Raw genomic sequence first — 288358 nt, 5'->3', positions numbered from 1 at the left:
GATGACAGGTACTCCGGTGACAGGTACTCAAAGTACCCCAGTACCTGTCATCAGAGTACCTGAGTACCTGTCATCAGAGTACCCGAGTACCTGTCATCAGAGTACCCGAGTACCCGTCATCAGAGTACCCGAGTACCCGTCATCAGAGTACCCGTCATCAGAGTACCCAAGTACCTGTCATCAGAGTACCCGAATACCTGTCACCAGCCCATCAGGTACTCTGATGACAGGTACTCGGGTACTCTGATGGGTAGGTGACAGGTACTCGGGTACTCTGATGGGTAGGTGACAGGTACTCGGGTACTACGATGACGGGTACTCTGATGACAGGTACTCCGGTGACAGGTACTCAAAGTACCCGAGTACCTTTCATCAGAGTACCTGAGTACCTGTCATCAGAGTACCCAAGTACCTGTCATCAGAGTACCCGAGTACCCATCATCAGAGTACCCGAGTACCCGTCATCAGAGTACCTGAGTACCCATCATCAGAGTACCCAAGTATACGTCATCAGAGTACCCGTCATCAGAGTACCCGAATACCGGTCACCAGCCCATCAGAGTACCCGAGTACCTGTCACCAGCCCATCAGAGTACCCGAGTACCTGTCATCAGAGTACCTGATGGGCTGGTGACAGGTACTCGGGTACTTTGATGGGCTAGTGACAGGTACTTTGATGGGCTAGTGACAGGTGCTCTTTATTGGGGGGGGCAATCAGTGTGTTTGGGGTGCACTGTAATTGGTAACTTGCTGTTACCACAATCTCCTCCTCACACAGGATCAGTGTGTGAGGAGGAGAACACGGTGACAGCTAGTTACCTGTTCTCTGTTGACATCTGTGACCGGCTGTGATTGGACACAGCCGGTCACGTGGTAAAAAGCCAATTTCATTGGCTCTTTACCTAGATCGGGGATTGGCTCTGCCCGAGGGACGAGCCTTGTCCCTGATCGCTGCTCTGCGCGCCCCCGGGGGCGCACATTACAGAGAGAACGAGCGGCTCGCGCTGGAGCCGCTCATGTGATCGGCTGTGATTGACACAGCCGATCACATGGTAAACAGCCAATTTCTATTGGCTGTTTACCTTGATCAGGGATGGGCTATGTCCGAGGGACCAGCCTCATCCCTGATCGCTGCGCTGCGCGCCCCCGCCGTCATATGACGTCCACCCGGAACGGTAAAGCCATCCTGCCGGCGTCATATTACAATACGCCGGTATGGATGTGGTTAAAAAACAAAACACTAACAACACACTGAACACCAAAGGCTGTAATTTCAGCCCAGACAATTAAAACCAGACAACGTTGTCTAATCAGGGGGGAGATAATCAGCAGCTACTCATGCATTACCCAAAACCATGCAGGCAACATTCATTTGGAAAGGATAGGTAATAGTACCAAATAATGGAATGTAAGTACTGAGTAGAAGTCCATTAATTCATCTTCAAACCATATGAGAATGTCATAAGGAATGCATGGTTCATGTGCGGTTACGGGTGTAGAGGAGGAAAGGGGGGAAAGAGGGGGGAAGGGAGGGGGGGAGAAGGGGGGGAGAAAGGGGGGGGGGAGAAAGGGGGGGAGGGGGGGAGTATTAGTTTACAAGGTTTTTTATGAATGGATGGCAGATTTATCAAGTACATCCGCGGGGCCGCCACGCTCGCCAGAGAGAGAGATCTTGGGTCAAGACCCCTTCGAGTCATCTCAGCCTAGTCGCCCTTCCATCTTGCCTTCGGATTCCGACTCTGAGGTGGATGACCCCTGTCTGGGATTTGATTTTGGTCTCGTTTCCCCCTTGGTGAGAGCCGTAAGGGAAGCTCTTGATTGGGAGGATCCTGCGGTCTCCCCTCCGAAGCAGAAAAAGTTTTTCAAGCAATTGTGTGAAGAACGTTTGAATTTTCCGTTCTTAGGGGAGTTGGGAGAGATCATCACCGAGGAATGGAGCAAGGTCGAGAGGAAAAACTCTATGCTCACTAAAATGGCAAAACTATACCCATTCAAGCAGGAAGAGGTTAAGCATCTGGAGTCTCCACCTCTGGTGGACGCGGCGGTGATGAGGCTTGTAAAGCATGTTACCCTACCGATGGAAGACACGGTGTCCTTCAAGGATCCCCTGGAGAGAAGAATAGATTCTGATCTCAGGCGGGCTTATCTCACAGCAGGCATGACCTGCAAACCAGCTTTAGCCCTGGCTACAGTGTCAAAAGCCATGGAGGTCTGGATCGACGGCCTCGATGAGACTTTCAAGGGAGTCTCAGAAGAAGCAGCAAGGAGCTCTCCGATTCAGGAGCTGAGGATGGCTGCGGGGTTCATGGGGGAGGCTTCCATTGACATCATCCGCCTCCTGGCCCGGGTCATGTTATCCTCCGGTCACCGCTAAACATGCCCGGTGGCTCCGGCCTCGGGTGGCTGATGCTGCGTCCAAGCAGGCATGGTGCTGGATTCCCTTAGAGGGTTCTTCCCTCTTTGGGAACAAACTGGACGCGGACATAACTCGGACCACTGGCGGTAGATCTGGCTTCCTCCCCCAGGACAGACGCGCAGGTGCCCAGAAGCGGGCCCCTCCAAGGAAGCAAAACACGAGTCGCGCCAGGGAGGTGCGTAGCTACAGACCAGGCAAGAGCTTTGGGAGAGGATGGAAGTCCAGGCAGTCCACCTTCCAGAAGGGCTCCAAGGGAACCTCGTCCGGGGACCGGGAGGCCACAAAATCGTTTTTAGAATGGGCCCACCCGGGCATCCCCAGTGGGAGCCCGTTTTCTCCGCTTTCGGGATGTTTGGGCGGCTTTGATTCAAGACCTGGGTCCTCAGTACGGTGTCTCGGGGGCACTCCTGAGCCTTCAGCAGTGTTCCCAGGGTCAGGTTCATCACCACGTCTCTTCCTCCCTCGGCAGAAAAAAGACAGATTCTTCTTTCTTACATAGACACTCTGGTGGTCCAGGAGGCCGTAATTCCAGTTCAAGAATCGGAAAGAGGTCAGGGAGTTTATTCACCCCTCTTCTTAGTTCAAAAGAAAAATGGCACCTGGAGGCCCGTGATAGACCTTACATACCTCAACAAGTCTATACGCAGGCAAAAATTCAAGATGGAGTCTCTGATCACGATCCAGCATTCAGTCCAACCAGGAGATTGGCTAGTGTCCATAGACTTGAAGGACGCCTATTTTCACGTTCCAGTGGTGAAGGAGTTCCAGCAGTTTCTCTGCTTCGCCATCGGACGAGTTCATATGCAGTTCACCTGTCTCCCCTTCGGGCTTTCAACGTCGCCTCTTACATTTTCAAAAACCTTATTGGCAGTGGTGGCCCTTATCCGGATCAGGGGCATCAGGTTACACCACTATCTGGACGACTTGCTTCTCCTGTCCCAAGACAGGTCTCAACTGCTCTAGCACTTGATCTAAGTGGTCTCAGTTCTACAGGGATTCGGATGGATCTTGAACTTCGAGAAGAGTCACCTGGTACCCACACAATCTCTTGTGTTCCTGGGGGCACTTTTCGACACTGTGAAATGTACCATCTCCCTGCCAGAAGAGAAAATCCTGGTGGTTCGGAACAGGGTGGCTCTTGCTGTCGCTTCCTCTCGTCTCACTGCTCGGCAGTGCCTGAGGGTAGTGGGAACCCTGGTGGCCACAGCCCCCCATGGTCAAATGGGCTTTGTGGAAGTTGCGGCCATTCCAGAGGGGCTTTCTCCAGCAGTGGACATCAGAGAACATGTCCCAACACATCCATCTGACTTCATCCATGAAGAGGTGCCATCCCAGGTGGTTGTTACGGGAGAATCTCCTCAACTGCCATTCCATAGCCCCTGTTGCATGGATCACAATGACCTCGGACGCCAGCAGTACCGGATGGGGAGCCCACTGCCTGTCAGAAGTGGCACAAGGCAGATGGCTTTTTCCTGCCCGTGGAGTAGTCTCCAATATTCTGGAGCTTCGGGCTGCCTTCAAAGCACTACAAGCCTTCCGCCATCTGATTCAAGGGGCCTCAGTAATGCTCAGACTGGACAATACAATGGCGGTGGCGTATGTGAAAAGGCAGGAGGGAACTCGCAGCCTGTCATTGCTCTGAGAGACGGAGCCAATTATGTCCTTGGCACAAAAGAACCTGTCCAATCTTTCGGCAGCCTATGTTCCGGGAGCACTAAATGTAGAAGCGGACTTTCTTTCCCGAATCAGACTCGACAAAAACGAGTGGTCTCTCCATCAGGAAGTTTTCATCTCGATTCTATCTCTGGGGTTCTGTCCGGAGGTAGACCTCTTTGCGGCCCCCCACATCAAGAAGCTTCAGAAATATTATGCGAGGTTCCGACTGATCCTCGGGCGTTCGGAGTGGATGCTCCTACGGACAGCTGGAATTTCCACAGAGCCTACGCCTTCCCGCCAGTCCCAATAATTCTCCAGTTCCTACGGAGACTGAGGATGGAGGCGGTAGAAATCCTGGCAGTGATTACATATTGGCCCAACAGGCCTTGGTTCCCTCTGTTGACTCTCCTCAGCTACCGGGATCCAATCTCTCTGCCTCTCAGACCGGATCTATTGTCTCAAGGCCCTACACTGCATCCATGCCCTGCACGCCTACATCTTAAGGCTTGGTTCTTGAGAGGGGGAGGTTGGAGGCCCTGGGATGCCCAGTAGAAGTGATTCCTACACTTATGAATGCCAGAAGAAGTAGCACCAATGGGGTCTATGAGAGAATTTTGGTCTCCGAGATCCAAAACCTGGGGTCGAAGGAGCCTTTCTTAACCTTCTTCCTGGATAGAGTGGTCCTGATTCCTATGCTGGGGTCAAATCCCAAGGTGACCTCCGTCTTTCATGAGAACACAGACATTGTCCTTCCCACCTTCAGGGCTGGTGAAGATTCTTCGGTTCATCCTCTTGATTTCGGAGATACCCTGAAACAATATCTGGCAGCCACTTCCTCCTTTCGCCAGTCGCATTTGCTTTTTGTCCTTCTTCAAGGGAAAAAGCGAGGAATGCATGCTTCTTCCAGAGCGGTTGCTGCATGGATTGTCCAGGCCATCCAGTGGGCCCACAGAGCAAAGGGCTTGGCTCCTCCAGAGGCGGTAACGGCACATTTGACTCGAAGCATCTCCACGTCATGGGCAGTCTCTAGGCATGTCGCTCCTGATGTGATCTGCAGGGCAGCGTCTTGGTCGTCTATCAACACTTTTCTTTCTCATTATTGTGTTGAACCGGCTGCCTTATCTTCTGTTAATTTTGGTGTCAGTGGATGGTACTAATTAAAAGTTTTTGTTCAGCATCTTCCCACCCGGGAGTGTATAGAGAGTTATTTCCCGAACATATGCTGCCATGGAGTCTGTCAGGAAAACTGAAAATTGTTATCAAATACTTACCGTTATTTTCCTTTCCTGATGGACTCCATGGCAGCAGGAGTCCCCTCCCGGTTCCTGAGTAGGCTAGTTACAGAACACGGATGCTGAAAGGGAGCAGAGATTTATGGGAGTGGGGTCCTATAGGGTAGGAGAGGAGGCGGGGCTACCCGAACGTATGCTGCCATGGAGTCCATCAGGAAAGGAAAATTACGGTAAGTATTTGATAACAATTTTCCGTTGTTTTGCTCGTGATATTCACTTTACAATTGTAGAAGAATATGTATAGTATATTTGGTCCTTTAGCCCATGGTCCACAAATAGTAAATGGACATTATACTGATGGTGTATGGTGATACATAAGCACTGTTTCCTTTGCTTTTCCTTTGTGACAGTTTTTCTTTATTTTACACTTGCAAAAATGTTATGCACAATCTTTTTGTATGTACAATAAAAAATGTACCTTAAAAAAGGGGGGTGCTTTTCAGGATAGGAGATTACAATGTTGTAAAGAGTCCGGCCGATCTCCGTTGAGGTAAAGACAAACTACAGCTGCCCTCTAGTGAAATATTTAGGTATATTTCAACTTATCTCTTTTGTAAGACCTAAATTTAATTTGTTAGATGACCCACTTAAACTCACAACTTTTGAATTATTTTGCCAAGGGAAGGGCCTCCTGCGGGGCCAGGTATCTACGGTTTATGCTTTCAATACTGATCCGATCACCCAGCTTCAATATATGAATCAGTGGGAGCCGGACTTCAATATCTCTTTTGAACTGACTGTCAAGACATTGCGTATGCTTTGTTTAAAAAGTATCTATTAATACAACACTAATTAAAAAATGTTCTTACTATGGTATCTAGTCCTGACCAGGGTTGCAAAGGTGCACCTGTCCGTGTCCCCCACTTGTTTTTAATGCTGCGGCAAGATGGGCACTATGTATCTGGTGGCAATGCAATGTAATGTAGTAACTAGATTTTGGATTCAGATGTTTCATTTTGTATATTCGGTGACATGAGTCAATATCCGTAGATGCCTGGAGTTGGCCCTCTTTTGAGAAATCCTCTGATGAGGTCCTCAAATTTATATATTAAATTAATTACATACTGTACATGTTCTTGGCAGCTAGAATAACCATTGCTAAATACTGGAAGCAATTGATGGTTCCTCTTGCTTATGAAAAGAAAAAATGTAACTGGATCATGGTTAATGACAAGCTTACCTGTATCCTTCGTAACTCTACAAAAGGTTTGATGCGACATGGGTTCCATGGATACGATATCTATCGGTACCTTAGTGAGTGCCTGGCTGGCCCTCTCTTTCTCTCGCTTTCTATGGCCTATACTTTTCTTTTCTTACTATTCTATGTTTGATTTTTCTGATTATCTCAAGATACTTTAGGGAATACATGTGGTTTTACATTTCATGGTATTCTGGGGCATGTGAACAGTGGTTTCCCTCTACCTACTTCCTATTGTCTTCTCCTAAGGAAAAGCTGCCTGGCTGGTGTATAGATATAATGGCTTCAATACATTTTGAGTTTTTATTCAGTTAGAAATCAGAAATATGCAAGACTTTCCTGCACAATTGTTACAACTTAGTGCCTCAAAGTATTAAAGACAGCATTTTCAAAAGATGGCAAGAAATGGCAGACCTCATCATTTTTCCCTTAGGAAAAAAAAGAAGAGCATAAATAGGAAGCTACCATTGCTTAGCCTGGTGAGCCTTTGGGCTAAATTAAGAGTACTGCTTGGATCTTGATGAAGGGGACATACCCCCGAAAGCTTGTCCTGAAAAATTGTATGTTAGTGCAAATAAAAAAAGTATCACGGACAGTACTCAATTGTCTCTGTCGCAAGTGCACTAATACGGCTACAATTACCTCAGGCTAAATTAACCACTTTACCACCGGAGGATTTTGCTGTCTTCCGTCCAGGCCACTTTTTGCGATTCGGCGCTGTGCGACTTCAACTGACAATTGCGCGGTCGTGCGACGCCGTACCCAAACGAAATTTACGTCCTTTTTTTCCCACAAACAGAGCTTTCTTTTGGTGGTATTTGATCACCTGTGCGATTTTTACTTTTTGCGCTATAAACAAAAAAAGAGCGTTTATTTTGAAAAAATAACAATATTTTTAACATTTTTTTATATGAAATTCCCCCCAAAAAAGATGTAAAAACCAATTTTTTTAAAAATTTTTGGCCAATTTGTTTTCTGCTACATATGTTTGGTAAAAAAAATCGCAATAAGCGTATTTTGATTGGTTTGCGCAAAAGTTATTGCGTTTACTAACAAAGGGAAAGATTTCTGTCATTTTTGGTGTTTTTTTTTTTAACGCGTAATGGCGGCGATCTGCGATTTTTTTTGCGGGACTGCGACATTGCGGCGGACAGACCGGACCCCTGACTGACATTTTTGACACTTTGGGGGTACCAGTGACATTACTGCAGTAATCAGTGCTATAAATATGCACTGTTACTGTAAAAATGACACTGGCAGGGAAGGGGTTAATTTTATTGGAGAGGGAGGGGTTAATGTATGCCTGGTGCTTACTGACGTGTAGGGGGGGAGGTGACTGTGTGAGACATGGACAGATCGGATGTCCAGCTATGCTGAACACTCCGATCTGTCAGTCCCTGTCACTATGGAGATCCGCCCGCTGTGTTTACACACAGCGGGCGGATCTCCAGACTCGATCCCCCGACGATCGGGTAAGAGCAGCGGCGATCGCCGCTGCTCCTCCCCTGGCCCGACTCCCGCTGTGAATGAAAACAGCGGGAGCGAGCCTCCGGCGGCGCGCAAGCGCCGCCCAGAAGGGGGAGTGTCCAATCACGTTAATACTACGTGGCTGGACGATAACGAACCACTCTGCCGCAGTAGTATTACTGTGAGCGGTCGTAGAGTGGTTAAAGGAATCTAACAGATTCCTTCATTCCCACTATACAGGGTAGATGGAGGAATCTGCAGTGCTGGCACTGGTCAGTTTACTCTACTTGGATAGCAGATGCAGCTGCTGTTCAGCCAACAATGGATCACCAGGCTCCTTAGATTTTTCATTCAAAGAATTTTGGGCCAGAGGGCTCATCAGGAACCAACTGTTTTTTGCTCAGTGTATGGTCAGCTTTACTGGTTTCATAATATGCACATTCTGGAACTGTAATTCATATCTATCCTTTATTACTTGGCTAAGGCCAATGTCAACAGGCTTTTGTGCGTTTTAAAAGGTTTTTTTTACTTCTTTACAAATCTAAGGGAATGCAAGCCGCTTGAAGTAGGTCAAATGCAGATCAGAAGGTGGTCAGCTGCACCTGTCAATGAATTGTGAACGATCTCAGATTTCTTAAACTGATGTTACTGACAAATGCCCATAGCTGAGAACACAGGTCTTACGTATTAAATCCAAAGCCAAAAATGTAACATCTTGCAGCTTACCAATTCTTAGATTGGTAGCTAGCTGCATCTGTTTTTAGGCTTTTTTTTTTTCCCTGCACTTACGCAAGTTCCAGCAAAATGTTTTATATTCTTTTGGAATAAATATTTTACACAAAAAATAAAATTTAAACATTGTAAGCACCCCTGTCAATGGTTAATGATTTCTCCCAACACTCTTAACTAATGCATTTGCAGAAAAGCTTGTTCTGTTGAAAAACAACTGACTTACTGGCAGAATCATCAGCATGATATTTTTCCCTATTGAGATCTGATGTGTTTTCAAAGTGTTCCTTTAATTTTTCTGAACGGTGTGTGTGTATGTAAAGGGTGCTGATGACCTATGTTGATGGTGCCACATCCCTATTATAGAATACACAAAGAGGAGGTTCCCCTAATTGGGACTTTTCAGGCACATAGAAATTTGAAAATAACCACACATGGGTGCAGCATCACCCAATGCAAGCGCAAGCTGTCAACCAGAAAAAAGCAGAGAGAACAGCACATACGCTCAAATATATGTGAATGTAAACACCGCTAGAGATCTACCAACCAAATGTATGACAGCACAACCACAGATTATTAATGACAACAGGGCATGATGAGAAGACATTAGGTTAAATTTCTTCTCATCGTGCCCTGTTGTCATTAATAATCTGTGGTTATGCTGTCATACATTTGGTTGGTAGATCTCTAGCGGTGTTTACATTCACATATATTTGAGCTTATGTGCTGTTCTCCCTGCTTTTTTCTGGTTGACAGCTTGCGCTTGCATTGGGTGATGCTGCACCCATGTGTGGTTATTTGCCGCGGTATATTTTCCCGGGTGTCTCTGATCGGTTTGCAGGTCGTTGGGGTGCCCCCACTTTATGGCCATCCCGGCACGGGGAGACACATCGCTCACACAGCGATGTATCCCTTTGGTTACACTCCAGCCCGCGTTGTCCCCGCCCTAGGACGGCGCGCACCAATCGGTAACCGAGGTGCTCCCGCACTTCCGGTTTGTTCCCCGTGCCGGTGGAACGCAGGCGCCGGTCCCGCCCCCACTACGTCACGCCGCCGCGTGACCTATGCGTGTGGTGGGGGCGGACCCGGCCTCGGCGATCCAGGAAGCCCTTCCTGGATGCCAGCTGCTGCCCATTCCCCCATTACTAGCCACTATTTAAGGATACCTCCCCCAGCACTCAGACAACACACTTGTCTGCTGGTTGCTGGCTGGAGAGGAAGTTTAATTACATACTGAACCATCTTAAGGTAATTACAAGCGATTTTTTACCCAGGACTTCTCAATCTATACTATTGAGTAAATCCTATCCATTCTAAATATGCCATTATGCTTTACTTTCTGCCACTTTTTAAGGGGGAAATTAAAAAGCTTTTTACTATTACCTAATTTCAGATTGGCTCAATCACATTGGAGGAATAGTTGTAAGGCACCATCCCTGGCTTCCTACATATAGGACTTCAGATGGCCATATATCTGTGGGCACACATTTGACCTCGCCCACTGCGGTTTTACATATCTGATTAGATTATAATTAAACCTCTATATACACCGCCAGTCAGATCAAGACTACCCAGATGTTTTTATCTTTCTACAAGCATGTAAAGTCCAGATATGATTAACTCTGTAAGTACTCTTATCCCATACATTGTTTATATCTGAACTGTAAAATTTATGGTTATACAGATTTTATTATTCATGGCACTTATGCTCATATTCTTGTATCAATAGAGTACCACTATGAACTACCCCTGAAGAAGGAGAAAGTATATATCTTCGAAACATGTCGGGTTGCTAGGTTCTAGTGTTTGAGTTTCTTTCTTATCTGTCTTATGCTTGTACATGTTTTTATCTCAACCTGTTTTCAATTTTTGTACTCAATAAAGTGATTATCTATTATATATAAGTTTTCAAATTTCTATGTGCCTGTTTTCTATGTCCCAATTAGGGGAACCTCCTCTTTGTGTAGAGTGTGTGTGTATGTATATATGTATATATATATATATATATATATATATATATATATATATACCTGTGCAAAGGTTTTAGGCAGGTGTGTCAAGATGCTGTGAGGTAAGAATGCTTTCAAAAATGTATATTTTAATTGTTTATTTTTTTTTATCAATTTACAAAATGTAAAGTGAGGGAACAGAATATTTAGCGTGACTACCCTTTGGCTTCAAACCAGCATCAATTCTTACACTTGCACAAAGTCAGGGATTTTGTAGTATAAAGCCCCGTACACACGAGTAGAAATTCGGCCGGGAAATTTCGTCCGACGGCCGATCTGCCAATTTTCAGCTTGTTAGTATGGTGCTTCCGACAACCGACTCCGACTTTTCGGGCGAAAAAATCCTGGTGTGCAGGCTATATCATTTTTGTCGAGAAAGAACGGGCGAAGCGCCTCTAAGTGCAGTATTTTATTAAAGTCTAGGCACATAAAAACAGGGAAACTCACAAGAATGAAAGATGTGATCAGCTCAATGCGTTGTCTGACGGTGAGGTGTCCATAGCTCCACTGCCGAGAGGGAGGAAGAGAAGGAACAATCCTTTCCGGTGGATGGATTCGGAGGACAGGGAGACGCTGGCTACTGTCTTCCGGGACCGGCTCGTTCTCTTGTGGCAGGCTGGAACGCAGGCTTGGACGCAACGTCAACCATGTGACATCAGCAGGGTCAGAGTGTACACGACGCGTTTCAGAGCATGCGCCAAGCTCATACGGAGCATGCGCGCTCTTTTCTCAAGTGTTCAATACTATTGTTCACAGACTGACTTCCTGTGTGGTGGAGCCGGCACTCTGTGCAGATTCACTTCACCTCCCATCTCTACGGTTCATCTAACTTATGGACTTACTACTATTCCTGCCATTGTTATATAGGTAACCCCTGTGTTTTCCTAGTATTTCATTGTATTATTGAGAACCTGACACATTCTCACACTGACCGCATTACACTGGAACAGAGCGCCAGCTAATCTCTCTTTTTTTCATATAATTTTTGTCGACCGTCAAAACACGTCCGATTTTCGTCTCATTAGTACAGATTTCGATGGGGAAAAATCTTATGAGCAAGACTAGGCATGCTCAGAGAACACAAAGAAAGCAATCCAACACATGACATCACTTCTGAAGTAGATATCTGTCGTGCGGGAAAATTTGTGTGCAGTCTAGAGCACATTCCAACCAACAGACACCACTCTGGACAAAAGACTGTCGACCGGTCGGCGGAAATTTGTTGCGTGTGTACGAGGCTTTAAAGTCAGGTGTATGATTAGCCAATTATACCAAGCAGGTGCTAATGATCATCAGTTTTTTATATGTAGGTTGAAACATAGTCATTCATTGAAACAGAAACAGCTGTGTAGGAGGCTTAAAACTGTGTGAGGAACAGCCAAGCTCTGCTAATAAGGTGAGGTTGTGGAAGACAGTTTCATATCACAGGTCATACACCATGGCAAGACTGAGCAATGTAAATAGCATAGCAGATGAAATGTAATAAACCTCCTCAGAGTTTATATTTAGTTACATAATGGTAATTAGAACAGCTTCTCAGTCTCGAATTCCACTTAATTACATACTTTAAAATTTTATATAAAAACTATTGTGAATGATAGAGGGTAAGAATGACATATGTGTGTTATTATTTTTAATATTTTAGATGTCTTAAAAGATGAGCGAATAAATTATATACCAAGATGGTACAAGGATTTCTTCTCAGGAAGAACAGGAGAATCACAATTTTATCATGCGTAATATGGTCCAAAAGAAACAAATAACCAGATCCATTGGGTGAATACACAGGATTTAAATAGTCTTAAGACTATACTACCAGTAATATGGCCATGGAATAAAAAAAATTAATACATTTTTTTTTTTTTTGATTATCCAATGAATTTTTAAGTTATTTGCTTTTCAAGTTAAAAATAAAAAATGTTGATAGCGACTCTTCATTTTCATATTATTGCAAACATGTACAGTATATACAGTAGATCAAACGATGGAAAAGTATGTATCATGTATCAATACATTTTTGACTATTAAAAATATTGTGTAATTTATTTTATTTAAAAATATTGACAAAATGGTTCACATTGTTTCCACAGCTGAACAATCTCAATGTGGACTGAAAGAGTATTTATTAAAAAACGAAGTCCATGTTTAGGCCCCTTTTCACACTTGCGGACTGTTTAGATCTGCCTGTCAGTTTTTCAGGCGGATCTGAACAGATGCCCCATACATCTCTATGGGGCATCGGATGTCAGCGGAGACATGTCCGTTGACATCCGATCCGATCCTGTCCGTCAAATCTGGACAGATGGAATCCCTATTTTCCATCCGTCTGGCAGATCGGATGAGAACGGACAGACGGTCCGTACTCATCCGATTCCCCCGTAGAGAAGAGTGGAGACAGAGCTGCCACCCGCCTGCTCAGCGGGGGATCGGCGGATTGATCCCCCGCTGAGAAAAACTGAGTCCGCCGACGGAGCAGCAAGTGTGAAAGGGGCCCTAACCTAACTTTAAAAAGTTTTTTTGAGCAAATAAGATCAAAAGAAATCATTTTTTATAACTTATTATGGTGCTGAATTAAACTGTTGTAGTAGCATCAGCTACTGATCTGAATGTACAATATACAGTAGATGTACTGTAAAGCGCTGCGTAAATTGACGAGGCTGTATAGGTACCCATAATAGATACATTATGCAGCACTGTGGACAAAGAAAATAGAGTTGGGGTGAGTACTTCTAACATTCATCGAAAGCCTTTTCTTTTTTTTTTTTTAATTAAACCAAGGCAAGGCAATAAATTCTTCCTATGAATTGCAGATACACTGAACAAGATTCAATTTTGTTCCCGCAGCTGATGGAAAGTGATTCGGGCTACTGTCAGAACACTGTTGCATAGTGTGTTGTAGCTGATTCTACAACACTAAGATAAAGCATTGAAAGCACATTAAATAATGTATGGAAACATTTTGTTCAGGACAGCTAGACCGAGGCTTTATAAAGTTTAAATTAATATTATTTTTTTAAGTTCTAAAATACACTGCTCAAAAAAATTAAAGGAACACTTTGAAAACACATCAGATTTCAATGGGGAAAAATATCATGCTGGATATCTATAAGAAAGGATGCCACATTTTTTGATGGAAATGAAAATAATCTACCTACAGAGGGCTGAATTCAAAGATACCCCAAAAATCTAAGTGAAAAAATGATGCAGCAGGCTAGTCCATTTTGCTGAATTTTTATTGCAGCAACTCAGAATGGTACTCAGTAGTTTGTATGGCCCCCACACGCTTGTATCAATGCCTGACAATGTCGAGGCATGTTCCTAATGAGATGACGGATGGTGTCCTGGGGTATTTCCTCCCAGATCTAGACCAGGGCATCATTGAGCTCCTGAGCAGACTGAGGTGCAACCTGACGGCATCAGATGGACCGAAACATAATGTCCCAGAGGTGTTCTATTGGATTTAGGTCAGGCAAGCGTGGGGGCCATTCAATTGTATCAATTCCTTCATCCTCCAGGAACTGGCTGCATAATCTCCCCACATGAGGCGGGCATTGTCGTGCACTAGGAGGAACCCAGCACCCACTGCACCAGCATAGGGTCTGACAATGGTTTCAAGGATTTCATCCCAATACCTAATGGCAGTCAGGGTGCCATGGTGTAGCCTGTAGAGGTCTGTGCTTCCCTCCATGGATATGTCTCCCCAGACCATCACTCACCTACCACCAAACCGGTCATGCTGAATGATGTTACAGGCAGCATAACATTCTCCACGGCTTCTCCAGACCCCTTCACTTCTGTCACATGTGCTCAGGGTGAACCTACTCTAATCTGTGAAAAGCAAAGGGCCCCAGTGGTGGACCTGCCAAATCTGGTGTTCAATGGCAAATGCCAATCAAGCTCCATGGTGTCGGGAAGTGAGCACAGGGCCCACTAGAGAACGTAGAGCTCTCAGGCCACCCTCATGAAGTCTGTTTCTGATTGTTTGTTGAGAGACATTAACACCAGTGCTGGAGGTCATTGTATTGTGCTCTGGCAGTGCTCATCCTGTTCCTCCTTGCACAAAAGAGCAGATACCGGTCCTGCTGATGGGTTAAGGACCGTCTATTGCCCTGTCCAGCTTTCCTAGAGTAACTTCCTGTCTTCTGGAATCTCTTCCATGCTCTTGAGACTGTGCTGGGAGACACAGCAAACCTTCTGGCACTGGCACGTATTGATGCGCCATCCTGGAGGAGTTGGACTGCCTGTGCAACCTCTATAGGGTTCAGTTATCGCCTCATGCTACCAGTAGTGACACTGACCCTAGCCAAATGTAAAACTAGTGAAAAACTGTCAAAAAAGATAAGTAGGGGAAAGTCATAGTGAAAAACTGTCAAAAAAGATAAGTAGGGGAAAGTCAGTGGCCTCTACCTGTAAAACCATTCTTGTTTTAGAGGTCATCTCACTGTTGCCCACCTGTTGCTTTCAGTAAAACCAAAGCAGCTGAAACTGATTAACAACCCCCTCTGCTACTTAACTGACCAGATCAATAGCCCATGAGTTTAACTGACTTGATGCTATACTCTTAAAGTGTTCCTTTAATTTTTTGAGCAGTGTATTAGGTTTCTGTTAAAGAATTTTGGCTGCATTACCCCTTTCATACATGCTGTATATTGCCATACGGACTATCATTAGTCTCTGGTAGAGTTAACAGATGTCACAGCTAGTGTGAAATGTCTCTTGACTGTCACTTTTAGACCTCTACAACATTCATGTTACCATTATCACACAGGGCATATCCCTCTTTAGCCACATCCCATCCCTAAGCCCCGTACACACGTTCAGATAATCGGACGACTTATCGTTCGCATTTTGTTGCATGATACTAACATCGAATTCAACAATGCGTACAAACCGTATGATTTTTGTCATACGATTCAGGAAAAGCTTCCTGGTTGCTTAGCTACGTATCAGATGGTGCAAAACAAAACCAATGGCAGCCAGGCTTTTCCCATGCTATTTTAGTGTTTCTGATCATGCGCAGTCTTTGTCGATCAATTTTTAGCAGACACATAGTGTACTGATAAAACGATTGTTGTTCGAGGGGCTATCGTACGACAGAAGTTTTCCTGTTTGTCCCTTCGGATCTTGTTAGATGAACTGTCGTGATTGGCTGTCGAAAGCTGTGTACTAATGATCAGATTATCGTGCGATCAGGTCGAAAGCGAGTTTTATTGTACAATTATCGGAAACGTGTGTACGGGGCATTAGGCTATTTATAAATAGCCTAAAGTTGAAAGTGATTATATGTGAATCATGGCTACATGATGAGACCAGCAGCATCCACTTCCTGAGACACAGTGAGATGAACTGAGGTTTACAGATTACTGTGTGACATCTGAAACCAAAAGCAACAAGAAATTCGTCAATTCCACTTTTGGTCTCATGAAACCAAGATTGGTCTGAGCTTGGTTCGATCAGATGCTTTGGAGACCAGAGGAGAGATATAGGGTTAAATAGATGTGTTACAGCCAATGCTATCACAAGGGATGTTGTTAACTCCTCGTGATAGCAATAAAGTTGATCCAAAAAAAATTAAAGTACAACAATGTAAAAAAATTTTTTTTTTTTTAAATAAAGCACCAGGCCTACTGTGTAACTCTAAAGTGGTTATTTGTAAAGGCTTTTAAAGAGTCTACTATTGAAATATTTAGGTACTGTAGCTTGGTACCGTTCCACAGGGGCATGCATTTTTTTAGCATGACATGTTAGGTATCCACATCACATTTTACCTAATAATTGGGTATTATATTGTGTTTTTGTGCTTTAAAGTGTATTTAAAAAAAAAACATAGAAAAACCACTATGCAAATATAGTTTGACATAAAAATATACAACACCCACCATTTTATTCTCTAGGGCTTCACGTTTGGGGGTTCTGGTCTAAGTAGTTTTCTAGCTAAATAAAAGAAATGGTGATTTTTTTTTTGCATGTAGAACGGCAGAATTGGCCCAGATTGGAACTAGTTCAAATTATGATGGGGATCCTATCATTCAAATGCTCTTCCTACATTCACAGAACAGAATGCATAGTGTGAGATTAATATTAATAATTTAGAAATAAATTACAGTCCAGAGAAGAACAAAGGATCAGTGCAACTTTTCTTAATAGCCAGAACAGTTCTTAAAGGGTTAGTCCACTTTTACCAAAAAATTGCTAGATAAGGGGCGTCTGTAGTTAAAACAAGCAGGAAAGTTTTGACTAAAGTTGAATAATGCCCTTGCTATAGTTGTAGGTCATTTGTGTACCTCCTGAAGCATAACTGGAATACTCCCAGGACGTTGCTAAGATGGACCTAGTTTGTTACTCTTACCTCCACCATTACAGGGTGAGCTCTCAAACACTAAGCTCAGAGCAACTGCATCAGGGGAACAGAAAGAGCATGCAAGGAGGTTTGAATAACAGAAAGCTCACTCCTGTGATGGTGGGGGTAAGCCGTATTGACTAGGCCTCACTTAGCAACGTCCTAGCAACATACTGGTAGTATGCTAGTCAGGCTTCAGGAGGTATGTAAATGGCCTACACCTAAAGCAAGGGCATTATTCAACTGAAGTTTTTTTTTTTTTTTATCTACAAACACCCCTTACCTGCATATGCAGTCTTTTTGTAAAGGTGAACTAACCCTTTAACTGTTCCAGAGATGGAAGGAAACCAGTACCATAAATGAGAGATACAAAGGAGATACTGTTGGGCAAAATGTGTTAACAAATCAGCCACCTATAGTTTAGGATACATACCATTACACATAACCAGGGAGCTTTTCTGAAAGCAGTTGGCCTGTGAGCAAGATCAGGTTTCTTCTTAAAGCGGAGTTCCAGCCATTTGACTCACCTGTCCAACGGTCCAGCGATGCAGCCGCCCGAAGCCTCGATCCTCTCCCTCGGCATCACTGCTGTGGGCACCCGGCTATTACAGTTTGCGGCTTCACAGCCGGGTACCCACTGCGCATGCGCGAGTCGCGCTGCGCGCTGTGATTGGCCGGCAATCTTCTGGGACCTCTGACGTGTCCCAGAAGATTGCAGGGAGGGAGGGGGAGAGGAGAACTTCCGCTCAGGGCGCCGCGGCGCTCCGAGCGGAAGTGGGAGCGGGTACCTGTCAAAACTAGGTACCCGCTCCCCCCCCAAAAAAATGACATGCCAAATGTGGCATGTCAGGGGGGGTAGGAACACCTAAAGCGGAAGTTCCACTTTTGGGTGGAACTCCGCTTTAAGAAACAGTGCTGCTTGTTGCATCCAAAACTGTGTGTGGTTTTCATGGCGTTGAATATTAGCTGTGCCTTAAAGGTAAGCAGAATGCAACGGTTTGGTAAAAAGTAACCTAAAGGTTCAATGGTGATGCAGAGTTAGGAGGGCATTACTAATACAGGCGGAGTGTCAATATTAATAGTGAGGTGGAGTTCAGGGGTCAGTAGTGACAGATATTTCATAGGTCAATTGTAAGTGAGGTGGAGTTGAGATGCAAGTAGTGAGGCAGAGTTCAGGGATAAGTAGTAAGTGGTGCAGAGATAAGTGGTAAGTAGTAAGTGGCCTTCTATCCTAAAATAAAAAGTCAAAGTCCTCCCCTGCACAGCTTACTATGCTCGCTGGTGGTTTCCCCTATTTTCTTTTCTATAGGTGCAGTAGGTAGGGCTTGAAAGACAGATTGGCTTTATCAGGGGCCAATCACAGTATACCTTACCCTTAAAAAGTGCCCCGCCCCTCCAAGCTGACACAGATCTCCTTCTCAATGAGCTCAGTCACGTTAGGACACAAGTCCAAACCCGCTCAAGCTTTCCCCATCAGGGAGTGGTCAAAGCTGTTAGCTAGTCATAGGTGGTGGGCCTGTTCCCCACCCAACAGCCACATGTATGCAAGCGGGTGCTACAGGGTGTGGAATTGCTTCGCTGCCTATATTTGTCTGAACAAGACAGCGCTTTTTCTTGCTCTCCATATATACTGGATGGATCTTTGTTGCAGCAGTGAGACAATCACAGCTGCAGCAGAGAGGGGGGGGGGGGGATATATAAAAAAAAAAAAAAAAAAACACAGTATTTTCCTTATTGATGTGCAATGTGTGAGGGCACAGTGCCCCCCTCTTCCTCAGGACCCAACTGCAATGCTCACGTTTTAAACGAAGAAGAATACGTCACTACACAAAACTAAATGATTTTGCTGCTTTGTCAAAAAATAATTGTATTACATTTTATATTATGCAAATACACAATCATACAAGTTAGATAGAATAAGCCACATAAGGAAATAAAGACATTTAAAAAAAAAAAAAAAAGTAAAAAAAAAAATTATATTAATTTTTTTTTCACATCATTTACAAATATACATTTACAATATACAATTATATTATTTTATATACAACAGGTAAAATAAGTATTGAACAAGTCACCATTTTTCTAGGTAAATATATTTGTAAAGGTCTTATTGACATGAAATTTCACCACAAGTCAGTAACGTGTGAAATATAATGGAATAACAGTAAAAAAAAAAAAAAAAGTATTGAACAGGTTAACTGAAATGTATTTAATACTTCTTACGAAATCCTTTGTTGGTAATAAAAGCTTCAAGACACCTCCTGTATGGAGAAACTAGTCACATGAATTGCTCAGGTCTGATTTTTTGCCCATTCTGTCACACAGTCTTCAAATCTTCAAGGTTCCATGGGCCTCTATGAACTCTGATCTTTAAGGCCCGTACACACGAGTCGAAATTCGGGCGGGAATTTTCGTCTGATCGATCTGCCGATTTTCGGCTTGTTAGTATGATGCTTCCGACAACCGACTCCGACTTTTCAGCCGAAAAAATCCTGGTGTGCAGGCTATAAAATTTTTGTCGACCATCAAAACACGTCCAATTTTCGTCTCATCAGTACAGATTGCGATGGGGAAAAAATCTTATGAGCAAGACTAGGCATGCTCAGAGATGAAAGAACACATACAAAGCAATCCAACACATGACATCACTTCTGAAGTAGAATTCTGTCGTGCGGGAAAATGTGTGCAGTCTAGAGCACATTCCAACCAACAGACACCACTCTGGACAAAAGACGGATGACCGGTCGGCGGAAATGCATTGCGTGTGTACTAGGCTTTAGTTCTTTCCATGGATTTTCTATTGGATTCAAGTCAGGTGATTGGCTGGGCCATTCTAGCAGCTTTATCTTCTCTCTGAAACCAATTGAGAGTTTCCTTGGCTTTGTGTTTGGAAACATTGTCTTGCTAAGTGTCCATTCTCGTTTTACCTTCATCAGCCTGGTAGACGGCAGCAGATTTTTAGCAATGTCTTGGTACATTTTTCCATTTATCCTTCCTTCAATGCTATGATGTTTGCCAGTACAGTAGGCTGAAAAACAGCCCCACACCATGATGATCCCACCTCCAAACTTCACTGTTGGTATGGTGCTTTTGGGGTGATGTGCAGTGTCATTTGACCTCCAAACAGGGTGTATTATGGCAAATAGTTCAATTTCAGTCTCATCTGACCAGACTATATTCTTCTAGTAATTCACAGGCTTGTATAAATGTTATGCAGCAAAGTTTAAACAAGCTTCAACATTCTTTTTGTTCAGCAATGGAGTCTTGCATGATGAGCGTGCATCCAGGCCAAGGTGGTTAAGTGCATTACTTATTGTTTGTGGGTTGTTACTGACTTGTGGTGAAAATTGCATGTCAATAGCACCTTTAGAAATACATTTACCTAGAGAAAAATTGTGACAGGTTTAATATTTCTAATAAAACATACATTTTTAATGTGCAAATTGGAAAGAAAAAAAAAAAAAACTACTACTTTTGAGGGAAACGAGGTTATTTAAGAGAAGCTCACTTTTTCTGGTCTTGGAAACAGGGCTATGTTTTTAAACATGTTGCCTGTCTTGAATTCCACTGAAAACTTTTAATTCCAGCAGCATAGTCTACTACATCAGAGATTATATCCTTCATAAAATCCTGAGAGGTTGCCTGATATATTTTACTCACAACCCAGTCCTTTTTTGCTTTGCTGAATGCGCAAGGGTTCCGTAACGTTTCCTCCGATTGTGCTTTGGGTTTAGTCATCTCTGTTTGAAGCCTATTGATATTATTGTTGTGATCCATGGCAGCTAGTTGGGTTCTTGCCACCATGGCATCCATATGGAAATGATACCGTTTTGAACGATATTTGAGGACCATGCTATGAAATACTTCAACTTCTCCTGTGTGATAAAATCCAGAAAGGTGCTTAAGGTCCTTTAGAAGTCTTGGATCTTGAACTATACAGTTGAGTTGATGTAGAGCTGCAGAACCAGGTGTTAACCACTCATAGACTCTTTCTTCTTGACCTGTTATAGGTGGATGTGAACATCGATGGTACAAAGTATTGCCCGTCCATTCATGTACATTTGCACAGTGATCACTTATAGAAAGCCATTTCTCTTTAAGGAGTATAGGATTATTCTGACAAGTGCTTAATGCCCACCACAAATGGTTTTTGACCAAAGATGCCCAGCCACACAATTCCCTGCAAGTGCTTTTTTTACTAACCGCATGAAGTTTTGTTTCAATAGATTTGGCAATATGCCATACGTCAAATTCATGCTTTATGCATGGATATCTGTCCCGAATAAGTTTTCTAATGGAAACATGTCTGTCAGTAACAATTGCCTTTACTTTTATGTGATCCCCTATAATTCGATCAAGGGCCTCAACAAAAGCCATTGTTTCTAGTGAAACAGAACGTTCAGGCTGAAGCTGATTTACCTGAAAATCTATTATGCAATCAGTTTCTGCATCAATTAGGGTATAAGTACAATATTTTGCATTAAACCCTAGTGAATCACAATGTTCATCACCAATTAATGCAACAGCTTTGTCTCCTATCTTTTCAATGATCTTACTACGCTGAGAGATCCAGTGATATTGAATGGTTGGAAACAGATATTTTCTTTGATTATTGTAGTGTGTGGTTGCTGAAATGGCCAACATATCCAATACAGTAAAAAAATTCTGCAGCTTGAAAAAATTAGATCCGCTACATAGGATTGCTGATGAAATTAACAAGTTGCCCACAGGCATGTGCCCTATAAAAGGTTGGCTATTCCACAATTTAAATTTGTGCTTGTTACTACACTCTGCATACACTACTAATGCTGACCCAACCATGTATTTTCTCAGCTCTATTATGATCCCAGTGCAATGTGGACCATGCAAACAACGAGAACTCATAAGCAGCTGGTCTAAACATTCTTCAAAGACTAAAAACTTTTTCTGTTTTGCCATGCTTACACGTTCTTTATCTGGTGGCAAATATACAAAAGAAAGGTCTGGATCCGCAGAATCAACATACAATTCTTCATTCTCAATTTCTTCAGATTTTACTTGTATTTCTTCTTGGGAAGGATGATAAGAGGTGTCTTTGTCAATTCTTTTATTTTGAGGTGTAATAGAAATATCCAAATTATATAATTCATCAGTTGCCGATACATTTTCTTGTTTTAGTCTTTGATTTGGAGGTAATCCAACAATGTAGATGTTTGGATCATAATGCACTCTATACTCGTTTTCTTGTATGGCACCTGTATTCCTTGTGTGTCCTGGTAACATATTTTTACTAAAAGAGGATTGTAAAATATCCTCATTCGATGGTGCCAAAGTTTCGATCTTCAAAAAACTGGTTTCCTTTACTGGAAGTAAAGTAAGTGGAGGCAATTCAACAAGAGAACACTGTGTACCAATTGAAAATGTTGGCTCTGTACACTGTATGCTTCTATTTATTTTCTTTATTTTGGAATTTCGAGGGATTGTTAGACCATGTGGACAAATTTTACAGTACTTTCTTGTTGGGGTCTGTGTATGTGATAGAGGAATATCTAAACTGTGTTCAGTATTAAAATAGATGCTTTCACTTGTCGAATCCAAGATGCAGTCTACAAACTGGCTCTCTTCAAGATCACAGTTAGTGATTTGTGATACAGATCCCTGTAAATAATCACTTTTTTCAGAACTTGTTTCCATAACAGTTACATTTCTTCCAGAGCTACTTTCTGCAGTTTTAGTTGTAGATTCTGAAGTGTAACTGTCTGTTCTGAGACGTTTATGATAATTGTGCTCAACATCAGCTCCACTAAATATTAAGCTTGTAGTTACAGAGGATTCACCAATATTTTCCAAATTTAAGGAAGGGTAGGCTGTATTCTTCAGAAACTTTTGTGGACCCCTGTTATTATAATCTGTTTCTTTGAAATGACGAGAACAAATTCTGAATCTGCCTTTTTCTGATGTTGCAATCCGTTCTAAAAGATAATCAAATTCTTGTCCATGAATGTTAAGTTGCTCGAGCCATATTCTTATACGATCCCGATTTCGGGGAAAGACATGTAAAATTTCTTTGTCTGATCTCCATGAAATGGAACATGATTTAACAAAACAACTTGGCATTCTGAAAAAAAAAAAAAAAAGAAAGTTATTTTGGGGAAAAAAAATAAATAAAAAAATTTTATTTGATTTTTGTTAAAAATATACATTTAAAAAAAAAAACGAACAATTGTACTTTTAGATTATGAAGTTTAACAGGATAGTCACTTTTTGAACCACTATTGGAAAGATTGTGTTGTTAGCCAAGCAGGTGACCTTGTTAAAAAAAAGTTTTAAATGTCATAGCATTATACTAACTGGACCTTAGGATCTAAACATATACACCCTCCACCCATACATCCAGGTGGAGCTACAGTGCCATGAAAAAGTATTCTTACCCCTTGAAACTTCCAAAATTTTGTCATGTTACAACCAAAAACAATGTATTAGTATCACCTAATTTGTAAATGTCCACCTGTGTGGAATCTCAGATTTGTTAGAGAACCCTAGGGCTCTTTCACACAGGCGGACCGTTCAGGCGGTCCGTTTTTTTGGCAGATCTGAACGGTCCCCCCATGCATTCCTATGAGGCATCGGATGTCAGCTGAGACATGTCCGCTGACATCCGATCTGTCAAATCTGGACAGATGGAAACCCTATTTTCTATCCGTCCAGCGGATCGGATGAGAACGGACCGACGGTATCTCAGCATTAAAGAATCATGGTATCTCAGATGCTGCCTACTGGTAATATCTCTACGTATATATTTTTGTGTTTACGTATATGAAATACTTTTCACTTTATATGCACATAGATTGGTTTTTTGTTTTTTTTTTTTTTGCTTTTTTTTTTTTAAAGCTCCACCAGAATGTATATGAGTGGAGGAAGTATGTATTGATGTTAAGGTCAGTTTGTATTATGCTATGATTAAGGCCACCTGGCCAAAATGTGTAACCCGTTTTATCCCGTTTTCACCTTGTAAGAAAGATTCATGAACTTGGATGCCCATTTTTGTTTATTTAATGGGGTCACTGGCTCATACGGAAGGTCACTGTCTGCCTTGTGCAGTCATGCAAAGCTCATGTCAATGGGACACACACATCATCTGTAACGGTGATGGAATATAATAGGAGGCCACAGGATGCAAAAAAGTCATTGGGTGACATGAATCAGGCAAGGCAAAATATAACCAGATTATGCTTCAGCGTTAACACTGTTGTGTGATTGGGTTTAGATGAAATTTTACTTCTCAACTTCTTTAACCAAACACTTACGCTCCTTTCACAGCTGATCGTGGGCAGAATAGCCACGATTCCAAATCGATGCAAAACACTGGACGCATTTGCGATGCCATTACTTCTTAATGGTACCCCAATTGTGCCACGATTGTCAAGCTGCAAAATTACAAACATCCCAAACATCGCTCATGTTACTTTTGACGACAAGTGTGGCAAAATGGCAGCGCGATTGAGGTGCCCATAGGAAGTAACGGCATCGCAAACGTGTTACGCGTTTTGCAGCCATTTAAAATCCGGTATTTTTAAACTAACCTTAGAACAGGCCTCGACAAATCCCGGGCGCCAGGTCGCATTTGCGACTAGAATTAGCGACCTGGCGCCTGGGGTGCCCTGCAGGATGTGTCCTGTCCCTTTTGCACCCCCCACCTCCTCTTCGAGTTCACGGACTTCCACGGCGTCCAAAAATTTAGTCCCCGGCTTTTCGGCCTTCTTCTGTGAGATGAGAAGCTATGGGAACTGGCGCCCTCTTGTGGTGGCCGGGAGTAATGCATGTTCTCAATGCCAAAGAGGAGAAGAGAGGGAATTTTTTTAAGGCTTCATCTCTCTGTCCAGTTACCTTTGCTTAAAGGTAAGTGGACAGGGAGTGTGGTTATTATTATTAATTTATTTTTTAAATGTAAAAAAAATAAATAATAATTTTTTCTTTTTTTTTTTTAATTATTAAAAAAAAAATAAAAAAATGTTTTTTTTTCTTTTTTTTTCCTCATCGCCGTGCCACAGCCGAAGGCCCCTTTCACACGGGCTGTCTGATCAGGTCCGCCTGTCAGTTTTTCAGGCAGACCTGATCGGACCGTTCAGTCTCCTCTATGGAGCAGTAATCTGCCGCCATCTGACCCTGCCCGCCAAAAACAGACGGATGGTGGTTCTATTTTCTATCCATCCCGTGGATCGGATCAGATGGCATCGGATGGAAAGAGACCGACAGCCTGTTTCCATCCAATTGCGCTATAGAGGAGAGTGGGGTTCTAGTCCTATTTATGTGTAAATTTAGTATCCGTTTTATTAAATAAAGCTTGGTTGTTAGTTTAAAAAAAAAAAACAAAAAAAAAAGCTGGCTCCTAACTTTTTTAGCTGGCTCCTAGATTTCAGGCAAATTTGTCAAGCCCTGCCTTAGAATACAAGTTTTGGCTGGCGTTTAGAATAGAGGTCCTTACTGCTGCCTTTCAAATCCAGAAGAGGCACTATCAGGGGCCTCAACCCTGTACAAAATAAAAAAGAAAACAAAGATTACAACGGGACTTATATATATATTTTTTTTTAGTCCAAATTTATTTGCACCAAGGGACTACTTTTGTTTGTCTACAACTACCTGTGCAATTTAGTACATACTATGCTGGGGTCACTGGGTGACACAGGATTCACTGAAACAAAAAATATAAATATATTCAATTAAAATCCCTATTTCCCCCTTTTTTTTGGGGGAGGGGGGGGGGGTTCATGTCATTAGTACACATGTATGCTTTTTTTTGTTGAGGAAACAAACTCCTGAGACATTTACAGATTAAAAATCATTTTATTTTTTTGCAATAAAAGGAAAAATTATTACCTTAGAATAAAAAATAAAAATTAGCCACTTTTATTGGTTGAACTGGATGGACTTGTGTCTTGTTTTCAACAAGAATGAGTACCTTTTTACACGGGCCTTCCGATTAGGTCCACCTGTCCATTTTTCAGGCGGACCCGATCGGATGCTCAATTCACCTCTATGGGGCAGCGGATGTCAGCTGCTATCTGATCCGATCTGTGAAATCCAGACGAATGATGACCCTATTTTCCATCCGTCTGGCGGATTTTGGATGGGATCGGATGAAAATGGACAGGCTTTCCATTTTCATACGATCTCCCCATAGAGAGCGGGTCTCTGACAGGTCCGTGTCTGCACAGTGCGCGGAAACAGACCTTTCATCCGCCTGCTTAGAAGGTATCAACGGACCGATCCCCTGCTGAGCAAAGCGGAGTCCATAGGGCAGAACCCCAACTATGTATGTAACTGTCCAATTGCTTAGAGGAGGCGATGCACAGGTGAGGCTGGTTAATGATCTCTGGAGATATATATTTTTTAGCAGAGGCCATAGAGAATAAAATGGTGGGTTTTCCAATATTTTAGGTCACATGGTATTTACGCAGCGGTTTTCCAAACAAATTTTTCGGAAGAAATACACTTTAATGAATTTTAATGCACACAAACAATATACAACCCATTTTTTTAATAAGATACCAAACATGTCATGTTTTAAAATTGTGCATGCTCGTGGAACGGCGACGCTTTAAAAAGTCTTTACAATTTACCAGTTTAGAGTTACACAGGTCTGGGTGCTAGAATTATTGCTCTGATGTACCCAACATATGTGGCACAATCGCCGTTTTTTCGTATGAATGTGGGACCAATGCTTGCATCTACCTTTGCACACGAGCATAGGGGCGCTTTCATTTTTGATTTTTTTTTAATATATATTTTTTTAATCACTTTTATTGCGGTCACAAGGAATGTAAACATTCCTTGTGATGGCGATAGTGATAGGAACACATTATGGAGAGATCTGGGGTCCATTAGACCCCCAGATGTCTCCTCTGCCCTTACAAGCATCTGACCACACCAAGATCCATGTGTTCAGATGCTTTCCAAATTTAAAAATGGCGTGTTTACATTCGGGAAACTTGAAGTAAGGACAATGCTTTTCGCTTCCAGTTTCCTATACTATAGAGCCCATCAGAGACCTGGCGGTCCTCCGTTAACTTTGTGGTGAGCCGGTGGAAGCACCGGCTGAGCACTCATGTCTGCCAGTGGGACAGGAAAGCCACAGAAGAACGTAGTCTCCTGCTGCTTGTAAAAGCGATCCAGCAGCTAATCCAATACTGGATGCAGGCATCCTCTTGGTTTAACCACTTGAAGTCAAATGATGTACATCAACGTGATGTGGCAAGAAGTGGTTAACCAAAAAATTGGGTATTCTAAGGTGTTGGTGTGCACTAAAACGCATTTAAGGGCTCATGCACACAGGACGTTTAAAAAATGCGAGTGCTGTCAGGAAAAAGCAGCGTTAAAAAAAATGCGCTTTTAGATGCGTTTTTGAATAGCATTTATGTGCGTTCGCGTTTTCAAGCTTTTTTTTTTTTTTTTTTACAGTAAACATACTATCTAAAATGTAAAAACTTCAAAACGCGGCAAAAAGCTTGTTACAGCATTTAGCCGATCTTTGCGTTTTTACAGCCTCCACTCCTGAACGCACTGGCAGTCAGGTTTTTTTTTTTTTTTTTTTTTTTTTTTTACTGCCCCTAAACTCCTTGTGTGCAACCAAGTGCTGTCTGGGGCAACGATCACATTTTCTTATAGGTGTGAAAAACAGCAGTAGCACCCTCAAACATAATATGTTTTCTGGGGCAAGAGATAATGAAATGGTGGTGGGTTTTATATCAAAACACAAACTAATGCTGGCCATACACTAGCAGAAAAATCGGCCGTGCACGTTTTATAAAATCAAACGATTTATCGGAATGGCAAAAGATACTACCATCATGGAACGATCACATTTCGAAAGATAAACGTTCCATGAACATAAATTAACCATTTTATCGTTAGTTTTAGTAAAAAAAAAAAAAAAAATAATAATAATTTACATCACTGAAAAGACTTTATTTGAAAATAAATAAATGTAGAACATTACAACCTACATAACGATCATTGTATTTTTGGGACCATAACATGTTTTATAATGTTTATATTGTTTGTGACATGCTGTAAAGTTTATTATTGCACAATTTTGGTTGGTTATTGTATACTCTATATTTGAAAAAGCTAGCAGTGTGCCCTTGTTTGAAGAGTTTAGCAATGAACGTTCGTGGAAATGAAATGCACTTTACATAAAACGTTTTTTCGTGAATCGTACATTTCTATTATGTTCATCCTGTAATATGTTTCCCATCCGGGTTAAGGGTTTTGGCACATGCGCAAGAAAAGTCGCACGATGGTTCTCGGGCGAGGCAGCCACAAAACACAAGAATGTCGGTAGATCAACAAAAACATTTCCATTTTCTCAAACGATTTTTTAAGGCCGAAAAGTTGAAAGAGATTACCGTTCGTCATCCACTGACTATAAGAATATCGGGCGAACGATCGTCATTATAGATTTTCTACAGATTTTTCTGCTAGTGTTTGGCTAGCATTAGGCCTCAAGCACACTGCTGCTAATAAACTGACGTTTTTTGTGAGTTTGGGCAGGTTTTTTTTTTTTTGTAACCACTTACCACATATCGACGTATATATACACGTCGGCAGACTTTGCGGGGGTATACCGGGATGATGCCTCTAGCTACCTTGGTTTACAGCCAACGGTCGGCTTTCCGTCCGTAACGACCGATGCAGCTCGGGAGCCGCTCGATCGTTACCCGGGTGAGCGGGAGGGGACGAGCACCTAGCCGGCACGTCCGCCGGCTGGATGGAGTCCCGATCAATGCCGGAAATGGCTTTGATCGGGTCTCAGATGACGTAACACGGAGGCGGCGTCCATGACGTCACTTCCGGGTTAGTGTGCTGCAAAAAGCGGCAAATTTAAAAAATGGCTGTATGCAAAAACACTGTTTTCTGCGTTTTGCATACATGGAAGTGTAGTGGAGGGGTCTAGGGTCTTTTAGACCCTCGATCCCTCTATAAAGTGTACCTGTCACTAGAGCTGCACGATTAATCGTATGAAAATCGCGATCTCGATTCACCCCCTCTGACGATCTAAACCTGACATATGCTCGATTCTTTGCATAGCTTAGGGAGCAGAGAAAACAGCTGTGGAAAACTCCCAGTAACTATAAACAAAATGATTACATTGTATCTTTCCTCCTGCAAACTCCTATCAGCATTTAAGTCTCCCAGTAACTAAAAAAAAATGATTACATTGTATCTTTTCCTTCCCTCTGCCAGGGAGAAAGGAAGTTTAACCTCTTAAAGACTAGAACTTTTTCTGACACTTGTTGCTTGCAAGTTAAAATCATTTTTTTTTGCTAGAAAAGTACTTAGAACCCCCAAACATTTTATATATTTTTTTAGCAGAGACCCTACAGAATAAAATGGCGATTGTTGTAATATTTTATGTCACACTGTATTTGCGCAGCAGTCTTTCAAACGCAATTAATAAACTTTAATGAATAAAAAAAAAAAAACGTAACAGTAAAGTTATCCCAATTTTTTTTTGTTACACAGAGAATCGTGATCTTTATTCCAAGCTAAAAAATCGTGATTCTCATTTTGGCCAGAATCGTGCAGCTCTACCTGTCACTGCATATTGCTGTCACAAGGGATGTTTACATTGCTTGTGACAGCAATAAAAGGGATCAGATTTTTTTTTTTTTTTTAAAAACCTGTAATAAAGTTAAAAAAATAATAAAATAAATAGGAAAAAAAAAAAAAATTTAGCCGCCCCCCGTCACTGTTAGCTCGCGCACAAAAAAAAAAAAAAACGTATACGGAAGTCGAGCCCCGAATGAAATCGCTGTTCAAACCACACATGTGAGGTATCGCCGCGATCGCCAGAGCGTGTGCAATAATTTTAAAAAAAGAGCTACACTCTAACTCTAAACTGGTAACCGTTAAATAAATTTAAAGTGTCGCCTATTGAGATCTCTATTGACCGTAGTTTGTCGCCATCCCACCGGGGGGGGGGGGGGGGTGCAATTTTAAACCGTAACATGTTGGGTATCTATTTACTCGGTGTGACATCATCTTTCACAATATACAATAAAAATGGGCTAACTTTACTGTTTAGTATTTTTTAAATGCAGTGAAATGTGATTTTTCAAAATTTTTCCAAAAAAATTGTGTTTTAAAGACCGCTGCGCAAATACCGCGTGACAAAAAAATATTGCAATGACCGACATTTTATTCTCCAGAGTCTTTGCTAAAAAAATATATATAATGTTTGGGGGTTCTAAGTAGTTTTCTAGAAAAAAATACTGGTTTTAACCACTTAAGCCCCGGAAGATTTTACCCCCTTCCTGACCAGGGGGTATTTTGCGATTCGGCACTGCGTGACTTTAACGGACAATTGCGCGGTCGTGCGACGCTGTATCTAAACGAATTTGGCGTCCTTTTTTTCCCACAAACAGAGCTTTCTTTTGGTGGTATTTGATCACCTGTGCGATTTTTTGATCATGCCCTATAAACAAAAAAATAGCGTAAATTTTGCAAAAATAGCAATATTTTTCACATTTTTTTTATAAGAAATTCCCCCCAAAAAAATGTAAAAATCAAAATTTTTTTAACATTTTCGGCCAATTTGTTTTATGCTACCTATGTTTGGTAAAAAAAAAAAAATCGCAAAAAGCGTGTTTTCATTGGTTTGCGCAAAAGTTATCGCGTTTACTAAGGGAAAGATTTTTGTCGTTTGTTGTTTTTTTTTTTTAATGCGTAATGGCGGCGATCTGCGATTTTTTTTGCGGTACTGCGACATTGCGGCGGACAGATCGGACCCTTGACTGACATTTTTGACACTTTTGGGGTTACCAGTGACATTTCTACAATAATCAGTGCTATACATATGCACTGTTACTGTAAAAATACACTGGCAGTGAAGGGGTTAACTTTTTTTTGAAAGGGAGGGGCTATGCGTGTCCTTAGGGGCGTGCTTTCTACTGTGATTGGCTGTGGCTTCAGATGTATGAAGAGTGATCAACGGTTCGGGAAAAAAAAAAAAAAAAAAAAAAAAAAAAAAAAAAAAAAAAAAAAAAAAAAAAAAAAAATCGCAAAAAGCGTATTTGATTGGTTTGCGCAAAAGTTATCGCGTTTACTAACAAAGGGAAAGATTTTTGTAATTTTTGTTTTTTTTTTAACGCGTAATGGCGGCGATCTGCGATTTTTTTTGCGGTACTGCGGCGGACAGATCGGACCCTTGACTGACATTTTTGGGGTTACCAGTGACATTTCTACAGTAATCAGTGCTATATATATATGCACTGTTACTGTAAAATTACACTGGCAGTGAAGGGGTTAACTTTTTTGGAGAAGGAGGGGCTATGTGTGTCCCTAGGGGCGTGATTCTAACTGTGATTGGCTGTGGCTTGAGATGTATGAACAGTGATCAACGGTTCTACATAGTAGAACCGTATGATCATCCTTCATACACAGGGGAGAATGACAGGCAGCTTGTTTACACAAGCCGCCTGACTTTCTCCCTCTCCCCCGACGATCGCAGAGTGACCGGCGGACATCGGGTCCGCCGGTCACACGCGGGGGGGGGGTGCATGACCGCGCGTGCACACGCTCGCTCCCTAGACCCTCACAGGCTAGCGACGTAGACCTACGTCGCTTTGCCTGTGAGGGGCTGACTGCCGACCTAGATCAGCGTTTAGGCAGTCGGCAAGTGGTTAACTTGTAAACAAAAAGTGTCCGAAATAGGGCTGGGGCTTAAGTGGTTAACAGCCTCGTTTTATCCTATGTATCTATGCACACATGGGCGTTTTTAGCAGTTTATCAGCAGAAGAATTTATGGGCTGTTGTCTGAACGGTGAACGCCCTAAAATTGCATTCAGCCCCAGTTCACCCCAGGAAACCCTGCGATTCAGTGCCCGTTTCTGCATTACACCTGATCGCACAGAGATTTACACTGAGATCTGTGGACAGCTCTGGTTGCCAATGTGATGTTAATGACACCCCCAGATTGGATCGCAGTATGACATGGTGCAGGAATCGGATCGCATAGGTGTGAACTGGGGCTAAATGCAATTTTAGGGCGTTCAGACAACAGCTTATGAACCACCCTGCTGATAAACTGCTAAAAACGTCTATGTGTGCATGAACACATAGGATAACATACAGGGCTGCTAAAAACGTCTATGTGTGCATGAACACATAGGATAACATACAGGGCTGCTAGAAACGTCTATGTGTGCATGAACACATAGGATAACATACAGGGCTGCTAGAAACGTCTATGTGTGCATGAACACATAGGATAACATACAGGGCTGCTAAAAACGTCTATGTGTGCATGAACACCTAGGATAACATACAGGGCTGCTAGAAACGTCTATGTGTGCATGAACACATAGGATAACATACAGGGCTGCTAAAAACGTCTATGTGTGCATGAACACCTAGGATAACATACAGGGCTGCTAAAAACGTCTATGTGTGCATGAACACATAGGATAACATACAGGGCTGCTAGAAACGTCTATGTGTGCATGAACACATAGGATAACATACAGGGCTGCTAAAAATAAAAACATGAGTTTATCAGCAGCAGTATGCTTGAGGCCTAAGTGTATTTGATATAAAACCCACCACCATTTCATTATCTCTAGCCTCAGAAAAGATATCATGTTTGAGGGTTCTAATGCGGTTTTCCACCCTATAAGAAAATGTGAGCATTGCCCCAGACAGCACTTGGTTAAGGAGTGTATGAATGTAGACAAAGCAGAGCTGGGCTTATAAAGGAGAAGAGGACAGGCCCTTCTCACACACAGCCCAGCACAGACATGGGGAAGGAGAGCAGACTGGAGGAGACCCGCCTCCGCACACACCTCAATAACTGAGGCCAGCACTGACTTACCTCACACCACAACCGAACACCGCGCCAACCACAATCACTGCCCGGTGCTCCAGTAAACTCTCCTCGCCTGTGCATACTGCGCATGTCCGGCTACAGGCACTTCCAATCAAAGATCGTGATGTAGGGTAAGGGAGGAGCCGAACGAGCAGGGATACAAAATTAACTCCACATCTGCCGGGTAGACACACACACAGGAGAGCGAGCAGGAGCAGGAGCTAAGCGGCGCACACGTGACCTAACTCGTCACTATTTAACCAGAGGAGCTTCATATCGGTGGGAGAGAAAGGGTCAGGGAAGTGTTAACCGGTTCCCTCCCACTATGGCAGCCTGCACGCCTCATACTGTGTGACATTGCAGCTGGGAGGTGTGGGTGGATTCTGTGGTGAGAGTAGTTAGGGTGGGTTGTAAGTTGTATTGGGAGGTGAGGCCAGTTTTTAGTTGCCTGGGGCACTTTAGACTCTGGGGGCCCCTCAAAAAACATTGGTTTACATTCTCAATGGCAATCACACATTTTTAAAATGCATGAGATTCTGAGGTGATGTGTGCACACACAGGGGAAGGGGGTGTCAGTAGTTGGCAGTGGGGGTGTCAGTGGTTAAGGGTAGGGGGGTGTTAGTCTAGGACAGTTGTACAATGCCTCATGGGACATGTAGTTCTGCAACAGCTGGAGGGCCACAGTTTCAGGATCCCTGGTCTAGGAGGTGAGGGTCTGTCAGTTTGGGGGGGTGTCAATAGTTTAGGGTGGGTGGACCTCAGGCTAGGGGGTGGGGTCTGTTAGTCTGGGGTGTCCGTTTGGGGTAGGGTAGGTGTCATTCTGGAGTGTTAGTAGTTGTGGGTTGGTGGGCATCAGTCTGAGACAACACTGGTTGGTCGATTTTGTTCCCCACCCACCCATGCGCGAAGTCTGCTCTCTTTCACTCTCACAGAATGCTGAGCTGCAAGAGATTGTGGACTGTGCATGCATGGGTAGGTAATAAAGCTGAGTGTGCGTTAGTGAGTTTCTGGGGCCCTGCATCACAGACTGGGTACATCCTGCCACCTGCAGGATAGCGATGGGAGGACAGTTATATGTCCCCCTCCAGCCCAGGGGCCACTACCACCTACTAGGTCCAGCTCCAATGTCGATGTACTCCAGTCTGGCCACACACTGCCACTGCATAGCGCCAAGTTCTGTTCATACTGCTGGACATAAGAAGTAGGCCTCCTTAACCACTTGCCGACCGCCGCACGACTATCTACGTCGGCGGTCAGCCCCTCACAGGCAAACTAACGTAGGGCTACGTTGCTTGCTTGTGAGGGTCTAGGGAGCGAGCGCGCGCCCCCCGGGGCGCGCTCCCGCGTGGTCACGGACCCCCCCGCGCGTGTGACCAGCGGACCCGATGTCCGCCGGTCACTCGGCGATCGGCGGGGGAGAGGGAGAAAGTCAGGCAGCTTGTGTAAACAAACTGCCTGTCATTCTCCTCGCTGCAAAGACACTGATAAAACGGATCTGGTATGTAGATCCGTTGATCAGTGTCCTTACAGCTAGAGCCACAGCCAATCACAGTAGAAACCACGCCCCTAGGGACACACACAGCCCCTCCCTTCCAAATAAAGTTAACCCCTTCACTACCAGTGTATTTTTACAGTAACAGTGCATATGTATAGCACTGATTACTGTAGAAATGTCACTGGTAACCCCAAAAGTGTCAAAAATGTCAGTCAAGGGTCCGATCTGTCCGCTGCAATGTCGCAGTACCGCAAAAAAAATCGCAGATCGCCGCCATTACGCGTTAAAAAAAAAAACAACAAAAATGACAAAAATCTTTCCCTTTGTTAGTAAACGCGATAACTTTTGCGCAAACCAATTAAAATACGCTTTTTGCGATTTTTTTTACCAAACATAGGTAGCATAAAATAAATTGGCCGAAAATTTTTAAAAATTTTGATTTTTACATTTTTTTTTGGGGGAATTTCATATAAAAAAATGTGAAAAATATTGCTATTTTTGCAAAATTGACGCTCTTTTTTTGTTTATAGCGCGTGATCAAAAAATCGCACAGGTGATCAAATACCACCAAAAGAAAGCTCTGTTTGTGGGAAAAAAAGGACGTCAAATTCGTTTAGGTACAGCGTCGCACGACCGCGCAATTGTGCGTTAAATTCACGCAGTGCCGAATCGCAAAATACCCCCTGGTCGGAATGGGGGTAAAATCTTCCGGGGCTTAAGTGGTTAAATAAGGTTCCTACCTGAGGCTTAGGCTTTTCAAAATGAACAGATAGGTACACGACTGAGGTATTCTACTTTATTTCATTGATTGAAACCTTTCTAAGACGACCCCTTCACACTTGTACGACTTCAAAGTTGCGACGATTTTGGTGTGCAGCTTTGATGCAACTTTGGATGGGTGCAACTTGGATAGGACTTTGACTTTGACCAGTTTTAACAAGAAAGGTTCCCCTGGATATGGGACTGTAAATGCCACTGACCACTGTATTTTGTATAAAAATATCTTTCTCTTACGTCCTCCGACAGTCGCCGCCTCTTCATATTCGTCACAATGGGGTATTAGACTTTGCTCCGAAGGAGTAGCTAGGCAACAGAATATGTTAACATTAAAGCTTTTAACATATCCCACCCTCAAGGGTTGGTCCCCTCAGTCAATACCCTCCTGCTTCCTGCAACCATATCTCAGTTTCAATGTCTAGCTTGTCAGGAGTAGCTGGTTCTCTCTGTGCTGGGGCTTTCTGCCCCAGCCTCTTTCTTCTTTTTTGATTTTTTGTTTGAGTTTTTTCTCTCTCTTTACTTAGCTGTTCTTTTTGTCAGCATTAGTTAGTTCTTCTGACGAAGAGGATTATGCGGGCTGGGTCTCGGGCTGATCCCCCTGGTCGCAGGTCGTGGATCAGTGGCTTCCCAGCCTGCCATCGAGCGTTCAGCCAGGTAACGCTCCTGGCACAGTGAACGACCCATCCCTGTTCGGTGCAGGGATTATTGGTGAGGTGGCTACCTCACTGGACGCTGTGCGGTTTCTTAACCCCAATTTTGTGCGTCTTGTATGCGACTCTCCCTGCCTCATGTGCAGCGGCTTGTTCGCCTGTGCGGGTCCCCCACATCATTGAGAGGTAAGTGTATTTATGTGGGGACCTGTCTGTCTGGGGGGGTGTCAGTCTGGGACTGTGTAACCTGCCTCTATTCACACTGTTTGTCTCCCTATCACTCTGCTGCATGCTGCGGGCTGCAAGGGGGGGGGGGGGGGGGAGCTGTGTGACACTGTCTGTGTCAGCCTTGTTCAGTGTGAGAAGCTGTGTGCTGTGGGGCATGTTTTGTGGCATGTTGGGGCACGATACAGCAATCGCTGCGGCGATCTGCCATGTTTTTTTATATGGATGGTGTTATATGCATAACTGTACTGTAGGAGCGGCGGTTTCGGCGCCAAACGGCGCCATTTTGCCTGCACTCGCTCCGGCCGCATGTTCTCCATGCAGGCGGCCATTTTCTTGTAGCCTCCCATAGGCTTTAATAGAGCGCCCTGGTTTCATCACTTCCTCTTCTCCTGGGTACACCGATCGAGGCAGCAGCAGCGGCAAGGGTCTCCTCAGGTTTTATCCTTCTGTTCTTGCTATATCCATTGCCTGTGTTCAGTTTATTGTTCCCTGTGGGGGTCTCATTGTGCTTGTGTGTGGTGCGGTGGGCTGCTCTCGCCGCGCTTGTTAAAGGGGCAGTTAACCCTTTATTCTCCGGCATATCATATTGGGGCAATGGATTCTCAGGAGGGCAAATTTCCTGCCACCTTGGTGGAAAGCCAGGGGACCGCTGTTTCCCCCCCAGGGGGGGATTTGGCCACTATTGTGGCTGGCCTTGCTGCTCAGGTGCAGATGCTGGTGGCTGCTCAATCTACTAAAAGACCCAGAGTTTCTATTTCCTCTGATTCTGAGGGTGAAGGTGATGGGGCTGTTATGGCGGGGGTCTCCTTATCAGGGTCCCGCTCCTCCCTGGATCTCGTGGGGTCCGAGGTGGAGGCTGAGGTTGAGGGGGTTGATAATTCTCCCCCTGGATCGCCTGAAGAGCTTGCAATCATGGATGAATTGATTGCTTCCATAAAACAAATGCTGCGTTTGCAGGATGAAGTGTGTCCCCCCGCTGCCTTGGCGGCTTATGGGACGCAGAGAAAACGCAGGACGCCGCAGGTTTTTCCCTGCAATGATGATTTTCAGCGCGCTGTTAAGGAACAATGGCGCAATTTACGCAAACCTTTTGCTGTGCCAAGTAGGTTCAAGCTGCGTTATCCTTTTTCGCCTTCCACTGATGAACGGTGGTGTGTGCCACCCCCGGTGGATCACGCAATTGCGATTTTGAACAAATCCACTGCGATTCCTGCAGAGGATTCCCCGGTGTTCCGTGATGCCACGGATAGAAGACTGGAGTCTCTTGCCCGTCATACTTATTCTGTTACGGGTTCGATGCTTAAAGCTCTGTTTGCCTCTCTTATGGCGGCCCAGGCTGTCGCAAAGTTGGACGCAGATGCTTAGGCTCGTCCTAGTGGCCGATTCGGCCTCGCCGGCGACCCTGGATATGGTGGATCAAATCCACCAGGGTGTCATGTATCTGTGTGATGCGGACTTGGACTTAGTCCCGTTGGCTGCACGTGTACACAGCGTGGTGGTGTTGTCTCGCCGCCTGGTTTGGTTGAAGTGTTGGTCGGTGGACCAATCTTCGCGTAAGACCTTAGCCAATCTGCCTTATGATGGGTCTCGCCTTTTTGGGGAGTCCTTGGATGCGTTGATTAAGGGGATCACCGGAGGTAAGAGCACTCTCTTGCCCCATTTCCCCAAGGCTAAGGGGGCTTCTGGGAAGAAACATGCTAATTTTCGGCCTCCTCAGAGGTCCTTTCGTGCCTTTCGGTCGCACTACAAGGGCAAACCGTTCAAGGGACAGGGCTCTCAAAAGAAGCCCTGGTCTGGTAAACAGAAGTCCGGTCAGTCCGGACCCGCTGCCCATAACAGTGCGGCCTGAAGGGGCGCCCTCACCCAGTTTTGGGGTGGGGGGACGCTTGCTCAGTTTTCTTCAACCCTGGTTGGTCCGCGTGCGGGACCGGTGGGTTCAGGAGATCGTTCGATCTGGTTACAAGATCGAGTTTCTCTCTCGGCCGGAGAGCAGATTTTTTCCCTCAAATCTTCAACTGTCTCCAGAGCGTTTACGGGACCTGCACCTGGCGGTGCGAGACCTGAGGGCTCAGGGAGTGGTGGTTCCGGTGCCTCATCGGGACAGATTTCGGGGGTTTTATTCCAATCTGTTCACCGTGCCCAGGAAGGAGGGCAAGGTTCGTCCAATTCTGGACTTGAAGGCTCTAAACCGCTTTGTGCGGGTTCGCAAGTTCCGCATGGAATCCCTGCGGTCGGTGGTGGCTGCCCTGGTTCCGGGGGAATTCATGGTCTCCATCGATTTGAAGGATGCGTATCTTCACATCCCGATTTTCGAGGGTCACCAGAGGTACCTTCGATTCGCCATTGCGGAGGATCATTACCAGTTCGTGGCGTTACCTTTTGGTCTCGCCTCGGCTCCACGGGTTTTCACCAAGGTGCTTGCACCGGTTCTGGCATTGCTGAGGACCCAGGGCATCTCTGTCCTGGGGTATCTGGACGACATCCTGGTTCGGTCTGCGACCAGCCAGGGTCTGGAAAAGGACCTGTCTGTCAAGATGCAAACTCTGCAGGAGTTTGGTTGGACGATAAATTTTCCAAAGTCGACGCTGAGTCCGTCGGTTTGTCTTCCCTACCTGGGAATGATCCTGGACTCGGTTCAGGCAAAGGTCTTCCTGCCGGAAGACAAACTCAGGACTCTTCAGGAGGAAGTCAGGTCCCTCAGGGACGTTCCGCACTCGTCTCTGCGGACGTGCATGAGATGTCTGGGATTGATGGTCTCGACCTTCGAGGCGATTCCCTTCGCCCAGTTTCACACGCGGGGTCTCCAATCGGAGATCCTGTCCAGGTGGGACGGGCGACCTCAATCTCTGGATCTTCAAATCTCGTTGGGCCATCGCACCAGAAGGGACCTTCTGTGGTGGCTCCAGTCCCCGATGGTGTCGGGGGGGCAAGTCTTTTCGTCCTATCTCGTGGACGGTGATTACCACGGATGCCAGCCTGTCGGGCTGGGGTGGTGTTCTGGGCGTTCTGTCCGCCCAGGGAACTTGGTCGGAGGGGGAGTCCTCCCTTCCGATCAACATTCTGGAACTGCGTGCGATAAATCTCTGCCTTCATCGTTGGACGGACCGGCTGCAGGGCTGTCCGGTTCGGGTGCAGACGGACAATGCCACGGCGGTGGCCTACATCAACCACCAAGGGGGCACCAGGAGTGCCCGAGCGGCTCGAGAAGTGGCCGACATTCTGTCTTGGGCCGAGACTCATGTCCCGGCGATAACGGCGGTTCACATTCCAGGGGTGGAGAACTGGCAGGCGGACTATCTGAGTCGCCAGACCCTGGATCAGGGGGAATGGTCTCTCCACCCGGCTGTCTTCCAGATGTTGTGCGCGAAGTGGGGTCTTCCAGATGTGGACCTGTTCGCATCTCGTCTCAACATGAGAAGGTTCGTGGCAAGGACGCGCGACCCTCGGGCAGACGCGTCGGACGCGTTAGTGGCCCCGTGGCATCAGTACAAGCTGATGTATGCGTTTCCACCGATTCAGTTGCTGTCCAGGTTCCTTCGCAGGTTACACTCGGAACGCAACACAGTGATTCTTGTGGCGCCGGATTGGTCTCGCCGGTCCTGGTACGCAGACCTCGTGAATCTGGCGGTCGACGCCCCGTGGCGTCTGCCTCTTCGAGACGATCTCCTGTCTCAAGGGCCGATATACCATCCTGCTTTACAGTCGCTGGCTTTGACGGCCTGGCTGTTGAGACCGAGGTCCTGAAGGAGAGGGGTCTCTCCCCTGAGGTCGTTCATACCTTGATCAACGCGAGGAAGTCTTCCTCGGGGAAGGTTTACTACCGTACTTGGAAGGCCTATTTTGCCTGGTGTGAGTCCAGGGGGTTTTCACCCCGCACGTACTCGGTTTCTCGAGTATTGTCCTTCCTTCAAACAGGTGTCGATCAGCGTTTGGCGCTGGCTACGATAAAGGGTCAGGTGTCTGCACTGGCCGTTCTTTTTCAACGTCCCGTGGCTTCCAACCCCTTGGTTGGCACTTTTGTTCAGGGTGTGCGGCATCTGGTTCCTCCTAGGAGGGAACCTCTGCCTCCTTGGTACTTGAATCTCCTTCTATCTGTGTTGCAACGTGCTCCTTTTGAACAGATCAGGGAGATCTCGTTGTCTATGTTGTCCAAAAAGGTCGCCTTTTTGGTTGCGATCACTTCGGCACGCAGAGTGTCGGAGCTGGCGGCTTTGTCCTGCAAGTCTCCGTATCTGGTTATTCACTTGGATAAGGTGGTCTTGCGACCTAATCCTTCCTTTCTTCCGAAGCGAGTTTCGGAATTCCATCTCAATGAGGATATTGTCTTGCCTTCGCTGTGCGCGAAGCCTAAACATCCGAAAGAGGTGAGACTACATTCTTTGGATGTTGTTCGGGCGATTAAGGTTTACCTTAAATCGACTGAGTCTTTTCGAAAGACGGATTCTTTGTTTGTTCTTCCAGAGGGTCCTTGGAAGGGCATGGCGGCGTCGGCCTCTACCATCGCCAAATGGATCAGGCAGACCGTTGAACAGGCATATGTCTTGCAGGGGAAAGTTCCCCCTATGCCTGTGAAGGCGCACTCTACTAGATCTCTGAGTACGTCTTGGGCCTGTCGTCATGGGGCTTCTGTAGCCCAGGTGTGTAAGGCGGCGACCTGGTCGACCGTACACACTTTCACAAAATTCTACAAGGTAGATGTTCAGGCATCGGCGGATGCTTCCTTTGGCCGCAAGGTTCTTAGTGCGGCTGTTCCCTAGGGTCACCTGTTGGGATCCCTGGCTGTTGGGATAAGTTTTTTTTTTTTTATCCCCTGGTTATTTGTTTTTCCTGGGTTGTTGCTCCTGTTGAGCAGGTTTTTTTCCTATTGCCCAGCTGGTTTCCTTCCTTTGGTAAGGTTCCTTTCTTTGATGCGGAGACTGCGTTGCCTTACGGCGCGGATGCGTTTCCCACCCCTCATGTTTGCACTGCTTTGGGACGTCCCCATTGTTACGAATATGAAGAGGCGGCGACTGTCGGAGGACGTAAGAGAAAACGGAATTTTTGTAAAATCTTACCTGTAAAATTCCTTTCTCTAAGTCCTCCGACAGTCGCCGCCCCCGCCCCTCTTTTGGGGTTTTGGTTATATACTCTACTGCTATTCCACTGAAACTGAGATATGGTTGCAGGAAGTAGGAGGGTATTGACTGAGGGGACCAACCCTTGAGGGTGGGATATGTTAAAAGCTTTAATGTTAACATATTCTGTTGCCTAGCTACTCCTTCGGAGCAAAGTCTAATACCCCATTGTGACGAATATGAAGAGGCGGCGACTGTCTGAGGACTCAGAGAAAGGAATTTTACAGGTAAGATTTTACAAAAATTCAGTTTTATTCGAGTTCAAAATTTATAAACAGACAAAAAAACGAAAACATGATGAATAACATTGACAGGGCATTAAAATATGCATGCATTTGACAGACCAATTATTGAACCAAATGGGGGTGCTCAGGTGTACAAGGCGATCATGGAACCGGAAACGACCCTACGCGTTTCGGGCTCAAGAGCCCTTCCTCAGGGGTCACCCAAAGCTCCAGATACAATACCTAGTATATCCTTAGCATATAACCCTATGGGTTGGATTGGTCTGTCGACTAAAAAATGGTATTGCTACCATCAGGAGGAATGCTCAAATTCCCACAAGCCCGTTCAAGGGCTACGAAGTCCGTAAGAGCGTAGAAAGAAGTTGTAGCATCTGCCCAGAGGGACCAGCAGGGCACCTCGATGACCGGTAAGAAATATGGCTCAATATGGACTACTCCCAAAAAAGGGTGGGGGGAAGTATATTCATATAGCAACCTGTAATATATAGGAGGAGTAAGACCGCAGAGGGTCATGTACAGTACAAAGAGTAGTAGTCTTGTGTGGACGAGATCAAATGGTATGTATATCTGTCCCTAAGTATCCTGTGGGCTTGGCATCCTCTGCCCTTGACCAGTTTTAATGGACAACTGTTGCACACAAGTTGCATTGTATTACATTCAGTAGGGATGCACCGAAATAAAAATTCTGGGCCGAAACCGAAAATGCAGGATACCCTTGGCCGGAAACCGAAACCGAAAATGACTTTTTTCCCCCAAATGATATTAAAATAGATAGAAGAGGGGCATACACCAAAAACAGGCAGCGACGTACACCTGTAGCTGCCACCCTCTCACAGTAGATGTACTGTGACGGGTTGGCAAGTGGTTAATTTAATTAGCAATGGTATTTGTATTATGCAGCATGAGGGGGTTAATGTATTGCCACTGCTGGTCACTGATGCATTAGTGACCGACCAGTAGCAGTTAATTAACCCCTTTGTGCTGCATTAGTGCAACCAGTATCAGTGTTAATTAACCACTTACCGCATATTAACGTATATATACGTCAGCAGACTTTGCAGTGTTATACCGGGGTGATACCTCTAGCTAGAGACACCATCCCGGTACTGTGGTTTAGAGCCGACGGTCGCCTTTCCGTCGGTAACGACCGATGCGGCTCGGGAGCCGCTCAATCGTTACCCGGGTGAGCCCCCCCCTCCCGCCGGCTTCCGTGACTTTGCACGTCCGCCGGCTGGATGGAGTCCCGATCAAAGCCAGAAACGGCTTTGATCGGGTCTCCAATGACGTAACACGGAGGCGGCATCCATGACGTCACTTCCGGGTTACTGTGCTGCAAAAGGCGGCAAATTTCAAAAACGGCTGTATGCAAAAACGCCGTTTTCGGCGTTTTGCATACATGGAAGTGTAGTGGAGGGGTCTAGGGTCTTTTAGACCCTCGATCCCTCCATAAAGAGTACCTGTCACTGCATATTGGTGTCACAAGGGATGTTTACATTGCTTGTGACAGCAATAAAAGTGATCAGATTTTTTTTTTTTTAAAAAACCTGTAATAAAGTTAAAAAAAATAAATAGGAAAAAAAAACATAAATAAATTTTAGCCGTCACCGTTAGCTCGCGCACAAAAAAAAATGTATACAGAAGTCGAGCCGCGAATGAAATCGCTGTTCAAACCACACATGTGAGGTATCGCCGTGATCGCCAGAGCGTGGGCAATAATTAAAAAAAAAAGAGCTACATTCTAACTCTAAACTGGTAACCGTTAAATAAATTTAAAGCGTCGCCTATTGAGATCTCTATTGAACGTAGTTTTTCGCCATCCCACAGGGGGGCGCAATTTTAAACCGTAACATGTTGGGTATCTATTTACTCGGCATGACATCATCTTTCACAATATACAAAAAAATGGGCTAACTTTACTGTTTAGTATTTTTTAAATGCAGTGAAATGTGATTTTTCAAATTTTTCCAAAAAAATGGCGTTTTAAAGACCGCTGCGCAAATACCGCATGACAAAAAATATTGCAATGACCGACATTTTATTCTCCAGAGTCTTTGCTAAAAAAATATATATAATGTTTGGAGGTTCTAAGTAGTTTTCTAGGAAAAAATACTGGTTTTAACTTGTAAACAAAAAGTGTCCGAAATAGGGCTGGGGCTTAAGTGGTTAACACTGGTTGCACTGATACTGGTTGCACTAATGCAGCACAAAGGGGTTAATTAACTGCCACTGGTTGGTCACTAATGCATCAGTGACCAGCAGTGGCAATACATTAACCCCCTCATGCTGCATAATACAAATACCATTGGTAAGCTCGCCTCAGCTTCCCCCCACCCACTGCCTCAGCGTCCCCCCCCCCCCCCACTGCCTCAGCGTCCCTCCCCCCCACTGCCTCAGCGTCCCTCCCCATCCCAAGGATGCAATCTCCTTACTCTCAGCTCCTCCTGTGTCCTTTCTTTCAAAAGAAATCTGCATCTTTAACCCATTTTCGGCCGAAATGGAATAAGCCCATTTTCGGCCGAAAAATTCCGGTTGCTGAAATTTCGGTGCACCACTAATATTCAGGTATGACTTTCATGCAACTTCTGAGGGTTAACATTGAAGTCTATGGCCCTCAAGTTGCATGAAAGTCAGACCAAAGTAGTGCATGAACTACTTTGAAGTTGCTGCAACTTTTAGTTGTGCATATATGAATGGTTATCATTGGAAAACCTGGGGAACGACATGTCATGCAACTCTGATGTCCAAAGTTGCACGACAAGTTGCACAATTGTGAATGGGACCTTAAATGCTTATTATTATCCCTATTTACAGCAGGAGGCTACCATGCATTATTAAAATACAGGATTTATACATCACCAACAGTATGCATAGTGCTTTAAAAATCATTGCAAAATGTAGAAATCAAGATTAAACTGCAAAATATTGACAGAAAATCTTCCCCCAAATGCCCCATTTTTAAACAGAACCCCTCCAGCTATTTTAAAAATTAAGAAATGAAAACAGAAGTTTAATATCCTTGCTAAAAAAACAACCCCTACAAAACAATCCCCAAATGGAAGTAGTCTAAGGTGACCAGATTTTTTAAATGAAATCCGGGGACATATTTTTTTTTTTTTGGCAAATGGCACAGGACTGCATATTACACAGAGCGCTGGGTACAGGACTACATAATACACAAAGCATGGGTTCAGGACTTTGTAATACACAGAGCTCTGGGTACAGGACTGCATAATACACAGGGCGCTGGGCACAGGACTGCATAATACACAGAGAGCTGGGCATAGGACTACATAATACACAGAGCGCTGGGCACAGGACTACATAAAACAGAGCGCTGGGCACAGGACTACATAAAACACAGAGCGTTGGGCACAGGACTACGTAATATGCAGAGCCCTGTTCACAGGACTATGAAATACACAGAGCGCTGGGCACAGGACTACATAATACACAGACCGCTGGGTTCAGGACTACATAGTACACAGAGCTCTGGGCACAGGACTACATAATACACAGAGCGCTGGGCACAAGACTGCATAATACACAGAGCTCTGGTCACAGGACTACATAATACACATAGCTCTGGGTTCAGGACTACATAATACACAGAGCATGGGCACAGGACTACATAATACACAGGATGGTGTTCGGCATTGAGTGCAGGATTCAGAGTTTTGCTACACTTCTGCCCCTCCATCCATAGCTCACCTCTGCACCCTTCTCTCACATATTATCTCTGCAGCCACCTCCTAGCCCTTCCCCCACAACAGCTAAATTCTCCTTCTCTCCATGCAGCTGCATCAGCTCTGACCCCTGCTCCCCCACTGTCTATACCTGTGTACAAACCCCCCCATCTGCTCACCTCCTGGTCCCAGCCCTCCACACAGTCATTGTTTGGCTCTGCCTCTCCTCCACTGAACAGCAGCAGGAGTGTGACACTGTCCAGCAGGGTGCAGTGTCCTCAGTCTGAGGACTGTTCCCGGAAACCAGGGATGTCTGATCACCCTAATGTAGTCCCTACATGTAAAGGATACTGTATAATCAATCATTTGCACAAGTTCCTATTTTGAACAGGAGCCCCACCGTCAATGCTGAAAGCAGGAAATCATCATGCACACTAAGTAAGTGGCTTTACTAGGCCACATATTAACAGGTAGAGAACAGGTAGGATTTTACAGTGAAACATAAATTACAGCATACTGTGTAGCTTTTGCCATTGGTCCGGTCTGGACACTTAATAGCAATAGGTGACTGCTACTCACTTCAAAAAGGGGCAATGGTCCGATTCCCACCAAAACACTCCTCCATCCCAAAATATATACACAAACAAGAGAGATTGGCCCACGGGACTTTGTGTGAGGTACGTGTTGGTGGCTGGAAAGAATTGAATTACACAGTCGATAAAAGCAATATTGTGATTTTATTGCATAATATGCACAGGTTGTAAAAAACAATTGATAACATGTGCTCAATGGCGCATGCTGTAGCTCAAAAGGCTATATGTAGAAAATAAACAACACAGGCATTTGTAAATAGCATGTTGGCAAAAAACTTGGTGTAACCACTCATTGATACACATAACATAATAAGATAACATGACAGTTGAATATGACATTGTGATCTGACGCGTTTCGGGAGCAATCTCCCTTCTTCAGAGATCAGTATATTCAATGTGTATCTAAAAAAGAACATTGTAGTCAAGATATGCAATATTATTATGGTTTTGAAAAATTTCCGTCAGAAGATGGAAACTAGATGGAGTGTGCGATACTCACAACTCAATGAGACTTAGATGGGATAAAGGGGATTCCTGTGTGACAGTGGCGCGTTGTGTCTGACCCGGGAGCTGAAGGATCCCAAAATGGCAGCCAGAAATACGGGTCCTTGGTAGGTGAGTGGTGAGTGTGGAAAAACAGAAAAGGAAACAGAAGCACCTTCCAACCTGTCATGTAAAAATATGTAGTAGTAAGGGGGTAGCCATTGTTTACAATTAAAAATATCAGACATGGTGTGCATGAAATAAAAAGAGTTAGTGTGGGAGGAAGAAGGAGATCCCAAGTGGAAAATGTGGTGGAGAGTGGAAATTGCCGTGAGTGAGAGGGAAGAAATGAAGAAGTGATAACAGTGTGTCAAGCCGGGTAAAGTGGAAGAGGAATCAGGTGGGGATGTGAAGCAGTTGAGCCGAAGGGGGTGAGAAAAGAAAAGGGGGTCTGTAGGAGGGAAATGATGAAAGGATAGCTCAGTGACTGACCTACCAATTAGATCCGAAGCCGACAGCACAGATGGGGTCCTAGCGTCATGCAGCGGGCATAGAGAGATCAATCAGCGCAGCGGCGTCTGTGATCTCGTGGAGGAGAGGAACGCTGAGGAGCGGACCTCTCCAACCCGCAGATGTAACAGCACGTGATCAGCGCGGTGACGTCAGTGAACACACTGACGTGCAGCGCTAGGAGGTGCGGCATGACGCCGATGTGCAGGTGGACCCGCTCGTCCCGTGGGAGGGGAGGGGCGGGGACAGCAAGGGAGAGAGAGACTCCCTCTTCGCACATCGCAGCTCCCGGGGCCAGAACTCCCACCACTTGACACACAGAATTCTCATAATTGTGTCAAATTGGATGTAAAAACAAAGTATATATTGATCTCAATGCATAATGGCATAAGGCATACAAAAAGACAATAAATGAGAGTATAGTTGATGAGAGAGAGAGGGGCACCAAGATAGAGTATCCAGCCAACAGGAAATCGGATCATTAATGGGCACAGTGGGTGTCTTCCACCCGAATATAGATTCAAAAAGGGGCAATGGTCCGATTCCCACCAAAACACTCCTCCATCCCAAAATATATACACAAACAAGAGAGATTGGCCCACGGGACTTTGTGTGAGGTACTTCAAAGACTGAACCAATATTGTTTAGACCCCCTTTTTTTTTTTTTACTGTAGCACGACCCCCCTTGGGGGCTGCTGGTTAATGGAAGTTCCTCTGCACTCACCTGATCCTGAGAAGTATCCAACCCGCTAGACACTATAGATTCAGACATTTCAGAAATGTTCTCCAAAGATACACTGGCACAATAAAATACAAGTTTGACTGTTTACCGGGATAAAAGGTAAATCAAAGAACTCAGTAAGAACAAATAGGATTCTGTAATAACAGATATTACAGTGTCACTCCATTAAACCCCAATTACTACAAAAAGGGGTTCAAAAGACCGACACTGCGGGAATAAATGTATAATCAACAAAATATTATATTCAATAAGTGAGAGTGACTGAAGTAATTATCAGCTTTAACTGTCAGGGCTACTATTGGATGTATTAACCTCTACTAAAATCAGAACTGGCGATATCCTATGTTTATCTAATGAGAATCTATCATTATGTCAATTAGTCCCCTTTAGGAATTGTGAGTAATGAAGTTCCTGCTCTAGCAAGGCCTTGCAGCATCTTCGCCGGCAGTTGGAGCTCTTTATCACTCTTCAGTGTGATATTTGTAATCCAAGTGTAGTGGTGTCTAGGAAATCCTATCTGCTATCAGTGTATGGTGGATGCAGATTTATACTTGCGATTTCCGGTGTCACCAGGCACTCTTTCACAGCAGCAGTGTCCACATGTGACTATCCGGTCCCCAGGCAGAATGTCTCCTCATGATGCTGCATCACTGGGAATGTTCGGCTCTTGCTGTTCTGGTTAGCCAGTTCAGAGTTACTCGCTCTGCACTCAGCTCAACTGGATCCGTCACCTCCGTGTGACTCCCAGCCTCCGCACCGCTGAGGATGGGCTGCACTCTCTCTAGACCGCGCTCTCAGGCCTCCGTCGCTGACTGTCTCCTCTGGCACCTCTCAGCTCGGTCCATCCTCCACGAGTCCCCGCAGCAAGAGAGCACGCGCTCGGCCCCACCCATAGATATATCCACTCTCCCATGATCCTTCACGCTCCCATCGCTCCCTGGGAGTATAGTCCCTCCTTCCATCTATGTAACAATCCACCTTCCTCACCAGACTATATCTCCCACAATCCAATTCGTCGATTTCCGGGGAAAGCCGATCCTTCTCATAAACTCCTAAAGGATCACTAGTTGCATTAGAACGGTAACTCAGTTATATATACTCATGACATTAATGTATATACAGTAGTCCCAGCTTGGCTACATTACATTTTCAAATGCAGAACCTTCTTGATTCCTATTCGCTGTGTGTGCGTAACCTTTGCCTCGGGTACAGTACATACACAGTATTCAATCACTTGTGGTAGGGTCAATTTTGAACAGGAATCCAAACAGCCATTTTAAAATCTAGGAATCAACATTAGAATAATTGTACTGGGCCCAATTTGAACAGGAACACGATCACCAGCAAACATGGTAAAATCTAGAAATCAACAGGGGGTGTGGTTTGCCAATGGCCAAGTGAAGACATTTATTCCATGAGGTTCTGCACCTGCTATCCCTAACAGAATTGGAAACTGCTCCACATCCGCTCTCTAGTTCTCAACCGAGCAAACAGAGCAAAAAATGCAGAAGCTCAAGTGTGGCAGCTTTACCTGATCCAAAGCCTGATATCAGACCATACTTCTACAAATCTAGAGACCACAAAACTTCCTGTTACTCAACTACTATGGAGACCACTAATGCTGGCTATACACTAGCCGAAAAATCATTTGAAAATCTGTCATTTGGTCCATTTGTTTGTTTTTCGTCCAGTTAATGGACACACATAGAAAATTGGTTTTAACTTTTCAGAGCTGCAAAATCGAAGGAACAGTTTGGAAAATTCTGACAAACGAACGATAAACTGAAATGTTAAAGCGGAGTTCCGGGCACAAAATCGATGGTTTTTTTTTGTGCCCGTCCGCTAGTTCTGGATAACCTGAAAAGGAATTGGATAGTTAGGTTTTTTTTTTTTTTAAAACTCACCTTGTAATTGTAGATTGTAAATACTCACCTCAGGGTACTTCCTCCCTCGGAGCCGCAGCTCTCCCCGTCACTTCCTGCCTCGCAATGATTCCTGGGAGCTGAACGTCATTTCCCTGCTAAACAGCTTCTGGGCATGCCCAGAAGCTGTTTAGGAATGCGGCGCCGCACCGGAAGTGACGAGAGGGGCCGGTGCGGCGCATTCTGGGAGAAGAAGACGCGGAAGAAGACGCAGAAGAGGACCGCGCCGGCTTCAGCTGCCCACAAGAGAGATGGAAACGCTGTGGAAGAAATTTTATAAGTAAGTATTTTTTCTAAAAGGTAAGTGCGAACCCGGGACAGATCAGAGGCTAGCCATTGTGGAATGTGCTAGCCCTGACTGTCCCGGGGGTATGCTTATTGAAAAATCACATCTGTGCCCGGAACTCCGCTTTAATGTGTTTCCCGCCTGAACTGTTTGTGACAAAATGAATGAAAAACTGATTCATTTATGTCCATTGAATGATTTATCGTTCAAAATTTGGTCATTACATGATGGCACGATAGTCTGCTCTTGCGTTTTTCGAAAATTTGTTTTTGAACGATTTTTCGGCTAGTGTATGGCCAGCATTAGGCTGACTCTCCTACTCAATCCACGTGCTGAAGTAGTGGAATCAGATCTTCACACTCACTTGTAATCAGGTAGCGAGCCAGAAAATAGAGACTTCCCAGATTTCTAAGTAGCGATAAGCATGATATGGTTGATCTACATTCCACCTTGCAAGGGTTCCATAATTGTATGGAATTTGTGGAAGCTGTAGTCCCGTCACCCATAAAAGAGCATCATCACCAGATACAAGCTCTCTGGTCCCATTTGGATGACTTGGGGGATCATCATGGACGTAACAATGTTCGCTTGCAGGGTCACCCGGAAACGACTAGAAAAAACAGATCTTCTGCCCACAGTACAAGACCTTTTTAACCCTGGTAACCCTGTGTTAGGTAACCCTGTGATGGGCCAGATCAACATCTACAGAGTGCATCGTATGTCGGGATACCTCATCCCCAACCTGTCCCAGCTTAGGGACGTACTGTGCAGAGTGCACTTTTTTAAACATGTAGCACTTAACCCTGAATGAGCCGCTTGATGTGTTAGGTCCCCCTTATCCTGTTCCCATAACTGTGTAAATAGCACCGCATTCTCTAACACACCTGGTGGGTGAGGAATATTTATTGCAGATGTCTGGATATACATTCCAATGACTTAAGATGTATAGCCACTCTGAATACCACAGTAAATTGTTAGACAACACTAAGAAGTAAATTATAACCAGATAAACCACAGAAGAAAAGAACAGTAAATAAGTTCTACTGCAAAGATTAAACAGTGGGAGAAACATAATGCACATATTAACCGCTTGCCGACCGCCGCAAGTAGATATACTGCGGCGGTCAGCCCCTCACAGTCAAAGTGACGTATATATACGTCACTAGCCTGTGAGGCTCTGGGGAGCGAGCACGCGCCGCCGGCGGCGCGCTCCCGCGCGGTCACGGACCCCCCCCCGCGCGTGTGACCGGCGGACCCGATGTCCTCCGCTCACTCTGCGATCGTCGTAAACAAGCTGCCTGTCATTCTCCCCTGTGTAGAAACACTGATCATACAGTTCTACTATGTAGGACCGTTGATCAGTGTTCCTACAGCTCAAGCCACTGCCAATCACAGTTAGAATCACGCCCCTAGGGACACACACAGCCCCTCCCTCTCAAATAAAGTTAACCCCTTCACTGCCAGTGTATTTTTACAGTAACAGTGCATATATATAGCACTGATTACTGTAGAAATGTCACTGGTAACCCCAAAAATGTCAGTCAAGGGTCCGATCTGTCCGCCCCAATGTCGCAGTACCGCAAAAAAAAAAAAATCGCAGATCGCCGCCATTACGCGTTAAAAAAAAAAACAACAAAAATGACAAAAATCTTTCCCTTTGTTAGTAAACGCAATAACTTTTGCGCAAACCAATCAAAATACGCTTTTTGCGATTTTTTTTTACCAAACATATGTAGCATAAAACAAATTGGCCGAAAATGTTAAAACATTTTGATTTTTACTTTTTTTTTTTGGGGAATTTCATGTAAAAAAATTTGAAAAATATTGTTATTTTTGCAAAATTGACGCTCTTTTGTTTATAGCGCGTGATCAAAAAATCGCATAGGTGATCAAATACCACCAAAAGAAAGCTCTGTTTGTGGGAAAAAAAGGACGTCAAATTCGTTTAGATACAGCGTCGCACGACCGCGCAATTGTCTGTTAAAGTCACGCAGTGCCGAATCGCAAAATACCCCCTAGTCTTTTAGCAGCCAAATCCTCCGGGGCTTAAGTGGTTAAAGAAGTAGCAACCAGCCAGCTTTTTTTTTTATAGCATTGCAAGGTAAATTTATAATGTGCTAGTGTGCATCGCATAATAAAACATCATGTGAAACTTACCTTAAATTGAAGCCCTCCACCGCTGACAGGGCTTCCATCTTCACCCGGTCTATCTTCCGGGTTGGCGGCCTCCGGTCTTTTGATTGGACGAGCCACGATGATGTCACTCCCATGCATGCACATGGGAGCTGCTGTTCACACCACAGGGCTCTGATAGAACGACACGAGTATACCGTTTCTTCAGAGCACATGCATCGGTAAGTCTATGGCGGCTTCACAAGTAAATATCTTCTAAACGGTGCACATTTAGGAGATATTTACTGTACTTACCACCTTACTATAGGCTTACCTGTAGGTAAAAATCATTTAAGCAAGGGCAAGAATGTGCTGCAATCACAATGTTAAGTATCAAAAAGCAACTCCTTCTGCACTCTATTCTGTGTAAACCTAACTGAGGGGAAGATATAGCAAACAATCAGTTCAGCAGTCAATAGTAGCCTACTCTACTCCTTCTGCTGGCCAGCTTGTTGGGGCCCAAAACATTATGTTGGTGCACTTGGAGTAGTGTTCTTTTAAGAACTGATGCAGGCCATAATACAGTGTTTCTTTGCAGACAGCTCTGTCCTTCTCCTAACAGGTGTAGTGCAAGTTTGGCCAGTAGCCTCTCACCAGTTCCCTGTTAGCACTAGGCAAGGTGTCCACATCTGCCAATGTTCTCAGTGTCCAGCTCCTTAGCTAAACAGCAGGCTCCCCATCATCCAGGATCCACTCCACTGCACTTGGCTGCTCTGTCTCTACTACTCTCAGGTACAGCCATCTGCTTATTGCCTCTGCTCCTAACCGTGATGTCACCTATTCACTCTCCCCAGGTGCAGCAGGTCTGTCTCAGTCTCTCTGCAGAATACTCCTTCTTGCTTTTTTCAGTCTGGGAAAACACCGAAGACACCCCCCTTTCTCTTCACCACAGTGCAAATGGGAACAGAAGTCCAGGGACAAACTGTACTACAGGTTAAGTCTCTTTTCTTGCACTACATCTCCCACAGGGCTCAATTCACAAAGGAATATCACATGGGATATTTGGATCATGTGACTCATTTGATCCAAATATCACATGGGATATTTAAAGTCTCAATGCACCAAAATAGGAAGAACAAGGTAAACACTGCATAAACTGGTCTAAAGGTTAATTCATGAAAAAATAAATAAATACATTTATTAAATAAGTTGTGATGTAGCCAGCCATGCACTATTTAATAAATGTATGAAATTAATAGCTGCCTGTAACAACCAGTGACTCATCTCTGCTGTTGGCCGGGATTCCCAACTGACTTCAGAATGTAAACAAAGTATTATGAACATTAAAAACCAAAAAAAAAAATATGGCACGGGGGTTTCCCCACAGGGGGAACCCGACACTAAAAATAAAAAAAAGAGTGGATTTCCATTGAAAATCCATACCAGAACCTTGTCAGGAAAGGGGGGACAAGCATGTGCCCCCCTATCACGTACCTGATAGCATAGCCTGATTTGATGAGGAAGGCTTCTCTTACACCTCTAACTTGGAGCCCCTAATAGTGTAGATAGGAAGCGCAGGAGTACAGAGTTGCAAAGTGCCTGTATATCTTGCTAGCAGCAGGGCAGGTGGTTGCGCAGAAGTCATCAGATGGTTTCAGTAAGCAGATGAGCTAGCCTGGTACTGGCGACAGCAGGCAGAGTAGCAGAGTCAGGCAGGCTGGGTCATACATAGATAGGATGAATCAGGTACAGGGCACAGGCTGGAGCATGGTCTGGAAACAAGCCAGGTCTGGAATTGATCAGTAGAGCAGGAGTCAATGGAGCAGACAGAAGCGGAGGTCAGGGGACAAGCCAAGGTCGATGCAGATGGAGTTCATAAAATAGTCAAGACAAGCCGGGACAGCAACTGGAAGCAGGATACAGATTCACAGGTTACACTGGAGGCAAGGCAGCACTAATCCTGAGCACTGGTCGAGTTTAAATAGCCTGTTTGGCACCAGCATCTGTCACAGGTGCACGCAAGTGCCGACGCACATGAGCATTAGCCAGTGCCCAATTCTTGCGAGCATAAAAGGGAACATGTTTAGCCTGTGCACAGAAGGCCTTTCCTTAGACCCCTCCACTTCTTAACATAGCAGGCAACATAGGGGGTACTTTGCTGGGGGAGACATCCTGCCCCCTTGTTTACTTTAGCAGCAGGCTCCAGGAAAGTTATAGGAATGGTTTGGTTCTTGGCAGTGTGGGGGGTTTTTTTTCATGCAGGTTGGCAGCCGTCGTTCATTGTGATTGTTGTGGACTTGCATCTCTGGATGACATGATGAACATCAGATGTACAACATTAGACATTTTTAATTTTTTTTTTGCTGGGGGGGGGGGTCACCCCCTGACAGAGTAACTTCCCCCCATGTTTAGGGCATGTGGCCTGGTATAGTTTGGAGGGGGGAGGGGTCGTTCATCCCCCCTTCCCTGGCCTGCCAGGCTGCATGCTCAGATAAGAGTCTGGTTTGTGGGGGAAACCACACCTTTTTTCCCTCCTGTGTTTTCAATGTACCTGCTTGTTTGTTTACAATCCCCGGGTGACAATAAAGATGAGTCATCGGTTGTAAGGGTGCAGCCAGGTTCAGCTCCTTAACAACTAGCTAGCCAATCCAGAGAAGAAGGCTTATTTTACACCTAAAATACCGCACCATTTTAAAGAAAAGTGGATGCAGTATTTTAGAAATGTTTTTCTATAAATGAACATTGCTTTTGGACAAGAACCGCGTGCACTTTTTTACCGCTATTTATGGTGGGGTATTTTAGTTTTAGTGAATTGAGTTCACAGAGTGGCATCTGCTCTGTGAAATTCCCCTGAGCCAGGACAGGAGGATTTCAGATTAAAAAAAGCACAAAACTGTTACCAGACTGTAAGTTTGAATCAGCTGTATGTAGGTTGACCTTCCATTTGGTTTCTTTAAGTTCACCCATCTTTCTTGTTGGTCACCAAGCCCTATTCCTTTGAAGCCATGGTTTCTATATACTTTAGTGATGATGGCCAACAAGCATGAAACATAGTTACATAGTTAGTGAGGTTGAAAAAAGACATCAGTCCATCCAGTTCAACCTATGATGTGTGTGTGTGTTTGCTGTTAACCGTACATTGTATACCCCTGTATGTTGTGGTCTTTAAAGTGCCCATCTAATAGTTTTTTGAAACTATCAATGCTCCCTGCTGATACAACTATTTGCGGAAGAGAATTCCACATCCTTACTGCTCTTACAGTGAAGAACCCCCTGCGTATTTTAAGGTTAAACCGCCTTTCCTCTAGTTTTAGTGAGTGGCCACGTGTCTTATTGTCTTAACATCCGCATTCATTTTGGAATGAATATCATTATTATATTATATAATTATATATATATATATATTATATTAGGCTTTATTTGCTATGTAAACTAGCAGTTTTGGACATAGAGTTAACCCAGGAGGAATACATTAAATATGTGCATGACTCCACCCACTATCCTAAAAGAAGGATTAAACTCCTTATTTCTTGGGTTTGCGGTGTACAGTAATTTAGACATGTAGATACTATCTGCTATACTTGCTCTATAGTGTCTGCAGAAAAAATACACTGATCAGCCATAACATTATGACCACCCACCTAATATTGAGTATGGCCCCCTTTTGCTAAAACAACCTTGACCCATTGGACACCAAAGTAACATCCACATGGATGGCAGGACCCAAGGTTTCCCAGCAGAACATTGCCCAAAGCATCACACTGCCTCTGCAGGCTTGCCTTCTTATACCGCATCCTGGTGCCATCTCTTCCCCAGGTAAGTGACACACACATGCACCCCGCCATCCACATGATGTAAAAGAAAACATGATTCATCAGACCAGGTGACCTTCTTCCATTGCTCTATAGTCCAGTTCTGATGTTCTTGTGACCATTGTAGAAGCTTTTGACTGTGGACACCATGGGCTTCACAGCCCCATACACAACAAATTGCAATGCCCATTTTTTTTCTGCTTTCATCACATCAACTTCATGGACAACATGTTCACTTGCTGCCTAATATATCCCACCAATTTTCAGATGCCATTGTAACGAGATATTCCCTTTACCTGTCAGGTGTAACTGAAAATAAAAGAAGACAATCTTATTGCAGACCATCCACTTGACCTCTTCTGTAAGGTGTGAAATACTCCAGAATTTCTCTCTACGTTTCTGATTATTCACCCAGCATATAGACAAACCCTTCAAAAGTTCACCGACTACAGTAAATACAGGTAATTTATTAAAGGAAGGGAAACAAAGGTCTTGTTTAACCGAAGGAGTCTACAGTCTACTGTAAATTGAATTTTTGCTTACTGTAGCTTAGTAAATTAGATGAAGCTAAGTAAAAATTCCCTATACAAAAAATAGCCAATCTTGTGCAAGAAAAATAAGAAAATCAGTGGTTTTATCGTAAATGATTGGATGATTAAAATCACCATAGCTTCATCTCAATCACTTACTTAACCACTTGCCGATCGCCGCCCGACTATATGCGGCGGTCAGCCCTCCCAGGCAAAGTGACGCAAGGGAGCGAATAGAGGGCGAGCGCGCGCCGCCGGAGGCGCGCTCCCGCCCCCCCCCTCGTACGCGATGCGTGTGACCGGCGGACCCGATGTCCGCCGGTCACTCGCGATCGTCGGGCAGAGAGGGAGAAAGGCAGGCGGCTAGTGTAAACAAAGCCTCCTGTCATTCTCCCCTGTGTAAAAACACAGATCACTCTGTCCTGCTATGTAGGACCATTGATCTGTGCTATTACACCACTAGCCACATCCAATGACAGTTAGAAACACGCCCCTAGGGACACACTTAACCCCTCCCTCTCCAATAAAGTTAACCCCTTCACTGCCAGTGTCATTTTTACAGTAACAGTGCATATGTATAGCACTGATTACTGTAGTAATGTCACTGGTACCCCCAAAAGTGTCAAAAATATCAGTCAAGGGTCCGATCTGTCTGCCGCAATGTCGCAGTACCGCAAAAAAAAAAAATCACAGATCGCCGCCATTACGCGTTAAAAAAAAAAACAACAAAAATGACAAAAATCTTTCCCTTAGTTAGTAAACGCAATAACTTTTGCGCAAACCAATCAAAATATGCTTATTGTGATTTTTTTTTACCAAACATAGGTAGCAGAAAACAAATTGGCCAAAAATGTTAAAAAATTTAGATTTTTACATTTTTTGGGGGGGGAATTTCATATAAAAAAAATGTGAAAAATATTGTTATTTTTGCAAAATTGTCGCTCTTTTTTTGTTTATAGCGCATGATCAAAAAAACGCACAGATGATCAAATACCACCAAAAGAAAGCTCTGTTTGTGGGGAAAAAAAGGACGTCAAATTTATTTGGGTACAGCGTCGCACAATTGTCCGTTAAAGTCACGCAGTGCCGAATCGCAAAATACCCCCTGGTCAGGAAGGGGGTAAAATCTTCCGGGGCTTAAGTGGTTAAGTGAAAATTCATTTGGCAACTTGAACATGCTCTACTTCACAGCAAATCAACCCCAATGTGTGGTAGTTAAGCATTATGTACTTTATGAAGTGGGGCCTGTTTGAGGATCGGCCATAATGGTCTTTGATTGCAGAAGTACAGAGAAGGGGAACTCCTCTATTAATATCTTACTATGAAAATATGGGCTATTTAGAAAATCAGTGTGTAAGTCCCGGTTCACACTATTGCGATGCGGGAACACTGCGAATCTACTGCGTGTTCCTCAGTGCTGTATCTTGGCCTAGGCCAACAAGGCCCAGGCCTAGGGCGGCACTTTGCAGGGGGCAGCAAAAAGTGGGCACTGATAAGCTTCACTGATGGGGCTGCATTGATATTCTGCACTAATGGGCTGCACTGATGAGGCTGCACTGATAAGCTGCACTGATGGGGCTGCACTGATAAGATGCACTAATAGGCTGCACTGGTGGCCACTGACGGGGCTGTACTGATGGGCAGTAATGAGGTTGCACTCATAAGGCTGCACTGATGAGGCTGAACTTATGAAAACTGATGAGGCTGCACTGATAAACTGGTTGTAGTCTGTGGTTTATAGATAACAGGGCGGGTCATAAACATGAAGGGGTGTGGCCTTTACAGGAAGGGGTGGGTCATATTTAAATTAGGGGGCGCCCAAGTGTAGTCAGGCCTAGGGCAGCACAAAACCTAAATACACCACTGGTGTTCCTGCATCGCATTCGCAGCACAGGCAGTTCACACTGCCATATGCGATACGCTGGGGGTGTCAATTCAAAGTTAACGACAGCCCCAGATCAGATCGCATATCGCAGTGCGATCTGACAGTTCGCATAGGAATCGGATCGCACTGGTGTAAACCACCATGCAATCCAATTCTGCTGTAGACCAAAAAAAGGGTCCTGTGCGTGTTCACTGCGATTGCGGTGCAAATTCAGCCAAACAAACTGTATGGCTGAACTTGCACCTCACAGACATCGCATGTGATTTTAGGAGCAGTGCGCTCCGAATCATGCGATGTCTGTGATCGCATTAGTGTGAACCGGCACTGAATACTAATATACTAATAACTACCAGAAGGTAAAATTTTAGACCTCGGTGGACTTTAAAGGTGAATAATTAAAGGGTAAGTTCACCTCTAGTAACATGCTACATGTAAAATCCCTATTCAGGGATTTATCACTGTGATAGCGGGCAGGGGATCCTCCCCCCACATATGCAGTCACAATTTAAAAACAATGTGGCTGTGCAGGGCTCATAGCATCTGCAAATTAATGAACTACAAGTCCCATCTGCCACCGCAGCAGACAGCTTGTAGTTCTCAATGAACTACCAGGGTGCTCATCAGTTCATTGACACTTCCTGCAGCTAAGTAACTGTTTACCCATATGGAGATATGGGCAGAAAGCTGTCATAAGGGTCTGCAAGACCCTGACATTCCACCCACAATACTGATCGTGGGTGCAATGCTTTGCTTTGCAAAATCATGTACAATATTTTTTTTTTTTTCTTTTTACAAAAGGTGAACTTAGCCTTTACATATTATATCATTTTGATTTTCTTTTAAATGCATCTTTGAATTGCATACTGCATAATCCAGTATTTATTAACTAGCTCAAACTTGATTTTGAGTTTTCGGATTATCTGAAACTTATGATATGAACCGAAATACCTTGCTTGGTAATGTAGAATACAGCTTGCTAATGTTTCCCAGACAACCATATGCAGAAGCTATGACGTGATATCTGGTATGACGGGAAGGGCAAGTGTGGCTCACTTGCCTAACCTGATTTATAGGGAGAGCGTCAGTCAGATGACATTTATTGAGGATTTATCAGAACATTCCACAATTAACAAGAGTAAATGAAATCTGGGTAACAATTAACCTTTGATCATAAAGCATTGGGCCAAGTTACACATAACATGGGTGATTTAGCACAGTGTAAGTGCTGGTGATTGTGTTATTTTCCTGTGCACTGGAACAAAGTGAACATCTTTGTTCATTAAACATTTGACAGGTAGAATGTTATCTGGAGCAGATTTTTGTCTTTATACCACAGCTCATTGATCATTAGTGTGATCAGTAAGATGTATATGTAATAATTAAAAATAAAGAATGTAGCATACTTAGATTATTTCAGATCCCTATTGGATCATTTTTTCTGTATATGACAAATCTAGATAATAATTATGAAATAATCTTGAAATGAAAGAATAGTAATAATAATCATCATCTTCATCAGGAAAGACATGCAGGCGATGAAAATTTTATTTGGGTATAAATGTACACTATACCACAGCAACCAGTGAGATACAACGTATATGTCAGTAACTTTATATATAATTTGGAGAATCTGTTATATACAGGGACAGGCCGACCCCAAGGTAGAAGAGGCAGCTGCTTTGGGGGACAGCACACAATAGGTGGGATGCGGAATCATCCCTACTATATCAGCGACCCTGTCTGAATTACTGGTCACACGCAGGGCTGTAATTATTGATGACAGCACCTACCTTGCTACTTACATTACTCGTGATACAAAGGGAGGGTCGTGAGTTAATAAAAGCTACTGTGCTCAAATTAGCAACCGCATTCCTATTCCCCCGTCCTGCATAGTTGCCAACATTTGAAAAAAATTTCCAGGGACACTTTGCAGCACAGCTATCAATTACTTACCACACCCACTTCCCTGAAGCCCCACCCACTCCACATAATTAATCTCCGCCTACTTATCATCAGATTATAGGGTCTACTTAATAAACAGAGAATTACAGGAAATTGAAAAGGGAATTTTAAACTTGAGGCCAAAGTAGCAGAGTTGGAATAATTCTCCCATTCAGCTGCACTACTTCTGCCTAAAGTTTAAAATTCTCATCACAATTCCCTGCAATTCTAAAGTGTCAAATGTGCTCAGGTGTGACCATCCAAAAAAATGTATTATGTAAATATAAATAAAGTGCAAAATGTAAATAAGTACATTGCCGGGACAATGTAAATTACCCGGGACAGGCTCCTATTTCCTGGGACTGTCCCGGAAAAAACGGGACAGTTGGCAAGTATGCGTCCTGTCACTTATACTGGTGAATCCAGCAGCTGTTCCTGTGGAAATGGAGGCTTAGGCCTCATGCACACTGGGTTATTCTAAACGTTGTTTAGCCTGGCAGGAGAAAATCAGCGTTTTAAACTCACCTAAGCTTTTTTTCAAAAGAGTTTATCAGAGTTTTACAGAGTTTGGGAGTTTACTTATTTCATTGGCCAGAATTTTAATTTATTCTGTCCGTCCATTGAAATAAACGCTTAAGTGCTAAACGTGCCTAGAGTTTATGCATGTTTATGAGTATTTTTTAGAATTCAGCAATTTTTGTGGTCAGAAGAACTGCTCTTGAATGCGATTTTAGGGGGTTTATACAACAGCCCATAAACTCTCCTGCCGATAAACTGCTAAAAATGTCTATGTGTGCATAGACACATAGGATAACACAGAGGGGAGTCTAAGGCCAGGTCCACAATTGCTGCGGCTTGCAGCAGGGGGTCTGGTGCATACCTGTTCTCCATTTCAGGTGAGAATTAGGTCTGAATTTTTGCCTGAATTCACACAGGACCATTTTCAAGAGCAGACCGCGGCCGCCCCGGAGCTGTTTGAACCGGGTCCATTGAGAGCCGGTCACACTCTCCTGTCATGCAAATTGGATACGGAGAAACCAGCATCCAATTCGCATAAGTATGAACGCAGCCTAAGGGCTGTTAACAGCAGCAGTGTGCATGAGGCCTTATAAACTAACACTGTTCCGGAGCTTCCATAAAAATTGCAATGTATCAACATTATTGTTGCATTTTATTTTCTCTATTTTATTCATATCCAGCACAACGTTCCTTTGATCTCCATATGTCAGTTAACCACTTCTGGACCGGGCCTTTTTCTGACACTTGTTGTTTACAAGTTAAAATCAGTTTTTTTTTTGCTAGAAAATTACTTAGAACCCCCAAACATTATATGTATTTTTTATAGCAGAGACCCTAGAGAATAAAATGGAGATTGTTGCAATATTTTTCATCACACCGTATTTGTGCAGCGGTCTTACAAACGCAATTTTTTTGGAAAAACTACACTTTTTTGAATTAAAAAAAAAAGAAAACAGTAAAGTTAACCCAATTTTTTTCTATAATGTGAAAGACAATGTTATGCCTAGCAAATAGATACCCAACATGTCATGCTTCAAAATTGCGCACACTTGTGAAATGGTGACAAACATTGGTACTTAAAAATCCCCATAGGCGACATTTTAAAACTTTCTACAGGTTACCAGTTTAGAGTTACAGAGGAGGTCAAGGGCTCAAATTATTGCTCTCGCTCTAATGATCGTGGCGATAACTCACTTGTGTGGTTTGAACACCATTTACTTGTGCGGGCGTGACTTGCGTATGCGTTCGCTTCTGCGCGTGAGCTAACAGGGACGGAGCGCTTTCATTTTTTATTTTCCTATTTCTTTTATCTTTACACTCTCCTTTTAAAAATTTTTTTTGATCACTTTTATTCCTATTACAAGGAATGTAAACATCTCTTGTAATAGAATTAAGCATGACAGGACCTCTTTAATATGAGATCTGGGGTCAATAAGACCTCAGATCTCACATCTGCACTAAAAAAAGAAAAAAAAAAAAAGTCATTTTTTTATGATGAAAAAAGTGGGCTCTCTAAAAGCGTTGCTAGGAAGCGACGTATGATGTCACTCCAGTCCTCCAAGGCCATAGAGACGAGTAAGGGCCATCTTGCCCTCCCTCAACTTCCTGCCTGAGGGGACAGCGTACCGGATCGTTTTCCCCACTACCGACGGGTCCGCCGTTGGGACCACCCTTATGTTAAAGTGGAGCGCCCACTGTTAGAAAAAAATACCGGGGTTATGGCAGCTGTCTGCTTGCTGTAATGTAAAATAATTACATGCTGTAATGTAAAATAATAACAATAATTAGTTCAAATTATAAACAAATTGTAAGACTATAGTTACATTGTGGTGCAAACCCATGCATGCTCTTACCCAAGGTGAGGCCACCCACAGGGAACCAAGAGGCACAAGTCTGCCCCGGCGAATGCAGGAACCCCACCCAACAGGGGGGGCACAAAGTCCTTTATTCAGCAAAAAAGTAATAGGGGTGGTAAATTGAAACAGAAAATTCTCTAAGATAAGTGTCTACATAAATACAGGTTTCTTGTAACGCACTATGATAACACTATGATAACAAGTGTGGAACAACTGAGTCAGATCCTCCAAACGTTGGACATAAATCGTGGCAGGAGGTTTTTTCTACTATAATAGCAGTATACTGCCAAAACAAGATGAAAAACATCCATAAATAAGATGCTTGATAATAATTTAATTTTCAATCATCACATGCCTAAGGTGAATGGACAGATTGAGGATGTAATATTTATGGATGTTTTTCATCTTGTTTTGGCAGTATACAGTTGTTCAGCACTTGTTATCACGGTGCGTTAGAAGAAACATATTTATGTAGACACTTATCTTATTAGAAAATGTTTCTGTTTCAATATACCACCCCTATTACTTTTTTGCTAGATAAGAGACTTTGTGCTTCCCTGTTGGGTGGGATTCCCACATTTGCCAGGACAGACATGTGCCTCTTGGTTCCCTGCGGGTGGCCCCACCGTGGGTAAAAGCATGCATGGCTTTGCACCACAATTTAACCATAGTTTTACAATGTGTTTATAATTTGAACTAATTATTGATATTATTTTACATTACAGCATTAAATGTGATTATTGCTCTATAATATTGTGCTGTAAGTTCCTAAGAAAGCGGTGCTCTCCCCGCGAAACATGTTGAGCGCCCAACACTCAGATGGTATCTACTAAAACTGACAATGGTTATTTTTCCAAGGTCACCCCATCTGTGATTTGATTTAATAGAGCCAAATAATGAAGACACAGTGCACTGTGTCTATTTTTTTTAGATATATGTTTTAACATGATTTTGAATAAAGTCTAATTTTACTCAATGAATATGTCAAGACTTTGTATGGTACCATGAATGTCCACATTAACCTCAATAAATTCCTCCCCCCATTTCTTTAGGACATAGGTACCCGTGTCTATGTGTGATCTACACTGGCACCCCTCTTCTTTGATTTTGTACGTTTGCCAGCTGAGAAAGTAATGATCAATCTATAATTTAATGATAGGTTTATTTTAACACCGAGAGACAGAATAACAACAAAAATATCCAGAATAACTCATTTCAAAAAAGTTATAAATTGATTTGCATTTTAATGAGTGACATAAGTATTTGACTGGGGGTGGTTTTTAGAGATATACATATAAAATTAGTGTAGCCATCATCCCTGGATATATTCGAAAAAAGGAAGTTTGGTTCCTCAAGCCAAAGAAAAGAAAGGTGGGATTTTGTAGGCAAAGGTGAACTATGTCAATTTTATTAAAAGATATACACATACATATAGTAAGGTGGAGAAAAAAAAAAAAACAAAAACAAAAAAACTGAATAATTCATGTAACAGGTTTACAGATTATTATGAACCATTTTACTTATTAAACATTGGAGTGGTGATTCCCGGTTGTAGAACTGGGGTTCCGACGCGTTTCGGCACTATTAGCCTTTATCAAGGAACAAATACCACCATTTTCTATAAAGTGAAAGGTGAAGAAAATGCAAAAAATGAGTGACTTATTGTGATAGGTCATATCAACAAAAGCAAAATAACAGTATGACATCATTTTTTGTTTGTGTACCTAGATTCCAGGATTTAGTTGTGCCCATGAAGCAGCGGGAGGGTTCTCCAGTCCCAAAAGCCCACCAGGCTTGTGACTGGATCCTGGGCTTATTGGGTCTGCAAAGAGTGAATTTATTTAGCACAAGTAGGTAATGCCTAGTCTTGTTGAGGCTAGAAAAAGAAAGGGGGGGAGGGGGGGTTTTTACCTCAGGTTATACAATAATCTCTTGAGGATGGATGAAAGCCTGTGGTGTGTAGAAACCGCACTTCTATGTGGTGCCTCAAAACACCTGGTTTCCCTAGGAGGATGGACACAATTTATTACATAGGGAGTGAGGTGTATATAATAGAAAAAAAACTTGGTGTGCAGACAAAAGACTCACGTTTGAGACTGTGAAAGACATTTGTTGTTCTCCAAAGAAGTCCCTGGGAAAAGGCACCTGTAGCCCTGTGTTGGGAAAGAGGTTTTTTGTTTTCCTTGTAATTTATTCATAAAATAAACATTCCTCTCAGAACTAATGCTGAGGAGAAAAAGGAAAAATAATAATTGCTTACTTTGGGTTTTTAGAGATCCCCAGAAAAAAATCCTTAATTCAAGGGGTCAAGGAGAGAAACTCTTCTTTCTAAGGGTGCAGGGTCCATAGGTAAGTGTCTGCTGAGTAAGGAAATATAACAATTTTTTAAAAAAAAAAAGAGGTGGTGTGGATGTGGATACAAGTTTGGCCAGCAGATGGTGCTGAGCCAAAACTTACTTTGGTGCAGGCAGGTTCCCTGGGATGAAGGAGGTTGAGGTGTTAGCATGCAGACCGGCGGCTCCTGGATCTTCACTCCTCGCTAGGTGGAGCGTGAGTGAGATCCTGTGGATCCCCGGCGTCCTTTTATGCCGGTCGCTCATGCGCGGTACCGCACTGCGCGACGCCGATGTGGAGCGTCATGTACTCCAGCCGCACATAGTGCGTGCTTTTCAACAGGCTGCGCGCGCAGCCTGTCAGTATTGTGACGCGGCTGGGCATGATCGGAAGCCGCCGACACGGAGAGTGGAGCCAGTCTTGTCCCAGCGTGCTGCTGGGTGGCTGTGAGAGCCTGAGATCTAACGCTGGTTCCTGGTAAAGCCCGAGGGGGGCTTACCGTGCCGGGTACAAGGTCTGGGTGGCAATTTAGGCACATGGTCTTCCCCCCGCAGTAGAGGGTCAAAAGATCACTGGAATGCTGGACACAATTACAGTAATGCAATATATTCACTATGAGAAAAAACTTGTTTGTAATAAAATCTTAAATCAAGGTCAACAGGAAAAAAGTTAATTAAAGTGTATAGGAGAATACCTCCTACATGGTAATAGAGCAATCTGGCACTATAGAGCAAGGGGGGAATTTCTGGTTCGGAGCGATCTGGGGGTGAATTTTGACCCAAAGGTGGAAGAAAGGAGTCTGATACCCCGTAATCTATAAAGAGCGGGGAAATAAAAATAAAAAAAGTGGAAAAAGTAATAATAACAATAAAAAACACGATGGAAAATGATGAAAAATTATAATGAGGTTGTATGAAGAGGGGGTTGAGAGTTTGTTGTTCTAGTCCGTTTTGCCTGATGAGAATCCCTCCAAAAATGCACGGTAACTCTCATTTTCATTTAGTCCGGGAAATGAAGTAGCGTGCAGGTGTTGGATCCACCGCATTTCTCTCTGTAATAGAATTTTGTTCCAGTCTCCCCCCCTGGGGGGGATATGGACTCTGTCTAGTGCAAAAAAGGTGATTTTTGGCATTTTGTTGCCATGCATTTGGGTCATATGTCTCCCTAGGGGGAGATGAAAATTGCCCATAGACATGGTTTGAACATGTTGATTGACACGACGGCCAAATTCTTGCCGTGTTTTGCCTATATAAAAGGCTCCACATTGGCAATTCATCATATACACCACCCCTCTTGTTCGGCAGTTTGCAAAGTGCCTGGGCTCAAACATTTCCCCATTGGGGAGGATTTTTGAGACACTTCTGGGAATTACTTGACACTGCATGCAGCTTCCACAAGGGTAGGTTCCTTTTTGTTTGCAGGGGTCTTTATGATGACAGTCTTTAAATTCACTGTGTACCAGTGAATTGTGAATGGAACCTGCCTTCCTATAGGTTATGAGTGGTTTGGACGGCACCAAGGTTTTGAGCAGGTCATCATCTGTTAATATGGACCAGTTTTTCTCTAATATCCTTCTTACTTGTTGGTGTTGGTTTGAGAAAGTAAGGATTACTCTTGTTTCGTCTGCATTTTGTTGGTGACGCTGATTGGAGGGTTTGTATAGTAGGTCCTGTCGGTTTTGAGTTCTTACTCTGTTAAATGCCCGTTTGAGGCATGATTTTGTGTAGCCTCTCTCGAGTAGGCGAGTGGTTAAAGCATCTGCATCTTTTTGAAAGTCTTGGTAGTTTGTACTATTACGTTTGATGCGTAAAAACTGACTGTATGGGATGGACTGTTTAAGAGATGTGGGGTGAAAGCTATCAGCATGCAGTATGGTGTTGCCGGCGGTTGTTTTGCGGAATAATTTTGTGTGAAGCTGGCCGGTTGGGTCCTTCATTATTGTGGTGTCCAAGAATGTTACTTCCTTCGTACTGTGTGAGCTTGTGAAGTAAAGATTGTAGGTGTTGTTGTTCATCTTACTTATGCATTCCTCAATGAGGATTTCTGGGCCGTTCCACACTATGAACAGGTCATCTATGTATCTCTGCCAAAGTAATATATACTTGCAGAGATGTGCGTTACTTTCTGATGACAAAAACTCCTGCTCCCATACACCCAAATAAAGGTTTGCGTACGATGGGGCACAGCTTGTCCCCATCGCAACGCCGCAAATCTGTAGGTAATATGAACCATCAAATGAGAAGTAGTTATGGGTGAGTATGTATTCCAGCATTTTAGTTATAAAGTTGTTGAATGGTATGTCACGAAGACTTTCTTGGCTCAAGACGTGTTGAACTGCTCTTAATCCCTTATTATGCGGTATATTGTTATACAGCGACTCAACGTCTATGGTTAGAAGATGTGCATTGACGGGGACCTCCATCCCTTCCAGAGTCTGTAAAAGGTGGATGGTGTCCTTGGTATATGATGCCAGGTTTTGGACGTGTGGTTTCAGGTATGCGTCAATTACTTGGCTAATTGCCTCAGTAATATTGCCGTTACCTGATACTATTGGTCGACCTGGAGGATCTTCCAGGTTCTTGTGCACCTTGGGGAGTGCATACAGGGTGGGTGTACGAGGGTGAGCTATGCGAATGAATTCCCATAAGGTTTTGGAAATCACTCCTTCATTGAGTGCCCTATCAACTTTAAGATAGAATTCCTCATTGTATTTTTGGATTAAGACTGGTGAGATTTTTTTGTAACATGCAGTGTTGTCTAGTATCTTCTGACACATGGTTTTATATTGTTGTTTATCCATGACCACCACGTTACCACCTTTATCGGATGGTTTGATCACGATATTGTCGTTTAGTTTCAAGTTTTTTAGGGCTTTCCGTTGTCCCAGGGTAAGATTACTCATGCGTTGGTCATCCTTCATTTTTTCAATGTCTTTACTGGTCTGTCGTATGAATAGTGCAATGGCAGGGTTTTGATTGAGGGATGGGAATTTTTGAGACTTCTTTTTAAAAGTCGTTGGCTGACTTGGTGTTGCTTCTAAAGGCTCTTCGTCATCTGAGGAGTTTCCCTCCCAGGGATCATCTAAATCTTCAAGTCCTCCTTCCTCTAAAAGGAGGTTTAAATCTCTAATAGCTCTGTATTCGGCAGCCGATAAAGGGGCTTGTGGTGTTTGTTGCGTAGTTTTTTTGTCATAAAGACATTTGAATAGTAATTTGCGAGCGAAGAGATTGAGATCTTTGATAGTTTCGAATTTATCTATTTTTTGGTTTGGGCAGAAGGATAGGCCTAGAGAGAGGACCTCCTTCTCTTCTTCTGTTAGAGTGTGCTGAGAAAGATTGATGATAGACATACCAGACGTTTTTTCTTCCACGTTTAATTGTCTGGTGGTTGTTTCGGGGGCGGTTTGCCTTTGGCTAAAAAAGGTTTGCCCTTTGTTGTAGATTCTTGTTCTCTTCTTCTGAGTCTCGTGAAGATGTCATGATTTCTGACTGTAGTGTTGGTATGTTCGGCTTCTTCCTGACTTGTGGCCTCAGAGGTATCTCCTTGCGGGTTATCAGGGTTTGGGTCCTTGTTCTTTTGAGATTTCTTCACAGTAGATAGATCTCTGTGTTGATCTTTTTGGAATGGTCCTCGTCTTCTTGCGCCTCGGTCCTCAGTCCCAGAGACATTTGAGAAGGACGATGAATCGGATGAGTAAGGGTTTGGATTTTTGTTACCTGGGTTTTGTTTGGGTCTCGTCTTTCTGTTGTTGTTCCACCTGTATGCTCTTCCCTGTATGAAGGCGTTCTTGTCTCTCCAATATTTTTTCTCTTTATTGCGTAGTATGTTATTGCTGTAGTCTTCCAGATGTTGTTTTAGTTTGGTTTCTTGGTCACTGTAAAGTGGACCTGTTTTTAAAGGTGTCAATCGGGTGTATAATATTTTTGTGTCATCTTCTAATGTTTTAATCTGTCTTCTATATTCCTCTTGTAGAAGACGCATCAGATTGGCGGAACATTCATTTAAGATGCCTTCCCATTCTGATTTAAGTGTGGTAGAGATATTTTCTATTGACGGAAAGATTTGAACCCGTAAGCCTATGGGATTGATCTTTTCATCAATGTACCTCTGAAATGTGGTGACATGCCAGTATAATGCTGACTTTTTTTCTAAGGTTCTTCTGAGTGATGCGAACAGTGCTAGGGTATCAGACTCTAGTTGTTCGTTGGTTTGAAACTTAGTCTGGATTCCTATCATTAGGTCATCCCACTCCGCTCCGACCAGGTCCCCCATTGTTGTGCCTGTGATTGCTGTGTGATAGTTACCTCTATTTATTCAAAAAACAGAGGTGGGAGTGCTCCTTTGTTGATGGGTATTGCCCTAACAATGGAGCCACGAGGTTTAGTACTCCAATATTTGGAGAAACAGGTAAAAATAAGAATAAAGGTCGACTTATATCTCTAATAAATGAGGAGTGGATGATTCACCATCCTGATAAAGCTGGGGGTGGTTTTTAGAGATATACATATAAAATTAGTGTAGCCATCATCCCTGGATATATTCGAAAAAAGGAAGTTTGGTTCCTCAAGCCAAAGAAAAGAAAGGTGGGATTTTGTAGGCAAAGGTGAACTATGTCAATTTTATTAAAAGATATACACATACATATAGTAAGGTGGAGAAAAAAAAAAAAAACTGAGTAATTCATGTAACAGGTTTACAGATTATTATGAACCATTTTACTTATTAAACATTGGAGTGGTGATTCCCGGTTGTAGAACTGGGGTCTGACGCGTTTCGGCACTATTAGCCTTTATCAAGGAACAAATACCACCATTTTCTATAAAGTGAAAGGTGAAGAAAATGCAAAAAATTAGTGACTTATTGTGATAGGTCATATCAACAAAAGCAAAATAACAGTATGACATCATTTTTTGTTTGTGTACCTAGATTCCAGGATTTAGTTGTGCCCATGAAGCAGCGGGAGGGTTCTCCAGTCCCAAAAGCCCACCAGGCTTGTGACTGGATCCTGGGCTTATTGGGTCTGCAAAGAGTGAATTTATTTAGCACAAGTAGGTAATGCCTAGTCTTGTTGAGGCTAGAAAAAGAAAGGGGGGGAGGGGGGGGGTTTTATCTCAGGTTAAACAATAATCTCTTGAGGATGGATGAAAGCCTGTGGTGTGTAGAAACCGCACTTCTATGTGGTGCCTCAAAACACCTGGTTTCCCTAGGAGGATGGACACAATTTATTACATAGGGAGTGAGGTGTATATAATAGAAAAAAAACTTGGTGTGCAGACAAAAGACTCACGTTTGAGACTGTGAAAGACATTTGTTGTTCTCCAAAGAAGTCCCTGGGAAAAGGCACCTGTAGCCCTGTGTTGGGAAAGAGGTTTTTTGTTTTCCTTGTAATTTATTCATAAAATAAACATTCCTCTCAGAACTAATGCTGAGGAGAAAAAGGAAAAATAATAATTGCTTACTTTGGGTTTTTAGAGATCCCCAGAAAAAAATCCTTAATTCAAGGGGTCAAGGAGAGAAACTCTTCTTTCTAAGGGTGCAGGGTCCATAGGTAAGTGTCTGCTGAGTAAGGAAATATAACAATTTTTTAAAAAAAAAAAGAGGTGGTGTGGATGTGGATACAAGTTTGGCCAGCAGATGGTGCTGAGCCAAAACTTACTTTGGTGCAGGCAGGTTCCCTGGGATGAAGGAGGTTGAGGTGTTAGCATGCAGACCGGCGGCTCCTGGATCTTCACTCCTCGCTAGGTGGAGCGTGAGTGAGATCCTGTGGATCCCCGGCGTCCTTTTATGCCGGTCGCGCATGCGCGGTACCACACTGCGCGACGCCGATGTGGAGCGTCATGTACTCCAGCCGCACATAGTGCGTGCTTTTCAACAGGCTGCGCGCGCAGCCTGTCAGTATTGTGACGCGGCTGGGCATGATCGGAAGCCGCCGACACGGAGAGTGGAGCCAGTCTTGTCCCAGCGTGCTGCTGTGTGGCTGTGAGAGCCTGAGATCTAACGCTGGTTCCTGGTAAAGCCCGAGGGGGGCTTACCGTGCCGGGTACAAGGTCTGGGTGGCAATTTAGGCACATGGTCTTCCCCCCGCAGTAGAGGGTCAAAAGATCACTGGAATGCTGGACACAATTACAGTAATGCAATATATTCACTATGAGAAAAAACTTGTTTGTAATAAAATCTTAAATCAAGGTCAACAGGAAAAAAGTAAATTAAAGTGTATAGGAGAATACTTCCTACATGGTAATAGAGCAATCTGGCACTATAGAGCAAGGGGGGAATTTCTGGTTCGGAGCGATCTGGGGGTGAATTTTGACCCAAAGGTGGAAGAAAGGAGTCTGATACCCCGTAATCTATAAAGAGCGGGGAAATAAAAATAAAAATAAAAAAAGTGGAAAAAGTAATAATAACAATAAAAAACACGATGGAAAATGATGAAAAATTATAATGAGGTTGTATGAAGAGGGGGTTGAGAGTTTGTTGTTCTAGTCCGTTTTGCCTGATGAGAATCCCTCCAAAAATGCACGGTAACTCTCATTTTCATTTAGTCCGGGAAATGAAGTAGCGTGCAGGTGTTGGATCCACCGCATTTCTCTCTGTAATAGAATTTTGTTCCAGTCTCCCCCCCTGGGGGGGATATGGACTCTGTCTAGTGCAAAAAAGGTGATTTTTGGCATTTTGTTGCCATGCATTTGGGTCATATGTCTCCCTAGGGGGAGATGAAAATTGCCCATAGACATGGTTTGAACATGTTGATTGACTTGAAGATTTAGATGATCCCTGGGAGGGAAACTCCTCAGATGACGAAGAGCCTTTAGAAGCAACACCAAGTCAACCAACGACTTTTAAAAAGAAGTCTCAAAAATTCCCATCCCTCAATCAAAACCCTGCCATTGCACTATTCATACGACAGACCAGTGAAGACATTGAAAAAATGAAGGATGACCAACGCATGAGTAATCTTACCCTGGGACAACGGAAAGCCCTAAAAAACTTGAAACTAAACGACAATATCGTGATCAAACCATCCGATAAAGGTGGTAACGTGGTGGTCATGGATAAACAACAATATAAAACCATGTGTCAGAAGATACTAGACAACACTGCATGTTACAAAAAAATCTCACCAGTCTTAATCCAAAAATACAATGAGGAATTCTATCTTAAAGTTGATAGGGCACTCAATGAAGGAGTGATTTCCAAAACCTTATGGGAATTCATTCGCATAGCTCACCCTCGTAAACCCACCCTGTATGCACTCCCCAAGGTGCACAAGAACCTGGAAGATCCTCCAGGTCGACCAATAGTATCAGGTAACGGCAATATTACTGAGGCAATTAGCCAAGTAATTGACGCATACCTGAAACCACACGTCCAAAACCTGGCATCATATACCAAGGACACCATCCACCTTTTACAGACTCTGGAAGGGATGGAGGTCCCCGTCAATGCACATCTTCTAACCATAGACGTTGAGTCGCTGTATAACAATATACCGCATAATAAGGGATTAAGCGCAGTTCAACACGTCTTGAGCCAAGAAAGTCTTCGTGACATACCATTCAACAACTTTATAACTAAAATGCTGGAATACATACTCACCCATAACTACTTCTCATTTGATGGTTCATATTACCTACAGATTTGCGGCGTTGCGATGGGGACAAGCTGTGCCCCATCGTACGCAAACCTTTATTTGGGTGTATGGGAGCAGGAGTTTTTGTCATCAGAAAGTAACGCACATCTCTGCAAGTATATATTACTTTGGCAGAGATACATAGATGACCTGTTCATAGTGTGGAACGGCCCAGAAATCCTCATTGAGGAATGCATAAGTAAGATGAACAACAACACCTACAATCTTTACTTCACAAGCTCACACAGTACGAAGGAAGTAACATTCTTGGACACCACAATAATGAAGGACCCAACCGGCCAGCTTCACACAAAATTATTCCGCAAAACAACCGCCGGCAACACCATACTGCATGCTGATAGCTTTCACCCCACATCTCTTAAACAGTCCATCCCATACAGTCAGTTTTTACGCATCAAACGTAATAGTACAAACTACCAAGACTTTCAAAAAGATGCAGATGCTTTAACCACTCGCCTACTCGAGAGAGGCTACACAAAATCATGCCTCAAACGGGCATTTAACAGAGTAAGAACTCAAAACCGACAGGACCTACTATACAAACCCTCCAATCAGCGTCACCAACAAAATGCAGACGAAACAAGAGTAATCCTTACTTTCTCAAACCAACACCAACAAGTAAGAAGGATATTAGAGAAAAACTGGTCCATATTAACAGATGATGACCTGCTCAAAACCTTGGTGCCGTCCAAACCACTCATAACCTATAGGAAGGCAGGTTCCATTCACAATTCACTGGTACACAGTGAATTTAAAGACTGTCATCATAAAGACCCCTGCAAACAAAAAGGAACCTACCCTTGTGGAAGCTGCATGCAGTGTCAAGTAATTCCCAGAAGTGTCTCAAAAATCCTCCCCAATGGGGAAATGTTTGAGCCCAGGCACTTTGCAAACTGCCGAACAAGAGGGGTGGTGTATATGATGAATTGCCAATGTGGAGCCTTTTATATAGGCAAAACACGGCAAGAATTTGGCCGTCGTGTCAATCAACATGTTCAAACCATGTCTATGGGCAATTTTCATCTCCCCCTAGGGAGACATATGACCCAAATGCATGGCAACAAAATGCCAAAAATCACCTTTTTTGCACTAGACAGAGTCCATATCCCCCCCAGGGGGGGAGACTGGAACAAAATTCTATTACAGAGAGAAATGCGGTGGATCCAACACCTGCACGCTACTTCATTTCCCGGACTAAATGAAAATGAGAGTTACCGTGCATTTTTGGAGGGATTCTCATCAGGCAAAACGGACTAGAACAACAAACTCTCAACCCCCTCTTCATACAACCTCATTATATTTTTTTTATCATTTTCCATCGTGTTTTTTATTGTTATTATTACTTTTTCCACTTTTTTTATTTTTATTTTTATTTTCCCCGCTCTTTATAGATTACGGGGTATCAGACTCCTTTCTTCCACCTTTGGGTCAAAATTCACCCCCAGATCGCTCCGAACCAGAAATTCCCCCCTTGCTCTAGAGTGCCAGATTGCTCTATTACCATGTAGGAGGTATTCTCCTATACACTTTAATTTACTTTTTTCCTGTTGACCTTGATTTAAGATTTTATTACAAACAAGTTTTTTCTCATAGTGAATATATTGCATTACTGTAATTGTGTCCAGCATTCCAGTGATCTTTTGACCCTCTACTGCGGGGGGAAGACCATGTGCCTAAATTGCCACCCAGACCTTGTACCCGGCACGGTAAGCCCCCCTCGGGCTTTACCAGGAACCAGCGTTAGATCTCAGGCTCTCACAGCCACCCAACAGCACGCTGGGACAAGACTGGCTCCACTCTCCGTGTCGGCGGCTTCCGATCATGCCCAGCCGCGTCACAATACTGACAGGCTGCGCGCGCAGCCTGTTGAAAAGCACGCACTATGTGCGGCTGGAGTAAATGACGCTCCACATCGGCGTCGCGCAGTGCGGTACCGCGCATGCGCGACCGGCATAAAAGGACGCCGGGGATCCACAGGATCTCACTCACGCTCCACCTAGCGAGGAGTGAAGATCCAGGAGCCGCCGGTCTGCATGCTAACACCTCAACCTCCTTCATCCCAGGGAACCTGCCTGCACCAAAGTAAGTTTTGGCTCAGCACCATCTGCTGGCCAAACTTGTATCCACATCCACACCACCTCTTTTTTTTTTTTTTAAATTGTTATATTTCCTTACTCAGCAGACACTTACCTATGGACCCTGCACCCTTAGAAAGAAGAGTTTCTCTCCTTGACCCCTTGAATTAAGGATTTTTTTCTGGGGATCTCTAAAAACCCAAAGTAAGCAATTATTATTTTTCCTTTTTCTCCTCAGCATTAGTTCTGAGAGGAATGTTTATTTTATGAATAAATTACAAGGAAAACAAAAAACCTCTTTCCCAACACAGGGCTACAGGTGCCTTTTCCCAGGGACTTCTTTGGAGAACAACAAATGTCTTTCACAGTCTCAAACGTGAGTCTTTTGTCTGCACACCAAGTTTTTTTTCTATTATATACACCTCACTCCCTATGTAATAAATTGTGTCCATCCTCCTAGGGAAACCAGGTGTTTTGAGGCACCACATAGAAGTGCGGTTTCTACACACCACAGGCTTTCATCCATCCTCAAGAGATTATTGTATAACCTGAGGTAAAACCCCCCCCCCCTCCCCCCCTTTCTTTTTCTAGCCTCAACAAGACTAGGCATTACCTACTTGTGCTAAATAAATTCACTCTTTGCAGACCCAATAAGCCCAGGATCCAGTCACAAGCCTGGTGGGCTTTTGGGACTGGAGAACCCTCCCGCTGCTTCATGGGCACAACTAAATCCTGGAATCTAGGTACACAAACAAAAAATGATGTCATACTGTTATTTTGCTTTTGTTGATATGACCTATCACAATAAGTCACTAATTTTTTGCATTTTCTTCACCTTTCACTTTATAGAAAATGGTGGTATTTGTTCCTTGATAAAGGCTAATAGTGCCGAAACGCGTCGGAACCCCAGTTCTACAACCGGGAATCACCACTCCAATGTTTAATAAGTAAAATGGTTCATAATAATCTGTAAACCTGTTACATGAATTACTCAGTTTTTTTTTTTTTTCTCCACCTTACTATATGTATGTGTATATCTTTTAATAAAATTGACATAGTTCACCTTTGCCTACAAAATCCCACCTTTCTTTTCTTTGGCTTGAGGAACCAAACTTCCTTTTTTCGAATATATCCAGGGATGATGGCTACACTAATTTTATATATATATCTCTAAAAACCACCCCCAGCTTTATCAGGATGGTGAATCATCCACTCCTCATTTATTAGAGATACAAGTCGACCTTTATTCTTATTTTTACCTGTTTCTCCAAATATTGGAGTACTAAACCTCGTGGCTCCATTGTTAGGGCAATACCCATCAACAAAGGAGCACTCCCACCTCTGTTTTTTGAATAAATAGAGGTAACTATCACACAGCAATCACAGGCACAACAATGGGGGACCTGGTCGGAGCGGAGTGGGATGACCTAATGATAGGAATCCAGACTAAGTTTCAAACCAACGAACAACTAGAGTCTGATACCCTAGCACTGTTCGCATCACTCAGAAGAACCTTAGAAAAAAAGTCAGCATTATACTGGCATGTCACCACATTTCAGAGGTACATTGATGAAAAGATCAATCCCATAGGCTTACGGGTTCAAATCTTTCCGTCAATAGAAAATATCTCTACCACACTTAAATCAGAATGGGAAGGCATCTTAAATGAATGTTCCGCCAATCTGATGCGTCTTCTACAAGAGGAATATAGAAGACAGATTAAAACATTAGAAGATGACACAAAAATATTATACACCCGATTGACACCCTTAAAAACAGGTCCACTTTACAGTGACCAAGAAACCAAACTAAAACAACATCTGGAAGACTACAGCAATAACATACTACGCAATAAAGAGAAAAAATATTGGAGAGACAAGAACGCCTTCATACAGGGAAGAGCATACAGGTGGAACAACAACAGAAAGACGAGACCCAAACAAAACCCAGGTAACAAAAATCCAAACTCTTACTCATCCGATTCATCGTCCTTCTCAAATGTCTCTGGGACTGAGGACCTAGGCGCAAGAAGACGAGGACCATTCCAAAAAGATCAACACAGAGATCTATCTACTGTGAAGAAATCTCAAAAGAACAAGGACCCAAACCCTGATAACCCGCAAGGAGATACCTCTGAGGCCACAAGTCAGGAAGAAGCCGAAGATACCAACACTACAGCCAGAAATCATGACATCTTCACGAGACTCAGAAGAAGAGAACAAGAATCTACAACAAAGGGCAAACCTTTTTTAGCCAAAGGCAAACCGCCCCCGAAACAACCACCAGACAATTAAACGTGGAAGAAAAAACGTCTGGTATGTCTATCATCAATCTTTCTCAGCACACTCTAACAGAAGAAGAGAAGGAGGTCCTCTCTCTAGGCCTATCCTTCTGCCCAAACCAAAAAATAGATAAATTCGAAACTATCAAAGATCTCAATCTCTTCGCTCGCAAATTACTATTCAAATGTCTTTATGACAAAAAAACTACGCAACAAACACCACAAGCCCCTTTATCGGCTGCCGAATACAGAGCTATTAGAGATTTAAACCTCCTTTTAGAGGAAGGAGGACTTGAAGATTTAGATGATCCCTGGGAGGGAAACTCCTCAGATGACGAAGAGCCTTTAGAAGCAACACCAAGTCAACCAACGACTTTTAAAAAGAAGTCTCAAAAATTCCCATCCCTCAATCAAAACCCTGCCATTGCACTATTCATACGACAGACCAGTAAAGACATTGAAAAAATGAAGGATGACCAACGCATGAGTAATCTTACCCTGGGACAACGGAAAGCCCTAAAAAACTTGAAACTAAACGACAATATCGTGATCAAACCATCCGATAAAGGTGGTAACGTGGTGGTCATGGATAAACAACAATATAAAACCATGTGTCAGAAGATACTAGACAACACTGCATGTTACAAAAAAATCTCACCAGTCTTAATCCAAAAATACAATGAGGAATTCTATCTTAAAGTTGATAGGGCACTCAATGAAGGAGTGATTTCCAAAACCTTATGGGAATTCATTCGCATAGCTCACCCTCGTACACCCACCCTGTATGCACTCCCCAAGGTGCACAAGAACCTGGAAGATCCTCCAGGTCGACCAATAGTATCAGGTAACGGCAATATTACTGAGGCAATTAGCCAAGTAATTGACGCATACCTGAAACCACACGTCCAAAACCTGGCATCATATACCAAGGACACCATCCACCTTTTACAGACTCTGGAAGGGATGGAGGTCCCCGTCAATGCACATCTTCTAACCATAGACGTTGAGTCGCTGTATAACAATATACCGCATAATAAGGGATTAAGCGCAGTTCAACACGTCTTGAGCCAAGAAAGTCTTCGTGACATACCATTCAACAACTTTATAACTAAAATGCTGGAATACATACTCACCCATAACTACTTCTCATTTGATGGTTCATATTACCTACAGATTTGCGGCGTTGCGATGGGGACAAGCTGTGCCCCATCGTACGCAAACCTTTATTTGGGTGTATGGGAGCAGGAGTTTTTGTCATCAGAAAGTAACGCACATCTCTGCAAGTATATATTACTTTGGCAGAGATACATAGATGACCTGTTCATAGTGTGGAACGGCCCAGAAATCCTCATTGAGGAATGCATAAGTAAGATGAACAACAACACCTACAATCTTTACTTCACAAGCTCACACAGTACGAAGGAAGTAACATTTTTGGACACCACAATAATGAAGGACCCAACCGGCCAGCTTCACACAAAATTATTCCGCAAAACAACCGCCGGCAACACCATACTGCATGCTGATAGCTTTCACCCCACATCTCTTAAACAGTCCATCCCATACAGTCAGTTTTTACGCATCAAACGTAATAGTACAAACTACCAAGACTTTCAAAAAGATGCAGATGCTTTAACCACTCGCCTACTCGAGAGAGGCTACACAAAATCATGCCTCAAACGGGCATTTAACAGAGTAAGAACTCAAAACCGACAGGACCTACTATACAAACCCTCCAATCAGCGTCACCAACAAAATGCAGACGAAACAAGAGTAATCCTTACTTTCTCAAACCAACACCAACAAGTAAGAAGGATATTAGAGAAAAACTGGTCCATATTAACAGATGATGACCTGCTCAAAACCTTGGTGCCGTCCAAACCACTCATAACCTATAGGAAGGCAGGTTCCATTCACAATTCACTGGTACACAGTGAATTTAAAGACTGTCATCATAAAGACCCCTGCAAACAAAAAGGAACCTACCCTTGTGGAAGCTGCATGCAGTGTCAAGTAATTCCCAGAAGTGTCTCAAAAATCCTCCCCAATGGGGAAATGTTTGAGCCCAGGCACTTTGCAAACTGCCGAACAAGAGGGATGGTGTATATGATGAATTGCCAATGTGGAGCCTTTTATATAGGCAAAACACGGCAAGAATTTGGCCGTCGTGTCAATCAACATGTTCAAACCATGTCTATGGGCAATTTTCATCTCCCCCTAGGGAGACATATGACCCAAATGCATGGCAACAAAATGCCAAAAATCACCTTTTTTGCACTAGACAGAGTCCATATCCCTCCCAGGGGGGGAGACTGGAACAAAATTCTATTACAGAGAGAAATGCGGTGGATCCAACACCTGCACGCTACTTCATTTCCCGGACTAAATGAAAATGAGAGTTACCGTGCATTTTTGGAGGGATTCTCATCAGGCAAAACGGACTAGAACAACAAACTCTCAACCCCCTCTTCATACAACCTCATTATAATTTTTTTATCATTTTCCATCGTGTTTTTTATTGTTATTATTACTTTTTCCACTTTTTTTATTTTTATTTTTATTTTCCCCGCTCTTTATAGATTACGGGGTATCGGACTCCTTTCTTCCACCTTTGGGTCAAAATTCACCCCCAGATCGCTCCGAACCAGAAATTCCCCCCTTGCTCTAGAGTGCCAGATTGCTCTATTACCATGTAGGAGGTATTCTCCTATACACTTTAGTTTACTTTTTTCCTGTTGACCTTGATTTAAGATTTTATTACAAACAAGTTTTTTCTCATAGTGAATATATTGCATTACTGTAATTGTGTCCAGCATTCCAGTGATCTTTTGACCCTCTACTGCGGGGGGAAGACCATGTGCCTAAATTGCCACCCAGACCTTGTACCCGGCACGGTAAGCCCCCCTCTGGCTTTACCAGGAACCAGCGTTAGATCTCAGGCTCTCACAGCCACCCAGCAGCACGCTGGGACAAGACTGGCTCCACTCTCCGTGTCGGCGGCTTCCGATCATGCCCAGCCGCGTCACAATACTGACAGGCTGCGCGTGCAGCCTGTTGAAAAGCACGCACTATGTGCGGCTGGAGTACATGACGCTCCACATCGGCGTCGCGCAGTGCGGTACCGCGCATGCGCGACCGGCATAAAAGGACGCCGGGGATCCACAGGATCTCACTCACGCTCCACCTAGCGAGGAGTGAAGATCCAGGAGCCGCCGATCTGCATGCTAACACCTCAACCTCCTTCATCCCAGGGAACCTGCCTGCACCAAAGTAAGTTTTGGCTCAGCACCATCTGCTGGCCAAACTTGTATCCACATCCACACCACCTCTTTTTTTTTTTTAAAAATTGTTATATTTCCTTACTCAGCAGACACTTACCTATGGACCCTGCACCCTTAGAAAGAAGAGTTTCTCTCCTTGACCCCTTGAATTAAGGATTTTTTTCTGGGGATCTCTAAAAACCCAAAGTAAGCAATTATTATTTTTCCTTTTTCTCCTCAGCATTAGTTCCGAGAGGAATGTTTATTTTATGAATAAATTACAAGGAAAACAAAAAACCTCTTTCCCAACACAGGGCTACAGGTGCCTTTTCCCAGGGACTTCTTTGGAGAACAACAAATGTCTTTCACAGTCTCAAACGTGAGTCTTTTGTCTGCACACCAAGTTTTTTTTCTATTATATACACCTCACTCCCTATGTAATAAATTGTGTCCATCCTCCTAGGGAAACCAGGTGTTTTGAGGCACCACATAGAAGTGCGGTTTCTACACACCACAGGCTTTCATCCATCCTCAAGAGATTATTGTATAACCTGAGGTAAAAACCCCCCCCTCCCCCCCTTTCTTTTTCTAGCCTCAACAAGACTAGGCATTACCTACTTGTGCTAAATAAATTCACTCTTTGCAGACCCAATAAGCCCAGGATCCAGTCACAAGCCTGGTGGGCTTTTGGGACTGGAGAACCCTCCCGCTGCTTCATGGGCACAACTAAATCCTGGAATCTAGGTACACAAACAAAAAATGATGTCATACTGTTATTTTGCTTTTGTTGATATGACCTATCACAATAAGTCACTAATTTTTTGCATTTTCTTCACCTTTCACTTTATAGAAAATGGTGGTATTTGTTCCTTGATAAAGGCTAATAGTGCCGAAACGCGTCGGAACCCCAGTTCTACAACCGGGAATCACCACTCCAATGTTTAATAAGTAAAATTGTTCATAATAATCTGTAAACCTGTTACATGAATTACTCAGTTTTTTTGTTTTTGTTTTTTTTCTCCACCTTACTATATGTATGTGTATATCTTTTAATAAAATTGACATAGTTCACCTTTGCCTACAAAATCCCACCTTTCTTTTCTTTGGCTTGAGGAACCAAACTTCCTTTTTTCGGACATAATTTGACCCCTTCACAACACATGACTTAGTACTTGGTAGCAAAACTCTTGTTGACAATCACAGAGGTTAAACGTTTCTTGTAGTTGGCCACCAGGTTGCACACATCTCAGAAGGGATATTGTCCCACTCCTCTTTGCAGATCCTCTCCAAGTCATTAAGCTTTTGAGGCTGACATTTGGTAACTCAAACCTTCATCTTCCTCCACATATTTTGTATGGGATTAAGGTCTGGAGACTGGCTAGGCCACTCCAGAACCCTAATGTGCTTCTTCTTGAGCCACTCCTTTGTTGCCTTGGCCGTGTGTTTTGGGTCATTGTCATGCTCGAACACCCATCCATGACCCATTTTCAATTCTGTGGCTGAGGGAAGGAGGTTCTCACTCATGATTTGACAGTACATGGCCCCATCCATCATCCCTTTGATGCCGTGCAGTTGTCCTGTCTCCTTAGCAGAAAAAACACCCCCAAAGCATAATGTTTCCACCTCCATGTTTGACGGTGAGGATGGTGTTCTTGGGATCATAGGCAGCATTCCTCCTCCTCCAAACACGGCGAGTTGAGTTGGTGCCAAAGAGTTTGATTTTGGTCTCATTTGACCACAACACTTGCACCCAGTTCTCCTCTGAATCATTCAGATGTTCATTAGCAAACTGCAGACGGACCTGCATATGTGCTTTCTTGAGTGGGGGGACCTTGCGGGCGCTGCAGGGTAGTGTGTTACCAATTGTTTTCTTGGTGACTATGGTCCTAGTTGCTTTGAGATCAAGATTCTCAATCGTAGTTCCAGTTTGATCCCTCACCAATCTCGTGATCTTCGAGACTCCACAAAGTGAGATCTTGCATGGAGCCCCAAACTGAGGGAGATTGACAGTTATTTTGTTTCTTTCATTTGCAAATAATTTCACCAACTGTTGTCACTCTCTCACCAAGCTGCTTGGCGATGGTTTTGTAGCCCATTCCAGCCTTGTGTAGGTCTACAATCTTGTCCCTGACATCTTTGGACAGCTCTTCGTTCTTGGCCATGGTGGAGAGATTGGAATCTGATTGATTGCTTCTGTGGACAGGTGTCTTTTATATGGGTAACAAGCTGCGATTAGCAACACTTCGTTTAGATTTACCAAAACCATGTAATATAGGGTCAAACCTAAACACTTTCAATTTGTATGCAATCAGGCAGGCCCTTGCACTACATAGTTAAAGGTAAATCTAAAGGAAATTGAATAAAAAAATTGTATAGTGTATGGCCAGCCTAAGAGAGTGCTCCTAATCTCAGCTCATTACCTGTATAGAAGACACCTGGGGGCCAGAAATCTTGCTGACTTATAGGGGATCAAATACTTTTTTCACTCATTAAAATGCAAATCAATCTATAACTTTTTTTGAAATGCATTTTTCTGGATATTTTGGTTGTTATTCTGTCTCTCACTATTAAAATAAACCTACCATTAAAATGATTGACTGATCATTTCTTTGTCAATGGGCAAACATACAAAATCAGCAGGGGGATCAAATACTTTTTTCCCTGACTGTATACATTCTGAAAGCAATGTGTTTCTATAAGAAAACTGTAGAACAACTTAGATGGCCACACACTGGGATAGGAAGTCCAAGTAAAAATCTGTATTGCAATCGAGGAACACTTTAAAACTAATGGTATGGCTGAAAACCAGCATAGGAAGTCAAAGTAGAAATCTTTAATGCAATAAAATCCACCATACACCGTCACAGGAGCTCCTGTGACTGTGTATAGTGGATTTTATTACAATAAAGATTTCTACTTTGACTTCCTATGCTGGTTTTCAGCCATACCATTAGTTTTACAGTGTTCCTCGATTGCAATACAGATTTCTACTTGGACTTCCTATCCCGGTGTGCAGCCATCCCATTGGTTCTACAGTGTTGTTCCTCGGTTGCAATTAGGATATCTACTTTGACTTCCTATCCCGGTGTGCAGCCACCCCATTCCTTCTACAGTGCTCCTCGGTTGCAAAAAACATTTCTACTTGGACTTCCTATTCCAGTGTACAGCTATCCCATTCATTCTAAAATTATCCTCAGTTGCCAGCAGGGCATGCACCTAGTTTTGGGTCTGCATATTGGATGCTGAGCACTTACCAGGAGCAGTGCATCTAAACATTGGATTTCTATAGGAGCAATTCACATCAGTGTGTTGCACTGATATGGGCTGCCCTGCACTGAAAAACAGTAGAACAGGGCCTACTTTTTTTAGTGCAACACAATGCAACACATGTAAAAACATGTAAGCGCACCGCAATACACGTAAATGCAAGAGTCAAAACAGTCCATTGAAGTTTACTTTAAAAATAAAGCTTACTGAATTTAAAAAAAGCATTGCATAAGCAGAATCGTTTGCATACTGCCTCTTGTCCATTCATTGCATTCCAATCACCCGCTGTTATTTTATTATTATTAAAAAGTTTTGTTATATATCACTTCAAATTTCCTGTTAAAAATGTCCTTTCTTTTTATGAATACTGTACTTATTCTTTCACTAAAAGGTTTGAATTCAATAATTGATGGCTTATAATTCAAATATATTATAAAACCCTCACAGGCTCCACTTTTTTGTATATTTAGTTGTTTCAGTTTTCTGAATGCTAACAATCTTCATCCTCCAGACTAAGTATGTACTCATGCTCCAAGCAATAAATCATAATCAAGACTCATTGTTCTGTCTGACTCTTGCCACGTGGATATTTTTTTTTTTCTGCAGTAGGCTTGTCAGTCTTGTGCTAACACATAATAAAGGGGACCAGTTTTTAATTTCAGGGTGTGTTTCTCTGGGAGAGGTTGGTTTCTGTATTAAAAGGATATAACTCCCTTGGTTTTCGCTTAATGTTTTCATCATTTGCCTTTAATGATCCCTTTCTAAACATGAATGTGAGAAGGAATGCACTCATTCACTAGCAGGACTTATTTTCCAGATCACCAAGCCATCTATAGGCTCCCTTGGCTTTAATAAGGGTTATCATAGTAGAGGTATCCTTCCCTATACTTCTGATATCATCAGTGATTCACTAAGCAGTAAAGCAAAGTTAAGGGTTGAAGCTTCATACATTTGACTTTTAAAATTGTAGCATTTTTTTTTTTGTTAAATATAACATTGAAAGTGTTTTTCATATCCTTTAATAACTAAAATATATCCTGTTGACCCTGCCAAAAATCTAGTAAGCTTACAACGTCCTATGTTCTCTGCCTATTTCCTGTGTAGAATTAGCAGTGCATTGACTAATGCCATTTATTGCCTGCAGATGCTGATGCATGCTGAGAAGTGCCAACATAATGTGACAAACCAACAAGATGAAATGGCTGGACTTATAAGTCTTGTCTTCTTAGGCCAATTCACTAACCCTCCACCCAACCTGAAAACTATTAATTACCACATTAACAAGATCAGACTTCATAATGATACAAACCACACTGAGGTTGGGGCACAGAGACTGAAAATGACAAGCTGCCCATTCTGCATCAGAACATCTTGATATGACATTTAGAGGATAGGCAGTCTTTGCCCTTACGCTGCCAGCAATATTGACCTTAAGTTGGTGAAGTGCACAGAAAACTACTCCAACACTAGCAGGAACATCAAGAACGAGAACCCAGGCAGACTGCTGTAGCAGGCAGGATGGCAGTCCAGACACAAGGTGTAAGGGAGGCTGCATCTTGCTCTTGAAAACCCTTGAACAATAATTTATGGCCAACAAGCTGCTTCTTGCTCTTGAAAACCCTTGAACAATAAGTCATGGCCTTTGTTGGACATACAGAAATACGGCCAGATGTAGAAGTCTCCATTAAAGAAAAAGGACAAAGTGTGTGCTCAACTCGAAGGGAATAATAGACTTGGAGAAACTCCTCTACTCACGTTCATCAAAAAAAGGTTAATTGTTCACAGAGCAGTTGGGTTTTTTCACCCAGGATCTAGCCACCATACTGTATAAGCTATCCAGAGAGCCTGCAATTCTTCAGATTTTGGTGAGTAACTATGCCTTGTACGTTTCATCACATGAGAGCCATTATTTAAAAAAATGATCAGTGTAAAATGATCTAATACCCTTACCCACATTTTATTTGACAATTACCAGGGACTGTGGTTCTATGAACTTTTGAAGACATAAAGAGCATTGCATTCTGAGTTTAGTTAAACTCATGTACAGATTGTTGAACCATCTTTCAGTACTGCCAGAGAAAGCCTGCAGCAGTGCAAGTAATACGATTTTGTGCCAAGTAACAGAGGAGCTTTGTGTCCAAGATTACTGGGCCTGTATCCAGAGAGACGAGAATTTGTGTGCCAGAGGAAAACAAAGAGAAGCTTATATATACAAATTATACTGTATCTACAGCTGTGATAAAAGTATTCAAAACTTTTGGAAGTTTCTGGAATTCTGCATGAATGGCTCCTAAAAATGTGATCTGATCATCACTTTAGTCAAATTATAAAATACATATTGTATATCTTATTTAGCAAACATCACACAGATCATTTTACATATCTTTGCCCAAAAAGTAGTATAAAATTGTGTATTCTGGGAATGTCTCATGGATTGTTTTGAAAGAAATGGCAGGCTAGGCACAAGATCATGCAGAAACCATGAACTCAGCCCTTGACCTTCAGTTGCATATCAAGTCTGTCCCTGACCTTTTGTTATGTTGTCATGTGTGTCCGGTATCTGGAGGACTTCTGGGTACTAAATTTAGACTTTTCTGAATACGAGCTCAAGTTTTTCGATACTGTCCATGTCTCATCATGTTTTTGATTTTGGTTTCCCTAGCCCCAAGGAAATAATAAAACCCTATGCTTTTAAACAGCAGACCCCTACTGGTCAATCCATTGGTAGAGGTCATGAGGACCAGGATTACTAGAGCAGAAAATTCATCTGAACGGATGCTTTGTGTGTGGGAAGACAGACTTTAAATTGTGCAATTAAAAACTGTAGAAAAGAAATAAAAAGACCTTTATTTTCTTTTTTTCTACCTTGCTAATATGCTATATTACATATTCCCCCAGGTTTATGAGAAAAAGTTGTATTAGGCTAACTGCACATTTTCAGTGAATGAATCTGAAGACACAAGAGTGTGACATCGCAGTTTAGCTGAACCTTTGTGCTTGTGTAATTATGATATACTGTATAATAGAACAGGAAATCTGAAAATTAGTATTTTGACACTTTGTGATGTAGCAAAATAAGGACATTAAAGTGGAAATCAAAGCAAATTTGGTTTCCTCTCCGTGCATTTTTTTTGTATATGAAATCACTGTGCCTTACCTTTTACGTTACAATAAAATGGGACAATTTATACACTCTTGGTAGAAACAGACTACAGAATCTCTGCTATCAGGATCACATAAAAGTTAATGTACATTGAATATCGGTAAAGAAACCTCTAGAGCCCATGTAACCATGGTTTTAATAATATTCCTTTATAACTTGCTTAATTTGAGCATACTACTGCCTAAGGGTAAATCAGGGCAAGTCTGATCTCAACCTAAAGCGGAGTTCCACCTAAAACCAAAAAAAATACATAAAAATACCCCCGGGACAGTCAGGTCTAGTGCATTCCACAATGGATAGCCTCTGAACTGTCCCGGGTTGCACTTACCTGCAAGAAGAAATACTTACCTTGAAAATGTCTTGTCCAGCGCTGCCATCTCAAGTGTGGGCAGCTTGAAGCCAGTGCGATCCTCTTCTGCGTCCTCTTCGGTCCCACGATGCACTGCGCCGGCCCCGCCGTCACTTCCGGGGGTGCAGTGTCATCCCTGCACAGCTTCTGGGCATGCCCAGAAGCGGTTTAGCAAGGTATGACACGGCGCCTGCACCGGAAATGACGTCGGGGTCGGTGCAGGTGCATTGATTCCTGGGAGAGATGACGTTCAGCTCCCAGGAATCATTGCAAGCCAGGAAGTGACGACTCGCCGTGGCCGTCGAGGGGAGGAAGAGGAAGTAAGGTAAGTACATTATCTTCTAAACAAGGTAAGTAAAAAAAAAAAAAAATTGCGATTATCCATTTGTTTTTCAGGTGACCCCGGGCATGAAGATGGACGGAACTTGCATTTTAGGGTGGAACTCCACTTTAAGACATACAGTTTAACCTTGTGAAATAAAGAATAGAATGTAATAACTCCTTGTGTGGTGTTCCATGTGATTAACTCATTTTACCACCTTGGTGACCGCTCTTCCTGGCTGCAGGTGCATGCTGTGCACATTTGTAGAACTGTATGCTGCAATTTGGGAACTGAGAGTCAAATGTGTTGTTGGTTCGGTTTGGCCTGTCTGATCTTTGAGTGAAGATTTGAGATGGAAATGCATGCCCTGGCAGACTAGAAATGAGACAGGAAAATAATTGGGTCATCAGTTCAAATCCTAACCACAGCACTACCTGCCTGGAGTTTTCCATGTGCCTACGTGGGTTTCCTCCCACATTCCAAAGACATACGGTAAGGTTAACTGGCTTCTATCTAAATTGGCCCTATTATGTGTATGTTTGAATGTGAGCTAGGGACCTTAGATTGTAGGCTCCTTGAGCGCATGGACTAGTGTGAATGTACAATATATACAGTACAGGTAAATTGACAGTGCTGTATGGGTACCAGAGATAAATGCACTGCACCATATGTTATATAAAAGAATCCTTAGCTAAAATTCTTGCCGAACTTGCCAGTAATGGTATTAAGTCTCTCATCAGTGCTTATTGTGGTAGAATGAACTAAGATGGAACACTATCAAAAGTTCAGAACATTCAACTAATTTTATTGATGTCTTCAATCTGGAAAGGATTTGTAAGGACCACTGTATATAGGATATTGGAATTAATTAACCTGTTCTGGATGGCCACCGCATATTTACTGTGGCAGCCTGGCCCTTTTGCGCGAAATGACGTAGGGCTACGTTGGCCGCACTGCCAATGGCTCGCCCCCATTTGGCAGCGGTGACTCCAATGCACGGGGCAGGCGGCTCCTATTGCCGCCTGCCATCGGCAATTGCTCCCCGGTGAGAGAGAAGGACAGGCAGCTGTTGTAAACACAGCTGACCGTTCTTCTCTCTGGAATTATCACAGACCTCCTGTGATCCTTAGATAAGCCCTGCCCCCCATACAGTTAGAATCACTCCCCTAGGCTCACATTTAACCCATTGATCACCCACAGGGTTAACCCCTTTCCTGCCAGTGTCATTATTACAGTAACAGTGCATATTTTTAGCACTGATTACTGTAGTAATGTCACTGGTCCCCCCAAAAGTGTCAAAAATGTCAGTCAGGGATCCGATCTGTCCACAGCAATGTCGCAGTCCTGCTCAAAATCACAGATCGCCGTCATAACTAGTAAAAAAATAGATATCGTAGATGCGATAACTTTTGCGCAAACCAATCAAAATACGCTTATTTGTGGGGAAAAAAAGGACATCAATTTTATTTGTGTACAGTGTTGCACGACCGTGCAATTGTCCGTTAAAGTAACGCAGTGCCGAATCGCAAAATATGGCCTGGTCATTAAGGGGGAACATTTTGCGGTCCAGAAGTGGTTAAAGTCCCTTTGTGCTTTGATTTTTTTTCTTCCATACCATTTAAAGGAAATGCATGGCTGAAGCATAGAAAACTCATCCCACTTGCATATTGTACATCTATGTACAGTAGATGGTGTCCAGGTTTGAGCCATTGGTAATATTAATAGCAACACATCTTTTTTGCATACTTTTTTGTTTAACCAGTAATTCATAAGTTTAGGAGGAAATTACATATTTTAATCAAATTATCTGTTAATAGAGAAACATTTACCAATGACATATGTTGTTACCTGCTGTTGATCTTTGAGACCATGTTTTAGTATTATTATACTTACTGAGTTTTGAAAAGGAGAAGCGCATTGAACTGGGGAATTCAAATGAAAGAAAAGAAATCGCTTTGAAAAATGTTCATGCGAATACAAAGAGAAAGGATATACTAGATATATTTTGTGAGCATTACATGAAACCTTGTAATGATATTAAAAAGACAGAGCCTATGGTAATGTTTTCCTAAAATGTTCAAATACTCTTAGTTCAAAGTACAGGTAAATTCAATCATGAGATACTATTATCTCAAAAGTATCCTTTAAGTATCCTTCAGAGCAGGCCAATTAATTTTTGATACACTACGCAGGTGCCATAGAATGTACAAGGCTGAAGTTTTGTTCCATGTTCATGGCTCCCCCTGCTGGTAATTATGATACAAAACTCACTAATGTTTGGGAAAAAGGTGACAGATCTGTGCATTGTTCCTCATATCGGAGGAAGCCAGCACAGAAAAAGTCAAAGCTGGGCTTTCTTTTTAGAAAGCCTAACATCTTATTAGACTTCTTCCAGAGCCCTGAAAGTGAGAGTTTCAACATCCTACTGTATCCAACTTTAGTTCCTGTGGTCAACTACTCAGTTTTTGGTTGGGACACAGCATTCCCAGTAAAAAAAAAACCCGAACAAAACAGGCATTCAAGAGGCAATGCTGCCATCTTCTAAATGCCTGTTTCTTGCGTGTGCACCAATCTGTAAAAAGTGATAAACCACAGAAAGACACAGTTGTAGACAACCCCTAAATGTGAGGTAAAAATAGGCATTGTGCCCTTTTGTTTTTCGGCTGCATATGTGAAAGTCTAACTTTGAGCATTTTCAGAAAGTGATTATAGCAGTTCTTTTGTAACAAAGCTGTCAACTTATAAAAGCAAAAATTATCCCTACAGGCCCTTTCAGACAGGCATTAAGCTTACCACCCTCTAAAAAGTGATCCATTGTGGAAAGCTTCTTCTCAGAGGGTGGTCTAGCAGCAGCTTTTTTAGATTCCAAAAAAGACATGTACTCACATAAAATCAACATGCAGCCCATCCGTATGGCATAGGGTCCGCAACTACCTCGTTCACGGTGCTCGCCTGGGATCAGCGTGCGTCCCAACCGCCGGATATGCGTTCCTAGCCTCGGGATCGTTCAGACGGAAGTGATGTGGTCACGTTCGACGCGTTTCGTCACACTGACGTCATCTGGAGAAGCCTTCTCCAGATGATGTTGATTTTATGTGAGTACATGTCTTTTTTGGAATCTAAATAAAAGTTTTAAAGGCAATCCTGCACTATCGGAGGCTTCTGTTTTTCCCCTTTTTCATATACCCGGGAATTGTACTGGAGCTCTCTCCCTGATGCTTTAACCCCTATGTGTACCGGAGCAAGGAGTGGATACGAGTGGTAATAGGAAGGATAGGACGGAACCAGATTGCCGGTGTATGGGAGCGATCCCTGTTATCGACCCGCCATTTACCCCTGTAGGGGTACGGACATCCGGTAAGCACAGGACCCCAGGAGAGGGGGAGCACCCTATCTTCCGACCACTCACTGCACTCCCGGCTTCATAGAAAAAAAGAGCACCTTACTCCATCCTTATATGGACTATAGAACTTTATGATTTCTGTACCAGCTCTGATTGCACTATTTTTGGACAATTTTAAAATACACAGAACCTGCTTTTTGAGCCTTTGAATTTATATGGTTCTCACTTTCACAATTTATATAGTTATTTGCACGGCTGCACTTATTTATTTACTAGTGTTTATATTGTCACCAGTGTGGGATGCACATAGTTCACCCACTTATTTATTTTCATTGCTTATGAGTATGCAGTTGCACTTTATTGAATAGATGGTTATGACTATTCGGAATGCACCTTATTTAGTTTGATTAGTGCACTATATTTATTTTTTAGCACCTTTGCACACTAACTCTCTATATCACCATAATTTATTAATACTCTCTTTATATGCTTTTATATTTTTATACCTACATTTACATATATTTGCATATTTATGTTGAGTCTCAATAAGTTAATTAGGTATTGAACACATTTATTCATTTATTGATTTGGTATCAGCACATAGTGCTAACTTTACACACATATTACACACCCATTGTGTTTTTATATCCTATTACTTATATAGTTCTCATTCCCACATACATTCTATGTGCATTTGCATGTGTTGAACTTGGTCTTGAACTATAGGAGCCTAACCCAGATTTCCCATTAACCTACTTTCCTGGCAGCGCCAATCACTTCCCTAATGGGGATGATCGAACTTTTAAAAAGTTTGGTTCGACCAGAACACCCGAACTTCCCGAAAGTTCGGTCTGGATTCCAGAACCCCATTGAAATCAATGGGACCCGAAATTCGGTAATCAAAAAACACAATTTTGAAGCCCTAAAACCCAATAAATGCCCCTAAAACGTGCCTAGGGTTCTGGATCATGCCCCAGGGACTATTAATCACACACAAAATTGTCGTTTTTGATAGACAATTATTGAAAAAATTATTGAAAAAAAAAATGAGATTTCTTTGGATTTAGTGAAGTTTCAGCTCTGTAGCATGTCCAGAACCAGAAAAAAAAGATAGTTTGTCTTAGAATTGCAGTAGAGCAGGGATATGGCTCCGCTATTTTCACACCTGGCCGTTTTTGTTGCAGGCGTTTATTGGGCTTTTTTGTGGACGTCTTTGGTGGCAGGCATGACATCTGAACTTCTGTGTGTGTGTGTATATATATACCCCTATACAGAAGTTCAGATGTTATGCCTGCCTCCAAAGACGCCCAAAAAATACACCTGCCACAACTTCTGTATAGGGATAAATATACACACACACATGTATGTATATATACACATAAATACAGTAGGTGTGAAAGTAGCGGAGGCCTATGCCTGCGCTAATGAAATTATTTGCAGGCATAGGGCTCCGCTCCTATCACACCTATATGTGTGTATGTGTATAAATACGTATATATGTGTGTGTGTGTGTATATATACCCCTATAAAAGAAGTTCAGATGTTATGCCTGCCTCCAAAGACGCCTAAAAAATGCCCAAAAAAACGCCTGCAACAACACACCTGGGCGTTTTTTTTGGGCATTTTCTGGGCGTCTTTGGAGGCAGGCATAACATCTGAACTCCTGCATAGGGGTATATATATATATATATATATATATACACATATACACACACACACACATGTATGTATATATACACATACACATACACACATATAGGTGTGATAGGAGCGGAGCCCTATGCCTGCAAATAATTTCATTAGGAGCGGAGCCCTATGCCTGCGCTATCACACCTATATGTGTGTATGTGTATAAATACATATATGTGTGTGTGTATATATACCCCTATGCAGAAGTTCAGATGTTATGCCTGCCTCCAAAGACGCCCAGAAAATGCCCATAAAAATGCCTGCAACAAAAACGCCCAGGTGTGTTGTTGCAGGCATTTTTTTGGCATCTTTGGAGGCAGGCATAACATCTCAACTTCTGTATAGGGTTATATATACACACACACACATATATATATGTATTTATACACATACACACATATAGGTGTGATAGGAGCGGAGCCCTATGCCTGCAAATAATTTCATTAGCGCAGGCATAGGGTTCTGCTACTTTCACACCTATATGTGTGTATGTGTATATATACATACATACATACATACATGTGTGTGTATATATACCCTTACACAGAAGTTCAGATGTCATGCCTGCCTCCAAAGACGTCCACAAAAAAGCCCAATAAAAACGCCTGAAACAAAAACGGCCAGGTGTAAAAGTAGCGGAGCCACTACCCTGCTCTACTGCAATTCTAATACAAACAATCTTTTTTCTATGGCGGTCACCCTGACATGGTAGAGTTTGGTCACCCTGCCATAGCAGTCAGAGTCAGTATACCCTACACTACGGTCACCCTGACACTTAACACTTTCCCTACAGAAACTAGATTGTTGAATCTAACTATAGTGGAAAATAGTACCCTAACTACACTAGATATCCCTTTCCTCACACTAATAATTGCTAAATGACACGTTTGAAGCAGGAGTAACAGAACTGCTTCCACTCTCTTCCACAGCCCTGTATTAAAGTGCTAGAGATTTGGGCTATCTTATATACTGGGGGCGTATTCACTACTGATTGGCCTCTGGACCCCCTAGTCACTCCAATCACATTCCTAGCATCCTCCTGCCCCCTCAATTGGCTTTTACTGATGGTTCTGGTCCAATCACGGGCTTTTAAAGCCCAGTTCCTGTCCCATTACATTTTGGTCGGTTCTGGTTGCCGAATTCCGAACTTTTTCCGCAAAAAGTTCGGAATTCGGCTGAATTTCGAACAGTCAAATGTTCGGGTCGAACCGATGGTCGACCTGAACCGTTCGATCATCCCTAGTGAACAACACTGTCAGGCTGTAATGTTAGAATTCCAGTGGTGGTGGTGATGGGCAGTAAATCCGAGGTTCAGGTGCCTCTTTTTACCTTCCCCTGGCCGCCAGGGTGAAAGAGCCCTATCGACTGAGATCTATACTTCAGCACACTCAGCTAACCCCTCAGTATCCATGCCATCAGTGAGATCTATACAGCACACACAGCTCATTCCCAGGTATCCATTTCAGCAGGGAGATCTATACTTCAGAACATACAGCTCATTCCCAGGTATCCATGCCACCAGTGAGATCTATAATTCAGCACACACAGCTCATTCCCTGGTATCAATGCCACCAGTGAGATCTATAATTCAGCACACACAGCTCATTCCCTGGTATCCATTTCAGCAGTGAGATCTATACTTTAGCACACAGCGCATTCCCTGGTATCCATGCCACCAATGAGATCTATACTTCAGCACATACAGCTCATTCCCTGGTATCCATGCCACTAGTGAGATCTATACATCAGCACACACAGCTCATTCCCCGGTATCCATGCCACTAGTGAGATCTATACTTCAGCACACACAGCTCATTCCCCGGTATCCATTTCAGTAATGAGATCTATACTTCAATCACACACAACTCATTCCCTGGTATCCATGCCACCAGTGAGATCTATACGTCAGCACACAGCTCATTCCCTGGTATCCATGACACCAGTGAGATCTATACTTTAGCACATACAGCTCATTCCCTGGTATTCATGCCACCAATGAGATCTATACTTCAGGACACACAGCTCATTCCCTGGTATCCATGCCACCAATGAGATCTATACTTCAGCACAGACAACTCATTCCCTGGTATCCATGCCACCAATGAGATCTATACTTCAGCACACGCAACTCATTCCCTGGTATTCATGCCACCAATGAGATCTATACTTCAGCACACACAGCTCATTCCCTGTTATCCATGCCACCAGTGAGATCTATACTTCAGCTCATTCCCTGGTATCCATTTTAGCAATGAGATCTATACGTCAATCACACACAACTCCTTCCCTGGTATCCATGCCACCAGTGAGATCTATACGTCAGCACACAGCTCATTCCCTGGTATCCATGACACCAGTGAGGTCTATACTTCAGCACACACAGCTCATTCCCTGGTATTCATGCCACCAGTGAGATCTATACTTCAGCACACACAACTCATTCCCTGGTATTCATGCCACCAATGAGATCTATACTTCAGCACACACAGCTCATTCCCTGGTATCCATAACATTAGTGAGATCTATACGTCAGCACATACATCTCATTCCTTGGTATTCATGCCACCAATGAGATCTATACTTCAGCGCACACAGCTCATTCCCTGGTATCCATGCCACCAGTGAGATCTATACTTCAGCACACACAACTCATTCCCTGGTATTCATGCCACCAATTAGATCTATACTTCAGCACATACAGCTCATTCCCTGGTATCCATTTTAGCAATTAGATCTATACTTCAGCACACACAGCTCATTCCCCGCTGTCAATGCCACCAGTGAGGTCTATACTTCAGCACACACCGCTCATTTCTTGGTATCTATTTCAGCAGTGAGATCTATACTTCAGCAAACACAGAGGTCACTTCCAGGTAACCATACCACCAGTAAGATCTATACTTCAGCACACACAACTCATTCCCCGGTATCCATGCCAGCAGTGAGATCTAACATGGCACACAAAAGCACAAATTGTATCCTCTTAACCTTACCTAAAAAAAATCTTACCCAGTTGTTATAACTATGGAGAGGAGCAAATCCTGACCAATCCCATCCAAAATGGGAAATATTCTGCGCAAACATTAGGTTTAGTTTTAGGAAAAATTAACATGAAAAGGTATTCATGCCAGTATTTTGTTTAATTTGACATTCACAGCATAAGAGTGACTGAGCTGACAATAACAATTACATTACAGAGTTGAATGGGAAATTCTCTGGCCCTGTGGGACATGCTGTGTTTTAGAAGAAGAGCTAATAGAATCAAGGTTAATAGTGCATAATTGTTTAAAATGTTTTTGTATGCTGCAGCATTAACAGGACTCTTCATTGGAAATACCTGTGTCTAATTGTTTAGAGGCGTTGCCTACACACTTTTGATTATCTAGTGTACCTTCTGTCTGTCTGATGCTACTACTGACTATTCTTGGAGTACAAGGTAGGTAGTTATACTTCCAGTATGTCTCATCATATGACTACATAAAACAGCCTCACGTTCCTTTATTAAATAACTTTGTGATCCTAACATAAATATAGTATACATTTAAAGATAGAGACCGCACAAATAAATTGGACCACCTTTTATTAATCATTTATTGTAGTCTCTTAAAGTAGTGGTCATAAGTTTCAGTTTAATTTACAAAATTATTTAAAACACAAAAAACATTTCTAAACTGAATAAAAAAAATTTCATGTTATTCTCTTTCTTGCAGTTGCTCAATTGGAAGCTTGAGTTTTAGAGGATTTCGCAGACGTCTCAAACTTTCTTCGGTCTTAGGAGGAGAAAAAATGTATATTAAAATGTCAGCAGATGTACAGATACAGGATACATAGAGGTGAAATCCTAACCATATGGCCTCGTTCACACTACGCCTAAATTGTCTGCCGTATGCGTTTTTGTCATCCAAAAGAAGCTTAGGGACCAAATTTTGGCTCTGAGCCAGGTGCTATTTTACATGTGCCTTTTGTTGTGCAACAATCATAGCAAAATCTCACAATATTTGGGATGCCATTCAGGACAAATGGCACCCAAGAGCATGCCACGCATTTTTCCGTGATTTGGATTTGCAAGCAGAGTCGTGCCATTTTTGCTCTCGATTCTTATCACCCAAGTATGAACGGGACCTAAAGCATGTTTATGATGGCTAAGATATAACCTGTCAAAGCATAATTCCTGTCGCATGTTAACCCATCAGATTATTTACCATGAAATATTTACCTGCCAAGGGTTTTGTCAAAGTTGGTGGTCTTGCCCAGATCAAACATGTTCCTCCATGTTACACTGATGGCACATCCTCGTAACACAACTGACAATTTACAAGAATGAGGATAAGTTCACCTTTGGGAACATGTTACATGTTCCATCAGTTTTTAGGGTGGACCATGGAACATGTTCCCAACGCTTCAGCTGCTTCCCGACCCCCCCCCCCCCCCACTCTCTGTGAAAGTAGTACGGTAAGAAGTTCCCTGTACTAGCTGTCAGTATTTGAAACCAGCGCAGCCGTGCAAGGGCTCTGCCCACACGGCCGCATCATTTATTCACACAGCTCTATGTGTGAATTAACTACAAGCCCCGGCATGCGGATGTTGGCTTGTAGTTCTCAAAGAACTACCACGGTGCTGAGGAGTGTCGTGGTAGGTTATGGATTCTTCCTGTCAGTGTATCTGCTTGCCCAGATGGGACGTATGGGCACCCAGATACACTGACAGATCTGCAGGAAACCTGCATGGCACCAGCGATCTCCTGATCGCTGGTGCAATGCTTTTTAGGGTCCAAAAAAAGAAATAAAAAAAATGCACATTTTTTTTTATCTGCAAACAAATATGCATATATATATATTATTTTTTTTTTTTAAAGGGAACTTACCCTTTAAAGTTGAAGTAAACCCATATATTTAACAGTTTTAAAAAAAAGTTCAATTTCCAGCACCTGTCTGGAATGTAACTGTCACATTGATAGTTTGGTTGAGAGCACATCCAAACAATCCAATGGCTGGAGTCATAATAGATCACATGTGCAGCATCATGGTAGTTGAAGATTAAACAGAGGACAAGATGGCAGCATCCTTGGATGAAAACTATGGGGGGGTTGCTTCCACTTTAAGAAAGCGCAGTGAAATGCTGAACTTTATATCCAGTGTTTAACATCATTCTGTAGCTAGTAGGAATTCATATATTTTGTAATGTGCCAGGTGGTCCATCTGTTAATATCCATATTTACATACATGGCATTGCTTAGAGCTAACAATTTACTGTTCTTACATTGTCACCAAGGCTGGAAAACTAGGTAGATAGACAGCCAGCTTCCTGTAATTGGTCTTACACTAGTATCAGAATTGTTTTTAAATTTGTGGAGTGCGTAGAAAAAAATTGTTGTTTGTAATAAATCGAATTCAACATGCCATCTGAGCCTCTGCTTGTAAATCATTGCTTTAAATAAAAATATATTTGGAAATGCAAACAAAATCCACCTAATAAATAACTTACATCTGTCCTTTTATTGTATATTTTAGGTAAATGTAGAACCACATCATTGTGATCATACAGTGATTGCTATGTACCTATGTTTGATGACAGTTACCTGATCCAGACAAGCTGGATGATGATGATGTAGAAGGGCAGTCAGGTAATCGCTGGCAAAATGTTCTTATATGTAACATCCACTGGAAATGTTAGAAAACCTAATATAGGCAGAGCTGACAGTATCTGCTAGTGCTGTTTCTTCTCCCATTCCCATTAACATAAACAAGAACATTAAGATGAGCTGAAAATTGAGGGTAATCAATGTATCTTGAGTTTCCGGAGACTTTAATTTTTACCTTATGCTTCTAGTTAATGTAATACAGTTAAAGTCAATACCTCTGCCAGTTCATTCCTCAGCCAATTGTATTTGTCTACATCAAAGTGCTGCTTCTTGGCTCTTTTGTAGAAGAAATGCAGGAACTGACGGTCTCTTGCATCTGGATAAAGATAGTCCTATCGAAGAGAGTCAGTACTGGTTTAAATTTTCAAATAGTCAACAGTCCATAACCGAGTATAACAATGGGTTTATAATCTGAAATCATTTAATGTTATATTTTTTTATTAAAAAACAATATCAATAGTGTAGCGCTTCTCCCATAAAATATAATACAATCACAAAAACAAAAAACTTTAAATCATTAATGCATATCATTAGTGTGCAAAAACTCATACTTGTATGCATGCTCAATTACAGTAGGGAAAATAATTATTTAGTCCCCTGCAGATTTTGTAAGTTTGCCCACAATGAAATGAAGGGTCTATAATTGTAATCATAGGTGTATTTTAAATGCTAGAGACACAATACCAACCGAAAATCCAGAAAACACACAATACAAATGTTATAGATGAGTTGCAGTTCAGTGAGTAAAATAAGTATTTGATCCCCACCAACCAATAATAATTCTTGCTCCCACAGACTGTATGTGCTCATGTGGTACACAGAGGAGTCCTGTGAATTTAGGAAGGTTCTCCTAACGACAACTCTGTATGTGTATAAAAGACACCTGTCCACAGAACCTCTTTCTTTCATTCAAACCCACTATCATGGGCAAGACCAAAGAGCTGTCAAAGGACATCAGGGACAACATTGTAGACCTGCACAAGGCTGGAACGGGTTACAAGATGATCAGCAAGAAACTTTGTGAGGAGGAGAAACTTTGTGAGAAGGAGACAACTGTTGGAGCGAATTTTCGCAAATGGAAGTAATACAAAATAGCCATCAATTGCCCTTAGTCTGGAGCTCCATGCAAGATTTCGTGTCATGTGGTAAAGATGATCATGAGAAAAGTGAGGGATCAGTCCAGAACTACACGGGAGGCGCTTGTGAATGATCTGAAGGCAGTTGGGACCACAGTCACTGAACAAACAATTGGTAACCCAATATGTCGCAATGGATTAAAATCCTGCAGTGGCCGCAAGGTCCCCCTCTTCAAGAAGGCACATGTACAAGCTCGTCTGAAGTTTGCCAATGGACATCTAAATAATTCAGAGAAGGATTGGGAGAAAGTGCTCTGGTCAGAGGAGACCAAAATTGAGCTCCTAACAGTAACTTGACTTGCCGTGTTTGGAGGAAGAAAAATGCTATGACCACAAGAACACCATCCCTACAGTCAAGCATGGAGATGGAAACATTATGCTTTGGGTCTGTTTCTCTGCTAAATGTACAGGCTGACTTTGCCACATTGAGGGGCCAATGGATGGTGCTATGTATTGTAAAATCTTAGATGAGAATCCTCTTCTCCCAGCCAGGAAGAGGAGTCTTGGATCGGTCTTCCAGCATGACAATTACCCAAAACATACTGCCAAGGCAACAAAGGAGTGGCTCAAGAAGAAGCACATTACGATCATAGAGTGATATTATAATAGGGAATTTACTAATGCACTGCTATGTAAATTAAACTAAAAATAAAGTGCAAAAAATGTTGCAGAAAACCAGAAACTGCTGCGACTACTAATAAGGTGCACTCTCACCTGTGGAGAAATGTGGTGCACTGTTCCAAATCTAGAAACACAAACCCTTGCCCAACATTAAAGCTCAATGGTTAAAAAGAAAAAATATATAATAATCACACAGTGTTATGCATAACAGATCCCTGAAAATACATAGGTGTTTAGTATGATAAATGACTGTCCCAGATAAATGTCCAAAAACCACCAACTGTTGGTGCAAGTTGAAAAATATGTTTTAAAATCTGAAATACACATTCACATCAATCGATACAGGAAATCATGTAATCCATTCATAATGTGGCAATAACGGGTCAGGAAACTTCCGCTGTCACCTGTGTGTGCAGTGCCTGCTCACCTTACGTTTACCTTCCCCTTTTAATGCATAAGGCCAGGGGAGGAATGGGCCAGGGGGCAGCGGGGCAATTGCCCCCCGGGCCGCTCTGATGTCCTGTATAAAGGCTGCACTGCTTCTGCCACAGGCCACTTTTATCTCACACATGGGCTCAGTGGCGTATCATTTCATGATACGCCTCTGCCTAGTAACCAAATACAAGAAACGTTTTACCTCTGTGCTTGCCAACAAGGGTTTCTCCATCAAGTATTGTCATGAATCGCTTGGGGATGAGATACTTATTTTACTCACTGAACTGCAACTCAATTTATAACATTTTTGTATCACATGTTTTTTTCTGGATTTTTTGGTTGATAGTCTCTATCATTTAAAATACACCTATAAAAAAATGATACACCCTTCATTTCTTTGTAAGTGGGCAAACTTACAAAATCTGTAGGGGATCAAATTATTATTTTCCCCACTGTATAACAAAAAATAAACTTGAATTAATATAAAGTACAATTTGCATAAGGACTTTATATTTATTGAAATTTGTTTTTAAGAGTTTAGAGGAAAACTACATTGTGGTTATGTTTATAGGTACAAAAGAAGTTTATGGATGTTATAACTGATTGCGCATATGAGTAAGAGTTTTGGCACAGTGATGGTATGTTTGATTGATTTAAATTTTTTGTGCCCGTCATATTTTAAAAGAGAAGCACTACACTATTGATATTTTTATAACTTTTTTGAGTTGGTATTAAAACAGGGGTGAGAGCAGCTTTTCTAAAGCTTATCTTTCATTTGGAGAGAACAGAAAAGCGTGGGGATATAATTTTCTTTTATATCAGGGGTGCTCAAACTTATGAAGAGATAAGGCAACTTAATGTGCCCCTTACTGTCCTGAGCTCCCTATATGTCCTCTTTCAGACGGTGTTGAATCTACTTGCTCAGTTAGAGATCTGTCCACTTATCCCCCACTGAGAAAAGCAGAGCAGGCAGATGACAGGTCCATGTCAGCTACCCATATGCAGAGCAGACACGGACACTGCCAGCTCTGCTCTTCAGGTCCTCTGATCCACCCAGAGGGGGATTTTTTTTTCCTTCTTAGCGGATCGGATTGGAGATAGGCAGGAACTGGTATTTTTATAAACTGACCTTTTATTATCCCTTTCTGCAGGTATCGCTGGCAGTAGGATTCCCATCCAAGGCAGAGTGATACCAAATGCACTCCACCTGGGACAGGAGCTAGCGCTATAGAGGAAGCTTCAGCTTATGGGGTGCCTGCTCCCTTCGCAGTCGCTTGTTTCCTCCAGCCTTGGCTCCATCCACAATGCTGATTGCTCTGGGATGGTGGGTCAGCAACACACGATCTGGTCTTGCCATCCCAGAGCAGGTAGTGAAATGATGTGGCCTGTGGGCCTCCGGTTGGGCATAGAGGTTACATAACGTCTTCAGTGCTACCTTCTACTCTATTGTGTACCTGTATAACAGAAAGAGAAATATGGGAGCTGCCACTGCTGACCCCTTTCTGAAAATGCTAGTGGCTTGGCTGTTATGCTGACACCTGCCTTAATCATTTCACTGGTTACTGGTCTGGAATAATATGCAGATCCTGGTCAGGAATCTAACTGTATAGAGTCTGCATGTTCTTCTTGTGCTTACATGGGTTTGCTCTGGGTACTCCGGTTTCCTCCCACACTTCAAAGACATGATAAGATAATGGTCTTCTCTCTAAACTGGCCCTAGCATGTGTGTGTATGTATGTATGTATGTGAGATCAGGACCTTAGACTGTAAATCCCCCCAGGACAGAGACTGGCATGAATGTACAATAATGTTGTATACAAAGTCAATGCTATAAAAATAACAGTAATTAAAACAAAAATAATCAGGAAAGTCAGAGAAAAGTCAGAAGTCCTAAGATGCAAATGTGTTCTAGGTCACCAACACAAGGCAGTAAGTGGGTTATAGTAAGGCAGACCAAAAAAAAAAAAAAACAATCCAATCAATTTTAGAAATGTCAGCTTCCATTTTCTCATTATTGTTCTCTTTTAGGCCCATTCTAACACATATGGAACCTTGAGATATAAATTTGCTTAGTTCACAAAATACAGTTATTACCATTAATCAGAGGATGTCATAGGCAGGGTAGCAGGCGATAACACAAAAACAAATCACTTATGAGCAGCGTAAGACTTCATTCACACTTGTGCAAATTGTCACGCAACTTTGGACAGCAAAGTTGCATGACAAGTCGTTTCCCAGGTTTTCCTATGACATACATTCATAAATGCACGACAAAGTTGCAGCAACTTCAAAGTAGTTCATGCACTACTTTGGTTTGACTTTCAGGCAACTTGAGGGCCATAGACTTCAATGCTAACCCTTAGAAGTTGCATGAAAGTCGTACCTGGATGTTATACAATGCAACTTGTGTGCAACAATCTATTATCACTGGTCAAAGTTGGGTCTAAGTTGCTTTAAAGTTGCACTCCAAAGTGTGAATAGAGCATTAGTTTCTCATACGGCCAAGATGATTTTTCTGTAACCTGGTTGTTTACATTTTCCTAATAGAAACAGAAGCATTTTTTCACTGCAGATGCAGCTACTGCTCAACATGGCTGAATCAAGGAAGGAGTTACAGAAGTGCAGCTACTGGGGTATACATGGACAGATCCATAGGAAGGTTATTTGATTGAAATTTTTTTTTTTAATTATTATCATTAATGTACATGGCCATAGGGAAAACTTTAATAGTTTTACTAGACCCTAAATGTGGTGGTATCAAACAAAAATCAATTTTACTAAGAGCACTGTACTGGCTTCCATGTAATGGAGCAGTCAGAGGACTTCATTATAGTTAAGTTATGTCCCGGACGCTGTATAGCCTAAAAAAAAAAAAAAAGAAAAAATAATAATAATTAAACTTCAGCATCAACTCCACCTGGCTCTAAGTCTCTTGTATCCAGTTTCAGGAAACTCCTCTTTCTCTGTCCAGACCTTTATTATCCTGGGTATGTTCACACTTTTAGAAAGATCTCATTTGCAAAGCCATTTTAGCCAGACTTTTTGACACCCAACAGGTAGGCTTTTTGCCCATGTGTTGATTTCTAGTGTTTTTTTCAAGCACGTTTTCTTTAACCACAGAGTTATGAGGGTTAACAACAAACCAACCTGGAGGACCTTCCATGTACTTCATGTGGCAAAAATGATAAATTAATTTCCGTGTGCTTCCACTACTTCTCACACCTCAAAATTCAAACCTTCTTTAAAATAAACAGACAGAACAAGTGTTCTACTACACACTTTCTAGTCCATATAATAGCAAACTGAGGAGAGGAGGGGGGGGGGGGAGAGGAGGGGGGGGGGGGAGAGGAGGGGGGGGGAGAGGAGAGGGGGGGAGAGGAAGGGGGGGAATTCTTTTTTTTTTTTACTTCCCTTCTCCCTCCTCTTCTCCCTTCTTTTCTATTGTGGTTGTGGGGAACAGATATTACAACGAACCAATATATGTATGCATTTCTGAACCCGACACATATTTTTCTTTTTTTTCTCTTTTGTATTTGTTGGTGTCAATATGTTTATAAAAACTAATAAAAATTGTCAAATTTAAAAAAAAAAAAAAAAAAAAAACACACTACAGGTAGCACTCCTGTTCACACTTGAACAGAACACTTCTCACCCACATGCATCATACAAGGTTCAGCAGTTTTGAATACGATAGACATGCTATGAACAAGGTTTAAATTATTCCACAAAGCAGGATTAGACCTTGCAAATGGATCTTGAGATTTCTCTGAGCACCTATGTAAGAAGTCCACAGTAATGCCACAAGATTAGTGTACCCAGAGTATTGATAGTGGATCTCTAGAAAATCAATGTGCATAATCATCTTTTGAACTGTATCATAACATAAAAACAGTTTTGTTGCTTAAGCATCCTACTCACCAGGTTGGTTAGAACATAGTATGCATAGAAGGCAATGGCGTTTCCATAGGTAATGAAGTATGTAACAGGCTCCATAATATCCCAAGAGTAGACCCACCATGTGAGATAGCCTAAAGCTCCTCCCTGCGTAGACAGCACTGCCAGTCCAGTCCAAATAAGAATCTTGCTTCTAGCATCTGATGTAGCCATTATATCCAACCTAATCTAAAGAAACAGAAATATGGATTAGCAGTCTGTGTGATATCTATCATGTTCCATCCAATCTCATTCTGTTCGTGGATTTCTGAATAGGCACCTAGATAACTCTATAACCCATTTTGCATTCTGTGGCCATATTATCATGGTCAGAAAATGTAGCATGGACTACAGAACTAGCTGACATTCTTTGTCAGAGCTTTACAAGTAAAAGCAATGGCACTGACTTAATGACAACTTCAATGTATCTGTCATTGCGCAACTTCAATGTATCTGTCATTGCGCAACAACAAGACCACAAGTTTTCTTTCTATGTCACACCTACACTGGAAAATTCAATTGTATTTATTGAGAAAACATTTGTTTGTTTCGGATGCAGTAAGGGAAGGGTTAAAATCCCTATCACAATATTTTTGCTGTCCATTTCCCTTCACTTTCCGTCTGACAATGCTGCAGGAGAGAGGAAATCTCACTAAAGTCATTGGAGGATTTCCCCTCATATCTTGCCTTGGAGACAACTCTAATGCCCCCTTCACACATGTGGACCGCTTGTCCATTTTCAACTATCCGTTCACATATAAAAAACGGACATCGATGCATCTCTATGAAAAAATAGATGTAAATGAACAATCATCCATTTACATCTGTTTACATCCCTTTCCGTTAACATCCATTTTTTGGAACGGATCAAAGCCCTATCTTTCCTCCGTTGGATTGGAGGAAAAACAGATGTAAAGGGACAAAGGGTCCATTTTGGCATGAAAAAATGGCTCCAAGACTCAAGTGGTTAAGGACTAACTGGAGGATGTAAAAACTGATGTAATAATGGATGAAAAACTGATGTAACCTTAATCCATGTTTTGTTCGTAAAACGTGACTGAACTGATGAAAGTAATGGTCCACATGTGTGAAAAGAGGCCTAAAGTTGTGGATTACCCTCACTTTCTTTCCGTTACAGTGGTCTCAATAAGAAAAACAGAGGGTGAATCACACAGACAGCAATTAAAGCAGTCCTGTTGTGTACTGGCTCCACCATCACTGCACATGCACACAAGAGTTATGTTTGGCCTTCAGGTCCTGGCAGAGCTCTTCAGCACATCTGCGTACATACAGGTGATTTTTCCATGCATGTGCAAAAAAGGGGAAGGTTTGGGACTTCCCAGATTGCCATCTTTGCAAGAGTAGGAAATCCTGCTCCTGCACAGATAGTCAGGGAAATCAGCATGTGTGCAGTTTTACCACAGGGCACACTTGAGACCCGAAACCCTGTGCCGCTTATGTAAATCCTTTGTATCTGCACCCATACCAGTATCGGTGCAACCCTACCAAATTGCACCCAATCCTTTTCCCTAGCACATTCAAACCTCCCATCATACATGCAAACTTGGGAGAGAGGACCCCAGACTCTCACACCAAAGACATGGAAATTTTTATATTCTAACCCATATACTATCCACGGGGACAAAGACTCAGGAGAAAGGGTTTAAAGTAGAACCAAAAGGCAAAACTTTTTCTTCATTTTGGATTCACAGGGATGGGTATAATCTCGAATGTTTATTTAGAACATCTGTGTCCCTTTAGATATATTTCCCTTCACTCTCTGTTCCATAGCCAAAACAGGAAGTGAGAGAAAATCCCTCGGAACTAAGGGAATCCCTGGTTGTCACCAGGGTCAACAGAACTAAAACTCCACTGGAAAAAATGGATTTTTGTAAAATCTTACCGTAAAATCCTTTTCTCTTAGCTCATTGACAGACGTAGTCCTCGGTGATACACCACCTTCGGGTTATGTTGCCTCCACAGGAGCAGGACTAGACAGGAAATTAAAAAGCTCTGGCCACACCCTAGGGGCAGTCCCAGAGGGTATATCCTCTCTCTCTCTGCCTCAGCAAATCAGTTATGTGAAAAAGCAGTCTTTAGAGATTTTAACCCAACTCAAAAAACAGAGGGGCGGGGACTACGTCTGTCAATGAGCTAAGAGAAAAGGACTTTACGGTAAGATTTTACAAAAATCCATTTTTCTCTAGCGCTCATTGACAGACGTAGTCCTCGGTGATACACCACCTTCGGGACGTCCCAGAGCAGTATCACAACTGAGGGGTGGGAAAATGGAAATCAAATCCCAATCTAGAAGGCCCAACCGGTGCCAACTAGAAGTTTACAATGCTCATCCTTAATGATGAGACTCAACAAAAAAAGAGAAAACAAATTTTTTTTTTTTTTTTTTTTTTTTTCAAACAGAAAAAAACCACCGGTCTCCTCAAATTGCGGCCTGCAAAACCTTGCGGCCAAACGAGGCATCCGCCGATGCCGTCACATCAATTTTATAGAATTTTGTAAAGGTATGTACTGACGACCAGGTGGCCGCCTTACATACCTGGACCACTGACGCCTGATGGCGAAAGGCCCAGGAAGTAATGAGCGCTCGAGTGGAGTGCGCCCTAACAGGGAACGGAGGACTCTGACCCTTAATAGAATAAGCCTGTACCACCGTTTGTCTAATCCATTTGGCAATGGTCGCGGCAGATGCAGGCAAACCCTTTCTGGGGCCATCCGTGATCACAAAAAGTGAATCCGTCTTACGGAATGATTCCGTAGCTTTCAGGTATACCCTGATTGCCCGAACCACATCTAAGGAATGCAACGCATGTTCCCGATGATGCTTGGGCTGAGGACACAAGGAAGGTAGTACAATATCTTCATTCAGATGAAAATCTGAAACCACCTTGGGAAGAAAAGATGGCTTAGGATGAAGTACTACCTTATCCCTATGAATCACTAGGTATGGGGACTGGCATGATAATGCAGCCAGTTCTGACACCCTGCGAGCAGAAGTAATAGCCACCAAGAAGGCCACCTTCTGGGATAAAGTAAGCAAGGGAATCTCCCTGATGTTTTCAAAGGGAGGTTTCTGTAGAACCGACAAAACCAAATTAAGATCCCAAGGCGGTAAGGGCGCGCGGACTGGAGGAGCCAGGTGCCGCACCCCCTGGATGAAATTCCGCACCAAGGATTTGGTAGCTAAAGGCTTCTGAAAGAAGATTGCTAATGCTGAAACTTGACCCTTGATGGTGCTCAAGGCTAGCTTCTGCTCAACCCCCTGTTGCAAAAAGGCCAATATTCGAGACACCGAATAGGTACGTGGAGGAAATCCTAAAGATTCGCACCACGCAATATAAGTTTTCCATGTGTGATAATAGACTTTGCTGGAAGTCGCTTTCCTTGCTTTAATAAGGGTAGGAATGACTGAAGCTGACAAACCTCTGTCCTTCAGTACTTGGGTCTCAATGGCCAGGCCATTAAACCCAGCGACTGTAAAGCATGATGGTAAATTGGTCCTTGAGACCACAGACACTCCCTGAGACGAAGTTCCCACGGAACGTCTACGACTAACATGTCCAAGTCGGCTAGGCCGGCTTGAGGAGGCCAGCCTAGAATTTCTAGGACCACTGGCGCTAATTGGATCTGAACCAGGCGTCCCTAGAGGTACCTGGCCCCGACCATCCGAGAAAGTCTGGTCGTTTTCTGTTCCCACACATTTATCAGATACCTGATAGTTATCAGGAAGGGTGATCTTTTCTGGTTGAACCTCAGGGACCGAAGTCACCCGACTAGAGGCTACTTGGCCTATCTGGTCAACCAGATCCGATTCCTGTGAGGTATCGGGACTAATCTTAGGAAAAGGTAAAGGAAAAGATCTATTCAGGGAACGGTAATTACCGCTTCCTGTAGTACTTAAATGTTGGAAGGGAAGAATCGCACCGGTAGTAGTGGTTGATGCTCGATCTAATGTCCTGAATACCGGTGAAAACGTCCCCCCACCCTGAAACCGGGTGGGGGCGCACCTTCAGGCTGTGTACTCCTTTGCTTCGGGTTTGGCTGGGTTGGTCCTTTGCTTGTCCGACCAGCCCTTCTTGAACCCTCCTGGAGGAGTCTTGCCTTTCCCGCTAGTACCAGCCGGGCGCCCTTTATGGGCGGTAAAGAAAGGTCCTCGCTTGTTGCGAGGTCCCTTAGCTTTAGCAGCCTGTGGCAACTCTTGCCCCCAGTGGCATCCTTAATGATTTCATCTAGGTTGGCCCCAAATAGACGATTCCCCTGAAAGGGGAGATTTGTCAAGGTCTTCTTGGAACCTAGGTCAGCTGACCAGCATTTTAACCACAGCACACGTCTGAGGATCACCGCCGTCTTAGATGCATGCCCTAATAAGGGAGTAGTGTCCAAGGCTGCGTCACAGATAAACTGTAGCCCTTGTATAATCTGTTCCATCAAATCAGATGTCTCCTGGGGAATATCTCTTCCCCTAAGATCTTGGCGTACCATTTTCGCCCATTCCGTAAGTGTCTGGGAAACTAGCCCAATAACAATTACTGGTCTAAAAGCTGACCCTATCAGAGAGAAGATGGTGCGGGACTCTGCTTCCATCTTTCGATCCACCGGATCCTTAAAGGACGAAGTGTCCTCCACTGGAATAACCGTGGCTTTATTCAGCCTGGAAATAGGCGGATCCACGACTGGTGGTACCGTCCATTTCTTAATGATGGATTCCTCAAACGGATAGCGTCTAGCAATACGCTTGGAAATAGTAAAGGTACGTTTAGAATGCTCCCATTCTCCTTTAATCTGATTACCGAAACATTTAGGTACAGGAAAAGCCTTCATCGTCTTGATGGGCTTATTAGTACCAAAAGGAATCTCTGTTTCAGTTGCCTCTGCCGGTAAAGCCTCAAGTTTTAAGGTTTCCTGCACTGCCACAACTAGTGCGTCCACCAATGCTTCTTCCTGAATAATAGCAGGAGAAGAAGCGTCCTCCTCACTGTCTGAGGGGGCTTTACCTGGGATAACAGCCCTTGCAGAGGAACCTGCAACTGCCGTGACCACCTCTGAATCTGAGTCAGAGGTGTCAGATGGTATAGGGGTAGGCGGGGGTCGCTTCCTTGACCCCCGTCCCTGACAGGCCGCCTCCACCCGAGCCACCATAGACTCCAAAATTGCTGTAAATGACTCTATACTCTGTGCACCGGCGGGTCCCGTGGCCCTCTCGAGGGAAACAGGTGGGGGAATATGTGTGGCAGGGTCCATGATAACTCCAGTTACTTCCTGGATAATATAATTCAAAAATAAAACTTCTTTTTTTTTTTTTTTTTTTTCGACCCCCAGCGCCACAAAAGCCCCTTAGTGTTACCTGCTAGGGATCCCTATCGATCGAGAGAGAGAGAGATAGACCCCCAGGCTCACCACTTGATGCTAAGAGTTTAACTGCAACAGGTTACAGCGCTGTCTTAACAAACAGGAAGTCTTTTGGCTGGCTGCCCAGGAAGAAAGGAGGCGGCTCCGCCCCTCTGTGCGCCTTCCGGCGCCTCCCCCAAGCTCCACGAGGTGTTTGGATCACCTCAAACATGGCCGCCCCCATGCTGGAGACACGAGGCTACGCCAAAATGGCGGCTCGTGCGATCCAGAAAAAAAAATGGCGGCAGCCCGTACTGAATAGCGGTGTGCTGCAGGGCACACAACACTCTCACTGCATGGGGATATGGCGTGGTTGGCGGTACCGGCCCTGGCGGACCGCATGGCCGTTCGGGAGGCCTGCTAATAGCTGGAGATATGATTAGGAAGGCAGTCTACATGTCCGTGGCTTCTGACTGGTAGGTAGCTTATTCTTAACCCATAAGATTCCCAGAATGCCACAGATTACATCTTTAAAACATGTATACAATTAGATTGTTAGCTCCCAAACCAAGCCTCCTGGCTTTTTGCACACATAAAATCACACTCAAAGTAGGAGGATCTGTGTCATGTTGTAGGATAGAAAGGGACTCTATCTTACCATACAGAGAGGGGCCCGCATTCACCACAAAACCCGTCAGGGGGAAAGGGGGAACATACTACTCACCATACCGGAACCAGGCGGGCACCAACTCCTGACAGTACCCCTCTCCACCGGGGCGGGAGGGCTGTCGAACGATACGGACGCCGTGACTCATGGTCTTTGGCGTTTCAGCGAGACGTTTAACTCGCGTGGACAGTCCTTTAATGGGACTTTGTCGCGGCCGACCCAGCGCGGAGCTATGGCCTGCACGCGCTCGTAGGCTGAACTGGGGTGACCACCGGATCTCAACATCCAGCCCGTCGCCCAGTTCAGCTTTCTTGCTTGAAGATCTCACAGGAACACTGGAGAAAAAAGCTGTCTAAAAAAATCCTTTAAGAAAAAATTCTTGCCAGGACCTAAGATCCCAGCAAGGTGTCTAGGTCCTTACTCCTAACTAGACAGAAAATAACTGATTTGCTGAGGCAGAGAGAGAGAGAGGATATACCCTCTAGGACTGCCCCTAGGGTGTGGCCAGAGCTTTTTAATTTCCTGTCTAGTCCTGCTCCTGTGGAGGCAACATAACCCGAAGGTGGTGTATCACCGAGGACTACGTCTGTCAATGAGCGCTAGAGAAATATCCCTTTTATTCCTGTTCTAGGGACATCCTAATATTTGGGACTTGATTTTACTTTCACTGTCATGGATAATGATGAACAGGACTAATAAAGAGGGTGAATCTCCTTAAGAGGGGAACAGACAGCAATAAAAACTGACAGGTGTCCTAATCCCTCTCCATTCCACCCCAAAAAAAAGTTTGCATTTAGTTATACTTTAAACTTATCACAAAATGGTACAGGTGCCCTGCTATCCTCAATCACTTCAACCCTACACTCCCTGCTTCTTGTTGGAGATGCCACAAATCCAAAGGAACTGTGCTCCACATGTCGTGGGATTGCCCCCCAATTATATCAATCTGAGTAAAAATCTTTACAATGTATTGTGAAATCAAGGTGATGCATGTTCCAATCTCTTGGAAGATGACGTTTCTCTCTTTGATCCCAGGATCTATCAAATTGGCAAAGAAAGATGTCCTAAGTCATTTCCTGCTGTGCTAGAATGGTCATACTCCATCAAGGACTCTAGTAGAGATTTGGTATAGCTACCTCTAGTGGACCGATATGGCCATGATGGAGTACTCTACACTATCCACTCTTCCCCGAATCCTTCTGGTCATATGAATTGTATTATTTCCTCCTTCCCTCTATATCCCCTGCACTATTTCATTGTTCTTTTATTCCTTCCTTCCCCTCTACCCTTCGAATGACTGGTATCACTAACTAGGTAAATGCCTCAGGTAATATCACAATTTATTGCTGAACATTTACCCAGAAAATATCCCAACAGAATATAGACTTTTAACATGACTAGTTGGTTTAGCAGTGAGTGCCCCACCCCATGTGAGGGAAACCGCACCTTGTTTTTCAGTGCATGGGGGGGGGGGGGGGTGCCATTAGAGTCCCTGAGGCACCCCTGAGCATTTTCTGAGCAGCTGTGGCAATGTGTGCCATTTACATACTCTCCCGCACCCGCATAAATGTGAACGTAGCCTAAATGAATGTTTCTTCAGACCACAAACAAGGTAAACAGGGCTGAAGTAAGGTGGCAGCTCATGTGCACTGTTTTTAACAACATAGCACAAGGGGATATTTCATATTTCTGTTGTTCATAAGGGCCCATTCACACCTACTGAAACATTGAAATGAATGTGGTTACACATGTGTGAGTATTAAGTATTAAAAGTAACAAAAGACTTTTAATAACTTTCTCCCGATTTTACAAACGATCCATAAGGATTTCCTTTGTTAGAAATAGTTAGCATTATCCGAGTGTAGACGCTGTAATGTGTTAAAAATTATTGTGATGCCTAGGATCTTATATTTGCTCCAAACCCTGCCTGTTCATATTCCTCGGGCATATTTTCACTCACTTAGGACAGAGACCTGTTGACAAGATCAAAAAGACGAGGGAGGTGGGCTAACGAGACCCTGTTGCATATTATACAGCTTCTCATATGACACAAGTTATTGACTGGCAGAAACACAGGGCTTTTATTTATAGGTCTCACTTGAACAGGACCAGTTCCCTTGACGGGACTTGAAACTTCTTAACTGGCACGTAGTGGGGCGATTTCTCTTCACTTATCCGTGGCTCGGGAGATTCTGATGCTGGACCACTGGGGACAACTACAATTGTCCCCTTTTCTACACTCCCTCCCTGCGCCGCAATGGTTTCTCAGGGATTTAATGCCTTTTGAGAAGACTTGCACGACTGGAGGTTGGGTAAGACCGGCATTGTCCATTTTTACAGAGTATTTAATCATTCTCAAAGTGACCCAGGGTTCCTTCAGAAATGAAATAATGGTTTGGAGGATACATTTTCAGAAAAGCAAAAAAGGAGAGAAAATTGGTCTTTGCCCAAAAGGCATCGATTTGTAATAAATACCAAGAAATTTCTTATATGATAGTCACCCAGTGGTATAGAACACCGACTAAACTGGACAAACTCCTCCCTCATCATCTTGTGCTTTGGTGGCAATGTGAAACTCAAGTTGGCACATTCTTACATGTCTTTTGGGATTGCACAACGGGCTTCTCTGGTTTCTGTTTGGACGGTAGTCCTTTTTACCTCTTTATCCTTCGCTTGTTATAGTTGTGACAGGGAGCCATATGGGACGGCATCCTAAACCATATTCTTGTCTGATTTTAAGTAATTGATGCTTTTCAATGGATCCCTTCTTATTGTCATTACACCTTTTTCTCCCCTACCCTCTGCTCAACACCCAGTGACACCGCAACATTAAGATTACATCTTTATTTTGTTATTTGTACTTTGTGATGTATGTGGAACCTCAGATTGAACTGAGATGTGTAAGACAACAGATGCCTTCTAACCTGCACAATTAATGTGCTTAATGATCTGTTCTTCCTGAATAGTTTGATCTGTGCAATCTTTTTCTGCTGTAATGTAAAAAAAAAAAAAGTAACAAAAGTATTGCATTTTTGAAGTCTTTGGTAATAAGTACTGGCAGAAGTGCTGACATTTCTACTCACCTGCTCTAATGGCAGCAGCTCTTCTTTCAAGGCTTCTATCCTCTGTATGAGCCCCTGTTCTTTGTTTAGATGATATTCTTCCAAGTGCAACGCTGAATACAGGTCATGGACCAAAGACTTCACAGGATCCATTCCATTACACTCACTAGTAGACTGCTTGTCTGCAAGGAAAATAAGCACTTACATTTTGTTTCACTAAGCACTTACATTTTGCTTCACGTATGTTATGCAGAAAGGTATACAGAGAAAGTGGAAAGACCAAATCTCAAACCCCATTTTTTTTGAGATTCAGATGCTTTGGCGCTCCCTTTGAGTGATGCGCTCGCATCATAAGTCTTCTGCGTGTGTCGGCGTCCCTGGAACACATGACGCCGCTCCGCTCTATGTGGGGGCGGCGCTGTGCGCTCCAGAGACGGGGGACCCGATTGGTCCACGCTGGGCATGTAAGCGATCGATCTCGATTGTGCATGCGCCAGCGTCCTTAGCTACCGGCAATGTCGATTTCAGATTGCTCGCCACGCCGGTAGAAGCAGGACGCTTTCTCTCCTCTTATACAGGTATTTTTTCATCCTTACCTGGCAACCTTGAAAATTATGTGGGGCACCTTATTCTGAACACCTCTATCACCTACAGCCTCCTCTTGGTGTATTATCATTATTCTATATTGAACCTCAATACTACTCATTTAATTGATGTACCTGTAGATCTCTTCCCCTCCGGTGTTATTGGGATTGGTTCACCCTGCACGGCTTTTGTCTTATCTGGCACTCTTGTCAACACGTTTCCAAGGTTGCACTCTGGTGGTACTCCTATATAATGTACGCTTGAACACTCATTGGCATGTCCTTGTGCTCACCCTTCCCTGCATACCTATTTACATCCAATTTTTTTAGGACACAATATATACATTTTCCTTATTCTCCTCCCTTCTCAGAGAGGGCATCTGGAATTACATTTACTAACTCACCTGGATATGGCAGTTTGATCTATGCCTCCTAGGATATACGGGACCCCACATATTCCCACAAGAAGTAGGTATTTATTCCCTTTACATATATTAGTGGTTTTCTAAACACATAGTTCCACACCACACTTATTTCATTTTAGATATCCAGCGTTGGTTTTTCCTCTTCGGATCCTTGTGGGACCCATTTGATGACATTGCCTTCTCTCCTGGTGGGAATCTTTCCACAGAGTAATTGTATTATATATATATATATATATATATATATATATATATTTATTTACACACACAAATATACTCCCCTGCTTCTGACTCTGGTATCTTCTTATGCTTTGTCGCATTTAACATGAAATACTTACACACGGCTCCGTATGCCATCACAAAGTGACCATGGTGGTGCGTATATTTCATATCTGATATGTTTGATATATAAGTGTACTATGAGATGATATATATTTTCTGTAATATATAAATGTGAATGTTTATATATATCTTTATGAATATCCAGATATGAATGAAGGAGTTCCAGTAGACCTCTGAAGGCCACGCCCGAAACGCGTCAGTCTTCCCTGGAATTCAGGCATTCACTTAGTCTCTTTGTTCCATGTGACATATGTTGTTGTACCCATTATTGGATGTTAAAGTTGCCCTTAAAGTTCCACATCCTAGGGGAATTTTTTCTGCATTCACATTAAGGGATGATGGCAACTTACATCCTGACACACATGCCCAGAGAAACGTATTCCATTTTTTTGAGGTCTTCTCAGTTTTCTTCATTGAGGAGAACCTTGTGTTATTAAGAACATCTTTCCATGCAGTTTGTATGCCTTTCTGCATCACTTTACTGTTAAATAGATTGTGCCCTGTAATTATTGGATACCGAATATAGGAAAAGTTCACACATAATGAAAAAACATAGCTAGCATTTTTTAACTGAATCAACACCAGTTTGTTTTTTAAATTATTTTGTCATTTTCACCACAGTTGCTCTGCCAGGTGAGCAATGTGGAACCTGTTACATCTCACAGTCAGAAGGGACAGGAGACATTTGAAGTTACAGCTTTTGGTAACCTTGTTGTTTGATGCATTGTTTTATTCACAGAGATTACTTCTATGAAGACTAAAATGTCTGAGTCATATTCACATCATACCTGTCTGAAGAGACTGGACATGGTACGTTGAGTTGTTTATAACAAGGTGAAAATCATTCTTTAATAAGATGTCCATCAATGTTGAAGAAGAGAACTTGGTACCATCTAGGATAAAAAGAATTTACATAAAAAAAAAAACAAAAAAAACATTTTAGCATGTTGGCAGAGATACTGCTCTCCAAATCACAAAGGGAAATACTTACACAACCAAATCTCCTACAATCTCTGCAGGATATTTTGCTATATGGTTACAAGTCAATTGTGCAACAATCAGACTTAGAGAAAATGGATGGTAAGACTTGTGCTCCGACTCTGACATGGATGGGGCTTATATATCCTTATGGTGAACAGATGTACCACTCAAAAACCACCATAGGGTGGATGTAAATATAAAGTGAATAGTATAAAAAGAGTCCTGCAACAGATCAGGAGAGAAATGCTAAAGAAGTGTCTTACGCAGGGGTTTACCTGTTATTTAAATCCAAATAAAAACAAAGATGGCTTGATTTAGATACTCTCAATGACCTCCTCAAAAGTACACGTACATATTGGATGGGTGATTGCATTAAAAGTAGAACGAAACTTAAACCCGATGGCAGGTAGAGTTTTTTTGATAGAATAGACTGTGTATGTCACTTCTGCTAGCAATTTTTTTTCTAATGTACACTGCAAGTGGTGCAAGTGCAGCGCTGAGTACACTCCCAGCATCCGTAAGATGCTGAGAAAAAAGTAGCGTGCCAGGATGATATCTGCAGGGGATAAGTCATCAGTGGCTGCCCCATTGTCAAAGAAAGAAGATGTCAAACCAGGAGAAGATCTGGAAAAAAAAAAAATGGGATTCTTGACTTAGCGTAAAATCCATTTGTCTGATGTTCATTGATGGACACAGCTCCTGATTCTTCTTAACCATTGGGTTATATTGCCCCCTACAGGAGTAGGACAATAGGCAGGAAAAAACTTGACTATGCCTATGGGCAGTCCCAGGGAGTATACACCCACTCTCTGCTATAGGCACTCAGTTTTGTTACAAGCAGTGTCAGAAGAAAGTCAACTCCACAGAGGGGTGGGTGCTGTGTCCATCAATGAACATCAGAGAAATGGATTTTAGGGTAAGTCAAAAATCCCATTTTCTCTTTTGTTCATTGACGGACACAGCTACTGATTCTTCCTAACCATTGGGACGTCCCAAAGCAGTGTTAAACATGAGGGGTGGGAAAACATCAGAAAAAATTCCCAAAGGTAACCATAGCCAACCAGGTCACATTGAGTTCAACCATAAACAACTGGAGCTCACCTGAAAAACAATACACCCTTGAAGGGGACCAGGTCCTCTAAACAGCAGCCAGAAAAACCTTGCGGCCAAAAGAAGCATCCGCAGATGCCAACACGACCACTTTACAATAAACTTTGTAAAAGTGTGCACCGATGACCAGGCGGCTGCCTTTGCAAACCTGCATCACTGACGCTTGAAGACGGAAGGCCCAGGAGACAATAAGCGCTCTAGTAGGGTGCACCTAAACAGGGAAAGGAGGAACCTGACCCCTAATGCAACCGGCCTGACCCACCGTCTGATCCATCTGGAAATGGTTGCAGAAGAAGCGGACAACCATTTGTGAGGTCCGTCGGTGACCACAAATAGAGTCTGACTTCCTAAAAGACTCTGTAGCTGCCATGTACACCAATGCCTAATAGTTATAGTGGTTCCCCTTCCCCCACCCCCTCTCTCCCTTGTGCTTCTAATATAAGAGCAATTCATCTATTTTTTATATATATATATTTTTTATATGTGATGAATCTGGGTCTTTGCAGCCATTTGATAAAGATGTTTTAATTTAATTTATTTTTATATCTACTTTTAAAATGAAAATGTACTGTGTTTATGCATTTTATGTACTTTGTTTTGATTCAATTGTTTACAAGTGTATGTGGTTCATATTAGAGGGGCAGGGCCTACCTTCGTGGGAGGTCCTGTCCATGCTGCTGGGTAGTATATATAGATCTAACTGGTCATTTGCAATCATGGCTCTGAGGAAGAGGGTTTTCCCTCGAAACGCGTTAGCCCTATGGACACCTTCAAGTTTGCCTGTCTTAACTAAGCATCACGGTTCTGTGGTCTCTGGACAGCTGAAGGAACTCTCTTTTTCGCTTGCATATAGCGTACTCTTGTGAGTAGGATACATCTAACAATTTGGCAATAAATATTTTATGGTATTGCACTAGGTCGGTGCGCCCGTATCTTGTTTTTTAAATCCAAGACATTTAGGCCTGGGACACAGGGAAGGCAACACAATATCTGCATTCAAATGACAATCAGAGACCACCATAAGAAGGAATGACGGACAGGGGCAAAGCACCACCTTATCCTTGTGAATCACCATAAGGTGAACGACAGGACAACGCCGTCAGTTCCGACAACCTGCATGCAGAGGTGATAGCCACCAAAGAAGGCCACTTTTCTGGGGCAGTGTAAGCAGGGAACCCTCCCGAATATTTTCAAAGAGAAGCTTCAGTAGAGCTGAAAGCACCACATTAAGATTCCACGGCGGCAATGGAGCCCGCACTGAAGTAACCAAATGCCGGACACCCTGAAGAAAAGGTACACACAAGGGAGTGTGTGGCAAAAGGTCGATGGAAAAAGGACCGCCAAAACTCGATAACTGGCCCTTGATGGTACTCAAAGCCAATTTCTGTTCAACCCCCCCATTGATGGAAGGTTAAGATCCGATCCACGAGAAGGAGCGAGGAAGAACCCCAAGAGACTCACACCACGCAATGTATGTCTTCCATGTACGATGGTAGATTTCCCCAGAGACAGATTTAATAGCTTTTGACAGCGAAGGAATCACTGATTGAAACAAACCTCTATCCTTCGGCACCTGGCGTTCAACAGCCAAGCCGTTAAAGCCAGTGACTGTAAAGCAGGATGGAAGATTGGTCCTTGGGACAGCAAATCCTCCCTAAGAGGAAGTCCCCAAGGAGCATCGGCGACCAACTATACAAGATCTACATACCAAGACCAAACGAGGCCAGTCTGAAGCCACTAGAATGACCGGAATCCCTTCTGCCTGAATCCTGCACAGGAGTCGTGGCAGAAGTTTGAGAGGGCTGTAACGAATCAGTCTGCCCACCTTAGAATGTCGGCTACTTACTGAGCTGCCAGAACACTTCTTGTGCCCCCTTAGTGGATAACCGACTACGGCCGTGGCATTGTCCGAAAGAATTTCTACCGGACACCCCTGAAGACGATTGTCCAATGAGCCAGACAAAGTATGACTGCTCGCAGTTCCAGTACACTTATGGGCAGTCTGGGCTGAGGAGCTGGAGTCCAGACCCCCTGAGCATGTCTGTGCTGAGGATGCCACCCCACCCAGACAGGCTGGCGTCTGTGGAGACAACCGTCCAGTACAGGGGGAGAAGGATTTTCACTGTCGAAGTGCAAGAGAGCGAAGCCACCGCTAGAGACTGTGGATCCTTGACCCATTTCAGCAGAATCTCTTTAGCAGAGGTCTTGTGTGGAATTGTGCAAACAGACAGCCTCGAGACTGTGGATCCTTGACCCATTTCACCAGAATCTCTTTAGCAGAGGTCTTGTGTGGAACTGTGCAAACAGACTCCCTCGAGGGTGAACACCATCAGGCCCAGCATGCACATGCAAGCCCGGAGGGATGACCGTCTGCTGAACAACAGAAGCTGAATTGCCTCCTGCAATGTCTGGAGTTTTTCCAGAGGAAGAAACACTCTGGCTGAGTCCAGAGTCAGACACAGATAGTCCAGTTTTTGTGGACAGAACCAAAGCAGACTCCTGAATGTTCAGGATCCAACCAAACTCCCTCAGAGTTTGCACAGCAATCTCCAGTAGTCCATAAAAACAGTCGGAGACTCCGCTCGCAGGAGGTACCCCAGTATTGTGATTCCCTGCTGACTCAAACAATGCCAGCACCGGGGCCAATAGACCCAAAAGTGTGGAAGTGAGACCAAAGGTCAGCGCCAGAAACTGATAATGCTTCTCCATGGCAAACTGGAGGAAGCTCTGGTGACCAGCACACATTAGAAGGTAAATATGTAAATATTCCACGCTAATAAATGATGTTCTTTTGTGAATCATAAACAAGCAGCAGCACATAGTAATCACAGAAAGAGAATCCCCATATAGCATCTAATAGTAATATGTGCTGCGCTAAACCAATTAGATAAGTGCTGATTAAGTGACACAAATAGTGACATAAGTGTCAAAAAAAATTTTACAGGTCAAAGGATGCAAATGCAATTGTAAAAATAGTGATAGTTAAGAAATACAATTGTGAAAATTGTGATAATAAAATAAGCAAATCAATACATCATATTAGTGTCCAAATGATATAACAAAAAATGTCCATGCAATGAAGAAAGGGAAACAAGGCTGTGTCCAAACAAATTCTCAATAATAATGTGAAATATATTGGATGAGAGATTCAAGGAGCCACAAGTCCCAGCAGGTAGGTATAGTTGTCACATGAACCAGGAATGTTGGAGAAAAAAAAAAAAAAAACACCCGTGTGTAGGTCACCACAGAAAATAAATAGGTTGACAGCTTACCAGAACAAATGTTTGTTTAAAAACTTACGTTCCATTCGGCCTTAATGTCGAGTGGGACGTAAATCTTTTTTATCAATAACAGTTAGAGTACCCTTTTAATGATATTTTTAATATATTTTTAAAAAAAATTTTTTTTAAAAAACCTTTTTTGTCCATTACATAACTATTATTCATTTAATTGTTATCAGTTTTGATGTTTCAGGATCTATGTTTAATATTTTTATGTCTTACTATGTTGGAATAAACATCTCTGGATTTTAAATATATTTAATGACACACATGTATAAGATTGGAATACAGCACCTTGATTGACATTAGCTTTTGTTCACTAGCTGGATTTATTAAATTAATTCAGTGTCTATATTATAATTTGACCACTAGATGGTGCTTTTCATCATCACCGTCATAATCCTTTTTTGTCTCACATTAATAAATTGAAATTACATGAGGTTTTTCTATTATCAACTTATTTTCTTTCACATTCGTCCCCTTCATATATACATATTATGTTCTGCTATATTGGCCGCGATATGATTAAATGTTCTATTGCGACCTTTTAGATTTACTCCTACCTGATAATCACTACCGCCCTTCCCTATCAGTCCATCATGGTGCTTACTTCCGCCCTTCTTTGCTGAATTATCATGGGGGTATATAGGCGTGGAGTCATGTCTGACAGCCACGCCCCTGATGACGTCAAATGTATGACGAAACTGGTCGGGTGAGTCAGACGTGATGCTACCATGCCCCCAACAGCCGGCTCCTACGATCTGCCATGTTCAAGGAGATGTTTGCTCTTTACTAACCCTGGCATTTGTTTCCAACACTTGTGATACTCATCCAAAATGTGAGTTTGTTACTTTTTATGCTTAATAAACGGATTGTTTTTTATGGAATTACGCTATGTCCCTGTCATCATCTTTTTACACATGTTATATGGATATCTGATCTGAGTTGTCTGGTGAGGTGACATCCTGTGGTCGTTTCTGGTATTACCATCCAAAGCTCATATAGGTCTACTCATTAATTTGAGTGACCCATTTGTTCTGGTAAGCTGCCAACCTATTTATTCTCTGTGGTGACCTACACTCGGGTGTTTTTTTTTTTTCTCCAACATTCCTGGTTCATGTGACAACTATACCTACCTGCTGGGACTTGTGGCTCCTTGAATCTCTCATCCAATATATTTCACATTATTATTGAGAATTTGTTTGGACACAGCCTTGTTTCCCTTTCTTCATTGCATGGATGTTTTTTGTTATATCATTTGGACACTAATATGATGTATTGATTTGCTTATTTTATTATCACAATTTTCACAATTGTATTTCTTAATTATCACTATTTTTACAATTGCATTTGCATCCTTTGACCTGTAAAAATTTTTTTGACACTTATGTCACTATTTGTGTCACGTAATCAGCACTTATCTAATTGGTTTAGCGCAGCACATATTACTATTACATATTAGAAAGTGCAGGTAGGCGTCCTTGATGTCGATAGAAGCGAGAAGAAATCCCCCTGAAGTAGGGACGCCACTACAATGTGTATTGACTACAAGCAGAACTTCTGTACTTGCACAAAGCAGCTTAGCGCCTTGAGGTCCAGAATTGGACGTACCTTGCCTTCCTTTCTAGCGACTGTAAAGAGGTCCAAGCAAAAACCCCTGAAAATGTTCCGGAGTTGGAACCGGAACAATCACCTCATGAATTAACAAGTCTTGCACTGCCCCAAAGAGACCCCGGAAGCGATCTGGGGAAGTGCAGGTTGGTAGGGAAAAAACCTTTCTGGAGGACAAGGCCGAACTTGATCCCGTAGCCTGACCGAATAACTTTGTGGACCCACTTGACCTGTACCAGGGAGGTCCATGGATCCGGAAACGAGCGAAGACATCCCCCCACCCCAGATACGGGCGAGGACGCCCCTTCATGCAGAGGCAGCCTTGTCCGCAGGTCTGGAAGAGCCCGCTCGTGGCTTGCCAGACAAGGTCCTGCGGAAGAAGAGTACTCTTCTCCCCTGTGAGACACTTAACGATGTCATCCAAGGCAGCTCCAAACAGGCGATTCCCTACAAGAGGAAGATCAGATAAGGCCTTCTTAGAAGTCTAGTCCGCAGACCAGCATTTCAGCCAGACAATACGCTGAAGGACCACTGCTGATACAGACAGCCTAGAAATAAAGGAGCCGTATCCAAAGAGGTATCACAGACAAACTGTAGCCCCTGGACCAACCGGTCCGCCAGCTCCGAAAAGACAAGGGGTGACTGTTCTCCAACCAGGTCCTGCCTAAAAGCTTAGCCCACTCGGTTAGAGCTTGCGACACCAGGGCAATAGTAATTACCGGCCTAATTGCAGAACCAGCCACAGCCCACATATGGTGGGCCAGAGCATCCGCCCTCTTATTAGCTGGACCTGTAAAGGTCAGGGACTCCTGAAGGTAACCCAATTTGACCTGGAAACCAGCGAGTCCACTGCAGGTGGGACTATCCACCTTTAAAGCAGTAAATCCTAAATAAGGATATTGCAAGCAAAAAAAACGCCTAGCAACCACAGCGTTTTGGACAACCCCACTGTTTTGTGACAAGTTTTCAAGGTAAGAAGAAAGAGGAACACCCTCGGCTCTTTGGAGTGCCTGTGGGTGCATCAGCCACAACCTCCATTTTTTAAATTTCACGCACTAACACAAAAAGTGCATCCACCAGCGCCTATCTAGGCGCGGCCAGAGGAATCATCCTCACTATCTGAGCACTCAGGGTGCGTGGATGCAGACCCCGTAGGGTTGCTATATACTGAGCTCACCCCAAAAACATAATCAGGGGAGGCCACCGACTGCGATTCCGCAACGGGACGCCGGCTAAGGGTCCACAAATGGACCACCTATTGGCCTCTGCAAAAAAACAGGGGGGGTTGCCCTCCACAGAGGACATAATAGGACATAGCCCCCTTAAAAAGGGGGCTGTCCGGCATGACACGGACATGCAGGCAGGGTACCCTCCTAAAACAAGGCAGTGTCATTAATAATGAAGCGCCCCGACAGCGCCACCTGGTTCAAGGAAGGTGCAAAGCTGACCATATGGCCCAGCAGGCCGCAAGCCATGGCCTATATTTTTGTGGGGGCCCAGCTGCAATTGCATGGATCCTCAGCCTGGCAGAAGCCCAAAGGAAGAGTGGGGGTTTCAGCTACACGCACTGGGGCCATCCCCCCAACAGCGATGCTCGACTCGGCCGCAGCCTAAATTTTTGAGGGCGCCCAGCTGCCAGGACGCGAGCCCCAGCGGAGCCAACAACCCAGGGGAAGGAGAGGGGAAGGCGGATGCCCAAACGGGTGGCAGTGGCTTAAGCTACGCTCACAGGGGCCGCCTCACGTACTTTCCGAGTAGTAGGCCGCAAAGCCGCAGCCTAAATTTTCGTCTGGATCCGGCCACGGGGGGCCTGCAGATGCTAAACTATCTGCTCCCCCAGCCCAACAGGAGCCCAGAGGGCATCCCTGCCCTAGCCACCAACCCCCCAGGATAGCAGGAAACCCTGCTCAACCTCCCGTAGCGCACCAGGAAAACCCAGTCAGTAGCCCAGGCAGCAGGAACTCCAACCAGCCCCCCTTAAGAGCATGTGGCAACAGCCACCTCCTAACCTCACCCAGGGAGGAAGGGGCGTGCCGAAAGACCCAAAGTGACTGAAAATTTAGAGAGGCTAGGGGAAGGGAGGGGAACCCGGTGGTCCGACCATCCCAGGGAGGGGCCCACGTCCACCCCAAAACCCTCCAGGGGTAGTGGGGGGACAGCTACTTACAACACCCCGAACAGGGTGGGCATTGCTCTCAACAGGACACCGCTCCATCGTAACATAGGTGCTCGGCCAGGAGGAAACGCTGCGACTCATGCCGAAGCCAGTTCGTTTGCGTCCTCATTAAACGTTTATCTCGCAGGCAAAGCCTCCGTCCAATGGGGCTATGTCGCGGCTGACCTAGCGCAGAGCTGTGGTTTGCACACGCTGGCTGGCCGACTGGGGGGACCCTAAGGATCTAGATTATCCAGTTCGTCGCCCAGTCCGGCACTTGATTGTAGTTCTCACATGAACAAAATAATAAAAAGAGGAAAAAAAATCCAATTAAAAAATTGCCAGGACCAGAGATCCCAGCAAGGAACTAGGTCCTTATTCCTGACTAGGCAGAAAAGTGGCTATAGCTAAGAGTGGGTGTATACCCCCTGGGACTGCCCATAGGCGTAGTCAAGCTTTTTCCTGCCGTGTCCTACTCCTGTAGGGGGCAGTATAACCCAATGGTTAAGAAGAATCAGGAGCTGTGTCCGTCAATGAACAAAAGAGAAATAGCAGCAGTAAATGCAGTGAACAGGATAGCACAGGCCTTGCATTGCTTGAGTAGGCCAAATTAGAGTATGAATCTGCCATAACATCAAAGTATGCGTTCCTGTCTTTAGTTCTACTTTAGGGTTTAGCATATGAGAATAAGAAAGGCCATCTATCACCGAAATGAGATCCAGTTTTCTTTCTGCTGCATGCTAGCTCAGTCAGCAGCATTCAAAAGTGGAATCAGGTTTAAATGTTGTGATTTTTCTAGATGCTCAAGTGGAAGCATTGCAATTACTTATGTTCACCTCTGGATGCAGAAAGAAAAAGATGATGGACATTGTATAAAAACAGAGAATTGAGAAGGGAATGGGAAGTGATTGGCGCTGCCTAGTGGGGTGCTTGGGGAATAAGATCTTACTGTACTGGAGGTGGGTTGTTGTATGGGGATCTATACAAACTCTGCTGGTAGGATCTGTGCGTAATATGTTTGTATAATTTGGCGTGGCAAATATCAAACTACTGTAAATCTAGACAGGTTGATGCACAAAAAACTTTAGGTAAAAACTTATTTAAAATATATCAGCAGAAATATATATTATAAGTGCAATCGTGCAAAAGAAGGTGCAAAGGTGAGTGGCAAATGTGAAGTAATAAGACAAATATTGCAATGATGGGGTTCAATAAATAACAACCAGTAGTAAATAAATATCCATAAAAACGACAATCAATAAATATGATCTTAGGTGAACCAATAAATATAAGTGCAAAAATAAATATATATATATATGGCTATCAAGTGAGTGCGAAAGTGCAAAAGTGCAAGTGTCTATTGACAAATAAAAGAAATGATGAAGAAAAAAAGAAAAAAAAAAAAAAAAATATATATATATATATATATATATATATAGCGGTATCAGAGATGTGTCCGTATAATTAGTCAAATAAATAAGTCCAAAGGCATGTGCAGTCTCAGTGGCTTTAAATCCAGAAAGAGTCCTAAATAAGTGCAATCCGTATATGGTGGAAAAAAGTGCTCCTTTATCCTTTATCTATGCCCAAAGGTATGGTGAGTGGGCGGAAAGAAGAAGTGTTCCCCTGAGCCTGGGGTCCTGCGCTTACCAGATTCCCTTACCCCTACAGGGGTAAACAGCGGGTCGATTATTAGGGGATCGCTCCCACACTCTGGCAATCAGGATGTTCCCAGATCTCTGTTCCTCTCCTTATTGGTGTGTAGATGTCAGCTCAGTATATATGTATAGAAGTCCAGTGCAGTACCGGGTATATGGGAGAAAAGGGAAGCAACCTCCAATAGTGTAATATAGTTTGTAAAAAGGCTTTATTCAAATAAAAGACAAGTACTCACATATTATAAAAGTAAACAGTATGCCCGTCTGGCATAGGACCCGCAACTTCCTCTTTTGCGGTGCGCACTAAGGGATAGCGTGCGTCCCAACCGCCGGATGTGCGTTCCAAGCCTGCACATGCCTTTGGACTTATTTATTTGACTAATTATACGGACACATCTCTGATACCGCTATATATATATATATATTTTTTTTTTTTTCTTTTTTTTCTTCATCATTTCTTTTATTTGTCAATAGACACTTGCACTTTTGCACTTTCGCACTCACTTGATAGCCATATATATATATATTTATTTTTGCACTTATATTTATTGGTACACCTAAGATCATATTTATTGATTGTCGTTTTTATGGATATTTATTTACTACTGGTTGTTATTTATTGAACCCCATCATTGCAATATTTGTCTTATTACTTCACATTTGCCACTCACCTTTGCACCTTCTTTTGCACGATTGCACTTATAATATATATTTCTGCTGATATATTTTAAATAAGTTTTTACCTAAAGTTTTTTGTGCATCAACCTGTCTAGATTTACAGTAGTTTGATATTTGCCACGCCAAATTATACAAACATATTACGCACAGATCCTACCAGCAGAGTTTGTATAGATCCCCATACAACAACCCACCTCCAGTACAGTAAGATCTTATTCCCCAAGCACCCCACTAGGCAGCGCCAATCACTTCCCATTCCCTTCTCAATTCTCTGAATGCTCCCCTTATAGGGTTGCATTTTTTGAAGTGGGCAGCAGCCAGGTGTGGTGTTAATCCTTACATATATACCCATCCTAAGCGCGGAATTACATCCACCCTTTCTCATTGTATAAAAACAGGTAATGCCATTTTGTATAAAAACAGGTAATGCCATTTTCATTCTTTATTTCTTTCATTTTCTTTTACCTGTGGATATGGCAGCCAGACTCTCAATTCCTCGGTCCTCATTCTGAATGTCCTTTAAGAACTTCCCTACTGTAGTTGTGAAGGGTTTAATGGTGAACTGGCAACGTTCATTACGAGATGGCAGGGAGAGTGTTATAACAGGGAGTCCATGCTTAAAGTGAACAGCCACATCTGCAAAAAACACACAAAAAAAATGTATGTATATATATATATATATATATATATATATATATATATATATATATATATATTAGGGTTTCTCAACTTCAGTTAAAGACCCCTAACAGCACACACTATTCGGTTCATTTCACAGACTCATGTATAATATAAGCAGTGTTTTTCTCTAAAAATGGCAAGATTGTTCACCTCCACCTTGTGCTTTTTATGGTAGTGCACAAGATTCATGTATATGCAAACTGCTGTGTGTTATGGTATTGCTACCTTGTGCCCATATAATAGATGATAAAAAAATGTCACCATTATCAAATGCTTATAAAAATATATAAATATAAAAGCAACAAAAAATTATTTCACCATCAGTGATCCCAATAGTAAAGTGCAAATGTAAATTAACAATATAATGACAAATGATCTCTGGGTGAGAGAATAACATCCATAAAGTGCAATAAAATGTACTGGCAATTAATCATATATTAATCCATAAGATCTGTAAGTAACATCCATAAAAGTGCAATATATATTCACAAGGTGAAACAAAAAAATGTGTAGTCCGTAGTAGGATTGTGCTGGAAAAGGAAAGTGCAGATAGTGCAAAAAGTCATTTCTGTGCAGCTATAACAGGCGCCAATAAAAGTGCATATGCTTGTACAGTAGAGGTGTGACCCTCCACTTCACCTCAGGTGCAGAATGGTAAGATGGCTCACTTACCAGATTACATGGATTCCTGTTGGCGTACGCCAGCAGAAATCAATACAGGCTTGATCTCATAAACTCCTGGTTCCTGGTGGTGTATGGGGGTCCACGAGTTGCGCCTTTGTTAGCTCGGGGTATAAAAGAAAAAAAGGCTCCTCATCATGTAGACGGTTAAAAAATCCTTTTATTGTAGAAACTTCTCTCAAATACAGGTAAAATCACTGAAAAATCACTGCAATAAAAAATCAAGGAATAAACTGGTGCCCTTACAGACCTTACCAGCCTCCCAGCTATCTTCGGTGTCTGTATGTGAGACTCACACCGTACCCGGAAGTGGGGAGATGGCGTGCGGTTCATCAGAGGGCCCAGAACGAGGCAGCGTGTGTTACAATTTGACGCGTTTCATCATAGAAATGACGTCATCGGAAGTTGTGCGTACGCTGCGTCAGTCTGATTAATTAGGGAGAATAAAAGCCATATCCGCCCTTAAGCCTACCCCTTTTTTTTTTTAACAATTAGCTTTGCCGGATACACCTCACGATGTCTATATTCCAAAGGGCATTACTAATAGGCGGAGTTTATTTCAGAAATCACCTAAAAATTGAAATACACTTGTATCCTGCTATAAACAATAGGTCAAGGGATAATTATAATAGCTTGTGTCTAAAAAGATATATAACGCTGAGTCTAAAAAATACCAAACGGGTGTCTGCTTATCGAATACATATTCAAAATGTCCAAGGGGTAGTATGAAAAAACCAATGCCCCTGCAAAAGACCTATAACTGCAATGATGTGGCTCAGATGATATAAAACTTACAGCATTGAGGCATATATATTATGAATAAATGTGTAGGTGCTTTATGTGTGTTAAGATTGTTATGGCCCCATAAAGGTGCATTATGTGGGTTAGTAATTCTGATATCTGTATGGAGGCATGTATTAAAGGGTAAACCTCTAAAGGTGGCTTGGGTTATTTAGTATAATTATACAGTGAGGTATTTTGTGTTATTGAAAAATCATAAATTATATTATATATTGGAAATTACAGATTTTTTATAATAAATAGTGACTGTATTTTATATGTAACCAGGAATGCACCTTTTATAGCTGCACAGAAAGGACGTTTTGCACTATTTGCACTTTCCTTTTCCAGCACAATCCTACTACGGACTACACATTTTTTCGTTCCACCTTATGAATATATATTGCACTTTATGGACGTTACTTACAGATCTTATGGATTAATATATGATTAATTGCCAGCACATTTTATTGCACTTTATGGATGTTATTCACTCACCCAGAGATCATTTGTCATTATATTGTTGATTTACATTTGCACTTTACTATTGGGATCACTGATGGTGAAATATTTTTTGTTGCTTTTATATTTATATATTTTTATAAGCTAAGCATTTGATAATTGTGACATTTTTTTATCATCTATTATATGGGCACAAGGTAGCAATACCTTAACACACAGCAGTTTGCACATACATGAATATTGTCACACTATATATGCAGTAGGGTCATATAGCCCTCCATTATTAGGGGTTAGCGCAGTTTTTATTTACTAGCACTTTTAAACTACACCCATAGTTTGAACTAGCGGCTTCCCTTCCTATATATATTTTATGTCCCAGAGGCGCGAATGATATCATACTTACATAGTGCACAAGATTGTAGTGTGTGTGTTAACCTTACAACCTTATCTTACAATCAACATGAAACTGTGTGTTGGAACACTGCCTGAAAATTCTTAAAAGAGAACTAAACCCACCAATTTAACAGTAGCATGTCTCCAATGATAACTGATACTAGTTGCTAGTGTTCTTATGTTAGCTCCCAACCTGTCAAGCAATCAAATGTCAGATGTCATAGCTGATCACACGTGCAGCACCATGGCAACTGCTGATCAACTAGAGGCTAAAATGGCAGCTCCCTTGGCTGTAAAGGATAGGAGGGTTTAGTCCCACTTTAAAGCAAAACAGGAAATTGAACTGCAAGAAATACTGTATGTGTCCAGCTTTATACAGGTTACTATGTTGATTCTTTCGTGCACACAAATCTATGAAGCATACACATGCCATAAAAATATCCTTCTGAGAGTACAATTAAAGCACTAAATTTCCTCCGTGTTGAACTGATAGGTTTGCATACTGAGCCAGTTATTGAGAACGTCCTCTCTATGGATCACTGGAAACCATTCCTGAATGTTTTTTTGTAGAGGATAATAAGGCTACTGGAATTTGACAGACAACAAAAAATTATTTTCCCTCATATTCGTTTTCATATATAGATTGGTTTCTACATTCTTATAGGTTATTGGCTGACAATCATTTATTTTTAAGGTTTTTATTATTTATTTAAATTGAAAAACAGTACAGTAAACCCCCGCTCCATCGCGGTTCAGTTTTTGCGGTCCCGGTATATTGCGTTTTATTTTGTAATGTTATTTTACTATATAAATCATTAAAAATGAAATATTTTTGTGTTTTCCATAGCTCTTGCTGTCTCTCAGTATCTTTTATGTGTTTAAATGAGTTTCTATTGTTTTAAAAGTGTGTTTAAAGACCTTAAAATGCTTTAACACGTACAGTGACAGTAAAAAAACATGCCTACAATGCATTTTAATAGGGTTTTTCTATTTCGCAGATTTTCACTTTTCGCGGCTGGGTCCGGAACGTAACCCCCGCAATGGAGGGGGGTTTACTGTATAAGGGGTTTATATCCTTAATAGATGTAGTCAAGTTATGTTCTCCTTAGGCCCTGTTTACATGGGCGTACTTAAGCGTACGAGTGTGCAAGGGCCGTGCTTGCCCGCATAGGCTGCACAGGTGTTCTGTGCATCCCTGTGCAGGCAGTTCTATTCATGTAAATTGGGACGCAACAGCTGCACGGACTCTGACGCTGCTCCCAATCTGACAGCCATGTGTATGTGGATGCAGGTTCACAAGCGCAGGGATGACGTGGATGGGACTGCCAGCACAGGGATGCACAGAACACCTTTGCATTTCCGGGCAGGCAAATGCAGCCCTCACACAAGCGTATGCTTAAGTACACTCATGTGAACAAGGCCTTATCTGTATTTTGTACAGTTATTTTATATCCTACTTGCAGGGTTCCTACATATATTCTGTCTGCTGTATTCTATTCTATTAATTTTGTTTCTGTTTTTCTTCATAAAACCTAATGAAAGGATAAAGGTTTTAACCACTTTAGCTCCAGAAGATTTTACCACTTTTGGTATTTAACACTGTGCCAATTTAACTGGTAATTGTGTGGTCATGCAACACTGTACCCAAACAAAATTTATATAGTTTTTTTTCACACAAGAGCTTCCTTTTGGTGCTGTTTGATCACCACTGGGTATTTTATTTTTCCTATATACAGTAAATGAAAGACTAAATATTATAAAAAAAAAAAAAAAAATAATAATATATGTTTTACTTTCTACTATTTCTACTATAAAACATACACAATAAACAAAATCAAATGTATTTATAAATTTGGCCAAAATGCATTCTGCTACATTTTTGGTAAAAAAAAAAAAATCCCAATAAGTGTAAATTGATTGGTTTGCAAGAAAGTTCTAAAGCCTACAAACTATGGTATATATATTTACATTTGTATTTAATTATTGTATATTAATGGCTGTGATCAGCGACTTACAATGGGAATGCAATAGTGCAGTGGGCAGTCTGACACTAACTGACCGGGGGGGGGGGGGGGGGACGGGACTGGTTAGCTGCCACTGACATCACCAGTGACACTAATACAGTGATCAGTAATATTATGAACTGTCACTGTACTAACGACACTGGCTGTGAAGGGGTTAACATCTAGGGCGAATAAGGGGTTAAATGTGTGCCTAAAAAGGTTTTTTGTGTGCAATGTGTGGTGTTTTCAACTAAGCAATATGCTGGTTTTTACTCACTGCTTTGCAGGAAGAAAATAAATGGCACATCACTGCTGACAGTGGAGAGCCCTGTGTTGTTTAGATCAATGGGTTCTGGCCATAAATTATAGGCCGAGACCCGCTGATGGGCTTGCGTTGCAGCGAATGGCAGCACAGTCGTGGTGGCAGGCGCACACTCATGTGCCCCTACTCGGAAATACAAAATCAAATACATGCATGTAATGCAGTATAAGTGAGGTGGGCGGTCCTAAAGCGGTTAAAATAAAATATATCTCTAAGATTTCAAGCTTTCATTCTTTTTTGTAACTAAACACAATGCATCTTTAATGTGTCTTTAACATGCTTGAACATAGACAAACTATCTCATTTAATATATGATCATAGACACTGTTCCTAAGGTAAATCAGGGAGGTAATTAAAGTGTTTCTAAAGGCAGAAGGTTATTTTTCTTTTTTTTTTTATCATCTTAATGCATTCTATGCGTTAAGATAAAAAACCTTTTGTGGGTGTAGCAGCCCCCCTCAGCCCCCCTAATACTTGCTGACCCTTATCTCGATACAGCGATGTGCACGAGTGCCTTGGCTGAGACACAGCAGCAGTGCCACTGGCTCCTGTTGCTGTCCAAGTCAGTTAGCCAGTGAAGAGAGAGAGAAAGAGAGGGGGCAGGGCCGAACCACAGCTAGGTGTCTGAATGGACAGACAGAGCTGCGGCTTGGCTCGGGTGCTCCCATAGCAAGCTGCTTGCTGTGGGGGTACTCAGGAGAGAGGGGCCCGAGAAGAGGATCCAGGCTGCTTTGTGCAAAAAACCAACTGCACAGAGAAGGCAAGATGGATATGTTTGTTATTTTTAAAGAAAACAAAATTAGACTTTAGTATCACTTTAAGGCTCCTTTCACACGGCCGCTCCGTGTGAAAGGTCCGCTGCGGGACTTTTTTTTTTTTTTTACCACGGAGCGGATGACATTTCTGTCATCCGCTCCGTGTGCCCGCATATCATCCCATCCGTTTGCGGATGATATGCGGACATAATGTAAGTCTATGGCACTGCGGATGTCAGCGGATGACACCGCTGACATCCGATTTTCCTTCCTTTCCGTGTTTTACACGGAAGAAAAAATGGGTTCTGTTCCATTTGTAAAAACGGAACAGAACTGAATGGAGGAAAATCGGGTGTCAGCGGGTGGTATTCCGCTGACACCCGCAGTGCCATTCACTTACATTATGTCCGCAAATCATCCGCAAACGGATTGGATGATTTGCGGACACACGGAGCGGCCGTGTGAAAGGAGCCTAAGAACTCAAATTAAAAAACAAAATTGAATAAACAGACTAAACACCATTCAACCGAAAGGCCTCAATTTAGATTTTGATTTAAATTTGGTTTCTTTAAAAGCTTATTCATACCAGATGATTAAGGTGTGTTTTTTAAATGCATCATGAATGCATGCACATTAAAATAAATGTTTTCCAACCACCTTAGTTCACACCAATGCATTCAGTTCCAGTGCTTTAAAAAAAAAAAAAATGTACACCAACGTGTTTTTTTTTTTTTTGCACTCGAACAGTTCTAAATGCACCGTAACGCACATCAACACAAGGGGGAGAAGAAAAAGGTAATATCTAATTTGGCTCCTCTGGTGATCCAGGTCCACTTCCTGGTCTAATAGAAAACAAGTGCAGCAATGTACAGTAGCTGTGCATCTCTAACACTCGGAAGATTCTCCGCACTAATGCACACACCAATGGAGAAGCCTGGAGAGAGAAGTGAAAAAAAAAGAAACCGCTAGCACACTCTTTATAAACATTTTCAAGTGAAAAGCATTTCAACTGTTTGTAAACCTGCATATGGAAATGCACAGTGAACACGGAGACTTTGGTGTGAACTAGCCATAAGAATTTGTTGCTTTTTTTTTTTTTTCATTGTGATTTATTTAAATTCACTTCTAAGTATGTTTACTTGCTTCTCATCCTATTCTATTAAGCGCTTATTGTCTGAATGACTATGTTACTCACCTGTATATGAGCCCCGGTTCACACTGTAATCCGCATGCGAAGAACACAGGAACTGCACCCCATCCCTGTGCAATTCACATGCGATTCAGTGCGGTGCGATTTGATACATTTTAAATGGGCTCAAATCTCCCTGTATCACACCAAAGAAGTGAAGTACAGGCACCTTTTTTTGGAGCAGCATCGCAGCTAGATTGCATGGCCATTTTGTACCATGCGATCCAGGGCAGACCAACTGCACTGCATTTACGATGCGTTTCGGATGTCGGTAATAGTGCGGGAAATGTGCAGGGTCCACTACATTTCCTTCACCGTATATATGCAAACCTAGGCTGATTGTGACATTTAAGTGATTGTAATGATCACCTTGTAAAACAGCCCACTCAGTTTAAAATTGAAAGGTAAAAAATGTATGTATAGTGCTATGCTTGTATTCAATTTATGTTATTCATCGCTGTATGTTATTTACTTATTTTGAATAAAATAAAACATTTTATTGGGGAAAAAAAAAAAAAATGTATGTATAGATTAAAAAAAAAAAAAAAAAACAACATAAATACCATTTTTTTTTCATAGAAGTTATTACATTCGTTCTGCTCTCTCTTGCACAAGAGCTAGGGGAAGAGAAGCAACAGTACACTGAGCTTCCCAGTGAATGCCTGTGCAGGGGGGCATGTCAGGATAAGTCTGATCATTGGAGGACACAGCTAGAGAACTGACCATAATGTGTTCTCCTGCTAAGTGTGGTCAGTGTTTAACAGGAAATCAGAGGGACTGACCGAAACACCAGGGATTTCACATAATGGAAGCAATACAAAGAAAACAGGATACAGGCATACCCCGCTTTAAGTACACTCACTTTAAGTACACTCGCGAGTAAGGACACAGCTTGTTCAGCTTGGCATGACACTACTCCCGGTTTTTAACATTGGCGTCTATAGGAAATCTTGGTCAGCTTGACATGGCACTGCTCCCAAACCATAAGTGAGAAGGATACCAAACTTAGGGAGCACCGAGAGGGGACCCAGGACTACAACATATCCTGTTTTTGGCTGGCCAGCTTGCCTAAGTAATCTACTATGTCATAGTCCTGGATCCCCTTAACATGCTCCCCAAGCTTGGTGTCCTTGTCACATGGTTTGGGAGCAATGCCATGTCAAGCTGACCAAGATTTCCTATGGAGCTAGTGTATTTACATGCATTGAGAAATGAAAAAAGGTATTGCTTCACTTTAAGTACATTTTCATTTTACATACATGCTCTGGTCCCATTGTGTACTTAAAAGTGGGGTATGCCTGTACTTTTTCATACAAGTACATGGTACAGCAGGCACATATCAGGAATATGAAATGCTGGAGTAACAAACACTTTAAACATATCGGCTATTTTGTTTCTAGGTCATTTTGGGAGTTCCATGGTTTTATTCATACTTCCCAAATGTTTGCATTTGAAGGGAATGTCCCTCTTTTGGAGCCAAATCCCCCTCCCCCTACTTACTCCTCAGTTGTCCCTCTTTTTGTCCTAATGTTTAGATAAATGTACTATTTTATTTTATTTTTCCCTAGGCCTTACATCCAATATCTAAATTGTTGCAGTTGTCATTTTGAAAAGCCAGCGTAAAGGAAAATTAATGGTGGGAAAAAAACACTTTTGGGTTTAACGTTAACATTTTTATTAATTCTCCATGGTCTATAGTAATTCTCCAAGTATTCACCCTCTCTAATTGTCCTGTTTACCATTATCACGAAAAGTGAAAGAGAAAGAACATCCCAAATTTTGGATTGTCACCAAAATAGGAATAATAAGGAAGGGAATCTTCATAAGCAGAGACTAGTTCTGGTGACAACCAGAGATTCCCAAACTTTGGAGAGATTTCCTCGCAGTTCCTGATTTGGCTATATGACAAGAAGTGATAGGAAATCTACCCAATAGTGACATAGAGGACAAAAAAAACTGACATGGATGGTAACCCCTTTACTCTATTCAAAATAAAAAAAGATTTTCTTTAGTTCTACTTTAAGTTCTACTTTAACTTTTTATGGCAATTCTACAGAAGTTTGACGTATAAGGAAAAACTCTGAGAACTGCTGAACATTTACAAATATTGCTGGATTACACCTGGTTAAGCCCAAGTAGGTGTGAATGCCACCTTATGGACTTTTGCTATTGCTGTACTCCCAGCACTCTGTTGACAGAATCAAAAGCCTTCTGTGATTGGGTAAGAGGAGAGGAGGGCAGTGGCTGCATACCACTCTAAAGCTGCAAATTTAAAGACCTAAAAGTCCAGTGACGGAGAGTCATTTTTAAAAAATGCTTGAGTTCTTTTTTAAGAAGACTACCTTTGATGCTGCAAACCTTAGTACATTCTATACATTGGGCTGATCCCATTTACTGTGCACTAGACCTGAAGTGACCACCAGCATTTACTGAACAGAAACACATATTTTTGTATACAAATGTGAATACAGTTTCTTGCGTACCTTAAGCAAGAGAAGTATGCACTACAAGTGTGCTATAAGGAGACTTTAGAGAAAGATGGCAAACAGCTGCACCTAGAGGTATACATAAAAAGGGCATCAACAGGAAATGATCTTGATACCCATACCATCCAGTCAGAATCTCTATTTCAGCTTTAGCTCTACACTGCAGAATTGGCTGTCGGGAGCGGATTGGTTGCTTCAAGCAACAAAAAATGACCTCCTTAGTATGTTTGCAGTGTGTACGTCCCTTTAGATTTTTGCACAACCATACATATCCACTTACCACTAGAGGGTACTGATGTGCTGTAGAATCCCACGGTGTTTAAATGAAGCTTTCTTCTCACATTTCTAACCTAAAAAGAAGAACAGAAGAGAGGATACTGAGAAGCATTCACAGAGCGGTTTGTCATATTTATTCATTTATTACAAAAAATTGTATGCGTTTTGTATGATCTCACAGAGTCAAGCTGACATTTCTCTAAAACTTTGCTTGTGAAAATAGCTACAATAAATTTCCACTATTCACATATTAAAGCTGTGGATTACTACTTTTGTGGTTCCAGAAAAATACATACATTTAATATAGCTTATTTGGAGCTTTAACCTGGTCTGAAGGAATTACAGTAGCATCTTAACAATATGTACTCAGTAATAATAAGAACTGTCAGAATACTTTAGACCACTGCTCCTGCCACCTCCCCCTCCAGAATAAAATAACTGTATTAACCTTTTCGCACTAATGCTGTAATAGCCATTGGATTAAAGCCATGGCTGGTTTATCCAGTACAGTGGAATGTGATTGTGCAACTCCCAATGCTGAAGTAGCATTTTTAATACAAATTAGCAGCAATACATTTTGTTTAAAATGGTTAACATCTTTAGATGATAATGGTAGCCACTTTATCATCGATCACAAACACTATATGAGTGTATTTCTAGCATTACAGTAATTGTAAAAGATTTGAGTATAGTTATCCTTTAAAATAACCCTCTCACAAACAACAACCCCCCATCACACACTTAACTGTCTCCTCTCCTCCATACTGTGCAGCTTACTGAGGTGCACAGCTGCCACTACACAAGTCTCCTGACTCAGCTTTTTTTAATCTCTGTTCATTCCAAAAGACATATCGCAAATGGCCTCTCTATAGAGATAGGTGGAGATTCTTCAGCACATTCCTTGTGGATGTGTGACAAGCAATACCGCCTAGCAGGTGAAGCCTAGTACATGCTGGAAATTTTTTTTTTTCGTTCAACCCAGCAGGCTGAACAAAAAAAAAAAACTGAAGAGCTTAGAAGAGGCAGCTGTACTAACTATCCAATGTTAGTACAGAGATCTCACCCGCTGAGCTATTGTGTTCTGACAGGGGAATGGCCCCCTGCCAGAACACACCGCTCAGAGCTCTCAGAGCGCTGCATACTCTGTTTTCACGCTCAGAGCTCTTGGCTGAGAGCACTGATCGGGTGTTAAATCGGTAGACCTTTTTTCTGTTATGCCCCTTTGACAGAGAGGCTCTGAGGAAGAGGCACGGCCTCGAAACGCGTCAGCCCTCTGCTTTTATGAGATATTGGACTCCTGTAAAGATGCTGCTTTATGGAATTGAAATGCTTGACTTTCACGCATGTTTGTGAGTAGCTGATTTTTATCCTTTTATTATCAATAAACTTGCTGAGGATAATGCGCTAGGCTGGTGCGCCCTTTCTTTGTTTTGTATTTACAGCCTTTGACAGAGACGTGCTGAGCGGCCGGCTTCTGTCAGACTGACTGCCGTACACACGGGCTAAATGTCAACTGGTTTTATTGAACCAGCAGATGCCACCCAATATTGAGCTCGTGTGTATGACCCTTAAGACTGGAAGGACTTCTCTGACAAACGTGGTTTTTTGAAGCACAGGGAGAACCAGACTCAGATTCGATGGATGGAGTCCCAGGGGAACAAATAGGGTAACTACAGAAGAGTCCGTCTGCAAAGATCCTAAGCAAACATTAAGAGGCTAATGGTCTTTGAAACAAAACATAAAAGGCAGAAACCTGACCCTTGAGAGAACTGAGTGTCAATTTGTAGACCAAAATATAAAGGAAAATGAGAATAGAGTGGAGTGGGATTAGAACCCCTGTCATGTTTTTATTGCTGTATGTGCCCCCATTAAGATTAACCCTCCACATTTGTCTTGTTTACAGTGAAAGTAAAAGAAAATCCCAAATTTTGGGTTGCCTCCAGAAAAATAATAGAGGGGGAATCTTCCAATGGAGACACTAGTTCTGGTAAACTGGGGGTCCCCAAGAGACCCCCTTAATTTGCAGAGATTTGCTCTCACTTCCGTTTTGGCTATGGGACAGGAAGTGAAGGTCCCAATGGGACAAAGATGGCAAAAATAAACCTTACAGGGGTTATAGGATTGAAGATCCTGATGATCTGGTGGACAACCAGCTAGGGAAGTCTTCTCTAAAAGAGGCTATCAATAGATCCAAGACTTTTTTTTTGCAAAAGTGGAATGTTGGCAGACTCCTGGATTTGAGAGATGGAATCTCGAACCATAGAGTCAGATTTCCAAAGAAAGAAACACTTTGGACTTTGTTGACTCCAGGACTAGATCCAGATACTCCCAACTAAGTTCCAGTGACAATTTGTCATCTGTAATGACTGCAAGGTCAAAGCTACATTGTCCAAAAGAGTCTGCATTGACTGTTTTCTCAACAGAAGGATGTCTAAATATCCCACAGTTGGGATGCCACAAGAACACAGCAAGTCTAATATGGGGGCCAGCACCTTAGTGAACACCCGAGGTTCAGACAAATGGCTTAACCTGGTAGTGCAGGAACCCTACTGCAAAAGCGCGAAACATGCTGATGTGCTGGAAAGGCAGGGACATGTAGATACATATTCCTGATGTCCTCTAAAGCTAGAAAGTCTGCCTGGTTAAGAGAGGCTATGCAGACCTGGTATATATCATACTGAATATCTGATCCCTGATGAACACATTGACATTCAAGATAGGATGGATGTCCTCTTTAGGTTTGGGATTGGTGAAAGTTTGCAGTAAAACAGAAATCATTCTGCTACAGGAATTGGGGCAATGACACCTTAATCCAGAAGACCTGAAAGAGCTCAATGGAGATCTACTAATCTGTGCGGTGACACAGGAAGGCCAGTGGTGAAAAAAACGATGTGGGGGAGGCAGCAAATCTCCAACTTCTAACCCCTGGATACCACTTCCCACAACCTGGCATCTGAGAAGTAGTGAAAATGTCTGCAATGTTAAACAACCCCCTCCCCCCCCCCCCCCCCCGTGGGCTCACCTTTATGCTCAGGAAGGGTAGTCTAAGGATTTGGCAGACTTTAAGCTGTAGATCTCATGGGTGAGCTTGTAATCAAGCCAGGGAGGTCTGGATGTGTATGGTGCAGGAGAAGAGAAGCAAAAGGGATGCTTCTTAACTCATAGGAAGGGTGAAGACTTTTTAGTCTGTTCCTTAGGCTTCTTCAATGAGGAAAGGTGGGTACTCTTTCCAACAGTAGCATCCTTGATAATGATATTAAGAGTAGATCTATAGCAATATATACTAAAAAAAAAAAAAAAAGTCCAGCGGGGTCCGAATACAGCACTGCAAAAGCCAGGCTGAGGACAACTGTGCCAGGTAGCTGCAATCAAAGAGACCAGCTCTAGCAGTAGTGTACAGAAAAGTCTTGACTGAGGAAAACGATCTTGAAAAGTAAGTAAAAAAGGTTCTAGCAAAATGTTAGTCTTTTACACAGAGCAGAACAAAATGCATCTATCCTCTTAGGTCACTGGCAAAAATCTAGGCTTGCTAGTAGTAGAAGGAGTAATCTTAGGCTAGCCAACAGTTTTTTTTTGTGTTGGGGTTCAATCCTCCTGTAAGAAGCTGTATTATCTGAAGGTGAAAGACGTCTTGCGTCCCTCAATAGACAATTAGGAAATGCCTTTTTTTTCAGGCATGCATGTGTATTGTCACTCTCCTACACCAACCTACTTGTATCTGCACATTGATTTTAAACCTGAAAAATTGACACTTCAAATAGACTATAAGTACAATAAAAATCATCTACAAAACCAAGTGTATTACATTTGGACAGTAACTTTGCAGCATTATCAGATAAAAATTAGAAACAAGAGTTATTAGTGCAAGATTATAATATATTATTTCAACTATTGATAGAGATTTGAAACAACATAATAAATTAAAGAAAGCAACAAGTATGTAAGCAAAGTAGACTTTAGTTAATTCGACAGCCACAGATAAAGAGAAGCACATGATAAGCACCCAGTACATAACTTCTACAGACTGCTACAGTGAGCTAATCCGGTATATCTGTATATCTGATCTTGATAAAAGCTGCAGGATCTTCCAGGACAGCCAGCTGGTTATTTTAAATAGGTCACTTACAACAGACTTCTAATGGTTCTTTCAAGTTTTATAACTACCAGCACACTTCAAGTAAATATTTTACTGTCTATTTCATATGAATTTAAAGTGTGATGCACATTTACCTCCTTTTAGACTAGTTTAACTTCATTTGACAAATTCCTCCCTGCTGTAGTCTTAAATAAACAAAAATTACACAGAAATACAGGTGTAAACCAGAGCTGAAGTTACACTCTGCAGATCCCAGTGAGGAGAGCTGACAGCTGATTGGAGAGAAGGGACACAGTCCCCTCCACACAGCACTCAGGAACAGGGCTGAGGCTGTCAATCACATGCTGTGTCCTGGAGCTCCCTCCCCTATCACCTTATTTCTCTTTGCGTCAGGAAAACTTGCCAGAAGTAATACATGCTGATAGCAGAGGAGCAGCAGCAGACTGAAAAGACACTTAGTAGTCTTAAATGAGACAAGTGTACAGGGATAGGTTTTGTTCATATTTCATGTCTGAGGTTTACAACCACTTCAACTCAAGGGATGAGGAATAAATTGTAATACCTACCCAAACTCCTTGTTCCCACAGACTCCCTCCATCTGTGCAACCAGGTCCCCAAAGCCTCTTCTATAAGACTCCCTGGGCATCAGTAGCATGATGATCTTATCAAGTACAACGCAGGGTCAATAGCCTGGACCACCCATAACATGGATTAGAAGATAGCGCTGGAAGCCTGCAGGAGCAAGGATTTACGTATTAAGCTGGGTATACACACACCAATATTCATAATATAATGTGTGTAACTGCCTGGTTGGGGATACAATGACAGAACACAATAGCGCAGTGCGGAAGATCCCTGTATCCACATTGCTTGTATGGATGCGGGGATCTGCGAGCTCTTTTTTTTTTGTTGAATTAAAATAAAACGATTCCGTATACCCAGCTTAACACCTTATTCCTCATCCCCCAGAGTTAATGAGATTTCAACCCTTGCTGTGTTGGGCCCAAACTGCAAAAATAGTTTCTTGTAATTCTTGGGGTTGGGCTTTAAAGCGTTACTAAACCCAGGACCCTGCATTAACTATATCTGGTCTCCCACAGTACACAGAACACGAAAAAAAAAAAAAATTGGATTTTTGTAAGAACTTACCGTAAAATCCTTTTCTCTTAAGCTCATTGACAGACGTAGTCTTCTTGATTCTCAAGAGCTGGGTTATGTTGTCTCCGCAGGAGTAGGACTAGGCAGAATGACAAAAACGTTCTGGCTCCACCCTAGGGGCAGTCCCTGAGGGTATATCCTCCCTCTCTCTGCTACAGGGAATCAGTTCTGTTTAAAGCAGTACAGAGAATTTAACCCAACCCAACTCAATGATAGAGGGGCGGGTACTACGTCTGTCAATGAGCTTAAGAGAAAAGGATTTTACGGTAAGTTCTTACAAAAATCCATTTTTCTCTATCGCTCATTGACAGACGTAGTCTTCTTGATTCTCAAGAGCTGGGACATCCAGAAGCAGTGCCACAAATGAGGGGTGGGATTGACAAAATCAAATCCAATCTAGAAGGCCCAACCGGTGCCAAACTAGAAGTTTTAAAGGCTCATTATAAACAAAGAATGAGGCTAAAGAAAAATTTTTCCAACGGAAAAAAACCCTCGAGGTAGACCACTGGTCTCCTCAAATTGCGGCCTGCAAAACCTTGCGGCCAAATGAGGCATCAGACAATGCCATTACATCAACTTTATAATGTTTAGAGAAGGTATGCACCGACGACCAGGTAGCCGCCTTGCACACCTGGACCACTGACGCCTGATGGCGAAAGGCCCATGACGCACTAAGTGCCCGAGTGGAGTGCGCCTTAACAGGGAACGGGGGCTCCCGAGCCTTAATAGAATAAGCCTGCACTACCGTCTGTCTGATCCATCTGGAAATGGTCGCGGCAGATGCAGGCAACCCCTTTTTGGGTCCATCTGGGATCACAAAAAGTGAATCCGTCTTGCGAAACGAGACTGTCGTTTTCAAGTATACCCTGATCGCCCGGACCACATCCAAGGAGTGCAAAGCAAATTCCCGAGGATGACTGGGCTTAGGACACAGGGAAGGTAATACAATTTCTTCATTCAGATGAAATTCTGAAACCACTTTTGGTAGGAAGGATGGATTCGGACGAAGAACCACCTTATCTCTATGAACCACCAGATATGGTGAACGACAAGATAATGCGGCCAGTTCTGACACCCTGCGTGCAGAAGTAATAGCCACCAAGAAGGCCACCTTCTGGGACAACGTGGGTAGAGGAATCTCCCTAATATCTTCAAAGGGAGGTTTCTGAAGAACCGACAACACTAGATTAAGATCCCAGGGGGGTAACGGCGCATGCACTGGCGGAGCCAGATGTCGCACCCCCTGGATGAAATTCCGCACCAAGGAATGAGTAGCCAAAGGCTTCTGAAAGAAGATGGCTAATGCTGAGACCTGACCCTTGATAGTACTCAAGGCCAGTTTCTGCTCAACCCCTTGTTGCAGAAAAGCCAATATTCGACTAATCGAATAAGACCGAGGACGGAACCCCAAAGGTTCACACCATGCAATGTAGGACTTCCATGTGCGATGATAAATCTTTCTGGAAGTCACTTTCCTTGCTTCAACTAGAGTAGGAATAACTGAAGCTGACAAACCTTTGTCCTTCAGCACCTGGGTCTCAATAGCCAGGCCGTTAAAGCCAGCGATCGTAAAGCAGGATGGAAGATCGGTCCCTGAGACAGTAGATCCTCCCTGAGAGGAAGTCTCCACGGGACGTCCGCCACCAGTCTGACCATGTCGGCGTACCAAGCTCGACGAGGCCAGTCCGGAGCTACCAGGATTACTGGGATTCCTTCCTCCTCTACCCTGCGAAGAAGTCTTGGCAGTAACGCGAGAGGAGGGAAGGCATATATTAGCTGGTATTGCCCCCACGGGGCGATCAGTGCGTCTGCGGTTTCTGCTAGAGGATCGCGGGAGCGAGCCACGAATCTCTGAACTTTCCTGTTGAATCGTGATGCCAACAGATCCACATCCGGGGTGCCCCACCGTAGGCACAACTGGTGGAAAACGTCTGGATGGAGGGACCATTCCCCCTGATCCAGGGTCTGACGGCTGAGATAATCTGCCTGCCAATTCTCCACCCCCGGAATGAACACCGCAGAGATTGTTGGAACAAATCGTTCCGCCCAGCGAAAAATGCAAGCCACTTCTTTGGCCGCTCGGACACTCTTGGTGCCCCCCTGATGATTGACATAAGCCACGGCCGTGGCATTGTCCGACTGGATCCGAACCGGGCTGCCCTGGAGCTGCTCGGTCCAGTGAATCAGACAAAGTCTGATCGCTCTCAGTTCCAATACATTTATCGGTAACCTGGATTCTTCCGGGGACCAAAGTCCCTGGACAGATAACTGACCAAGAATTCCTCCCCATCCGGATAGACTGGCATCCGTGGTCACTATCGTCCAATATATTGGCAGAAATGACTTTCCCTGGCTGAGCATTGGAGACCGAAGCCACCAAACCAGAGACTCTCTGGTCTGTTTGCTCAATCGTATCTGATTGTCAAGGGATTCCGGATTCCGATTCCATCTGAGAAGAATCTCTTGCTGAAGAATTCGGGTATGGGACTGGGCAAATGGGACTGCTTCGAATGAAGCCACCATCAACCCCAGAACCCTCATGCACGTCCGAAGGGAAGACCAGCTGTTGGACAGTAACAACTGGACTGCTGATTGAATCTTTCGAAGTTTCCCTACCGGAAGGAAAACTCTCGTCCTGACTGTGTCTAGAATTAGACCCAGATATTCGAGCCTCTGGGTGGGAACCAGAAATGACTTTTGCTGGTTCACCAGCCACCCAAATTCCTGTAAAGAAATCATAGTAATTTCTATGTTTTGTAGCAAGGTCTGAGGAGACTCTGCATGAAGCAGAAGATCGTCTAGGTAACCTAGAATCGATATACCTCTTTGGCGCAGAAGTGCCAACATTGGGGCCAACACCTTTGTGAAGACCCGCGGAGCCGTGGCGAGACCGAAAGGTAACGCCACAAACTGATAGTGGTTCTCCTCTACGGAAAAGCGTAGAAAACGCTGATGTCCTGCGAAAATGGGAATGTGAAGATAGGCGTCCTTGATGTCTATGGACGCTAGGACATCCCCTGGATGCAGGAAGGCTGCTACCGTGCGAATGGACTCCATTCTGAATCTTCTTATGTTGACGAAAGAATTGAGTGCTCTTAAGTCCAGAATTGGACGCACTTTGCCCTCTTTCCTGGGTATTGTAAACAGGTTTGAATAAAACCCTTGAAACCGTTCTGTCCAAGGAACGTGGACTACCACTCCTTGTAGTAAATCTGTGACTGCTGACTAGACAGAAAAAAACTGATTCCCTGTAGCAGAGAGAGGGAGGATATACCCTCAGGGACTGCCCCTAGGGTGGAGCCAGAACGTTTTTGTCATTCTGCCTAGTCCTACTCCTGCGGAGACAACATAACCCAGCTCTTGAGAATCAAGAAGACTACGTCTGTCAATGAGCGATAGAGAAAGGTAGTTAAGTAAATATAAAACTGATAAAAAACTTTTTTAAGCAGCAGTATATAGCAGCCTTGTGACATCTATCAGGTCCTGGTAAAGCTTGTAGGATTCGTTTTCATACTGCACTGAGCTGTCCTTTTAGGATGCAGGACCCCTGACCCTCTGTCTGAACAGTGCTGATTGTCCCTTTGCTGATCACATGCACTCTCCCAAGAAAGAAAAAAAAAAAATTCTCTAGCAATACACACCAAACTGAGCATGTGCAGCCTGACTCTAAAGGCTCTGTGTTATCGGGACATATTCTGGAGTCATTGGAAGAAGATGAGGCTTTGTGCATACAGGATCAAGCAGCCTTTTTACACAATGCAGAGGATTAACCCCTTAGGTTCCACGGAAAGTATACAAAGCATTCTTTACTGCATATACTTAACCCACAACAGTAAAATCAATCTGTAAAACTTAAATCAACTTGAAAACACATTGAGTCCCGGTTCACACTTGTGCGATGCGGGAAGGCTGTGAATTCGCAGCCTGTTCCCGCATCGCAAACGCACATCTGGCAGTTCACACTGCCATATGCGATACGCAGGGGGTGTCAATTAAATGTTAATGACACCCCCAGTTTGATCGCATATCGCAGTGCGATCTGACAGTACGCACAGGATCGGATCGCACAAGTGTGAACCACTGTGCGATTCGATCCTGATGCGGCTGGAAAAAAGGGTCCTGTGCGTCTTTTGTGCGAGTGCAGTGCGAATTTCAGCCATACAAAGTGTATGGCTGAATTTGCATCCGCACATCCGATCACAAGTAATGAAGGAGCAGTGCGCTCCGAATTACATGCAATCGCCGCACTCGCAAGAGTGTGAACCGACCCTAAACATTGTATATTTGGCTTTGCATGCAAATATATTTGTGTAATCTTGCCCAACTCTATTTACACATTTTAGGTGCATCAAAACAAAAGGTATGCATAATCCTACAGATTTTTTTTTTTTAATAAAGTAGCCACGTCCTAAATAGAAAAGCCCAGCTGAGCCAAAGCTTCAGCTCTCCAATCAGCAAAGCGCAGGAGCTTTGCTGCTGAAGAGCTATAGATCGGAATCAGAATCAGAATGAGGGAGTGTCAGGCCTCCCAGCAGGCGACAGGCTTTTCTACTTAGGATGTGGCTGACTTAAAAAAAAAGAATAAACTGCACACCTGCTTTTTTTTTTTTTTTTGTTCTTTTTCTGGATACACCTGAAATGTATTTAGATATTTAACCACTTGCCAACTGCACTATAGCCGAATGACAGCTACAGCGCAGCTGGCTAGTTCTGGGAGGCTGTCATTTAAGGGGCTCCTGGGATCGCGTCCGCTGTGGGGCACAGGCGGCGCTCTCTGTGATCACAGTGTCTGGAGGACACAGCTGATCACAGATGTATATAGAAGCCGGTTATCGGCACTCTTTTCCTCATGCTGACAGAAGAGAGCCGATAACTGGCCTTCTAAAAAAGACATGTACACTGATAAAAAGCACTGATTATCAGTGTAGTCCTAACAGTGCCCACCAGTGCTCCAAATCTGTGCCCATCAGTGCTGCCAATCAGTCCTCATGAGTGCCTCCTCAGTGTCACATATCAGTGTTGTCTATCAGTGCCACTTATCTGGGGTGGTTTTTTAGAGATATACATAGAAAATTAGTGTTGCCATCATCCCTGAATATATTCAAAAGGAAGGTTTGGTTCCTCAAGCCAAAGAAAAGAAAAGGTGGGATTTTGTAGGCAAAGGTGAATTAAGTCAGTTTTATTAAAAGATATAAACATACATATAGTAAGGTGCAGAAAAAACAAAAACAAAATAACTAAGTAATTCATGTGACAGGTTTTACAAGTTGTTATGAACCATTTTACTTATTAAGATTGAAGTGGTGATTCCCGGTTGTAGAACTGGGGTTCCGACGCGTTTCGGCACTAATAGCCTTTATCAAGGAACAAATACCACCATATGCTATAAAGTGAAAGGTGAAAAAAAAATACAGAGAATTAGTGACTTATTGTGATAGGTCATATCAACAAAAGCAAATTAACAGTATAACATGGTTTTTTTTTGGTTTGTGTACCTAGATTCCAGGACTTAGTTATGCCCCCGAAGCAGCGGGAGGGTTCTCAGGTCCAAAGGCCCCCCAGGCTTGTGACTGGATCCTGGGCTTAGTGGGTCCCACTAAGTGCAGACCCACTAAGCCCAGGATCCAGTCACAAGCCTGGGGGGCCTTTGGACCTGAGAACCCTCCCGCTGCTTCGGGGGCATAACTAAGTCCTGGAATCTAGGTACACAAACCAAAAAAAACCATGTTATACTGTTAATTTGCTTTTGTTGATATGACCTATCACAATAAGTCACTAATTCTCTGTATTTTTTTTCACCTTTCACTTTATAGCATATGGTGGTATTTGTTCCTTGATAAAGGCTATTAGTGCCGAAACGCGTCGGAACCCCAGTTCTACAACCGGGAATCACCACTTCAATCTTAATAAGTAAAATGGTTCATAACAACTTGTAAAACCTGTCACATGAATTACTTAGTTATTTTGTTTTTGTTTTTTCTGCACCTTACTATATGTATGTTTATATCTTTTAATAAAACTGACTTAATTCACCTTTGCCTACAAAATCCCACCTTTTCTTTTCTTTGGCTTGAGGAACCAAACCTTCCTTTTGAATCAGTGCCACTTATCAGTGCAGCCTCATCAGTGCCCACCAGTGCCTCCTCATCAGTGCTCATCAGTACCGCCTTATCAGTGCAGCCTCATTGGTGCCCATCAATGCAGCCTCATCAGTGCCCATCAATGCCAAACAATGCACATTAGTGAAGTAGAAAAAAGTATTTAGCAAAAAATAAAAAACCCAGTGGTTATTACTTACTACCAAAAGAAAGCTCTATTTGTGTGGAAAAAAATGATAACAATTTAGTTTGGGTACAAAGTTGCATGAAAGCTTAAAATTAGCCTGGACAGGAAGGCTAAAAGGGATGAAAGTGCCCAGAAGGCAAGTGGTTAAAGTGAATCTAAACCCAAAAACACAAATTTAATATATTGGAGCTTACCATTCCTGAGATGTGCTTTGGCTGTACTTCTCCTGTAATGCAAGGATCTCTTGGTTTTTAATTCAACCTGCTGGTTGAACAACAAAAACTGAACGTGTATACAGTACCCAGCTTTATTGGCAGGATTGCTGGGTGAGAATAAAAAGAAAATAAAAAAAGAAAACAACTGAAGCCACTGCATCTAAGAATTGGTAAGATGCAATAGAATAAAGATTTGCTTTTGGGTTTAATATCACATTAAAGCCAAACTATGGGGGGCCCTCAGACACAATAAAAAAATGCGTGCAAACACAAAAGGACAAGTGGTGCATTATGTAGACCATTATCCAGTAAAAATAAAGGAGAAAAAAGTCTGAAAAAAAGAAAAGTCAACCCACCACACCGAAGAACTGGCTATCTGCAATACGTTACATTTTTATGTTAGTTTAGATGCCCTTTTAACTGTCAGTTAAGTTGCACTTTAGTAATTTGGAGAATGGGTATTGTTTGTAAATTTTACCTTTGTAAATTGCATAGAAATATTCTATGCATTACTCACATATTTCTCATTTCTCAAATGAGCCTCTACTCACACACCAATCCATTCCTCTACATTGTCATGCATTTTTCGTACATTGGTTGCCCCTCTCCATTTTTTTCAACATACATTGACTAAACCCCATCTATTTTTAATTTTTATAACATACAGATACTGACGACACTGTCCCTGTCTGTTTTTTTTTTTTGCATAGGCTTGCCAAATCATACTCGGTTACATGACACTATATTTCCAAATGCCTTATGCTGATATTTACAGAATTTTTTAACTTTCTCAGTACAAGGCACAGGTTTTAGAGCCTAAAGAAAAATATGCAGCAAAAATTCAAAAAGACACTTGACCTTTTGTTAAGAATCTGGAGCCACCGGTCTGTGAAACAGCACAGCTGTACATTTATTTATGTCCAGCACCTATTGGTGAGAGCTTTCATTAGAAGCTGTGTGTCACTGGTCTTACAACCTACTGCACATTCAGCTGAAATATACTACAGATACAGTTCAATTAGCTTCAAAAACAATATGCTAACCAAGAAAAATCAATGAAAACCTGAAATAGATTGCACACTTCCTAGTAAAACTTTATTCTATGACAATAGATTGTAAGCTCTAACGAGCAGGGCCCTCTGATTCCTCCTGTACCAAGTGTATTTAACTGTATTTAACTGTAATGTCTGCATTAAAACTGCAAACTGTTGGAATCCTGTATAATAATAATAAAGTCAATTAACAATACCCTGTCTTGGCTATTTTACATTGTCAAGTTAAAGACTAAGGGTCCTTTCACACGGCCGCTCCGTATGTCCGCAAATCATCCCATCCGTTTGCGGATGATTTGCGGACATAATGTAAGTGAATGGCATTGCGGATGTCAGCGGAATACCATCCGCTGACATCCGATTTTCCTCCTTTCAGTTCTGTTCCGTTTTTTCGAATGGAACAGAACCCTATTTTTTCATCCGTGTAAAAAACGGAAAGGAAGGAAAATCGGATGTCAGCGGTGTCATCCGCTGACATCCGCAATGCCATATACTTACATTATGTCCGCATATCATCCGCAAACGGATGGGATGATATGCGGTGTAAAAGAATTATTGAATTCTAGTGTTTTTTTCCTGAAATGGACATTATTCTGATTATTAATATGACTAAAAGTGAAATGCTATGTGGACATTCTTATACACCAAATGGGTGCCATACACAGCTGTGACAATCCCTCTTCTACTGCTAACATATGGCTGCTAAGGGGGAGGCGGGGTTTTGGTTTCACTAGAAGAATGTTTAAAATGTATTGACCAAGTAATTTCCCCATCCCTTCCTTTCATCATCAAACCTAGCTGAGTGAACCATAACAGGGAAGACAATTAACCTCCTTTAAGATGCCATCTGGTTTTTTTGACTATATAGTAAAGGTGACCATAAATGGTAATTGAACCTTTTTGGGTTTAGGTGTAGGAAGTCCTTGACCATACATGGTATGCAAAGGGAGGGGGTCTTCACCTGAGAGGGGGTAGATATAAGCCCAAGCTGGGGTCTCATTCTTTCTCTATTGCATTGAAGGCTGACTAAGACACAAGATGGTAACGTAGAAATTCTGTGTGTGTGGGGTAATCTATATCTTGTAACGTATCCTTTGTCTCGTGTATGGTTCTGTGTGACTTTGTCCATTTGCAACACTATTTGTAAAGATCACTGTTTCTTAAGATTTTATCATCTATGTCATAATTGATTCATCTAAAGTTTATTTTCTGTAAAAATAAATAAGATCTTTATTTTTAGCAGTTATCATTCATTACTTATTTTAAGCTAGATTTTTGTATAGAAAAAGGTTATTGATTAATAAGTAGAAAAGAGAGGGGACCAGGAAATTTCCTTAACAGCGGGCACACGGAGCGGATGACACAAATGTCATCCGCTCCGTGAAAAAAAAAAAAAAGTCCCGCGGCGGACTTAAGCAGCGGAGCGGCCGTGTGAAAGGACCCTAAACCTATCAAAAATATTTCAACAAACAAATACAACTACATGCTAAGCCAATGTTTTTACGAACACCACAGTTTTCTGCCACATTTAGATGTCCTTTGTTTTCGAATAATCATATATTTTACCTTTTATGTTTCTGAGCAGGTTCCTTCTGGGAAACAGGTGCTCTCAGCTTCCAAAAGAGGTAAGTATTTAGTACTTTTAGTGAGCCTTTATCAGCAGGACAGGGAGTACCAATTCATAACCTCTAGAATAGATGAAACAGTTTTCCTTTATTTCAAGGACAAAGAGAAAGTGGACCATGGCAGAGCAAAATGACAGTGGATGGCAATTACCAAAGCTTCCTGTGCCATTATTATGACACGAGTGGTGGGCACCACATTACAAAAGCAGATAGACATCCATGGAGGCTGCTATTGAAGAGTTCTCATCTCATCTTAGAAAGTTTATGCAACCTGAGTTCTCTTTAGTCCCGATTAACACTATTGCGATGCAGGAACACTGCGAATATACTGCGTGTTCCCGCATCGCATCCGCAGAACAGGCAGTTCACGCTGCCATATGCAATACGCAGGGGATATCAATTCAAAGTTAACGACACCCCAAGATCAGATCGCATATTGCAGTGCGATCTGACAGTTCGAACATGAATCGGATCGCACAAGTGTGAACCACCATGCGATCCGATTCTGCTGCGGACCAAAAAAAGGGTCCTGTGCGTGTTCACTGCGATTGCAGTGCGAATTCAGCCATACAAACTGTATGTCTGAATTTGCACTGCACAGACATCGCATGTGATTTTAGGAGCAGTGCGCTCCGAATCATATGCGATGTCTGAGATCTCATAAGTGTGAATCGGCACTTAATCCATTGTAGAGGAATTTTCACAGACCTTTTATAGAGTCAGTTGGAGTATACTTACGTAAAACTACTTCTGGACCGGAAGGATTTTCCCCCTTAATGACCAGGCCATTTTTTGCGATTCGGCACTGCGTTATTTTAACAGAAAATTGCGCGGTCGTGTGACGCTGTACCTAAATAAAATTGATGTCCTTTTTTTCCCACAAATAGAGCTTTCTTTTGGTGGTATTTGATCACCTCTGTGATTTTTGTTTTTTGCGCTATAAACAAAAAAAGAGTGACAATTCTGGAAAACAAAACATATATATATATATATATATATATATATATATATATATATATATATATATATTTATTTTTTTTTTTTTGACTTTCTGCTATATAACACCCCCCCCCCCCCCCTCAAATGTAAAAATCTAACTGTTTTTAACATTTTAGGCCAATTTGTTTTCTGCTACTTATTTTTGGTAAAAAAAAAACAAAAAACATCGGAATAAGCATATTTTGATTGGTTTGCGCAAAAGTTATCACATCTACTAACTACGGGAAAGGCTGGCCATACACTATACAATTTTCTTGTTCAACTTTCCTTTAGATTTACCAAAACCATGTAATATAGGGTCAAACCTAAACACTTTCAATTTGTATGCAGTCAGGCAGGCCCTTGCACTACATAGTTTAAGGTAAATCTAAAGGAAATTGAATAAGAAAATTGTATAGTGTATGGCCAGCCAAAGATTTGTCATTTTTATTGTAATTTTTACATTTTTTTTACTAGTAATGGCGGCGATCTTTGATTTTTAGCGGGACTGCCACATTGCAGTGGACAGATCGGACCCCTCACTGACATTTTTTTTTTTTTTTTTTTTTTTTTTTAATTCTTTTTATTTCAGGTTTCATAAGATCGTACAAGACAGAGCCTATCGGGCATTCCCAGGCTCAAGAAACACAACAGTAACAAAAACAAGAAGGAAAAAAAGAAAAGTGAAATAATTAAACCCCTTTCAATGTGTCGGTACTTTTAAAATTGTATTGAGGTCAGTACATTGCATAATGCATAGAATTGTATGCGTTCAAGGTAAATACAACTAAACCTAAGGGACTAGGAATAAATTTAGAATCCTAATATCTAGGTGGTTTTCTATCATCCAGAGCATATCCATGGGATCTCAACATCCGTAACCGGCCCCCGGTGCATATCTGCTCAAAGACTTTAATGCCCTTGGATGCCCAAACACCAGGGTCAGGTATTGACATGAATTCCTTAAGATTTGGGTTAAACCAAAGAGGATTGTGTGGGGAAACATGACCGTTTTTAACCACTTTACCGCTATGTACCGGAGTACTACTGCGGCAAAGTGGCACGATCCCGTCTGACGACGTAGACCTACATCGCCAGACTCCTCCCCCTGTAGGCGGCGCTCGCGCGCCGCCGGAGGCGCGCTCCTGCTGTTTTCATTCACAGCGGGATTCATTCACAGCGGGAGTCGGGCCAGGGGAGGAGCGGCGGCGATCGCCGCTGCTCTGCCCTGATCGTCGGGGAATCCAGTTTGGAGATCCACCCGCCTGTGTAAACAGAGCGGGCGGATCTCCTCAGTGACAGGGAGTGACAGATCGGAGTGTTCAGCATAGCTGGACATCCGATCTGTCCCTGTCTCACACAGTCACCCCCCCCCCCCCCCACACGTCAGTAAGCACCAGGCATACATTAACCCCTCCCTCTCCAATAAAATTAAGCCCTTCCCTGCCAGTGTCATTTTTACAGTAACAGTGCATATTTATAGCACTGATTACTGCAGTAATGTCACTGGTACCCCCAAAAGTGTCAAAAATGTCAGTCAAGGGTCCGATCTGTCCGCCGCAATGTCGCAGTCCCGCAAAAAAAAAAAAAAAAAAAAAAAAAAAAAAAAAAAAAAAAAAAATCGCAGATCGCCACCATTACTCGTTAAAAAAAAAAACACCAAAAATGACATAAATCTTTCCCTTTGTTAGTAAACGCAATAACTTTTGCGCAAACCAATCAAAATACGCTTATTGCGATTTTTTACCAAACATGGGTAGCAGAAAACAAATTGGCCAAAAATTTAAAAAAAAATTGGTTTTTACATCTTTTTTGGGGGGAATTTCATATAAAAAAATTTTAAAAATATTATTTTTTCAAAATAAACGCTATTTTTTTGTTTATAGCGCAAAAAGTAAAAATTGCACAGGTGATCAAATACCACCAAAAGAAAGCTCTGTTTGTGGGAAAAAAAGGACGTAAATTTCGTTTGGGTACGGCGTCGCATGACCACGCAATTGTCAGTTAAAGTCGCACAGCGCCGAATCGCAAAAAGTGGCCCAGACGTAAGACAGCAAAATGCTCTAGTGGTAAAGTGGTTAAACATGACTTAAAAACGTCCCTCATGGCCTCCATCAGAGGGAATGAAGCAAAAGAGATTTCTCAATGCCTCATTGGAGCCCAGGCCAGGGAAGCTGCCTCTAGCACCACTGCTGCATTGGACTCATCCGAAACCAGCCAATTATGTGCATGAGACAATAAAGTTGCCAAATAATATTTGTATAAGTTAGGGAAGGCGAGGCCACTCTCCCCCCATGGTCATTGTAGTACTGTCAATTTAAATCTAGGTTGACCCGAGACCCAAAGAAATGTAAGTAAAGTGGTATTAATCAAACTAAAGATATTTTTGGGCATCCAGATTGGGGAATGTCTGAGGACATAAAGGAATGCTGGGAGTATTTTCATTTTAAATAAATTTGCCCAATGAGGGAAAAGGGTAGGTGTGCCCATGCCATTATCAAGCAAGAAGGAATGACCGCACTTCCGATGAAATTCAAAAAAGGAGTGTCTTTATTCCACATCAATCAAATGGCAAATGTAAAACATACACACTGTGAGTGCAGGACAAGGTGGTAGACGCCTTTCACGACTAGATATGTCGCTTACTCATTACCAAAAGTTATTGCGTTTACTAACAAAGGGAAAGATTTCTGTCATTTTTGGTGGGTTTTTTTTAACGCGTAATGGCGGCGATCTGCGATTTTTTTTTACGGGACTGCGACATTGCGGCGGACAGATCGGACCCTTGACTGACATTTTTGACACTTTTGGGGGTACTAGTGACATTACTGCAGTAATCAGTGCTATAAATATGCACTGTTACTGTAAAAATGACACTGGCAGGGAAGGGGTTAATTTTATTGGAGAGGGAGGGGTTAATGTATGCCTGGTGCTTACTGACGTGTAGCTATGCTGAACCCTGCAATCTGACCCTGCCTGTCACTTGAGAGATCCGCCCGCTTGTGTTTACACAAGCGGGCGGATCTCCACACTAGATCCCCGACGATCGGGGAAGAGCAGAGGCGATCGCCGCTGCTCCTCCCCTGGCCCGACTCCCGCTGTGACTGAAAACAGCGGGAGCGAGCCTCCGGCGGCGCGCGAGCGCCGCCCACAAGGGGAGTGTCTGACGACGTAGTACTACGTCGTCAGACGATAACGAGCCACTTTGCCGCAGTAGTACTACGGTACTCAGCGGTAAAGTGGTTAAATGAGTGTCACAAAAATCTTGTAAAGTTCGATTGAAAAAATAAAGTGCCGTTATATAGCAACTGAGACCCCAACCAATTATAAAATGACACATTGTAAAGTTCAGCAATCCTAAACTCAAAGGGGTTTTAAAGGTAGAAGGTTTTTTTTTATTTTAATGCATTCTATGCATTAAGATAAAAAGCCTTCTGTGTGCAGCAACCCCCCTCAGCCCCATCTAGATCCAGCGATGTTGCAAGAGTGTCTCGACTGCCCAGGACTTCTCTCCTCATTGGCTGAAACAGCAGTGTGGTGCCATTGGCTTCTGCTGCTATGAATCAAAGTCAGTATGCCAATGAGGAGAGAAAGGGGGCAAGGCCGGACCGTGGCTGGGTGTCTGAATGGACACATGGATCTGTGGCTCGGCTCGGGGCTCCCATAGCAAGCTGCTTGCTCTGGGGGCACTCAACAGGAGGGAGGTGCCAGGAGCACCGAAGAGGGACCTGAGAAGAGGAGAATCTGGGCTGCTCTGTGCAAAACCACTACACAGCAAGGTAAGAATACCATGTTTGTTATTTTTAACTAAAAAAACACAAGACTTTAGTATCACTTTTAAATTAAATCCCATATAAGTTTATTTGGCAGGGGGCGGGGGCAGATCTTGTTGTTAAACTCTGGCCATTTTAGGGCTTATAGGTATACTACTGTATAAAAAAAAAAAAGCATAGGAAGCCAGGCACTGCCATGGAGGACATGTAAAAACGCAAATTATTTTTAAACAATACCCTACAGCGCAAGGGGTCTTTTCATGTGGCTTGAAAATTCCAAAACTTTTTAAATAACCATCCATGGGGAATGCTTTAACCGCTTGCCGCCGAGAGGACGTCCATAGAGGTCCTCGGGTTTCGATAGGTTATACCAAGACGATGACTGCCCCTGCAGGCATCATCCCGGTAGTAATTTTCAGCCGGCGATTCCCTTTCCAGCAGAATTGATTAGAGTGGCTGAATAGCCACTCGCTCACTTCTGTGAGTGGTGGAAGGGGATCCGCACCCTTCTCCTGCCGCCGCATTTTCCTGAGCTCTACCATCTGATCGCAGAGCCCGGGAGTGATGCGACCGATTGCGGCGGCTTCACAGAAAAAAGAGAAAGGAACTGACGTTGCTCCTCATCCCTGTCTGTGACCACAAAAACAGGAAGCGAAGAGTATGTCATCACTTCCAGTTCAGCCTCTTTGTTTACCTGGCCATTAGCGGCCAGGAAACAACTGATCAGACCGATATGTGTCGGATTGGCTGCATCAGAGACCAGAGGAAAGATTCAGATAGACCACAAATCTCTCCATAAAGAGTACCTGTCACAAGGGATGTTGTTCATCCAAAAAAAAAAAAAAGTAAAAAAAAAAAAAAAATTGTATGAAATAAATAATTAAAAAAATTGTAAACCACCCCCTCCCCCCATTCTTACGTGCAAATGCAAACGCATATGCTACTCTGGGCACATATGTAAACGGTGATCGCACCACACATGTGGGGTATTGTCAAGGACAAGACACAAGGTACTGCATCAGCAGGGTCTCTGCCAAGCAAATATTTCTAAGCTCTTTTGAAGAAGCATAAGGAAATGGGCATCGTTAAGGACCATAGACGCAGTGGTTGGCCAAGGAAACTTAATGCAGCAGGTGAAAGGTGCCTGCTTTCCTTTAACAATTGGAAGATGTCCAGCAATGCCATCAGTACAGAACTGACAGAAATAAGTGGGACCCATGTACACCCATCTACTGCCTGGAGAAGTCTGGAAGTCCAGAAGTGGTCTTCATGGAAAAATTGTGGGGAAAAAGGCATACCTTCAACGTGGAAACAAGGCAAAGTGACTCAACTATGCATGAAAACATAGGAACTGGGGTGCTGAAAATGGCAGCAGGTGTTCTGTACTGAGGAGTCAAAATTTAAAATACTCAGCTGTAGAAGGAGGCAGTTTGTTTACTGAAGGGCTGGATAATACAGTACAATAACGAGTGTCTGCAGGCAATCGTGAAGCATAGTGGAGGTTCCTTGCACGTTTGGGGCTGCATTTCTGCAAATAGAGTTGGAGATTTAGTCAGGATCAATGGTGTTCTCAATGCTGAGAAATACAGGCAGCTATTTCTCCATCATGCCATAGCATCAGGGAGGCGTGAGATTTGCCCCAAATGTATTCTGCAGCAGGGCAGCAACCGCAAACATGCAGCCAATGTCATTAAGAACTATCTTCAGCGTAAGAAGAACAAGGAGTCCTGGAAGTGATGTTTGGCCTCCATAGTTTCCTGATCTCATCATCATTAAGTCTGTCTGGGTTTACATGAAGAGACAGAAGGATTTGAGGCAGCCCACATCCACAGAAGATCTGTGGCCAGTTCTCCAAGATGTTTGGGACAACCTACCTGCCAAGTTCCTCTAAAAACTGTGTGCACAAGCACTGTGCCTAGAAGAATTGATGCTGGCTTTTTTGTAATTAATGTAGTGAACTCTATCACTTTATCATCAGTTTATGTGACATATTTTATTTTTTAATTTATGTTTTGAGTTGAAATTAAAAAAACATTTAGAGCGCTGCAGTACATGGGTTGTAATAGTTGTTTAAGGGCTCTTTCACACGGTCCGCCTCCGTAGGCGGATCCTTGTTGCTCAGCGGGGATCGATCCGCGATCCCCGCTGAGCCGGGCGGATGACAGCTCCGTCTCCGCTTGCAGAGCCGAGAGGGAGGTGTCTCAGCCCCCGCTGCCCTCTATGGGGGATCGGATGAGAGCGGACCGCTTGTCCGCTCTCATCAGATCCGCTCCGCTCCGATTACTGAACGGATGGAAAAATAGGGTTTCCATCCGTCCAGATTTCACGCACAGGATCGGATGCGGATCGCAGCGGGTGTCAGCGGAGGTGTCTCCGCTGACATCCGCTGCCCCATAGAGCTGCATGGAGGATCCGATCAGATCCGCCTAAAAAACTGACAGGCGGATCTGATCGGACCGCCCGTGTGAAAGAGCCCTTAGAGTGCAGGTATATGAAGAGATAAGAGTCAATATACCTTGTTTTGCTGGGAAAAAAATCTGAAATTGGTCACGTAAAGGAACTGATAGATGTATGCAAGGTATGCTGTATAGGGTATTTTGGTTTTGTATGTGTACAACTAAAAGATTCTGAAAAAAAAGAAAAGCAAAAACATGTTTGTTTACTTCAATGTTCAATTTAAAATTCTGTAAAGTGGAAAAATATCCTTTGACCTTTGCCTGTGACTCAGCATAGGGACATATTGTAAAGCAGAGATTGCTGAATTATGCAAGAAAACTGCTGCAAGTGGGTGTGGAGGACATAAAACACAAGACCTAATAATTAGAAAAGTAGTATAAATTGGCAGTCAGGATGACTTTAGATCACTCTGACAGTACTGGAATGAGCTACTGAGTCAATAAACTTAATATATGTTGTGTCTGAAAATTGCCTGTATAGATCTGCACAGTGTCTGCTAGTAAAGGACTGCTGAAATATTAGCACATGTACGTACTTTCTCAAGCCTCTAGAGCTGGAGGCATTTCAATTACAATGTGGAGTTTTTACAGGCACAGCAGATAACAGATACGCCGATTTAGACCACTGCTAGCCATAACTATGTTCGTACACTAATAGGTGAGGTGGTCAGCTGGAAATACTTCTACTTTTAACCACAAATTGATTCTGATAAGTGACAAGTGAACAAATTTGATATGCAGTTCTTGTATAGCAAAATAACTGTTTCGCTGTGCTCAGAAAATGTTTTCACGCTGTTTTAATCAAAACATTTCAAGAACGCAGTGTTCCTGCTTGTAAATAAAAGTGCTGAAACTTTAATTAAGCTCCTTTATCATTTTAGCTTTACTTTGCATGCTGGGCTATTTACGACCTAGCATGGGTTTAAAACTAAAGATTAGAAAATAACACCTTTTTTAGATTTTACCATGGGAGGACTATATAAATCAGTTCACACTGATGAGCAGGACATACCAGAGTTATAGCTATCATACTGTACACCACATCGAAAGCAGTATACCAAATTCCTAGCATTTCCAGGCCTGGAGGTGAAACATGCTATGCTATTTCTGTGCATACTATGCCATCGTCAGTCGCAAAAAAAAAACAGTTTTGCACACAAGTTTCTCAATTATTCAGGACACTAGTCTGACAAAATAGTAGCACAATTTGGATTAATGCTGTACCAATCCTGAAAAATAGTAGAGTGAAAATAGCTCCCATCTCTCCTTCATGTGAAGGTTCTGGCATCTTCTAAACCAAATTCCTTGATGGCTTTTAATTTCCCAATTGTCTCTCTTTTTGGTATAATGTATGGGAAAAGCCTATAATGTATAGGCCTTGCCCAACACAGTCCAAAAGCATAGAAAAGGAAATTTGCCTCATGTCCTATTAGTTCAGTTCACATCAATGTGCTGCATTGGCGTGCACTGAAAACAAAAATGTAAGACCTACAACATTTTTATCAAGTGCAGCATGTTGCAGCAAACTAACCACAGCATGACAATGATCCAAAACATACTGCCAAGGCAATGAAGGAGTGGCTCAAAAAGAAGCACAGTAAGGTCATCTCATCTCTGCTAGGAAACATGCAGATGAAAATGTATACTTTCTCACTTTATCATTTACTTACCTATTTTTAGTAAAGAGGGAGCCTTTAGAGCAGGGCTCGAAAGACCTCAGGCACCAGGTCGCATTGGCGACTAGAATGAGCGGCCCAGCACCTGGGCTACACTGCGGTAGGTGTCCTTTCCCCATGACAGACATCCCAAGTCTCCCACGAGCATGCATGCTGCGGCTCCCTGACACCCGGAAGTGCCGTGCGATATCCCGGCTCCGGGCTGTCAGAACGGGGCCGATGCTTCCTGTATAGTTCCAGCTCCATCCTGTGACAGGCAGAATGATATAAAATGCACTCCGGCTGTGTGAGAGGAAAGACACACAAAGCATCGGCTCTGCATGCTTCCTCCAGCGCCGATCCTCACACTCCGCTGATGTCTCTCAGAGGAGCCAGCAGTAACCACCAGCAGTACCAGCCAGCAGTAAGTCACATGTGCTAAGGGTGCAACTAGCCCCTAGCACAGAATTGTAAATATCCCAGCATGTGCAGTGTTTCTGACTCCTACCACCATGACCACCAACTCAAATCACTGAAATGGTCATGGTGGTTAGAGTGTTCCTTTAATATCTTTTAGAAGTAGTAAATCTCTGTATACTAATTGCATTTCATTTGATCATCCTCTAGTTTTAAATTGGTGGGGGGAGGGGGGCGTGGAGTGCCACCTCCCTGAAATGAGTTTGCCACCACCCTAAAATGAGTTTTTGCAGGTTAGGTTGCAGCCCCCACCCGTGGGTGTGTGGACTAAGATGTCCTGCCGGTAATTGAGGCCGCGGCTTTGTGGCCTGCTGGAGCAAGATGCTTACATTGTGGTGGCTGGGGATGAAACACGCAGTCACTGGTGGCGCAGAGGGTTTCCCCTGCCTGCACTCACTGCCCACCCATCTCTTCCAAAGAGAAAGGGTTGAAGGTGTTGCGGGCTTGATCTGGCGCCCTGTCCTTACTGGTGAGTGGACAGAGAGTGTGGGGCAGCTGACTGGAATGGCCTCAATTCCATTTACAGCATTACAAAGATGGAAACAGTTTCTTCTTATTATTTTTTTTTCATGAAAATGAATATATTATTTTTCATTCTCTCCTTGCCATGCCACACAGCCGAAGGTCCCTTTCATACGGACTGTCAGCAGTGGTGTATTTAGGTTTTGTGCTGCCCTAGGCCTGACTAAACTTGTGCACCCCCTAATTTAAATATGACCCACCCCTTTCTGTAAAGGCCACGCCCCTTCCTGTTTAGGACCCACCTTGTCATCTGTAAACCACAACCACAGTCTATCAGTACCCATCAGCATAGCTTCATCAGTTCCCATACGTTCAGCCTCATCAGTGCCGCCTCTTTACTGCCGTAAGTGCAGCATATCAGTGTGGCCTCATCAGTAGCCACCAGTGCAGCCTTATAAGTGCCCATTAGTAAAGCCTTATTTCACGGGTTTAGTAAGATTACTCTTTTAAGATATTTGGACATGTGTTTGCTGCCACTAATTGTAATTTTAAGATTATTTCACTTATTTGTATAATAAATAGTAAGTCCATAGTCATTATACAAATAATGAAATATTTTTTTGCTGCCCCCCTGCAAAGTGCCGCCCTAGGCCTGGGCCTTGTTGGCCTAGGCCAGGATACAGCACTGACTGTCAGACCTGATTGGACCCTTCAGTCTCCTCTATTAGGCGGCGGATGTCAGCTGACAACAGTCGCCATTCGATCCTGTCCGCCAAAAACAGATGATGGTCCTATTTTCCATATGTTGAATCAGGTGGCATCAGATGGAAATGGACAGGCAGTCCATTTCCATCTGATTGCCCATTAGAAGAGAGCAGGACTGTGTTAGTGTTCGCTCTGCATAACAGAGTGGACAGGACCAGTCATCTGCCTGCTCAGCTGGGATTACCGGAGAAATCCCCACTGAGCAAGCGAATTCCGCTTATCGGAGGTACCCGTATGAAAGGGGCCCAAGGTGGCATGAGTTACTGGATCACTGGATCTCCTATTTCCCCCACCTTGATGCACTGGCCTTCTCTAGTAAGCCACTGCCCATCACACCATCAAGCCAAGTACACCCGTGTGTATGGAAGGCGGTCCGACAGATGCCGGCCACTCAGCATGAGCATAAAAAAACCTGGCTCCTAACTGTTTTAGCTGGCTACTAGATTCCAAGCAAATTTGTCAAGCCCTGCTTAAGAGAGCATAAAGTTACCAGAGAAATTGCAACCCAATGGCTCCTAGTTGTTACAACGTCAAGTTTAAAAAAAATATACATGTCCAACTAGTTCAATCGATGTATTTATACATGGTGATCATATTCCCCCTTAAACACCTCTTCTCAAGGGAGAATAAATTCAGTTTAGCTAATATTTCCCCATAGTGGAGATCCTTCATACCTCTTATCAGTTTGATTGCCCTATTCTTCACTCTCTCAAATTCCCCAGTATCCCAGTATTTGGAACTGGTGCAAAAATGAATCTGCATAAACCAGATGAGGTATTTCTAATGCTATGGACAGCCACACAATTATGTGATCCTATCTGGGGTCTTTAGTTCTTTCAATAAAAGATAGTACTGCATTTTGCTTGTTTTAGAAAGCGCAGCTTGACGTTGCATGCGCTCAATAAACTAGAATGGAGTAAGACAGTCTTTTGTGTATCTATGTTATTGCTAAGAATATCATTTTTTTTTTAAATAAAAATTATTGAAATACAGTCAGGTCCATCAATATTGGCACATCGACACAATTCTAATATTTTTGGCTCTATACACCACCACAATGGATTTAAAAAGAAACAAACACGATGTGCTTTAACTGAAGAATTTCAGCTTTAATTTGAGGGTATTTACATGCAAATCAGATGATCACTTTTTAATACTTGGTTGCAAATCCTTTGGAGTCAATTACAGCCTGAAATCTGGAATGCATAGACATCACCAGACGCTGGTTTTCATCCCTGGTGATGCTCTGCCAGGCCTCTACTGCAACCGTGTTCAGTTCCTGCTTGTTCTTGGGGCATTTTCCCTTCAGTTTTGTCTTCAACAAGTGAAATGCACACTCAATCGGATTCAGGTCAGGTGATTGACTTGGCCATTGCATAACATTCCACTAATTTCCCTTAAAAAACTCTTTGGTTGCTTTCGCAGTATGCTTTGGGTCATTGTCCATCTGCACTGTGAAGCTCTGTCCAATGAGTTCTGAAGCATTTGGCTGAATATGAGCAGATAATATTGCCCGAAAACACTTCAGAATTCATCCTGCTGCTTTTGTCAGCAGTCACATCATCAAATACAAGAGAACCAGTTCCATTGGCAGCCATACATGCCCACGCCTTGACACTACCACCACCATGCTTCACTGATGAGGTGGTATGCTTTGGATCATGAGCAGTTCCGTTCCTTCTCCATACTCTTCTCTTCCCATCACTCTGGTACGAGTTGATCTTGGTCTCATCTGTCCGTATAATGTTTTTCCAGAACTGTGAAGGCTTTTTTAGATTTTGTTTGGCAAACTCTAATCTGGCATTCCCGTTTGTGAGGGTCACCAATGGTTTACATCTTGTGGTGAACCTTTTGTATTCACTCTGGTGAAGTCTTCTCTTGATTGTTGACTTTGACACACATACACCTACCTTCTGGAGAGTGTTCTTGATCTGGCCAACTGTTGTGAAGGGTGTTTTCTTCACCAGGGAAAGAATTGTTCGGTCATCTACCACAGTTGTTTTCTGTTGTCTTCCGGGTCTTTTGATGTTGCTGAGCTCACCAATGCATTCTTTCGAAGGATGTTACAAACAGTTGATTTGGCCACACCTAATGTTTTTTGCCATCTCTCTGATGGGTTTGTTTGTTTGTTTTTCAGCCTAATGATGGCTTACTTCACTGATAGTGACAGCTTTTTGGATCTCATATTGAGAGCTGACAGCAAGAGATTCCAAATTCAAATAGCACACTTAAAATGAACTCTGGACCATTTATCTGCTCCTTTTAAATGGGATGATGAGGGAATAACACACACCTGGCCATGGAACAGCCGAGCAGCGAATTGTCCCATTACTTTTGATCCCTTAAAAAGTGGGAGGTACATAGACAAACTGTTGAAATTCCTACACCTTTCACCTGATTTGGATGTAAATACCCTTAAATTAAAGCTGAAAGTCTGCAATTAAAGCACATCTTGTTTGTTTCATTTCAAATCCATTGTGGTGGTGTATAGAGCCAAAAAGATTAGAATTGTTTTGATGTCCCAATATTTTTGGACCTGACTGTATATAACTCTGTGTGTAACGCATCTATATAAAAATAGGAGTTTCACTTTTTGAATTAAAATACTGAAATAAATCTACTTTTTGATGATATTCAAATTTATGAGATGCACGTGTATATGTGTATGGCCAGCTTTAGACACTTTTACCATAATCGGTATCTCCATTGCAAGCTTTTCCCCTTAACCCCTGGTCCTGCGACGGCAGTAGAAACCTGACAGACATTCTATTCTCCCTTCTTTCACACTTTATATCCAAAACTAAAACTGTTTTGGCTATAGACATACTTTAATAGGTTGATTTATAAAAATGGCTTTGGACAAATGTGACAAGCATTCACCCAGCCTTGACGAATTCTGGTCGTATTTTTTCTAATACAGTGAATTATGATCAACTCCAGCTAGTGGCCATAATTTTTTTTTTTCCTGATAGAGTTAATTTAAAAAAGATATCACATTATGGCCACTAGACAGAGCTAACAATTAAAGGAAATCACCATATTAAGCAGAATATGGGCAGAATTAATCAGGGGTGGGTGAATGTTTATCACATTCTTCCATCATTTTTTTTTTTTTTTTTAAGCCCCCAGGTTTTAGTGTAAGATTTAAAGAGTAAGTATACCTAAAGCTGTTATTTAAAAAAAATGGTGCATGGTAGCCCCCGGCTGCTTAAATATTTTGCATACTCCAAAAGCAAGATTTCTGGGCCATATTTCTCGATTCAGTTTCAAATATTTATGCAGCTTTTGCTTGAAATATACTGGAACAACAATAATCTGTTCTAATGTTCAGGAACCATGTATAAGTTGATGTTGCGCTGTGCCAGCAAGAAGAACTACAAAATGTATAAAAAAGGGGATAAATGTCGAAGCAGGACATATTCGAATGGATTAGGGTCATTTGGGTGGCTGTGGATTGTTTTACTTTATGTAAAACGAAATACTCTAAAGTAGCCAATAAACATTCTCTAAATATGTTTGCATGAAATTCTAGATAAGGAACATATGCAAAAGCTAGCTGCTTGACAAAGAGGATGTTGTTTAATCCCTTTGACTTTCATACTGCTGATTTATGAATAGTGTTACAGACACAAAGTGGCAAAAAAAGGGATATTATTGGGCTGTTTAAAATTCTAGGAATTTCTAATATTGCAAATTTTAATTTGCAAGATGGAGATGAATTCAAAGGAAAAGATCAAGACGTCTGGTGCAACAAAACTCAGCTTTGGTGATCCATTCAGAATTATTTAGAAATGTAAACACCCCTTCATATCATAAACTGTAGATGCTGGAAACCATGAGGTGTGTGCGCCTATGAGTATGCGTTTTTGTATGTTCCAGTGTAAGACAATATACAGATGCATTTTACCTACATTTCTTTAAAGTGCAGAAAGTCTATGGAATTCAAAGCCAGCACTTGTTACTTTCTACATCCCGCATTACTACTACACAAGTTTCATTAGGGGCCAGTATCATCGGGGTTTAGGTCAGTGGCATTAATTTGACATCAGTGTGAGATGCTTCTAAGGTCATTAAGAATTATTTGACAGGTACAATCATTGGGTTTTGCACTATTTTAGACTATTATGGGAATGCACAACCTGCTTGAAGGCAACATAATCCAGTCAAAACAGTCCCATATCTTAATGTTATGGGAAATCTATCAGGAAACCAGGAAAGTGAGACATTCTTGGCAGGTGTATTTGCCCCCCCCCCCCCTTTTAACCTGCTTCAAAGGAGTTTTTTCCTATAGACACCCATATATAAACCCATTAAAAATTTAGAAAAAAGTCCATCAAAATATACGCTAACAAAGATTACACATAATTATGAATTACCCCACTATCAATTGGGGCAGTGCAGGCAAATCTCTTTCTTTATCTTGGTATTCTCGGCAGCATTTTTCTTTTTTAAAGTAAACTTCCCTGTATTGTTTGTACCTATAGGTACTGTAAATATCTCCTAAACTTGCACCGTTTAGGAGATATTTACTGTATACGCCACCAATGACATCTGCGCATGCGTTCTTAAAGAACAGCCACCTGTGCAGTTTCTTTAGAGCCCTGTCCCATGACTAGCGGCTCCCACGCATGCACGGGAGTAATGTCACACACCTGGAGTCCGGGGACCCGGAAGGAAGATGCGCGAAGATGGATGTGGTCTCCAGCGGGTACAAGGGCTTAGTTTGCAGGTAAGTTTCACATAATGTGCTAGTATGCAATGCATTCTAGGACATTATGCCTTTACTCTGCAGGTCAGCAAAAAAAAAGAGGCAGTGTTTACTTCCTCTTTAAGATGGAAAAAGCCAGCGACTGTAAAGCAGGATGGAAGATCGGTCCTTGAGACAGCAGATCTTCCCTAAGAGGGAGTCTCCAAGGAACATTGGCAACCAGCCATACCAGATCGGCGTACCAAGACCGGCTAGGCCAGTCTGGAGCCACTAGAATGACAGGAATCCCTTCTGCCTCAATCCTGCGCAGGAGTCACAGCAGAAGCTTGAGAGAAGGAAAGGCGTAAATCAGATAATGACTCCAGGGAGCCACTAGGGCTTCTGTGTTGTCTGTTTGAGCGTCCCGGGACCTTGCCACAAACGGCTGAAATTTCCTGTTTAGGCAAGAGGCCAACAGGTCCATCTTTGGAGTCCCCCAACGGAGACAAAACTGACTGAACACCTCCAGATGAAGTGACCATTCTCCTTGGTGCAATGCCTGTCGACTGAGATAGTCCGCCTGCCAATTTTTTACGCTCCTGGAATGTGTACAGCAGAGAGCGCTGGAACGAAACGGTCTGCCCACCTTATAATGCCGGCTACTTCTCGAGCCGCCAGAACACTTCTCGTGCCCCCTTGGTGATCGACATAGGCCACGACCAGGCTTTGTCCGATTGAATCAGTAATGGTCATCCCTGGAGACGAATTGTCCAGTGATCCAGGCAAAGTCTGATCGCTCAGAGATCCAGTACACTGATCGGTAGCCTGGACTCCTCTGGAGTCCAGACCCCCTGTGCACAATCAATGCTGAGGACGCCTCCCCACCCGGAGAGGCTGGCATCCATGGTGACAACCGTCCAGTACAGGGGAAGAAAGTATTTTCCTGAAGAAGTGCCAGAGAATGAAGCCACCAAACCAGGGACGCCATTGTTCTCTGGCTCAACATGATCAGATTGCCCAGAGACTGAGGATCCTTGTTCCACTTCACCAGAATCTTCTTTTGTAGAGATCTGGAGCGGAACTGTGCAAATGGAACCGCCTCAAAAAAGACATGATCTAACATGTGCAATCTATGGTGTGATGTAACATTTGGTCATACACCTAAGACTTTTAAGCTCTGAGCGGTTGAATTTTATTGACGAGTTAGAAAATTTTAATCCTGAATGAGTGAATCATTTTAAACACATTCCCAGTTTCCTACTAGTTTCGTTATAAGCACATGCTATTCAGGATATGTTGTAAACGATGTAAAGCAAGTAATGGAGATATGTCTCATACTTACTGTCAGAATACAGTAAGGGTTAGGAAACATGGTGGCCCGGTCTTACCTGTCCATGTCACTAGTCTCTATATTTGGCCCAGGCTTCGCCCATCGCAGTGTGCATGCCTCTGAAGGGTTGTTCAAGGTCTGGGTTCCATAGGAATGGACCACAGTGCTGAACATGCATAGTACCCGAAAACTAACTACACACATTGCACAAGTGCCAAGGTAAGCACCCAAGCAGGATCCAGTGCCTGAAGCAACATTACCCACCATCCCCATGATGTGGCGTCTGTGCACAGCTCCCAAGGTATTACCAAGGTTGCACTAATCAGGATGCACTGATTCTATAGTTATATTAGAAGACAGTCGAGTTGATTGAAGAATCCATAGAAAAATAATACATTTGTTAAGCTATGATTCATTTCCCTGTATGGTTACAGGGTGACACCCAGCGTTCAATCACCTGATGGTACCATCCTAGAACCCATGGTCCATGAAAATAAAGCCTACAGTGAATATAAAAAGTCTGCACAACGCTGTTAAAATGTCAGGTTTCTGTGGTGTAAAAAAATGAGACAAAGATAAATCATTTTAGAACTTTTTCAACCTTTAATGTGACCTATAAACTGTACAACTCAGTTAAAGAAACTGAAATCTTTTAGGTTGAGGGAAGTAAAAATAAAAACTAAAATAATATGGTTGCATAAGTGTGTACACCCCCAAATTAATACTTTGTTGAAGCACCTTTTGATTTTTTTTTTTACAGCACTCATTCTTTTTGGGTATGAATCTATCATCATGGCACATCTTGACTTGGCAATATTTGCCCACTCTTCTTTGCGAAAAGACTCCAAATCTGTCAGATTGTGAGGGCATCTCCTGTGTACAGCCCTCTTCAGATCACCCCACAGTTTTTCAAATTGGATTCAGGTGTGGGCACTGGCTGGGCCATTCCAAAACATTAATATGCTTCTGGTGAGGCTATTACTTTGTTGATTTGGATGTATGCTTTGGGTCGTTGTCATGTTGAAAGATGAAGTTCCTCTTTGTGTTCAGCCTTCTAGCAGAAGCCAGAAGGTTTTGTGCCGAAATTGACTGGTATTTGGAACTGTTCATAATTCCCTCTACCTTGACTAAGGCCCCTGCCTGTTCCAGCTGAAGAAAAATAACCCCAAAGCATGATGCTGTCACCACAATGCTTCACTGTGGGTGTTCTTTTGGTTATGTGCAGTGTTGTTTTTGTGACAAACACATCTTTTGGAATTATGGCCAAAAAGTTCAACCTTGGTTTCAGACCATAACACATTTTCTCACATGCTTTTGGAGACTTCAGATGTTTTTGCAAAATTTAGCCGGGCATGGATGTTTTTCTTCGTAAGAAAAGTCTTCCGCCTTGCCACTCTACCCCATAGCCCAGACATATTAATAATACGGGCAATTGCTGTCACATGTACCACACAGCCACTACTTGCCAGATATAACTGCAGCTTCTTTAATGTTGCTGTAGGCCTCTTGGCAGCCTCCTTGACCAGTTTTCTTCTTGTCTTTTCATCAATTTTGGAGGGACGTCCAGTTCTTGGTAATGTCACTGTTGTGCCATATTTTCTCTACTTGATGATGACTGTCTTCACGGTGCTCCATGGTATAATTATCTACCCTCTACAGTGTATGTACCCTTCTCCTGATACCTTTTAACAATGAGATCCCTCTTAAGCTTTGGAAGCTCTCTGCGGACCATGGCTTTTGCTGTAGGAAAATGTCAGGAAAGACCTACTAGAACAGCTCAACTTTAATTGTGGTTAATCGAAGGCAATTTAAATGACAACAGGTGTGTACTGACTCCTATTTAACATGCGTTTGAATTGGATTGCTTAATTCTGAACACAGCTACATACCCAGTTATAAAAGGGTGTGCACACTTATGCAACCACATTATTTTATTTTTTTATTTTTATCCCCCCCCCCCTAAAAGATTTCAGTTTGTTTTTCAATTGAGGTGTACAGTTTATAGGTCACAATAAAAGGTGGAAACAGTTCTGAAATGATTTATCTTTGTCTCATTTTTTTTACATCACAGAAACCTGACATTTTAACAGGGGTGTGTAGACTTTTTATATCCAATGAATGTCCTGTACTGTATAATATTTTCAAAAGGTTTAGCTTTGCATAAACTTTAAAGGCAATCTTTCAAAATACATTGGCTTTCTTCACTTATGATAATATTATGCCAGACACAGATATCTACTATCCCATTATCAGAGATCTTTATAGCTGTACAATTCCAAAACCTCACTGGAAAAAGGGTAAAATGCTTTTATGTTTTACCTTGAGGCCTTGCATATGTAAGTATGCAAAAATCACTAAATAGCTGGTAGTATGATTCTCATTAATAGGTTGCTTGTCTATACCATGGTATATGTTGCCAAGTAATTGAGGTGTGGTGCATTATGGGATTCCAGCGTTTTCACTGACATGATAATAAAGTTTTAAGGTTCAGCTTTTTGCCCAGCAGTCTAACTTCTGAGACACTGTAAATTTTGTTATTCATATTCGGAACTGAATGTATTAAGTATTAACAAGGGTTCCATGCTTAATATATACATTAATAATATAGCAAACTAGGCTTTAGAACACTGTGTCCTATATAGCTATGTGGCACTCCAGATACTCTGTATAGAGCTGATTGATCCTATCAGATTAATTTAGGACAAAAAAAAAAAAAAAAAAAAAAACAGAAAAGGAAATGCATTAGGTTTATGAGAAAAAAAAAAAAACAGTGAACATTGCAGAACTATTTTACATGATATGCACAACAGGAGTAATGGGAAATGTATATGCATACAAATAGCAGGATAAATGTATATTGGTTAAGGCTCTGTAAAGTTATTCATGAGCAAACTGCATCTTTGAGAGTAAGCCTAACGCCTATTTTTAGCAGACCGACTTATGTTACTTTACATACATTAAAAACTGTTGCCAAAGGGGAGATCTGAAGTCTTCATAAAACACAAATGCTACAATATCAGTAATGTATGCTTAACAAACAAATTCATAGTTCTATCACAAGTAATCTTACAAAAATCAGCAGCAGCATTTAAATATATCACCAAGTCATGTGTGCCTGTGAGAGTTATGCAAGGTTCATCAGGATTTATCATGAACCTAATGTTTTTGCTTTCGGTCTTTTTTTTTTTTTAATCATATAGGATCAATCAGCTTTATACAGAATGTCTAGTGTACCATGTACTTAAATGTATATTCTGATTAATAATGCATTAAAAAATTACTCACCCTCATATCTCTAGTAAAAAAAAAAAAAAAAATGACCACAATCATCGCTTTAGCAAGTTAGGAATAAACTTGGAGATATTTCGTCTCATTTTCGGTTGCGTCTTCAGAACAGTAAGTGAAGGGTAATCTCCCCAGTGAGAAACTGGCAGAAAAAAATAACCCGACAGGAGTTGTAACTCAAACAAAAAAAGTTTGGACTTCATGTATAATTTAAAGTGATTGTAAAGTCTTGTGTGTTTCTAAAATAACAAACCTGCCCAGATCCTCCTCTTCTTGGGTCCCTCTTCGCTGCTCCTGGCCCCTCCCTCCTGCTTGGTGCCCCCACAGCAAGCAGCTTGCTATGGGGGCACCCGAGCTGAGTTGCAGCTCCATGTGTCCATTCAGACATGGAGCTGCCATTTGGCCCCACCCCTCTCTCCCCTGATTGGCCAACTGACTTTGATTGACAGCAGCGGGAGCCAATGGCTCCACTGCTGTGTCTCAGCCAATCAGGAAGGATAGTCCAAGGCAGCTGAGGGACTCGTGGACATCGCTGGATAGAAATGGGGCTCAGGTAAGTATTAGGGGATGTTGGGGCAGCTGCTACACACAGAAGGCTTTTTATCTTAATTCATAGAATGCAATAAGTTAAAAAAAACCTTCTGCCTTTAAAACTCCTTTAACCACTTGCCAACTGCCAGCAGTACATATACTGCGGCAGGTCGGCTCTGTCCCATGAAATGACATAACTGTAAGTCACTTCGCAGGACTGCTAATGGGGGCGCATGCACTCATTCGCCAAGGGGGGAGCCAATCAGCGGGGCGGCCATCGGGCACCCACAATCGCTCCCCATGGAGACAAAACGGCAGTCTGCTGTTGTAAACACGGCAGACCACTGTTCTGTCAGTAATGAACACAGGGATCCTGTGTTCCTCTTATTTAGGAACACAGGTCTCTGTGTTCATTCAGTAAATACATCCCCCCCACAGTTAGAAAGCACCCCCTAGGGACACATTTAACCCTTTGATCGCCCCTGGTGTTAACCCCCTTTCCTGCCACTGTCATTAGTACAGTAACAGTGCATATTTTTAGCACTTACTGTATTAATGTCACTGGTCCCCCCCAAGTGTCAAAAATGTCAGTTAGGTGTCCGATCCGTCCGCTGCAATGTCGCAGTCCTGCTAAAAAATGGATTTTTGTAAGATCTTACCGTAAAATCCTTTTCTCTTAGCTCATTGACAGACGTAGTCCTCGGTGATACACCACCTTCGGGTTATGTTGCCTCCACAGGAGCAGGACTAGACAGGAAATTAAAAAGCTCTGGCCACACCCTAGGGGCAGTCCCAGAGGGTATATCCTCTCTCTCTCTGCCTCAGCAAATCAGTTATGTGAAAAAGCAGTCTTTAGAGATTTAACCCAACCCAACTCAAAAAAACAGAGGGGCGGGGACTACGTCTGTCAATGAGCTAAGAGAAAAGGATTTTACGGTAAGATCTTACAAAAATCCATTTTTCTCTAGCGCTCATTGACAGACGTAGTCCTCGGTGATACACCACCTTCGGGACGTCCCAGAGCAGTATCACAACTGAGGGGTGGGAAAATGAAATCAAATCCCAATCTAGAAGGCCCAACCGGTGCCAACTAGAAGTTTACAATGCTCATCCTTAATGATGAGACTCAACAAAAAAGAGAAAAATTTTTTTTTTTTTTTTTTTTCAAACAGAAAAAAACCCTCGAGGTAGACCACCGGTCTCCTCAAATTGCGGCCTGCAAAACCTTGCGGCCAAATGAGGCATCCGCCGATGCCGTCACATCAATTTTATAGAATTTTGTAAAGGTATGTACCGACGACCAGGTGGCCGCCTTACATACCTGGACCACTGACGCCTGATGGCGAAAGGCCCAGGAAGTACTGAGCGCTCGAGTGGAGTGCGCCCTAACAGGGAACGGAGGACTCTGACCCTTAATAGAATAAGCCTGTACCACCGTTTGTCTAATCCATTTGGCAATGGTCGCGGCAGATGCAGGCAAACCCTTTCTGGGGCCATCCGTGATCACAAAAAGTGAATCCGTCTTACGGAATGATTCCGTAGCTTTCAGGTATACCCTGATTGCCCGAACCACATCTAAGGAATGCTGCGCATGTTCTCGATGATGCTTGGGCTGAGGACATAAGGAAGGTAGTACAATATCTTCATTCAGATGAAAATCTGAAACCACTTTAGGAAGAAAGGATGGCTTAGGATGAAGTACTACCTTATCCCTATGAATCACTAGGTATGGGGACTGGCATGATAATGCAGCCAGTTCTGACACCCTGCGAGCAGAAGTAATAGCCACCAAGAAGGCCACCTTCTGGGATAAAGTAAGCAAGGGAATCTCCCTGATGTTTTCAAAGGGAGGTTTCTGTAGAACCGACAAAACCAAATTAAGATCCCAGGGCGGTAAGGGCGCGCGGACTGGAGGAGCCAGGTGCCGCACCCCCTGGATGAAATTCCGCACCAAGGACTTGGTAGCTAAAGGTTTCTGAAAGAAGATTGCTAATGCTGAAACTTGACCCTTGATGGTGCTCAAGGCTAGCTTCTGCTCAACCCCTTGTTGCAAAAAGGCCAATATTCGAGTCACCGAATAGGTACGTGGAGGAAATCCTAAAGATTCGCACCACGCAATATAAGTCTTCCATGTGTGATAATAGACCTTGCTGGAAGTCGCTTTCCTTGCTTTAATAAGGGTAGGAATGACTGAAGTAGACAAACCTCTGTCCTTCAGTACTTGGGTCTCAATGGCCAGGCCATTAAACCCAGCGACTGTAAAGCAGGATGGTAAATTGGTCCTTGAGACCACAGACACTCCCTGAGACGAAGTTCCCACGGAACGTCTGCGACTAGCATGTCCAAGTCGGCCAGGCCGGCTTGAGGAGGCCAGCCTAGAATTTCTAGGACCACTGGCGCTGATAGAATCTGAACCAGGCGTCCCTAGAGGTATCTGGCCCCGACCATCAGAGAAAGTCTGGTCGTTTTCTGTTCCCACACATTTATCAGATACCTGATTGTTATCAGGAAGGGTGATCTTTTCTGGTTGAACCTCAGGGACCGAAGTCACCAGACTAGAGGCTACTTGGCCTACCTGGTCAACCAGATCCGATTCCTGTGAGGTATAGGGACTAATCTTAGGAAAAGGTAAAGGAAAAGATCTATTCAGGGAACGGTAACTACCGCTTCCTGTAGTACTTAAATGTTGGAAGGGAAGAATCGCACCGGTAGTAGTGGTTGATGCTCGATCTAATGTCCTGAATACCGGTGAAAACGTCCCCCCACCCTGAAACCGGGTGGGGGCGCACCTTCAGGCTGTGTACTCCTTTGCTTCGGGTTTGGCTGGGTTGGTCCTCTGCTTGTCCGACCAGCCCTTCTTGAACCCTCCTGGAGGAGTCTTGCCTTTCCCGCTAGTACCAGCCGGGCGCCCTTTATGGGCGGTAAAGAAAGGTCCTCGCTTGTTGCGAGGTCCCTTAGCTTTTGCAGCCTGTGGCAAAAAAGTGCTCTTGCCCCCAGTGGCATCCTTAATGATTTCATCTAGGTTGGCCCCAAATAAACGATTCCCCTGAAAAGGGAGATTTGTCAAGGTCTTTTTGGAACCTAGGTCAGCTGACCAGCATTTTAACCACAGCACACGTCTGAGGATCACCGCTGACATAGATGCATGCCCTAATAAGGGAGTAGTGTCCAAGGCTGCGTCACAGATAAACTGTAGCCCTTGTATAATCTGTTCCATCAAATCAGATGTCTCCTGGGGAATATCCTTTCCCCTAAGGTCTTGGCGTACCATTTTCGCCCATTCCGTAAGTGTCTGGGAAACTAGACCAATAACAATTACTGGTCTAAATGCTGACCCTATCAGAGAGAAGATGGTGCGGGACTCTGCTTCCATCTTTCGATCCACCGGATCCTTAAAGGACGAAGTGTCCTCCACTGGGATAACCGTGGCTTTATTCAGCCTGGAAATAGGTGGATCCACCACTGGTGGTACCGTCCATTTCTTAATGATGGATTCCTCAAACGGATAGCGTCTAGCAATACGCTTGGAAATAGTAAAGGTACGTTTAGAATGCTCCCATTCTCCTTTAATCTGATTACCGAAACATTTGGGTACAGGAAAAACCTTCACCGATTTGATGGGCTTATTAGTACCAAAAGGAATCTCTGTTTCAGTTGCCTCTGCCGGTAAAGCCTCAAGTTTTAAGGTTTCCTGCACTGCCACAACTAGTGCGTCCACCAATGCTTCTTCCTGAATTATAGCAGGAGAAGAAGCGTCCTCCTCACTGTCTGAGGGGGCTTTACCTGGGATAACAGCCCTTGCAGAGGAACCTGCAACTGCAGTGACCATCTCTGAATCTGAGTCAGAGGTGTCAGATAGTATAGGGGTAGGCGGGGGTCGCTTCCTTGACCCCCGTCCCTGACAGGCCGCCTCCACCCGAGCCACCATAGACTCCAAAATTGCTGTAAATGACTCTACACTCTGTGCACCGGCGGGTCCCGTGGCCCCCTCGAGGGAAACAGGTGGGGGAATATGTGTGGCAGGGTCCATGATAATTCCAGTCACTTCCTGGATAATATAATTCAAAAATAAAAAACTTTTTTTTTTTTTTTTTTCAGACCCCCAGCGCCACAAAAAGCCCCTTAGTGTTACCTGCTAGGGATCCCTATCGATCGATCGAGAGAGAGAGAGAGATAGACCCCCAGGCTCACCACTTGATGCTCAGAGTTAAACTGCAACAGGTTACAGCGCTGTCTTGACAAACAGGAAGTCTTTTGGCTGGCTGCCCAGGAAGAAAGGAGGCGGCTCCGCCCCTCTGCACGCCTTCCGGCGCCTCCCCAAGCTCCACGAGGTGTTTGGATCACCTCAAACATGGCCGCCCCCATGCTGGAGACACGAGGCTACGCCAAAATGGCGGCTCGTGCGATCCAGCAAAAAAAATGGCGGCGGCCTGTACTGAATAGCGGTGTGCTGCAGGGCACACAACACTCTCTCTGCATGGGGATTTGGCGTGGTTGGCGGTACCGGCCCTGGCAGACCGCATGGCCATTCGGGAGGCCTGCTAATAGCTGGAGATCTGATTAGGAAGGCAGTCTACATGTCCGTGGCTTCTGACTGGTAGGTAGCTTATTCTTATCACCGTAAGATTCCCAGAATGCCACAGATTACATCTTTTTAACATGTATACAATTAGATTGTTAGCTCCCAAACCAAGCCTCCTGGCTTTTTGCACATAAAATCACACTCAAAGTAGGAGGATCTGTGTCATTTATAGGATAGAGAGGGACTCTATCTTACCATACAGAGAGGGGCCCGCGTTCACCACAAGACCCGTCAGGGGAAAAGGGGGAACATACTACTCACCATACCGGAACCAGGCGGGCACCACACTCCTGACAGTACCCCTCTCCACCGGGGCGGGAGGGCTGTCGACCGATATGGACGCCGTGACTCATGGTCTTTGGCGTTTCAGCGAGACCTTTAACTCGCGGGGTCAGTCCTTTAATGGGACTTTGTCGCGGCCGACCCAGCGCGGAGCTATGGCCTGCACGCGCTCGTAGGCTGAACTGGGGTGACCACCGGATCTCAACATCCAGCCCGTCGCCCAGTTCAGCTTTCTTGCTTGAAGATCTCACAGGAACACTGGAGAAAAAAAGCTGTCTAAAAAATCCTTTAAGAAAAAATTCTTGCCAGGACCTAAGATCCCAGCAAGGTATCTAGGTCCTTACTCCTAACTAGACAGAAAATAACTGATTTGCTGAGGCAGAGAGAGAGAGGATATACCCTCTGGGACTGCCCCTAGGGTGTGGCCAGAGCTTTTTAATTTCCTGTCTAGTCCTGCTCCTGTGGAGGCAACATAACCCGAAGGTGGTGTATCACCGAGGACTACGTCTGTCAATGAGCGCTAGAGAAATCGCTGTTTACCACCATTACTAGTAAAAAAAATTAAATAAAATAAAAATGACATAAATCTTTTCCCTAGTTTGTAGACGCGATAACTTTGGCGTAAACCAACCAATATACACTTATTGGGATTTTTTTTACCAAAAATATGTAGCAGAATACAAATTGGCCTAAAATGATGAAAAAATTAGATTTTTACATTTTTTTTATTGGGAATGTTTTACAGCAGAAAAGTAAAAAAATAATGTTTTTTTATTTTTCAGAATTGTCGCTTTTTTTTTGTTTATAGCGAAAAAAATCACACAGGTGATAAATACTACCAAAAGAAAGCTCCATTTGTGTGTGTGGGGGGGGGGGGGGGGACACCAATTTTATTAGGGTACAGACGCAATTGTCACTTAAAGTAACGCAGAGCCGTGTCGCAAAAAAAGGGAAAAAACCTTCCAGTCCAGAAGTGGTTACAGTGCTTATTTTGTTTCCCCTAACGCATTCTCCGCATGACGGTAAAAAAACCTTCTGTATGCAGTCCATCATACCCCCCCCCCCAGCTCCCCCCAAAAACGTATCTGAGCCCAATCTCTATCCAGTGCTGTCCCTGAGAGAAGCAGCTTTCTCCACTCCCTCTCTCCCCACTGGACAAAGTTGGACTAATTGTCCCACTGGACAATCAATCACAGCAAGTAGACAGAGCGAGAAGGCTGGGGCCAAGGTACGCTCTGCGTGTCAATGGAAACACAGAGCGTGGCTAGGGAATCGAGCCTGCAGGTGCGTCACAATAGGAAGTGGCTTCCTATGCTGGCAGCCAAGACCGCTGATGGGGACCCGAGAAAAGGAGGATCGGGGCTGATCTGTGCAAAACCACTGCACAGAGCAGGTAAGTATAACATGTTTTTTTAATCATCAGAAAAATACAAAAACTACCACTGCTGACCTCTGTCTGAAAACAGAGCAGTCAAGCGGTGCCTGACTTTAATACTTGGAGACTTTGAGCTGACTTTCATCGGATATAGGAACCTTGGATTGAGTCCTACATGCCCTCTTTTGACCTGGAGTTTTTGCTCCAATGAGAGTGTGGAGGCGTTAGGCACCCAGGTGTAGGTTTTCATTCCCTCTTTTCTCCCTTCTCACCCTTCTTTTCATAACTTTCTCCCATGAATCACCTTCTTTCCTGACCTTAACCCCTCTTCCATACCCTCACTTTTTTTCTGTTATTGCTTATTCTGGAGGTAAGGGGTGTTTGTGTAAGCCACTGGAGGTGTGGTACTCCCTACCTCCTTTTTTTCACAGTATCAAGTCTTCAACACACTTTCTTATTCATTGCCCTCTGGAACATGAGGCACACCTCCTTTCTGTGTGCGTGCTATTCTATGGTACCTGCTAATTCAATGCCCTGGTCCACAGATCTTTGAACTAATTAATGTTGTGGAATAGTATCCTTCAATGTTATGTTGGCTTCTCTAAGCCTGCTGATTTCTTTGTTTCACTATGTATCGTTCAGATTGTCAAACATTCTTGAAAATAGTAAAAATGTATTAAACAATTAATAAATAAAAAAAGAGTCTTTGAGCCAGAATAAATAGATACATTGACAGAATCAAAGTAATAACCTGCATAGTTGCCAGATTAATTCAGAAAAGTTGCCAGGAAAGTAGTTTTACGAAATGACAGCCCATAGACTTCCTCAAGATGTCCTTTAAGGGTACCATACACAGCCAGTTAACCACTTTGGTAGCCAAGTTTGTCTGCAGTTTCAGCCAAAAATATTAGCTGAAACCTGCTGATCGGCTGTGACCAATCACAGCACAGAGTTTTGTGTTGACAAACACACAGAACTATATATATATATATATATATATATATATATATATATATATATATATATATATATAGATACACACACACATTATATATATATATATATATATATATATATATATATATATATATATATATATATATATATATACATATACACATACATACACACACACACACACACACACACACAGACAGAGAGAGAGAGCAATTTGTCGGTTTCTTCTCCCTGCAATCAACTCTGAGTTTAGGGAGCAGCTAGATCAGTTAGAAAAAGCAGCACACACTACACTTGTTGGGCACACGGTTAACCCCTTGATTGCCCCTGGATAACCTCTTTGTAACAAGTGTCATTAGTACAGTGTCCAGTATTTATTACCAGTGTCAGATTTGTCCGCAATGTCGCAGTCCCACTAAAATTCGCTGATCGCCGCCATCACTAGTAAAGACAATTAAAAAAAATAAAAGTCCATAAATGTATCCCATAGTTTGTAGACGCTATAACTTTTGTGGAAACCAATAAATATGTGGCAGAATACATACTGGCCTAAATTGATGAAAAAATTAGATTTTCTTAAATTTTTTTATGGGGAACGTTTTATAGCCGTGTGTGTGTGTGTGGGGGGGGGGGGGGGGGGTTCTGTCATCATCAGTCTGATCATTGGAGGAGAGCAGAACGAAAACTGACCAGACCACACTGTGCTCTGTCTAGTGTGTGGTCAGTTTTTAAGAAAACAGAGGGACTGGCAAGAACATCAGATATTTCACACAAAGGAAGCAATACAAAGAGAGCAGGATACTTTTTTTTATACAAGTAAATGGTACAGCAGGCACATATCAGAAATATGAAATTCTGGGTTGACATTCTTAAAGCATTAGCACATCAAATCCTGTTAGAAGCATTGGGAGGGCACTCTTTATAACCTCAGCAAGTATAGCAATGATAAATGTAATAATCCTGACAGTTCTTTCATCTAAAATTATCATCAAGCTGCATTAGATGACTATTTATTACTGCACAATAACCACAGCTTCAAATCTATGTTACTTTGAAAATTAGAGACCAAACTAACTGTGACACAAACACACATCACTGCAAAATGAAAAACTATAATCAAAAACACGGTCCATGTAAATTAAGACCTGAATAAAGCTTAAATTAACAATAAAGTATTTTATGTTTTGTGTTATGGAATAACACAATTTTTTGTTACCCACTGTAAGATCCCTTTTTCTGAGTTCATTGACGGACACAGCTCTTCTATTCTTGTCCATAAGGTTTTAAAGCACCACCTACAGCAGTAGGATACTAGGCAGAAAGAAACACAGCACCTATGGGCAGTCCTAGTTGGTCTCCCCTTCTGCTACAGACAAGTCAGTGAGTCATAAAGCAGTGTAAGAAGATAGAAAACTCAAATAGAAGAGTGGGTGCTGGGTCCATTAATGCACTCAGAGAAAGGAATTTTACAATGAGTAACAAAAAATCCAGTTTTCTCTAACTTTTATTGATGGCTACAGCTCTTCTATTCTTGACTATAGGGATGTTCCAAAGCAGTGCCTCAATGGGGGATGTTCAAACAACAAACAGAGCAACGCGGCAAACATGCCATCTACCCAAACAAACCCCCCGATGGTAACAAGAAATCTCAAGCAGCGGCCTGCAAAACCTTGCATCCAAAGAAGCAAAAACACATTGAGTTTTGTAAAAGTCTGCAAAGACAACCAGGTCACCATCTTGCAAACCTGAGATATAGGTGCCTTATGCCCGAAAGCCCAAAAGGCATTAATTGCCCTGGTAGAGTGTGCTCTAAAAGGGAAAGGAGGAGTCGGACCTTTAATGGCATACGCCTAAACAATCGTCTTCTGAACCCAACAGAAAATAGTGGCATAAGAGGCGGAATGTGCTCGGTGGCCATAATGGGGTGGCTACTGGGTCTAAATTATCCAGCCTATTGGCCAGAGCGGCTTTTGATTGAAAATCTTTGCAGGAAAAAATTCCAGAAAAAGAAAAAAAAAAGGAAAAAATGAAAGGGGGTGGAATTGAATGAAAGGATGGTGCTATAAAGACCCCATGGTCAAGACTAGAAAAGCTGTGTCCATCAATGAACAGAATAGAATTTTTTTTCTATAGGTGTGGTCAGGTAGGGTCTGGTGTGAGCCTTCACCAATCGATGCTGTTACACAACAGGGTGCCAGAACAAACAATATAGAAATAGTGTAAAGCAGCAGTTTAAAAAAAAAATGCATTCGAAGAACCAGTAAATGACTGTCAAATCATATGCTACATTTTTTAATTATAGCTTTATGGTAAAATGACATAAAACGACAAGGAATGTACAATAAGCTTTAAGGAGGTAATAGGAGCCATGCTAAATTGGAAGGTGTCACTCTTGCACTGCAGGTTTTCAGCGGTGTACCAAGGTTTTATCTTCGAGAGTTTACAAGATAAGCCTTGGAACATCCCTCAAGCGGTGTCCAATCTATGACCCTTTAGCAACACGGACACTAATCTGTGTTTCCATATTGCCCTGTTATAGTAGTGATTTTTAGCAGTCTCCAGTAATAGGTCTCCAGTCTCATGACTGTCCCCTGAAGTATGTCCCCAGTCTCCAACTCCTATAAAGTAGCATATTCACAGTCCCTAACAGTCTCCAGCAGTCTTTCTGCAGTCTCTGATCATCTCTTGTATTATTGCCCAGGGTCTCGGACCACCTTTTGTATAACGTCCAAAATCTCTGACTCGCTCTTGTATCATGCCCAAAGTCTGACTATATCCTGGCGTATGTCTCCGATCTCTGATGATGAATATTCACTGAATTTTTTGTGTGGCCCTTTGGAGATATTGGGGGGTCACACCTAAAGTCCCCCATATCAATAAAATTGGCAACCACTGTTCTAGACCCATCATAGTTGGAGCAGGCTGCTTTCTATTGTAGTCAAACAACTGATTTTACCAGCTGTGGAGACCACAAGCTCCATAGGTAGTGCTCACCTCCAAATACTGCAGCTGAGGTGTTACTCCATTATATGTGCTAATGTTTGGGATTTTTGGGTCTTCTCTTAGAATGGAAAATCCTTTAGTAGCTTTGAACAAGGTGTCCCCAAATCACACAGTCAAGAAACCAGAACATGTTAAAAATTTAGCAACTCAGACCCACTTATCAGAAAAAAACCTTTCATTGTTCTGACTTGAGAAAAGTGAAACTTGTTTTTTGCTATAGGTTACTATACTGTGTACACCATTACTATTGTTTTCAGTGTTTTACTACATTTCTTCCACTCTAATGAAGGGGCAAAGTCCTAAAACATGTAAGGCTGACCATACACATTCAATTTTCTTTTAGATGTTCCATGTACATTTTTCCTTTAGGGCTCTTTCACACGGGCGTTCCGTATGTCCGTTTTTCATCCCATCCGTTTGCGGATGAAAAACTGACATAATGTATCTCTATGTAAATACGGATGTCATCGGATGATCATTCTCTGACATCCGTTTTTTGTCAGTTCAGTTCAGTTAAGTTTTTTTGAACGGAGGAGAACCCTATTTTTTCTTCCTTTCAAAAAAACGGAACTGAAGCAAAAACGGATGTCAGTGGTGTCATCCGCAGACATCCGTATTTACATAGACATGCATTATGTCAGTTTTTCATCCGCAAACGGATGGGATGAAAAACAGACATACGGACCGGATGACACAAGTGTCATCCGTGTCCGTTACAAAAAAAAAAAAAAAAGGACCTGATCGGGCAAAAAAAAAGGAACGCCCGTGTGAAAGAGCCCTTAGATTTACCAAAAACCAAATCATATGACGTCAAAACTAAACAACTTTAAATTGTATGAAGTTATGCAGGCCCTTTGCACTACATAGTTTAAGGTAAATCTAAAAAAAAAAAATAATTGTACAGGAAAATTGAACATGTATGGCAAGTGAAGATACCAGTTTTGCAAGCTGCCAGTGTTTGACAAGTTGTTCTCAAATAACAGGCTCTCAAGAGAAAAATCCCTAAAGGTACCCATTGACATTAGACTGTTAAGTAAACAGACAATACTCAGGTTAGTACATGCATGCCCGAGCTGATTATGCTTACGGGCCCAGCTGGATTTTACTAGAAAAATATTACTAGCCAAAGAAAATAATGATAGAGAAGGTGTCTACTGAATATAAAACTAGTATGCAAAACTAGTCTCCATTATGTCCTTATTAAAGTTAATTTGAAGCACAACTAGGTACTGGATCTAACTAGAGACAAAGTAGCCAATCAAAACGTAGACATCTGCAGATGCCTTCTGGTGTCTGATAATTACCGTATATACTCGAGTATAAGCCGACCCGAATTTAAGCCAAGACCCCTAATTTTACCACAAAAAAGTGGGAAAACGAATTGACTCGAATATAAGCATAGGGTGGGAAATGCAGCAGCTACTGGACCCAACTGGACCACCACGAGACACAAAACAGGGGCTGCGGGCATGTTACAGGAGATGGCGCAGGTCATAGTACAGGCATTGCACAGGTCATGGTAAGGTGATGGTACAGGCATGGCACAGGTGATGGTATAGGCATTTCACAGGTCATGGTACAGGCATGTCACAGGTCATGGTACATGCATTTCACAGGTCATGGTACATGCATTTCACAGGTCATGGTACATGCATTTCACAGGTCATGGTACATGCATTTCACAGGTCATGGTACAGGCATGGCACAGGTCATGGTACAGACATGGTATAGACATGGCACAGGTGATGGTATAGGCATGGCACAGTATGTACAGGCATGGTACAATATGTACAGGCATGGCACAGTAAGTACAGGCAAGGCACAGTAGGTACAAGCATGGCACAGGAGATGCAGTGCTGTGGGCATGGTACAGGAGAATTTCCTGTACCATGCCCGCAGCACTGCATGAGGAAATGCAGGGGCTGTGGAAGAGTCTCACTTACCTGTCGGTGAGGCGCCGTCTTCAATTTAAAAATCGCACCACCCGGCGCCGCCAATACGTCAAATGCGATGCCGATGCTCGGGAAAGGCCGAACACCTTCGGCTATTCCCAGACATGCGCAGTGACATGGCGCCGAGCGGAGCCATTTTTAAAAAAAGACACTCTAGCCAGTGACTCGAGTATAAGCCGAGGGGTGCATTTTCAGCATGAAAAAACATGCTGAAAAACTCGGCTTATACTCGAGTATATACGGTATACAAGTCAGGTATTTTTAAAGTGGTTCTAAAAGGCAGAAGATTGTTTTATCCTAATGCATTCTGTGTGCAGCAGCCCCACTAATACTTTCCTGAGCCCCAGCTCTATCCAGCGATGTTGCACAGGATGCTTGGCTGTCCAGGACTCTCCCTCCTCATTGACTGAGACAGCAGTGTGCACCATTGGCTCCCGCTGCTGTCAAAGTCAGTAAGCCATGGAGGAGAGAAAGGGGGCGGGGCCAGGCCACGGCTCCCTGTCTGAATGGACACATAGAGCAGCAGCTCGGCTCAGGTGTCCCCATAGCAAGCTGCTTGCTGTGTTGGCAAACGGGGGGGGGGGGGGGGGGTGGAGGGGCCAGGAGTGTCAGCAAGGGACCCGAGAAGAGGAAGAACTGGGCTGCTTTGTGGAAAATCACTGCACAGAGCAGGAAAGTATAACATGTTTGTTTTTTAAACAAACACAAAAAAAAAAAAAAAATTGTATCATTTTAACTTGTCAGGTTCACTTTAAGTCATAAAGATTACTGATGCACCTTGTACCATGTTTTAGGACAACTAATTAAAATCAATATATCCTTGTATAGTTTTTGAGATCTGTAATTCTATAAAGATTGCCAATGTATTTATTAAGCGATCACACTATCTAATAACCCCAGTAAAATCAAGCTTTGATAAAACATTTACAAACTTTGATATCCCATATTTATACAATCTCAGCACATTTAACCACTTAAGCCCCGGAAGATTTTACCCCCTTCCTGACCAGGGTTTTTTTTGCGATTTTTTACTGCGTGACTTTAACGGACAATTGCGCGGTCGTGTGACAATGTACCTAAACGAATTTCACGTCCTTTTTTTCCCACAAACCGAGCTTTCTTTTGGTGGTATTTGATCACCTGTGTGATTTTTTGATCATGCGCTATAAACAAAAAAAGAGCGACAATTTTTGCAAAAATAACAATATTTTTCACTTTTTTTTTTATATGAAATTCCCCCCCCAAAAAAATGAAAAATCTAAATTTTTTTAACATTTTCGGCCAATTTGTTTTACGCTACATATGTTTGGTAACAAAAAAATCACAAAAAGCGTATTTTGATTGGTTTGCGCAAAAGTTATCGTGTTTACTAACAAAGGGAAAGATTTTTGTCATTTTTGGCGTTTTTTTTTTAACGAGTAATGGCGGCGATCTGCGATTTTTTTTGCGGTACTGCGACATTGCGGAGGACAGATCGGACCCTTGACTGACATTTTTGACACTTTTGGGGGTACCAGTGACATTACTGCAGTAATCAGTGCTATATATATATATATATATGCACTGTTACTGCAAAAATGACACTGGCAGGGAAGGGGTTAACTGTATTGGACAGGGAGGGGTTAAGTGTGTCCTAGGGGCGTGCTTCTAACTGTAGTGGGACATTCCTATTGGTGTAAAAAAAAAGATCAACGGTTCTACATAGTAGAACCGTCTGATCTTCATTTTTACACAGGGAGAACTGACAGGCGGCTTGTTTACATAAGCCGCTCTGTCTTTCTCCCGCTGTACCGGCGATCGTAGTGTGACCGGCGGACATCGGGTCCGCCAGTCACACTCCCGCACTCCTCCGTGAATGCGCCTCGGCGGGCGCGCACTCGCCCGCTATTGGCTCTAGAAGGAGTGACAGGCGAGCGACGTAGACCTACGTCACTCTGCCTGGCCGGGGCTGACTGCCGCAGTAAATATACTGTGAGCAGTCAGCAACCGGTTAATAGTATGAATGCCGCTCCAGGTGAGATTGGGCTCCAAACTCCACAACCACATCTCAGGTGCTGCCTCCCCTCGTCTCCACTGGAAGAATATTATTTTGCATTTCAGTGTGTGGAATTCCTGTTGCTGGTACATTTATTAGTGTTGCCTAGCCATTTTTGGAGTTAAATGTATGTAAGCCCTCAGGGCTCCTGCACACTGCAGCTCAAAAAAAGGCTGTTTTTGTTTTACAGGTTTGAGCTTTTAATTCTCTGCCTCTAAACAATTATCTTACCTTATTTGCTCCATTTTAGTCTGTTAAATATACCAGTGGAAAAGTTTTTTATATTTGTTTAATAGTGGGGAAAATGTACCAGTTGATCCTGCCAGACATCTACTGAGCTGATATTTTCCTGTGTACTCCTCAATGTTATCAGATGTATTATTATAAGTTCTTTCTGTGGAATGCAGATCCCCACCCCCAAGTTATTGAGACAAGGAGAAGGACAAGTATTCTGTAGTCCCAACACATTTCCTGTCCTGTACAGTACACTGAGTGAGCGTTGCCACCCTAGGTTAGGGCAGAAAGTGTGTTACTGCAGGATCTCAAATTGAAAATAAGGGGGGAAAACCCTTAAAGGAAAAAAGTATTGGATTCACCAGCATCCATGGACTAATAACCCATTCCCGTTCCTGTTGCTGCCTCCCGTCCCTTCAAGAGATTATATGAAAGGTGGGAGGTGGGCATTCTGATCATTTGGCCACTATGATTGGCAGTCACAGTGATCAGTTATAATCAAATATGGAGTGGCGTTAAATCTGTTTCTAATAAACATGATAAGAAATAGTTATATTGTGCTCAATCTATAAATATATAAACAAATCGTATTTGTTTATATATTTATAGATTGAGCACAATATAACTATTTCTTTTCATGTATATTAGAGCAATAACCTCTTTCTACTCAATAGAAACAGATTTCGTGCCACTCCATATATTTTGATTCTTACGTTTGTGGTAACACTAAAAGTAATGGCATATTATTATTCCACTTAATATTCAATCTACTTGGTGTTAATACTTTATTTTTGTTTGAATTCATACCCATACTCTTATTCATTTCTTATACACAGAGTAGTGCACGAGTCATCCACTTGATATACAGTACAGACCAAAAGTTTGGACACACCTTCTCATTCAAAGAGTTTTCTTTATTTTCATGACTATGAAAATTGTAGAGTCAAACTTCAAGAGGTAGTCACCTGAAATGGTCTTCCAACAGTCTTGAAGGAGTTCCCAGAGATGCTTAGCACTTGTTGGCCCTTTTGCCTTCACTCTGCGGTCCAGCTCACCCCAAACCATCTCGATTGGGTTCAGGTCCAGTGACTGTGGAGGCCAGGTCATCTGGCGCAGCACCCCATCACTCTTCTTCTTGGTCAAATAGCCCTTACACAGCCTGGAGGTGTGTTTGGGGTCATTGTCCTGTTGAAAAATAAATGATGGTCCAACTAAACGCAAACCGGATGGAATAGCATGCCGCTGCAAGATGCTGTCGTAGCCATGCTGGTTCAGAATGCTTTCAATTTTGAATAAATCCCCAACAGTGTCACCAGCAAAGCACCCCCACACCATCACACCTCCTCCTCCATGCTTCATGGTGGGAACCAGGCATGTAGAGTCCATCCGTTCACCTTTTCTTCGTCGCACAAAGACACGGTGGTTGGAACCAAAGATTTCAAATTTGGACTCATCAGACCAAAGCACAGATTTCCACTGGTCTAATGTCCATTCCTTGTGTTCTTTAGCCCAAACAAGTCTCTTCTGCTTGTTGCCTTTCTTTAGCAGTGGTTTCCTAGCAGATATTCTACCATGAAGGCCTGATTCACACAGTCTCCTCTTAACAGTTGTTCTAGAGATGTGTCTGCTGCTAGAACTCCGTGTGCCATTGACCTGGTCTCTAATCTGAGCTGCTGTTAACCTGCGATTTCTGAGGCTGGTGACTCGGATGAACTTATCCTCCGCAGCAGAGGTGACTCTTGGTCTTCCTTTCCTGGGGCGGTCCGCATGCGAGCCAGTTTCTATGTAGCGCTTGATGGGTTTTGTGACTGCACTTGGGGACACTTTCAAAGTTTTCCCAATTTTTCGGACTGACTGACCTTCATTTCTTAAAGTAATGATGGCCACTCGTTTTCCTGTACTTAGCTGCTTTTTTCTTGCCATAATACAAATTCTAACAGTCTATTCAGTAGGACTATCAGCTGTGTATCCACCTGACTTCTGCACAACACAACTGATGGTCCCAACCCCATTTATAATGCAAGAAATCACACTTCTTAAACCTGACAGGGCACACCTGTGAAGTGAAAACCATTTCAGGTGACTAACTCTTGAAGTGTGACTCTACAATTTTCATAGTCATGAAATTAAAGAAAACTCTTTGAATGAGAAGGTGTGTCCAAACTTTTGGTCTGTACTGTATATATATATATATATATATATATATTTTTTTTTTTATAGTGGTCACAAGAATGGAAAGCTCTCGATCACAAATTTGAATCAAGAGCTTTCCAGTACCCCCCCCCCCCCCAGTTACAATGCTGAGTGCACACGTGGAGAGCGAACTCAGCACAATATGTTTACAGAGGGCTGCATATATGTGGCCTCTCAGTGTTAAAGTCCACCCGCCAAAAGGCTGCAGACATTTGTACGGCTGGCGGAAAGAGGTTAAGCTTTAATATAATACACAGGATTTTTTTCTGTGTTGTACCAAACGTTAAAGATAAAGTATACAGCATTTGCAAATGGTATCTATTCTGGACCACTAAAAATACACCTTGGAGTTTTTCTCACTTCCTATCCTGCTGACTCATTGTCTCTGGGAGAGCATACAATGGGAACTATACCAAAAAGGGGCATTGAGAGCTTTCCACTGCAGCCAAAATGAAAAAAAAAAAAAGTTTTGTCTTGAGTTAGGCATGGTTCACAGCGGTGCGCCTTAAATACTACTTATTACACTCTATGGCACTCGAGTCGCAGGAAAGTCACATCAAAGTAGTGCAGGAACCGTTCTTAAAGATGCTGCGACTTTGCATAGATTAGAATGGGTGTTATTTAAATATAAAGGGTTCGATTTGTCATGCAGCAAGTGTGAACCGAGCCTTACAGTTGAATTTTTGTCTGTACACTTTTTCAAGCCTTTTTTTTTACATTTTTTCAAATATTATAGAGCTTTGTAGATACAAACATTTGTAGCTAGCCCTAAGCTTAGTACACACGGTCTGAATGTCGGGCAGAATTAGCCAGTTCAATAGAAACCAGCCGACATTTGGCCTGTGTGTACGACAGCTGGGCTGACAGCACCAAAAAGAGGTCTGCTGACCGGTTTCCAGTCAGCGCCCTCAGTCTTAGGTCTTAGCATAGAAAGGGACTGCCCGCTGTATATATGCGTCATTATTTTGATGTTATATGACAGGGTTTTAGCAGCAGCTAGCTGCCATAACCCCAATACTTTTCTAAACAGTGGGCGATACGGCGTCCGATAAAAGTGGTCCCAGCGGGATCACTTTTATAGGCAGCGGGAGAGGTGCCCCCCTCCTGCCACTTTCCAGTTGTTTCACAGCTTACCAGAGCCTTCGGTAAAGGGGGAAACAATTCGACACCCTGGAGCGATGGGCAGGAAGTTGAGTGAGGGCAAGATGGCCCCCACAACTCTATGCCCTCTATGCCCTTGGAGGACCTGAGCGATGTCTGGGGTCACTTCCGCCTAACAACCTTAAAAGGTTCTATTTTTTGTTGGTAAGCGTAAAATGACGTCTTTTTGACCCCAGATCTCGCAATAAAGAGGTTCTGTCCTGCATATTTCTATTACAAGGGATGTTTCTATCCCTTGTAATAGGAATAAAAGTAATAAAGTGTAAAAATAAAAAGTAAAATAAATAAGAAAGAAATTAAGTTAAAACGTTCTGTCGCTCTGAGCTTGCGCGCAAAAGCGAGCGCGCCCACATATGTAAACTGTAATCAAACCACACGTGAGGAATTGTCATGATTGTTAGAGCAAGAGCAAGAATTCTAGCTCTAGACTTCCTCTGTAACTCTAAACAGGTAACCTGTAAAAAGTTTTAAAGCATTGCCTATGGAGATTTTTAAGTACCATAGTTTTTGTCACCATTCCACGATTGTGTGCGATTTTAAAGAATGACATGTTAGGTATCTATTGGTAGCAGATCTATTGTGACAACAGTAAATATAGTGAACAAACAAGTTAATTTATAAATAAATTAAAAAATATATAATACAAAAGTCCTTTTAAAAGTGATTGAAATCCAAAAAAGGTGCTCGAGTACAAATAATCTATTCGAAAGGTGCTCAAGGTGACTGGCAAACCCTCTTGGTTCCCTACTCACCACAATGATGAATCTCAATCGCTTGAAAAACCAATCAGGATACTGCACTCGGCCTCTTTCTAGGGATAACTCAAGACCGCAATGCCTCCTGTGGGATAGATCCAAAGTTCCTCCGTGGACCCCAAATAAGGAAACAAAAAGGACCGCATATAGTCTAGTATGTTCATACACGTTTATTGCCCCAATAAAGTAAGAGCCATACTCACAAACAGAAGAAAAAATATTGCAATGTATAGGAACAGATGGTGGTGGACGCCGCTGGTAGCGTGCGTTCCACTGCCAATCCAGGAAGTAAACCGTCTTTTCATCTTTGAAAACGCCCAATAGGCGGGCGAAACGCGTTGACGCACTTCGGGTACGGCTTGGACGCATCGTCACTTCCGGTTTACTTCCTGGATCAGCAGTGGAACACACGCTACCAGCGGTGTCCACCACCATCTGTTCCTATACATTGCGATATTTTTTTTTCTTCTGTTTGTGAGTATGGCTCTTACTTTGGGGCAATAAATGTGTATGAACATACTACACTATATGCGGTCCTTTTTGTTCACTATATTTACTGTTGTCACAATAGATCTGCTAGCGCTGTTTTAAATTTGATCTTCTATTTTTATCTAAGATTTACTTAGAGACACAGCAGCTGCTTACATTCTATATTTATTTATTTTTAATTTTAGACATTTTTTCACTTTGCACCTTAAGCGCGGGTTTTAATTTAATATTCACATGTTCGGTATCTACTTACTTGGCATAACCTCATCTTTCACATTATACAAAAAAATTGGGCTAACTTTACAGTTTTCTTTTTTTATTCAAAAAAGTTTATTTTTTCCCAAAAAATGCGTTTAGAAGACTACGGTGTGACATAAAATCTTACAAAGATCTCCATTTTATTCTCTAGTGTCTCTGCTAAAAAAAATATATATAATGTTTGGTGGCAATTAAGTTTGGGGTAAGTAATTTTCTAGCAAAAAATACAGATTTTTAACTTTTAAGCAACAAAATGTAAGAGATAGGCCAGGTCCTTAAGTGGTTAAATTAAAAGCAATTGTCTCATGTATACCTTTGGCAGAGTGTAAGCAGAGTGTAAAGCAAAGAATCTGGGAAAGGCGATACTGAAAACTATTCTAAAAATATATTCTAAAATGGCCTGGACAGATTTGTTGGTAATCCCACAAAGGTTTTAAATAACTGCATCATAGTGATATATCACACTTCTGTAATAAGTATCACGCATTTTAATCTTCTAATCAGTAAGCCTAGTTAAAGCAGAGCTCCACCCAAAAGGGGAAGCCCAGCCTGTTTGATTCCCCCCCCCCCCCCCTCCGCTGCCACATTTGGCACCTTTCAGGGGGGACCAGATACCTGTCAAAACCAGGTACCCTTTCCCATTCCCGGGGTAAAATTGCCGCAAACGTTGGGCGGCGATCTACAAAATTTACGTTGATCAGAGCTATAACCCCAAAAAGGTGCGCTGCCGCCGCTGCTATGCTGACATTTCTCCCTGCTTTACCCTAAAGTACACCCCATCCCCACCTAACTAATCCCTACAGCACTTCTCATTAACTCTGTACACTAACCCCACCACACCAATCCTGACCCCCCCCCCCCCCGCAACACGATCCTCCCCTGCAGCTTGTGGCTTCCCTCCTTTGCTGCAGGGAAGGCACATACAGTATGTCACAAAAGTTAGACATTAATGGCTGTGTGTTATTTTGAGGGGACAGCAAATGTACACTGTTATACAAGCTGTACACTCACTATTTTACATTGTAGCAAAGTGTAATTTCTTTAGTGTTGTCACATGAAAAGGTATAATAAAAATGTGAGGGGTGTACTCACTTTTGTGAGATATTGTATAGGCAAAGAAATAAATACCCCCCCCCCCCCGGCTGCCATCATGATCCCCCACCCCGTGTAGTGCCCCTCATGCTCTGTCTCTCTTGAAATATGAAGATTTTATTCCCTGTACATTGTGAGGTCCATGACCAGGAAGTACAACTCCTAATATGGGCATTCCAGGAAGTTCAATGTGGCGACCGAGTGTCTATTGCTTAACGATGCTGCTTTTGTCTGAATAATTGCAAAAAACGCAATGAAAAAATTACAAATATTTTTTATTTATTAACTCCATACAGGTAAAGCTTTTATATTTGGTAGGAATTTGGCAGATATTTTGTAAAATTAGCTGTGTTTATTTCTGCTAATAATGGTTTTAGTTTACTTTTAGCAAAAATATTGATTTGATACACATTTGCGCAAATACCACGGGGCCAGAAAAATCAGTAGCACCTTTTTTTTTCTTCTAGAGCTCATATGCTTTCAGAAAATACATGGTTTTGGGAGTTTTTCACAAAATCTGAAAGCTGTTAAGGCAAAATTGAAAACCTTCAAACTTTTTTGAAATTTGAATATTTAAACTTTTGTGTCTGTTCGATTTTTATTAATTTTGCAAAAAGGCGCAAATTAAAAGTTAAATATTTGTTATTTATTAACTCAATACAGGTTAAGCTTTTATATTTAGCAGGAATTTCGTAAAATTTGCTGTGTTTTTACATGCTAATAATCACTTTACTGTATTTTTAGCAAAAATATTGTTTTGATAAACATTTAGGGTTAGGGATAGAAAGACACAGGGGAGGGTTTTGACTCAGGAAATGGGTCATGGACACACCCCAAAAGGTCAAAGGTCAGGAGTGTGGCCTCAGAGTTCAAAGGTCACAGCTCCACCTACTGCTGGACACAGGGGGTGGCGTATAAACTCTAAAAGATGTAGGTGAAAACTTAAACCTCCATTATTTTTGGAAACGTTCGATTTTCACCATTTTGCAAAAAGGCACAATGTAAAAATTAGAAATATTTGTTATTTATTAACTCCATACAGGTTAAGCTTTTATATTAGGTAGGAATTTAGCAAGAATTTTGGTAAAATAGCTGTGTTTTTATCTGCTAATAACAGTTTTATTGTATTTTTAGCGAAAATATTGTTTTGATAAACATTTGCGCAAATACTGCAGGACCTAAAAAAATCTTTTTATTATGGAGGTCATATGCTTTCAGAAATTATATGGTTTGGGGGGTCTTTTACAAACTCTGAAAGATGTAGGTGAAAAATTAAAACCTTCCGATTTTTTTAGAAATTTGGATATTTACATTTTGCGTACGTTTGATCTTCACTAGTTTGCAAAAAACGCAATGAAAAAATTACAAATATTTATTAACTCTATACAGGTAAAAGCTTTTATATTTCTTAGGAATTTGATAGAAAAATTGCAAAAATGGTCTGGCCAGCGGAGTTTAGACATGGAGCACAGGGCCTGGCAGCGAAAGGGCTAAACGTACTGTAAATCTGAACAAAAATCTGTACACTGTTGTGCACGCAGCGCTGGTCTGGCCCCCAGGCATAAACAAATACCTCATTCATGCTGCATGGGCCTCTGCACCCATGTGAACCATGCCTTGCTGTACCAATGTGCGAAAATGTTGACTTTGAAAGCACTTGCTTTAATTAATTTTTAATATTTAAAGCAACCCCCCCCCCCCCCCCCATCTATTCATGTCTCAATGCTTTATTTTGTTTAAAAAGCACTTTAAAAACAGATGACTCCTGTAGCATTTACTTCCTTGAATCCATCTGCCCTTAGCTCAGAGAACCATTCTGCCTCTCCTTTCCTTTCTGAAGAATGCTGGGATGTATAATAACATTTGCCTAGGCCTGGAAACCAGGAGGGAACTAAAGAAATGTAAAAAAATGTTTTAAAAACAAGTAAATATGATATACTTTCCTATCTATTTACTAATGCTAGCAGCAGGAGGATTACAATGTTGATTGGGAGAGTGAAAGAACTGAATACATTGCCATGATATTTAGAACTGTTCAACAGATTAGAGTTATTTTTACCCCTTTCATGGAGTTGGTGTGGCACAGTGAATTACATATGGCCTAAAGGAATACGTATTTCAAGATTTTCATTTCTGCAGATGGCGTATTTGTTTCCAGGGATCAAGGCCATAATCAATACTGCTGAAGCTTGATATACAAATCATTTTAGCGCTCGGCTTCCTGCCCCAGGAAAATACAAATTGATCAAATTTTCCTCTTAAGTATTTTTTTATCATAGTCGACTGCTTGCCAGCTGCGATTTAACCATCTGCCACCTAATCGGCCTACAGCATACTAAGAAATGCATTTTGTATGTACTCGTTCTGATATTTCAGTGCTTCAGACGTAGAACAAACACAAATTTTTTTTAGTGCTGATTAAATTGTTTTGATGAAATAATACATTCTGCTAAATCTATCATCAGATATATTTTTTTCTTTAGCCAATTGACCTTCAAAAGGTTTTACCCCCTTTATGACCAGGGCATTTTTTGCTATTCAACTCTGTATGGAAATTACATTTATATAATTTTTTTTTTCACACAAAAATTTGATCATCACTGCAATTCTTTTTTTTTTGCTACATAAATAAAACAAGACCAACATTTTTGAAAAAATAAATAAAAAAAAATTCTAGTTTCAGTTATCAAACATATCCAATACAATCAAATTTCTTTATAAATTTAGGCTAAAATGTATTCTGCTACATGTCTTTGGTAACAAAAAATCCCAATAAGTGTATAATAATTGGTCTGTTTGAAAGTTATATCATCTATCAAACTATTGTATACATATTTGAAAATTGATACATTTTGATGTACTGACAGCCTGTCTCATTTCTTGAGGTCCTAAAAATGACAGGACAGTACAAATACCCCCCAAATTAAACTTTTGTTTGAAAATTAGACAGCCTGAGGTATTGAGTAAGAGGCATGGTCAGTTTTTGAAGTTGTAATTTGTTTGGAATAAGAAGAAATTAAATTAAATGTGTTTTTTTTTTTTACATACTGTCACAAGTGCAGCGTATCATACGATTGGAATAGTCGTGATCAGGCATACTGACTGGTGACAGTATGTTAAAAAAAAAATGTATTCAAATTTTTTACAATTTCTTTTTTTTTTTTTTACATACTTTCATCAGAGTAGTTCCGTGTCACCATTTTATTCTGTGGGGGTTTTTGGGGTGGGTGATCAGGGTTTATTTATTTATTTATTTATTTTCACTTTGATCACTGTAACAGCAATTATTTGAACTGTCATTAATGGGTTACATTCATAACAGCTGTGATTACTATTGATTTCCTATCACACGGGACAGGATGCTGTGAATGGCCAAGGTACCATGTGATAGCTATTCATTCATATCGACTTTGTTGACATTGTGTTGATGTGATCGCATAACTTACTGGGGGCCACAATCCGCTGTGTCCCCCTAACCCAGAGGAGGCAGGATGACATACACAAACATGATCCTGCCTGCCTCTGCCACCCTGTAAATGTACCGTACTGTGGCAGGACGGGCAAGCGGTTATGAAGGAATTGTAAAAATGTGTACACTCATTCATTTAAGGAGTATTGCATTTTTTCTCCTGCCTGTAGAAGCAGCTCGGTGTTATTCTGTGTCCATTAACATTAGGACGTTCAGAGGCATATTTTAAGCTCCGCATTCAGAGGCAGAAAAAAAACCCTCTGGATCACGTTTTTGAGAGGAGCTTTTAGCCTCCATGCACACTAGGTTTAAAAAACGATAGTTCTACTGGCAGAAAAAAAATGCTCATAACGCATTTTGTGTACATAGTTTAGGCGAGTAGAGGAGAGTTTAGTATTTTTTTTTTCTCTCAGTAAACTCCAATCAGAAATGCAAACCAGGTTTTTTTTTTTCCTGCCTCTAAACATGAAGCTCAAAATATGCCTGTAATAGTCCTAATGTGGCCCTCTTGGTGGTTGGAAACCGATCGTTTTTCCACTGCATGACACGTTTATTTTATATGGTTTTATGTGAGTATTCTGCATCTGAAATAAAATTCCTGATCGGTTTTGATATACTGTACCTCACCATGAGGAGTTCTCTCATTTTAATTTATGTGACCTGTGGAGAGATTTAACATAGAAGGGCCTACAGGATCCATTCCTTTTTCATTACTAATGAGCAAAGACAAGTCAGAGGATTGCTTGTGTGACCACCTATGATCTAGTGATCCATATATTGGGGTAAGAGAACTAGTGTGCTGTGGTGTCGGTGGAGGATTATCAGTTTACCTGCAGTTCAGCTTGTCCTGCACCCTGGGTGTCCCCTATGATATATGGCCTTTTATGAATGTTTATTGTCTGTTCTGTGACACTTTCTCTAGAATCTCCTGGTGTATGTGAACACATATGAGTTTTTAGCGCTGCATTTCTTCTTTTTATATCTTATCATTGTTGCCAGCTGCTTTACAGTATAGAGCCTAAGCGCAGTGATATTCTTATTTCTTAGGCTACATTCACACCTGAGCGTAGAGTTTTCACGCGTTTTTTACCGCGATTTTACTGCGATTTTTACCGCGATTTTAGCGCGATTTTTACCGCGATTTACAGGCGTTTTTTGTGCAGGCGTTTTTAGATTGAATAGAGACCAATGGAAAACGCCTGTAATCTGCCCAAAAAGAAGCTCATGTACTTTTTTGAGCGTTGGGCATTTGCTTACAGCGTCAAAACACTCAGATGTGAACAGGGGCCTATTGAAATGAATAGGATTTGTCTTGTTGGGCGTTTTGAGAGCTGATCCTAGAGCAGAAAAACTCCCCAAAAACGCCCCAAAACGCCTACATGTGAACGGAGCCTTAATCGTATTAATGTGCATGGACACATAGGATAACAATGAGCTGCTTCTACAGGCAAAACACAGTGCTCCTGTAGAAGCAGCGATTTTTAAGCCCAGTGTATATGAAGCCTTAGGCAGAAAAACCGCTTAACACTCCTTAGCATTCATGTCTGTAATTGTACATTGAAAAATGAGCATAAGGGAATGTTTTGGGAAAAAACGCTTGTAAAAGCAAATGGCTATAAACTCACCTAAACTCTTTTGCAATATAAGCTATTATGAGCCTTTTTATGCCACTTTTTCTACCAGAGGGTCGGCATTTTTTCTGCTCCTACTGTGCATGGACCCTAAGGCCTCTTGCACGATACTCCTGATTGAGCATCTACTTTTTCAGACTTTTTCTTTGGTATGTATTTGCGTATATTTCCGTGCATTTCTGCGTATAGGCGTTCACGCAAAAACGTATTTTCACGTTCTTGTTCTGCACAATATGTAAATGAACAATTGCGCAAATTTGTGCACACTTGCACGCACGAGGTCGTAAATTACTGCCAAAAAAGCTGATTTTTTTATTTATTTTTTTTACTGAAGAATGCATCGCGCTTGTTTATGCGCCTGTGTGCATAGGCACATTACAATTAATCGGCTGTATTTTAGCTCAGTAAAAAAAAAAAAGCTGTACTGAGCCTTTCAGTGTGCAGGAGGCATAAATGTCAGCAGCTACAAATACTGTAGCTGCTGACTATTAATAAGCACACACTTTCCAGTCCAGGGATCCAGCTCTGACATCACCCAGGCTGGTTCTTTGCCAGTCTTCGGATCCCGGTCTGTCAGGAGGTGGCTTTGACTCAGCGCTGCCTCCACACTGTGCATGCATTAGACGCCTGGAGCTTTCTGAATGAACCTGCAGCCTCTTGAGACATGTGACATGTCCCAGGATGTTGCGGGCAAGGAGGAGGGGGACTAAACTTCCACTCAGCTAGCCTAGAAGAGCAGGGCAGAACTGGCAGCTAGTACCTGTCAAAAGTGGAAGAGGATGGGGGAGGAGGAGGAAAATGATAGGATGATATTTTCTCTGTCTGAGAAGACACTTGCCTTAAAGCTCAGGGACTACATTTTTAAAAGAACATACTGTTTCTGTATATTGTGACATCTCAGGAATTTAGTCATTCAAAATTGTACATTTTAGGCTGGTTAATGGGAGATGTGCCCCAAAAAAATGTCTAAAGAACATTAGAGAGCAAAACTACAGTTTGCCATTGAACTTCTAGGTTAAGACTAGGTCTTCTGGACAATGTGCTGTAAACTGACGAATCAAAGAGAGGGTTCTTTTGCCACAGAACATATATTTTTAATAGCTCCACTTTATACACTGTAGACTGTTCTTTATTGTATATTTCTATATTCCTCCATTCTGTAAGCTGTGCTGTAAATAAAATGTGCAATAATGCTCCTCTCTGTACATTATATACTACATCAGTGCCTTGCACAAGTATTCACCCTCTTGACTTTTTACCTATTTTGTTACATTACAGCCTTAAGATAAATGTTTTGTTAATCTGAATTTTATGTGATGGATCAGAACACAATAGTCTAAGTTGAAGTGAAATGAGAAAAATATATACATAAAGCTATTTTTTAGAAATAGAAAACAGAAAATTGGCATGTGCGTATGTATTCACCCCCTTTGTTTTGAAGCCAATAGAAAAGCTCTGGTGCAATCAATTACCTTCAGAAGTCACATAATAAGAAGTGAAATGATGTCTACCTGTGTGCAATCTAAGTGTCACATGATCGGTCATTACATATACACACCTTTTTTGAAAGGCCCCAGAGGCTGCAACACCTAAGCAAGAGACACCACTAACCAAACACTGCCATGAAGATCAAGGATCTCTCAAAACAAGTAAGGGACAATGTTGTTGAGAAGTACAAGTCAGGGTTAGGTTATAACAAAAATATCCAAATCTTTGATGATCCCCAAGAGCACCATCAAATCTATCATAACCAAATGGAAAGATCATGGCACAACAGCAAACCTGCCAAGAGACGGCCGCCCACCAAAACTCACAAACCAGGGCAGGGAGGGCATTAATCAAAGAGGCAGCAAAGAGACCGAAGGCAACCCTGGAGGAGCTGCAGAGTTCCACAGCAGAGACTGGAGTATCTGTACACATAGGCATGCGCACAGGGTGTGCCGAGTGTGCCTGGGCATACCCTAATCAACCCATGAACATTAGCATTATCGCTTCGTGTGCCAGTAGGAAGATAGAAAAGATCTCCCTCTCACCTGCTCTACCATACGAGCAGTGCTCTTTCACTGTGCCGGCAGGGAGACCAATGTGCCAGGGTCATACATATGTAGACAGACACACTTTTTTTTTCCAATCTGTTTATTAGTATTTTTCTTCATCACAGATACATTATAAAACGAAACAAACATGAAAAACAAAAAACATATTTCCTGAGTTCATACAATAAAAACATTACATACCAAACAGACATCAATATATATCTAAACAGGTGTTTTTGAGCTTTAGGGTGCACACCCTAATGCAATAGGCTGCGCACACCTATGTCTGTACATAGGAGGACAATAAGCCGTACGCTCCACAGAGTTGGGCTTTATGGCAGAGTGGCCAGAAAAAAGCCATTACTTTCAGCAAAAAACAAAATGGCTCGTTTTGAGTTTGTGAAAAGGCATGTGGGAGACTCCCAAGATGTATGGAGGCAAGTGCTCTGGTCTGATGAAATTCTCAGCCATCAAAGAAAACGCTATGGCTGGCGCAAACCCAACACATCACATCACCCAAAGAACACCATCCCCACAGTGAAACATGGTGGTGGCAGCATCATGCTGTGGGGATGTTTTTCAGCAGCCGGGACTGGGAAACTAGTCAGAGGTAAGGGAAAGATGGATAGTGCTAAATACAGGGATATTCTTGAGCAAAACCTGTACCACTCTGTGCGTGATTTGAGGCTAGGACGGAGCTTCACCTTCCAGCAGGACAATGACCCCAAACACATTGATAAAGCAACACTTGAGTGGTTTAAGGCAGGGCTCGACAATCCCCGGGCGCCAGGTCGCATTTGCGACTAGAATTAGCGACCTGGCGCCTGGGGGTGCCCTGCAGAAGGTGTCCTGTCATTTTTGCCCGGACTTCCGCGCACGGAGTGCACGGACTTCCGGGCCGTCCGAAAATTGAGGCCCCGGCTTTTCGGCCTACTTGAGATGACAGGCTTCCAATGGGGAACTGGCGCCCTCTTGTGGTGACTGTTTCCACTGCCTTTTTGTTCTCAATTCATTACCATCTCCCTGTCCAGTTAGTTACCTTTGACAGGGAGTGTGGTGGTTATTATTATTTATTTAATTTATTTTTTAAATGTAAAAAAAAAAAATAATATTTTTTTCTTTTTTTTTTAATTATTAAAAAAAATATATAAATATATATACTTTTTTTTTTTTTCCTCATCGCCATGCCACAGCCGAAGGCCCCTTTCACACGGGCTGTCTGATCAGGTCCGCCTGTCAGTTTTTCAGGCAGACCTGATCGGACCCTTGATTCTCCTCTATGAAGCAGTAATCTGCCGCCATCTGATCCTGTCCACCAAAAGCAGACGGAAGGTGGTTCTATTTTCTATCCACCCCGTGGATCGGATCAGATGGCATCAGATGGAAAGAGACAGACAGTCTGTTTTCATCCAATTGTGCTATAGAGGAGAGTGGGGTTCTAGTCGTATTTATGTGTAAATTTAGTATCCGTTTTATTAAATAAAGCTTTGTTGTTAGTTTAACCACTTTACCACTAAGTACTGTAATAGTACTGCGGCAAAGTGGCTCGTTCCCGTCTGACGACGTAGACCTACGTCGCCAGACTCCTCCCCTGTAGCCGGAGGCACTCCCGCTGTTTTCATTCACAGCTGGAGTCGGGCCAGGGGAGGAGCAGCGGCGATCGCCGCTGCTCTGCCCCGATCGTCGGGGATCTAGTGTGGAGATCCGCCCACCTGTGTAAACCAGTGTTAATTTCGTCGACTAAAACCGACTAAAACGTTTTCGTCGACTAACACAATTCAGGTGACTAAAATACGACTAAAACTAAAATGGCATTTTAGTCTTAAGACTAAAATACGACTAAAACTAAAATGGCATTTTAGTCAAAAGACTATAACTAAAACTAAATCGAAATTTGCTGCCAAAAATTAACACTGGTGCATGCTCAAAGCATAAATAATAACATATTAGATTTTTCACTCCAGGACCAGCAGTAGTATATAATGAGTTTGGAAATTGTAGAGAAATGCTTAAATAATGCATTACAAATTACAATTGAACTACACCCATTTGATTATAGATGACTAAAATGAGTTTTAGTCAACTAAAATGTAGGGCGTTTTAGTCAACTAAAATATACTGGAGTTTTAGTCGACTAAATACGACTAAAACTAAAACACTTGCAGAAGACTAAAATGGGACTAAAACTAAAATGCCATTTTAGTCCTAAGACTAAAACTAAATTGAAATTTGCTGCCAAAATTAACACTGGTGTAAACACAAGCGGGCGGATCTCCTCAGTGACTGGGAGTGACAGATCGGAGTGTTCAGCATAGCTGGACATCCGATCTGTCCCTGTCTCACACAGTCACCTCCCCCCACACACGTTAGTAAGCACCAGGCATACATTAACCCCTCCCTCTCCAATAAAGTTAACCCCTTCCCTGCCAGTGTCATTTTTACAGTAACAGTGCATATTTATAGCACTGATTACTGCAGTAATGTCACTGGTACCCCCAAAAGTGTCAAAAATGTCAGTCAGGGGTCCAATCTGTCCGCCGCAATGTCGCAGTCCCGCAAAAAAAAAAAAAATCGCAGATCGCCGCCATTACTCGTTAAAAAGAAAAACACCAAAAATGACATAAATCTTTCCCTTTGTTAGTAAACGCAATAACTTTTGCGCAAACCAATCAAAATACGCTTATTGCGATTTTTTTACCAAACATAGGTAGCAGAAAACAAATTGGCCAAAAATTTAAAAAAAAATTGGTTTTTACATCTTTTTTTGGGGGGAATTTCATATTAAAAAATGTGAAAAATATTGTTATTTTCTCAAAATAAACGCTCTTTTTTTGTTTATAGCGCAAAAAGTAAAAATCGCACAGGTGATCAAATACCACCAAAAGAAAGCTCTGTTTGTGGGAAAAAAAGGACGTCAATTTCGTTTGGGTACGGCATCGCACGACCGCGCAATTGTCAGTTAAAGTCGCACAGCGCCGAATCGCAAAAAGTGGCCCAGACGTAAGACAGCAAAATGCTCTAGTGGTAAAGTGGTTAAAAAAAAAAACTGGCTCCTAACTTTTTTAGCTGGCTCCTAGATTTCAGGAAAATTTGTCAAGCCCTGGTTTAAGGGAAAACATGTAAATGTGTTGGAATGGCCTAGTCAAAGCCCAGACCTCAATCTAATAAAAAATCTGTGGTCAGATTTAAAGATTCAACAAGTGCAAACCATCCAACTTGAAGGAGCTGGAGCAGTTTTGCAAGGAGGAATGGGCAAAAATCCCAGTGGTAAGATGTGGCAAGCTCATAGAGACTTATCCAAAGCGACTGGGAGCTGTGATTGCCGCAAAAGGTGGCTCTACAAAGTATTGACTTTAGGGGGGTGAATAGTTATGCACAATTACTTTTTTCGGTTATTTTTTGCTATTCGTTGTTTGCTTCCCAATAAAAAAAAAAAAAAAAACCATCTTCAAGTTGTGGGCATGTTCTGTAAATTAAATGATGCAAATCCTCAAACAAACCAGGTTAATTTCAGGTTGTGAGGCAACAAAACAAGTAAAAAAATGCCATAGGGTGGTGAATAATTTTGCAAGGCACTGTACTTCCTATCACATTACTGTCATATTACCTTACGGTACTTGCAGTACTAGGATTTTTAGGGTTTTGGAATTCCACCATGCTAATCAAACAGGCACACTTTTGCTAGCCTTTGTATATGTCTAAGCACACCGAAACACAAGAAGCATAGAAAAAGGATCGCTATGCTTATACTCAGATGTAATCCGATTGGCGGGTATAAATGAAGGTTAATTTACAGACAGCTATTAGTCTAGAGATTGACAGTGATGGGTCAGTTTACAATATTTTAATTATCGGAAGACAGCTGCTACAGAAGAAGAGAAAATATCCATGGCAATAGGCTCTATACATGAACTGTACCATTTCAGTAACCAAACTGCATACAGTATTCAGTTAAAAAAATACTTAAAGAAATAAATGCTATGAAAGCCTTCTTCAACATAGCCATGTGCTGAAACAAAAAGCAAGGGGCAGGGAAAACTGCCAAGCAACGCATAACCCCAGAGGAATTGTTATAAAGCCTATTGCAAAGCACGTATTGTATAAATGTAAGGATGTTAAAACCGGTCACACATCAATCTCTGTCAAGTGCCCTCTGAAGAGGGCCCCACTTCAGAGGGCAAAATCTGTATAAGGCCCCTTTCACACTTCTGCGACTTGTCCTGCGACTTGGGACTGCAAAGTCGCATGAGAAGTCGTAATCCATGATTTCCAATGAGATTTCCAGGTGAGAATTTTCAGGTCGCAATGACATCAAAGTAGTTGGGACGACTGCGTTTTGAGGTCCATAGACATAGGCATTGCTTCAAGTCCAGTCAAAATCGCGGTAAAATCGCGCGACTTTTAGATTGCATAAGTGTGAAAGCAGCCTAAATTCTGCCAAGTGTGGTGGCGGTAACCTTATTGGTGTGAATGAAAGGGTCTCAAGGAAATGTATTTGTTGCAACATAACAAATAATAAGCCCCCGTTCACACAGGGGCGATCCGACTTCAGCTGGCGACCTCCGAGGTCGCGGTGCGAGCAGCGCGCCGCAACCTCGGAGCGGCCGCCACAGACTTCATAACATTGAAGTCTATGGCGGTCGCCTCCTGGTCGCCCCAAAGAAGCTCCGGACCCTTTTTCTAAGTCGGAGCGACTTGTGTCGCTCCTATTAGAACGGGTCCGCAGCTTCCCTATGGGAGGCGACCTGCGGCGACCTGTGAGGCGACCAGGTTGCCTCACAGGTCGCCTCTATGTGAACGGGGGCTAAAAGATGATTGCAGAATTACAAAGTAAAAACTGAAAGACAAAATATAAACAATGAGGAGGATAGTCCAAAAGACTATACATATTGCCACTGAACACTAGCTAGAAGGTGCAGCTTGAAGTAGCCATGGGTGATTGCTGGGACACTGTAAAAACAAAAAGGGAAAATACAAGTGCAACCTCCATAGTGAAATAAATAAGATGAACAATATTTAATTATGATTAAAACATACTCACAAAAGGGGAGCTTGTGTAAAGCAGTAAAAGTCAAAGCTGCTGCCTCTGGAGCCCGCTGTGGAATTCCACTGCTTCGGCTGTGAGCAGGGGGAGAAGAGCACAGGCAGCCGCTGCTGCAGGGTGATAACCTGACCACGGATGGAAGCCAGAGCCTGGATAGAGAGGATGCCTGACACCGCTAGAAGGGTGTTGGAAGATAGGGACATGTTTTACTGCGCTCACAGCCAAAGCAGGGGAGGCCCACAGCGGCTCTGGGCTCCAGAGGCAGCAGCTTTTGCACAAGCTTCCCTTTTGTGAGCGTGTTATCAATTAATAAATATTGTTCATCTTGTTTACTACACTATGGAGGTTTCCCATTGGTCTTTTCCCTTTTATTTTTACAGTGTCCCAGCAATCACCCATCACTGCTTCAAGCTGCACATTCTAGCTAGTGTTCAGTGGCAATGTGTATAGTCTTTAAGAGCCCATTCACACTAGCGCGACTTGTGTGCCCTCAAGTCGCTTGACATAACAAAAGCAATGTTAATCAATGAGTGCCGTCTTAATTGGCACTACTGAAGTCGCTCCGACTTCAGAAAAGGGTCCTGTACTACTTTGAGGCGACTTGTGATCCGACTTGTCCCATATACTTCAATGGGAGTCGCCTCCTTGTCTTATTTGAAGCGACTTGTGATCCAACTTTCCATAAAAATGGTCCTGAACAAGAAAAAAAGAGCAATGTGCTAATAAAAATTATAAGAAAAATGCTTTTTTTTTGCTGGTTCTGGACATGCTACAGTGATGAAACTTCACAGGGACACTTTTTAGACCCCCCAGACACTATCCAAAAAACATCATATTCTGATTGGCCAAATACAAAGTTGTAAAAAGTCGTCTATCATATAAGTCGCGTAAAAAAATTCACAAGTCGCGCCGAAGTCGCGCTAAAAGTCACCCCTTATGAGGCGACTTAGAGGTCGCAGCAGTGTGAACCAGCACTTAGGCAATCCTCACCATTGTTTATATTTTGTCTTTCAGTTTTTACTTTGTAACTTCTGCAATCATCTTTTATGGTTTGTTACATTGCCACACATTACATTTACAATTTCGGCAAAATGCGCAATGCGGTTTGGGTGCCAATCATTCTTTGCTTTTATTGTTGGAAATTGGGACAAAACGCGCATGAAAAAAAATGCATGAAGCTTGTCACTCAGAAAGATGCAAGAGCTTCTTTGGCACATTTGCTGTGTGTAGAGCAGCCCATTCAAGTGTCCCAATCACGACATCTGTGAGCAGGAATGTGCATTCCCGCTACATGAAGTGTGAATGGGGCCTGAGGGCCTGTGTCAATAGGCTATGAGCATTGATGGCATTATATTCACATCAGTTTAAGATGCCTTTAAAATTACTCTTAATTCATTGATAGGCGTGCATTAGACCACCTTCAAGTAGGATTTTCATTCCCATAGACTGTTATAGGAATGCAAAACCTGCTTGAAGCAAACAAAAGCCCACTGACACATGCTCTAAGGCTACGTTCACATGTAGGCGTTTTGGGGCATTTTTCAGCTCTAAGGATCAGCTCACAAAAAGCCCAACAAGACAAATCCTATTCATTTTAATGGCCCCTGTTCACATCTGAGCGTTCCAAAGCCTTAAGCAAAATGCCCAACGCTCCAAAAAGTACATGAGCTTTTTTTTGGGCAGATTACAGGCGTTTTTGCCCCATAAACTTACTGCAAACACTGGAAAGGCGATATAGAGCGTTTTACCTGTAAAACGCTTGTAAAAACGCCTATAAAATAGCAATGCCTAGATGTGAACTTAGCCTTAATGCCTACCAAACCAGGTTGGGAAGTCCTGGGAACTCCAGTTTTGAGATTTTACCTTTGGAATCCTCTGGATACATAAAAGACCAACAAATTACTTAAAGCTGAACTACAAGCAAACAATAAAACCTCACTACTAAAATCCATACATAAGAGCGGTTTTACTTGTCAGACAAATTGTATTTCTATCTGGCCAATCTTGAGATTTGCACAAATATGGCAGCCAGCAAAGCCAGGTCTGTGACTATCTTTTCGCAGGAGGATATAGGCCACCAAATTTCAATCTCCTGGATGGAGAACATCCAGCATCAACTAAAGGCAACACACATACCTAACCCTACTGTCCCTGGCCCACCCTTTCATTCATTGAAGTTTTTTCAGTCACAGAATCATATGTGGCCATTGTATAGGGAGGTCTGCAAGTAAATGCAGCATACCTAGGGGCACCCACTCTTCGAGACTATCGCCCGCTGATCAAGGTATTGAGATGATGGTTTATGAAACTGAGAGGAGCTTCAATCCTGATGATCCGTATGGAAACCAGGAAGTAACTAAAGAAATGTAAAAAAATATATTTAACAACTAGTAAATATGATGCACTTTCCTATCTATTTACTAATGCTAACAGCATAAGGATTCAAAATAGTAAATTTTGATTGAGAGAGCGAAGTTCCACTTTAAGAATAACAGTTTAGGACTTTTACGGTTTGTTTTGATGATGTATGATTGTAATAACCACATTCTTAGATAACATAGCACACACCTACTGCACATGGCAAGCAATTGACTTTATAAATGCATGCATGATATGATTTTAGAAAAACTGGCAAGGGAAATTGTGACTACCACTGCTGACCTGTTCTGAAAATTCTAGCGGCCTAGCTGTAAGTCTGATCTAAAGGCTTTATTGCTTTCTGTGGCACTGACCTGTGCAAGATCAGGAATTCTGACCTCACTATGATTTGCTGATCGGAATGCTACTTTGGGTCAAGTATTAAAGGCAAGGACAGCCAGCCAACTGGTATATTCAGTGGAAATGCCATCCTTTGTATTTTTTTTAATCACGGACATTACTCAGCTGCACACAAACCGTTCTTCTAGAATGTAAGCTTCATAAGCAGGGCCCTCCTATTCCTTCTGTAAGGAAATGTATTGTAAATGTACTGTCCTCTTTTATAATGTAAAGAGCTGTGCAAACTGAATAATAATAATGATAAACTCAAGCCTTACATTTCATGACCGTGCCTAACAACCAAAATATGGTTCAGAGTGTGTGCCAATATGATGATGCAAATTTACCCATTAAAATACCACTGCCATAGCACAGTGACGGTGAAATATATGTCCACTTTGGCGATAAAATTATTTTTCTTGTATATGTGTGTCGGTACCTCAGGCCAATAGGGGTGGAACTTCTAAGGCAGGTATCAATGATGTTTAACAAAGTTTGAAGAAAAATATGATTTAATGGAATTTAAAACAATGTACAAGGTAAGTACATATTAAAGTGCAGGGTTATAGACCCTAGTGAAGAGGTGTGATAGGTAGAAATCAATGAGGATTGGATCAAGGGGCACTATATGACCCATACAGCCATCCTTTGAAACTATATACCTACCTTCCTTAAACCTCATGCAAGTGCAATCAAATACCCACCAAAAGCATAACCACAATAAATATCTTTAATTTACGCCTATCACATATATCTTGCAGGATGCAGCATAGGTTCTCGCTGTTCTAGAAGGGAGCTACTCAATCACACAAAGGATTAAAACAAACTGATGTATGTATATTCTTTAATTTGTTTACCACATTGAATAAAATCAGGTAGTATCAATATGTATTACTAACAAATACATTTGTATAAAATATTTCAGAATTGGTGACCAACACCCTTGAGAAAGGCTCCATAGGAGCCGAAACGCGTTGGAGATACAGGAGACCCTCTCGGATCAGAAATCCCAAGCATACTGCATGGAATGACAGAGAGACATATCCCCAAAGTCACCATAACCATGTGTCACAAACTTTCTACCTATCACACCTCTTCACTAGGGTCTATAACCCTGCACTATAATATGTACTTACCTTGTACATTGTTTTAAATTACATTAAATCTTATTTTTCTTCAAACTTTGTTAAACATCATTAATACCAGCCTTTAAAGTCCCACCCCTATTGGCCTGAGGTACCGACACACATATACAATTTACTTAGGGACGACGGCAAATCCTTATTTCTGATAGGATAATAGAGATCAAATCTTTTATATAAAATAATTTTTTTTGACAACTGTATACGTTAGGTACATGGAGAGAACATGCGATAGACTGTGGATGGCTACTACCAGGACCAAATGCATACAAAAGTATAATATAGTGACTTGGCCCTGAGAAAACAGTACATAAACTTGATTTCTCATTAGTCTAGCTCTAACACTAGGGTAAGCTGGGATTATGATCTTTTAGACACCTGCTAGCCTATTTAACTAACACTATGGAAGATCTGTCAGCATATTAAAGAGTGCGCTCAAAGAAAGTCCAGATATTTTACTGTGAAAACTATCCAGGTCTATTTTTTCTATATACTTGTAATGTGAGAACACGCTATCAATCTGACAAAGTAATGATACATCTCCTGCCAAACTCTGTGTGACTATGTTAAAAGCCAATACAGCAAACTTAAAAATTGGAAAAAAGAAAGTGCATAACATTCACTAAACAGTAATGCATAAAAAAAAAAAAAAAAAAAAGGACCCCGCATATGAGAATATTTGTGAGAAACTGCACAGTCTTATAAATATCTTCTTTAACTGCTGAGTCTATCATAAATAAAGTCAACTTACACCTCCAGTCTATCAGAGTGACATAGTGTTCATAAGCTGCCATCTGTTCTATGTGTATATAACGTCTGTTTTATACTTTTATAGTTCTGTATTGATGATCTGTAACATTTTCAAAGCAGATAAAATAGAGAGTGCAGCAGCAGCAGCAAGATAATATTACTGCTATCCTAGTGCTGCAGCTATCAAAGTCAATGATGGATTCTCCATAATACAGACTACATATTATATATATATATATATATATATATATATATATATATATATGTATATGGATTTAGGCATCTCCATCGTTGCCTTATTGGAGGGAGTGGAAACACAAATTACTGCACAGAAATCTAAAAGCGGTATTAAAACGGTTCTTCGCCCTGTTAGAAAATAATTCAAAGTCAGCAGCTACCAATACTGTGAGAACTTCTGGTGGATTGCTGCTGCGATCCAAAGGAAGTGGGAGTAGTAGGTACTTGTCAGATCCAGGTACTTTCTCCCCCCCACCCCAAAAAAGTGCCAAAAACAGAAGAGGGAGGAGAAGAACATAAGAGGAAACTTTCCCTTTAGGGCGAGGTTCAGCTTTAAACCCAAAAGAAAACATTTATTAGATTGGCTGAATTTGATTATTTTTTTAGGCTCTCTTTCCTCTATTTTCATATTCTGATCCAGCCAGCAAGTATGAGCACAGCAGAATAGATAATTTCACATGGCTGTAACTGATTATATAGTGTGAGCTGGAGTTTTGGCCTCAATTTTTAGGCTGGCCATACGTTATACAATTTTCTTACAATTTTCTTTAGATTTACCTTCAACGATGTAGTACAAGGGCCTGCATAATTGAATACAATTGAAAGGGTTTCGTTTTGACCTCTTAGTATATGGTTTTTTGGTATATCTAACAGAAAATTGTACAAAAAAATTGAACATGTATGGCGAGCCTTAGTGTATCTAACTCTGTTAACCCATTTACCATCCCCATACCCCCCCCCCCCCCCCAAGACTGACAATGCTGCAGTCTGCTGTGCCTCCTGTACTCATTCCTTCAGAGTTGTGCGTTACTGGCCAGATCACCAGGGGAAAACAGAGGGGAAACAGCCTACGAAAACGGATGCAGCCACCACACCTAATGGTTGGCAAGCTGCAATTCAATACATTTTGGTTTTAGGATTAACACAACTTTAACTATTGGGGCTTTTGAAACATAAGACATTGTCAATTCAATCAAACCACTTCAACCGGAACTTCATTCCCTCAATCAACACTATTTTCAATCCTTAGGTTGTTAACATTAGTAAATAGATAGGAAAATATATCATATATACTTGTTTTAAACTTTTCTTTTTTCAAACATTTCTTCAGTTACTTCCTGATCGCCTTGCCTAAGCAAATTATGTCATACATCCCAGGAATCTTCAGGAGGGGAGGACGGGTTTCCTCAGCGAAGCCCACCTGCCTGAGCTAAGGGCAGATGGATTCTAGGAAGTAAAGGCTTTATAAATAATCTACCCTTACACAACATGGCCACGGCAAAAAATGCTAGGGGGTGTTTATGAAGGTGATCTCTCAGCAAAATAAAGCATGGAAACATGGATAGATGGGGTAGTTTACTGAATTAAATAAATAAATAAATTTAGTTTTTGGCTAGTGGTGCTCACATGCATGGTTCCACATTAAACCTACTCAAACTCGAATATCTACTATGGTGGAGTTTGCTTTTAAAGTAGAACAGGAGGCAAAACTTTTGTTTCATATCTGATGAAGCAAGGGAGGGTTATAACCCGTTTGGCTTATTTATTTCTGTGTCCCATTAGGGAGATCGTCCTTTACTTCCTCCTCCATAGCCAAAACAGGAAGTAGGAGGAAGTACCTCTAAGGCTCCATTCACACCTGGGCGTTTTCAGCTCCAAAAACGCTCAAAAGAAACGCTTCCAAAACGCCCAACAAGTAAAACCCCATTCATTTAAATGGCCCCTGTTCACATCTGAGCGTTTTGCAAAACGCCTGTAGCTGAAAAAAGTACATGAGCTTCTTTTTGGGCTGATTACCAGCGTTTTTGATAGATGTCAATGAAAAACGCCTGAAGAAATCGCGGTAAAATCGCGGTAAAATCGCGGTAAAAATCGCGGTAAAAAACGCTACGCTCAAGTGTGAATGCAGCCTAAAGTGAGGGAAATTCCCAGTAGTCACTAGAACCAATGTTTCTATTGAAAGATTTATCCTCTAGTCCTGATTCAGGTAATCACTGAAAATTTGGGATTTCCTCCCACCTTTACTTTCAGTGATAACAGTAAATAGGATGCATCTCTATAACACAGACAGCAATAAAAACCTGACAGGGTTCAGGTTCTTACTGGGTCTGTGAAAGTGTGGAAGCAGGGCTAATAAAACCAGTTTAAAAAACTTAAATCTTTTATATTCTATTTTATTATTTTTTTATACAGGGAACAGGAAGAAGTTTCCTTGATACATAAAATAATTCCTTAGGGATTCTGGAGCTTTGCCAGCCAAGTGGGCTCTACAAATCTATTGCAGATCTTCTGTGAGCGAACTGTAAATTCAGCCTGATGTCCGAGAAACTGCAAATTCAGAATACTCAAAAAATGTCTTGAGACACTTCAGAAGCAGTGATAAGCAGAACACTACTATAACAACAAAAGAATAACTTTCTGAAGATGTGGCCAGAAAAGGTGTGAATAAAGTATTGTGCTATTAATACTTCATTATTGCCAACTGTCAACAGCAGTTCTGTGCAGTGAATGTCTTTTAGTCAATTAACCATAAAGTGATTGTAAAACAACCCACTCAGTTTGAAATAGAAATGAAAAGGTAAAACATTTTTTTTTTTATGTACACCCTGTTCCAAATTATTATGCAAATTCTATTTAAGTGTCACAAAGATTAAATATTTTGTTTTTCAGTTTAACTCATGGATGGCATTGTGTCTCAGGGCTCTTTTGATCACTGAAAACAATCTTGGACACCTGTGATAATTAGATTGCCAGGTAAGCCCAATTTAAAGCGGAGTTCCGGGCACAAAAAATGGATTTTTGTAAAATCTTACCGTAAAATCCTTTTCTCTTAGCTCATTGACAGACGTAGTCCTCGGTGATACACCACCTTCGGGTTATGTTGCCTCCACAGGAGCAGGACTAGACAGGAAATTAAAAAGCTCTGGCCACACCCTAGGGGCAGTCCCAGAGGGTATATCCTCTCTCTCTCTGCCTCAGCAAATCAGTTATGTGAAAAAGCAGTCTTTAGAGATTTTAACCCAACTCAAAAAACAGAGGGGCGGGGACTACGTCTGTCAATGAGCTAAGAGAAAAGGATTTTACGGTAAGATTTTACAAAAATCCATTTTTCTCTAGCGCTCATTGACAGACGTAGTCCTCGGTGATACGCCACCTTCGGGACGTCCCAGAGCAGTATCACAACTGAGGGGTGGGAAAATGAAATCAAATCCCAATCTAGAAGGCCCAACCGGTGCCAACTAGAAGTTTACAATGCTCATCCTTAATGATGAGACTCAACAAAAAAGAGAAAAATTTATTTATTTATTTTTTTTTTTTTCAAACAGAAAAAAACCCTTGAGGTAGACCACCGGTCTCCTCAAATTGCGGCCTGCAAAACCTTGCGGCCAAATGAGGCATCCGCCGATGCCGTCACATCAATCTTATAGAATTTTGTAAAGGTATGTACCGACGACCAGGTGGCCGCCTTACATACCTGGACCACTGACGCCTGATGGCGAAAGGCCCAGGAAGTACTGAGCGCTCGAGTGGAGTGCGCCCTAACAGGGAACGGAGGACTCTGACCCTTAATAGAATAAGCCTGTACCACCGTTTGTCTAATCCATTTGGCAATGGTCGCGGCAGATGCAGGCAAACCCTTTCTGGGGCCATCCGTGATCACAAAAAGTGAATCCGTCTTACGGAAAGATTCCGTCGCTTTCAGGTATACCCTGATTGCCCGAACCACATCTAAGGAATGCAACGCATGTTCCCGATGATGCTTGGGCTGAGGACACAAGGAAGGTAGTACAATATCTTCATTCAGATGAAAATCTGAAACCACCTTAGGAAGAAAAGATGGCTTAGGATGAAGTACTACCTTATCCCTATGAATCACTAGGTATGGGGACTGGCATGATAATGCAGCCAGTTCTGACACCCTGCGAGCAGAAGTAATAGCCACCAAGAAGGCCACCTTCTGGGATAAAGTAAGCAAGGGAATCTCCCTGATGTTTTCAAAGGGAGGTTTCTGTAGAACCGACAAAACCAAATTAAGATCCCAGGGCGGTAAGGGCGCGCGGACTGGAGGAGCCAGGTGCCGCACCCCCTGGATGAAATTCCGCACCAAGGATTTGGTAGCTAAAGGTTTCTGAAAGAAGATTGCTAATGCTGAAACTTGACCCTTGATGGTGCTCAAGGCTAGCTTCTGCTCAACCCCTTGTTGCAAAAAGGCCAATATTCGAGTCACCGAATAGGTACGTGGAGGAAATCCTAAAGATTCGCACCACGCAATATAAGTCTTCCATGTGTGATAATAGACTTTGCTGGAAGTCGCTTTCCTTGCTTTAATAAGGGTAGGAATGACTGAAGTAGACAAACCTCTGTCCTTCAGTACTTGGGTCTCAATGGCCAGGCCATTAAACCCAGCGACTGTAAAGCATGATGGTAAATTGGTCCTTGAGACCACAGACACTCCCTGAGACGAAGTTCCCACGGAACGTCTACGACTAACATGTCCAAGTCGGCCAGGCCGGCTTGAGGAGGCCAGCCTAGAATTTCTAGGACCACTGGCGCTGATAGAATCTGAACCAGGCGTCCCTAGAGGTATCTGGCCCCGACCATCCGAGAAAGTCTGGTCGTTTTCTGTTCCCACACATTTATCAGATACCTGATTGTTATCAGGAAAGGTGATCTTTTCTGGTTGAACCTCAGGGACCGAAGTCACCCGACTAGAGGCTACTTGGCCTATCTGGTCAACCAGATCCGATTCCTGTGAGGTATCGGGACTAATCTTAGGAAAAGGTAAAGGAAAAGATCTATTCAGGGAACGGTAACTACCGCTTCCTGTAGTACTTAAATGTTGGAAGGGAAGAATCGCACCGGTAGTAGTGGTTGATGCTCGATCTAATGTCCTGAATACCGGTGAAAACGTCCCCCCACCCTGAAACCGGGTGGGGGCGCACCTTCAGGCTGTGTACTCCTTTGCTTCTGGTTTGGCTGGGTTGGTCCTTTGCTTGTCCGACCAGCCCTTCTTGAACCCTCCTGGAGGAGTCTTGCCTTTCCCGCTAGTACCAGCCGGGCGCCCTTTATGGGCGGTAAAGAAAGGTCCTCGCTTGTTGCGAGGTCCCTTAGCTTTAGCAGCCTGTGGCAAAAAAGTGCTCTTGCCCCCAGTGGCATCCTTAATGATTTCATCTAGGTTGGCCCCAAATAGACGATTCCCCTGAAAGGGGAGATTTGTCAAGGTCTTTTTGGAACCTAGGTCAGCTGACCAGCATTTTAACCACAGCACACGTCTGAGGATCACCGCTGACTTAGATGCATGCCCTAATAAGGGAGTAGTGTCCAAGGCTGCGTCACAGATAAACTGTAGCCCTTGTATAATCTGTTCCATCAAATCAGATGTCTCCTGGGGAATATCTTTTCCCCTAAGATCTTGGCGTACCATTTTCGCCCATTCCGTAAGTGTCTGGGAAACTAGACCAATAACAATTACTGGTCTAAATGCTGACCCTATCAGGGAGAAGATGGTGCGGGACTCTGCTTCCATCTTTCGATCCTTAAAGGACGAAGTGTCCTCCACTGGAATAACCGTGGCTTTATTCAGCCTGGAAATAGGTGGATCCACCACTGGTGGTACCGTCCATTTCTTAATGATGGATTCCTCAAACGGATAGCGTCTAGCAATACGCTTGGAAATAGTAAAGGTACGTTTAGAATGCTCCCATTCTCCTTTAATCTGATTACCGAAACATTTAGGTACAGGAAAAACCTTCACCGTTTTGAGGGGCTTATTAGTACCAAAAGGAATCTCTGTTTCAGTTGCCTCTGCCGGTAAAGCCTCAAGTTTTAAGGTTTCCTGGACTGCCACAACTAGTGCGTCCACCAATGCTTCTTCCTGAATTATAGCAGGAGAAGAAGCGTCCTCCTCACTGTCTGAGGGGGCTTTACCTGGGATAACAGCCCTTGCAGAGGAACCTGCAACTGCAGTGACCATCTCTGAATCAGAGTCAGAGGTGTCAGATAGTATAGGGGTAGGCGGGGGTCGCTTCCTTGACCCCCGTCCCTGACAGGCCGCCTCCACCCGAGCCACCATAGACTCCAAAATTGCTGTAAATGACTCTATACTCTGTGCACCGGTGGGTCCCGTGGCCCCCTCGAGGGAAACAGGTGGGGGAATATGTGTGGCAGGGTCCATGATAAATTCCAGTCACTTCCTGGATAATATAATTCAAAAATAAAAAACTTTTTTTTTTTTTTTTTCTCAGACCCCCAGCGCCACAAAAGCCCCTTAGTGTTACCTGCTAGGGATCCCTATCTATCGAGAGAGAGAGATAGACCCCCAGGCTCACCACTTGATGCTCAGAGTTTAACTGCAACAGGTTACAGCGCTGTCTTGACAAACAGGAAGTCTTTTGGCTGGCTGCCCAGGAAGAAAGGAGGCGGCTCCGCCCCTCTGCACGCCTTCCGGCGCCTCCCCCAAGCTCCACGAGGTGTTTGGATCACCTCAAACATGGCCGCCCCCATGCTGGAGACACGAGGCTACGCCAAAATGGCGGCTCGTGCGATCCAGCAAAAAAAATGGCGGCGGCCTGTACTGAATAGCGGTGTGCTGCAGAGCACACAACACTCTCTCTGCATGGGGATATGGCGTGGTTGGCGGTACCGGCCCTGGCGGACCGCATGGCCATTCGGGAGGCCTGCAAATAGCTGGAGATCTGATTAGGAAGGCAGTCTACATGTCCGTGGCTTCTGACTGGTAGGTAGCTTATTCTTAACACCGTAAGATTCCCAGAATGCCACAGATTACATCTTTTTAACATGTATACAATTAGATTGTTAGCTCCCAAACCAAGCCTCCTGGCTTTTTGCACATAAAATCACACTCAAAGTAGGAGGATCTGTGTCATGTTATAGGATAGAGGGGGACTCTATCTTACCATACAGAGAGGGGCCCGCGTTCACCACAAGACCCGTCAGGGGAAAAGGGGGAACATACTACTCACCATACCGGAACCAGGCGGGCACCAACTCCTGACAGTACCCCTCTCCACCGGGGCGGGAGGGCTGTCGACCGATACGGACGCCGTGACTCATGGTCTTTGGCGTTTCAGCGAGACGTTTAACTCGCGTGGACAGTCCTTTAATGGGACTTTGTCGCGGCCGACCCAGCGCGGAGCTATGGCCTGCACGCGCTCGTAGGCTGAACTGGGGTGACCACCGGATCTCAACATCCAGCCCGTCGCCCAGTTCAGCTTTCTTGCTTGAAGATCTCACAGGAACACTGGAGAAAAAAAGCTGTCTAAAAAATCCTTTAAGAAAAAATTCTTGCCAGGACCTAAGATCCCAGCAAGGTATCTAGGTCCTTACTCCTAACTAGACAGAAAATAACTGATTTGCTGAGACAGAGAGAGAGAGGATATACCCTCTGGGACTGCCCCTAGGGTGTGGCCAGAGCTTTTTAATTTCCTGTCTAGTCCTGCTCCTGTGGAGGCAACATAACCCGAAGGTGGTGTATCACCGAGGACTACGTCTGTCAATGAGCGCTAGAGAAATCTGTATTTTTTTTTTGTGCCCCTCCGCTAGCTACACATAACCTGAAAAGGAATTGGATAGTTATTTTTTTTTTTTTTTTGTACACTCACCTTGTAATCGAAGATCGTAAATACTCACCTCAAGGTACTTCCTCCTCCAGCGCCGAGGCTCACCCCGTCACTTCCTGCCTCGCGATGATTCCTGGGAGCTGAACGTCATCGCTCCCAGGAATCAATGCGACGGCACCGGCCCCGCACGTCACTTCCCCTGCTAAACCGCTTCTGGGCATGCCCAGAAGCTGTTTAGGAATGCGGCGCCGCACCGGAAGTGACGAGAGGGGCCGGTGCAGCGCATTCTGGGAGAAGAAGACGCGGAAGAAGACACCGAAGAGGACCGCGCCGGCTTCAGCTGCCCACAAGAGAGATGGAAATGCTGTGGAAGAAATTTTCAAAGTAAGTATTTCTTCTTGCAGGTAAGTGCGAACCGGGACAGATCAGAGGCTAGCCATTGTGGAATGTGCTAGCCCTGACTGTCCCGGGGGTATGTTCATCAAAAAATTAGATCTGTGCCCGGAACTCCGCTTTAAGGAAAAAGTACTAAGGTCCCTTTCGCACAGGGGAGTCCGTCAGGCGGACTCTGTTTTTCTCAGCGGGGGATCGATCCGCCGATCCCCGCTGAGCAGACGGATGGCAGCTCTGTCTCCGCGCTGTGTGCGGAGATAGAGCTGTCAGGTCCCGCTGTTCTCTATGGGGGAATCGGATGGGAACAGACCATCTGTCCGTTCCGTACCGATCCGCTGGACAGATGGAAAATAGGATTGCCATCCGTCCAGATTTGACAGATTGGATGTCAGCGGACATGTCTCCGCTGACATCCGATTCCCCATAGAGATGCCCCAAAAAAACGGACAGGCGGATCTGAACGGTCCACATGTGTGAAAGGGGCCTAGAGGAGAGTGTTCCATATTATTAAGCAGAGCACTAGGGCTGGGGAATATAATCGAAAGATCGATGCATCGCGATTCGACCCTTCGCGATTCTGCATCGATGCGGGCTGCCGGCATAATCGATTATACGAAATGACGTCATCAGCCGCGGCCACGCCCTATCGCGCAAGGGAAAAAAAAAAAAAATCACAAGATCGCAGGATCGGCAGCTGATTGGTGGGTTAGTGGCGGGAGCTTAATAAAAAGGCTCCGCCCCTCCCCTTCCGCCTCTTTGACCCGGGCCGAGGCGCAGCAAGACATCCCCCGCGTGTATCGGCGTCCCACCTGTGGCCTAGAAGCCAGCCAGCCAGCCATCCAAGCCAGAAGCCGCCAGTCCAGTGAGTCCACACACAGGAGCGAGGAGCCCCAAGTGCGTCCCCATCGCAGCCAGCCAGCGCCGCCAGCCTCACCTCACCTCACCGTAGCCGACAGGCCCTGGAGGCCCAGCCGCCACGCCACTGCCAGTGACGCCAGCCGCCCGCCACAGAGCCCAGAGAGCAGCACAGCATCTGTCCTCCTCTGCAATGCAGTGCACAACAATCCACACAGTCACACAGCAGGTATGTCCGAACAAATAATTGTGTAATCATTCATGGGGGTCTCTCGTCTGTATCTCTGGGGGATGTCTGTGATTGGGGGGGGGCCTGGGACAGGGGACGGTCGGTGAGGGCCCGGGGGTACTGTTCTGCTGTGGCAGTCTGGCAGCCAGGGGGGTCAGTCAGTGTCAGTGGGGGCCTGGGGGTCTCTGTCAGTGTCAGTCAGCTATGGGGGTCTGGGCAAGGGGGGGACTCACTCAGTGTTTGTCAGTGCTGTGGGGGATAAAGGATTTATATATAATGTTTTGTGGGAATTTATGATGACCATTTTCACAAGAATATTAGCTTGGCTGGCTGGCTGGCTGGCTTCTTCTATCTTGGCTTGCCTTAAAGTACAACTATAGGCCAAACTTTATCCAAAATCCAAAAAGTTTTGCCTTTAGTTGTACTTTAAATGGTGGTAGGCCTGGCTTATATTAATATTTTCTTTTATGAAGCAGTAAACTGCACTACTACAGTTTTTTACTAATTTTACTGTTACTTCTAGTAAAATACTAGTGTTGTTGTCTGTCTCTGCTATGCTGTTTGCATTTTTCAGACCTTCCTATATGTTTGCAGTGCAAGTGCACTAAAGTATGCAGGACTTGCAGGCCATGACAGGGTCCAGGAAAGTGTCCTTTGAAGCAAATGAAAATAAAAAGGATTCTTTTATTTGTGACTGCTTGATTGTTTGTGTTTTTTGATAAAGTTTTGAAAACCATTGGGCAGTGGGCTGGGCATGGGGCAGTAATCGTGATGCATCGTGGAATCGAATCGTATCGAATCGCGACCCTAATAATCGTAATCGCATCGAATCGTGAGGTAAGTGAAGATGCACAGCCCTACAGAGCACCATTTTCATGCAATATGGGTAAGAAAAAGGATCCCTCTGCTGCTGAAAAGAGTGAAATAGTTCAATGCCTTGGACGAGGTATGAAAACATTCGATATTTAACGAAAACTTAAGAGTGATCATTGCACTATGAAGAGATTGGTGGCTGATTCAGAGCACAGACGGGTTCGTGAAGATAAAGGCACATTGAGGAAGATTTCTGCCAGATACATGCATCGGATCAAGAGAGCAGCTGCTAAAATACAATTACATAGCAGCAAACAGATATTTGAAGCTGCTGGTGCCTCTGGAGTCCCACAGATATCAAGGTGTAGAGTACTCCAGAGTCTTGCAACTGTGCATAAACCTTCTATTCGCCACCACTAACCAATGCTCACAAGCAGAAACGGCTGCATTGGGCAGAAAAATACATGAAGACAAAAGCCCCGTACACACGTACTGATCGTCGGCCGAACGATCGGCCGTCTTTTGTCCAGGGCTGTCGTGTCTGTTGAAAACTGCAAAAGACTGCACACAAATTTTGTCGGCCAACAACAGCCGACTGCAGAAGTGATGTCATGTGATGGTTAACTTTCCTTGTCTTTTTTCTTTTCTGAGCATGCCCAGTCTTGCTAATCTGCTGTCTGTCGGCCGAAATCTGTACTGACTGGCGAACAATCGGCCGTTCTGGTGTTGGCCAACAAAAATTTTAATGCCTGCACGACAGATTCTGTTTGGCCGAAAATGCGCTGTCGGCTGTCGGAAGCATCATACTAACAAGCCTACAATCGGCCGATCGGTCGTCGGCCGAATATTTACGGCCGGCAATCGGTACGTGTGTACTGGGCTTAATTTTCAAACAGTCCAGTTCACTGATGAGTGCCGTGCAACCCTGGATGGTCCAGATGGATGGAGTAGTGGATGGTTGGTGGACACATTCCCTCTGTTCTCAGCTGCATAAGGAGAAGCAGCAGGACACTAATCTTCCCAGTTAACGGATGTGTAGGGGAGGCGTGTCAGGGCAAGTGTGATCACTGAAGGAAAGCAGGCTGGGTTTCCAGCATAGCTAGAGAACTGACCATGTTGTGCTCTCTTGCTTAGTGTTGTCCGTTTTTAATAGGAAAGCAGAGGGACTGGTAGGAACACCAGGGATTTCACACAAAGGAAAGAATACAAAGAGAAAAGGATACTTTCTCATACAAGTACATGGTACAGCAGGCACATATCAGATTATGAAATGTTGGGGTAACAAACGCTTTAATCTATCATATAGAGTACATCTGTTTTATTTTTATTTTTTTTAAAGTGGGTTACAGATACAATGAAATAGTAACTTCACAGAATATCCAAAACAATAGAAATTGCTTTAGGAATAAGCAAAAGGCAGCGATACCCTTCCAAGGAATGAAAGGTAAAAACAACTAGCAGACTTAATAACGTAACAGGTGACATAAGTTGGTCATGGTCAGGTCATAGATGAGCTAACCACACATTAATAGATAATATTTCTGTTCTCTGGAGGTAACTACCGAGTCAGAGGGGGCGGAGTCTGATGCGCTGTGTCCAACTGGGATCTGTTTTTGGTTAAATAAGTATGAGACGAAGAAAAACCAAAGAATAGGAGTAATTGAAAGGGGGGGAAGAAAATAGTACAGGGAAGGGAAGCGGGGGTAGTGGCATCGCAGGGAACCTCAATATCAATTAGGTAGTGGAAATCACAGGTAAGTGTCACAAGTTATGCGTACTGGAGGAATTCATGGAAAAGGTGAAAAAGATCCCAGTAATACCATGTAGTCTTATGTTCCTCTGACTTATCCCGGAGAGCAGAGGTCAGATCCTCCATCTGTTTAATGTCATCCACTTTGGGGAGCCATCGGGCTACTGCTGATTCCACCTGTTGCTTCCATTAAAACGGAATGCACACCCATGCTACTTATTTCCATTAAAAAAAAAATCTAAACCCTAGAACAAAAATGGAATATATGGCAGATTACCATTCCATAGATGTGGTGGCTGGATTAGTTTTCTTTTCCCTGTATTTTAACCTGGTAAGCCTGCCATTAACACACATATACATGCGTTTCTGCTGCATTTTCCGACATGACAACAGGCACCTCCTCCTAACAACATTAACACATAGCTTTCCATTGGTCAAAACAAAAAAAACACATTACAAAAAGCCAAAAAAAGCATCAACCGCACATGCATAGATGTGAACCTAGCCTAAGCCCTGGCTGGTGGCATCTTTCACAGTCACAGTAAGCTGATCAAGTTTTCTCTTGCACACCGCAAAATGCTCTGTCTTAAGCTGGCCATAGACCGATCATAATTCAGCTGGTTCAGCAGGGACTGGCCGAATTTCAATCAATGTGTGGCCATCCCTGTTTGACAGAAGTCGATCATTTGATTCCTCCTTTCACATCGTTTGTGTGGACGGAGGAACCTGTTTTTTTTTTTTTCCTCATTCTTCCCACTGGCTAAATGAAAAAAACGAATTGGTCTATGGCCATCTTTAGATAGCACTGTGTCCTTGGCATAGACTGAAAGCAATAGTGCTCCTTCAATTTAGATATTAACATTTTATCTGAATTCCTTTTTTTTTTTTTTTTTTTTTTTTACTGCCTTTTGGAGCTATTCATGCATGGATGAGGACAGAAGCATAAAGCGGTCATTAAAACTGGGGAATTGCTATCACAGGACAGCATGCAAATCTCCACACATGGGTTAAACCAGCTATACACTGATTAAAATTCAGCTGGTTCAACAGTGACCGGCAAAATTAGGATTAAAGTATGGCCGCCTCTGCTCAACAGAAGTTGATTTTCTCTTGTAATTCATGCTAGTGACCGCTGTCACTCGAACTAGAAAGGATGGAAAATTGAAAATGTTTAAAGCCCAACTCCAGGCAAAAAATTTTTTTCCCATGCAGTGGTTCTGTGGCCACACTACATGGGTCAACTGTTTGTTTAATTTAGGGGTGAGTAGAAAGCTAATACTTACCCGATTCTTTAATCCCCCGGAAACCGGCACTTCCCACGTTCCAGCGGTAGACCAATGTTCCTGGTCTATGGGACTTGCTCTGAGCCTAATGATGTCAGGAACAGCACGGGGGTTGCCAGACCAGTCTTACGCTGGGAGGATTATAGAGTTAGGGATCTTTCACACAGTATGTCCGTCGGACAGACTCCGTTTATCTCAGGAGCGGGATCGATCTGCAGATCCCCTCTGAGCAGGAGGAGGACAGCTGTGTCTCCACGCTGTGTGCGTAGACATAGCTGTCAGATCCCCATGCATCTCTATGTTCTAGGTCCGTTCCCATCCGATCCGCTGGACGGATGGAAAATAGGGTTTGCATCCGTCCAGATTTGACGGATCGGATGTCAGCGGACATGTCTCCGCTGACATCTGATGCCCCATAGGGATGCATGGGGGGACCGTTCAGATTCGCCAAAAAAAAAAAAACGAACAGGCGGATCTGCCTGTGTGAAAGGGGCCTTAGTTAAGTATATCTCCGCTCTCCTCTCCTCTAGACAAAAAACAGGCTGTTAACCCGTGAAGTGTGGGCACAGCCCCCCTGAATGGGGAATTTTTTTTTTTTTTATGGGGTTGAGCTTTAAAATGTTTGTAAATTATTATTATTTTTAAATAACAAACATGTCATACTTACCTGCTCTGTGCAATGGTTTTGCACCGAGCAGCCCCAATCCTCCTCTTCTTGGAGTTATCACCAGAGCTCTGGGCCCCTCCCCCTTGCCAAGCGCCCCCATAGCAATGCTGTTTGTTATGGGGGCACTAGTTCATTCTAGCTCCTGAGTTGGTTCTCTGTGCCCCACCCCCCATAGAAGTTACCTCCTTACTGGCTATATTGACAGCAGCCAATGGCTCCTGCATCTCAGTCAATGAGGAGGGTCTCTACCCAGGAGAGCCACTGCTTTTGTGCACATTGCTGGATCGAGATTGGGCTTAAGTATTGGGGGGGGGGGGGGGGGGGGAGAGGGAGGGAAAGCTGCACAGTGAAGGTTTTTTACCTTCATTCAGACAATAGATGAAGGTAAAGAAAACTTTCAGCCTTTACAAACACTTTAATTTTAGGCAGGAAGGGGCAATCGTCCAATAGTATAAATGCTTCCAGCGACAACTGTCTAAGAGGATTTCCTCTCAATCCCTGTTGTGCCTACAGGACAGGAAGCAAAAGGAAATATCCCCAGTGTCACACAGATGGAAAAAAAAAAACTCCTGATAGGAGCTTTAACCATTCCCTACTTTACCCAAAATGAGACAAGGTACATACAGTATGTACGTGTACCTTTCTTTTTGAAAAATCTGATTCTGAACAGCCAGTGTCTCCTGAACCAGGGGGTGCATAGAAATGCAAATATGGGTTTGTGCAGGACACCGGTACTCCTACTTTAACATTTCAGCTTTCACAAATGCAATGTACATGCCTCCGAGACTCATACAAAGGCAGTCAACTTTCAATTTTGAGAGTCTGTGTGAGATGCCAGAGCTCTGACCTGGAAGAAGTGGTTCTAAAGCCAGGACATTTTTTACCTTCATGTATTCCCAGTAGTGTATCACCCCTTCACCTTCCTAGACAGTTCCTGAATTACAAGCATCCGACATACATACGACTCCTACTTAAGAACAGAGGTGACATGACATCACGCTGGTCCTGGAAACCACCTGGGCGGCCATCTTGCTGCTCACCACATACTGCCACCTACTGTCCAGCTGACCTGTGAGCAATTCCACATCACTGCATGGCCAGCTGACCCTTCCCTTATGCTATCCAAATCTCCTGGCTGGAGTTAACAAAAATGTACCTGTTCCAACATACATATAAATTCAACTTAAGAACAAACCTACAGAACCTATCTTGTTCATAGCCTGGGGACTCTCTGTATACTTACCTGAGTCCTGAATCCTATATCACGCCAGTGCTATGCTTGTCTGTAGTGACGCTGATCTGTGGTCCTCCTCTCACAGGACACAGAGGCTGAAGCCATTGGATCCTGCTAGTCTCAATGAAATCCTTTGAGGAGGGAGTGGAGGGTGGGGCCCAGCTATGCTGTGTGTGTCTATGAACGCACACAGCCTGGCTCAGGAGTAAGCCCGCACATGTGCCTCCCACACAGAAGAGGAGGAACCAAGAGCGCTGGCGGGGGACCTCAGAAGAGGTATTGCACAGTGCAGGTAAGTATAACATTTTTATTATTTTAAATTAAATAAAATTACCTTTACAACCACTTTAATTCCACATTCAGTCAGGTTCAGGAGCTCCTGGACTGTGTTGTATCACAGACTTGAGGAGTAAAATATATGTCAGGAACCCTGCAATTAGTCTTTTCACATGAATATTCTTAACAAAGTAACTCATTTCATTTACACAGGAAGTACTGAGGCAATGCTTTTAATTTCACAAGGCTTCTTTAACACGTTCAGCCTGAGGGTATGCCTCACACTGCCAAAACCGACATGCATAATCATAAGTAGCCTCATAATAGTATGTATGCACATTTATTTATTTTAAAGAATGCTGCTATAGAAGCTCAGCAAAGTTTGACATGGTATTGCCTCGTCATTCAAAAGATAATTAACACCGGTTTACTGAATGCAGAAACATGTGCATTTAGCTGTATCTGCACATTTCTTTTTCTTTAGAGATTTTAAATGCCTAACATGCCCTAAAGTAAACCTATATGGCGGTCTCAGCAGTGATCTGGGAAGGCAAGCTGGTACAGTACAGATATGAGGTGGCACCTTATTGTGTCTGCTATTCAATTTGCTTTGACAGTGTTCGTTTCCATTAAAGGAACCTGGTTGGAACGAAATACTGGAGCTGCATGCACTGGGGATGTCATCCTTATCCTAGGGATAAGTGAGCCTCCATACTGCGAGTCCCTGAATTTATACAAGTATATGTATACAAGGTATCCTGCAAGCTAATTCCAAGTCAGTGACTTACTAATTGATGGATAAAGATCACCTTGGTGAAGCTTATCTAGCACAGCTTAAAGCGGAAGTAAACACATTCATTTAACCGTTTCAAAAAACAGGTTACATTTCCGGCACGTGCCAGGAATGTAAGACTCCTATTGGTTGTGCTCACAACCAAACTATCAAACCATCCAATAGCTGCTGTCATAACTGATCACATGTGCAGCACCATGGCAGTTGTAGATTTAAAAGAGGGCAAGATGTCAGCTTCCTCGGCTGAAAACGATGAGAAGATTTACTTTTCATTTTCATTACATGCCTTATTTTAGACCTAGTGATGTCATCATTAGGTCTCTGTGCCTCTTCAAGATAATGGCTATGGGAGGGGTTTGCAAAGTGCTGTACATAGCTTGCTAAAAACATCACACCTGCCCCAGTATTTACTTCAAGAACTCATCAGCTCCAATGCACACAGTGGACTGGCAAATATATCAAAGCAACAAGGAAAGCAGCACCTTCTCAGTGTACAGTAGTATTCTAAACCCGTTTACTAGAAGTCAGCAAATTGGCAACTTACAGGATATATGTTAAAAAAGCACTCATCAGTGTGATGAAGGGGCACCTCTGCAGCTGGCTGGTCAGTGGACGCTCTCCCTGGAGTATGGAGCTGGATGAAACCCTTGGCGGTGCTGGTGGATTCCAGCACTTCCTGCATTATCACAGGGACCCTGGGCAAACAGGGATGACATAAGGTGCGGTGGGCGTGGCACGCATTTGGAGCCTGCATGCTCCTTCATGAGGCCATTAGGTTGTATTTGCATGCAGACTCACCTATGTAAAGCCTAAATGTGATACTGAGACTTAATTATTTGAATAACCTAAACCAAAAGCATGGAAGGAGTAGGCCATGGACAGGCCGTCTGGGAAGAAAAGAGCCAGATGATGCTGAATGTCCTCCAGCCAGAATGAGGCCAGCTCTACCTGACTTGCTAATGTGCACTGCACACATTTAAAGCGGAGTTCCAGCCTCAAAATCAATAAAATCGATTTTGGGCCATCCGCTTGCTGAGGGCAACCTGAAAAAGAAATGGATACTGACGATTTTTTTTTGGTCACTTACCTTATTATAGAAGAAAATATACTCACCTTCCTTCCACTTCCTCCCTCTGCGGCCGCGGCCCTTTCCGTCACTTCCGATTTGCGATGATTCCTGGGAGCTGAACGTCATCGCTCCCAGGAATCAATGCGCCTGCACCGGCCCCGACGTCACTTCTGGTGCAGGCGCAGCATTCACTGCTAAACCGCTTCTGGGCATGCCCAGAAGCCGTGCAGGGATGCCGCGCCTGGACCGGAAGTGACGAGCAGGGCCGGTGCAGTGCATTGTGGGACTCCAACGTCATGGAAGAGGACACGAAGAGGGATGCTCACACCCACACCTGAGATGGCAGCGCTGGAGAAGAAATTTCCCCCCCCCCCCCACACACACACACGCACGCGCGCACACACACACGTACGTGCGCGCACACACACACACGTGCGCGCACACACACACACACGCACGCGACAGTGATCGTAAGATCTTCTCCCCGCGCCGGCTGTCACTATTTGAAAAAATGCACAAACTACCGCCAGTGTTTATGGCTGACGGCTTGTAGTTTTGAGTGGACTGCAAGGTCACTGATGAGCGGCAGCGTAGTTCATTCACAAGCCTTGCAGCTTGTAAACCGTCAGCTCGTATGAAGGTATGGGCTGAAAGCTGCAGGACTTGTCTGCAGGAGTTTGGCATTGCACCCCTGATAAAAAGGTGCAATGCATTCCAGGCTCCTAAAAAAAAAAAAAATAATAAATGCACATTTTCCCTGTGAAAATATGTACATTTATTATTTTACCTAAAAAGGTGAACATATCCTTTAGCAGTATATGCTCTATAAAATGAGCCATTTTCTTCTAAAAGCCTGGAGTTCAGCTTTAACACAGCATTGATAAAAGGCAACGATTGGTAATTTGGTATTTGGGTACAGAAAAAGTGCCTTCATTGTGTATTAATCTACATGACCTAACATAAGAAGAGCTCTTAATGCATTTGCATGCTATTCAGCTGTATAACTGTATATTATTCACTTCTAAAACCAACTGCAATTCCAAAGTTGACAGGAAAACGTGTAACTTCAGTAAGCACATCCTTCAGCAAATATTTGTTTACAGGCAGGGTCAGCATTATTGTAAACCGTACAATCAAGTTCAAAACAGCACCAATAAAAGAACCATTGCTTTTTACAGCAGTACAGAAATTGACAGTTCACAAGAACATTGCTGAATATTCTATTCCAAATTACCAAAGCAAGATAAATGGAAGCAACCATCACAAAATGCAGAAAGAACTTGATTTAAGAGTAAATAATGTAACTGCAGACAAAGCAAACTTCTTATATTTCACTTATATTACAACCCCAATTCCAAAACAGCTGGGAATGTAATGATTTGGAAATCTCATAAACCCACATGTTTTTCAAAATAGAAAATAGGAAACATCAAATGTATAAACTGAGAAAATTTACCATTTAAAAAAAATCATAAGGTAATTTTGAAATTGATGGCAGCAACACGTCTCAGAAAAGTTAGAACAGGGAAACAAAAAGCTGGCAAAGTACAACACGAACGCCCAAAAAGTTAGGACAGGGCCAGGTTTACCATCGTGAAGAATCCCCTTCTTTTAACCACTTGCCAACTGCCAGCAGTACGTATACTGCGGCAAGTCGGCTCTGTCCCGTGAAACGACGTAACCATATGGCGCTTCGTGGGACCGTGATAGGGGGTGCGCGCGCGCCCATTCACCACAGGTGAAACTGATCTGCAGGTCCGGCGGCTGCGATTACTGCTGGACCCCCGCGATCGCGCCCCGTGGTGACAGAACAGCTGTCTGCCGCTGTAAACATGGCAGACCGCTGTTATTTCAGCAATGAACACAGAGCTCCTGTGTTCCTCCTATTTAGGGACCCCTAGGGACACATTTAACCCTTTGATTGCCCCTGGTGTTAGCCCCTTCCCTGCCAGTGTCATTAGTACAGTAACAGTGCATATTTTTAGCACCGATTACAGTAGTAATATCACTGGTCCCCTCAAAATGTTAAGAATGTCAGTTAGGTGTCCGATCTGTCTGCCGCAATGTTGCAGTCCCGCTAAAAATCGCAGATCGCCGCCATTACTAGTAAGAAAAATTTAAAAAAACAAAAATGACAAATCTTTCCCCTAGTTTATAGACGTGATAACGTTTGCGCAAACCAATCAATATACACTTATTGGGATTTTTTTATTACCAAAAATATGTAGCACAATACAAATTTGCCTAAAACGGAAAAAAAATGATTTTTAAATTTGTTTTATTGGGAATGAAATATAGCAGAAAGTGAAAAGTATTTTTTTTTTTTTTTTTCAGAATTGTCACAATTTTTTTGTTTATAGCGCAAAAAATAAAAAAAAAAAGAAAAAAATCGCAGAGGTGATCAAATACCACCAAAAGAAAGCTCTATTTGTGGGGAAAAAAATAACATCTAGTCTATTTGGGTACAGCGTCTCATGACCGCACAATTGTCAGTTAAAATAACGCAGTGCCAAATCACAAAAAATGGCTCGGTCATTAAGGAGAAAAACCTTCCGGTCCAGAAGCGGTTAACAACACTCTGTAAATGTCTGGGAACAGAGGAGACCAGTTGCTGGATTTTTGGGAGAGAAATGTTCTCCCATTTATTGCTGCTCTAAAACCTGGATATACAGTACTGGGCAAAAGTTTTGGGCATGTGTGAAGAAATGCTGTACATTAGGAAAAAACATATACTTTAATTGTTTATTTTTTATCAATTTACAAAATGCTAAGTGAGCGAACAGAAGAAAATTTTAAATCAAATCAATATTTGTTGATGACTACTCTTTGGCTTCAAACCAGCATTAATTCTTCTAGGTACACTTTCACACAGTTTTTGAAGGAACTCGGCAGGTAGGTTGTTCCAGACATCTAGGAAAACTAGCTACAAATCTTCTGTGGATGTAGGCTGCCTGAAATCCTTTTATCTATTCCTGTAATCCCAGACAGACTTGATGTTGAAATATGGACTTTGTGGGGCCAAACCCTCACTTCCAGGACTCCTTGTTGTTCTTTACACTGAAGATAGTTCTTAATGACATTGTCTGCATGTTTGAGGTCAATTACACGCCTCCCTGATTGCATGGCATGATGGATAAGTATCTGCTTGTATTTCTCAGCATTGAGGACACCATTGATCGGGTAACATTGAGGACTGTAGACGCAGTGGTCGGCCAAGGAAATGACGCAGCAGATGAAAGACACTTCATGCTTACTTCTGTTTGACATTAGATGTCCAGCAATGCCATCAGCACAGAACTAGTGGAAACCAGTGGGACCCAGGTACACCCATCTACTGTCCGGAGAAGTCTGGCCAGAAGTGGTCTTAAAGGAAAAATTGTGGCCAAAAAGTCCCACCTCTGACGTGGGAACAAGGCTAGTGACTCGACTATGCATGAAAACATAGGAACGGAGGTGCATAAAAATGGCAGCAGCTACTCTGAATTGATGATTCAAAATATGAGATATTCAACTGTAGCAGGAGGCAGCTTGTTTGCTGAAGGAAAGCAGTACAATAATAAGTGTCTGGAGGCAACAGTGAAGCATAGTGGAGGTTCCTTGCAAGTTTGGGGCTGCATTTCTGCAAATGGAGTTAGAGATTTGGTCAGGATCAATGGCGTTCTCAATGCTGGGAAATACAGGCAGATTCTTATCTATCATGCCGTACTATCAGGGAGGCGTGGGTTTGGTCCCAAATACATTCTACAACAGGACAATCCCAAACATATTGCCAGTGTCGATAAGAACTATCTTTAGCATAAAGAAGTACTTGGAAGTGATTATTCGACTCAACATCATTGAGTCTGTCTGGGATTACATGAAGAGACATAAGGATTTGAGGAAGCCTACATACCAGTATATCCACAGAAGATCTGTGATCAGATCTCCAAGATGTTTGGAATAACTTATCTGCCAAGTTCCTTAAAAAACTGTGCACAAGTGTTCCTATAAGAATTAATGAGGTTTTGAAGGCAAAGGGCGGTCACACCAAATATTGATTTGATTTTCATTTCTGTTCACTTACTTTCCAGTTTATTAATTGATAAAAATAAAATATTAGCACTTCTATTTCAGAATGTATTCCTAATTTACAGTATTTTTCACACCGGCCTAAAACATTTGCCCAGTACTGTATCTTTCAGCATTGATGGTGCCTTTCCAGATGTGCAAGCTGCCCATTCTATATGCACTAATGCCCCCCTATGCCATTAGAGATGCAGGCTTTTGAACTGAGCAACGATAACATGCTGGAAAGTCCCTCTCCTCTTTAGTCCGGAAACAGTGCCGAATGAGGGCCCAAAAATTACAGGCATCCAATATTGCATTTTGGCCTCGTCCCTTGAGCACAGAGATGTCCCCAGAGTCTTGGAATCTTTGGATAATATTATGTACTATAGATCAATGGTCCCCGATCCTTTTTGGCACCAGGGACCTGCTTCTTTGAGAGACTGGGGGGGAGTGTTCGTGCTTCAATCATGCTGACACCATGGTTGATATGGTGTCAGGATGACTAAAGTGCATTATTTCTATTATTACATTGTATTATATAATGAAATACCATAATGTTCACTGTAGTCTGCCAATAGATGCAGCTTGACAAAGTAGCCTGCCACCAGATGCATCGTGTCACTAGCCTGCCAGAGCCACCAGATGCAGCGTGTCATTAGCCAGCCACAGCCACCAGATGCAGCTGGTCACTAACCAGCCACCCCCAGGCAGAAGGACTGCTGTGTGTGGGCTGTCAGCACTCACAGCCGCCTCTTCAAAACTCTGCCAGAGCCGCTCCGGGCAATAAGAGAAAAGTGTGGGCTCTGGGCTACTGGCAGGGTTTTGTGCACCGTGTTCCCCATAGCAGTAGGTGCAGTGGCAAAAGATCACTGAGCCCTGTCCGGGTCACTGGACAGTCACTGCAATTTAATCCTTCTCTACAATAAAAGTGTACGCTGTGCCGGCCCCCCTGTCTATGGGCTGCTCAGGTGGCCATCTCTGTTCACAGCTACAGCTGGAGCCAAGTGACTACATCTCTAACCACTTCATCGCCAAAGGGGGGTAGGGATGAATGGACAGCCAAGACACACTCCAACAGTCTCTGGTGAGAGCTGTGGAGGGGGGGCTGTGAGAGGTGAGAGCTGTGAAGCCCGGCTTCAAACACGGCACAAACCAGGACTAGGCCGCGGCTCTGTGGTTGGGGACCGCTGCCGTAGATAATGAAATATTTTAAAGCTTTGGAATTTTACTTTGAGGAACTATAGTCTAAAAAAATGTAAACCATTTTTAGCTGCAGCTTTTTACACATTAGTGAACTTCTGCCCATCTTTACTTCTGAGACACTCTGACTCTCCAAGATGCTCTTTTTATACCCAATCAGGTTACTGACCTGTTGCTAATTAACCTAATTAGTTGCAAAACAATTTTCCAGCTCTTCCTTGTTAGTACTTACTTATCCAGCTTATTGTCCCCCCATCCCAAATTTTTTTGGGACAAGTTGCTGCCATCAGTTTCAAAATAACTCTAAAATTGTACATTTTCTCAGGTTTGATATATTTTTTTATTGTGAATAAAAAATGGGCTTATAAGATTTGCAAATCATTGCATTTTGGTTTTATGTAGATTTTACAGTGTCCCAAGTTTTTTTGGAATTGGGGTTGTATTATAGTCTACCATAATAAAGCATGGAAAGTAGTTGAGGAGCTTCAGTCACCTCCAAAAAAGTCACAAATACAGTAGCTGCTGACTTAATATAAGGACGCTTACCTGTCAGGAATCTGGCGCAGTCATCACCTGAGCCGATTCTTCAATCGGCTTTGAGTTCAGGCGCCGGCATTTTAAATAAAGGAAACAACAGTGAAGCCTTTTGGGCTTTATAGATGGCTACCCGCTACACTGCCTAAATGGTTCTGCAGTCTTCTAGGACCCGTAATGTGTCCAATGGCTGTGAGCGACGATCAGTGTGTTCTGGCTGGGGTGCAGTCCCTCTGTCAGAACACAAAGGCACAGCAGGGGAGATCACTGCATTAACACTGCTTGTGTTAGTACAGTGTTCCGTGTGTACCTAGGCTTAACCCTTTAAAATGACATGCTAACTAACAACATGACACTGAGGATGAGCCAGTGCGGAATAGGCAACATATAATATGGCATATGGGATAAGGTGGTGCGAAATGATGACTGGACAGCATGGCATACGAAGTGTACTACCAAAGTTACCTTGATACCACCTTAAGGGCTTGTTCACATCACTGTGTTATGGTAACACACATTTGTAAAATGAGGTGCCATTCATTCTGTATGGCACCCCAAAGCATCCTGCCAACAGATGTGAGTAGCAGAGCATCACAATGAACGATAATGCAATCCAGTGCATTGTAGTATATTACATTATTAAAAAACAGTATATGCACCTTTTTGGTGCAGTAGACAGCCTATTTAAATTAATTGGTTGCTTTACCACACACTCATTAACACAATCAGGGGACTTCATGCTGGGAGGAGGTCTTATTGAGACTCTCTTAGCTGTACCGTATCTATTGCCTGGCAAGCCGCCTGTCCCTTTTTATTGGCCTGGCGGTCCCCCATTTTGGTATCAGTGTGCATACATACCTATTGAAGATGACTTAATTCCACGTCTTCCTTTTTCTTGGCTGTTATGTGTTTGTAACCCTTAGTTGGTGGATTTTGACATATACTACTTTAAACTTAATGGAATTGCGATAAGGAATACCATTTGCACCTACATTTAGATTGTAGTATATATCCAAAATATGCTTTTGTTTAGACCTAGGCTTTGTCTATGGATCTCTGGGTGGTAAACGTTACCTGGGTTATTGGTCCTGACCCATGCCAATTGTAGCATTTCTAGATCAGTATCTTATGATCCTGAGGAAGCAAACTACTCGAAACATGTTGAGCCTCTTGTGAAGGAGTGGTGGAACCTCCTACTAATCATACTGATTGGATTGGAATCTGTATATTTGTACTAGATCACCACCCTAATGACTAAGGGTGCAAAATGCTACTATGTTTTTAAACTCCTTTTGATGCACCAATACACTTTTGTTATTTCAGTGTACTTTGGTTGTGCCTATAAAGTCCATGAACTATGGTTCAATGTGTTAGTTTCATATATTTAGATTACCTTGGGGACCTGGCACGGTTGTAATACTAGGGTTAATGAGTGTCCACACTACCAGCTAGTGGTCCCTCGTTTAGTTATAATCCAATGCAATACCCAGCAGAGGAAGCAGGTAGTGGAAGCCTTCCTCTGCAAGTTGCCTGTTTACAAGCGACAGCAGCGTTCAGCTGAGATGTCACTGCTTCTGGGGGTCTAATGCTGATGGACACCTGAATAAAGCATGATTTATCTACAGAGGTGCTCACTGCTCCTCATCCCAGGGGCACCAACAGGGACAACTCACGGCCTGGGCCACATAGCAGCCACATGACACAGACGCAAGAAATATTAAAGCTTTTTGATCAGCTGCCAAGCAGCTAACATACAGTATTCAGATGAAGATCAGTACTGGCAGCACCCATACCCCACTCATTATTTTACATCAACTATAGTTGTCAGCGAGAAAGTTTTATTTAAAAAAAAAAAAAAAAACTACCACTCTAATGTGATAACAGGTACTCTATTATTGGAGGGGCACCAGCAAAAAAGGGATTTGGCCGATTACTTTTTTTACTGTCCCCTTAAATTATTTTTTCAGCATTGTTACATGCATTTAATATAAATCTGTAATGTAGCTTTTTTTTGTTTTTTTTGTTTTGCTTCTTTGCAAAATAACCTTTTTTACCACCTATCTCATTGTAAGTTTGCATTTCACACATGAACTTAAATAGAAAACTTCTCTGAAGTAAGCTCTGTTACTGGATCTAAGGCCATAGCACATAGCAACAAGAGACTATTTAACTCTTGAGCTTTAAATACAAAGCAGGATGTGAAGTGCTTATAACAGGTCCTTGACTGAAAATTTCAACCACAGTGATTATATGGCAGATCAAAGTATTACTCACAGCATTAACATAACAGGATGACTCACTGGCCCAAATGAGGAAAATCTAATTAGAAACAGTTACTATGCATTCCTTGGCTAGGCCTTTAGGCCCCACTGCCTTCTGATGCAGCTGTCCTTTCATACTGCAGAGGACATGCACAGCCAGAAAGCCATGTCAAGGCCCTGGGATATTGTTCAAAAAATGTGCTTCAGTGACTTTATACAATTCTTCTTCTACTTGCTAGAAAACCAAAGTCAGTTAAAAAAAAAAATACCAAGATAAACAATATACTGTAAAGCGTATATTTTATCCACAGGTAATAACTAACACAAAGGGTAATGCCATGTAATCCATGCATAGCTCATTTCAAATAACTTTTAATGGACGAATTATGTTTTTTCCTATAATAGGAAGCAGAGCGACGCCAATGATTGTTAAAAAAAACAACACAATCTCTATTAAACCCCGTCATGATCATAATTCAGCATTTCCACGATTCATACAGAGCAGAGTTGTTCTCTGCACACTCACAGCTGTCAAAAAAAAAAAAAAAGAAAAGAAAAAGAGCCTCAGCAAATGTTTATTAACATTGCTCAGGCTGGGAGATAACTATAAACATGTTTAACAAAGTATAAATTTGGTTCTTTTTTAGATCAAAGGGTTGAACTTCAGTCTGTAAATGAGGGCAGTATAACCACTTAAAGACTAAGACCCCGTTCACACTGGGGCGACTTGTCAGGCGATCTGGTCACCTGACAAGTCGCCTGCCATAGAGTAGCACAGGACCCGTTCTAATAGGAGCGACACAAGTCGCTCCGACTTAGAAAAAGGGTCCTGTACTACTTTGGAGCGACCTGGAGTGACCTGCATTGACTTCAATGATATGAAGTACGTGCATGCCGCTCCGAGGTCGCGGTGCGAGCTGTGCACCGTGACTTCACAGGTCGCCTGTATGTGAACCGGCTGTAAGCCTTTTTCGGACACTTGTTAAAATCAGTATTTTTTGCTAGTAAATTACTTAGAATCCCCAAACTTTACATATATAAAAATATATTAAAATCTATTTTTTAAAAAAAGGAGGGCCCCGACAAGTATAAATTGGGGGCCTCCCTATACACAGAATTCCAGTTCCACACTGCCAGCCTGCCACCTGTGGTCCTGGACAATTGCTGAGTGTGCTTTTTCAACACCATGTCTTCTGCTAACTGGGCACTGCAGTATTCACTTAAAGCAGTATTAAACCCAAAAGCAAACATTTGTTAGCGGAAGCTAGCTCCGTGAGGAGGACGTGCAGCCCGCACCGCTGACCACCAATGCTATATAGAGGGGATCCATCTAGCCCAGGGGGCTTACAAAGTTCGTTTGGTCCTGGTGCCGTATGGCATTAAGTACCCACTTCATTTGGTAAGTGACCCAACCTATTACCCACTTGGGATCAGAAACAACTGAGACTATATCAATCAAGCCTGAGCACGAGCACTTTTGTTTGAATTTTGAAAAATCACCTTCACTAAGGACATTTGTATATTTATATCTGAGCACCAAAAGTCCCGGTTTCTTCTGAATTTCTTAACCTATTATTGCTTGTGATTTATTTATATATTAATTTTAATTTAACACTGATGCACTTTATATTAACTGAAACCTGATGATTTATAGGATTTATATTATTTGTTTTTATGTTCAATCACAGTTTATTTGATACCAGTATATTTATTAATTATCACAGCAAGCGCTGTATTTGGTCCTCTAGACCAATCACCTAAAACTACCTCATAATTTTTTACAGCAGCTGCTACCTCACTTATTTATTTAATTATAACCATTTAAATAGATTGCACATTATATTAAATTAACCCCTTCCCAGTGGCACGTGGAAATATACTAAGTATATTTTTCTACATCAAACATTTGTTATATTGCATCTCTTACATGTGATGGCTGCATTCCTTTTTTTTTTTTTTAATGATTTTTTCTTCTATTTTTTATCTGATGATCCAGCCAGCAAGTTTGTTTTCTTCAAAAGAACAAGCGCTTTTGCAGGATATATCAGTTCGAGAGATGAGACAAACCATTTACCACTGACAGGTGTGTTTACAATGATCAGCTTTTATTTATTTAAAGCTTTTATCCCAAAAGAAAAAAACTGTTTGCTGTAACTGCTTATAATGTATTAGCCAATAGCAGTATTAAACCCAAAAGCAAGCATTTATTTTATTGCAGTTCATCAATTCTTAGATGCGATGACTGTATTTGTTTCCTTTTTGGGCTTTCTCTATCTATTTTTCTGGCGATTAAAGCGGTTGTAAACTGTTTTTTTTTTGTATACCCTGCAAGGTAAAGGCATTATGTGCTAGTATGCATCACATACTAGCACATTATGGTAAACTTACCTTGTCCTTTATCACTAAGCGCGACTTATTTATATGTATTAATTTAAGGGTGTGGTCACACTTGAAGTTGCTGCTTATTTATTCATTCACCTTTAGTTCGGTTATTTTCCTTTTTTTACATTAATTTTAATACGCATACACACACACACACACACACACACAGTACTGTATAATGTCACTAGGCTGGGTGTATAAAAAAAAATAACTGTCCATGTGTACATGTGCAATTGAGTGCTAAAATAAAAGAAATTGTTAGAACATTAGTTTCACAAAACAATATAGAGGCGCTTGAGAGCAGCCACACAGAACACAGCTTGAATGCTGCTACATAGCCATCATCCAAGAGATAGCAATATTCCATGAAAATAATAATAGAGGAAGTAGTACTACCCAATCAGCTATATACTGGAGTTCCATCATAATTCTGAACAGAGAATGCACTGCTAAGCTATGATACCATAGCTACAGTATGATGATTGTAAGTTATTAGCATTTGCTGACTACATTGTTAAAATCTCCACTCCTGTCTGTCTGGGAATTTCTGTTCTTGCAGCAAAAGCAGCCTCGGTTTTTGTGTGGTAATCATCCTTTACTGCTGTACTTAGATTCAGACTGCAACTCTTCTAGGATTGCTTCCAAAATTTGCATTTAATTACATCTAACAGAACTCTATGAAAATACAGATGAAAATGAATTCAAAAAGGCTTCCAAAACCCATATGACATGCATTTGACAAATGCAAAAGGGGAAAATTAAACTGTACACTGGGACCCCAAATTCTATTGTTTCAAATGCATATGCCTGAACTGTGCTCCGTGTGTTAACATGATACCCACAAAGTAAAAAAACATTAAGCTAAAAATCAATAAGCCTTTTGGAGAACCGAAAATCCAAATTGCAGAAAATAAGTAATGAAACAAAAGGCATGTCTTTTCACTCCAACTAGATATCTGGTGATACCATTTCTGTTTTGTTTAAAAGAAAGCATCCACAATCTCTTTTGACAGGCATTTTAATGTGTTTCATGCGTGAGCTTTGGTAACCTATACTTCTCCTATTTACAGTATATATACTGAGCTTAAAAGAGAAGTTTAGGTTGCTTTTTTTTATTCTTTTTGAAAAATAATACTTACCCAGGTGGATGCAGCATTGGTCCAATGCTGCATTTATCCCCTGCCAGCTCTAAGACTGAGAACCGAGCGATCAAACACCACTGATCGCTCAGTTCTCAGTGCTCTATGATCAGAGAGCTGGGGACTGTCAGTCACCGCTGTATGCTCTGCCCCCTACACGCTCACTGTAGTGCTGGGCTGTGGAGGGGCTGGAGCGGCTGGCTCAGGCTCTCAGCGGCTCACTTCAGCCTGCTGTTGGCTGAAAACGGGTCACAGGAGGAAACAAGCTTCGGCTGTACTACTTTTTTAATCTTAAAAAAAATTTATCTAAAGAAATAGTGGAGATGCCAAACTACATGCAGTATGTACTGTAATTCTAATTATAAGTGGACCTACATTTAAGGTCCCTGCACACCACACCCCCCTGGAGCCCGCAAACCCAAAGGGAAGACCGCGTGAAGATGAAAGTCCCGGCAGCTTTAAGGCAAGTATATGGTGCATACCAGCACATTAACATGCAGGTGGACTTTTTTTTTTTTTTTGTTCTTGTAAGAGCTTTAACTACTGCTTGAAGAGGTAAATACAGGCAATTAAGTGTTCTTTCTTGGGTTAAGCCTGGTACACATGTACAGTTTTCTTTCATTCAGGCCTAACGAAAAAAAAAAATGTCAGATCTCTGTACAAACATGACCGATATTAGTGCTGTGCCTTTATGTTCTGACGGGGGGGGGGGGGGGGGGGGCTGTCCCCTTGCCAGAACACACTGATTAGCTCTTGCAAGCCATTGGCTGGGAACGCTGATCGGATGCATGTCCCTGTGACAAAAGCCGGACATTAGACAGGCTTCTCTCAGAAAAAAAACAGCTTTACACGCTGACCAAATGTCAGACAGTTCTTGTTGAACTGGCAGATACCAGACAATATTTGGCCCTTGTGTATCTAGTCTTTGGCTTGCTTAAAAGAAAACAGTGAGGCATTACAGAGAGTGGGTAGGGGTGTTGCAAAGAGGAAAAAAAACCTGTCAGCTGATATGACATGAAGCCGCAACAGAACTGTACCAGTCAAAGTCAACGAAGACTCTGCTGATGCCAGCATGCACCATCAGATGATCTAATATGCCAATTTTAGGTCAGCTGATCTGAACCTGGAAAACTAAAGTGATCTGTTTAATTATGGCTGATAATTGACTTTATTGACATATCCCAAGGGCTCATTCATGCTGGAAGAAAAAACCCTGCATTTAGATGTTCACTGTGCATAGTTTTGTGTGTATCCAAATGCATGGAAATGCAATTATTTTAGTAAATATAAACTGCTAAATACCATTTCTCATTAGCAGTATATAGCAGTCTTGTGATTTATATCAGTGTCTGGCTGAGCACTGCTTGTAGGAGGAGTCTTCATTCTCCTCTGATTGTCCTATGAGGTTGCAGGACCCCTGACCCTCTGTCTGGACAGTGCTGATCACTCGCACCTTCTGAGCATGTGCAGAGTGCCTCCAAGGCTCTGTACTATCAGGAAATGGATTAGGGACAGTAAAAGAAGGGGAGGATCAGAGAAGACAGGATCAAAACAGCCGTTTTTACACAATGTGGAGGATTAACCACTTAGGTTCCACAGTAAGTATAACAAGCATGCTTTACTGCATATACAGACTGATTTTACTGTTGTGGGTATAAAAACACTAAGACCTGAGGTTATCTGTGGACATTTATACCGTTACTTCTTAACCACTTAAGCCCCGGAGGATTTGGCTGCTAAAAGACCAGGGGGTTTTTTGCGATTTTTTTACTGCGTGACTTTAACGGACAATTGCACGGTCGTGCGATGCCATACCTAAACGAATTTGACGTCCTTTTTTTCCCCACAAACAGAGCTTTTTTTTGGTGGTATTTGATCACCTGTGCGATTTGTTGATCATGCGCTATAAACAAAAAAAGAGCGTAAATTTTGCAAAAATAATATTTTTCACATTTTTTTTTATATGAAATTCCCCCCCATAAAAAATGTAAAAATCAAAATTTTTTAACATTTTCGGCCAATTTGTTTTATGCTACATATGCTTGGTAAAAAAAAAAAATCGCAAAAAGCGTATTTTGATTGGTTTGCGCAAAAGTTATCGCGTTTACTAAGGGAAAGATTTGTCATTTTTGGTGTTTTTTTTAACGCATAATGGCGGCGATCTGCGATTTTTTTTTCGGTACTGCGACATTGCGGCGGACAGATCGGACCCTTGACTGACATTGTTGACACTTTTGGGGTTACCAGTGACATTACTGCAGTAATCAGTGCTATACATATGCACTGTTACTGCAAAAATGACACTGGCAGGGAAGGGGTTAACTGTATTGGAGAGGGAGGGGTTAAGTGTGTCCTAGGGGAGTGATTCTAACTGTATAGGGACATGGCTATTGGTGTAAAAACAAAGATCAACGGTCCTTCATAGTAGAACCGTCTGATCTTTATTTTTACACCAGGGAGAATGACGGGCGGCTTGTTTACATAAGCCGCTTCGCCTTTCTCCCTTCACCGGAGCGATCGTGAGTGACCGGCAGACGATCTAGTCCGCCGGTCACACGCACTGACTTGTCAGTGAACGAGCCGGGGCGGAATTGGCTCACAAGTCAGTGACAGGCGAGTGACGTACCCCTACGTCACTCTGCCTGGCCGGGGCTGACCGCCGCAATATATAGTCGTGCGGCGGTCGGCAACCGGTTAATATGTATGGGCCATAGCAATAGTACTGGACATTTTCTCACTGCAAGACATATAAAAAAAAAATATATGCCCCTCTAAGTGGCAATGCAGCTACATGATATGTTTATTGCTTTCCTTGCTTACATCTGCTTTTTAGCAAGCTAAACAAAAATGACAACCTGATTTATAATTAGCACACTTACTAGCCAGCAACAAAAAAAAAAAAAAAAACACACCAACGATGTGCATAAATATAAAGATTTTTGCACTCAAGTAGTTCACGGGATTACTAAGAAATGGTAGCCTCCTCTGTAGTGCTGGCTCCTGTCGCATGCAGAATGATACCAACTACACTCCACTTCTTATACTGGCTAGGTCTCCAGAGTGGTGCCAGCAGCAGAAAAGAAGAGATCTTCAGGTCATTGTGAAGCAATACACTGGGCATAATAGTATAGGGCTGCTTTCACACTGATGTGCTGGGGTTTACCCACACCATGGGTGCAGTGCAGTATATCTGCAGCTTTTCTGCAGGTTTGCTGCGTTAAGCCAAAGACTTCTATTTTATCCTGCCGGTTTGGTGTACTTTCTGAATGCAGGTGTTTTGGTGTGCTTTCAGAAAGTGCACCACACCTGCAAAATATAATAGAAGTCTATGGCAAAGCGCAGCTATCCAAGGAAAGTTGCAGGTGCACTGCGCTGCAGCTGTAGTGCAGGTAAACTGCAGCACATCAGTGTGAAAACAGCCTTATAGGGGGCTCAGAACAGTAAGGGTCCATTTACATTTTCAATTTGGGGGCTGGTAAAACCCCACAGCTAAAGACATGTTATCACCCAACCACAGCCCCTTTAGTTGCAATGGCCAGGGGTGTACACATGTTGCAGCAGCGGCAGGAGTTTTACGCCCTGTCATGGTTGGTGGGTGTAGCACCTGCCAAGCATGATTCATTCAAGTGAATGGGGCCACTCTACAAGTGCCCTGCAACCTTACGCAGAACAGCAAATGAGGGGTTAAGCAGGCAGCGTTGTGCTGCTTCCTCACCACCTGCTTAAACCCCTTGGACCCACCAGAAGCATGCAGTAGCGGGGCAATTGCAGAATGGCCCCATTTACTTGAATGGGCCGCGATTGGCAGGCAGTAGCACCCAAAAGCAACAGGGGGCCCAATTCCTGCTGTGGCATGAGTACACCTATGACTGCTGCATCAGCAGCTAAAGGGGGTAGGGATTTGGGGGAGGGGGGGGTTAAACCATGACTCAACAATAGGGTTTTACCCCCCAACTATACGTGTGAGCGAGGCCTAATGGTGCCGCTGCAATGTTAAAGGAAAAGATCCATAAGATGAATGGCAGCCTCAGCCCGGACTCCAGCCAGGTTACACGCCCAACGTGTTTTGTTTAGCTGCAAGGGGCGGAGCGAAATGTTTGGGGGCGTGGCCTGGTTGAGGCTGCCATTCATCTTTCTTCATGCACATGAGTCTGCTTTATGATGTGTGGCTTATAGATCTTTTCCTTTGACATTGTTGCAGCTTGGAGCTGGGATGAGCTCCCTGTCCCTGCCTGCACTCACAGCGGTCTAGTTGGACTTTATCTCTATACCTGAGCGACACCTAAATTTTGTCTTTTTGGGCCACTAAGGGTGCCACTGCCGAATGAAACTAAGGGCTCATTTACAAGTGCAGCAGGCACTGCTCTGAGAAGCGATCCCATTATGTTTGACAGGTGGTGAGGAGGCGAAATGTTGCATGCAATTGCAACATGGTAGCACGGCAATTAGAGGTTTAAATCAGGTGTGAAGAGGCAACACTGTAATCTTTGAATTCTCCCACGTTGTTCAGGTAGATCTCTACCTCTTTAACCACTTGCCCTCCAGTCACTGGGACTGTACTGCGGCAAAGTGGCTTGATTCCGTCCAGCGACCTACGTCGCTGGACTCCTCCCCCTGTAGGCGGCGCTCGCGTGCCGCCGGAGGCGCGCTCCCGCTGTTTTCAGTCACAGTGGGAGTCGGGCCAGGGGAGAAGCGGCGGCGATCGCCGCTGCTCTTCCCTGATCGTCAGGGAATCGAGTTTGGAGATCCGCCCGCTTGTGTAAACAGAGCGGGCGGATCTCCCAAGTGACAAACAGTGACAGATTGCAGTGTTCAGCGTAGCTGAACCTGCGATCTGTCCCTGACTCACTCAGTCACCTCCCCCCACACACGTTAGTAAGCACCAGGCATACATTAACCCCTCCCTCTCCAATAAAATTAACCCCTTCCCTGCCAGTGTCATTTTTACAGTAACAGTGCATATTTATAGCACTGATTACTGTAGAAATGTCACTGGTACCCCTAAAAGTGTCAAAAATGTCAGTCAAGGGTCCGATCTGTCCGCCGCAATGTTGCAGTCCCGCAAAAAAAAAAAAAATTGCAGATCGCCGCCATTACTCGTTAAAAAAAAAAAAAACACCAAAAATGACAGAAATCTTTCCCTTAGTTAGTAAACGCAATAACTTTTGCGCAAACCAATCAAAATACGCTTATTATTGTGATTTTTTTTACCAAACATATGTAGCAGAAAACAAATTGGCCAAAAATGTAAAAAAAATTTGATTTTTACATTTTTTTGGGGGGGGAATTTCATATAAAAAAAATGTTAAAAATATTGTTATTTTTTCAAAATAAACGCTCTTTTTTTGTTTATAGCGCAAAAAGTAAAAATCTCACAGGTGATCAAATACCACCAAAAGAAAGCTCTGTATGTGGGAAAAAAGGACGTAAATTTTGTTTGGGTACGGCGTCGCACGACCGCGCAATTGTCAGTTAAAGTCGCACAGCGTCGAATTGCAAAAAGTGGCCTGGACGTAAGACAGCAAAATCCTCCGGTGGTAAAGTGGTTAAGGATGCCTATCCTTGCCTTAAGGTATAAAATGTTTAGGCATTAGGAATTCCCCAAACTCGCCTTTTATTTACCTAAACCCTCATTTGATCAAGCACTGGGACCATCTGCAGCTCTTCCTGGTCTTTAGTGCTTTGCTGAGGCAGAGGGAGCCATTGGCTCCTGCTGCTGTCAATCAAAGCCAATGATGAGGGAGTGGGGCCAAGTCCAACTGTCTGTGTCAATAGATGGAGACAGTGAACAGAACTAGACCGCATGAGTGCCCCCATGTATAAAAGGCCCTCGCTGGAGAAGAGCCAGGAGTGTCGGCAGGTAACCCGAGAAAATTAAGGTTTGGGGCAGCTCTGTGCAAAGTTATTTCACAAACCTGGCAAGAATAAACTTGTTTGCTAAGCTAATTATTTTTATTTTTTAATTAAAGCAGCCAAAGCTTTTCAATCATAGGTCTGGATTTCAATATTACAAGTCTATTTGGCAGAATTATACAGATGAGCTATATTATTTATAACATACTAGAACCATGCAGTGGAAAATAAGAATGGAAAGCAAGCCAACACCAAAAGGTGTGAAAAGATCTGATGATAACCTAACGGGTTTCTCTCTTACAGTACAAGTATATTAGCAAGTACAAACTGGAACTCAAATTAGAAAGCTATTTTTATGACACTTTGTAAACCTGAAATTAATGTAGATGGAATTATTTACATATTATATTTTCTTTGGTTCAGTTATTTTGGTAGGCTTAGTGTGGGGGGGGGGGGAACTTCCCTGCATGCTTCTCTGCCAAGTTCAATAGGCTCTGTACGATGGTCAACACCCATGGCAACCAGACAATTTGAAAATGTTGGTGGCAATAGAAGGAAACATCAAAGTGAAAAAGAATGGTGGTTAGAAGAAGACCATGCCTCAGATTTACTTTTACAATCATGTTTGGTTTTTCAGGTGAATAGCTCAAAGGGATAATGAATTGACATTTTCTGTACTGCATGCAATATTGGGGGAAAAATGTGTCACATGACCTAAATACCGCATGCAATATGCTTCTGTGAATTGAGCTCTTTATCTGGACTGAGACTTAGTGTTAGTTCGCCTTTTCAGAAAAAAAAATAGGGGATCAGAGCGTTTCTAAGTAGTCAGCACCAGCACGTGATCGCACAGACAATTGAGAACCACTTTGATCCATCCTGTCAACCTAGCACAGGTTTGTCAGCAGTTTTCAGCCAATGATTTTGGCTCTATACCGGTTGATTGGCTGTGGCCAATCACAGCACAGACAGCAAACTGGCTGTTTCTTCTCCCTAAATTCAACTCTGAGTTCAGGGAGAAAAAGCAGCCAGATTTGAGAGTTAGTGTTAGGGCTCTTTCACACGGGCGATCCGATCAGATCCGCCTGTCAGTTTTTTAGGCGGATCTGATCGGATCCTCCATGCAGCTCTATGGGGCAGTGGTTGTCAGCGGAGACACCTCCGCTGACACCCGCTGCCATCCGTATCCGATCCGGTCCGTGAAATCTGGACGGATGGAAAACGGAATTTTTGTAAAATCTTACCGTAAAATTCCTTTCTCTGAGTCCTCCGACAGTCGCCGCCCCTTCATAATCTTCACCAATGGGTAATTGACCTTTGCTCCGTAGGAGTAGCTAGGCAACAAGATTTGTTAATATCAAAGCTTTTAGCATATCACACCCCTAGGGGGCGGTCCCTTCAGTCAATACCTCCCTGCTTCCAGCATTCTCAACTCAGTTTTGGTAGCATAGCAGTAGAGTACATAAACAAACCCCAAAAGAGGGGCGGGGGCGGCGACTGTCGGAGGACTCAGAGAAAGGAATTTTACGGTAAGATTTTACAAAAATTCAGTTTTCTCTTACGTCCTCCGACAGTCGCCGCCCCTTCATAATCTTCACCAATGGGACGTGCCAGAGCAGTATAGACATGAGGGGTGGGAAAAAAACGCAGCCGCACATAAAGCAACGCAGTACCCACATCAGAGAAAGGAACCTTACCAAAGTAAGAGAACCAAACTGGCAACAGGAAAAACGTGCTCAACAGGAGCAACAACCCAGGAAGAACAAGTAACCCAGGGGTAAAAACACCCCAACAGCCAAGGGCCCAAACAAGGGACCCTAAGGCACTGCCACACTAAGAACTTTACGGCCAAAGGAAGCATCTGCCGATGCCTGAACATCCACTTTGTAAAATTTGGAGAAGGTGTGAACGGACGACCAAGTCGCCGCCTTACACACCTGGGCCACAGAAGCCTGATGACGATAGGCCCAAGATGTACTCAGAGACCTGGTAGAGTGCGCCTTCACAGGGAAAGGAGGAACCTTCCCCCTCAAAGCATAGGCTTGCACAATTGTCTGTCTGATCCATTTGGCGATGGTAGCAGCCGACGCCGCCATGCCCTTCCGAGGTCCCTCTGGAAGGACGAATAGGGAATCCGACTTGCGAAAGGACTTAGTCGATGACAGGTAAACCTTGATCGCCCGAACAGCATGCAAAGCCACCTCCTTCGGATGCTTAGGCTTCGCGCAAAGCGAAGGCAAGGCAATGTCCTCATTCAGGTGAAATTCCGAGATCCTCTTCGGAAGAAAGGAAGGGTTAGGTCGCAAGACCACCTTATCCAAAGTGAATCACCAAGTAGGGAGAGCTGCAGGACAAAACCGCCAGCTCCGACACCCTACGAGCCGAAGTTATAGCCACCAAAAAGGCAACCTTTTTGGACAACAGAGACAACGAGATCTCCCTGATCTTTTCAAAAGGAGCATGTTGCAACACGGACAGAACAAGGTTCAAGTCCCATGGAGGCAAAGGCTCCCTCCTAGGAGGGGCCAAGCGTCGCACCCCCTGAACAAAAGTGTGAATCAACGAATTAGACGCCACTGGGCGCTGAAAAAGAACGGCCAGCGCAGAAATCTGACCCTTAATCGTGCCCAGCGCCAAACGCTGGTCCACTCAAGTTTGGAGGAAAGCCAACACTCTCGACACCGAGTATGAGCGAGGGGAATACCCCCTGGACTCACACCAAGCGAAATACGCTTTCCAAGTACGGTAGTATATCTTACCGGAAGAAGCTTTTCTAGCCTTAATCAAAGTAGGGACGACCTCAGGGGAGAGACCCCTATCCCTCAGGACTTGGCTCTCAACAGCCATGCCGTCAAAGCCAGCGACTGTAAAAGCAGGATGGAATATCGTCCCTTGAGACAGAAGGTTTTCTCGAAGCGGCAGACGCCACGGAGCGTTGACTGCCAGATTTACGAGGTCTGCGTACCAAGACCGGCGAGGTCAGTCCGGTGCCACCAGAATCACCGTATGCGGTTCCGAGGTTAACCTGCGAAGGAACCTGGACAACAGTTGAATCGGAGGGAAGGCATACATCAGACGATACTGATGCCAGGGCGCCACCAACGCATCCGGGGCGTCCGCCCGCGGATCGCGCGTCCTTGCCACAAACCTTTCCACCTTGTTGTTCAGACGAGACGCGAATAGGTCCACATCCGGAAGACCCCACTTCGCGCACAACTTCTGGAAGACATCCGGGTGAAGGGACCACTCTCCCTGGTCCAGGGTCTGGCGACTCAGATAGTCCGCCTGCCAGTTCTCCACTCCCGGAATGTGCACAGCAGTTATCGCTGGGACGTGCGTCTCGGCCCACGACAGAATGTCGTTTACTTCCCGAGCCGCACGGGCACTCCTGGTGCCCCCTTGATGGTTGAAGTAGGCCACCGCGGTGGCATTGTCCGTCTGAACCCGAACCGGACGGCCCTGAAGCCGTTCCGACCAATGCAGAAGGCAAAGTTTTATCGCTCGCAATTCCAGAATGTTGATCGGAAGGGAGAATTCCTCCTCCGACCAATTTCCCTGGGCGGACAGAACGCCCAGAACACCACCCCAGCCCGACAGGCTGGCATCCGTGGTGATCACCGTCCACGACAAAGGACGAAAGGACTTGCCCCCCGACACCGCCGGGGACTGGAGCCACCACAAAAGACCCCTTCGGGTGTGGCGGCTCAACGAAATCCGCAGATCCAGAGATTGCGGACGCCCGTCCCACCTGGCCAGGATCTCCTCCTGAAGACCCCACGTGTGAAACTGGGCGAAGGGAATCGCCTCGAAAGCCGAGACCATCAATCCCAGACACCTCATACATGTCCGGAGGGACGAGCACTGAGTGTCCCTGAGGGACCTGACCTCGTCCTGAAGTGTCCGGAGCTTGTCTTCCGGCAGGAAGACCTTCGCTTGAACAGAGTCCAGGATCATCCCCAGGTAGGGAAGACGAACCGATAGACACAACATTGATTTTGGAAAATTTATCGTCCAACCGAACTCCTGCAGAGTCTGCATCATGGTGGACAGGTCGTTCACCAGGCCCTGACTGGTCGCAGACCAAAGCAAGACATCGTCCAGATACCCCAAGACAGAGATGCAAACGCTCCGGAGACAGCTGAAGATTTGAGGGGAAAAATCTGCCCGCCGGCCGAGAGAGAAACTCGATCTTGTATCCAGATCGAACGATTTCCTGAACCCACCTGTCCCAAATGCGGGCCAGCCAGAGTTGAAGAAAACCGAGCAAACGTCCCCCCGCCCCAGAACCGGGTGAGGGCGCCCCTTCAGGCCGAATTGGCATGGGCAGCGGACCCGGACTGGCCGGACTTCTGCTTACCTGCCCACGGCTTCTTCTGGGAGCCTTGGCCCTTGAAGGACTTGCCCTTGTATTGCGACCGAAAGGCACGAAAGGACCCCTGAGAGGGCCTAAACGAGGTATTCTTCTTACCGCGAACCGACTTGTGAGATTGGGGTAAGAGTGCTCTTACCCCCGGAAATTCCCTTAATCAGAGTATCCAAAGACTCGCCAAAAAGGCGAGATCCCGCGTAGGGAAGATTAGCTAGAGTCTTGCGAGAGGATTGGTCAACCGACCAACATTTCAGCCATATCAGGCGACGGTTCAACACCACTACACTGGAGAGGCGTGCAGCCAAAGGGACCAAATCCAAGTCCGCATCGCACAAATACATGACACCCTGATAAATTTGATCCACCATAGCCAATGTTGTCGGCGGAGCAGAGTCAGCCACCAGGGTGCGCCTGAGCACCTGCGTCCAATCCGCAATAGCTTGGGCTGCCATAATGGAAGCAAAAATAGGCTTCAGCATAGAACCAGCAACCGTATAAGCATGACGGGCCAGAGACTCCAATCTCCTGTCCGTAGGGTCCCGGAACACCAGGGTATCCTCAGCAGGAATCGCAGTAGATTTATTCAAAACCGCCACCGCGTGATCCACCTGAGGCGGCACACACCAACGCTCATCAGTGGTGGGTGTAAATGGATAACGCAGCTTGAACTTACTTGGCACAGTAAAGGGCTTCTTTAAATTGCGCCATTGCTCATCAACAGCGCGCTGAAATTTCGCAGGGCAGGGAAAAGCCTGCGCTGCTTTGCGTTTCCTTTGCGTCCCATAAGAGGACATCAAAGCAGGACTTGGTTCATCCTGCAGACGCAGTGTTTCCTTGATAGAAGTAATCAACTCATCCATGAGTGCAAGCTCTTCAGGCGAGCCAGGGGGAGAAGCATCAACTCTACCTCAGCCTCCCCCTCAGACCCCACAAGGTCCAGAGATGAACGAGACCCTGAGAAGGGCACTCCAGCCATAGCAGCCCCATCGCCCTCTGAATCAGAGGAAATAGATAACCTGGGCCGTTTTGCGGATCGATCAGCCATTAGCATCTGCACCTGAGAAGCCAAGTTTGCTACAACAGCAGCCAGATCAGCCCCCTCGGGGGATGCAGCAGCCCCTTGGCCCCCCACCAGGGTGGGAGGAAACTTGCAATCCTGAGAATCCATGCCCCAGTATCAACTGAAATAAAGGACTGCCCCTTTAAGACCGCGGTGAGCGCAGCCCACCGCACACTACTGTATGTACCAACCCCCGCAGGGATAAGGAGCACTGAGCAAGGAAATACAGGATAAGGAAGGTAAAAACCTGGAGAGACCACAGCTGCTGCCACCGATCGCTGTTCCAGTGAAAAAGGAAGTGATGCAATGACTGACCGCCCTATATAGCCTATGAAGGCTACACAAACATGGCCGCTCGGCTGAGGGAATGTAGGCAATAAGAAAATGGCGCCGACATGTGCCTGTAGCCTGAGCGATCGCCGCCAAAATGGCGGCGTTTGGCGCCAAAACACCGCGCTGTACCACACAGGGCCGGTCACCACAGCGGTCGCCGCACAGCATGTCTGAGCCCAGTCTGCCCCATACATCTCACACAGCAGAGCGGGAGAGGGCCCCCCCCCCCGCAGCCCACAGAAAGGCAGCTATCACAGGAATCTGACAGGGAGCTCAGCACTTACACAGACATGCGGGTCACACAGTCACAGACTGACACCCAAACAGACAGGTCCCCACATAGAAAAAACACTTACCATTCCGGATGGCGTGGGGAGCCTTCTCTAGCGACCAAACCGCTGTACTGAGGACAGGGAGTGTCGCAGCCAGGACGCAGTGGACTGCGGTGCGAAACCGCAAATGGCGTCCGGTGAGGTAGCCACCTCACAGGAAGCATCCCTGCAGCGAACAGGGATGGGTCGTTCAATATGCCAGGGAAACCTGAGCTGAACGCTCGATGGCAGGCTGGGGAAACCCCTGGCTCTCAGCCCTGGGATCCAGGGTGGCCAGTCCGAGACCCAGCTCCGCATGATCATCTTCATCCGAAGAAAACTAACTAATGCTGAGAAAAAAACAGCTAAGTAAAAGAAAGAGAGAAATACTTGAAATAAAATCAAAAAAAGGAGGATAGAAGGCTGAGACTGAAAGCCCCAGCACAGGAATAGCCAGCTACTCCTAAGCTAGGCAATTGAAAACTGAGTTGAGAATGCTGGAAGCAGGGAGGTATTGACTGAGGGGACCGCCCACTAGGGGTGTGATATGCTAAAAGCTTTGATATTAACAAATCTTGTTGCCTAGCTACTCCTACGGAGCAAAAGTCAATTACCCATTGGTGAAGATTATGAAGGGGCGGCGACTGTCGGAGGACGTAAGAGAAACCCTATTTTTTCCATCCGTTCAGTAATCGGATCGGATCTGATGAGAGCGGACAGGCGGTCGGCTCTCATCCGATCCCCCATAGAGGGCAGCGGGGGCTGAGACACCTCCCTCTCCGCTCTGCAAGCGGAGACGGAGCTGTCATCGCGGATCGATCCCCGCTGAGCAACACGGATCCGCCTACGGAGGCGGACCGTGTGAAAGAGGCCTTAGTGCCCCCCCCCCCCCAGCCAGTGTCTGTTAGCACTAGATTGTCCACCACACTATCACAGTCACACTATAAATCACTGATCACTACCATTAATAGTATAGTGTCTATAGCTGTGTAAATTCCAGAATATATACACCATAGTTTGCCGACACTATAACTTTTACACAAACCATTTATTATACACTTATTGGGATTTTTTTTTTACCAAAGGCATGTAGCAGAATACATTTTGGCATACATTTATAAAGAATTTTTCTTTTTTTCTCTCCTTTCAAAAATAAATTTTTTTCTTTTATATATTAAAAAACCCAGTGGTGATTAAGTCCCCATTCACACAGGGGCGACCTGTGAGGCGACCTGGTCGCCTCACAGGTCGCAGTAGGTCGCCTTCCATAGGGAAGCTGCGGACCCGTTCTAATAGGAGCGACACAAGTCGCTCCGACTTAGAAAAAGGGTCCGGAGCTTCTTTGGGGCGACCCGGAGCGACCGTCATAGACTTCGATGTTATGAAGTTCATGCCGGCCGCTCCGAGGCAAAAGCTCTATTTTTGTTTTGTTTTTACAGGAAACTCCTGAATAGAGGTAACATTTTACACTGGATTAAGACACAGATCTGGAAGAAATACACACCAAGATTCAAGGAATAACACCCATGCTTTTCGTATTTAGACAATATCTACTTATCCTGGAGTTCTAAGTAGAAGAGAAATATTATAAATCACAGTAAATGTTTTAGAAATAAAGTTCTAAAGTACTTTATGTTGTATCTAGCAGGCTTGGAGCAGAGGAAATCTTACATATGAAGATTACATTTCCCAGTGGACCCCTATTATTCCCCAACACACCTTCCTGTCAGCTAGCTCTATTGTTTTAGTAATCAACTGTGAGCAATGTTGGAAGGGGCTGAGATCAAGAATACTGGAAGGGGCTGAGATCAAGAATACTGAAGTCAAACAGTAATATACATTATATTCCCTGGCAGAAAATGAATATACCCAGCAAGTTGAGAAATGATTTTAGCAGTCGATGTCAAGGTTTATTATACCTAATGAAAAGGATCAGCAAATACTTTTTGACTCAGTTGCCAACAACATTAACAAATTAATACCACAAATGGAACAGTCTCAGATTCTGGCTGCTTTTATTTCCTGTATTCTGATAAATATGAAAACCTTAGAGAAAAAGATTTCCTACAATGTTCAGTCATTCCTTATCTTTAAATCAGCTGCATCCATGTCTCTTATGCATTCAAAATGCAAATAAAGGTGTTCTTTTCAGCATCCCCATTTTGACATCACTGATCCCCATCCAACGCCTATTAATCCAGCAATGGAATCAACTAATATTTGGGTCCTGTGTGGGGAGCAAATGCCTCCTGAGGCTATCCAAAACCACTTGGATTTTAAATATAATGTATCTGTGCAGTAAGAGCAGTGGTCTTATGCACACGTTCAGATAATCGTACGACTTATCGTTCGCATTTTGTTGCATGATACTAATATGGAATTCAACAATGCGTGCTAACCATATGATTTTTGTCGTACGATTGTGTAGCTGGGTATCGGATAGTGCAAAACAAAAACAATGGCAGCCAGGCTTTTTCCGGGCTATTTTTGTGTTTGCGATCATGCGTGGTCTTTGTCTGTCGATTTTTAGTGGACGCATACTGTATTGATTAAACGATTGTCGTTCGCTAGGCTATCGTACGAAAGAAGTTTTGGTGTTTGTCCCTTTGGATTTTGTTGGCCTAACTGTCGTGATCGGCTGTCGAAAGCCATGTACTAACGATCAGATTATCCTGCGATCAAGCCTAAAGTGTTTTTTTTCGTACAATTATCTGAACGTGTGTGCGAGGCATAACAACTTCTATTGTTCATCAAGTGATGTGGATTGTTCTTTCGCAGTCACTGAACATATGATCTTTGACTATTAACTTTAATAAAAAATATGTTATATATTCGAACTATGGCCTTTCTCAGATACCAAGTGTGTATACTTTTTCCAAAAGTTTATTAAATGAAATGTAGATACAGTACAGCATAAGTATGGTAAAGGTAAGAAAGTGTACACCCACCCTAAAACTAAAATCCCTGCATCATAGACATCCATGATCTAACACTAACCTATCTAACCCTGTAAAGAGAAAATCAGAATACATAACTTTTTTGAAGCCATTCCTATCCAGTCTCCAATGGGCATGTCATTTTTTTTGGGGGGGGGGGGGGGGGGGGGAGCGGGTACCTCGTTTTGACAGGTACCCGCTCCCACTTCCGCTCGGAGCGCCGCGGCGCCCTGAGCGGAAGTTCTCCTCTCCCCCTCCCTCCCTGCAATCTTCTGGGACATGTCAGAGGTCCCAGAAGATTGCCGGCCAATCACGGCACGCAGCGCGACTCGCGCATGCGCAGTGGGTACCCAGCTGTGAAGCCGCAAACTGTCACAGCCGGGTGCCCACAGCAGTGATGCCGGCGCCGAGGGAGAGGATCGAGGCTTCGGGCGGCCGCATCGCTGGACCGTTGGACAGGTGAGTGAAATGGCTGGAACTCCGCTTTAAATACAAGATGCCTAAATCAGCAACACATGGCATACACAAAAAACCTAAATTGACATTATAGGATATCCATTTCCCCCAAAAATAATCCATACGCATTCACTATTTATTGGCCCTTTAATTTTTTTATTTCACAAAACTATTCTTGCTGTCCTTTTCTGCCTCCTTTTGAGCTCCTGAACCCTTTAACATTTTGTAAAAGAATACTTCATGTTTGGTACAAGCCAAGACTAGCCGCTTACCGACTGCCCACAGTATATTTACTGCGGCAGTCAGCCCCTCACAGGCAAAGCGACGTAGGTCTAAGTCTCTAGCCTGTGAGGGTCTCGGGAGCGGAGGCGCGCTCCCGCGCGGTCACGGCCCCCCCCCCCGCACGTGTGGCCGGCGGACCCGATCGTCTGCCGGTCACTCGCGATCGTCGGTGGAGAGGGAGAAAGGCAGGCGGCTAATGTAAACAAGCCGCCTGTCATTCTCCCCTGTGTAGAAACAGTGATCATACGGTTCTACTATGTAGGACCGTTGATCACTGTTCCTACACCTCAAGCAACAGCCAATCCCAGTTAGAATCACGCCCCTAGGGACACACATAACCCCTCCCTCTCAAAAATTTTTTTTTACAGTAACAGTGGATATTTATAGCACTGATTACTGTAGTAATGTCACTGGTAACCCCAAAAGTGTCAAAAATGTCAGTCAAGGGTCCGATCTGTCCGCCGCAATGTCGCAGTACCGCAAAAAAAAAAGAAAAAAAAAAATCGCAGATCGCCGCCATTACGCGTTAAAAAAAACAACAAAAATGACAAAAATCTTTCCCTTTGTTAGTAAACGCAATAACTTTTGCGCAAAACAATCATACGCTTTTTGCGATTTTTAAAAAAAAAAAAAAAAAAAACCGCACAGGTGATCAAATACCACCAAAAGAAAGCTCTGTTTGTGGGGAAAAAAGGACACCAAATTCGTTTAGGTACAGCGTCGCACGATTGCGCAATTGTCCGTTAAAGTCACGCAGTGCCGAATAGCAAAACAGGCCCTGGTCAGGAAGGGGGTAAAATCTTCCGGGGCTTAAGTGGTTAGATTGAGGATTATTTTGTGCACAGTTTTCCAAAAAATAAAAAAACAAAAGCTTTTTGAATGTGTGTATATCTTAAGTACTTGACTCCAAGGCCTTTTCTTGGACTTTCTGTTTACATGTAAAAATCAGTATTTTTTCATAGTTTTTATCATAGAACCCCCAAACATTATATATATATTTTTAAAGCAGACAATAAATTGGCGCGTGTTGCAATTTTTTCAAACACAACTTTGTTTGGAAAAAATACACTTTTTTTATTTAATGCATAAAAACACAATACATAACCCAATTTTTAGTAAATATAAAAGATGAAGTTATGGCGAGGAAATAGATACCAAACATGTCAAAATTGCGCATACCCGTGCAACGGTAACAAATAACATACATTTTATTATCCATAGGCATTCACAGGTTACCACTTTGAGATTTACAGAGGAGGTCTGGTGCTAGAATTACTGCCTGATGTTCGCAGTGACACTTCATATTTGTGGGACGATCGCTGTTTGCATGCATGCATGACCAATGTGTGCGCCTTTGACCACCTTTGACCACGGGGGAGGGTTTGGTGAATGCACTTTACAATTTTTCTTTTACATTTTTTTTTATTTATTTTTTTTTACACGACAGCATTAAAAAAACTGAATTTTTGTAAAATCTTACCTGTAAAATTCCTTTCTCTGAGTCCTCCGACAGTCGCCGCCTCTTCATATTCGTCACATATGGGGTATTAGACTTTGCTCCGAAGGAGTAGCTAGGCAACAGAATATGTTAACAATAAAGCTTTAACATATCCCACCCTCAAGGGGTGGTCCCCTCAGTCAATACCCTCCTACTTCCTGCAACCATATCTCAGTTTTAGTGGAATAGCAGTAGAGTATACATTCAAACCCCAAAAGAGGGGCGGGGGCGGCGACTGTCGGAGGACTCAGAGAAAGGAATTTTACAGGTAAGATTTTACAAAAATTCCGTTTTCTCTTACGTCCTCCGACAGTCGCCGCCTCTTCATATTCGTCACATATGGGGACGTCCCAAAGCAGTGCAAACATGAGGGGTGGGAAACGCATCCGCGCCGAAAGGCAACGCAGTCTCCACATCAAAGAAAGGAACCTTACCAAAGGAAGGAAACCAGCTGGGCAACAGCAAAAATAAGTGCTCAACAGGAGCAACAACCCAGGAAAAGACAAAAAAACCAGGGGATACAAAAAAAACTATCCCAACAGCCAGGAGTCCCCAACAAGGGACCCTATGGAACAGCCGCACTAAGAACCTTGCGGCCAAAGGAAGCATCCGCCGATGCCTGAACATCTACTTTGTAGAATTTTGTGAAAGTGTGTACGGTCGACCAAGTCGCCGCCTTACACACCTGGGCTACAGAAGCCCCATGACGGCAGGCCCAAGACGTACTCAGTGATCTAGTAGAGTGCGCCTTCACAGGCACAGGGGGAACCTTCCCCTGCAAGGCATAGGCCTGTTCAATGGTCTGCCTGATCCATTTGGCAATGGTAGAGGCGGAAGCCGCCATGCCCTTCCGAGGACCCTCTGGAAGAACAAACAAGGAGTCAGTCTTACGAAAAGACTCAGTCGATTTAAGGTAAACCCTTATCGCCCGAACAACATCCAGAGAGTGCAATCTCACCTCCTTCGGATGTTTAGGCTTCGTGCACAACGAAGGCAAAACAATATCCTCGTTAAGATGGAATTCCGAAACTCGTTTCGGTAGAAAAGAAGGATTAGGTCGCAAGACCACCTTATCCAAATGAACAACCAGGTACGGAGACTTGCAGGACAAAGCCGCCAGTTCCGACACTCTGCGAGCCGAAGTGATCGCCACCAAAAAGGCGACCTTTTTGGACAACATAGACAACGAGATCTCCCTGATCTGTTCAAAAGGAGCACGTTGTAACACAGATAGAACTAGATTCAAGTCCCAAGGGGGCAAAGGATCCCTCCTAGGAGGAACCAGATGCCGCACACCCTGAATAAAAGTGCCAACCAAGGAGTTGGAAGCCACGGGACGTTGAAACAGAACGGCCAGCGCCGACACCTGACCCTTAATCGTAGCCAGCGCCAAACGCTGATCGACACCCGTCTGAAGGAAAGACAGCACACGGGAAACCGAGTACGTGCGGGGTGAAAACCCCCTGGACTCACACCAGGCAAAATAGGCCTTCCAAGTACGGTAATAAACCTTCCCCGAGGAAGACTTCCTCGCGTTGATCAAAGTATGAACGACCTCTGGAGAGAGACCCTTCTCCTTCAGGACCTCGGTCTCAACAGCCAGGCCGTCAAAGCCAGCGACTGTAAAGCAGGATGGTAAATCGGTCCTTGAGACAGTAGATCGTCTCGAAAAGGCAGACGCCAAGGAGCGTCGACCGCCAGATTCACGAGGTCTGCGTACCAGGACCGGCGAGGCCAGTCCGGTGCCACAAGAATCACCGTGCTGCGTTCCGAGTGCAACCTGCGAAGGAACCTGGACAGCAACTGAATCGGTGGAAACGCGTACATCAGCCTGTACTGATGCCACGGGGCCACTAACGCGTCCGACGCGTCTGCCCGAGGGTCGCGCGTCCTTGCCACGAACCTCTTCACCTTGTAGTTGAGGCGAGACGCGAACAGGTCCACATCTGGAAGACCCCACTTCGCGCACAACATCTGGAAGACAGCCGGGTGGAGAGACCATTCCCCCTGATCCAGGGTCTGGCGACTCAGATAGTCCGCCTGCCAGTTCTCCACTCCCGGAATGTGAACCGCCGTTATCGCCGGGACATGAGTCTCGGCCCAAGACAGAATGTCGGCCACTTCTCGAGCCGCTCGGGCACTCCTGGTGCCCCCTTGGTGGTTGATGTAGGCCACCGCCGTGGCATTGTCCGTCTGCACCCGAACCGGGCAGCCCTGCAGCCGGTCCGTCCAGCGATGAAGACAGAGCCTTATCGCACGCAATTCCAGAATGTTGATCGGAAGGGAAGACTCCCCCTCCGACCAGGTCCCCTGGGCGGACAGAACGCCCAGAACACCACCCCAGCCCGACAGGCTGGCATCCGTGGTGATTATCGTCCACGAGATCGGACGAAACGACTTGCCCCCGGACACCAACGGGGACTGGAGCCACCACAGAAGGTTTTCCCTGGTGCGATGACTCAACGCGATCTGAAGATCCAGAGATTGAGGTCGCCCGTCCCACCCGGACAGGATCTCCGCTTGGAGACCCCGCGTGTGAAACTGCGCGAAAGGAATCGCCTCGAAGGCCGAGACCATCAATCCCAGACATCTCATACCCGTCCGCAGAGACGAGTGTGGAACGTCCCTGAGGGACCTGACTTCCTCCCGAAGAGTCCTGAGTTTGTCTTCCGGCAGGAAGACCTTCGCCTGCACCGAGTCCAGTATCATTCCCAGATAGGGGAGACGAACCGACGGACTCAGTGTCGACTTTGGAACATTTATCGTCCAACCGAACTCCTGCAGAGTTTGCATTGTGACAGACAGGTCCTTCTCCAGACCCTGTCTGGTCGCAGACCGAACCAGAATGTCGTCCAGATACCCCAGGACAGAAATGCCCTGGGCTCTCAATAATGCCAGAACCGGTGCAAGCACCTTGGTGAAGACCCGCGGAGCCGAGGCGAGCCCAAAGGGCAACGCCACAAACTGGTAGTGATCCTCCGCAATGGCAAATCGAAGGTACTTCTGATGACCCTCGAATATGGGGATGTGAAGGTACGCATCCTTCAAATCGATGGAGGCCATGAATTCCCCCGGAACCAGGGCAGCCACCACCGAGCGCAGGGATTCCATGCGGAACTTGCGAACTCGCACAGAGCGGTTCAGAGCTTTCAAGTCCAGAATCGGACGAACCTTGCCCTCCTTCCTGGGCACGGTGAACAGATTGGAATAAAACCCCCGAAATCTGTCCCGATGAGGCACCGGAACCACCACTCCCTGAGCCCTCAGGTCCCGCACCGCCAGGTGCAGATCCCGCAGGCGCTCTGGAGACAGTTGAAGATTTGAGGGAAAAAATCTGCTCTCCGGCCGAGAGAGAAACTCGATCTTGTAACCAGATCGAACGATTTCCAGAACCCATCTGTCCCTCACACGGGCCAACCAGGGCTGAAGAAAACCGAGCAAGCATCCCCCCACCCCAAAACTGGGTGAGGGCGCCCCTTCAGGCCGAACTGTTATGGGCCGCAGGTCCGGATTGACCGGACTTCTGTTTCCCAGACCAGGGCTTCTTCTGAGAGCCTTGGCCCTTGAACGGTTTGCCCTTGTAGTGCGGCCGAAAGGCACGAAAGGACCCCTGAGGGGGCCGAAAATGAGCATGCTTCTTCCCAGAAGCCCCCTTAGCCTTGGGGAAATGGGGCAAGAGAGTGCTCTTACCCCCGGTAATCCCCTTAATCAACACATCCAGGGACTCCCCAAAAAGGCGAGACCCATCATAAGGCAGATTGGCTAAGGTTTTACGTGAAGATTGGTCCACCGACCAACATTTCAACCAAACCAGGCGGCGAGACAACACCGCCACGCTGTGCACACGCGCGGCCAACGGAATCAGGTCCAGGTCCGCATCACACAGATACATGACACCCTGGTGGATCTGATCCACCATATCCAGGGTCGCCGCCGAGGCCGAATCGGCCACTAGGACGCGCCTAAGCATCTGCGTCCAACTTGCGATCGCCTGGGCCGCCATGAGAGAAGCAAACAGAGCCTTAAGCATAGAACCCGTAACAGAATAAGTATGACGGGCAAGAGACTCCAGTCTCCTATCCGTGGCATCACGGAAAACAGGGGATCCCTCTGCAGGGATCGCAGTGGCTTTGTTCAAAACCGCAATAGCATGATCCACTGGCGGAGGCACACACCACCGTTCATCAGTGGCAGGCGAGAAAGGATAACGCAGCTTAAATTTACTTGGTACCGCAAAAGGCTTGCGCAAATCGCGCCATTGGTCCTTAACAGCGCGCTGAAAATCAGCATTGCAGGGAAAAACCTGCGGCGTCCTGCGTTTTCTCTGCGTCCCATAAGCCGCCAAGGCAGCTGGGGGACACACCTCGTCCTGCAAACGTAGCGTCTGCTTAATGGAAGCAATCAACTCATCCATGATTGCAAGCTCTTCAGGCGAGCCAGGGGGAGAATTATCAACCCCCTCAACTTCAGCCTCTACCTCAGACCCCACTAGATCAAGAGAGGAGCGGGACCCCGATAGGGGGGTCCCCGCCAGAACAGCCCCATCACCTTCCCCCTCAGAATCAGAGGGCAGAGCAACTCTGGGCCGTTTAGTAGATTGAGCAGCCACCAGCATTTGCACCTGTGCAGCAAGGCCAGCCACAATAGTGGCTAAATCCCCCCCTGGGGGGGAAACAGCGGTCCCCTGGCTTTCCACCAATACTGTGGGAAACTTGCCCTCCTGAGAATCCATTGCCCCTGTATGCCAGACAACCAAGGGTTAACTGCCCCCTTACAGCAAGCGCGGCAAGCGCAGCCCACCGCACCACACTCAGGCACAATGAGACCCCCACAGGGAATATACAGACTGAATACAGGCAATGGAACACAGGAATAGAAGGATAAAACCTGAGGAGACTCCGCTGCTGCTGCTGCCTCGATCGGTGCTTCCAGGAGAGAGGAAGTGATGCTGCCAGGGCGCTCTATGTAAGCCTATGGAGGCTACAAGAAAATGGCCGCCGTGCATGTAAACCATGCGGCCGGAGCGGGCGCCGGTAAAATGGCGTCGTTTGGCGCCGAAATCGCCGCTCCACAGTGCATAAAATCACACACAATATTATCCCATTATATGGATACATGTTAGATCGCCGCAGCGATCGCTGTATATGCCCCAACATGCCATTAAAAACATGCCCCACAGCACACAGCTCCTCACACTGCCCAGCCTGACATACTCAGTGTCAAACAGCTCCCCCCCCCCCCTTGCAGCCCACAGCATGCAGCCGAGAGATAGGGAGACAAGCAGTGTGATTAAAGGCAGGTTACACAGTCCCAGACTGAGACCCCCCCCCAGACAGACAGGTCCCCACATAGATACACTTACCTCACATGGCGTGGGGAACCCGCACAGGCGAACAAGCCGCTGCACATGAGGCAGGGAGAGTCGCAATTCAAGACGCACACAATGGCGGTTCAGAAACCGCACAGCGTCCGGTGAGGTAGCCACCTCACCAATCATCCCTGCACCGAACAGGGATGGGTCGTTCACTGTGCCAGGAGCGTTACCTGGCTGAACGCTCGATGGCAGACTGGGAAGCCACTGACCCACGACCTGCGACCAGGGGGATCAGCCCGAGACCCAGCCCGCATGATCCTCTTCATCCGAAGAACTAACTAATGCTGACAAAAAGAACAGCTAAGTAAAGGTAGAGAGAAAACTCAAACAAAATATCAAAAAGAAGAAAGAGTCTGGGACAAAAAGTCCCAGCACAGAGAGAGCCAGCCACTCCTGACAAGCTAGACATTAAAACTGAGATATGGTTGCAGGAAGTAGGAGGGTATTGACTGAGGGGACCACCCCTTGAGGGTGGGATATGTTAAAGCTTTATTGTTAACATATTCTGTTGCCTAGCTACTCCTTCGGAGCAAAGTCTAATACCCCATATGTGACGAATATGAAGAGGCGGCGACTGTCGGAGGACGTAAGAGAAATTTCTTTTGATTACTTTTATTTTTGTCACAAGGAATGTAAAAATCCCTTGTGACAGCAATAGGCATGTGACAAGATCTCTTTACAGACCCCCAGGATCCCTCCACTGCCCTTAAAAACATCTGCTCACACCAAGGTCTGTGTGATCAAATGCCGTTTACATCCAGGTAAGTGGGAAGTGATGCAAAGTCATTGCTTCCAGTTTCCTATAATCATAGAGACTAACAGAGCAGTTCCGGTCTTTTTCGGGCTAGTCAATTGGGTGTCCTGGTTAGATGGATCAGCCTGATAAAGCTGTGGAAGAAGGCGACGAGAGGGGGTGTAGGAATGCCCCCTCTCGCTGCTTGTAAAAAGTAATCCAGCAGCTAGTTAGGATTGCTTTTCCAAGAGAGCCAACTGTCGACTCTAAAAAATGGTACCAGGATGATGCCTGCAGGTGCGGGCATCATCTAAGTATAACAACTAGAAGTCCAGCGACGTACCGTTATGTCACTGGTGGTCAAGTGGTTAAACGATAATTTAATAGGAAAATTTAAAACTAAAGCTTCTAGGGGTAGGAGACTGTATTCATGGTCATATCATACGAACAGTAAGACTGCCTTTCCTGTGTACCCCCAGAACACTATGCTTTCTAGGTTTGGGGGGGAGAATAGGCCAGCCAACATCCTACAATAAAGTGCTTGGTACATTAGTGAAACAGCACTGAGAACTGTGGGTGTCAAGGAGGCTTGGTAATGGAAACACCATCTTTATGAGTGTCAGTATCTACACAGGAATTTTGAGAGCCTGCCACAGTTTGGTTACCGATACCCACTAGCAACCTAAAGGCCCGTACACACGTACCGATCGTCGGCATACAAACGTCGGTGGACGAAGGATCTGCCGATTGTACGCGTGTTAGTATGGTGCCTCCGACAGATGTCTGCGCACAATCCGCGGACAAAAGTCTTTCTTGCAAACATGAAAATTTTTGTCTGCGGACACCAGAACGGACGATTGTTCGCCTGTCAGTACAGAATTCGGCCGACAGACCGCAGATTTGCAAGACTGGGCATGCTCAGAAAATTAAAAACACAGGGAAAGTTAACCATTACATGACATCACTTCTGCAGTCAGCTGAAGTCTGCAGACAAAATTCTTGTGCTGTCCTTGTGCTGTCTTTGCACTTTTCAACAGACACCGACATCCCGGGGAGAAAAGAGGAACATTTGTATGCCGACCATCGGTACGTGTGTACGGGGCTTTATCCATACACATGTAGCAAACTCTCCTTCAACCATGCTAAATACTGTGCTTGGAGGAATCTCTGCTACTGGTTAAAGTAATTCTAAAGTGTGGGGCAGCCCCCCTCAGCCCCTCTAATACATACCTGAGCCCGATCTTCCTCCAGCGATGTGTACTCGGGACTCTCCCTCCTGATTGGCTGAGAGACAGCAACGGCACCATGGGCTTCCACCAATCAAAGTCAGTTAGCCAATCAGGAGAGAGAGGGGACAGAGCCAAACCGCGGCTCCATGTCTGAATGGACACACAGAGCTGTGGTTCAGCTCGGGTGCCCCCTTAGCAAGCTGCTTGCTGTGGGGGCACTCGACAACAAGGGAGGGGCCAAGAGAGCGAGCGAGAGACCTGAGAAGAGGAGGATTGGGGCTGCTAAGCTCAAAACCATTATACAGAGCAGGTAAGTAGAACATGTTTGTTATTTTTAAATAAAAAAAAAAAAAATAGGAGACCTTATAATCACTTTAAGGTTATACAGAAAGTTGCAGCACCCGTAACTGCCTGAATACCCACACAGTGACTGCATCTGAAAGGATGTGGTCATTGTTCAGACGGTAATTTAAGTGGCTTACTTCGTTTCTAAATCTGCATTTTTCAAGCTGACAGGGCCACCCACTGCTAACATTTGCCCCATTCACATCTCACTACTGGTCACTGAAGCAACTTATCACAGTTTGGGAGTAAGATAGACAGCAAGCTAGAGCACCAGTACCCAGCTGAAGATGGCATTTTCCATAAAAGCTTTAGGCTTCTGGGATCTTGAAGTCAACAAAAGATGTACGCAGACAGGTAACGCTCCAGTGGCATTGAAGACATTTTTAAAGCTACCACAGAATTAGGATCCCACGTGGCCTGTACGGGGTGCTGACAAGAGACGTTAGAAAATAGTAACCAGACAGGTAAGAAAATTTGCTATGGTTTTTCCTGTGAAAAGCCAGTATCTGTATGCCTGCATATGCCTCCCCTTCTTCCCTATTCACCTGAACATAAACACGGGACTGTCCCCAGCATTTATATTTTAACCAGTTAGGCTCTAACATTTTTTTTGCACGGGTAAAAAAAATCTTCATTTTTGGCAATGAAATGATTTAAACCCCCAGAAATGTATATATTTTCTGTAAGCAGAGGCCCTGTGTAAAATAAAAAGATGATAGTTGCAAATTTTTATGTCAGATGATATTTGTACAACCCTTTATTAAATACAAATTTTCTGATAAAATATAATAAAATGAGTTTTAGTGCAAGCACAAACACAATAGAATACATTTTGTTTGTGCAAATATACACAATAAAGTTGCCCTGAGTAAATAAATACCAAACATGCCAAGTCTTTAAAATTGTGTGCGCCTGTGATATCGCAAAAGACTACGGTACACAAAAATCTCATAGGTGATGCTTTAAAAGCTTGCACAGCCTATCAGTTTAGAGTTAATCAGGAGCTTTTGTGCTAAAATTATTTTTCTCACTTCAAGGTTTGCAATGATGTAGCACATGTGTAGTGCGACTGCGGTTTACATTTGCGTGCATTTACATTTGCGCATGTATGCGGGGCAACGTGGTTTTCGACAATCTTTTTTATTTATTTATTTTTTAAGTACATTTTATTGTAAATTGTATTTTTTTTTCAACTTTTTTTTTTTATTTATTTATTTTTACTTGATGATTGCTATCACAAAAAAAATTTGTGATGATCACTCTCTATGTGATAGCATGGGGCAAGTGACAGGTACTTTTTTTGGAGATGTTATGGGATAGTTTTCCATTGTATAAAAGGGATTTCTATGAAGGTTTTGACTTTCTAGGGTACTGTAAACAAGAGCTAAGGGAAGCTAAGTAAAGCTGACCCACAGACGCATTGAAATTCGACTGGTTTAGCAGGAGCCAGCCAAATATCACTCCATCTATTGGCAGATTGGTTGTACTAAAAAGTCGCTCGATAGCCTGTCGGGTTTTTTTCATACAATAACTGGTGCTGGCTATAGCTACAGCAGTGATCATTGTTTCCTGTCATTCATGTCAGAATTAGAGGGATTCCCCCATTAACACTGCCTGCGTCGATGGGGGAATTGAGTGATTTCCTTTCCTTCAAGCCGTGGCTGAAGGAAAGAAAATCGCATAATGTATGGCCAGCTTTAGCTTGCCTTCACAAAACAGGAAAACAGCCAAGCCTAGAGATTGTCAGCTCACACTGCGAGGACTGTTTTAAGGGAGGCCGTACACCTGTGCCTATATACTTAGGTATATGCTGGGGCTCTGCTGACAGACCCTTGTGGTGGAGGGTGCCTATATACCTAGGTATATGCTGGGGCTCTGCTGACAGACCCTTGTGGTGGAGGGTGCCTATATACCTAGGTATATGCTGGGGCTCTGCTGACAGACCCTTGTGGTGGAGGGTGCCTATATACCTAGGTATATGCTGGGGCTCTGCTGACAGACCCTTGTGGTGGAGGGTGCCTATATACCTAGGTATATGCTGGGGCTCTGCTGACAGACCCTTGTGGTGGAGGGTGCCTATATACCTAGGTATATGCTGGGGCTCTGCTGACAGACCCTTGTGGTGGAGGGTGCCTATATACCTAGGTATATGCTGGGGCTCTGCTGACAGACCCTTGTGGTGGAGGGTGCCTATATACCTAGGTATATGCTGAGGCTCTGCTGACAGACCCTTGTGGTGGAGGGTGCCTATATACCTAGGTATATGCTGGGGCTCTGCTGACAGACCCTTGTGGTGGAGGGTGCCTATATACCTAGGTATATGCTGGGGCTCTGCTGACAGACCCTTGTGGTGGAGGGTTCCTATATACCTAGGTATATGCTGAGGCTCTGCTGACAGACCCTTGTGGTGGAGGGTGCCTATATACCTAAGTATATGCTGGGGCTCTGCTGACAGACCCTTGTGGTGGAGGGTGCCTATATACCTAGGTATATGCTGGGGCTCTGCTGACAGACCCTTGTGGTGGAGGGTGCCTATATACCTAGGTATATGCTGGGGCTCTGCTGACAGACCCTTGTGGTGGAGGGTGCCTATATACCTAGGTATATGCTGGGGCTCTGCTGACAGACCCTTGTGGTGGAGGGTGCCTATATACCTAGGTATATGCTGAGGCTCTGCTGACAGACCCTTGTGGTGGAGGGGGCAAAACAGATGTAAAAGCAGATGTCTGCTCTACAGTGCCAGAAGGATACTGATTTTTTTTATTTTCTCATACAGGTTTTCTTTATATCAGAAGCTGTACTTGAAGACTTGTTGAGAAAATCAGATCTTGCTGGTTTGTTTCTGAAATCTATAGTTAACTTAACACTGTCTAATAGCCAATATACAACTTTACACCGTCTAAGAGCCACTATACACTAGATAATATTCCCCACTAGATTTTAACATACACATTCTAGAAGTTATTAAAAAATATATATTCATATATTTAGTTAGGAGATACAAGGTCCTACATGTATATTATTACTTCCTTGTGAATTGTTACATTTTCTCTTTACTTTTGTGTGTCAGTCTTTGTTAGCAAGGTCCTGAAAGGACTCCTTGCATACTAATCCATCCATTCAGCCTCAAACTGCTAGCGTTTCAGCCCTCCCTTTGTGGTCTGGATTGTAATGAATTCATGTATAAAAAAGCATGCACCTCACCTTCTAAACAAATATGAACAAAGTATTGGCAGCACAGATCTTGAACTCAGATGTAACACAATACAACCCCACAACCCTGGAGACATTCTCACATAGGACAGACACTAACACTTGCAGAAATAGGTGAATAATACAATAGTGAAGAGGAAACCCTATTAAAAGGGACCGCTGTACATAAATTACATTAAAAAAAAACATTTCCCTATGCTCAAAAGAAAGACCTTGTGGAGACTCACAATGAAAAACTGGAAACTCTCACATTTGCCAGAAAGGTTAATAAATGTGAACACATTCAGGGGCTGACATGAGTTTTCCTTGGTCACTCAATATCCATTAGTTTGCTGTTATTAACCACTTGCCGACTGCGCACAGTATATTTACTGCGGCAGTCGGCCCCGGCCAGGCAGAGTAACGTAGATCTACGTCACTCGCCTGTCACTCCTTCTAGAGCCAATAGCCCGCCTCGGCTCGTTCACGGAGGAGTGCGGGCGTGTGACCGGCAGACCCGATGTCCGCCGGTCACACTACGATCGCCGGTACAGCGGGAGAAAGACAGAGCGGCTTATGTAAACAAGCCGCCTGTCAGTTCTCCCTGTGTAAAAATGAAGATCAAACGGTTCTACTATGTAGAACCGTTGATCTTTTTTTTTTACACCAATAGGAATGTCCCACTACAGTTAGAAGCACGCCCCTAGGACACACTTAACCCCTCCCTCTCCAATACAGTTAACCCCTTCCCTGCCAGTGTCATTTTTGCAGTAACAGTGCATATGTATAGCACTGATTACTGCAGTAATGTCATTGGTACCCCCATAAGTGTCAAAAATGTCAGTCAAGGGTCCGATATGTCCGCCCCAATGTCGCAGTACCGCAAAAAAAAAAAAAAAAAAAAAAAATCGCAGATCGCCGCCATTACGCGTTAAAAAAAAAACACCAAAAATGACAAAAATCTTTCCCTTTGTTAGTAAACGCGATAACTTTTGCGCAAACCAATCAAAATACGCTTTTTGCGATTTTTTTTACCAAACATAGGTAGCGTAAAACAAATTGGCCGAAAATGTTAAAAAATTTTGATTTTTACATTTTTTTGGGGGGGAATTTCATATAAAAAAAAGTGAAAAATATTGTTATTTTTGCAAAAACTACGCTCTTTTTTTGTTTATAGCGCGTGATCAAAAAAAAAAAAAAAAAAATCGCACAGGTGATCAAATACCACCAAAAGAAAGCTCTGTTTGTGGGAAAAAAAGGACGTCAAATTCGTTTAGGTACAGCATCGCACGACCGCGCAATTGTCCGTTAAAATCACGCAGTAAAAAAAAAAAAAAATCGCAAAAAAAACCCTGGTCTTTTAGCAGGAAAATCCTCCGGAGGTAAAGTGGTTAAATAAAACATCATCAACAGACATCTCCTTCAGCCTGTACCCAGTCTCTATGGGGTGGATTTACTAAAACTGGTGCAGCTCTGCATAAAAACCAATCAGTTCCAGGTTTTATTGCCAAAGCTTAACTGAGCAAGGTGAAGTAGAAGCTGATTGGCTATAATGCACAGCTACACCAGATTGTGAGTGCTCCAGTTTTTTAGTAAATCCCCCCCCCCTATATGTCTTTTAGTATTGTACTGAAAGAGTGCAGTGCCATCTGTGTTTAGGACAACCCTTGCCTTAACCACTTGCTGACCGCCCCACGCAGACTTACTGCAGCAGGGCGGCTCGGCTGCGTATAATAATGTAGATCTAAGTGATTATATGCACGCGGTCTCGGCAGTGTGTGCGCCGCCAGAGCCGCGCTCCCGCTGTGATTAGACACAGCGGGAGCCAGACCACCAGAGGAGCAGGCTCGATTGCTACCGGCCTCCCACGATCTTCTGGGAAACTGACAGGAGGGCCGCCTGTCTATGTAAACAAGGCAGACGGCTCTCCTATCAGACAGGCACACTGGGATTGTGTGTCTTAGCTAAGCTGAAACACCAATCTCTGTGTGCCTTTCACAGAGCCCTCTCCCCCACAGTTAGTAAAGCACAATTAGGCTCACACTTAACCCCTTGATCACCCCCTGTATTAACCCCATCCCTGCCAGTGTCCTTTATACAGTAACAGTGCATATTATTTAGCAATGATCACTGTATTGGTGTCACTGGTCCCCTAAAAGTGTCACTTCGTGTCAGATTTGTCCGCCGCAATGTCGCAGTCCTGCTAAAAATTGCTGATCACCACCATTAATAATAAAAAACAAAAAAAAGAAAAAAGTCCAAAAATCTATCCCATAGTTTGTAAAAGCTGTAACCTTTGCGCAAACCAATTAATATACGCTGTTTGGGATATTTTTTTAACAAAAATATGTAGCAGAATACAAATTGGCCTAAAATGATAAAAAAAATAGATTTTTTAAATGTTTTTATTGGGAATGTTTTATAGCAGAAAGTAAAAAATATTGTGTTTTTTTTTCCAAATTGTCGCTCTTTTTTGTTTATATTGCAAAATCTAAAAGCTACAGAGGTGATCAAATACCACCAAAAGAAAGCTCTATTTGTGGGAAAAAAGTACATCAATTGTATTTAGGTACAGAGTCGCATGACTGCGCAATTGTTAAAGTAACGCAGTGCCAAATAGTAAAAAATGGCATGGTCATTAAGGGGGTAAAACCTTCTGGAGCTGAAGTGGTTAAAGTGGACCTTCACCCTCTTTATCAACCTAACCCCTCTCCACCCCTTGTGTAAACGAATCAGGCAGTGTGAAACCAGCAGGGTCCTACCCCTTATTGCACGGTATTCATCTAGAGTTGACGTGTACAGTGCTCAATGGGCCTCTTGGGATATGCACGTCACACAACGCAGGAGGCCTTTAGTCATTTAATCAGAGGTAGGTTGGGCCGCAGGCCTAGCGGCATGTCTTCCACTGGCCTCAATGTAACATAACATCAAATATAAAAAAAACATCCAAACATACATAACATGCATGCTCCCAAGTGAGAGCATTGATATTAAAGCTGAAATCCAGCTTTTGATACAATTTACATGTGAGGCCGCTGGATGTGCTGTATAAACTGTATGTAGCTGAGGTTCCATACAGCATACCGCACTGTGTTCTGGGTTTGAAGCAAGACCTTCCTGTCTCATATCCGGAACACAATAGAGTCTATCTAATCAGCGCTCAGCCATTCAGAGAAAGCAATGTATTTTAACAAAGAATACAAAGCTTCCTCTGATTGGCTGACTCAGAGAGGCAGACTGATGATGTCAGAACCTCAGAGGAAGCTTTGTATACACTGCTAGCGCCAATCAGATAAGACTCTAATGGGTAGGAGACAGGAAGTTTCGCCTCCAACCCGGAACACAGTGCAGTATGCTGTATGGAGCCTCAGCTGCACACAGTTTATACAGCACACCCAGTGGCCTCACGTCAGTCAGAGACATAGTTTGTTTGGGCCAGCTTAGTTCAAGCGTACAAATGTAAAGTGAATCAAAAGCTGGAGTTTAGCTTTAAATAGTACAAGCTACAATCCAACATATGCACTTCTACATCTACCATTTACAATGTAATATATACATTCTGCACTATTGAGCACTGTATGTTTTCCTTTCCAGAATATGCTGGTAACTAATGGTGCAATACTTTAGAGAGTCTCCTTGCATAAGGCTTATTCATATGGAGGCTGAGGCCCATAGATTGTGAATGGGCCATTTACCTATACAGCTTAAGTCACCAGGTGCTGCATGCAGGCAGCCCAAACAAGCATATGAGGATGCAGTGCTAGCAAGGACATAGCCGCACTTCATAACTTGAAAAATGTGAGGGGACCAGAACGCAGACAGTGTGTGCCCGTGTAAATAAGGCCTATGTCTCCATGTGTAATCCTGGTCTATACACTGATAGGTTTGTCTCTAGAGAAAGATATCCCAGTATAATTGCCATCATCCCTGATATAATATTATCACAATTGCGTTGGATCCTCAACCGAACAAAAAAATGGGATTGTGTAGGCCAGAGTATATTTATAAATAAAACGTCACTTTATTGAAATACATTTAAAATTGAAATACCAATAGGTTGCAAAAGTGTAATAAATAAACATTCCTCATAAGATTTAGCACGTCGTGTCATTCACATTTTTGTAGAATTGGTGATTACCTTGAAAAAGGCATGTTTTTAAAATAAAGCCGAAACGCGTCGGAATCCCCTTGTTCACTCACATCCTCAGTCGCTTGCCCACTTGGATGTCTACACACTAAACATCGGGAATCACCATCTCTTCACTAAGTAAAGCTCCAACTATGTGGCCTTTTTGCCGTATGTCAATCATGTGATAAATCTTATGAGGAATGTTTTTTTATTACACTTTTTGCAACCTATTGGTATTTCAATTTTACATTTATTTCAATAAAGTGATGTTTATTTATAAATATACTCTGGCCTACACAATCCCATTTTTTTGTTCGGCTGAGGATCCAACACAATTGTGATAATATACACTGATAGATTACTATAGAGTTCTAACAATCCAAGATCCATTTTGATTTGATTAGAAATATATTATATATATATATATATACATACATACATACATACACACACACACACACACACACACACACACACACACACACACACACTCTGCAACCTCCCACAAGATGTTTTTGGCCAGTACATAGTACTGTATTTGATCAGTTAATATTGAAAGCATGCTCTTCCATACCTTCTGAAGAAGCCGACAAAGTTCTGAGAAATGTGTCAAAAAAACGACCACCATTCCACCATTAGTTACCAGCATATGCTGCTAAATAATACAGAATGTATACGCTACAGTGTGGATAAGAAAGGGTAGGCATAGGGTGCAAATGTTAGATTGTACAGTACCTTGTGTTATTTAAAGTGTATGTTACTCCAAAACATAAAATTACATATATGTGCTGTATTCTACATTTGGTTTCTATAAAACCACTTGAAGACCAAGCCTGTTCTGTCACTTTCTGTTCACAAGTTTAAATCCGCATTTTTTTCTAGAAAATTACTTCCAAACATAATATTATATATATATATATATATATATATATATATATATATATATATATATATATATATATATATATATATATATTACACACACACACACACACACACACACATTGTGTACAGTGAGTACACCCCTAAGTCAAAGTGTCAATATTTTGTGTGGCCACCATTATTTTCCAGCACTGCCTTAACCCTCTTGGGCATGGAGTTCACCAGAGCTTCAAAGGTTGCCACTGGAGTCCTCTTCTACTGCTCCATGACGACATCACGGAGCTGGTGGATGTTAGAGACCTTGCGCTCCTCCACCTTCCATTTTAGGATGCCCCACAGATGCTCATTTTTTTAGGTCTGGAGACATGCTTGGCCAGTCCATCACCTTTACACTCAGCGTCTTTAGCAAGGCAATGGTCATCTTGGAGGTGTGTTTGGAGTAGTTCTGTTGGAATACTGCCCTGCGGCCCAGTCTCCAAAGAAGGTTATGTCACAGTACATGTTGACTTTCATGATTCCCTCAATGAACTGTAGCTTCCCAGTGCTGGCAGCACTTACGCAGCCCCAGACCATGACACTCCCACCACCATGCTTGACTGTAGCCAAGACACACTTGTCTTTGTACTCCTTACCTGGTTGCCGCCACACACGCCTGACACCAACCTAACCAAATGAGTTTATTTTGGTCTCATCAGACCACAGGACATGGTTCCAGTAATGCATGTCCTTAGTCTACTTGTCTTCAGCAAACTGTTTGTAGGCTTTCTTGCGCATCATCTTTATATGGGACGACAGCCATGCAGACCAATTTGTTGCAGTGTGCGGCGTAAGGTCTGAGCACTGACAGGCTGACCCCCCCACCCCTTCAACCTGCAATGCTGGCAGCACTCATAGGTCTATTTCCCAAAGACAACCTCTGGATATGACGCTGAGCACGTGCACTCAACTTCCTTGGTCGACCATGGCGAGGCCTGTCCTGAATGGAACCAGTCCTGTTAAACTGCTGTATGGTCTTGGCCACCATGCTGCAGATCAGTTTTAGGGTATTGGCAATCTTCTTATAGCCTAGGCCAGGGCTCAAAATTTCAAGTCATGAGCTACTAGCCAGGCCTTAAGAGTTACTCGCCACTTGTTGCCCCACCCAAACCCCACCCTGCTCCGCCCCTAAACACGCCCTCTACATTGCAGAGCGCCCACAGCATGTCCCCTTAAATTGCAGAGCGCCCACAGCATGTCCCCTTACATTGCAGAGCGCCCACAGCATGTCCCCTTAAATTGCAGAGCGCCCACAGCATGTCCCCTTAAATTGCAGAGCGCCCACAGCATGTCCCCTTAAATTGCAGAGCACCCACAGCATGTCCCCTTAAATTGCAGAGCGCCCACAGCATGTCCCCTTTCATTGCAGAGCGCCCACAGCATGTCCCCTTTCATTGCAGAGCAATCACAGCATGTCCCCTTTCATTGCAGAGCAATCACAGCATGTCCCCTTTCATTGCAGAGCGATCATCACAGCGTGTCCCCTTTCATTGCAGAGCGATCACAGCATGTCCCCTTAAATTGCAGAGCGCCCACAGCATGTCCCCTTAAATTGCAGAGCGCCCACAGCATGTCCCCTTAAATTGCAGAGCGATCACAGCATGTCCCCTTAAATTGCAGAGCGATCGCAGCATGTCCCCTTACATTGCAGAGTGCCCACAGCATGTCCCCTTTCATTGCAGAGCGATCATCACAGCATGTCCCCTTTCATTGCAGAGTGCCCACAGCATGTCCCCTTAATTGCAGAGCGATCATCACAGCATGTCTCCTTAATTGCAGAGCGATCATCACAGCATGTCCCCTTAATTGCAGAGCGATCATCACAGCATGTCCCCTTAATTGCAGAGCGATCATCACACAGCATGTCCCCTTAATTGCAGAGCGATCATCACAGCGTGCACTTACCTGCAGCAGGCGGCTTCTCATTAATCCTGTGCGTCCTCCGTGTCTCCCGAGTCCTCCTCCTCGGCCAGTTACAATCGTTTGCCTTTTGGCCAATCAGGAAACACCTGCCTCCTGATTGGCCAGTAGGAGGATCAGGAGGAGGATCCCTGTGACAATAGCGAATACTCATTCGCTATTGTCACACAATGGGTGGGCTCAGGACGCAGTGCTCTGCTCCTAGAGCCCATCCTTTTCTAAAAAAAGAAAGTGAAAGTAAATCGCCGGCTGCTGTTAATGGCGGCGGCGGCAGGCACAGCTCGCCATCCTCAAAATTCCACTCGCAAAATGCTAGTAGGCGAGTGGAATTTTTGAGGGCTGGCCTAGGCCATCTTTATGTGCAGCAACAATTCATTTTTTTCAGATCCTTAGGGAGTTCTTTGCCATGAGGTACCATGTTAAACTTCCAGTGACCAGTATGTGAGAGTGATAACACCAAATTTAACACACCTGCTCCCCATTCACACCTGAGACTTTGTAACATTAACAAGTCGCATGATGCCAGTGAAGGAAAATGGCTGGACATTTGTTGCCAGCGGTTTAGACATTAATGGCTGTGTGTTGAGTTATTTTGAGGGGACAGCACATTTACACTGTTATACAAGCTGTACACTCACTACTTTACATTGTAGCAAAGTGATCCAGCGGATAATGAGCCACTGGGACTGCTTTCATGAACACAAAGAATACTGAGCTATCAGCCAAAACCCCCGTAAACCACTTGCAAACCGCAACGTATAATTATGTATTGTGGTCGGCAAGTGGTTAATGTAGCCTGTAAAGTTTTTATTTCCTTTGTTTTTAATAAATAACTGGTAATCCTGCAACTCTACTTTACAATAATAGTAACAAAGGTATTCCTGCAACCGTTCAACTTGATGTGATACAACAATGTATTTTGCATACCTTGGTGGTAAAAAGTGGTCATTTGCCTTTCTATCATCTCAAACCAGTCTGCCAATTCTCCTCTGACATCTACAAGGCATTTTCCTCCAACCAACTGCCGCTCACTGGATATTTTCTCTTTTTCAGACCATTCTCTGTAAACCCTAGAGATGGCTGTGTGTGAAAATCCCAGTAGATTGTACGTTTTTGTAATACTCAGACCAGCCTGTCTAGTACCAACAGCCATCCCACGTTCAATGTCACTTAAATCCTTTCTTCCCTATTCTGATGCTTGGATTGAACTTGAGCAAGTCATCTTTACCACGTCTAGATGCCTAAATGCATTAAGTTGCTGCCATGTGATTGGCTGATTAGCAATTTGTGTTACCAAGCAATCGAACAGGTGTACCTAATAAAGGGGTCGGTGAGTGTAAGTATCTGTAATAAATGATCTAGGTAGGAGTTCTAGAGGTTAATTATGCAGACAATAAGTAGCTGATATTTACACTGGGAATGATGTCAGTGTTGGATATATACAGTACATGGATCATTTCTGCCCCCCCCTGTATGGATGGATGGATGTTTTGTAGTACACAGATATTGACTTGCTTTTATTTGGTCACAAGCCCTGGTGTATTGATTTTACCAATCACCAAACATATACATGGAGACATGTCTACTGACAGCCTGGCCAAATGCAGGACCTGTTATTCTGCAGAAACCACAGAGGAATGGGATGACTGGAGGAGAAGAGGAGCCCGGCACAGGAGGAGGAGAAGAGGAGAAGAGGAGCCCGGCACAGGAGGAGGAGAAGAGGAGCCCGGCACAGGAGGAGGAGAAGAGGAGCCCGGCACAGGAGGAGGAGAAGAGGAGAAGAGGAGCCCGGCACAGGAGGAGGAGAAGTAGAGGAGCCCGGCACAGGAGGAGGAGAAGAAGAGGAGCCCGGCACAGGAGGAGGAGAAGAAGAGGAGCCCGGCACAGGAGGAGAGGAGCTCGGCACAGGAGGAGAGGAGCTCGGCACAGGAGGAGAGGAGCTCGGTACAGGAGGAAAGGAGCTCGGTACAGGTGAAGAGGAGCTCAGTACAGGAGGAGAGGAGCTCAGTACAGGAGGAGAGGAGCTCAGGACAGGAGGAGAGGAGCTCAGGACAGGAGGAGAGGAGCTCAGGACAGGAGGAGAGGAGCTCAGGACAGGAGGAGAGGAGCTCAGGACAGGAGGAGAGGAGCTCAGTACAGGAGGAGAGGAGCTCAGTACAGGTGAAGAGGAGATCAGTACAAGAGAAGAGGAGCTCAGTATAGAAGAGAAGCTCAGTATAGAAGAGAAGCTCAGTAAAGGAGGAGAGGAGCTCGGTACAGGAGGAGAGGAGCTCGGTACAGGAGGAGAGGAGCTCGGTACAGGAGGAGAGGAGCTCGGTACAGGAGGAGAGGAGCTCGGTACAGGAGGAGAGGAGCTCGGTACAGGAGGAGAGGAGCTCGGTACAGAAGGAGAGGAGCTCGGTACAGAAGGAGAGGAGCTCGGTACAGAAGGAGAGGAGCTCGGTACAGAAGGAGAGGAGCTCGGTATAGAAGCTCGGTACAGAAGGAGAGGAGCTCGGTATAGAAGGAGAGGAGCTCGGTATAGAAGGAGAGGAGCTCGGTATAGAAGGAGAGGAGCTCGGTATAGAAGGAGAGGAGCTCGGTACAGAAGGAGAGGAGCTCGGTACAGAAGGAGAGGAGCTCGGTACAGGAGGAGAGGAGCTCGGTACAGGAGGAGAGGAGCTCGGTACAGGAGGAGAGGAGCTCGGTACAGGAGGAGAGGAGCTCGGTACAGGAGGAGAGGAGCTCGGTACAGGAGGAGAGGAGCTCGGTACAGGAGGAGAGGAGCTCGGTACAGGAGGAGAGGAGCTCGGTACAGGAGGAGAGGAGCTCGGTACAGGAGGAGAGGAGCTCGGTACAGGAGGAGAGGAGCTCGGTACAGGAGGAGAGGAGCTCGGTACAGGAGGAGAGGAGCTCGGTACAGGAGGAGAGGAGCTCGGTACAGGAGGAGAGGAGCTCGGTACAGAAGGAGAGGAGCTCGGTACAGGAGGAGAGGAGCTCGGTACAGGAGGAGAGGAGCTCGGTACAGGAGGAGAGGAGCTCGGTACAGGAGGAGAGGAGCTCGGTACAGGAGGAGAGGAGCTCGGTACAGGAGGAGAGGAGCTCGGTACAGGAGGAGAGGAGCTCGGTATAGAAGGAGAGAAGCTCGGTATAGAAGGAGAGGAGCTCGGTATAGAAGGAGAGGAGCTCGGTACAGGAGGAGAGGAGCTCGGTACAGGAGGAGAGGAGCTCGGTATAGAAGGGGAGGAGCTCGGTACAGGAGGAGAGGAGCTCGGTATAGAAGGGGAGGAGCTCGGTACAGGAGGAGAGGAGCTCGGTACAGGAGGAGAGGAGCTCGGTATAGAAGGAGAGGAGCTCGGTATAGAAGGAGAGGAGCTCGGTATAGAAGGAGAGGAGCTCGGTACAGGAGGAGAGGAGCTCGGTATAGAAGGAGAGGAGCTCGGTATAGAAGGAGAGGAGCTCGGTATAGAAGGAGAGGAGCTCGGTACAGAAGGAGAGGAGCTCGGTACAGGAGGAGAGGAGCTCGGTACAGAAGGAGAGAAGCTCGGTACAGGAGGAGAGGAGCTCGGTACAGAAGGAGAAAAGCTCGGTATATAAGGAGAGGAGCTCAGTATAGAAGAGTGTCACAAGAGCTTCCATGGAATGAGCTGCATGAGTCACATCATGGGTCTGGCTGGGAGAGGAAACAACACAGACTGTGGATGGACGAGGAGGGTACATAGAGGACAGGCATGCTGCACACAGCCTGGCAGCCAGCAGTGAGGGCACAGCAGAGGACACAGCATAGCACACCGCACAGGTAGGTAGTTGGTGTGCACAGAAAGTTCCACTAACAACTAAGTGCAAAGTCCCATAGACGTTGTGAGGGAGTCTCTTACCTGACTGGTAGCAGCCCCAGGAAGTCTCCCCCACAGCCCTGCGAGCACAGGCATCTCTCACACACACGGCAGCCCCTTCACCGAGATCTCTGCTATCCCTGCTGCTCATAGCACGGCTCACGGCTGCTTCTCCCGGTCCCCCGCTGGCTGCACTTCGCTCTCTCCTCACAGCTAGCCGTGCATGTGAAGCGCTTCACTTCCTCCTTCTTCCCCCTCCACCTCGCTGCACTGCAATGACCGGCCGCTAGGGGCAGCAGACGCGAGTTTATCCCTAGAGCTGATGTTATGGGTCTGTCTGTCACCACAATAACAATGACACGAATATAGAGAAATATTATTGTTATTATTACACAGGATTTTTATAGTGCTGATCACTTTGGGCTGCCTATAATCTTTCAACCATTTTTTTTTTTTCAGTCAAGGAGCTCTTGAAAGGATTGTAAAATGTAATTTTTTTGTGGTGGCTGTAAACCTCAGACATAAAATATGAGCAATTTCATCGACTAAATGAACACTATTCAGACGACTAAAACTAAAATTGCATTTTAGTCAAACGACTATGACTAAAAGAAAATCAAAATTTGATGTCAAAATGAAGACCGCACTACCACATAAGAATACAATTTCACACTAATTCACTTCAAAACTGCCAGTAAAACACAGATGTGTTAATGGGGCCCTTTTCTGTGCTTTTGCAACGTTTTTAAGGACATGTGGCTCCAAATGTGCACCAAAAAAATCGCTCTGTGGGGCATTTTTTATGTGTTTTCATTCTTTTTATTAGGAAGGAGCGCTTTTGGTGCTTTTTCTTTTAGTTAGCTCCCCAAAGATGCTCCAAGCAGGATTCTTTTCACCACAAAAGAAGCGCACCTCCCCATTATGAACACATTCATTGATTTTAAAGGGAAGCATTTTTCTTGAGCTTTTCAGGTGCTCTTTTAACGCAAAAGCACTCCTCAGCGTGAAAGGGCCCTAGGCAGGGGGCATCTACTAAAGGCCCGTACACACGATACCAAATATCAGAAGTAAAATTTCGTCCGACGAACGATCTGCCGATTTTCGGATTGTTAGTATAGTGCTTTCAACAGCCGATTGCAAATTTTCGGACAACAAAAACTGGATGTGCAGGCTATAACATTTTTATTACACGTCAAAACAACGTCCGATTTTCGTTTAACCACTTAAGCCCCGGAAGATTTTGCCCCCTTCCTGACCAGGGCCTATTTTGCGATTCGGCACTGTGTGACTTTAACGGACAATTGCACGGTCGTGCGACGCTGTACCTAAATGAATTTGGCGTCCTTTTTTCCCACAAACAGAGCTTTCTTTTGGTGGTATTCGATCACCTGTGCGATTTGTTGATCATGCGCTATAAACAAAAAAAGATCGTCAATTTTGCAAAAATAACAATATTTTTCACATTTTTTTTATATGAAATTCCCCAAAAAAATGTAAAAATCAAAATTTTTTAACATTTTAGGCCAATTTTTTTTTATACCATATGTTTGGTAAAAAAAATTGCAAAAAGCGTATTTTGATTGGTTTGCGCAAAAGTTATTGCATTTACTGACAAAGGGAAAAATCTTTGTCATTTTTGTTGTTTTTTTTTAACGCGTAATGGCGGCGATCTGCAATTTTTTTTTTTTGCGGGACATTGGGGCGGACAGATCGGACCCTTGACTGACATTTTTGACACTTTTGGGGTTACCAGTGACATTACTACAGTAATCAGTGCTATACATATGCACTGTTACTGTAAAAATGACACTGGCAGTGAAGGGGTTAACTTTTTTTGAGAGGGAGGGGTGGCGTGTGTCCCTAGGGGCGTGATTCTAACTGTGATTGGCTGTGGCTTGATGTGTAAGAACAGTGATCAACGGTCCTACATAGTAGAACCGTTTGATCACCATTCTTACACAGGGGAAACTGACAGGCGGCTTTGTTTACATTAGCTGCCTGCCTTTCTCCCGCTGTCATGGACGATTGCGAGTGCCCGGCGGACATCGGGTCCACCGGGCACACGCGCGGGGGGGTCCGTGACCGAGCAGGAGCGCACATACGGCGGCGCGCACTCGCTCCCAAAACCCTTACAGGCTAGCGACGTAGACCTACATTGCTTTGCCTGTGAGGGGCTGACTGCCGACGTAAATAGTCTTGCGGCAGTCGGCAGGTGGTTAATTAGTACAGTTTTCATCCAAAAAAAAATCTTGCAAGACTAGGCATGCTCAGAGATGAAAGAACACATACAAAGCAATCCAACACATGACATCACTTCTGAAGTAGAATTCTGTCGTACGGGAATTTTCGTATGAAAGTAACCTCTTCACTTTCCACATGAGACTAGCATGCAACAAAAAACGGACGAAAGATCGTGCAATAATCTGATCGTGTGTACGGGCTTAAGCTGCTAAAAAAAAAAGAAATCAAGAAAAAGGCTTTTCTAATTTCTTTTCCTAATATTTAATGTTGGTAAAATATTCAAGTAATTTTGTGCAATGGCATTACAACCAATAGGGTTTCACATTTTTGGGATTTTTTTTAAAATCAATTTGCACTTTTGTTTGTCAAAAAGCAATATTTCTGTTTATGAAACTTGTCTTTATCTATAAACAATATATACAGTGGGTACGGAAAGTATTCAGACCCCCTTAAATTTTTCACTCTTTGTTATATTGCAGCCATTTGCTAAAATCATTTAGGTTCATTCTTCTTCCTCATGAATGTACACGAAGCACCCCATACTGACAGAAAAACACAGAATTGTTGACATTGTTGCAGATTTAATAAAAAAGAAAAACTGAAATATCACATGGTCCTAAGTATTCAGACCCCTTGCTGTGACACTCATATATTTAACTCAGGTGCTTTCCATTTCTTCTGATCATCCTTGAGATGGTTCTACACCTTCATTTGAGTCCAGCTGTGTTTGATTATACTGATTGGACTTGATTTGGAAAGCCACACACCTGTCTATATAAGACCTTCCAGATCACAATGCATGTCAGAGAAAATGAGAATCATGAGGTCAAAGGAACTGCCTGAAGAGCTCAGAGACAGAATTGTGGCAAGGCACACATCTGGCCAAGGTTATAAAAAGATTTCTGCTGCACTTAAGGTTCCTAAGAGCACAGTGGCCTCCATAATCCTCAAATGGAAGACGTTTGGGATGACCAGAACCCTTCCTAGAGCTGGCCGTCCGGCCAAACTGAGCTATCGGGGGAGAAGAGCCTTGGTGAGAGAGGTAAAGAAGAACCCAAAGATCACTGTGGCTGAGCTCCGGAGATGCAGTCAGGAGATGGGAGAAAGTTGTAGAAAGTCAACCATCACTGCAGCCCTCCACCAGTCGGGGCTTTATGGCAGAGTGGCCCGACGAAAGCCTCTCCTCAGTGTAAGACACATGAAAGCCCGCATGGAGTTTGCTAAAAAAACACCTCAAGGACTCCAAGATGGTGAGAAATAAGATTCTCTGGTCTGATGAGACCAAAATAGAACTTTTTGGCCTTAATTCTAAGCGGTATGTGTGGAGAAAACCAGGCACTGCTCATCACCTGTCCAATACAGTCCCAACAGTGAAGCATGGTGGTGGCAGCATCATGCTGTGGGGGTGTTTTTCAGCTGCAGGGACAGGACGAGTGGTTGCAATCGAGGGAAAGATGAATGCGGCCAAGTACAGGGATATCCTGGACAAAAACCTTCTCCAGAGTGCTCTGGACCTCAGACTGGGCCGAAGGTTTACCTGCCAACAAGACAATGACCCTAAGCACACAGCTAAAATAATGAAGGAGTGGCTTCACAACAACTCCGTGACTGTTCTTGAATGGCCCAGCCAGAGCCCTGACTTAAACCCAATTGAGCATCTCTGGAGAGACCTAAAAATGGCTGTCCACCAACGTTTACCATCCAACCTGACAGAACTGGAGAGGATCTGCAAGGAGGAATGGCAGAGGATCCCCAAATCCAGGTGTGAAAGACTTGTTGCATCTTTCCCAAAAAGACTCCTGGCTGTATTAGATCAAAAGGGGGCTTCTACTAAATACTGAGCAAAGGGTCTGAATACTTAGGACCATGTGATATTTCAGTTTTTCTTTTTTAATAAATCTGCAACAATGTCAACAATTCTGTGTTTTTCTGTCAGTATGGGGTGCTATGTGTACATTCATGAGGAAGAAGAATGAACCTAAATGATTTTAGCAAATGGCTGCAATATAACAAAGAGTGAAAAATTTAAGGGGGTCTGAATACTTTCCGTACCCACTGTATATATATATATATATTAATATCCAGTACGGAATATACGGTAAATAAATAAATAAATATATATATATATCATAAAAGCTAAATCTGTGTCTGTAGTTCATGCTCAGACCTTAACCACTTCAGCTCCAGAAGGTTTTACCCCCTTAATGACCAGGCCATTTTTTGTGATTCGGCACTGCGTTACTTTAACAAAAAATTGCGTGGTCGTGCGACGCTGTACCCAAATACAATTGATGTCCTTTTTTTCCCACAAATAGAGCTTTCTTTTGGTGGTATTTGATCACCTCTGCGGTTTTTCGATTTTGCGCTATAAACCAAAAAATAGTGACAATTTAAAAGAAAAATGCCATATTTTTTGCTTTCTGCTATAAAACATTCCCAATAAAAAAAATTGAAAAATCAAAATTTTCATCAGTTTAGGCCAATTTGTATTCTGCTACATATTTTTGGTAAAAAAAAATCCCAAAAAGCGTATTTTAATTAGTTTGCGCAAAAGTTATAGCGTTTACAAACTACGGGATAGATTTTTGGAATTTGTTTTTATTGTTTTGTTTTTATTAGTAATGGCGGTGATCAGCAGGACTGCGACATTGCCGCACACAGATCGAACCCCTAACTGACAATTTTGACACTTTTTGGGGACCAGTGACATTAATCAGTGCTAAATAATATGCACTGTTACTGTATAAATTACACTGGCAGGGAAGAGGTTAACACCGGGGGGTGATCAAAGGGGTTAATGTATGCCTAACAATGCTTACTGACTGTGTGTGTGTGTGGTGAGGGGGGGGGGGGGGCGGAGGTACTGTGACAGGCACAGAGAGATCGGGGTTTCTGCCTGTCTGACAGAAGACTTGCCTGCTTTGTTTACATTAGCAGGTGGGTCTTCTGTCAGTTTATCTGACAATTGCGGGAGGCCGGCGACGCTGTGTCTAAGGCTGGCCATACACTATACAATTTTCTTGTTCAACTTTCCTTTAGATTTACCAAAACCATATAATATAAGTTCAAACCTGAACACTTTCAATTTGTATGCAATCAGGCAGGCCCTTGCACTACATAGTTGAAGGTAAATCTAAAGGAAATTGAATAAGTAAATTGTATGGTGTATGGCCAGCCTAAACCTCATGAACAAAATCACGTAGATCTATGTGATTTTGCGCAGCCGAGCCACCCTGCCACAGTAATACTACGGTGGGCAGTTGGCAAGAGGTAATAACATAAATAATAACATGTTCTTAGATTTTTACTCCAATAGTATATAATGAGCTTGGAAATTCTAGAGAAGTGCTTAAATAATGCATTACAATTTAACTAAACCCACTAGATTTTAGTAGATTGAAATGCGACTCAAACTAAAACACTTCAGATTACTAAAATTTGACTAAAATACAACTAAAACTAAATCAATTCAGATGACTAAAATATGACTAAAACTAAAATGGTATTTTAATCAAAAGACTACGAATAAAACCAAAATGAAATTTTATGTTAAAATGAACACTGATAAAGCATATCCCTATACAATGTACTTGTCTCAATTAAGATCACTAAGTGTTATTTCTATCAGCTACTTCGTTTCTCTGCTATTAGCATGAATCACTTTTGACAAGTTTTCCTGACACCAAGAGAAAAATGGTGACAGGGGAGGGATCTCCAGCTGATTGACAGCCTCGGCTCTGTTCCTGTGTGAAGGGGTGTGTGTCCCTGCTTTCAAAGCTCTCCTCACATAACTCAGCTCTTTGCCCAAGCCTTTAAATTCAGCACTTTGAATGGGTGTAGAGGGGAGAGGACTGCAGATAAAAAGGTACAACTTATGTAGGATGGTTTGTTTCATCTCTGTGTATCGCATGAGGCCAGTCACTTCACTGGGTATGTGTAAGGGTTTACAACCATTTTAGCCAGTTCAGCTCCAGAGCATTTTTTTTTCTATTTGTCGCAAACACGTAAAAATCTTTATTTTTGCCAATAAAATTACTTCAATCCCCATAACATTATATATTTTCTGAAAGCAGAGGCCCTGTAAAATAAAAAGGTGATAGTTGCATTAGTAGTGATTTTTGTTTCACATGATATTTCTGTATATTAACCACTTGCCGACCAGTCACGTTGACTGTACTGCAGCAAAGTGGCTCGATTCCGTCCAGCGACATAGACCTACGTCGCTGGACTCCTCCCCCTGTAGGCGGCGCTCATGCGCCGCCAGAGGCGCGATCCCGCTGTTTTCAGTCACAGCGGGATTCGGGCCAGGGGAGGAGCGGCGGCGATCGCCACTGCTCTTCCCCGATCGTCGGGGAATCGAGTTTGGTGATTCGCCCGCTTGTGTAAACAGAGCGGGCGGATCTCCTAAGTGACAAACAGTGACAGATTGCAGGGCTCAGCATAGCTGAACATGCGATCTGTCCCTGTGTCACTCAGTCACCTCCCCCCACACACGTTAGTAAGCACCAGGCATACATTAACCCCTCGCTCTCCAATAAAATTAACCCCTTCCCTGCCAGTGTCATTTTTACAGTAAAGCCCCGTACACACGTACCGATGGTCGGCATACAAATGTTCCTCTTTTCTCCCCGGGATGTCGGTGTCTGTTGAAAAGTGCAAAGACAGCACAAGGACAGCACAAGAATTTTGTCTGCAGACTTCAACTGACTGCAGAAGTGATGTCATGTAATGGTTAACTTTCCCTGTGTTTTTAATTTTCTGAGCATGCCCAGTCTTGCAAATCTGCGGTCTGTCGGCCGAATTCTGTACTGACAGGCGAACAATCGTCCGTTCTGGTGTCCGCAGACAAAAATTTTCATGTTTGCAAGAAAGACTTTTGTCCGCGGATTGTGCGCAGACATCTGTCGGAGGCACCATACTAACACGCGTACAATCGGCAGATCTTTCGTCCGCCGACGTTTGTATGCCGACGATCGGTACGTGTGTACGGGCCTTTACAGTGCATATTTATAGCACTGATTACTGCAGTAATGTCACTGGTACCCCCAAAAGTGTCAAAAATGTCAGTCAAGGGTCTGATCTGTCCACCGCAATGTCGCACTCCCGCAAAAAAAATCGCAGATCGCCGCCATTACTCGTTAAAAAAAAAAAACACCAAAAATTACAGAAATCTTTCCCTTAGTTAGTAAACGCAATAACTTTTGCGCAAACCAATCAAAATACGCTTATTGTGATTTTTTTTTTTTTACCAAACATAGGTAGCAGAAAAGAAATTGGCCAAAAATTAAAAAAAATTTTGATTTTTACAATTTTTTGGGGGGGAATTTCATATAAAAAAATGTTAAAAATATTGTTATTTTTTCGAAATAAATGCTGATTTTTTGTTTATAGCACAAAAAGTAAAAATCACACAGGTGATCAAATACCACCAAAAGAAAGCTCTGTTTGTGGGAAAAAAAAGGACGTAAATTTCGTTTGGGTACGGCGTCGCACGACCGCGCAATTGTCAGTTAAAGTCACACAGCGCTGAATCGCAAAAAGTGGCCTGGACGTAAGACATCAAAATCCTCCGGTGGTAAAGTGGTTAAACGAAAATGTTCCGGAAAGAATATAATAAAATGAATTGTATTGCAAAACCACACCATATAATACCCATTTTTGGTTAAAATATAAAAGATGAAATTGCATAGAGTAAATGGATACCAAACTTTCCAGGTCTTAAAATTGGGTGCACCCGTGATATCACCAAAAACTATGGTGCCCAAAAATCACCATAGGTGATTCCTTTAAAGCCTTCACAGCTCATCACTTTAGAGGTAACTAGGAGCTCTTGTGCTAGAATTATTGTTCTCACTTTGACATTTTCAGCGATATGTCACGTGTGTGGTGCAACCGCGGTTTACATACGCATGCACACTCTGGGCTTGTGTTGTGAGTGGGGCAACGTGGGTTTAGGCAATTTTATTTTTCAATTTTAATATATTTTATTGTCATTTAATTAATTTTTTACTTTTTTTTATTTATTTTTACTTGATTACTATCACAAGGGGTTAATAAACCCCTATGTGATAGCATTGGGTAGGTGACAGGTACTCTTTATGGAGACATTAGGAGTCTAAAAGACCCCAATGTCTCCCCTGCCCCTCACACCATCTAATCAAGCACAGATCAGCTTGGTTAGATGTGTCCCCTGGCTGTACTGGCCAGGAAAGGGTGCATCTGAAACCGGAAGTCACATCACCGTGCTGCCAGCTCTGTGACAGTGATTGGCAGCTATCACTTTCACTTTGAAGTGGCTACACAAAACTGCTACTGCAGTCATCAGCTTGTGATTAAGGGCTCTTTCACACACGGACTCAGTTTTTCTCAGCGGGGGATCGATCTGCCGATCCCCCGCTGAGCAGGCCAATGACAGCTGTCAGGTCCCCATTCATCTCTATGGGGGAATCGGATGGGAACGGACAGTCTGTCCGTTCTCATCCGATCCGATCCACCAGACAGATGGAAAATAGGGTTTCCATCCGTCTGGATTTGACGGATCGGATGTCAGTCGACATGTCTCTGCTGACATCCGATGCCCCATAGGGATGCATGGGGCATCCGTTCAGATCCGCCAAAAAAAAAAAACTGACAGGCGGATCTGAACGGACTCCATGTGTGAAAGGGGCCTTAAGGTTCAATTTTTGGAATTACATAGTACGTTCAAAGAGCTGAACTGGTTAAATAACAAACATGTTTTTTTTTACTTACCTGCTTTGTGCAATAGAATTGCACAGAGCAGCCCTGCTCCTCCTTTTCTGGGGTCCCTGACACTTTTGACTCCTCCACTTCTCTGTGTGCCACCATAGGGAACAGCTTCCTATAGTGACAACACCTGTGGGCTCAAACCCAAGCTGTGCTGCTTGTGTCCATAGACAGAGACAACACAACTCAGCCCCTATATCATAGGATTTGACTGACAGCAGAGGGAGCCAAGAGCAGGGAGCCACTACAGAGGGGCATGGCGCTGGATCAAGTGAAGATTCAGGTAAGTATAGGGGGGGGGGGGGGGTAGCAATATTACTACCTAAACATTTTTTAATCCTAACACAGGGAATGCGTTAAGGTAAAATATGTTTAGGCTTTAGATCCACTTTACAATTCTGCACAAGCTAAAGGCACCCCATTCTAAAATGTAAGAAATTAAGCTAACAGTTCTACATAACGCAGCAACATCCACACACGTAGGCAGTGCCGGGACAAAGTCACCTAGAGCCCAGGGCGAACATGCCAAACTGCACCCCTCCTCAACATGTATGAGCATAATATCCCCCAGTACAAATCCACCCCCCCTGCTGAAATTCCCCCTCCTAGCACAAACCTTTGCCCTCCATCCCCAAATCTCCCCAACACAAATGCCCCTCCCTTAGCACCAAATCCTCTACCCTTCAAATTTCCCCTCCGAGTACACATTCTCTCCACTCCAGATACCTCCTTCTAGCATAAATCCTCCTGAGTATGGCGATACCACATGTGTAACACTTTTTCACAGCCTGGCCACATACATAGGCCTAACATCCAAGTAGCGCTTTACACAAAGTTGTCCATTTATCCACTTTAAGACTGGGCCTATTTTTGACACTTGGTGTTTACAAGCTAAAATCATTTTTTTTGCTAGAAAACTACTTGGAACCCCCAAGCATTATATATATATATTTTTTTTAGCACAGACCCTAGAGAATAAAATGGAGATCGTTGCAATATTTTTTATCACACCATATTTGCGCAGCAGTCTTCCAAATGCGATTTTTTTGAAAAAAATTCACTTTTTTGAACTAAAAAATAAGAAAACAGTAAATTTAGCCCAATTTTTTCCCATAATGTGAAAGATAATGTTACGCCGAGTAATTAGATACCCAACATGTCATGCTTCAAAATTGCGCATGCTCACAGAATGGAGCCAAACATTGGTACTTAAAAATCCCCATAGGCAACATTTTAAAAATTTCTGCAGGTTACTAGCTTAGATTTACAGAGGAGGTCTAGGGCTCAAATTATTGCTCTCGCTCTAACGATCGCGGCGATACCTCACATGTATGGTTTGAACACCGTTTACATATGTGGGCGGGACTTGCTGTATGCGTTTGCTTCTGCGCGCGAGCTAACGGGGACAGGGCGCTTTCATTTTTTTTTTTCCTATTTATTTTATTTATTATTTTTTTAATTTTACACAGTTTAAAAAAAAAAATGTTTTGACCTTTTTTTTTCCTATTACAAGGAATGTAAACATCCCTTGTAATAGAAATAGGCATGACAGGTCCTCTTTATTGTGAGATCTGGGGTCAAAAAGACCTCACACCTCACAACTACACTAAAAAAGGAAAAAAAAAAAAAAATTGTTGAAAGAGGAAAAAAAAAAAAAGAATAAAAAAAAAGAATAAAAAAAAAGCGGCCCTTTAAACAGGTTGCTAGGCAACGTCTTTTGACGTAGCTCCGGTCCTCCAAGACCATCTTGCCCTCACTCGACTTCCTGTCTCTGAGGATCCGGGACCGGATAGTTTTCCCCGCTGCCGGCGGGTCCGGTAAGCTGGGAAAACCTCTTCCCCTGCACCGTAAGGGTAATTCCGCGGCGAATACGCCACTGGGACCACCCTTATCTGAAAGCCGACCGCCCGCCGTTTCAAAAAATACCGGGGTTATGGGGGCTATCTGCTGCCATAACCCCAGTATTTAGCTTTTAATGGCCGACGCATATAGTCGTTAGGCGGTCAGTAAGTGATTGCATGTATATGGCAAACAGGTGACGATGACTGATGGTGTGACAGGTGACTGATGGGGTGACAGGTGACGATGACTGATGGGGTGACAGGTGACGATGACTGATGGGGTGACAGGTGACGATGACTGATGAGGTGACAGGTGATGATGATTGATGAGGTGACAGGTGACGATGATTGATGAGGTGACAAGTGACGATGATTGATGGGGTGACAGATGACAATCACTGACGGGGTGACATGTGACGATGATTGATGGGGTGACAAGTGACGATCACTGATGGGGTGACATGTGACGATGACTGATGGGGTGACAGATGACGATGACTGATGGGGTGACAGGTGACGGTGATTGATGGGGTGACAGGTAACGGGCGATGGTCACTGATGGGTGACAGGTGACGGGCGATGGTGCACGGCGGTACTGATGGTAGTCTCTGGTGACCGGTGAACTTTAGGCTATGTCCACATGTGAGCGTAGCGATCGCGGGCAGAATCACTGCGATTCTGCCCGCGATCCGGAAATCATTGCAAATGGCGGGGCGCCTGTGCGTTGCCCATGATTTGCAATAGCACCCCAAACGCTGTGCGATGTTGCTGCGATTTCCGCCTGCCGAATCGAGGTAACATCACGCAAACAACGCATGACGCCCCAAAGAAGCTCTTGTACCTTTTTTGGGTGTCATGCGATGTTTGCGCGATGTTACCGCGATTCGGCAGGCGGAAATCGCAGCAACATCACACAGCGTTTGGGGTGCTATTGCAAAAAACGGGCAACGCACAGGCGTCCCGCAATTTGCAATGATTTCCGGATCACGGGCAGAATCGCAGTGATTCTGCCCGCGATCGCTGCGCTCACATGTGAACGTTATGGGTGTCAATTTCTGGGCACTGATGAGGTGACTGTTGGGTGACAGGTGACATTGGGGGGGGCTGAGGACTGTGTAGGGACATTTATTTGTGTGCTTTTACTGTGATTTTACATTTGTACAGGTGTACAGAGCAGTAACTCACTGTTTCTAGCTCTTCTCCCCTCATACTGGAAACTGTATGAGGGGAGAAGAGCTAGTAACAGTGAGTTACTGCTCTTTGTTTACATTTTGTGATCGGCTGTGAATGGATTGTCAGTGACTGTTTACTACTGCCGGTGACAGCACACTACGGAACACAGTGCCACCGACATGACCGCGCTGCGCGCTCCCGATCGCGCATGCGCGGTCATCTCCCGGGCGCCTCCATTGTGATCGGCTGTGTCATTGGAACACAGCCGATCACGTGGGAAACAGTCACGCCCATTGGCTGTTTCCCCCCCGCCGGTGACGGGGGACACCCCGACACCGGCAGTGCAGGGCGGCGCGAACGCGATCGCGCGCCTGCCCTGCATTCCTGGGATCACGTCATATGACGTCTTCCCAGGATAATGGTCGCACCGCTCCGCCGTCAATTGACGGCGGGCGAGCGGCAAGTAGTTAATGTCCAGTGTGTGTTTCTGTAATCTAATAGTGTGAAATAAAAACAGGTATATACTGCGCTAGATCAAAGAAAAATAGTGTTTTGATATTACCAGCTGCTAGCATAAGAAAGTTGTTGTACCTCAGCCCAGTAGAATGAAAACAAGAGTATGCAGCGCTTGGTGGAAAACACAAAAAAATGAGCAATCTATATTAGATACATAGTGTCACAATATATCAATGTACACTAGAAAAACAGTGAAAGAAGAGTCCGTGGAGAGGAAAAACGTCCAACAGGAAGCTCAGGTGGTGTGTTGAATAGATGTGACCTTCACCAAAACACCCAAAGTAATAGCCTCTTACCAGACTTATATGATCCCCATGACAGAGATCATATAGCGCTTGCAACAAGGGCTCCTCACACTCCACAGCACTCCTCGATTCTTGTACATGTAAAGGATCACCTCCAGCAAAGAACTGCCTTAGTACCATCAAACAATATCCTCTCGTGGGGACATATAGTCATGTCACATGTAGGAAAAAGAGACCTCGCATGGTGTAATACGTTCAAGATATTACTTTAATAAGAAGTATGAAAATAAAAGGGAAATAGGGCTCAAAAAAGGGGGGAC

At 43.3% G+C, this 288358-nt stretch overlaps 2 protein-coding genes across 2 annotated transcripts in view; both read right to left on the bottom strand.

The window, feature by feature from the left end:
- Window positions 1-33031, bottom strand: part of LOC309559745 (uncharacterized protein) — a 666899-nt gene extending 633868 nt beyond the window's left edge. The window contains exons 1-2 of the mRNA XM_082263184.1: window positions 32955-33031; window positions 20593-23204 (exon numbers count right to left, since the gene is read on the bottom strand). Coding sequence (XP_082119310.1) covers window positions 20639-23203 — 2565 coding nt within the window. The 5' untranslated portion in view covers window position 23204; window positions 32955-33031 and the 3' untranslated portion in view covers window positions 20593-20638. The remainder of the gene's footprint in view (window positions 1-20592; window positions 23205-32954) is intronic.
- Window positions 33032-95629: 62598 nt separating this feature from the next.
- MCUB (mitochondrial calcium uniporter dominant negative subunit beta) lies at window positions 95630-275527 on the bottom strand. The gene is made up of 8 exons (XM_082263190.1): window positions 275321-275527; window positions 135761-135830; window positions 126194-126364; window positions 115043-115147; window positions 112928-113088; window positions 103817-104020; window positions 97922-98038; window positions 95630-95835 (listed from the first exon to the last, which is right to left on the bottom strand). The coding sequence occupies exons 1-8, from the start codon at window positions 275372-275374 to the stop codon at window positions 95758-95760; spliced, it is 960 nt and encodes a 319-aa protein (XP_082119316.1). The 5' UTR covers window positions 275375-275527; the 3' UTR covers window positions 95630-95757.
- Between the last annotated feature and the right edge of the window lie 12831 nt (window positions 275528-288358).

This window comes from Pelophylax lessonae (assembly GCF_965119305.1).
Source record: "Pelophylax lessonae genome assembly, chromosome: 1".
Taxonomy (NCBI): Eukaryota; Metazoa; Chordata; class Amphibia; order Anura; family Ranidae; genus Pelophylax; species Pelophylax lessonae.
This window is presented reverse-complemented; position numbering and strand designations above follow the sequence as displayed.

Coding starts and splice junctions, on each gene's coding strand:
- MCUB (XM_082263190.1), bottom strand. CDS start 275,374: ATGCCTGTGCTCGCAGGGCTGTGGGGGAGACTTCCTGGGGCTGCTACC. Junction 113,089..115,042: donor TGTCCAGTCTCTTCAGACAG/GTATGATGTGAA, acceptor TTTTCCTTGCAG/ACAAGCAGTCTACTAGTGAG. Junction 104,021..112,927: donor AGCTGCTGCCATTAGAGCAG/GTGAGTAGAAAT, acceptor CTGTTTCTTTAG/ATTAGGTTGGATATAATGGC.